Here is a 288358-nt window from a genome sequence, read left to right as displayed (position 1 = left end):
TTGCCGATTATCATCAAAAGCGTTAATGATAAGGAGCCAGACATACGCTGCTGGTGGAGAGACTTAGTGTCAATTCGGGGTTAATACGATGTAAGTGCGTCACTAAGCTGGAAACACATTGCAGCCCGACACAGACCCCTTGCCACTAAGTTGCCTTCGTATCTTTCATTGCATAGATACATGAGCGATTGGTTGAGATAGCAGGACTAGGGATTATCATGGGAGTTCAAGACGACGTTATGGGTTTCCTTTCAAATTATGTGGTTTGCTTTCCGCTATCGTCATAGATGTGTTCTACTCAGTGTTTGTCACTGCGTCTCCGATTTAAAAAGTAAACTTTCAAATTGCGTTCATCTACTCATCCCAAAGACTGTAACATAACAGACAGCTCGTGAATTATATTCAGTCAGTTTACCTGTCTGGATTGTTCATTGTTCCACTCTTCTGTAAGAACGTTTCCGAGTTCCTGTACAGTTACAGGAGATCCACAGCCCGTTCCACAATTTTTCGATCGGTCTGAGTTCCATGTGGACAATGGTCCCCAGCAGTTATCGGACATCAGTGACCCTGGGGTCCAGTTGCACCAGCATACGGTCCCACGTAGAAATACTGAATGTGATCCCTGTAGTGCACACCTGTCATAGTGCCCTCTGTAGGACATGGAGTTCGGTTTTTCCTGCTCTACTAGGGGGCGGTAGGGTTGCATAGTGGTTAAAGCGTTCGCCCGTCACGCCGAAGACCCGGGTTCGATTCCCCACATGGGTACAATAGGTGAAGCCCGTTTCTGTTTTTTAATGGTTTGCGATTCTGTCACGATACCTCCGAATAGAGGTTTTAAGAACTTCGCACACATTGCAGTATATAATGTTATCCACCTTTCAGAGAATACTTTCAATGTTGTGGTTGAACAGCATTTTATTATGTGAATTAAAGGTTTACGTCTGTGAGAGGACGCTTTAAACATTAGGCTACCCTACTGCCCCTGTGAAGATGAAATTTGCATATAAACTATTTACCACAGCTTATATGGGAGACAGAGAGAGGTGATATCTTGGGCGGTGCACATACATGTAGAGGTCCTACTCTTGTTCTCGGCCTGAGCCGCAGAAAAGAGATACTGTAAAATTCATGCGAGCAATCTGTAATTCATTTCAGGATCTTACTTATCCGTGTTTTCCGATCCTGAAAAACACCAGGATAAGGAAACTATCATCAAGTCCTCCAGAGGGAAAATAAACATGATGTAAAATGAAAATACACGGCTTGGCCTATCGGCAGTCATTTCAATAACAGTTTAGACTGACACAAAGCTGGTTTGTCTCCGAACGCCACATAAAACTCTTCTCAACGAGGCCACGCCACATGTAGGTGCGCTGGGAGCTCTCAATCTCCGCTATTAGCTATCTGTAGGCGGCGAAACCTCCGGGATTTTGTTTATTATTCCGGAGCAGTTTGAACAAGTGTTATTGAGGACCAAGCGCAAAGATGCTGTTAACTTCGAGTTTTCGGTTTACTTAATACATGTGTATTGAAACAGATATGTGTGGGTTACGTATGGGCATGATTAATCATTGCAAGTGGTATTTAACCCGGCAGTGACTGGTAGGTCACTCTCACTCTCTTGCTTGGTGACAATCTGTTTTGGTGACAATGGGACTGATTGGACGTGGGATTGGACGTTGCAGTTAGTCTGGTTCAGATCAGATTGCTTACAGGTCCCCGTGACGTAACAGTGCTGGCTGCGGCGTAAAACAATAATCTTCTCGCGGATTGTGAGGGAGAGGCTTGTAACTTGCCCGAACAGGAAAGGTTTTAAACATCGTGATTGGAAAGACAAAATGAATATGCTATCAGTCATATATACTAAGCAGCAAAAGAAACGTCAGTTTGGAATTTTCCTTCGCTGAAACGGATAACTGTATACTCATTTAATGTTTTGATTGTACATTTTCGGCAACATCTCCAACTTTACCTGAGCAAAGACATTCCTTCCCAAACTCAGAATGGAACCCAGGAAATGGTCTCAAAAACGCAACCTGATCTCGGAGATGGTACGATGTTCTCCATGTTTTTCATGCAACTCATGCTGCACGTGCTGTTCACAAGGACCAGCCCCATAAAATGCAACCCCAAATCTGGTTGAAACATTCACATTGCAACGTCAGCAGGATGACTCACGACAGCTCAGAGGAACCAGGCGCTAGGAAGACTTGAAGCTGGCCACACGTTGCCAAATCACTTCCAGGTCAACGTTCGGACCATCTACAGGCTGCAGCAACGTTTCCGGGCCACCAACACCACAAATGATCGCCCCTGTACTGGCAGACCAAGGGTGACAACATGACGATAAGACCACCGTGTTGTGCGACAGCATGTACAGAATCCCTTCGTGCAGGCATCCGAAACAGCACGCCAGACAGTGGGAGCACACGGAAGACCAATCAGTACTGATACAGTACGCCGACGTCTTAACAGCGGGAACCTCCATTGCCGTGGACCTTACCGTGGACCTATCCTCACCCCTCGTCATCGGCGTGAACGTCTACAGTTTGCTCTACAACACCAAAACTGGCGATACAGGCAATGGAGAACTGTTCTGTTCACAGATGAGAGTCGGTACTGCGTATCAACTGCAGATTGCAGAACAAGAATATGGCGACGACGTGGCCAGCGTTACTCAGACCAATGTGTTATGGAAAGAGGCTCATGGGGAGGTGCAAACATCATGTTATGGGGTGGAATAGGCCTGAACCAGAGAGTAGGTCCTGTGGTGTTCCAGAACCTCGGTCCAGGGAGAGGAGGCGGCATCACAGCAGTGCGCTACATCGACCAAGCTCTCAGACCCCACGTCATACCCCATTTCACACGTCACCGGAACAACACTTAATAATAATAATAATAATGCACATTTATAATGCGCCTTTTCCACGCCCTTGGGTATGCTCAAAGCGCTACAAAGATGAAGATGGGTGAAGTTATGAGAAGTATACTGAGAAAAGGTGGGTTTTCAGTTTTGCTTTAAAACTATCAAAACTGTCAGAGTCTTTGATGTCATATGGAAGAACATTCCAGCATGATAACGCCCGGGCCCATACTGACAGGGCTACACGGGACTTCCTACAGCAGAACGGTGTCAACATTATGCAGTGGCCAGCCCTAAGTCCTGATTTAAACCCAATTGAACATCATTGGGATGAAATTCAGAGGAGACTGAATAATGTCATACCAAGGCCGAACACAGCCGATTTATTGCGCTAGGCCTTTCTCAGAGTGTGGTTCCATGTGCCAATGGCCTTCATTAATCGATTGGTGCACTCCATGCATAGACGCTGTGCTGCAGTTATTGCCGCTCGTGGTGGTCACACTAGATACTGAAGTCAAGGGTCTGAATGGACTGCAAACGTTCACGTAATGTCTTGAAATTGTGCCGAGTTATTTATTGGTGTGTCAAGATATTGTACACACAAAATGTGTTTGATTTGCTTATTATGTCCATTTCTGTAATGATTTGATTACAGTGCCTATCTAATTTTGAATTCGTACTGACGTTTTTTTGCTACTGAGTATATTCCGTGTGTCACCGGGTCGAACAGCAAGGCATTTTCAAAGTCCAGTGCGCCTTCACCTCTCACATGTCGGTTCGAATCCCTAATGGGACTACATCCGAAAAAGTTCTAAAATCTATACTTTTCGGAGAAAGTGTAATCACAGATATAACATTTGACCACTTTCTTGAAGGCATTGTGTTTGTAAAACTCCCAGGCAGGAGATAGTTATTCACAACCAGCCTGATTGGCTGCCTATGCATCTCTCCTGTATGCTACCTTCTGTAAGAGAAGTTCTGTTAGTGAGCTAATCGGCTTGTGTATCTACTCAGTTTGTTGGTCAGTGAACCTTGTCAGTGTTAACGCCTTATTGGATGTTTGGTTCCTTTGATTGTTGGTCTCTTGATATTGTTAGCTGCTAATAATATAACTGTGAACATTCTCAAGTACATGTGCTGCTTTATAGCAATTTAGTGATCTCAGGAACACCAGAAATGTTCTCTCATTTAATAACTCATCTTCTATAGCGCACAGTCTCCAAACACCAAGTGTTTGCTCGCGGCGCTTAATCAGAATCTGATTCTTATTTCTCCGGATAACCCAATCTGCCCGTTAGGAACTAGAAGGTTATAGTCACATGACTTTATCAAACCGGGTACCCATTTTCTGCTGGGTAATTTCGAACAAACTCGCTTGCCTAAGGTGAGACCACATGTATCACATGTGCTTCGTTGTAGAGCGGGAATGAAGTCCTAGAAAATCTCAGGAGTCACCTATCCAAGGACTGTCCGAGCTCGACGTTGCTTAACTTCAACTGATTTGCGATCTTAGCTCTATGCACAGGAGTACACGCCACCATAGTTATTTGCTGATCGATTAATAAGGGATAGTATGGTAAGACTCACCAACTGGACTGCTTCTTATTGAGAACTGAAAGATGGACAGACACAGAGACGCCGACCGATGGACAGGCACTGAGACTCCCTCAAGCAGACACGCCGACTCCAGACACCGACATACAGACAGACACACAGACAGACACAGGCAGTGATACAGACGCAGAGCCACAGACAGACACAGACAGTCATACAGACACAGAGACACAGACAGACACAGACAGTCATACAGACACAGAGCCAGAGATACAATCAGACAGACAGAGACAGCGAGAGAGGCGGGTTAGGGGAAGGAGAGACTTTGGTGTCTTTAATTTCTCATTCCTCAAGATATTCTACATGGACTCTTATGGAACTCTTAACGCAGGTGAGGCTAAATGGATGCTACAGATTCAGCGCACGGACAAGTATATACCGCCGCCTCAGCGCAGATGCTGTGTCTACCACGTGTTAAAAATGTCCTTTCCCTTTTGCAAAACAAGCAGTGTTTCTCCGAGAATCAGAAAACTAATGTATCACGTAACCGACCACATTTATCATCGCCGGGGCACTGCATCATGGATGTCTCCGACAGCAGCAAGTCGGACATGTCGTTAGTCCAGGAGCACTAACATGTCATAGCCAACTTTCTGTATAACGGTGTTATTTTCACTTCTCGTGGAACATGGCGAAAGTTCCTCACCTATTCATACCATACATTCCATTAACAGTGTTACTTGCTCATGTGGTAAATTGCTCCTGACCCCGTGGAAGGGGCGGTGGGGTAGCCTAGAAGTTAAATCGTTCACTCATCACGCCGAAGACCCGGGTTCGATTCCCCACATGGGTACAATGTGTGCAGCCCATTTTGGTGTCTGTGATATTGCTAGAATAATGTTAAAAGCGGCGTAAAGCCAATACTCACTCACTCTGACGTGGGTTTTCGTCCTCTAAACTTATATAAGGATAAACATGAAGTAAATCGGTCACATGTTTTCATTTTCTGCCTCATATCGTCACAATGATATATTGCACATTATGGGAAAACTAGTTATAATGGGTTTTCTTTCTTGATATAGATAAAATTAACAAATGATTTAAAACATAAAAACATTCAACTGAGGTTAATTTCTTTTGAACATAAACATTTCACTTCATTTGACAGCATGAAGCACCCATGAAGATCTGGGTTAGAAATGGTCTTCAGTAACCCATGCTTGTCGTAAGGGCGACTAACGGGATCGGGTGGTCAGGCTCGCTGACTTGATTAACACATATCATCATATCCCAGGTGCGTAGATCGATACTCATGCTGTTGATCACTGGATTGCCTGGCCCAGACTCGATTACAAACCGCCGTCATGTAACTGTTAAATTGTTGAATGCGCCATACAACCCAGTGATTGACATCATGAACATCGATCTTCGCAATTAGGTTACCATGACGACCATCAGTCAAGTTGATGAGTCTTATCATACTATCCCGTTATTTGCTCTTACGGCATGCAAGATATAACAGTAAATGATACGTTTTATAGTGCTACTTTGGCCTTATCAATCGATCAGCAAATAAATGAGTCCTTGTGCTCCTGAGATCATTAAATAGCTATAAAGCAGCACATGTACAAGACAAAGTGGAGATTTTCACAGTTATATTATTAGCAGCTAACAATATCAAGAGACAAGCAATAAAAGAAACAAAGCTTCGATAAACGCTGACAAGGTTCGCTGACCAACGCACCGTGAGTACCTACACGAGCAGATTAGCTGACTAACATATAACATATAACATACTGAACATGTAGCTTTTAAATATTCCACATTCTAACCAGAAATGGGCTTCAGTACAATTCGACCCGAGAAATACATAGGCAGCTAATCAAGCTGGTTGTGAACAGCTAACATCCGCCTGGGATTTTTAAAAACGCAATGCCTTTAAATTTAAGAAAGTGATGTAATGCTATATTTGTGATTACAGAGAATATATGACTGATAGCATATTCATTTTGTCTTTCCAATCACCATGTTTATATCCTTTCCAGTTCGAGCTAGTTACAAGCCTCTCCCTCCCAATCCACGAGAAGATTATTGTTTTACGCCGCAGTCAGCACTGTTACGTCACGGGGACCTGTAAGTAATCTGATCTGAACCAGACTAACCTGTGATGGATATTAACTGCAACGTCCAATGTCCAATCAGCCCCATTGTCACCAAAACAGATTCTAAGAGTGAGAGTGACCTACCAGTCACTGCCGGGTTTGATACCACTTGCAATGATTAATCATGTCCACACGTAACCCACAGCTATCTGTTTCAATACATATGTCTTTTGTAAACCGAAAACTCAAAGTTAACAGCATCTTTGCGCCTGGTCCTCAATAACACTTGTTCAAACTGCTCCGGAATAATAAACAAAATCCCGGAGTTTTCGCCGCCTGCAGATAGCTAATAGCGGAGATTGAGAGCCCCCAGCGCACCTACATGTGGTGTGGCCTCGTTGAGAAGAGTTTTATGTGGCGTTCGGAGACAAACCAGCTTTGTGTCAGTCTAAACTGTAATTGAAATGACTGCCGATAGGCCAAGCCGTGTATTTTCATTTTACATCATGTTTATTTTCCCACTGGAGGACTTGATGATAGTTTCCTTATCCTGGTGTGTTTCAGGATCGGAAAACACGGATAAGTAAGATCCTGAAATGAATTACAGATTGCTCGCATGAATTTTACAGTATCTCTTTTCTGCGGACCAGGCCGAGAACAAGAGTAGGACCTCTACATGTATGTGCACCGCCCAAGATATCATCATGGACCTCTCTGCCACTCGCTGCCTCAGCTCCTCTCTTCTCTCTGTGACTGTATATCTGTCAATGTCTCGGTGTCTCTATGCCTGTCTACCTGTTGATGGCTCGGTGTCTCTATGCCTGTCTATCTGTCAATGTCTCGGTGTCTCTATGCCTGTCTACCTGTTGATGGCTCGGTGTCTCTATGCCTGTCTATCTGTCAATGTCTCGGTGTCTCTATGTCTGTCTATCTCTCAATGTCTGTATGGCTCTATGTCTGTCCATCTGTCAATGTCTCAGTGTCTCTATGCCTGTCCATCTGTCAATGTCTCGGTGTCTCTATGCCTGTCTATCTGTCAGTGTCTCGGTGTCTCTATGCCTGTCTATCTGTCAATGTCAGTGCCCTGTCTCGGTGTCAATGTCTCGGTGTCTCTATGCCTGTCTATCTGTCAATGTCTCGGTGTCTCTATGCCTGTCTATCTGTCAGTGTCTCGGTGTCTCTATGCCTGTCTATCTGTCAATGTCTCGGTGTCTCTATGCCTGTCTATCTGTCAATGTCTCGGTGTGTCTGTCTATCTCTCAATGTCTCGGTGTCTCTATGCCTGTCTATCTGTCAGTGTCTCGGTGTGTCTGTCTATATGTCAATGTCTCGGTGTCTTTATGCATGTCTATCTAGCAATAGCAAAGCTTGTCAAAGCCAATTCATGAAACACCGACCTCATCCAAACACTTATTATCACTTCATCTCTTTCCCCCTGTTTTTATGACCACATTGAAATAGTCCGATAACCATATAAGTTATGTGTGTTTTGTTCCCACAGTCTGCACATGACACGCTCTACATCTACAACTATGTGATCAATTATCTATGTTTGGGGGCATAATTTCCACGCTGCCGTGAAGTGATGTAATTATATCTTCCTTTGTTGGACCGTTGTCACCTTTATACCGTTGGAAATGCCGAATGTAAAAAAGGTAGATGATTATGTGATAGAATTCCTACCATTGTTGTCAAGGCCTATATATAACTGCATGTTTACAATTATCTGCAGTAGAGATGTTTGGCAATGACTTCAAAGCATCTCTGTTTTTATACTTTATAGTTTCGTACTGATTGTTAAACTTGTTTGTGCGTAGCTTCTGTGTTGAAATGGGTTGATTGACAGTGTGATTCTGGGCTGAAATGGAGTTGGTTGACAGTTAGATTATGGGTAGAAGTCAGTTAACTTGCAGTTAGATTATGGGTTGAAATCGGTTGACTTACAGTTAGGCTATGGGTTGAAATCGGTTGACTTACAGTTAGATTATGGGTTGAAATGAGTTGACTTACAGTTAGATTATGGGTTGAAATGAGTTGACTTACAGTTAGATCCTGGACGGAAATGGGTTAGTTGACAGTTAGATTATGGGTTGAAATGGGCTAGTTGACAGTTAGTCTGGGTTTAAACGGGTTGGTTGACAGTTAGATTCTGGTTGAAATGGATTGGTTGACAGTTAGGTTATGGGTTGAAATGGGCTGGTTGACAGTTAGATTCTGGTCTTACACGGGGTGACTGACTGTTAGATTATGGGTTGAAATGGGTTGACTGACTGTTAGATTATGTGTTGAAATGGACTGACTGACAGTTTGATTATGGGTTGAAATGGACTGACTGACAGTTAGATTATGGGTTGAAATGGGTTGTTGACAGTTAGATTATGGGTTGAAATCGGTTGGTTGACAGTTAGATTATGGGTTGAAATGGGTTGTTGACAGTTAGATTATGGGTTGAAATGGGTTGTTGACAGTTAGATTATGGGTTGAAATGGGCTAGTTGACAATTAGATTATGGGTTGAAATGGGTTGTTGACAGTTAGATTATGGGTTGAAATGGGTTGGTTGACAGATTATGGGTTGAAATGGACTGACTGACAGTTAGATTATGTGTTGAAATCGGTTGACTGACAGTTAGATTATGTGTTGAAATGGACTGACTGACAGTTAGATTATGGGTTGAAATGGGTTGGTTGACAGTTAGAGTCTGGGTTGAAATGGGTTGGTTGACAGTTAGATTATGGGTTGAAATGGGTTGGTTGACAGTTAGATTATGGGTTGAAATGGGCTAGTTGACAGTTAGATTATGGGTTGAAATGGGTTGTTGACAGTTAGAGTCTGGATTGAAATGGGTTGGTTGACAGATTATGGGTTGAAATGGACTGACTGACAGTTAGATTATGGGTTGAAATCGGTTGACTGACAGTTAGATTATGTGTTGAAATGGACTGACTGACAGATTATGTGTTGGACTGACTGACTGACAGTTAGATTATGGGTTCAAATGGGTTGGTTGACAGTTAGATTATGGGTTGAAATGAGTTGACTTACAGTTAGATCCTGGACGGAAATGGGTTAGTTGACAGTTAGATTATGGGTTGAAATGGGCTAGTTGACAGTTAGTCTGGGTTTAAACGGGTTGGTTGACAGTTAGATTCTGGTTGAAATGGAGTGGTTGACAGTTAGGTTATGGGTTGAAATGGGCTGGTTGACAGTTAGATTCTGGTCTTACACGGGGTGACTGACTGTTAGATTATGGGTTGAAATGGGTTGACTGACAGTTAGATTAGGGGTTCAAATGGGTTGTTGACAGTTAGATTATGGGTTGAAATGGGCTAGTTGACAGTTAGATTATGGGTTGAAATGGGCTAGTTGACAGTTAGATTATGGGTTGAAATGGGTTGTTGACAATTAGATTATGGGTTGAAATGGGTTGTTGACAGTTAGATTATGGGTTGAAATGGGCTAGTTGACAGTTAGATTATGGGTTCAAATGGGTTGGTTGACAGTTAGAGTCTGGGTTGAAATGGGTTGGTTGACAGATTATGGGTTGAAATGGACTGACTGACAGTTAGATTATGGGTTGAAATCGGTTTACTGACAGTTAGATTATGGATTGAAATGGACTGACTGACAGTTAGATTATGGGTTGAAATGGGTTGGTTGACAGTTAGAGTCTGGGTTGAAATGGGTTGGTTGACAGTTAGATTATGGGTTTAAATCGGTTGGTTGACAGTTAGATTATGGGTTTAAATCGGTTGGTTGACAGTTAGATTATGGGTTGAAATGGGTTGTTGACAGTTAGATTATGGGTTGAAATGGGCTAGTTGACAGTTATATTATGGGTTGAAATGGGTTGTTGACAATTAGATTATGGGTTGAAATGGGTTGTTGACAGTAAGATTATTGGTTGAAATGGGCTAGTTGACAGTTAAAATATGGGTTGAAATGTTGACAGTTAGATTATGGGTTGAAATGGGTTGACTGACAGTTAGATTATGGGTTGAAATCGGTTTACTGACAGGTAGATTATGGGTTGAAATCGGTTGACTGACAGTGACTGGGGTTGGAATTGATGTACATACGTATGAGTCCTGAATTTTTATATTTCACATAAGCATTAACTAAGCACCACCTGCATATAACGGCCATTTTTATAAAAATGATCCCAACACACTGGAATGTACATGTAAACACGAGTTTCTCACAGTATCTCAAAAGTTATAGGTCGCACGTTCACGTGTTACGCAAGCTTCAAGCACATTTGGGTTTACATTTTATTATTGCAGCATGTGCACTACAGTTTTCAGAACGTATTTAAAAGACAACAGCTCCAAACACTAAAAGTTTTTCCGTGGAAGACGTAGACTTTCAGAAAATACACGACGGCAAGTTATTGGCATCCATAACACAGGGGTGTACTGTCGGAGGCCGTAGAACTCCGCCGGCAATGGAGAGTCCGGCACATCCAACAGTTCATTCAGTGAGTGGGTGAGTATCGTTTTACGCCGCTTTTAGCAATGTTCCAGCAATATCACAGCTGGGGACACCAGAAATGAGTGAGTGAGTGAAGTTTTACGCTGTTTAGCAATATTCCAGCAATATCACGGCGGGGGACACCAGAAATGGGTTTCACACATTGTACCATGTGGGGAATCGAACCCGGGGCTTTGGCGTGACGAGCGAACGCTTTAACCACTAAACTACCCCTACCGCACCAAATACATTCAGAAGGACGCCGGTGGTCTGATGGAAGCTCGACCGATCAGACGTACCATCGTCACAGAGGCACAGGCAGGAACGTCTGGCGGGTGCAGGCTCCGAGAAAAATAAGCAACTTGAAGACGTGTTCATCGGTTTGATGAAAGTCGCTATATTCTACACGTTACTGAGACGTATGAAGACTTCGTAACGAGGTATATTAGCAGGAGATGGTCCATACAGCTGAACCCTTTGAAGGTGGCTCAGAGATGGTGTGAGTTTGCGTTTCGTGTGACTGCAAGCTTGACCTAATGACAGTACCTGGGACAATCAATGGTCACCGATATCAACATTAAATACTCGATACCGCCGTCATGCCATATTACTACAACCATCCTCTTGCCAGTCGTTCGACATTCATGGATGACAGCGCTAGTCCGTTCTTGAGCATTAAATTACATTTGTGACGTCATTCCATTGTCTGCTCGCTCTATTACTTTTCAGGAATGGAGCGATGTGTACCAGTTTCAAATTAAAGCCTTCATTTTTGTCATTTTGACATTTAATTTTGATAACAGAAATATTCCTAATACTTTGAATGTAATTTAAATAGGGTAATATCCTCGTAACTCTCCATTCCTTAAATATAATGTGCCTCGGCCTCGTAACTCTCCATTCCTTAAAAATAATGTGCCTCGGCCTCGTAACTCTCCATCCCTTAAAAATAATGTGCCTCGGCCTCGTAACTCTCCATCCCTTAAAAATAATGTGCCTCGGCCTCGTAACTCTCCATCCCTTAAAAATAATGTGCCTCGGCCTCGTAACTCTCCATTCCTTAAAAATAATGTGCCTCGGCCTCGTAACTCTCCATCCCTTAAAAATAATGTGCCTCGGCCTCGTAACTCTCCATTCCTTAAAAATAATGTGCCTCGGCTCCATTATATTTAAGGAATGGAGAGTTACTCGGATATTACCCTCTACGTCATCGCCGGTTTGCAGAACAACGAAACATTGATTGCCATTATTAGGAGGTGGCTTGCAGAGGTTATCCGTGCCAGGGGTAGCTATGTCAAGGGTGAGCTCCAAATGGAATACGTTCCGAATAGTGCCAGTGTAAATGCAAAACAGCCAAATGTACCCTAACTGTTCCATAAAAGTAATGTCTCTTTAGAAATATATATAAATTTAGTATGAAGAAAACTTTTCACTAGTGGAACAGATTCATTGTCACAGGTACACCAGGTACTAATGTGGTCGCCTTTGGTGGCTCATACAATCACTACAATTATTATTTGAGAACTTATTTGATATTGAGATTGACGGCGTAGTCATGGTAACCATACATTCCGGCTTTGTTGATAAACATGTTTGGGGGTATTCCTCTCAGATTGCAAATATACTAGCCACATAAAGAAACTGTGCATTGTCAAAATATTATCTCAGTTGATAAGTACGATAACAATGTCAAAGGTACATATAAACTTTAATGAAGGGATCATGAGACCATAATAAGTCGGGAGAATTTCAATTGAAAAGTCAATCACAATGACGTCACGAGTCAACAAGCGAGACAGGGGTCAAACGACCATGTCACAAGATCAATAACGGGTATGTCCACCATCGGCATTGAGAACAGCAGTGCATCGACGACGCATAGAGCCTATCAAACGTGCAAGGGAGGCTTGTGGGATGTCACGCCAGATTCTGTTGCAAGATCAAGGACGTTATCTGGCGGATGAGGAAGACGGCGTAGACGTCGATCCATAACGTCCCAAACATGCTCTATCGGGGAGAGATCCGGTGAATTTGCAGGCCAAGGCAGTAAGTCAACGTTGTGGTGTTGCAAGAAATCCATAGCAACCCTTGGCGTATGAGGGCGGGCATTGTCCCGTTGGAATGTTAACCCAGGGCCATGACGTTGCAGAAAAGGAATTGCCACAGGTCGAAGAATCTGATCCCTGTAGCCTAGGGTAATATCCTCGTAACTCTCCATTCCATAAAAATAATGTGCGAGGATATTACCCTACTTAAATTACATTCAAAGTATTAGGAATATTTCTGTACAATCACCAAAGGAGTTCTTTGGCGTGTTGTTATTCCACCCCAAATCATCACGGAATCACCACCAAAGCGATTCCTCTCCAAGACACAGGCCTGTGCATAACGTTCTCCCACGCGTCTATAGGCACGTTGACGTCCATCACTCTGGGAAATGTTAAACCTGGACTCATCTGTAAAAACAACATTCTTCCACCAAAACAAGGGTCTGCGGACATGATTTTGGCACCACATTCGGCGAGCTTGTCGATGACGCTGTGTCAGGATAGGCCGTATGGCGGGACGTCGTGGTCTGATCCCGTGATGACGTAAACGTTGTCGAACTGTGTTGGGGTGGATACGGCGAAGTCCTGGGATGGTTCGGGCAGTCATCACTGCAGTCTGAAACCTGTGGCGAAGATGGGTCACCCTTATCCATCTGTCCTGTCTTGGCGTTGTTACACGTGGACGTCCAGAACGTGGCCGATCGATGACGTCATTTGTGTTCTGGTAGCGTTTCACCAGTGAAGAAATGGTGTTCCGGTGGCAGTGGAAATGTGCAGCCACTTGTCGTTGAGACATTCCCCCACGGACCATCCCAATGGCCTCATGACGTTGTGCAGACGTGAGCCTTGGCATGCTATGCGTTTCAATAGCCGTTTAATTTTTTGAACGATCGCAAGGGCAGGGGTTGAGCTTTCCAAAATGACAGTATTGTGTGGCATTCACTTGCTCTGTTTCTCTTTCCCGGAATGCACGTGCAACAACGTATTGCACGTCTCAAGGACGAACCCACTGACGTCACGAAACGTGGCACGTGCATGCATGTTGGATACATGTCACTAATCTCTGAGTTTAAATCCTTATGTGTCTCCACAGGTTTGATAAATTTAGATTTTAAATTTTTGTATGCACAGTTTCTTTATGTGCCTAGTATACATTGTTGCCAAATTTCAGTTTTGGTTTTGTATTAATCAGAGTCAAATATGTTACAATAACCATTTTTATACGTTTTCAGTAATTTGGTTTCCAAAACATACTCATAAAAAGGTAGGCGGTGCTTGATTTATGAACGCCTACTCATGGTAACTGGAAGAGGCGTGTGTAAAATATAGTTACAGCCACGATGGAGAGGGGAATTATTTCTCTTTCTTTCTGACGCGATTACCATTCCATAAAAGAAAGCTTCATTCTCGTATACATCTACCGTTATCGGGATACGGTTATTTCCGGCGTCTACGAAACACATAGCGGTATATTTTTGGATCTAAGAAAGGACATTTATGACATATGGTGCATCATTGTACGTCAATATGTGAGTGAGTTGGTTTACACCGTTTTTAGCAATATTCCAGCAATATCAAGGCAAGGGACACCAGGAATGGGATTCACACATCCTGGCCATGTTTGAGATCGAACTCGGGACTTCGGGCGTGACGAACGAACGTGCATCACTCCAGCTTGGAAACTGTGGAAGAGCACACACGTGTCCAGTAAACCAGAAGTTATCATCCATTACAGAGGGGGGTGCAGGGGTGCACGCCCCTTTTGTCCTGAAAGTTTATTAAATGACCATTGAAACTCTGGTGAAAATGAAGTGTGCACCCCCTCACACACACACACACACACACCCCCACAAACCCCCAACCCCTTTCTCAAAAAGCTGTATCCGACCCTGCATTAAGTTGTGCGGTTGCGTATTTTCTGAGAGTCTTTTTGGCATTGTGGCCGAAGCGTTGACACGGGACGCCGACAGCATGGGTTTGATTCCCCAAATGGGCACATAGTTTGAAATTTATGCTTAGCGTACCCTGCCTTCTTGTTCATTGTAGTGGTATTACTGATGTACATATCAACTTTTGGTTTCATAAATGGCTATAACGTTATTAGGTATTTGTTTCAGCCACTTCCCCCGTAATTGTTTGCATACTGGGTCGATGTGGTAGCCTACTGGTTAAAGCGTTCACTCGTCACGCCGAAGACCCGGGTTCTATTCCCCATGTGGTTACAATATGTGAAGCCTATTTCTGGTGTCCCCCGCCGTAATGTTGCTTGAATATTGCTAATAGCGGCAAACTCACTCATTCGCTTGCATACTGTACGTTATTAAACACACAAACGACATGTACACGACTCGGCAAACAATATGTAACAGACTAATGGCTAATCTATAAAAAAAAATTAATGATATAAACACAGCTCTGTCTAAACTAAAAGGAGCCCCATTGAGACATTCAGGACATGAAGAAATCCTAGACTAACGTTATTTAAGGCATTTGTAAGACTGTGAGACAGATATGTCTTTGAATTAACCTCCGCATAAACAAGCAGTCATGCTTGGTGCACGTAAAAGTTGATTTTATGTATGCTTCTTGTAATATTTTTAGTAAAGATTCTCATATCACTTCCAATAATACCGTTAGACATACTGAGTTTTGACTGACTAGTTTGGGTTTACGCCGCTTTTAGCAATATTCCAGCAACATCACGGCGGGGGACACCAGAAATGAGCTTCCCGGGTCTTCGGCGTGACGAGCCAACGCTTTAACCATTAGGCTAACACCTAAGAGAGCATTCCACTGTCATCGACACTTTGCCAATAAAGACAGCATCAGCTTCTGATATCTGAATCGACAAAAAAAAAGGCACAACAATCGTGTTCTAGTTCTGCTCGAAGCTATTCCAGAAAGGTTATTGCAACGATCGGAACCTAGAACGACCCATTCGTAGCAGCTCTGCACAGCTTTTGTGGAGAAGGAAGATGTCCGTCCAGAGTCGTTGACAAAATAATGTTGAAAGTCATATTAAAGGTCTTTTGGTCAAGTCTTTCAAAATTGCTGGGCAAAAAAGGTATTCACTCTTGTTTGACTCAAATTACACAAACAAGAAATGGTTATTCGATGGTGATATATTTGAGACGGCTATATTATTGTGTTTTGGACCATCAGGATATAGACGTGGCTAAAATGTCACATCCATAACTGGATACATATAGCATCGTTTTAACAAAATCCAAACACAAACTGAATTAAACAAATAAAGCTAGTTTCCAGTGCCTAGCCTTGCTCCAAGGCTGTACTGAATGACTAAGCCTGTGGATATGTAGTAATTCTATCCTTAAAAGAGGCAAGTGTAGATAAAGGGACAGTTCTGAGGACGCCAGTCTGTTAGAGTCATATTTATATTTCTAGAAATTATCATTTAAATTAATAATTATTACCAAAGAGACTTGTGCAAGTCTATCCAGTGCCATGCGCCGAGATATTGCTGGAATATTGCTAAAAGCGGAGTGAAACGGAACTCACTCGCTCACTCAATATTTAACTGGGGATTATAACTGGTGTCTCACTCATGCGGCAGCTGAGACAACTGGCGCCTTGGTCCTTGATACATACGGGCGGAATATTGTCAGGTGTTATTGAGCTGGTATTCATGTTATTTGTAAATGTCATATAACATATGAGTGAATATGTTGTTGCAATGTTCCAGCAATACCATGGTGGGGCACACCAAAAGCTTCATACATTGTACCTACGAAGGGAATCGAACCTGGGTCCTAGGCATGACAGGCTAACGCTTTAACCACGGGGCAACTCAATCTCTTTCAGTTCTCAAAACGTTGTCTTTCATGACTACTAAATGGATCGGTGGTCAGATTCGTTGATTTAATTGCATGTCATTGTTTCTGGTGGAGTTGGCCGGGGTTATGATAATAATCAGTGATTTGTCTGATCCAGACACCCAATTAAACCCGGTCACATTGATGGAATATTGCCAGGTATGGTTTTCTAATTATAATCTCCCAAAAGAGAAACGCATAGGTGTATTTTCACGACTTTATTCTGCTAACTTTAAAGTTTCACAGCATAAAAGATCAAATGTCTGTTAACATGTGCAGCTTATAATAAGCCCAATTGGGCTCTGTTGTGGCAACCATGAGCCCCAAAAACTGCTCTGCACTCTGGACTTAAATAGTTTTTGAATTCGACCTTGTGAAATTCTGTTCCATTCCATGTGTTCCATATACAAATTAGCATTTTAATGCCGAAAGTATAACAATCAAACACTAACTTTGACAAATATTTGAAATTTTATAAATCGCTATCACCAATGCATTTCTTTTTTGGGACAGTATACAAATAAACATCGAACTCCAGGTGTGATTTAGGTAAACTGCTAGTGAGGAAAGATGCTGCAAACACGTTGACCAGCACAGTGTAACCGGCTACCGGTGGTTGATTTAGTGAGTACTTGTCCAAGTTGTCATCGCAAAAAACAGTCGTAATGTGGATGTAACCGAGTATAACTGATCTGGTCGGGCGTGAGAACTGTATTTCGTGAAGCTCCGGGTTAGAATTGGTCTTCAGTAACCCATGCTTGTCGTAAGAGGCGACTAATGGGATCGGGTGGTCAGGCTCACTGACTTGGTTGACACATGTCATCGGATCACAGGTGCATAGATCGATGCTCAAGTTGAACATTGATCACTGGATTGTCTGGTCCAGATTCGATTATTTACAGACCGCCGGGGGCGCGGTGGGCGAGCTGGCTAAGGCGCCAGGCTACTGATCCAGCAAAGTTGAGGTGTCGGGATCGAGCCCACCTGTGACCGGGTGTAAAAACATTGGAGTCAACTTTGTGTGCAGACTCTTTCAGTGTTGTCACAACCCCTAGTGTACAGTACACAACCCTGTGTACTTAAAAGAACCCACGAATCCGTTGGTATATGACCAGATGGTGGCCACATGAATACGTGCAAACACCTAGTTGCGGGTACAGCAAGGTGCAGTGAACTTGGACAAAGTGCTGTGACTATGTGTCCCAGTCCACCCAGCTGTGAATGGGTACCTCGCTAGGATGAGAAAGCCACAATAACTTGGTGCGCCTAGTGGCAGCAACAGTTGTATACTCCCCAGGGAGTTGAGATTGCTAATACGATGTGCAGTTGATATTGACATCCAATGATCGAGGGGAAAAATACCAGCGCCTTGAGCATGCACTAGTGCGTGGATATGTGCGCTATATAAATATCCTATAATAAAAAAATATAAAAAATATAGCTGGAATAGTGCTGAGTCAGGCGAACAAACAAGAAAACTCACTCACTCACTGAATTTACACCCAACGGTGCGCAGTGGTAATGCACAAAACAAAACTATCAGTGTTCACCTTTCTGCTGTTCTGTTAGGCACGGTCGCATAATGCAGAAATAACATAACTGAGTAGGTAAAATTGTTTAAGAGGTGATTAACATGCTTTGTTTACAAGAATGTTAAATTTGCCTTGGCTGTGTACTCTCACATCAATATCTACATGTCTATCAATCCCCGTTCATCGACGCCTGTGCAAATTAATATCAACTGAACGTAAAGTACACTCTCCATCTTCCGTTACCATGGTAACGAAGAGGTGTATAATTTCTTGGAGTAGTGCCTGCAGTACCGCCGCCCCCGCACGCCTGGCACAGCATCTTGCACTGAACTAGTAGTTGTCGGTAAGTAGCATCACCAGACCCACTTGTTGAATGGGAGAACACATGACCTTGGTCGTGACGTAGCAGGATCTGATTGGCATAGAGTTCGACGGATCCAAGAATGAGGTAAACTGCCTTGACCCTGCACAGGATCGGTGTAGAGATGTGGCAGGCCAGGTGTTTCGTTAATACACGCCTTAAACGGTAGCCAGTGAATACTTAGTGAAACATTTGGACTAGTTTTCAGAAAACCTTTTAATTAAAAAACTGAAGAAATGGATTTAGGTTTAATAGTCGCAGCAATTTATATATTTAGGATGTTAGTCATGTCCTAAGGATGTTAGTCAATGTCTGTGGCCCATGTTATGAAAACATCATGTATATCCAAAGTAGCCTTGCTCCAAGGCTGTACTGAATGCTGAGGTCAAGAATAAATAGTAATTCTATCCTTTAAAGAGGCAAGTCTAGATAAACGGACAGTACTCCAGTCTGTTATTATATCTTTTTAGAAATTATCATTTAAACTATCAAGCATTACCTTAGAGACTAGCTCCAAAGTAATAGGCTATAGAACATGGTGTTCATTCCAAGTTGCATTGTAGTCACCCCTATTTCTGTTGTCGTTATATCGCCTACGCTGTTAGGATTATTCATAATAATAATAAGTCATCTTCTATAGCGCACAGTCTCCAAACACCAAGTGATTGCTCCGGCGCTTAATCAGAATCTGATTCTTATTACCCCGGATAACCCAAGCTGCCTGTTAGGCGCTAGAAGGTTATAGTCACATGACTTTATCCCACCGGGTACCCATTTTTACTGGGTGAACAGAGACAATTATTAACAAACTCACTTGCCTAAGGTGAGACCACATGCATCACATGTGCTTCGTTGTGGGGCAGGACTTAAGTCCTAGAAACTCTCAGGAGTCAGGCTGCCAAACACGGTCACCCATCCAAGGATTGCCCGAGCTCGACGTTGCTTAACTTCAACTGATTTGTGACCTGAGCTGTGTGCACAGGACCACGCGCCGTTGCATTTTGTGATGCTTGCACGACCTGTACTCGATGTACAGTGCATGTCTTTATGTTACCTAGTTAAATGTTCCGGAGTAAGTTATAACGGACCATTGATGCAAATCATATGTCCACGACAATATTTCTTGCAGGCATTTTTAAAAAAAAAATCTATTTCGATTTAAAGTCGTTTAGCATTGTACTTATATTGGTGTTAGTCTCCTTTGACAAACATTAAAACAAAACAGTGTAGAGTCGGATATGGGTCGGGTTGGGAATGGTTATGGGTGGATTGAGGGGGGTTAGATTTAGAATGATGTGGAATTATAATGTTGTCATTATATGGACTGACCTTGCATAGGACATGGATAAATGTAAATATATTTATGTGAATGTATTTCATATTTCTCTTTCAGATTACCAAGGTTTTACACCCATCTTAAAGCAACGCAATGTAATGTCGAGAGATGGGGCATGGTGTCGGTAGAGGGTGGAGATACAGATTTAGGATGATATCGAATTGTTACAGTTGGCCTTTTAAAGACTGCCATGCAATGGATTGTATAATGATTAGGAATATAGCGTCACCCTCAAAAGCATATATTTATACTCCAATAAATTGAAAATAAAACACTGCCACAACCTCGCCGTACCTGCCATGGTCGCCTAACAGGCGTAAGTAGTTGAAGCGGCGGTAAAATATTACCATAACGTGAGACTGTGCTTTATAATGTTCGATTACTTAAAATATATATAAAAGGATATAATCCAATACATCAGCTGAAAATATCAACATTATTATAGTCATGTAATGCCCTACGACGTCATAATGCTGATGGGGAGATAACTCGACTATGTGTAGCGCTCTTACGAAGGTTGTCTGTTGAACTGATCGCAAATCTCTCCAGGTAATTAAAATTGATGTTTCAAGTTCGGAGAGTGACGTGTGCAGCACATGATGACGTGCTGTATATGAGTCAGTGAGTTTAGTTTTACGCTGTTTAAATAATAGTCCAGCAATATATCACGGCGGGGGACACCAGAAATGGGTTTTACACATTGTACCCATGTATGGAATCGAACCCGGGTCTTAGCCGTGACGAGCGAACACTTTAACCACTAGGCCACCCGACCCCCTCAATGAGATGTTGAAGGTAATGGAAGTGACTGCACATGGGATTTACGTTTGTCTCTCTGTGTTGTCATGTGCAGGTTATACTGTGTTATAGTTACGATGAGATATTGTCAAAATGACTTTATATTTGAACTCACTCACTCACTCTACTGTAGTATTTACTGTTTGAATTTGCTTCATTTCTGTTGTGTAACACATGTGTAGCTTAGTGGTGAAAGCGTTCCCTCACCACGTTCGATTCTCATAGATAAAATCCGTTTCTTGTGTCCATTGTCACGATTTTGTTTTAAACATATTTTATTCATTCAAGAAAAGGATTGGGCACAAGTTATCCAACTTAGAAAGCCCTCTCCAGATAATACACAATTCATCTTACAACAAAGTACACAAGTGACAGACATAGGCTAGGATATGTACAACAGATGTTAACTGAGAAAGCGTTTTGTTTGAGAGATATAGATATGTACATATTTGAAAACATTCTGGTTTTCAGTGATTGAGAGACCTGCATTGCCATGTAAGATAAGATTAATATTAATCAGTGTTTTTTATTTTTGACAATATGTTCTAAAGATTTTAACAGTTAATGTCTTGAATAGTATACAATGGACATTCAAGGAAGTAATGAAAACATTCTCACATCTATGGCCACATTGCCATGATGCGTCATTTTTACATTTATTCTATATAAATCATAATTAAGTGTACTCGTCATATATCTTAATCTAGTTCGCATAACATTGAACTTCCTTATTCCATATGAATAATATATAGGTGCGCATTTTTCCTTCACGTGGATATAAGATTTAAACGAGGCAACAGAGTCGCAATTTCTAATAGCTAAGGGAATATCATTGCCACGATATTGCTGGATTATTTGCTAAAAGCAGCGTAAAACCATACTCATTCGTAATCTTTTCTTGTATCTCTTGTCTTCAACAGCAAGCTGACACGTCGTTAAAAAAACTCAATACTGTTCAAACCGGCGTAGAACTCACTAACTCACTGGCGGTGAGGTAGCCTTGTAATGGTTAAAGCGTTCACTCCTCACGCGGAAGACCCGGGTTCGATTCCCCACAATGATAGGTACAATGTGTGAAGCCTGGCATATAGTAAAAAAAATAAGTTACCATTAACTCAATGATAGGGTCTGGCTGGTGTCAACTGTTGAGTACAATGTGTGAAGCCAACTCACTCACTCACTCTACTGTAGTATTTACTGTTTGAATTTGCTTCATTTCTGTTGTGTAACACACATGTGTAGCTTAGTGGTGAAAGCGTTCCCTCACCACGTTCGATTCTCATAGATAAAATCCGTTTCTTGTGTCCATTGTCACGATTTTGTTTTAAACATATTTTATTCATTCAAGAAAAGGATTGGGCACAAGTTATCCAACTTAGAAAGCCCTCTCCAGATAATTACACAATTCATCTTACAACAAAGTACACAAGTGACAGACATAGGCTAGGATATGTACAACAGATGTTAACTGAGAAAGCGTTTTGTTTGAGAGATATAGATATGTACATATTTGAAAACATTCTGGTTTTCAGTGATTGAGAGACCTGCATTGCCATGTAAGATAAGATTAATATCAATCAGTGGGTTTTTTTATTTTTGACAATATGTTCTAAAGATTTTAACAGTTAATGTCTTGAATAGTATACAATGGACATTCAAGGAAGTAATGAAAAACATTCTCACATCTATGGCCACATTGCCATGATGCGTCATTTTTTACATTTATTCTATATAAATCATAATTAAGTGTACTCGTCATATATCTTAATCTAGTTCGCATAACATTGAACTTCCTTATTCCATATGAATAATATATAGGTGCGCATTTTTCCTTCACGTGGATATAAGATTTAAACGAGGCAACAGAGTCGCAATTTCTAATAGCTAAGGGAATATCATTGCCACGATATTGCTGGATTATTTGCTAAAAGCAGCATAAAACCATACTCATTCGTAATCTTTTTCTTGTATCTCTTGTCTTCAACAGCAAGCTGACACGTCGTTAAAAAACTCAATACTGTTCAAACCGGCGTAGAACTCACTAACTCACTGGCGGTGAGGTAGCCTTGTGGTTAAAGCGTTCACTCCTCACGCGGAAGACCCGGGTTCGATTCCCCACAATGATAGGTACAATGTGTGAAGCCTGGCATATAGTAAAAAAATAAGTTACCATTAACTCAATGATAGGGTCTGGCTGGTGTCAACTGTTGAGTACAATGTGTGAAGCCCATTTCTGGTGTCCCCCGACGTGATATTGCTGGAATATTGCTGAAAGAGAAGTAAAACTCACTCACTCACTGTTCCTAAAGGAAGGAACATAAGATTTTGTGTTTGTGTGTGTGTGTGTGTGTGTGTGTGTGTGTGTGTGTGTGTGTGTGTGTGTGTGTTGGAATGGCAATGATTCAGAATCTTAACAAATGTCTAATCAAAAACAATGACCGAAAAGCATCTTATTAAATCTAATCATATGTATACACAATTTTGATAAATATAAATTCAGAGAGCACTCTTCATTTATATTATGCCATGACTGACTGACTGACTGACTGAGTGAGTTTGGTTTTACGCCGCTTTTAGCAATATTCCAGCAACATCACGGCGGGGGACACCAGAAATGGGCTTCACACATTGTACCCATGTGGGGATTCGAACCCGGGTCTTCGGCGTGACGAGCCAACGCTTTAACCACTAGGCTACCCCACCGCCCCTATTATGCCATGGAGGGTTGACAAAATCCTCTTAGTGATCCCCGGCCCCTCCCATTCCCCACTTAACATGTTTTTACCTCTACAAATCTCACTGCCGTTGTATATACATCGCGCCGATAACAATACACAGTAAATATGCGGCAGTCTGCACGAGACAGACCTCAAACGTTTCAGGTATGGAGCCATCTAAACAGAACAGGAAACGGTATCCGGTTGAAATTCCTATTATAAACTGTAAATAAACATTGTACAAGGGGAGAGTGTCTATACATGCTTGCATTACACATTTGCATATGTTAAGTCGAGTGGGTATGCGTATCAAATCGATGGTTGCGCGGATAGAACTCCATGCTGGATTTACAAAGCGCACCTGTGATAAATACATGGTAAAAACAGGAAAGGTAGATTACACGATTAGGTTAAATCTGGGATATTTTTTTACTCACTTTATAACATTAGCTACGAATCTATGGTTTATTGTTTAAAGTACGTGCTGTCAAGTTCGATCTACAGATTTGTTGAAACTTTCCCATTTTCCTTTCTTCGTTTCGTTTTCGTCAGGGGACAGTTTGGTAGCCTCGCGTTGCAGATTTGGATTGCACCGCGGTGGGGTAACCTTGTGGTTAAAGGGGGCGGTGGGGTAGCCTAATGGTTAAAGTGTTCGCTCGTCATGCCGAAGACACGGGTTCGATTCCCAACATGGGTACAATGTGAAGCCCATTTCTGGTGTCCCCCGCTGCGTGATATTGCTGGAATATTGGTATAAACGGCGTAAAGGTAAACTCACTCACTCAATTTCGTCAGCGGCGCTATGACAGTATGGTATGTGAATGTTTAGGACTCTAGAATGTTATTGAGGCATTGTTATAAGACATTGCAAAAGTTTACTACTGTAAACTGATAATTTTATTACGGTTCGTGTTTGATCTGCGTGACAAACGCGGGTTCGGCAGTCGTTGGCGACGTCGCCAAAGTTGGGCATACGCAGCCGCGGTCTGTCAGTTGTCATGGCAATGGAAATACCGGCAACTCATGACATTTTGATTAACTTGTATACCATATTATTATTCCATACAACACGATCTCTAACGTGGTTTAAGACGACATCTAGCTTAGCTGCGGTGTACTGTGATGTAACACATCGCCACTAATCATGTAGATAGGGGTTGGGATGACAACGTTAGCGTAGTGGATTGACAGACGCGTGAAGATGGAGCTGCTGATTGTATTGTCGTCACGACGCATCACTAGGTGATCTGTAACATGCACGAGTGAGTGAGTTGGGTTTTACGCCGCTTTTAGCAATATTCCGATAGTATCGCGGCGAGGGACACAGAAATGGGCTTCACTCATTGTACCCATGTGGGGAATCGAACCCGGGGCTTTGGCGTGACGAGCGGACGCTTTAGCCACTAGGCTACCCCCCACTGCCCCTATAGCATGCACGAACGGTACGTGAATGAGTGAGGTTTGTTAATCGCCACTTCCGGTAATGTATTAGTGTTATCGCGGCTGTCAGTTTCAAGGGGGAGGAAAGCCCGGAGTCCCTCAGGTCTTAGATGGTTAGCATTTTGGCCAAGCTCACGAGTGCTCACAAAACGAAGAACATAATATGGCTTTCGAACCCACGTGCACGATCATGCATTTCAGTCAACAGGGTGGCCCGTGACCCAATCAGCTGTTCGAACACATTTGATCAAAACATCCACCATCCAGCATGTCCACTGAACACATTTGTTTATTCTAGTGAGTGAGTATGGTTTTACGCCGCTTTTATTCCAGCAACATCACGGCGGGGGACACCAGAAATGGGTTTCACACATTGACCCCATGTGGGAGTGAGGGAGTATGGTTTTACGCCGCTTTTAGGAATATTCCAGCAATATCACGGAAGGGGACACCAGAAATAAATTTCACACATTGTACCCGTGTTAGAGGACGGAAACCCACGTCAGAGTGAGTGAGTATTGGCTTTACGCCGCTTGTAACACTATTCTATCAATATCACAGACACCAAAGATGGGCTGCACACATTGTACCAATGTTGGGGAATCGAACCCGGGTCTTCAGCGTGACGAACGAACACTTTAACCACTAGGCTACCCCACCGCCCCACACGGACATGGAGGTGATGATCTTGTACGACAGGTTTCTGTGAAAGAAAATGAAAGGTAAATCAGTAGTGCGTCTTCCATAAATAACCTTCTCACGAATAGATATCATATTCTATCATATTTTACTCATTGAGTCTCAGAAAATATTCATAAAAAATAGCCGTATAAATGGAAACATATTTCTTATAAATAGCCTTGGTCGTGTTTTGTATCGTCAATATAACATTCCCTCACAATGAGTGGACGTTATCTTGCTTTCAACGTATCTGTTAACGTGATCTATCCAGTGCAGCAAGGTCAATCTGAAACTCAAACAAGTCATTAGCACAGCAAAAAAATCTATAAATTCATTCGGAAGCGAAGGCCTGATGGTACGTGAGTATCCCCCGTGACGTCACTCGATTGATCTACTTAGCAGCATGCTGACAAGGCAAATAACGGCCTAAGTGATTACATTTTTAAGTACTGTGGAAAGAGAACAGTGTCTTAATTATTTTAAGCAAAACGAATTGACTACGCGTGTTGGGCGCTGTTTGTGTCTCGGCGTTGTGACGTGGTCACTCCGCACGACGTGAAGTGATCACTGGAGACATTTCAGGTAAAGGAGGATGAAAGCGTGCGTTTCGTTTCTTCAGCTAAAAATATAGATTTACACACAAAAAAATCAATCTACAGCTATACCGCTAATCGAACCAAGGCAGCGGCTCCTTGATATTAAAACATGGCCAAACATTCAGAGCATCGATGCTCCCAGATGTGGCTGTGGTTTGAGGGCCCAGTTTAAGGTATTTTTTCTGATCGTTTTTTTATTGTGTGTTGAAAGGTTGAGGTGGATTTAAAGATTGATTAAACAGTTGAGGTACATGGTTTGGAAGGCATTTGTGTGTCGTTGATAATAAACTGACGTTTAAAAGAAAGTACCCATTTTTCTCTTTCATATTTAAAAGTGTTTTGATTTGTCATAAGTCACAAGCATTGTGTTGCCAAACCACCACAGATATCCTTTTCAGTGTTGTGCGTGGGATATCATGAAAATCAGGATTTTGTTGAATCTCCCATACTGAATCTCCCATATACTGAATATACTGAATCTCCCATCGACTGAATCGAGATCGTCTCTACGTTGGTCGAAGAACGTGAGGCGCGACCTTTAACGTTAAATGTCGAAGGCGTTCATTACTTCGGGTTTCCCTCCCACATAGAGCTGGCACACCGTCATATAACTGGAATACTGTCTTAATAATCAGAAACCGTCTGATCAGGGCAATAGATGTTTCAAGTTGCCTTTAACAGAAACTGAATAACAGAAACTGCTTTAATAAACTGCAATATCGTAGCGCACTATGTGAACCACTGGTCATGATAACAAGTAAAGATGTGTTAAACGTTTAGATTGTTATACTCTAGATTAAACAGCACATCTTTTTACCACAGATACAGGTGAGTGAGTGAGTGAGTGATTATTTACGTCACTTTTAGCAATGTTCCAGCAATATGACGTCGGGGGACACCAGAAATGGGCTTCACACATTGTACCTATATGGAAAACCGAATCCAGGTCTTCGGCGTGACAGAAGCGGCATGATAACCCTGTAGTCTCCACGGGATCACATGGGTAATATTAATGTAAGTCAGTGCTCAGTCCTATACAGTTGATGAAGTTCAATCTTCTACTTCATTTACCAACACAGTATACAGTGTCATAATGGCGTAGACAGTTTCATCAGGTAATCTGATAGCAGCTCTAACCACACAGATCCACATTCCCGTACGTGTAATCTTGATACAGAAACAGCGTTGTCCTTATGGGGCGACCAATGTCGCCCGGTTTAATGGCTTGATCCCAAGCTAAATTCGTCATACAGCCTAATGGATATGTGGATGTAGACGAGGACCAACGTGATAGGGCGCGTTAAAGGTCAATCCCGTCGTTGACGTAAACGTGTGCAACTGCGGCTCTCAATATCACCTGAACGTGGAACTCTGGTCACCTCTTCGAGGGTCCTCTATTAACCATGGTGGCAGTCTGCCTATCAGTAATAATGGGATCCCTCGTCTGAGTATCGTGACAATTAGATCGAGAGGAGTCGGTAACGTCTAAACGTCTTCCACGTCTACGCTGCAAGAAGTATTTCATGGTCGCCATCCTTGAATCGGGTCAGTTAGACTTGTGGCTAGGGCATTCGTTTATTGTGAAAATGCAAAGGGTCCTATTCCACAAAGCCAACGTGAAAAAACCAGGTTCAAGTATACAAATTTGCATACCCAATTATTACCCGTGAAGATCCGGGTTAGAATTGGTCTTCAGCAACACATGCTCTGAGGCGGATCTCTCCTCTCCCAATTGTCCTGTAAGTTTATTAAATGACCATTGGAAATCTCGTGAAAACGGGGTAAAAGAACTGTGCACCCCTTTTTTTCTCAAAAAGCTGTATCCGCCCCTGCATGCTTGCCGTAAGAGGCGACTAACAGTATCAGATGGTCAGTCTCAATAATTACACAGACACGCGGCACGTGTGGTTCCATTCAACAAGAAGTTGCTATCTATAAAATCGTGTGCTTAATTATCGACTTCTAGGAGGCTGATTAAACGATTAGATTAAGAGCATATTTCAGTCTTGAGTGTTGTCCTGACGGCGATTATAACAGTTAAAGTTCGTTGTTTCACACAGCAATAATCCATCTACATGACTACTATGTTTAATATCGCAGAAATAATATATAGATCGAAGACATTTATGGCTTATGAAACGAACGGGCACGGGATTGGTAATGACGAAGCAAGGACATACATTAGAGACTATTGGGACGGATGATCAAAGGCAATTAGCGGATCCTGAAACTACTAAGGGACAGATGTCTAACTCGTGACATGACAACCTATGGGATGTGATGGATCGGAATCTGGGTATACACGATCATTGACCCACGACACGATATCCAACAATTAACTCGGTTTCTCTTCGTGGAGTTTGGTCGATGAAACAACCATTAATTAAATTACTAATGTTCACAAGATGGCATTGTTTACGTACAGGCCCAATACTCAAATACTATCGCGAAACGAAGGTCAAGGTCTAACGCCATTGCCAGGGGCGGGTTACTCTCAGCAAATCGAATTATTATGTACTTTCATGCTGCTCAAACCACTTCTTAAGACTACAAAAGATTAACGATTTAGTCGGGAGTAATAGTCTGTCTACTATATACATGTAGTTACATAAGTTAAGCTCACTTTAGCGTGCACCTGGGGCAACAAGAGAAAGAAAGGCTTTGTTTTTAGTCAGTTTGAATACGTACATTAGTCTATGTCTATTAGAATATGTGCATTAGTCTACATGCGCATGTGATTATTTAGACTTTCACTATGACATTAAAATACACTAACGTCCCAAAGAAACTTGACAGCCGATTTGAAGTTCGATAGCGAAAACACAACAAAACATAAATGACCATGATGAACGGTATTGTAAACATCAATATGTGCTAAAACATTGTGCAAACAGTCATAACATTACAATGAACAATCAATGAATTATGGCTGGTAATGTCCTAGACTAACGCTTAGTCTCTCAATATATATAATTTTGATAGTAACAAACAAACCCATTCAAATTGAAAAGGAGCCCTAGGGAGACCAGAGATTCAGAACCTGAACCTGAGGAAATCTAGACTTGCTTCATTTAGGGCTTTAAAATAGCACTGCAAATAGGGTAGACAGTAGGGAAAATAATGTGGTTCAGGGACTGTGGAGACAGACTAGTAATGTCCATGTGGGGTACACAAAATAGTTTTTCAATACATGTCCAAATGGTCAGCTCGGCACAACATGACCATAGATGGTATTATGTGTCAACCAGTAGCGCGTGTGACGTCCGTTGGCAGGCAAACACTCTCCTACGCACTGAATTCGTCAGTCGCCTGATGGCGTCACATGAGATGCGTCGCCATTCTCCATGGAGGGCCACATGGAGTTCATTTCGGGTGTTGGGAGGTTGTTGTCGCCGTCGAATTGGCTTGTCCATGATATCCCAAATGTGCTCTATGGGATTACGGTCTGTGGATCGAGCTGGCCAGGCTAACGCATGGACGTTGTCACCTTAAGGACGTTTGCACGACATTAGCTTTATGAGGCCTTGCATTGTCGTGTTGGAACATAATACCCTCTGGTAGTTAAAGAAGGAATGGAATAACGAAAGGACGTAGGACCTCATCTCTGTAGCTTACGGCATTCAAGATGTCATCAATGATGACCAATGGCGTCCTCTCGTCACCACAAATGCCTCCCCACTCCATGGCACTTATAAATACTTCCTGAAGGTACGCCTAAGGGTACAACCTCTTGTACGCAATAACGGGCAGTACGTTCTCCTCTTCGACGATAAACACGTTGTCTGCCATCAGAATGGAACATGCAGAACCTACTCTCGTTGGTGAAGAGGCCGCGCTGCCAATTATGACGTCGCCAACGCTTCACTGTACTTGCTCATCTTGGTCTTCGACGACGATGTTCATTGGTCAACAGCGGGCCTCTGTAGGGTCTGTAGGCGCTGATACCGGCTGTTCTTATAGTTCCCTTGCTACTGTCTGTCTGCTGACCACACGACCCAACGCATTCGACGCCGATGACGTCACAGGCAAGAATATGTTACGCAGATGCAAGGTGCTAGGTAGCGATCTTCAGTGGGCGTGGGCGCCCTTGGTCTGTGTGTTCTTGGCCTGTGTGTTGTCCGACGTGTTATTCAGGATCGCTGGGCCAAGTTGCCCCCCGTATTACAGCTGCAGTTCAATGTTCTTGTGTTAGCCCTTCGGAATGACATGCTTATTTTACCTACTGTTTGGTATATAATTCTGTCAATTAGGTACCCCCCATAATTTTTTGTGAGTCGAACCAACAGACGTTCGTTCAGAATACAAAACTGGTTGTGAGGTAATGCGCAGATGTGACGTCACCAACGTCGCACATTGGCGCCATATTAATGGTGCAAAGAATAAATTTGTGACGCTGTCTGTTTTGATGGCGACGACACCAACACCCTCTTCTAGGGGTGCAACACTTGCAACATGAGTCTATGGTGCCCCCATTTGAAACATTCCTATGGTCCCCACGGGCTGTTCTTGTGTTAACCTGGGTAATTTCTTTTGTGGTTTCTGTTCCTCCAGAGACTCGGGCATTTGAGATAGCTAAGACGAGTCTTTAGCACGAGTATTGGGGGCTTCCGTCACCGTTGGGTTCCCAGCCTCTGCACCATCGTTAGTTGAGCCCACTGATGATCGCTTAGCACGATTACTTGCAGATAAAAACATTACGAAAGTATTTTAATTATTTGAAACTGATGTTTACATATTAAATTGTTAGATCACAATTTAGTCTGTAACAAATGTTTTGAAACAGGAAAATATATTTGTTTGAGTACAAATATTGTAAAACATATGAATTTTAGATGGTACTGTAAATATTGTGTATTCAACTGTTAAGTTATGATAATTCAAGGTACTGTATTACTCCAATTAAAATATATAGAGTTTCAAACAGTTTTATATGTACATGTTGAAATAGCTTTGTGGCATATATATTACTCCAACATGAGTTATTGTTACCAAGTAATTATTGAGTGAGTGAGTGAGTTTAGTTTGACGCCGCACTCAGCAATATCCCAGCTATATGGCGGCGGTCTGTAAATAATCGAGTCTGGACCAGACAATCCAGTGATCAACAGCATGAGCATCGATCTGCGCAATTGGGAACCGATGACATGTGTCAACCAAGTCAGCGAAACTGACCACCCGATCCCGTTAGTCGCCTTTTATGGCAAGCACATGGGTTGCTGAAGACCTATTCTACCCCGGATCTTCACGGGTACAGAATTATGCTTAATCATCCATGCAAAAAGGTTAATGCTGAGTTGTATGGGATGTGTAAATGATTTGCTACGAGGTAAGTGAGATAACTTTGTATGGGTTGTATACCTGTAGTTAATCAGTACAAATGCCAGAATCATTGAACTAAGGGAGATAACCTTGTATGGTGTATATACCTGAAGGTAATAAAACTAAGGGAGACAATCCATATATTTCTATTGTACAGTAAACTTGCTGTAAAATGCTGTCAGTTTGACGCCATCTTAATTGAGCGGAGAATAAATTGGTGTCACTGGAACTAAATCACGCTTTTGTCTATTTCCAGCCATTTTGATGGAGACGACACCAACACCCTCTCCAAGGGGTGCAACACTTGCAACATGAGTCTGTGGTGCCCCCATTTGAAACATTCCTAGGGTCCCCTCGGCTGTTCTTGTGTTAACCTGGGCATTTCTTTTGTGGTTTTTCTTTCTACTGCATCTCTAACATGTGAACTGAACAGTTTACATACCGTTTGTGCATGTGCATGTGCAATTTCTGAACAGTCAAATCACGTTTTCTGCACACAAAAAATCCAAGCTAATAACTGCAGTCATAACATGGATTCGTATTCTGGGGGGTATGGGGATTGTATTTTGCCTGGTTAGGTGAGAGTATCTTTTGGACGTTAGCTTAGTAATGCATTCATTTTGTTAATACACAGTAGGAAAATCATGCATTCTGTATATTTTAGCGGTCTGTATTAATCGATCCATCTTAGGTTTGAAAAAAACGGTACCTTCTATTATCTCCGTTGGTCACAAGCGATCGGCTTCGGCAGTTGTGACGTCAATTGTATGTCATTGTACGTAAATCAACTATTTACAGGAGTCCTTCCGCTCGCTCTCTGCTATCCCGTCGTCCCCCACGTCACTTCCGCTTCTTGAAAAGTTCCCTTACGGCAACATGGACAGTTTCCGGAGGTGTCCCCGTGGATCCCGTCAGGAGCCTGTCTGAGGGTGGTCGATGGGGGAGTTGTAGATAAGACCAGGACTGTCAGATGCGTAAACCTGCTTCTTGACATTCACTTGCGTATGTTTATATATGGTAATCACTATGCTTTCTATAGGTAATGAGTTCTAGTGTTTATACCTAGACATATGTCCCGTAGAACCTCCTCTATAAATAAATCGAGTTACTTATTTTTATATTTTCATATCATCGTACCCCAGTCGTGTAGATGCTCATGATGCCAATCACTGGCTTGTCTGGTCCAGATTCGGTTATTTTCAAACCGCCGTCGTATAGCTTGAAATTTCCTGAATGCGGCGCCAAACATCAAATAACCAAATGGCACGTATGTGGTTTTGCTAGTCACGTGTCCCTTTTAACCCGGCATAAAGGATGTTGATAAAAATATATATTTCTGCACGTGTTAGTAGGCAAATGCCCTTTTATACGAAAATGGGTATTTAGACCGGACATTTCTTTAATTGGCCTGAATAGGTATTTTGTGTAGGGTATTGGTACATATGTGCTATTCATATACTGGTATTATGTATAGGGACATAATTATACCCAACGGGACTTCATGGTTGCGCTGACATTCTGTGAACCCTCAGACATGGCATATTATGTTGGTATATCATGCACAATGACACGATCATTAATCATTTTCGATAATACCGATTCGTATCCATTAAATTCACTTCCTAGGGACTGCGGTGCTTTAACAACTCATCTCCATCGATTGAGGTATGTCCATCAGGGCAGCAGCTGGTTTAAGATTGGTCTTTTGGGAGTCTTATTTTCTCGGCGGGTTTGGCGAAAATTCAATCCTTATGTCTGACAGTCTACCATTTGTGACTAAATTAGATCATATTCTGACTAGTGACCGCGAAAGGGTGGTAGTAACAGGAAGGAAACGTTTTGCAATCGCAGTTATGAGGTAGTCGATGTTCTTGAACGCCGCACTGTGCAATATCCTATGCAGCCAAAATAACAACTACCCTTAGTCTGGACCAGACAAGCCAGTGATCAGTAAAATGAACAACGGTGCACGACGTCGGAGTACGGTGTAGCGACAAAGTCACCTCAAACGATAAGCTTGGTTTTAGTTTAAATATATTTTCACTTCGATGACATGAATTAGTGAGAAGTTCCTAGAACTAACAAACCCAACTACACATATATCTAAAGTATAAACTTACATGATGAAACAGTCCGCGAAAAGGAATGAAAAATGTAGACGTGGCTGATATAGAGATGGAGATTATGTCTCACCTATTTAGAGATGCACAATTAGATTCAAAATGAGTGAGTGAGTGAGTATGGTTTTACGCCGTTTTTAGCAATATTCCAGCAATATCACGGCGGGGGACACCACACATCACACATTGTGCCCATGTGGGGAATCGAACCCGGGTCTTCGGCGTGACGAGGGAACGCTTTAACCACTAGGCTACCCCACCGCCCAGATTCAAAATGAACTAAACTTAAAAGGATAAGCAGGCCATATTCATTTCATCTGTAGCAGCCTATACTTGTCTCCTTTTCAGATCTAGCAGATTATACATACAGCTGTATGCATAGTTAGTTTTAGTGATTTTACTGCTGAACTCCGCTCACAAAATCAGATACATGTATGAATAATAAATATTTAAAACACCCAAGTCATTTGTCTTATTTTCATGTATGTATGTAAGTGCACTTTGTTCAAATTTCCAAATTTCTCATTGGTGCCAAGTTGTTTTTGTCTGAAGAATGAAGCTGTGGGTAAAGGTATTTCTTTCACTTTTGAGGCTACAAACTGATTAAAAAGCGGATTCGACACTCCAGTTCGACACATCCTGGTATGAAAAGTATTAAATATCTCTTTTCCGGTGAGCGGACTCTGAGGTCCACACAATCGGGGGTTCGACTCAAGTTCGAGACATAAGGATTCGTCTATTAAGACAAAGTTGTATGGCTTATCACTTTTTTCACATGAATATGTTTTCACTTAATGTACCCTCTTTGGCCATAAGAGTGAGTTAGTTTTACGCCGTACTCAACAATATTCCAGCTATATGGCGGCGGTCTGTAAATAATCGAGTCTAGACCAGACAATCCACTGATCATCAGCATGAGCATCGATCTGCGCTATTGGGAACCGATGACATGTGTCAACCAAGTCAGCGAGCCTGACCACCCGATCCCGTTAGTCGCCTCTTACGATAAGTATGGGTTACTGAAGATTCATTCTAACCCGGACCTTCGCGGGTATTTGGCCATAAGAACCGCAGTGCGCGGTGAAGCTAAACTCACTCATTCACTCATTCATAATACCCGCGTGGGGATTCTGGGGCAGACTTGACTCCCATTAACCCATGCTTGTCGTAGGTTGCCGGCTACAATATGGTCACTCTGCCAGATTGTTTTGATACTCTCAACCACAAGGTCATCTCGGTGATCGAGCTGACAGAGGATCTGCCCGGAAATGTCAGTGGGTTGATCCCTTTGACGCGTCATACAAAAATGCGTTAGAACGTGGTACTTTATGTTACCCTGCCTGTGGCTCGGCGTTAAGAGGATAAAAACGGGCTCGTTGTCAGTATAATCTGTCTGAGTAGGACATCCGTGTTAAACGGCTTCATGCTTTGTCACTAAAATAGCTTTTTGATAAGCATAGACCCCTATTATTTTAACTGACTGCAAACCCTATACCGCCGACGGCCGATTTTAATATAAACTTATTTTATGGTTATTATTGATACTAATTAACATTTTTATGAGGGTCATGACCAATCGCCAAAATCTGTTGTGTAACTTTGACTAGAGAACCCAATTCCAATATGGATCCTTCTCAATGTTGTTCGTGATGACATAAGGTGAGGTGAGGTGAAATTGGGTTTATCGTCGTGCTTGAGAATATTTCGCTCAAATGCGTGTGTATGTGTATGTGCGGCTGCTTGTACTAGCCCAGACTGAAGCTGGTTTTATAGTGCTAGCCCACTGAGATACCATGCCGCAGTGAAGCATGAATACCCCACTCAGACACATTATACTGACTCCGAGCCGACCAGTCCTTGTTGTACCCATTAATGCCGAGCGCCAGGCAGGGACCAACAAGTACCATATTTTAACGTCTTTTGGTATGACGCGGTCGGGGATCGAACCCGCGACCTTCCGCTCTCCGATGACATAAAGGGATTGAGGTGGCCTGAATGAATCGACTCGTCTCAAACCAAATTTGTTATGTAGCGGAATAATCCAAGTAGACCAGAGTAAAGGTTCTAAGACAGGTCAGATGCTCGTAATTAATGTACGTCGAACAACTTGCACTCAGAAATGATCTGATGAACTTCTCGCTGTTTCTCCACAAACCAATAAGCACCTTACGGACAGTCGGTCACCAAGGTCAACCGAGGTCATGATGGGTACTGGGACATGGAGGACCACCGGTCATAGTCCTAATCTCGGGATTAAAAGATGAGCCTTAGACGGTCAAGTGGTCGAAGGTTGCTCACTCACGGCGATAAGACAGATTCGTTACAGGTCCTCTCGAGGAATGTTATCATGTGTTTGTAGTTGGAGGGAAATATCACTTGTGAACAACATTCGGTTGAATACCCCTGTGCAAACAATGCTTAAGTAGTTAGTCTCTAAGGTGGCAAACATATGTCTTATACTTTACATTCTTGTAATATCTTGAACACTTAACACTTGAAATATTACACAAAGGATGTGCTTGCCAATACAAGTATTGATGAAAAGGATTGACAGATCCGTAAGGATTCAGGTTAGAATTGGTACTTAACAAACAATTCTTGTGACAAGGTGTCTTACGGGTGGTCAGGCTCGCTGACTTGGTTGATGCATGTCATCGTACCTCAACTGCGTAGATCGATACTCATGGTGTTGAGCACTAGATTGTCTGGTTCAGAATATTTCGATTATATACAGACCATCGTCAAATAGCTGGAGCATTGCAGATTGCATTCTCTTTCCACGGAGGTTACTCCTGTCATATCTTCCTACGTTCTCTTTCCACAGAGGTTACTCCTGTCATATCTTCCTACGTAACCTCTGTTCTAATACGGCCCTTTCATGGTGTGAGCGTTCAAGACTCGTGACTGGAGGCAATCAGATTTAGTTGTGCAATCAGCGACGTTGTTTCAAAAGTGATCATTCGCAAGGCCTCGGTAATTTCCGTATACTTCGAGAAAACTAAACCTCTTCCCCTGCGCGATGCGCAAACGTTTCTTCTAGACAGAACTTAGTCATGTTATACACATTTGCTTGTGTTAGTCAAGTTGAATCTAAGTCGATGTAACACGTGTTCTGATTGGATAGAAAGAAGGGAGATAATTCGTGTTGCGATCTTTTGCCGCTAGGGGATTTTACGAGAACCGGGAAATATGGCCGTATTAGAACAGAGTATCGTAGGCAGATATGACAAGTAACCTCTGTGGGAAGAGAATGTGCAGATTGAGGCGTGCAATTAAAAAAAAGGACAAACAGCTATGTAAAGCGTGGGTTCGGATGCCAAAGCCTAAAATTATGGTTCTAGAATTTAAACTTTACTCCGAAAGTGTAATCCCAAATATAACCCATGAAGACCTGGGTTAGAATTGGTCTTCAGTAACCCATGCTTGTAAGAAGCGACTAACGGGATCGGGTGGTCAGGCTCGCTGGCCTGGTTGACACATGTCATCGTATCCCAAATGCGTAAATCAATGTTAATCGTGCTGATCACTGGATTGTCTGGCCCAGACTCGATTATTTGCCGCCATTTAGCTGGAATATTGCTGAGTACGGCGTAAACAACAAACTAACAACTCCAAATATAACATACGTTACATCTGACCACTTTCCAAAAAAAGCATTGCATGTGTATTCAACGATTATGTATCAATGTGCAAGCGTTAATGCTAGGCATATCAGGCTCTTACTATCAATACTGCACATTTAATGATGCTGTGACTATAATCGTATAATGCGCCAGTGTAATCTTTAAGTCTTAACGGACTTATCGAGGACAGATAAAACTACGATCAATTTGGATATAACGAACTCTTGATATACAAAGATGTCATATTAGCAAAAATTAGGTGTTATGGATTATACTTACTGCATCCCTAACGGATTATCGCTAGTTCCAGATATTTCCTTTAATGAATATGGAAACGACCCCTGCCGACCCATCTTCGTTATATCGGAACTATGAAGATAACGTTAACCTTTGACCTTCCTTTGATCTGTTTACTAGTTGGGTCATAACGGAAGCAAATGTAGCTATTTTCAAAATAATAACCTAAACTATATTGTTTAAATTATTCAAGTATTAACAATAACACCCACTGTTTGGCCAGTAACTGTTTGTCCAAGCTGTATTTGATATAACGCGACTCAACGACATTCAAGTTAGATCCTATTTTCTATATATCCGAATTTGTCGATTTTAATTTTACCGTTATCATTTGAACCCCTGTTTACTAGGTGGGTCATAACGGTATAAAGTAACGGTATTTTCAAAATAATAAACTACACTTGGTATCATGTTTAAATAGGGCTGGATATTGCCCTGATTCTCATATTGCGATATATTGCTATAATTCAAGAGATATTGCAATACATATTGTGATATATTGACTGGAAGGATTCTGTCCAAGTGTGTACATCATTAATTCATAATAGCTCTCTGTGTGCGACATCATCTTCTTAGTTGCTGTTACACCATACTTTCAGGCTCCCTGTCCCCATTGTGTATGGATGTATGCCAGTGCTGTACAGATAAATGATATAGAGCCTTAATGTGGAATGTTTCATTGAAGTAACTGTATTGCAACAAAGCTTTCGCGAACATAATGATAAAGGTAATAGTATAACATGATTTTCATGGTCACTGTTGTTTGCTTCAACAGAATGCACTTCAATGCAGTATGTAATTCTTTTTACTGTTTGTCAGTGATTCATTAAGATTCAACTCCAACATAAACATGTGTTAACATGAACTGTTGTTAAATGAAACAAACACATGATTTAGGTAAACTACGTGAGCTTAAAATCTCATGTGACCTCCACTAACTAAGATCCGTGACTAGAATGTCATTATACAGTCCTACAAAATTTATAAGACTTTGGCCTTTATCATAAATTGATAACATATGTCCCATTATGAAACCAATTGCAAACAAAAATAACAAAATAATTTGAATTGTGAAATGGTCACTCAGAGCCAGTAGCTCTACTACCAAGTCCAAATAAAAGATAGGTCAAATCTTTGATGGGCATTTAGAAGTGGAATGCATAAGAAAAGCAAGATTTATGGATGTCAACTTCTTTATTGTGAATATTCATGACCTGATGAAGGAGCGAGCATACACTCCAAAACGTTGTGTTATTCACAACAAGAAGTTGATATCCATTACTCTTGCTTTTCTTAAAAGATTGGTCCATTTGAGGCCACTTAATTCCTCCCAAACGTCACATATGAAACCATTCAAACCCCAAAACTTAAAGCTTTTGGTAGAATATTTGGCACTTTTGGAGCCACTTATAAAGACACTTCCACTTGTACAATGTCACATGAAACGGAAAAGAAACAAAAGTATATTTGGCACTTTAAGAGCACATTTTGTTGCTATGGAAATCAAGGGCAGATAATTCAAAGGGAGCTGACTCTGGATGACCCAATATATTGCAGAATCTGAACCATATCGCGATAATCGTATCGCGAGATACCTACCGGTATATACCGGTTTACCGGTAATATTGCACAGCCCTATGTTTAAATCATACAAGTATTAACAATAACACCCATTGTTTGGCAAGTCACTGTTTGTCCAATCTGTATTCGATATAACGCGACTCACCGACATTCAAGTTAGATGAAGTCGTCCAGTCCGTGATAATTTTCTGTTGAATGTTGTAATTATACACTGTTTAAACGGCGTACACGGTGATCACCTTCAAACCTAATCAATGTTTGTCATGTGCGTTTCAGCCTTGTGTATTAGTCCTGTCTAGCTAATTAAATACGTGCGTTGTTATTGTAGCCAGGGCATACTCACTCGGTTGAAAATCTATTTCTCAAACATGTCTCAATATTTAGTTTAAAACGTTAGGTGACAAGTTGTAACACGCACGATACGTATTTTTGTTGTTTTGTTTAGCTAATGTTATCAGCGAAAACTGTTACGACGTGCCCTCGCGGGGATATTGCTAAAATCTAAACCTTAAGTCGGGAATCAAGTTTGTTAAAGACAAAATCTGAAAATGAAAAAAATCTTGTTATTTACGATAACATATATCTGTGTGTATGGCGGCGTAATGCTATACTGCCGTTGGTGTTGGTCGTGGTTGGGCTTACTGGACTAGATGTAATCCGTCCTTATCTGATGCCATTAGTTCACCCACGAGCTGAGATTTGAGTCATAAGTCATACCTGGGAGTTACTCAGGTCACCCGGACAATACTGTCAGGGGAAGGGGCATGGCGTCCTGGTGAGTCACATGGCGTCCTGACGAGTCACATGGCGTCCTGGCGAGTCACTTGGCATCCTGGCGAGTCATATGGCTTCCTGACGAGTCATATGGCTTTCTGGCGAGTCACATGGCGTCCTGGCGAGTCACATGGCATCCTGACGAGTCATATGGCTTTCTGACGAGTCACATGGCGTCCTGACGAGTCACTTGGCGTCCTGGCGAGAACCAATCTGGCGTCCTGACGAATCAAATGGCGTCCTGACGAGTCACATGGCGTCCTGACGAGTCACATGGCGTCCTGACGAGTCATATGGCGTCCTGGCGAGTCACATGGCGTCCTGACGAGTCACTTGGCGTCCTGGCGAGAGCCATATGGCGTCCTGACGAGTCAAATGGCTTCCTGGTGAGTCACATGGCGCCCCGACGAGAGTCACATGGCGTCCTGATGAGTCACTTGGCGTCCTGACGAGAGTCACATGACGTCCTGACGAGTCACATGGCTTCCTGACAAGAGTCACTTGGCGTAGTTTGAAAACATCTTGCAGGGTTAGACGGAGTCACATGACGTCCTGACGAGAGTCACATGGTGTCCTGACGAGAGTCAAACGGCGTTGTTTGAACACATCTTGCCCGGCTAAACGGAGGCACATGGCGTCCTGACGAGAGTCACATGGCGTCCAGACGAGAGTCACATGGCGTAGTTTGAACTCATCTTGCCCGTGATAGACGGAGTCACATGTCGTCCTAGACTTACACATTAACGCAAAGTTCCAAATGAGACATCAGTGCACCAGTGGTTATAAACACAAGTCACATCTTGCGAGATAGACGGAGTTGATCGAGAGTCATATGACGTCATAGACTCACATATTAACGCAATGTTCCAAATGAGACCTCAGTACACCAGAGGTTATAAACACTAGTGAGTCACATCTTACACCAGATGGACATGTCAAACGAGAGTCTTATGACGCCACGAGTTGCATATTAACGCAAAATTGCATATGAGACATCAATGCAGTAGAGGCTACAGACATTAGTGAGCCACATGTTGCCCGAGATGGACGGAGTCATATGACGCCAAGAGTTGCATATTAACTCAAAGCTACAAATGGGACATCAGTGCACCTTAGGTTATAATCATAGACGGAGTCGCTTAGGAGTCATATGACGTCCAAGAATTGCATATTAACGCTACCGTTATTTATGACCGCATACATGGCGAATGAGCCCGTTTAATCAGATCTGTTAAAACTCTTATAGCTGCAGCGGAGACCTCACTTCATGTGTTCTTGGATTGATCGGTAACATAGTGGTTAAAGCGTTCACTCGTCACACCGGAGACCCGGGATCGATTCCTCACATGGGTACAATGTCTGAAGCCAGTTTCTTCCAGTTTCTTCCAGTTTCCCCCGCCGCGATATTTCTGGAATACTGCTTAAACAACGGCGTAAAACTAAACTCACCCATTCTTGGACTGATCCATGAATACTGTATCAAACTAATATCTGCATAATTTATCCCTTTTCCTAGTCCTTATACGAGGGATAACACGCTATATTTACGAGTCACAATGCACCCCACAGTGTCACATTTTGAGCGCCCAAGGAGTGAGTGAGTGAGTTTAGTTTTACGCCGTACTCATCAATATTCCAGCTATATGGCGGCGGTCTGTAAATAATCGAGTCAGGACCAGACAAACTAGTGACCAACAGCATGAGCAACTGGGAACCGATGAGTCAACAAAGTCAGCGAGCCTGGCCACCCGATGCCGTTAGTCGCCTCTTGCGACAAGCATGGGTTACTGAAGATCAGTTCTAACCCGGATCTTGACGGGTCCCCAAGTTAGTGAGGAGCGCAGGACATACAATGTTCCATCATTTTGAAGAAGATTGAAAGGAAAAACCGGTTGCTGTTTCATGGAGGTAGATAACGGTAGATCAAGCTTAGCATCAAGTTTTTACTTTTATAAAACCCGTGAAGGTCCGGGTGGTCAGGCTCGCTGGCTTGGTTGACACATGTCATCGGTTCCCAATTGCATATCGATGCTCATGCTGTTGATCACTGGATTGTGTGGTCCAGACTCGATTATTTACAGACCGCCGCCATATAGCTGGAATATTGCTGAGTGCGGCGTAAAACTAAACTCACTCACTCACTCACTACTTTTATAAATCTGTAGACGACAACAACAATAATAATACTAATATACTCCCTCTCTAATGAGTCATGGGTCCACCTCCGTGGTGTAGTGGTTAGAGCGTCCGCCCGGAGAGCGGAAGGTCGCGGGTTCGATCCCCGACCGCGTCATACCAAAAGACGTTAAAATATGGTACTTGTTGGTCCCTGACTGGCGCTCGGCATTAATGGGTACAACAAGGACTGGTCGACTCGGAGTCAGTATAATGTGTCTGAGTGAGGTATTCATGCTTCACTGCGGCATGGTATCTCAGTGGGCTAGCAATATAAAACCAGCTTAAGTCTGGGCAAGTACAAGCAGCCGCACATACACATACACACGCATGCACGTCGTCATATGAGCGAAATATTCTCGAGCACGACGTTAAACCCAATTTCACCTCACCTCACCTAATGAGTCATGGAGTGATATGGCGTTGTTGGGGTCACATGGAGATCAAAATAATGACATGGACACTCCTTGAAAATACATATTCACGGCATTCCTTCTTAAAGAATTCTGCTAACCTGTGTCAACCACATGGACACGCGTCGTAGTTACCCGAACAGCTTGTTACATTATGTTACACAATATGTTACAGTCGGTATAGGAAACGGGGCAGTCGGGTAGCCTTGTGGTTAAAGCGTTAACTCGTCACGCCAAGGACCCGGGTTCGATTCTCTTCATGGGTACAATGTGTGAAGCCCATTTATGGTGTCCCCCGTCTTGATATTGCTGGAATGTTGCTAAAAGCGGCGTAAAACCATACTCACTCACGGTATAGGAATCTTGTCGATTTAACGTTTTAGTCTATTTCACATATGCCTCCCATAACAGACTGAACTGCACAATGACCGAAAAAGTAATAATTACAGCTATATCTGTCCATCTAAATTCGATACCAGTAGGATAGAATACCTTTAATACGAATAGCAAATCAATAAATAGGCTTTTACAGTTTTACAAGACGGAGAGGGTTTATCACCAAGACAGATTTCAGCGAGGTGGGTAATTTGGACACAACACAACATCGTGGCCTGTAGATAAAGCACACCTCAGCCAAAATATATCGTCTAACTTCAGCTTTACTATTGATCGTGTTTTATGTTGAGTTTTAAGTTTCATTTATTAATGGAACTGTTTACCTGACGCGGTGTACACGAAATGCGCCGTTGCCAAATATGGGTAAACATGTGCAAACGATCTCAAATGCAGGTCACGTGGGGTGTAAGGACGAAACAGTTGGTTGTCACAAACCATCCCTTTTAACAAAGATAATGTCTTGCGAAACCTTTGTATCTTATCTTCCACGTTTGTAATTCACAACAAGGTCACAGACAACACAGGTTACATGGCTTAACTAGAATTGCAAAATATAATATGACTTAATTGAAATCTACATATTTTGGTAAAACTAGCTTTGTTTTAAATTTACACCTGTAATTTATCGCAACGATACATACATACATACATACATACATACATACATACATACATACATACATACATACATACATACATACATACATACATACATACATACATACATACATACATACATACATACATACATACATACAAACAAAAAAGACGCAAGTGTAAATTTGAAAATGCTTACGCACTACCTGTAATTAAAATTTGCACCTGTAATTTATCACTTCGATGAAAACTAAATTAAATGTTTTTATAGAGAACAGACGCTGGTGAAAATTTGTAAACGCTTGTAGTCTACCTGTGATTAAAATTTACCGTTATAATTTATCACAATGGTAAAAACAAACATAGCAATTCTGATGGGGGCGGTGGGGTAGTCTAGTGGTTAAAGCGTTCGCTCGTCACACCGAAGACCTGGGTTCGATTTCCCACATGGGTACACTGTGTGAAGCCTATTTCTGATGACCCATCGTGATATTGCTGGAATATTGCTAAAGGCGGAGTTAAACCAAACCCACTCACTCATGCACCCGCAATTCTGATGGGATATGGAAAGGATGGGACATCCATGGGGGATACAAGCACTGAATAATATGCAATGGATATGTAATTACAGGAATGGTTCACAATAAATACGAACACTAAAGAAATAGACGCTGTGTATATTACACAAATTCTGGTATTCTACCTGTAATTAATATTTACACCTGTAATTCATCACATTGGTAAATCGTTTTTCACAATAACATCCAAATGCTTGGAAATTCCAGGAATGGTTCCCCATGGACTCTTCCCTCCCGTGATGGGCTCGCCTGGGAGATAGCGGCCACTATTTCCGAGGCAATACAAGAGGCAACAGTGGCACGCTAATCCAGGCTACACATATGCTTATTGCCGTGGCGGAAGTCTACACCAAAAATAGAAAAAACAAAACCATGTAAAAGTAAACTCAAGATTTTAAATTGTTATTTTGAAGGATTCCCTTTTTCAGATTAACTTCCTAAGTTAGTGTTCTCTCGCGATACCAGTAGCTATTCCCTATGGCGGCGGTCCGCAGATAAACATTTGCAAACTTTCCTCCACAAGCCCCCCTTACCGTAGTTCCTGTAAAAGCGTGCGATCGAGGATTGGGTAATGGCAGCACCAGTGATGCATGGATCTTCTGACACGAAACTGACACGAAAGCCCTTTGCTATGATACTTCAGATACAGATGCTAACATTTGCTCATCTCGCAAAGGATCAGAGTTTTATTCCACGGTTAATATCCATTAAGGTCCACCTTAGAGTGAGTGAGTATGGTTTTACGCCGCTTTTAGCAATGTTCCAGCAATATCACGGCGGGGGATATGAAAAATTGGCTTCACACATTGTACCCATGTGGGGACTCGAACCCGGGCCTTCGGCGTGACGAGCGAACGCTTTAACCACTAGGCTAACCCACCGCCCCTCCACCTTAGAACTAGTCGGTCGTGATCCATTTGACACGGCACAAGTATACTGTTTTACCTCGAAATGTGTGAGAGTGTATAGTCCTGATACTAATCATTATATTGGTGTAACAATAACAATTGTGTTGTTATTGATAATAGCTTTAAAATCAAGTTTTAATGGGAACATTGGCTAAACATGAAAAATCAATTCTTGCATGCCTTAAAACATGGTGAAATCCGAGAAATTAAAAATTTTGACCTCCCGAGCAAACATATCGCATCACCTATCGCCGCAGCTATGTATCATGTAAACAGGTTTTTTGTGTGTCAGTTTACGCTTCACGTTCAACGTCAGCGTGACTGCCGTGGCGATGTTGTCACGTACAGCGTTATCAACCTCACCATCAGTGACGTTACACTAACGTGAACAATACAGCTTGTGATAACTCTGTAGTGACAACACCAGGACGTCGATGACGACAACGATAAAGCAACGTTGTAATATGAGGACGCCTAGCTGATGCTATCTGACAATTGCCTTATACACTGTGAGGAGATATGTAAATAAGGCTCTGTCTCACAGAGGTATTGTAAAGAGTGAGTGAGTGAGTATGGTTTGACGCCGCTTTTGGCAATATTCCAGCATTATCACGGCGGGGGACACCATAAATGGGCTTCACACATTGTGCCCATGTGGGGAATCGAACTCGGGTCTTTGGCATGACGAGCAAACACTTTAACCACTAGGCTACCCTACCACCCCGCATTGTAAAGAAGAAATGTGAGGTGTTCACATATTGGATAACATTTGAGTTTGGTTTAGTGAGTGAGTGAGTATGGTTTTACGCCGCTTTTAGCAATATTCCAGCAATGTCACGGCGGGGGACTCCAGAAATGGGCTTCACACATTGTACCCATGTGGGCACTCGAACCCGGGCCTTCGGCGTGACGAGTGAATCCCTTAATCGCTAGGCTACCCCACCGCCCCTGACGTTGGTTTAAGCCAAATTGAATAGTATGAAATAAAATATTCTTCTGCTTCTTCATTAAAGGGAAAAGGTCATACGTAACGCAGGTCTGTGAAGTTCACCACTTCTGTCTCTGGTGAAACGTACAAGAAGATTCTCACAGGTGAGAATCCGGGTTACGATCCCCACTATGTATGTTTATCGTAAGAGGCCGCTAAACGGATCAAGTGGTCCGTCTCGGTCTTGTGGCGCTGGTATAGCTCACCAGGAACAACAGCAATAATATACGAAATCCGGGTTCACTGCGTATTAATCTCAGCTTTGGTATGTTGATATTGACAGAACATGCGGCGCCAAACAATGCCCGTTCTTTCCGTTAATATCGTTACATTACGTTTCTGTAACATGACCGTCGATTAATCCCAATTATGAGTGAGTGAGTGAGTTTAGTTTTACGCCGCACTCAGCAATATTCCAGCTATATGGCGGCGGTCTGTAAATAATCGAGTCTGGACCAGACAATCCAGTGATCAACAGCATGAGCATCGACCTGCGCAATTGGGAACCGATGACATGTGTCAACAAAGCCAGCGAGCCTGACCACCCGATCCCGAATCCCAATTATGGCAGTTATAGGTGAAACAATCTGGAAATATATTAAACAATCCGTTCTGAACCGTCATACCTCCTGGTTAATAGTCGCCACTACATGCGTGCTTGAGACTCATCGACATACGCCCTGGTGAAGACCAAGAGACATACGCCCCATTGAAGGCCCACCGACATACGCCCTAGTAAAGACACATAGACATACCCCCTAGTAAAGACCCATAGACATACGCCCTAGTAAAACCCACCAACATACGCCCTAGTGAAGACTCACCAATACGCCCTAGCAAAGACTCACCGACATACGCCCTAGTAAAGACTCGCTAATACGTCCTAGTGAAGACTCACCAATACGCCCTCTTGAAGACTCACCGATATACGTCCTAGTCAAGACCCACCAATACGCCCTATACAAAACTCACCGACAAACACCCGATTCAAGACTCACCGACATACTCCCTTGTACAGACTCACCGACATACGCCCTAGTAAAGACTCGTTAATACGTCCTAGTGAAGACTCACCAATACGCCCTGTTGAAGACTCACCGATATACGGCCTATTCAAGACCCACCAACATACGTCCTAGTAAAAACCCATACGCCGATATAAATTCTAATCAAGACGAACCAATATACGCTCTGATCAATGCCAACCAATAAGGGTTCTGATCAAGACAGCTCCCAAGTTGATAAGATCTCAGTCATCTCCGAACGCACTCCATATTAGGATCGCATTAAATCTTTTCTAATTATAATTACATATGGCTCTTGTTTCTTATTTACAAAAGTCACAAGATCGTGTGTACAAGTTAAAAACAGGTGCGCATCAGTCATGAAACACGAGAGTATAGCGTAGATGTCAACATCATAATCAACCGCTCTCGGCGATTCACCCTTTCAATACAATTTGAAGTTAAGATACAGTTACAATCTCTTCGCATTTTAATACATATTAAGTGTCACCCACGCATATCCGAGACTGAATCAACAAACGGCAGAGCGTGTATTCGAGTGGTGCCGAACCGGTGTGTAACGCCTCCCGAATAAGATACACTACGGTAACAACACCTCCCCCCCATCAGATTTGGGCTTGAAAGCAGTCGACATTTGGAACAGACGGATCCAAAATGGCGGACATACATCTTGCTAAATAGAGGTAAGGGTTTTAGCTGATCGACAGCGAGCTGTATGCTTATGTGACCAGCGAGCGTTTGTGTTGTACCTGTTGGGTGGTACCAGATCAATATATTGACATATTGTCTTGTGTATATGCACAAAACAAAGAGATAATCTCGGTCGAAAATGACTGCCAACCCGAGAATGGCTGACGTGAGAACGGTGTGAGAAGACTTTCCTTGACGGGTAAGAAAGTTGTCGGTTCTGTGATTGTATCCCTTTATTACACACGAAATGCATTATAACAGTACTGAGCTGATAGGAAAGATTTTGTTGTGTTTGTTAATCTGTAAGCGCCGGAGACTACCCCGGGGATTTTGTAAACAAACTTTTGGAAGGGCTTGCTTATCGCTATGTTGGGTTGAGAACCAAACTTGGCATCAAGCAGAAGATATTTCTAATGAGAGGCAGTATTTCGCATCTCCAAAGGGTCATATCTCGCAGTATGTTGTAGTCTGGAGCGTTCGTTTATTAAATGCACTTTCAATGTGTTGCCGATGTTGTGGCTAGATCGATGGGGACACGCCTGTCAAAGTTGACGATTGAAAAGCAACGTTCACCGAGGTTCAGGTGTGTGTATGCAGTGTATATCGGATGCACTTTGTGCAATATTGAGGATATCGCTTAAAATTAAGTCCAGTTTGCGCCTAGAAAGGTAATAAATTGCTTATACAACACAGAAATGTATTTATGTTGCAATGAGTAAACAATTTGTTGTACTACATGAAAAAAGGGACAATCCTTGAAAGTAACAATTTCATAAACTGTTGTATATGTTTTATTGCCTTGTATTTATTATATGTAACCTTATATTTGTTATGTTTATATATCTGTAATATTATATCTGCAGTATTTTCATTATAATCATTACAGATGACATTTAATCTTTGTAGCCTTACTAATTTTCAGTCAGACACTGGGTACTGTTAAGGAAATGTGAATGCATGACACGTTTTTATGGATAACAACTTCTTTTTATTCTTTTTGCGACGTTTCAGAGCTTATTCTTGCTCCTTCATCAGGGGAATGACGTGTCATGTATTCAAATTTGTCCAACTTCTAAATGCCTTTCAAGAACTTCATGTTAAGGAAATACTTTATATGTAAATAGAAGTGCTATATGTATAGTTTTAATCCCTGATCTCGGGTGACAGTGTTTATGGTATGAAACTTTTTAACACTTATCCCTCTGTGTCAGCTATGAAAGGTTTTATGGAGCAATATTTTATCAGGAATTGTTTACCCACTCGTGTGATAAGTATACTGTCATTTGATATGACAGTTAGTAGCTATTAATGTCAGGAGTATAAAAAAAATGAATATATATTCCATTTAGGCCATATGAAGTAAATGCTCTGGATATGCATATTGTCAACTTGTTACCTTTGTTGGGACAAGAATTCTGATCTTATCTTGTATCTCATTATGTGTATCTCATTATGTGTATCCCATTATGTGAAGTGTGAAGTAATTTGACGAGGATGTTTCATTACAGTATGCAGAGGCCCAGATAAGCTGCGTATCCGGGTAAAATACGCATAGAAAATTTCCAATTAGTCATTGAAAAATAATTGTTGCGTACCAATTACGCATTTAAAATGTTAGATACGCAAAGAGTTTAAAACAAATGTGTACGGAATATAGTTATAAAAATCACTTGCGTAATGAAAAAGACATCGATTGCTATCAAGTTGTACTGTTAGTATAGGACAAGTGTTGTACTGTCAGTATGGGATGAGTGATTTATTTATGAAATCATTTCCATTATATTTAAGTTGGTTTTGATTAGGTATGACATGAGGCAGAACATACCTGCTTAGTAAACTTACTCAATGACATAGTACTTAGATGAGTAAAATGACGGAATTACGCACTTATTTGAAAGCAGTGGGTAACGGAAAATGAAAAACCCATTTAACATTCATAATACCCACTCCAAATAAATACAGTGGGTACAGTACCCACATGAGCTAAATCTTATCTGGAGCTCTGAGTATGTGAGGGAAATGTTTCTAATTGTAAGATTCGGTTATTGTTTCGCTTCAGGGTAGTAATGAGATATTATTATGCAGCCATATCTGACTATTTAAGCATAGGATAGAAAATTCAGTTTTCTTCATATAAATTACGTTATAGTCATGATTTTGCTATGTGAAGAAAAAAAACCTCACAAATAATACTGAATGTGCGACTTGTGGGACTGAAGGTATAATGGCCAACTACTGGTTTGTTTGTGATATTTAAATGGTACCAGTGTATTTTGTGTCTATTGGTAAGGTGTCTTGTGTGACAAGAATAGTAACATGTTTGTACTGTATAAGCAATAGAATACACTCAATATTGGCACCAATGTATATCATATCTAAAGGTGCCTGCTGTGACATGAGAATATGTACATGTTAGTACTATGTAAGCAATAGAATACCCTCCATATAGGCAACAGTGTATATCATATCTTAAAGTTCCTTGTATGACATGAGAAAAGTAACATGTTAGTACTGTGTAAGCAATAAAATACACTCAATATAGTCACCAGTGTATATCATATCTTAAGGTTCCTTGTATGACATGAGAATAGTAACATGTTAGTACTGTGAAAGCAATGGAATACGTTTAATATAGGCACCGATTTATTATGTATCTTTGGTAAGGAACTGTCAGAAGTCTTTGTTAAGGTAAGGGAGTTACGATCACCTTAGCAGTAAGACATCTTTGTACAATGGCACCCAGAATGATAGTAGTATTATTGGCATTGGAATATACTCACGATAGGCACCAGGGCCTAGATTTTCGAAGCTCTCTTAACGCTAAGATAGTCGTAAGTGCCATACATAAACATTAACTTACAACTATCTTAGCGATAAGAGAGCTTCGAAAATCTAGGCCCTGTACTCTAAGGTCTAAGATTGGACTGACATGGTTGAGTGAGTGAGTTTAGTTTTATGCCGCACTCAGCAATATTCCAGCTATATGGCGACAGTCTGTAAATAATCAAGCCTGGACCAGACAATCCAGTGATCAACAGCATGAGCATCATGAGCGTAATTTACACAGATACGCAGCTTATCTGTACTTCTGTAATTGTACAATGGCACCAGAATGATAACATTATTATTAGCATGGGAATATTCTCAGGATAGGCACCAGTGAGTGAGTTTAGTTTTACGCGGCACTCAGCAATATCCCAGCTATATGGCGGCGGTCTGTAAATAATCGAGTCTGGACCAAACAATCCAGTGATCAACAGCATGAGCATCGATCTGCGCAATTGGGAACCGATGACATGTGTCAACCAAGTCAGCGAGCCTGACCACCCAATCCCGTTAGTCGCCACTTACGACAAGCATAGTCGCCTTTTATGGCAAGCACATGGGTTGCTGAAGACCTTTTCTACCCCGGATCTTCACGGGTACGATAGGCACCAGTACCCTAAGGTCTAAAATTGGATTGACATGGGGCTATATGGAGTACTATATATGACCCCTATTGTACACTGGCACCCAGAATGATAACACTATTATTAGCATCAGAATATACCCAAGATAAGCACCAGGATGCCGTTGTACAAAGTGATCTTAGGGCTAAGGTGATCGTAACTCACATACCTTAACATAGACTTAAGGTAGTCTTAGCGCTAAGGTTGCAACAGCACCCAGTACTCTTAAGGTCTAAGATTGGACCAACATGGAGGCTATATTGGGTACTATATGTGACCTAGGTAATTATGTGTAATAATACCCTGATGCCAGGGATCGTTGCACATGTTATCGGATGCAGTATTCCCTCTCCCAGACTTGATTATTTACTGGATGCCACGATGCAGCAGCAGCAGTATGGCTGACATCAGTGCAAGACAACATTTTCTCACCTGTATTAGATTGATGCCTTGTTTGCTGTACTTGTCTCTGTTACTAAACTGTGGAATGAGATGGTGCTGTCAGTTCCTTCAAACATTCTGTTTTGAAACATAGGTACATCATACAGTTGATGCATGTACTATGCATCTTGTGAGACTTTTGTGAGCAGATATTGCTGAAATATTGATTGCTGCTGCATGAACCATGTTAACCAGAACCCAAGAATCCTGTAACTTAGTGTTAGAAGGAAATGGGTTTTTTATCTATTTGGCAAGGCCTTATATGTTTTTCAGTTGCTTTTCAAGGCTGACAAAAATGACTTAAACTTAAAATGATATATAACAGCCTTTGACAGTTTTATTTTTGGACAATTATTTTGCAATTAGATCTGGTGAAATGTAAAAAGACGTTTTATAACCAGTTTTTGTAGGAAATGGTTCTGTTATACCCGTAATAATCTTTATCATCCCAAACTGTGTTCCACAGGAGATATCGCTTGTGTGAGATCAAACGATATCTCCTAGGAGATATCGTTTTGACAGTAGATTTTGTACAATGCCCTGACAATGCTATGACGTCATGTACTTGATGACATCACAATGCTATGACATCGCTGCACTGCAAGTCTAATGGCAGTACCATGTTCAGAGGTGTACATTTTTCATTGAAAATTAATGAAGAGTGACTCTGGATGATAAATAGAATCTCACCCTCGTGTCTTCTGATATCAAATATATCAACACTCGTTGATAAAGTAAAAATATCCTCGGCAAGCCTCGGATATTTGTAACTTTATCAACTCGTGTTGATATAATTGATATCAGAAGACACTTGGGTGAGGATTCTCTATTTATTTGAACAAAAGATCTAATCAATTATCTTTCTGTAATGTTGTGCAATTACTCTTCCTTTTGAAGTTGTTTGTTAATAAGTGGCAGTATTAATCTGAAAGTTGAAAGTTATTTATATTTATCTTGAGGTTAAGACATTTTTTTGTAAACCAACTGATCTAACATAAGATTTTTTGTTTTGTTTGTCGTTTAATGTCGCATTCAATAATATTCAATCTTTATGGTGGTGGTGTGTAAATAATCAAGTCTAGACCAGACAATCCAGTGATCAACAACATGAGCATCAATCTAGACAATTGGCATACAATGACATGTGTCAACCACATCAGTGAGCCTGCCCAACTGATCCTGTTAGTCGCCTCTTACGATAAGCATGGGTTGCTGAAGATGAATTCTATATAATGAGAAGCTGAATTCAGTTAGCCTGAAAGTCAAACACATCCCTCAGACATTTATAATGTCCTTTACTTTTAGTCTGTCTGTTTCCGTGCACTGAGGGGTGGTAGGGTAGCCTAGTGGTTAAAGTGTTCGCTTGTCATGCCAAAACTTGGGTTCAATTCCCCACATAGGCACAATGTGTGAGGCCCATATCTGGTGTCCCCTGTAGTGATATTGCTGGAATATTGCTAAAAGTTAAAACTAAACTCACTCTCTCACTGCTAGCACTGATGCTAGTCCCACAAGGTTGCCATAGTACTAGTGAAGATTTTGCAGTGAGATTCCATTACTTGTCTAAATATATGTCTCTTTGAGTTTAGTTTTACACCTCCCTCAGCACTATTCCAGTTATATGGCAGCTGTCTGTAAATACTCGAGTCAGGACCAGACAATCCAGTGATCAACAGCATGAGTATTGATCTGCGCAAATGGGATACGATGGGGGCGGTGGGGTAGCCTAGTGGTTAAAGCGTTTGCTCGTCACGCCGAAGACCCGGGTTCGATTCCCCACATGGGCACATTGTGTGAAGCCCTTTTGTGGTGTCCCCTGCCGTGATATTGCTGGAATATTGCTAAAAGCGACATAAAAACCATACTCACACTCACTGGGATACGATGACATGTGTCAACCAAGTCAGTGAGCCAGACCACCTAATCCCGTTAGTCGCCGCTTACGACAAGAATTGGGTTACTGAAGACCAATTCTAACCCGGATCTTCATGGGTCAGATGTCTGTGTATGCTCTCAACATGGATCATTACACACATGTTGCAGGGTGGCCTTGCGGTTACAATGTTCTATCTGCACGGGTTCAGATCCTTGAGAACAATGTGTGAAGCCCATTTTAGGTGTCTCTAGGCATGATATTGATGGAATATTGTTTAATCAAGCATTTTTCAAGAAAAGGAATCCAAGAATCCATGTATCTAAGAAAGAAAAATAGAAAGAATCTAGCCTTGTTTACAAAGTTGACATGCATGCATGATTCCAAGAAAGAATCCAGACATGTTTACAAAGTAGACGTTTATGCTTCCAAAACAGATAAATAGAAAGAATCCAGCAAGGTTTACAGAGTAGATGTTCATATATCTAAGAAAGATAAATAGAAAGAATCCAGACATGTTTACAAAGTTGACATGCATGCATGTTGTTGCAAAAGTGCAATAATCTTGAACATTACATTATGCTTGCTCATCACTCCACTCCATCAGGTATCTAGGGACCTACAGCAGAAATACTATATTTCAGCCTAAACATGTTTTGTCAGATTATCATGATGAAGAAATTTTGTAGTAAAATCTTCATTTGTTAACATCTTCTGTCAGAGCCCAGTTTCTACTGCCCTGTAGAAAACTGGCATATAAAGTCATTAACTGCCTCCTTACAAAGTTACCGCCTCCGTGGTGTAGTGGTTAGAGCGTCAGCCTGGAGAGCGGAAGGTCTCGGGTTCGATCCCCGACCGCGTCATACCAAAAAGACGTTACAATATGGTACTTGTTGGTCCCTGCTTGGCGCTCGGCATTAATGGGTACAATTAGGACTGGTCGACTCGGAGTCAGTATAATGTGTCTGGGTTGGGTATTCATGCTTCACTGCGGCATGGTATCTCAGTGGGCTAGCACTATAAACCAGCTTAAAGTCTGGGCAAGTACAAGCAGCCGCACATACACATACACATGCATGCACGTCATCATATGAGCGAAATATTCTCAAGCACGATGTTAAACCCAATTCCACCACCACCTTACAAAGTTGAATTCACGATCCACTAAAATAGATTTCAAGTGTAGCTTTCCACTCGCAGCTGACTGATAATAAAACTGTAAATAAACAGCTCCTAACAGGCAGCAGGTATATTACTTGAGTTATTCCATTCATGTAGAGCCATTTCCTGTGGAAACTCCCACCCCAGTTGCGTGAGTCCTTCGTTACATCGCAGAGATCAGAATGTACTCGAAAGGCCTCATCTTGTAGGATGGACTCACTTTGGCACTTTGTGTCTGGATCAAAACAGGTACATACAAGTTGTCTGAGGTCATCTTGTACAGGTTCATACAGATCTGTCAACACCTAGTACAGGTACATAAAGATTTGTACCTGGGTCACAACAGGTACATACAAGTTGTCTGAGGTCAAATTTGTACAGGTTCATACAGATCTGTCAACACCTGGTACAGGTACATATAGATTTGTACCTGGGTCACAACAGGTACATGCAAGTTGTCTGAGGTCATCTTGTACACGTTCATACAGATCTGTCAACACCTGGTACAGGTACATAAAGATTTGTACCTGGGTCACAACGGGTACATACAAGTTGTCTGAGGTCAACTTGTACACGTTCATACAGATCTGTCAACACCTGGGACAGGAACATACAAAGCTGACAGCACTATGCACTGGTACATACAGATCTGTCTGAAAACGCTTGTGACAGTTACATACAGATATGTCTGACAACACTTGGTGCAGGTTCAAACAGATATGTCTGACAACAATTGGTACAGGTTCATACAGATGTGTCTGACAACACTTGGTACATGTTCATACAGATATGTCTGACAACACTTGGTGCAGGTTCATACAGATATGTCTGACAACACTTGGTGCAGGTTCAAACAGATATGTCTGACAACAATTGGTACAGGTACATACAGATATGTCTGACAACATCTGGTGCAGGTTCATACACATATGTCTGACAACACTTGGTGCAGGTTCATACAGATATATGTCTGACAACACTTGGTGCAGGTTCATACAGATATGTCTGACAACACTTGGTGCAGGTTCATACAGATATGTCTGACAACATCTGGTGCAGGTTCACACAGCTATTTCTGACAATACTTGGTACAGGTTCATACAGATATGTCTTACAACACTTGGTGCAGGTTCATACAGATGTGTCTGACAACATCTGGTACAGGTACATACAGATCTGTCTTACAATACTTGGTACAGGTTCATACAGATTTGTCTGACAACATCTGGTGCAGGTTCATACAGATATGTCTGACAACACTTGGTGCAGGTACATACAGATATGTCTGACAACACTTGGTGCAGGTTCATACAGATATGTCTGTCAAGACTTGGTACAGGTCCATACAGATATGTCTGACAACAATTGGTACAGGTACATACAGATATGTCTGTCAACACCTGGTGCAGGTACATACAGATATGTCTGACAACTCTTGGTGCAGGTTCATACAGATATGTCTGTCAACACCTGGTGCAGGTACATACAGATATGTCTGACAACACCTGGTGCAGGTTCATACAGATATGTCACCTGACAGGTACACTATGTGCAGGTTGCAGGTACATACAGATATGTCTGACAACACTTGGTGCAGGTTCATACAGATATGTCTGACAACACCTGGTGCAGGTACATACAGATATGTCTGTGCAGGTACATACAGATATGTCTGACAACACCTGGTGCAGGTTCATACAGATATGTCTGTCAACACCTGGTGCAGGTACATACAGATATGTCTGACAACACCTGGTGCAGGTTCATACAGATATGTCTGACAACACCTGGTACAGGTACATACAGATATGTCTGTCAACACCTGGTGCAGGTACATACAGATATGTCTGTCAACACCTGGTGCAGGTACATACAGATATGTCTGACAACACCTGGTGCAGGTTCGTACAGATATGTCTGACAACACTTGGTGCAGGTTCGTACAGATATGTCTGACAGCACTTGGTGCAGGTGCATACAGATCTGACAACATCTGGTACATGTACATACAGATCTATGGTACATGTTCATATAGATTTTTTACCTGGTACAGGTCCATACATATTTGTCTGACATTTCTGGTACAGGTACATTCACATTTGTCTCACAACAGCTGGTACAGGTACATACGGAGTTGCCTGAGAACTGCTGTAAGGTGTGCATGGATCTGTCTGACCTTGAATCCTTATCAGTGAAAAACAGTTGATAAGATTGACTGAAAGACTTTGTATGTTCAGTGTTCAAGTACCATGTGCTACTTTTCATGCAGAAATTGAGATATAATTTTTCTGTCTGTGGTGTTGTGTGGGTTGACGTCTATGCAACCTTGCGTTACATCCACCATAACATGAACAAATCTTTTATTTTTGAACACAGGTGAGTTGACTTGTTCAGTGAATTGTTCAAAGCTTTGTTGCTCACATAATTCTAATCCCATTTTAAACATGGCTGCCATGAAAGCCATATTGAAAATGTCTTTTTGATCCATTACCAAGATTATTCAGACATTTAGGCACACATAAGTGTGTAACTTGATCATCCCAAAATGCAGAATGTGTCCTGAGGAATGCCTTTGGTGGAGTTTGATTGCCTTTCTCTGGTGAGACCAATGATATTGACAACGCTTCCCATTGTATGATGTGACAGGGTAAATAAGTGCAACCAATATTTCTGTGCTAACATGGTTGCCCTTATTGTCTTGAATTTGCTTTAAGCATTTGAGCAAGCCATCTCTTTGTCTGTGACATTGCTGTCTTTCAATTAATGGTCCATCCTCTTTTGTCACATTACTCATGAAGTTGTTTGTTGATGTTGATGACGGTCGTAAAGATAACTATTTTTTACACATATACTGTCCCAAAGAATTTGATATTGAAGAATTCCAGACTCTTCAATATTACTGTTATATATCTGTTATTAGTCATGGCATCTCTCTATCCACCCAATCTCTTTCTTTCTCTAAACGGGGCCGTGGGGTAGCTTAATGGTTAAAGCATTGGCTCGTCACGCCGAAGACCCGGGTTCGAATGCCCACATGGGTACAATGTGTGAAGCCATTTCTGGTGTCCCCCGCCGTGATGTTGCTGGAATATTGCTAAAAGCGGCGTAAAACCAAACTCAGTCAGTCAGTCTTTCTCTAAACCTGTGAAGATTTGGGTAGAACTGATCTACAGCAACCCGTGCTTGTGAGGCTAACTAAGACTAAGTGTTTGGCGAGTAACGAGATTAGGTGGCAAGCCTTGCTGACTTGGTTGGCAACGTATCCTCATTGCGTAGTTTGATGCCCATGGTGTTGATCACTGGAATGGCTGGTCCAGACTGGATGATTTACAGACTGTCGCCATGTAGCTGTAATATGGCTGAGAGTGGTGTTAAACAAGAAACAAAGCATATCCTCTCCCTTTCTTCTCTCCCCCTTCCCCTCCTCTGTCTCTGGTAAGGCAGCTGTCATGTATTGTTTTTATTGGTTTTATTTCTCATCTTTGGACATTGAGTCCATTGTTGATGTGGCAATAACTTGGGAGTTTAGTCAGTCTAGTGTATTTCAATCTTCTCGTTCACTTTATTCCTTACGGTATGGCCTAGTTTTTGTGTACCTGATTGTCTTTACCAACTGACGGATTTACTAAAATATAACATGAATGAGTGTCTAGTTGAAATTGTAATGTCACATCGTCAATATTTTGATCATATGGTGACAAAAAATAATTATTGAAGTGTCCATGTTCAACATGAATAAACCCTCCAGGCAAGTCGTTTTAGACAGATTTTAGGACATATTTAAGGATAGTTCTACATGTTTTAGAATATACAATCTTCATGTTTCCTTATCATGTTAAGGAGTGTCAAGACAGCTTAAAAGATAAGATAGCCGATATATGTTTGAAAACATAAGATGAAAATAGGTCATGTCAATTATTTGTTTTCTGTAGCAGAGTTATCTGCCCTTGAAAGATAACCTAAGTGAAAAATAAACAGAGTTGTTTGTCCAGACACTTGAATATGAAGTTCACATTGTATCTTTGTTAGCTCAAGTTGTCAGTGATATAATATTTTGTACCGAGGCGCTGTATTTAAGCTTTTAACTTAAATGTATATTTCTTCAAACATTTCTCTTTAAATGGCTGAGAAAAATGTCATTTTAAAATATCTTTCGCTAATCGCAAACCTATTATTGTTGGAGTGTATCACACCTTAATGACCCTGACCTTCTCATGTAGTACAACAGGTGACAGATTTCACTTTCAGCCATTTTAACTTTGTTGTTTAAAGATTTAACATTAATTGGCAAAAAATAATTACCTTCACTGTCCTAGTTGATACTGGGGAACAACCATTTGATTTTCATGGGAGTGGGCAGGGAAATTGAGATCAGCATGTTTAGAAGCCCTGTTATTTATATGTGTGGTTTTTATAATCAACATTTCTGAAACATATTCTTTTATTACTTAGATCAAATATTGTCTTGTTAATTTTTTCTTACAATAAGAGGCATCATCAAATCATGATTTTCAAGGATTTGAACAAGGTTTCCAGAGCCAAAACACAATTGGAAGAGTGTGTTTGTTCAATTTTTGGAGAACTTTCCCCACTACCTTTATTTTAAGAAATTTGTGGGAATTTATTATTTTACCCAATGCTTCCAGGGATGGAAATAACTTTAAAATTGCAAGTGTACTCCGGTACAGTGGCACATGTAAAATCACTTGCCCTGATAAATTTTCCACTATACCAGCCGTTTTCTTGTTGATTTTTTAAATAAACAACATAATTAACATTGGAAAGTCAACTGGACACCGGTATAGTGTGATATACAAATTTGTTTGCCCGACAGAAAAAAACACTGGACTCGGACGTCGGGCAATGGGTTATTTCCACCCCTGGCTTCATATTTTATTGGTACTGTTGGCGGTGAAATGCTAGTCACCTCTGCCAGTATTAGTTAATACATAACATACCTTCGCAATTTCTTGGTTTTGGAATTGTTGCTGACAATTGCTTCAGAAATGGAGCATGATTTCGGCCTATGATAAGATCTAGATAAGTCCCTGATTATATTTGAGGATAAGATGTAAACAAATTTTAGAAGTACAATTTTCTGACAAACAGTCTGTCATGATTGTCTATGATAATAAAGGTCTGCATTTTGTACTTTTATTCATCCAGAAGTTTGATTGAATGGGTAGGTGATTAATTATTTGATTAATTATTACTGTATTATTATGTGATCATTCATTTGCAGTTTCTGCTTGTTTCAGATCATGAGAGAGAAGAATGGTTTCAAGTGTTGGCAACTCGTGGAATGTTCCTGCTAAGATGACAAACAAGTCAGAACTGTGGTGGAAACATTTCTATCCATTCCTGTGGAACACTATACCAAAATGTGAAAGGACACAGTTTGCTTAAGTTCGTTTCTGATAATCTATTGGATCCTGTCCCTCTCAAACCAGTTTTCTGAACCCTTTCTTCGGTCAAAATTCTGATTTTTCGTTCTGTTGATCTCTCTACCATGGTATCTGTATTCCCTGGTTGTAGACACAATACTTTCTTGCGGCTTTCCCATGACTTATAAAATCGACATACGATGGACGAAAAAATTGAGGAGGAACAGCCCAAATTATCTATACCAAAGTCAAGTTCGTTTTCACCGAAAATCACGCGACCAAAGCTGCCATCGTTTACCGGCAGCCGGTCCACAAGTCCAAGGTCAAAGACTGACCCTGGCCGAGGTGATATTAAGTCGATAATGGAAGATATCATGAACCTCAACAAAGTCGATTTCCCGAAAACCTATGGTCGAATGCATGGATTGAGGTCTCATGCATCCCCAGGAAAGTCCCAGTCAACAAACACATCTCCTTCTGCGTCACCTGTCGTGGGTTCTCCCATAGTGGATGAGCCGCGATCTGCCTTTTCAAGGAACCGAAGTCGCAGTTTGAAACAGCTTACAGACAAACTCAAAAGTGGTGGAAAGTATAGCACAGAACACAGAAGTGCTAACATTCCAGAGGCATCTGATGCACTCCCAGACAGAGCGAAACCAACAAGTCCCATGGAGTCAGAAGCCGATGCTTGTGGCTCCGAAGCTGATTTTTGTAATCAGACTGAATCAGACACAGCACAGGAAGGACCTCAGGAGGAATACCCAACAGATATGGCTTCAGATCCTACAGAGAGACAAGTTTTAGAGTCTGTTGCAATGGTACAGTCTCAGGATTCTGTTGACCTTGAGATGGAGGCCCTGACAGGAGAGAGCAGCACTGATGGGCCTGACGTGCTGGTGAGAGAAGATCTAGCAGAGAGTGCAGGCAGTGCAGATAGCCCAGACCTTATTGGTCTACGTGAGAGAACACCAGAAAGTGACGATCAGCGAGGAGATGATATCAAGACAAGTCGATCTTTTGTTCGACTGAATATTGAAAAATCTGGAGATGATGAAGGTGTTGGTGAGGGGGAAGGCTCCAGCCCTCAAGTTAGTACTTTCACTTATCATCCAATTGGTCGTAACTCCCCTTTCCTGAAGTTAGCTGCCACTGCTCCATGTCCTAAAAGACGGACTGGAATCACAACTTTGGCTACATTAGGTCGAGTCCAGCAAATGTATGGAAGAGAGGAAGCAGGGAGAAGTGACGACCAGTCTAACAAACGATCCCAGCGCCGTGAACCTAACCAGGGTGGTGCTGGTCAGAAAGTGTCTCCTGTTCGTTTTATCACACATCCCCCTCATAGGAAAGCTACATTCCGGGAAGAAGGTTCCGTGGATAGTAATGGTTTTGGAGCTTTAAAGTCCTCCTCGGGAGAGAGTGAGGATGACCAGAAACACAGTCAGCTGTCTCTAGCTGACAGTCAGCTCTGTGCCAGTGAGGCAGGGGATGATCCCACTTACCAAGATGTTATGGAAAGTGTTGTAGGAGAGAGTAACGATCCTGGTGATCGGAAAAATGGTAAATCTCTAAAACAGAAATCCAAAAGTGACCCTAGTGGCAGTAAGACTAGGGAGATGTCTGACTTTCCCCAAGTCATGGACTCCAACCAGTCTCAGAGTGCTCCTATCTTGTCCAAGGAGGACCGAGAAGGAAGTCTTGATGACGACTTCCGGATATCTGAGGAAGGGACGAAACCCAAGTCCCGCTCAGAGAACATTCTCTCCTCAGGAAGCAACATTGAGGAGAGTATAGTGGAGCAGTCGACGGATGATGATGAGGAAACAACTGATGATGCAAACAATTTACTTAGTCCCGACTCCCGCAAACATGCGACAGTGTTCTCTTCAGCTCCCTCCACTCCTCATCGCCACTCTCCAGTTCCTTCTCTGGAGTGTACAGACCATCTCCTCAGTGTCCCTGCCCCCAAGAAACCCATTCTACGAAGTGCAAGCTCAGCCAGTGTGTTACAAAGGAAAGGCCATGGTTCCAAGGATAAGGACAAAGATAAGGATGTGATACGGAAGTACAGTATAACAACAGATGAGAAGCCAGCCTCCTTGGTTCCTGACTTCGCACCTATAGGAGATAACAGTGGATTAGCTATAAGTATGCCCTCAGTGTGGAAGGATAGGCTTCCCAGCTCAGAGTCCCCAGACAGAGAACCTTCATTCATAAAGGTAAGGTCCCCATAATGTTCTCTTGCGACAAGTACCCATGAAGGTCCGGGTTAGAATTGATCTTCAGTAACCCATGCTTCTCGTATGAGGCGACTAACGGGATCGGGTGGTCAGGCTTGCTGACTGGGTCGACACATGTCATTGTATCCCAGTTGCGTAGATCGATGCTCATGCTGTTGATCCCTGGATTGTCTGGTCCAGACTCAATTATTTACAGACCGCCGCCATATAGCTGGAATATTGCTGAGTGCGGCATAAAACTAAGCTCACTCACTCACTCTTGCGACAAGACTTTGGTAAAGTGTATTATTGCATCAATATATTTAAAAAATATGGCTCCAATTCCTTGAGTAGGATTTTTTTCAAGTTATGAATAAAGTTCATTGTGATTATTTTGATAATTTTTGCCTGCCCATAACAGTATTTTTATGATGAATTCAATGACGAATTTGACTGTTTTTCATTTTACCAGAATCTTGTTTTTCTTCGTGTTGTTTGTGTGTGTTTTTATCCTGAGTTCAGCATGTTCAGCAATATTCCAGCTGTGTGACAGTAATGTGTACTTATTCAAGACTGAATGAAAGAAACCATTGATTGATGTCATGAGCCACACAAACAGGTTACAATGGCATGCAATCAGCCAAGAACCAGGAGTGTATTCAGTCGCTACAACAAGTGAGTGAGTGAGTTTAGTTTTACGCTGCTTTTAGCAATATTCCAGCATTATCACCGCTGGGGACACCAAAAAGGGGCTTCACACATTGTACCCATGTGGGGAATCGAACCCGGATCTCATGAGCGAAAGCTTTAACCACTAGGCTACAACAAGCATAGATAAATATAGACTTCTGGTTAGAAAGAAAAAGGAAAGCCCATTTCTGACACTTTCTGCCCATAAGGTATCCAAAGAGCAGTTTAATCTCATTAAAATAAAATTCTTAGTTCTTGCTGCCACCAAACAAACTTTTTAGGACATCCTGTTACAGGCAATATCAGAATGATCTATCATCAGACCAATCAGAGCATTGCTTACTTGGACGGCAAAGTAACAGTCAAATAAGTTTTCTTAGCGTTTTACCTCAAACTGGTTATAGGGTTACAATGTGTGAAGCCCATTTCTGGTGTTCCCCACCATGATATTGCTGGAATATTGCTAAAAGCGGCGTAAAACAATACTCATTCACTCACTTTAATACACATAACTTACAATTTATGAAATAAACCTCCTTTACCTTTCTCACCATGAAGAATCAGATCAGAACTGTTCTTCAACAAGCCATACATGCCCAAGGAGGTAACCAGCAGGAAAGGGTGGTCATCCAATGTGTATGTAAATCAATGCTCATGATATTAGTCACTGGTCCAGATTCGATTAGTTACTGACTGTCATCCTATAGTTGGAATATTGCTGAGTGCACCTTTAAACAACAAACAAAAACATAAACTATCTGCTATGTTCCTTCTTTGTGTATAATCCTGCTCTTAAAGGTAGCCATCAAACACTCATGCCGAAAAATGACATGTTCCCAAGATGAGCCTAACACAACTGTGTCAGCAACTAGTTTTGTAAACTACACATATAACTGTAAATTTTAACTCTGACATCTAGTTCAGGAGGGAGGTGTGGTAGCCTAATGGGTTAAAGCCTTGGTTCGTCACGTCGAAGACCTGGGTTTGATTCTCTACATGGGTACAATGTGTGAAGCCCATTTCTGGGATCCCTGCCGTGATATTTGCTGGAATATTGCTAAAAGCGGTATAAATCCATACTCACTCACTCACTCCAGTTCAATAAAGAATTCTGTAGTGATGTATTAACTCTTTCAACACCAGTCAACCAGAGGCATTTACTGCCATGACACCGAGTTCCCAGAGACTCTGAGGTCATAGATGAAGCCTATGTTTATGAAGGAAATTATAAGCTTGTAAAACGTTATTGCTACTACATCCCATACACCATTTAAAAGATCTAATCTTACTGTTGATAAATATGAAGTTTATTTTTATAATATTATTCAAATAATACAACTACAACTTAAATAAAATGAATTTTTAATGAACACGCAAGCTTACATTTATAACGTCCAGATAAACCACGAAAGAAGCAAAAACTATGGCGATTTTTTTCCATTTGTGACATGTCATAACATGCCCGTGCCTTTTTCTTTTCTATTTTCATTTTTACGTATTCAGAAAACTATTATAAAAAATATTTCTTAAATAATATGTATGGTCGCCTATTTCCCGATATCTGTGGCTTTCCGCTCGGTAACATGACATAACAACGGAAAATACCTCCGTTTTCGAAGCGTCGTATGAATAACATGGGAGGCGAATCGTCTGATGTCGGGTATCGTTCGAAAGCTCTGAACATCAACAATATCACTGAACCCTTGCCAAGAGTATTTTCACAGTTGTAAGAAGCGATTTTATTGGATAAAAATTGGTTTCTAATGACGCTTTTTCGCTACAGTCTGCTATAAGGGTCGTGATTGGTCAAAATCAGACACGTGACCTAAGGCAGCCAATCATATTACGGCAATGGATGACGTCCTCGTAAACGAAAACTTTTAGATTTAGACGAAAGTTTTGGGGAAAATAATGCTATTTTGAACATATTAAGCAAGAAATCGCTACCTATACGTAAATTATGGAACTTATTGGACGTATCGTGGTAGGTTATGACCTGTGACAAAAATGCTTCATGTATATATTTTCGCATTAAACATCGTGTCCGAGCGTGAAGATTGAGGCGGCGGCGAGAGCCGGGATGTCACTTGTCAGTGACTTGACTTACATTACATGATCGCACAAAAAGATGGAAATAATAATTTTATATGTACGTTTGACAACTTTTATGAATGTTGTTGTTGATTTTATTCATTAGTTTATTCAATTTATTTAATGAATTCCTCGAAACATCGTTACTTTGCTCTTTGACAATGTTATTGTGGACCCGCTGCCGAAGCATGTGTCCGAGAATCGTTGTTTTCAAGAACATTGCGAAAAATAGTTTATAATTTTAATTCTGCTGATAATATATGATAAATTTAAATTTAATAAGTGTTTTCAGACATTGTGAAATGTGATAGATTTAATATATGAATCATAAGTCAGGTAGGTTCCTAAAATTATGTCTGATTTTGACGTGACTACTGCCTGGCCGCATAAGCGGCCTCCGGTGTCTGGGGACTCATAACGTTGTGGCCGCTTAAGCGGCCTGCGGTGTTGAAAGGGTTAAGGTCATGTGTTTCTTTTGGTCTTCCAACCTTTGAGTATCGCTTGATGGCTACCTTTAACATGTTTAGACATGTCACATTTCAAGCATCTTTTTCTTTTCAGGCTGTTTTTCAGTGTAAGAACTGTTCCTGTGTCACAGCTCATGGGCTGTGTGATATGTACTAATTATCCCTCTTGTCTAAAAGGTAAAGATGGGGTTATGTCACATATATTATCCATGACCTGCTGAGCTTAAGCTCAAGATCATAAATATTGCTTATGTTATCCATTGTCTGAGGAACCTTGGTCCACAGGCTGAGCTTATAAGCTCACGTAACCTTTTGACATATCAGTGTCTTTGCTGATACTTGGCAGCGGGACAACTTGCATAAAGCTTTTAGGAGATTAATACCGAAATTGTTGCCTAAAAGCCATAATTTAATGTTAAGTGGATATTCTTTTTTATGCCCAGGTATTGTTCATTCTTTCTAGATAAACTGACTTGTTTGCGATGGAAATGTATTTCAATAGAAATGGAATTTTCCTATTTCTTAAGGTGTGCTTTTGCACTAAGTAGTGTTACCATGGGAAAGAGAGATGCTGTGTGGCCAGGTGGTACATGTGTTTGCTACTGGCACTGAAGGTCCTGGTTTGAATCACAACATAGGCACCATGTGTGAGGCCATTCCTTTTGTCCCACTTAATATTGGTGGAATATTGTTGAAAGTCATGCAAACATAATTCACTCACTCATAACCCAAAGAAATGCAATTAGACCTCTTAGTACAACTTCAGTAAAGAGGAGGCTTGAATTCGAATGTTTGTTAATAATATGCTTTTCCACATGTGCATTGGAACCCAGTATCCATGGTAACGATGGATAAATGTATTTTCATTAGATATTTTATTGGGAAAGATATGTTTTTTGTACTTTAGAAAGGAGTTTCATGATCTTGAGGCATCATGCTTCTGAAAGATCTTTTATACTGGCATTGAACATGCTGCTGTTATCGTAATTATATCCATAACATCATCAGTATCAGCTTTGAAAAAGAACTAAACCTGAAATAGATGCTATTAGACAATTAGTTCCGTTTGATGTTCATAGATTTGCTATATTTGTAGTGAGAGCTTTTAGACAGACACTGACGGTATTCACTCATGTCGTATCAGTGTAACGGGTAGGCGATTCTTCCATCTCATGGCTAATGGTATTTAATTACCAGCTTGTTTACCAGTCCATTTTTGAAGTTTCATCATGGCAAAGTAATGCGGTGATTTCTTCCTTGATCCAGCAACTATCCACAGGAATTCACTAGGTTAGGGCTTATTTATAGACAGGAGCAATTTTCTGAGGTATTAGTCACTGTGGAGGGAGTTTCCAGGAGGAATAGCGGTGGAGAAGACTTGTGGCTGCGTTGCCAAGGGCTGCTATTTGTGTCAGGTTGTGCACTGTGATGACTTGTCCAGCAGTGTCGGAGTACTACTTGTTGTCAACAGTTGTGGAGATATCCACATGAATAGATTTACATAGTATTGAATCATAGTATCAGTCATAAGACAGTCAGCCATACTGGAATTGATAGGCCTTCTTGTCAGAGATATTGTTGTAATAACTTGTATTGATATTGCTATTTATCATTGGTTTAAAGGTTTATATAGGACAGTTGTCTTCCTGGTCCACAGTGAATCACATATTTTGGTATTGTTGGTGAAAACTGTTGGATGTTCTTAAAAGAACATGCAAAACATATTTACTAGAATGTGTAGATGTCAACTTTGACATACAAAACATTTATAGTATGTGGAAATAACATTTATATAATGTGCAGGCAACAGCAACTTTGACATACAAAACATTTGTAATAGAATGCATAAACAACGACTTTGACATATGAAATATATGTACTGGAATGCATAGACAACGACTTTGACATACAAAACATGTACTAGGATGGGTAGACAGCACCCATCGATGACATATAAAATATTCACTGGGACATAAAAACATTCACAATGATACGCACAACCTCCACTAGTACCTAGCACATTTTCTTAGAATAATGACATCCACAAAATGTGAAGAACACACGTTCGCTTTGATGTTCTATATATTCACAAGAGTACAAGGATGTAGACATGCTGAAAATTGAAGCACATAGCTGCTAATCGGAGTCTGCTTGTATCCAAAATACACTCAGGGTTATTTTTTAGTGTGGTGCCAGATTGTTTGTTGCCCAGCTTTAAGTGAATGACGTCTCTGTCTTTATCGCTAAATAATAGAGAATCTGTGGTATTCACCTTATTCTGTTTTGAATCTGCACAGGTTGACTATACAAATATAATTACAAGAATTTCTTATATACACCATGTATGCGATAAGTCATACATCACCTAGCGTGTAAACAGTGTCCCTAACAACTGATTATCTCTTTAAGAAGCAGCAGCAGCATCTGGTGGAGAGACAGATAACTATATAAATACTGATGTCAATGAACTCATAACTAATGCTGTGCCATAACAAAACCTGCAAAAAACTAGCTAGAACAAATCCGAGTTGTCTGTTAGCTCAGGGAGGTGAAGCTTAGGGCTATCAAAAACATGGGATGTTTCTTGTCTTCCACATGGAACAGCAGCATTGTTGAGAATTTTGCCCGAAACTTATACAGTGTTGCATGCACATGACTCCCCCATGTAGCCTGTGTCATTGTTACACAAGTGAATTATCTGTAGATGCAGGACCCATATATACTGCTCACAAAAAGTTATGGATACCTTCCTGTTATACTGCAGTTAATCTGTCTTGCCAGGGTCAGTTGGTCCTTAACATTTCAGTTTGTAGTGTAAGTATGTAGGCATGCAAATTGGAGTGTACGCTCTGTATCATCATTGTTTAAAACTCCCAAAATTCCAAGCTAGACAGCCGGACTGGTAACTTTAAAAAATTACCAGTCCGGATACAAACTTGCCTGTCCGGTTTTCAACAATAAAAAACAAACAAAATCAGGTTAGTCAGGCTACTGATTGTAGGCATCGGAATGAACTACATAGCACTAACAGGCAATGCACCGAGTTTAGGTAAACTGAAAGTACACGTGTTGTGATTGGTTATCGGAACATGAACTGTCCAATCGTAAGTAGTTTCACATAATCATCATAATACCGTAAACACCTCAAACTGACGACAAGAGAACCTGTCTGATATGAAATATTTACTGTAAGGGGTAAAAATATCTACCAGACCACCGGACAGGCTTCTTTTGAAATTTGACCGTCCGAGATGAAAATAGACCGTTCCGGACGGTCGGGCAGGTCGGAATTTTAAACGCTGGTATCATACAAGTAGACTTGTGGTTTGACTGGAATTACATTGAAGTTTGAAACTAGTAGTAGAATAGTAGTGGAATACATTTGGTATAATTTAGTTTTTCATGTTGGTGACTCATGGTATAATTTGATTATACATGTTGGTGACTCATGGTATAAGTGGATTATACATGTTGGTGACTCATGGTATAAGAAGATTATACATGTTGGTGACTCATGGTATAAGTGGATTATACATGATGGTGACTCATGGTATAAGTAGATTATGCATGTTGGTGACTCATGGTATAAGTTGATTATACATGTTGGTGACTCATGGTATAAGTAGATTATACATGTTGGTGACTCATGGTATAAGTGGATTATACATGATGGTGACTCATGGTATAAGTAGATTATACATGTTGGTGACTCATGGTATAAGTGGATTATACATGATGGTGACTCATGGTATAAGTAGATTATACATGATGGTGACTCATTTTATAAGTAGATTATATATGTTGTAGATTATACATGTTGGTGACTCATGGTATAAGTAGATTATACATGTTGGTGACTCATGGTATAAGTGGATTATACATGCTGGTGACTCATGGTATAAATAGATTATACATGTTGGTGACTCATGGTATAAGTAGATTATACATGTTGGTGACTCATGGTATAAGTAGATTATACATGTTGGTGACTCATGGTATAAGTGGATTATACATGCTGGTGACTCATGGTATAAGTAGATTATACATGTTGGTGACTCATGGTATAAGTGGATTATACATGATGGTGACTCATGGTATAAGTAGATTATACATGATGGTGACTCATGGTATAAGTAGATTATACATGCTGGTGACTCATGGTATAAGTAGATTATACATGCTGGTGACTCATGGTATAAGTAGATTATACATGATGGTGACTCATGGTATAAGTGGATTATACATGTTGGTGACTCATGGTATAAGTATTATACATGATTATACATGTTGGTGACTCATTATAAGTGGATTATACATGTGGTGACTTACATAAGTAGATTATACATGTTGGTGACTCATGGTATAAGTAGATTATACATGTTGGTGACTCATGGTATAAGTAGATTATACATGTTGGTGACTCATGGTATAAGTAGATTATACATGTTGGTGACTCATTGTATAAGTAGATTATACATGATGGTGACTCATGGTATAAGTAGATTATACATGTTGGTGACTCATGGTATAAGTAGATTATACATGTTGGTGACCCACGGTATAAGTGGATTATGCATGTTGGTGACTCATGGTATAAGTGGATTATACATGCTGGTGACGAATGGTATATGTAGATTATAATATGTTGGTGACTCATTGTATAAATGTAGGGGCGGAGGGGTAGCCTAGTAGTTAAAGTGTTTACTCATTGTATAAATGTAGGGCGGAGGGTGCTGAAGACCCGGTTCGATTCCCCACATGAGTACAATGTGTGAAGCCCATTTCTGGTGTCCCTTACCATGATATTGCTGGAATATTGCTAAATCCGGCATAAGACTAAACTCACTCACTCACTATAAATGGAATCAACTAATTAGGTTACATGTTTTAAGATTAATAAAAGATTATTTGGGTTGTGGAACTGTTTACCCATCATCTTCCAGATAGAAGTTGACTGTATTTTTCATGTTAATGTTCTCAGATATTTTGTATAGATGTTGTGGTACATGATGACTTTATAGGACTTGGGTAAAGAACAGAACAGTCTTAAGTCAATTTTGTCTGGATTTTTATGTTTGTGACCCACGTTTGCTTGTGTAATTATTACTACAAGGTAATGCCTAACTAACTTCAAACACACATCATGTTTTGAAGTTCACATTACAGAGCACCACTAGACTTGTGATATGTGTACTTGAAGACTTTCTTCAGCTAGGTAATTAGTTTGTTGTCAGCTCTACATTGTTCAACATGATTTATTCCTAAATGGAGTGGTGTTATAAACAATATATTGCAGGGGTTTATTACAACTGTCAGCCCAGTGTTAGAGGTCAGCTGAAAAGTAGTTGACTGTACCTACTGACTGGTGTACAATTAATTCTGTGTTGGAAATACAGTCAAATCCCGATGAGTCGAATGCCGGTGTCTTGAATATTATGCATAACTCGAAGTACCTGTTGGTCCCGACCATTCCCTGTTATAGTTGTCATCATTTGATTTCCAGTTACACGAATTTGTCTCATAAATACACACGATGACTCGAGAAGGAAATTTGGTCCCATGAGATTCAAACAACAGCAATATTGTATACATAAGCCGAAGTCAGTCAATGAGAAGTTGATTGGTGTAGCAAACTGATCCAATTAACAAACCAGCTCGGCTCACACCTTTCCGCCATTGACGGGTGAGTTCAAAAGGCAGATTAGTGATTTTACGGAAATCACTGTCTGTGCTAATCAGACTGGAACTGATAAGGTGCCCCTATTAGTGATATGGAAATCATTAGATAAACAAATGCTTAGGCGGAGGAATTAGGACTGGATCATCTTTTTTTCTACCCTCATAGACATACCTATGTCTCGAATACATCGATAAGTCGAATTTATTACTTGGTCCCCAGCAATTCGACTCATCGGGATTTGACTGTAGTTCACAGCAATCATACCAGGCAGACTGATGGATCAGGGCCCGGTTTCACAAAGCTCTCGTAAGCCTAAGATCTCGTAACTTTTCTCATAGCATTCGTGCTCCCTATGTTACAGTATATGAAGGGTACGAATGCTACTACAAAACTTACGGGATCTTAGGCTTACGAAAGCTTTGTAAAACGGGGTCCTGGTGGCCTTGCTTGGTATCTGGGTTGATGGTGTGTCATTATACCCTCATGGCATAGATCGTTGTTCTCAATATCAGTATCGGGTTTGTCTGGTCCAAACTTGATTATGTACAGGCTGTTGTTATATTGCTTGATCATTGCTAAGTAAAGGACATTCATTGAGGTAAATAGAGATTATTAACCGAGTGTGTTTTCCGTATCATTAATATCATATATTAGGAATAAAAATTGTATTATGTGAGCCTTTGGCGATTTGGATATTACAAGTTTATCAGATTGCTTTATTGCACCGATAATACCCTCCATTAGATGATTAAATCCTATTCTCCTCTAATGGTTTGAAGTTTTTGGGCATGATGGGTCATTGCTTCCCTACAGATCTTTAATAATTAGCTTGAAAAGTTGTTAGTATATTTCTTCTAGTTCAAATCCAGCCTTCATGGTTTGAGAGAGGCGGTGGGGTAGTCTAGTGGTTTAAGTGTCCGTTCGTCACGCCGAAGACCCGGGTTCGATTTCCCACATGGACACAATGTGTGAACCCAATTTCTGGTGTCCCCCACCGTGATTTTTGCTGGAATATTGCTAAGAGCGGCGTAAAACTAAACTTGAAGTACATCTAACAATCTTTAGGTACATCTTACCCGCTTCAGTGGCTGTGACATTAGTGTGGTTTTGATGTCATAGTAACCAATGATGTCACAAGGTTTGCAGAGGAGTTAAATTTTATGCTGCTTTAAGCAATATTCCAGCAATATCACTGCAGGGCACACCAGAGGCGGGCTTCACACATTGTACCTATGTGCCGCTAGGCTACCACTGGCTTCACAGAGGCAGATCCATGGTTTCGAAAAAGGGTATGTGTGTACATAATACCGAAGTCACGAATGGAAGTGGTACAGTTCGAATGTACTACTAAAGGGCGAGGTACACATTCCCTGCACTGATCTCAGAGTCCTCCAGTGCTTTATGTATCCTAATGAAAGATGAGAAATATTGATGAAGATAATATAGGAACCCTGATGTCATCTGAGACAGCTGATGTACATGGATCAACTGATGCTTAACTAATCTCCTCATTACCACAAGGGTTCAGGCTATCATCAGGCTGTGTGTACCTCCTGAGGTAGTCAGACATCTTTGTCAACTCTAACTGAAATGTGGGGCGGTGGGGTGGCCTAGTGGTTTAAATTTCTGGTGTCCCCTGCTGTGATATTGCACAATGTTTCCTTGTAAAGCCATGCTCTCACTCACTCACTCACTCACTATTGTTGGATATTCTCACTGGAATATCACTCACTCCTCACTCACTCAACTCACTCACTCACTCAACCACTCACTCACTCACTCACTCACTCACTCACTCACTCCACTCACTCACTCACTCACTCTCACTCAAATGTACTCAATCTCTGACTGACTGACTGAGGTTGGTTTTACGCCGCTTTTAGCAATATTCCAGCAATATCACGGCAGGGGGCCCCAGGAATGGGCTTCACTCATTGTACCCAAGTGGGGATTCGAACCCGGGTCTTCGGCTTGACGAGCCAACGCTTTAACTACTAGACTACCCCACCGCCCCACTTCTCTCTGAATGGTTTCCTTGCATTCAGGAAGAACTCTTGTTTCTATAAGAATGACAACTTCTTTATTATTTTATCATATGACATTTTGGTATATAGATACTTATCCTGCTGTCAAGGAAGAAATGTCAATGAAGTGTCTTGCAGCTGTTGTTACTCTCAAACTTCTAAAATGCCAATAAACAGATCCTGTTTTTTGTGCTTGAGTGTATTTTCAGGGGTTTCAGATCAGTGCATTATCTAATAACTGGTTGGCACCCAAACTGTCCTTCAGATGTTTTTCATATTTGGTAACGGTATAGAAGAATTTCATGACAGAAGTTGATAATATCAGGAAAATGTCCATGCCTCACAAAGTCACTGCTGCTGTTCTGGCTGGGTGATACATATCCAGAACAAGGGAAATTAGGGAAACAAGTAGGGGTGACTATTGAGGGGGAAACAACTATTGCGATAACGAAAATCTATTGCGACCAACTATTGCAATACTATTGCAATGGGTTTTTTCTCCGTGAATTGTCTCTTTTGAGGTCATTTCCCAAATGAATGTATAGTTTATATGAAATAAAATAAAGCTTAAGTAGTTTCAGTCTAGTTTCTTTTAATAACTGACTAAAAACTTGAAACCCAGATCAAGTTTGTTTAAGAGGTAACAGGGGTGGATAACTCTAAATCAAAGTGAACGAATCTGGTACTTCCACTTCCTGCTGGTACATGTAGCAACGGAAGTCAATTACTAAACGATCGATAGTCATGCATACTATTGATACATCGATAGTTTTTCGTTTCTACCATCGATTAATTGCTATCGGAGACTCAACAATTGCAATCCATCGATTAGTTCGATGCATCGCTACAGCCCTAGAAACAAGGGAAATTAGAATATTTACTGTAATCCATGTTTCATAATTATGTTATTGGTTTGCATATTACTGTACATGATTGATGTAAATTCTAGATACAGGCATTGAAATTGTTTGACATGTCCATGCCAGAAGTTGACGAGTGTTGAAAGAATGTGTACCGCGAGGTCAAGGCAGAGTTATATGTTTATGCTGACACACAATGAAATACATGGTTATGTTTTTAGGTATGAAATGTAATTGGGTTTTACGTGTGTGTGTGTGTGAATGTGTGTGTGTGTGTGTGCATGCGTGTGTGTGTGTGTGTGTGTGTGTGCCCAGACTGTGCTGGTGTGCTGTGTGTGTGAATACCCCACTCAGTTATACTGACTGCTGTGTGTGCCGAAGCCAGTGGGACCGACAAATTACCATATTTTAACGTCTTTTTTGTATGTGTGTCGTTCCGTGCTGTGTCTTGTTTTAGTATGTGTGTGTGTTATTTTTTGTGTGTGTTCAAGTACATCTGAAAATGCATCAAATAAGATTTAAACCCAAAGAATGACATTGTTGTGTTTGATTGCTTCATTCCTAAACAAAATGGAGCCCTTGGTTTGATTTTTGTGCAAATTCTCCCCAAAATTACAAAAATATTAATATGTGTTTTTGAAGTGTCTCAGTATTTACATATAGTCACATATATTCATAATGAACGCATTAACAATAAACTGATGGATATTCAGTCCCAGACGCTTACTGTATATTTCAAATGAAATGCATTTAATGAACTACATTATTACAAATTAAAATATTGGATCCCTTTGTTTCAACTGTAGTTAACTGTGATTATGCAAAACATCCTCAGGCCAAACAAAAAAAATGTTGTTCCGATTACACCTCTTTAAAATTTAGGTAGGTAGGAATTCTTTTTTAGAAGTATAGTACGAACAAATAACACATTTATCAATGTGTAATTGTTTATTCAATCAAGCTTGCGGCCATCATGTCGACTTTCTCTATCAGAATGACCAATGTCCGTTGGTGCCAGGAAAAAAACTAGGGTCGGCACCAGAATTCAAGGGTCGGTCGGGTAATCGGAACCACAACATTTTTTTTTAGGCCTCAGTACAAAGTTGCCAATGCGGTCAGTATGGTCCATGACAACTTTTCGAGTCATGATCCAAAACTTGACCTTCAGTTGTATAACACTTAGGATAATCTCAGCCCTAAGATGGCTTGTGAATGGGGCTCCATAGCCCTTAAGTTAATGTAACAAGTTTTGTAACTATCAGCTCATTTGGATGGAGGTGCTGGGACGCCTTCAAGGTGTTGCATCAAGTCTAGTAGGTCACGTCTAGTCATAAAGATGGCAGTGAAGACTACCAGACTTGCCATATTGCTCTTTATTAAAGAAGGAGACTGTAATTGGGCAGTGGTACCATTATCCAGCATCTCCAATAATTCAAAGACACCCAGCACGAGATATCAAGCAGTCAAAGTGTACATCACTGTATTTCAGGTAAATCACTTCCATGCTTCAAATGCACAATTTGGCTCAATTTGAACCAAAATAGATATTTGGGTGGCAAATTAATATTGTTTATGGGGCCTGCAACAGTTTAGCTGTATCAGGCATTATACCCTCTTCCTCTGACCCAGCACATTGGGAAGTGATCAGAAAATTGTCTTTTTTTCCAGGTTTGGTTGGCTTCACCTTTGATTCCATTCTGCGTTTGATCGCAAAATTGGCTTGAATCTAATTTGTACCCTGTTGTACGTCAGTTCCCTTTGTCTGGTCACAAGGCTTGACTGTTGAGATAGCTGAGGGAGGAACGTGACATGCCATCAATAGCTCAGCATGTGTAATAAATCTAATTATCATCTCGGCCTGTCTAACTTCATGAAGTCTACAACTGACTCTGTATCATGTGCCAGCTTGTAGTTTGTCTAGGGTCATGGGGTGGCCCTGTGGGTGATGTGCTGGCTCATTATGCATTAGTGTAAGGTTTGATTCCATTTGACAGGTAATAGAATGACAGGTCTAGAACAGTGTGATGGCCTAATTGGTAACGAGCTGGATATAAGTGTAAGGTTTCATTCCATTTTACAGGTAATGGAATGACAGGTCTAGAACAGTGTGATGGCCCAATTGGTAAAAGACCATATATAAGCATAAGGTTTGAATGACTGGTAATAGACTGTCTCAGGCAGGGTCATGGCCATATTGGTAATGTGCTTGCGATCAGAATAAGGTTTGAATCCATTTGACAAGTAATAGGCTGTCTATGGAAGTTTGGTGGCTCCATAAGTGAGGTGACGTGAAATTGGGTTTTACGTTGTGCTTGAGAATATTTCGCTCATATGATGATGTGCATGCGTGTGTATGTGTATGTGCGGCTGCTTGTACTAGCCCAGACTTAAGCTGGTTTTATAGTGCTAGCCCACTGAGATACCATGCCGCAGTGAAGCAGGAATACCCCACTCAGACACATTATACTGACTCCGAGCCGACCAGTCCTTGTTGTACCCATTAATGCCAAACGCCAGGCAGGGGCCAACAAGTACCATATTGGTATGACACGGTCGGGGATCGAACCCGCAGCCTTCCGCTCTCTGGATAGACGCTCTAACCACTACACCACGGAGGCGGTCGGCTCCATAGGTAATATGGTGGCAGTATGCATATAGTTTGGTACTGTGTGACTGATAATAGACTGTCTAAGGGTGAGTGGTGGCCTCATTGGTGCAGTTTTTTCAAAGATGGACCAGATTTTGCTTCCATGTGTCAGGTAAAAGGCTACATTGCGCCTGTCTAACATGAGCCGAAGGTTCTTATCTATGTGAAAGTGACCAAGCTGTCTAGGGCAGAGTAGAGACCCTGTGGGTAATTCGCTAACTCGTTAATCCAAGGTTTAATCCAATCATTAATCTGTTAATGTTAAGCGTTATAATGTTCCACGTATTTGTACAGTAAGTTAAGATTGATCTCTGCTTTTCTCCAGTAATATAGTTACATGAATGCTAAGTACACCTATGGGGTTCCTGCTTGGCTTAATGATAAACAAATGGTTTGACTTTGTTCTTGAACACAAGGTATTGATAGAACATAATTGCTAGAACATGGATTGATAAATATATACTGAGGGAAAAAAATAAGGGATCAAATGAAAGCATAAGTGTTCCTTTATTTTTTTCCCAGGTTTCTTCAGAAGGTTTGTATCGCACAACTTGTGGAGAAACCAGGAAAAAAATAAAGGAACACTTATGCTTTCAAGTGATCCCTTATTTTTTCCCCTCAGTATATCATATACATATATAGAAGGACTAACTGAGTCGTGCAACTTGCTGGTTGTAGAGAATATAGTTATAGATTTTATGTGCTATAATCAATCTATTTGAATACTTTATCTCTGTTGCATTTTAGCTTTAAGTCCAGTTTTTGGCTGTCATTAAACATAAAAAATGAATGGTTTACTACAATTTTCTGATGATATGTTCTCAAAGTCAAACTACTGTTATTTAATCAGACGTATATTTTCTAACTTCTAACAGATTGGGCCTATTTTTCATTCATTTTCATTTCACACTTGAAATGTAGCCAACCATTTGATGTTCAGGTAGCGATGGCCTAGGATTACTGTTGGGGAAAAAACAAACGTCTGTAAGCACCGTAAATTTTGCAAATGCTGTAAGCAAATAAAAGCTTTTTTAAAAATTTGTTCACTGGCCATGCTGGCTGTTTTGTAAAAATAAAATGTATTTTTTGCCCCAAAATATTTGTATGTTTTGAAGACCCTTACTGAAACAAATATTCTTTCTCAAACAGCCCTCTGAACATCAAGTGTTTGGTTCTTTAGGAACACACTTTATCCATCTTCTTTCATTCTTATACAAACAGTGGAGCCTCACAGTTCAGTGCAGTTCATTCTTCATGACAACTGGGCATAGTAAAAGTATGGTTACTGGAGCATGTGGTTAGGTGATTGGGTACTATGATTAGCTATTGAGGAACACATGTTGAGATTTGTTTTGACTGATGTTGAGTTGAAAACGAAATATGATGAACCATAATTGTCTGAATGCACTCTTAGTGGGATGCTTTCAGATTGGGTTGAGGCTGATGTTAATCTCAGTGCTGTTTTGGTATGGATTGAATGATTCACAATGATCTAAATATGGTTTGGGGACATAGGGAGACCAGTTGTGTCAGAGGCTACGAGCAGTGCAGTGGGGTGTCCTAGTGGTTTAGGTGTTCGCTCCTCAAGCTGGAGACCCGGGTTCGATTCCCCACATGGGTACAATGTGTGAATCCCATTTCTGGCGTCCCCCGCCGTGATATTACTGGAATATTTCTCAAAGCGGCCCAAATACATACTTCCTCACTTTTAAGGGCCTCTTTTCGATGTGAAGAGTTGCATTCCTTGAGTATACCAGAAACCTGTGAATGTTGGTTTGATTCCTGTTTGCCATGATGTCTCTAGGTTTGTCAGTGTCATTCATACCTATGCTCGTAGGTTTCACCAAAGCGATCAGTGTCTGTGAGCTGCATACCTTGGGGTTTTCACACCACAAGCTGACATGCCTTAATATAACTTTCAATACTGTTCAAATCAGTGTTAAACCCAACTCACTCACTTATTCCATCATGCTGTAGATCACTGGATTGTCTGGTCCATACTCGAATATTTACAGATTGCTGCCATATAGCTGGAATATTGCTGAGTGCAGCATAAAACATCAAACAAGCAAATACTTATTGCAGTAGGGTTTAAGCAGTCAGTGAGCATGATGTGGTGGCTTGTATGGCCTTAACTGACTGACTGAGTTTGGTTTTACGCCGCTTTTAGCAATATTCCAGCAACATCATGGCGGGGGACACCAGAAATGGGCTTCACACATTGTGCCCATGTGGGGATTCGAACCCGGGTCTTCAGCGTGACAAGCCAACGCTTTAACCATTAGGCTACCCCACCGCCCCATTGTATGGCCTTAAAAGGACAATGGGGTAGGATAGTCGTTAGACCATTAGCTCATCCACAAGTAGTGGTGGTCCGATTAAATAATCGAAGATTGGTCGCAGTGGCCAAACGACCAAGCAATCGATCACATTTTCTCATAATCGAACACAAACGATTTTGGAACCGCTGTAATAGAGTTTGAAATACTTGATGATGGAACATATCTAGGATGTTGTCAGGGCCTGAAAACGTGTTTATTTCTAAGAAAACTCACTTCACTTTCTGAAAAGTCATGACTGAATATTTCTTGAAGAATCTGGGAAGTTAATGTTACACTGGAACTGAATCATTTTACACTATATGTGAAATCTGCAAATGTAATTTGTGCAGTTTCTAAAAAAACAACAGAGAACCAAATGTTTTTTTCTTTACACTTATCTGCAACTACAACCTGAATAGGAAAATCTAAAAAATGACGCTCAACCAATTTTTTTTCGATGATTGGTCGTTGGTATTGAACCAATCATCAATTGTGAGATTTCAACCAATTCCCAACACTACACACAAGACAATTGGGTTCGATTCCCCACTTGATTACAATGTGTGAAGGCCATTTCTGGTGTCCCTGCCGTGATATTGTTGGAATATTGCTATAAGCGGTGTAAAACTAAACTCACTCACTCACACTCTCTATGGCCTTAAATGAATAATACCTCTGCCAATTCCAGTTGCAATGCTCCAAAAAATGTCTGACTGGCATAAGCTGCAATCAGTTCTTGAAATGAACAGACAAGATGATTTTGAAACAGAAGCAGCACTATTGGGTAATCACGCCACAAATGACATATACTACTCAAAAGAACCTTAGAACACCTGGCCCCGATTTCTCGAATCAAACTTAAGTCTGAGTTTTTACTCAAATTTGAGAAAACGCAGGAAAATGCATTTCCCACAATAAACTGAAATCAATATTAAACTCAAACTTAGCAGACAATTTGAGTTGGTGGATAGATTACTTAAGTTGTTTCGCCGTTTTTTAGTTAAAAAATGCAGTTGAGTTAAAAATTCAGCTGTTTCAAATTGTCAAACTCAGTTTGAAATTTGAGTAAAAACTTAAGTTTGTTTTGAGAAATCGGGGCCAGATGTTTTCATATATCTATAGTTAATCTTCCAATGATGGGCATTCTTAAACTGGTTTTGAATGGTATATTTGAAATTGCAGGGGAAGGTATGCAAGGGGAAATAGTTTGCATTCATGACGGTTCTGTAGGTGGGGTGAGCAAGAAGCCCTTGAGGTAGATATGTCCCCCACTTTTACCATTCTGTGGTGTTTTTCTCACAGTGTATTTACACAGGCAGATAATCTGAGTGATTAGCATTCCTAGAGCAGGCAAGATGCTTGTGTCTCACAACAACTCCACAATCTTCCCAACCTACAACCTGGCCTGGAATAAGGGACAGATTTACACAATCTTTGTCAAACACAACCCAACCTCCAGGGGGCGCGCTGTGGACCACTGGTCTGTCACTGTCACAAGGCAACAATGAGATGAGTGCTTGGTGTGTATTTATCAATGGTGTATGTGTGTCTGATTCTGGTTGCATGGAAGAATGTTTGCTCCATCCCATTCTCCCACTCCTGATTCAGACCTTCGCAGGTTCTGCATACATTCCTTGGCCTTGTAACTCCGTTGCAGAGGTGGCAACTGTCTGGTGTGCCGAGGAACAAGGCCTTCATCATATTGTTACCATATCAGGTCCTACTTGGGGATCACAAGGCAGAAGGGGTCGCCAGTATCTAATACACGTAGTAAATACATTTACGGTCACTCAGTCACTTGGATGATTAAATGTGTTATGTGATTTGTTTATTTGTTGTTTAAGCCTCACTCAGCAATATCCCAGCTATATGGCGGCGATGTGTAAATAATTGAGTCCAGACCAGACAATCCAGTGATCAACAGCATAAGCATCGACCTGTGCAATTGGGAACCGATGGCATGTGTCAACCAACTCAGCAAATCTAACCACCCGATCCCGTTGGTCAGGCTCACTGACTTTTTTGACACATGCCATCGGTTCCCAATTGCGCAGGTCGATGCTTATGCTGTTGATCACTGGATTGTCTGGTCCAGACTCGATTATTTACAGACCACTGCCATATAGCTGGGATGTTGCTGAGTGCAGAGTAAAACTAAACTCACTCACTCACTCACATTGTCTACCACTGGAGGCATCACTTTGTACAGTTTTTATCATTAATTATAGGTGCAAATGGTAACATGTATGTTTTCTTGGACAAGAATTCCATTTAAAAAATATTCAAAAGTAGGCCTTGTGGTATGACTTGAAAAGGTTTGTGGCATGAAACAACATCTACTCACTACCTGCACTGCTAAACATTAAATAATTGAAAATGTCTCATTGGTGAACTAGGATTGCTGTCACTATTTCAGCTTGTAGTGTTCTGTTTCCTTGTTTTCTTCTTATGATAATGTATATTCAAAAGGAAAAAGAAATAAAAAGTTAAAAATGCTCCAGTGGGAAGTTTGCTGATAGCTTATATATGGATAGTAAGTGAGGTTTTCTTTATGCCGCTTTTAGCAATATTCCAGCAACATAATGGCGGGGAACACCAGAAACAAGCTTCACACATTATACCCATGTGGGGAATTGAACTCGGGTCTTCAGTGTGACGAACAAAAGCCTTAATATGCTACCCCATCGGCCCTTATGTAGGGTGAAGGGTGAGGTCATGAAGGTTAAAGTGTGGGCATTCCAGGTTAGCACTGGTCCCCATCTACTTACACTGGTTTTAAGAGATCATCATTAAGATGATGGGTGGCATCATGTAAACTTATTTGAGGTGAGGTGAAATTGGGTTTAACGTCGTGCTTGAGAATATTTCGCTCATATGACGACGTGCATGCGTGTGTGTGTGTATGTGAGGCTGCTTGTACTAGCCCAGACTGAAGCTGGTTTTATAGTGCTAGCCCACTGAGATACCATGCCACAGTGAAGCATGAATACCCCTCTCAGACACATTATACTGACTCCGAGCTGACCAGTCCTTGTTGTACCCATTAATGCCGAGCGCCAGTCAGGGACCAACAAGTACCATATTTTAACGTCTTTTGGTATGACGCGGCCGGGGATCGAACCCGCGACCTTCCGCTCTCCGGGCGAACGCTCTAACCACTACACCACGGAGGCGGTCTAAAATTATTTAAGACAATGCATTCATATAAAAGCTCATTGCAGTGGGCCTCTTCATAGACCCATATTTAGATCCATGTTGTCACTTGCTTGATAACGGTGTTAGTACCTACACCAAAACGTCGCACTTATTGCAATAAAGAAGTTGACTATCCATAGAACTTGGTTTTCCTTCAATTAATCCATATTTAAAGTTTAAAAAATTCATTTAATTGTTTAATTTCATATACATGTACAAATTTGAAGCTTGTTATACTATTTTAGGGTGTTGGTCTCTACAAAGTTTAAAAGCCAGTCTCGTCTTTTATCAGCTCCCTCTACAAACTGCTGATAATGCAGTTTTTGGCCTGCTCATCCTTCCTCAAGAGGGATCAGCTATACTCATTGTTGATGATTGTGAATTGGGATTTCAGTGGAAGACTGTAAGGTGATTGTTTCACTCTGCAGTTGCCTGATCACACTGGTATTTGAAGTTCTCTTCAAGGTGACACGTGAAAGCTGAGTAAAAGAAGAGCATTAAGTTCAGTTCTATGCATTCTCAGGACAATACAGCCAGGCCAGTAATGACTCTCAAAGGACTAGGAGTTTCCTGTTGTTGATGAGGATGGGTCCATATGGAAGCATTAGTAGGATCTGCTCACTTTATGAACTAAGATGCAAACCGGGGCATGAGGCTGTTTTCATTTAGGTGCTGACCACACTCCCAGATAGAAATATTGATTGTAGGTGTAATAGGTTGACAGATTAACCCATCACGGTGAGATATATGGACAGGAAGAATGACAGATGGGTATAGGGACAAGAGTTAGAGATTAGTATGTTGAGATTAGGTATACCTCGAAGATGTGAGTGAGTTTTAATGTCACATTAGCTATATTCCAGCAGTACTGCGAAATACTGAGAAGAATCACTGATTGGTCTTGTGACAAGAGTTAAGAGATTGATGTGTAAGAAAGAGTTACAGATTTGGTACACTGAGAAAAACAGGTTGGTCAAATGACAGGAGTAACAGATTGGGGGAGTGAGTGAGTTTAGTTTTATGCCGCACTCAGCAATATTCCAGCTATATGGCGAAGGTCTGTAAATAATCGAGTCTGGACCAGACAATCCAGTAATCAACAGCATAAGCATCGATCTGCGCAATTGGGAACCGATGGCATGTGTCACCCAAGCCAGCGAGCCTGACCACCCGATCCCGTTAGTCGCCTTTTACGACAAGCATGGGCTACTGAAGGTTCATTCTAACCCGGACCTTCACTGGGTTAGTAACAGATTGGTATATTGGCAGGAGTTACAGACTTGGTATAGTGACAAGATCTTTATTCAGTTCAGTGAAAAGATATAATGCTGTTTAGTCCTTTTCAATGTATCAAACCATCAAAAGTCACCTGATCACCATTAGACTGATCTGTATAGCAAATGTCATCCTGACATGTTAAATGGTCCAGGAGTTCTGCCCCTGGAACAAGCACACCTCTTAATTTCTGTATGATTCCAATTGCTCTGCATTAATATTAAATTAAAATAAAATAAAATAATAGAACTCGCGATTCATCAAGAAAGCCTGGATAGCACAATTTTACCACTAGACTGACGTTTAAAGCAAATTTCAACAAGAAATATTCAACAGTTTTGAACTCCTGTTCCAGAAACAAAACATCTTCATACAGACAGTTCCTTCAAAAGTATTTTTTGTCTCATCCGAGCATAAATGTCCACAGCAGGGAACAGGAACTGAAATAAGAAAATGTTATTATTTCATGCGAAAATTTTGGATTGACAGGAGATGGAAACATAGAAAAATACACAGTCAGCCTAACAGAGAGTTATTGATTTGTGATTCAGGTAACGTAGTTGGAGCTTCAGAAAGACTGTGATATAGTGTGTATTGTTTCTTGACATGTTTGTTTGTTATGGTATCTCGTTTGGTATCTCTGGAGGGCCTGTACCCCAGGAAGCCTGTAAACAGTACGAGTTTCACCTAGTCTCACCTTCCATCAGAGAGGCAAGTATTATCAATAATCATATCACTACAGTAGCTGTGTTGTGCAAGCAGTGGAATCTAAATAAATCATATCACATCTCAAGTGTGTCTGTTTAATGTAGGTGCCCTCGGGCTCTGAAGGTCGGCCATTAATCTTCCTTCTGGCTCTCCAGATCTGGTAGGCACCATGTTGACTTTGACCCCCAGCGATGACAGTGATCCAACGCTGTATACAAATGCTTAACTACAGTTAATAACTCCTTATTTACTCTCCAAACACACATATGAATTTGTGCCACTTTGTTATGATGTTATGCTTGTAGATCTACTGTTGAACAATGGAAAGATGATAGTACTCCGATACCAGGGATATAACAACCAATATAGAAGCCATCCCTGTGTGTTATTGACCCAAGACTTGTGTATTGATCTATGTGAAGATTATATATAGAAGCTGTTTATATCAGTTAAGGCATGTATGCTGTGTAACTAGATCTTTAGGTGGACAGAGGGGTGAAGTCACTCAGTGGCCAAGCACACTGGGGGACAAAGATAAATTATTTTTGATGGTTTGATAATTTTTCATTTAGGTGAGTCTCAGGAGTGAAGCAGTAACAAAATGATCCATCAAATTATTCGTCTGAAGTCCAGATATATCTATTTCTCGCTCATCTGATTAATACAATGGATAGTTTTTCATGTAGCCCTAAGCCGTTTCCGCCTAAAACTTGATTTTTATCATTTAAGGAAGATGAGTGATGTTTTCAAATCTGGTCTGAATATGCTAAAGGGACAAAGAATGACAGTTCAGTACATTAGTATGTGACTGATATGTTTTTGAACACTCTTATTTTCTATTTCCACCTTTGTTTTCTAAAACCACTCACCTTGTAACTTGGGAGATTATTTCTGTCGATTCGAACCTCTATTTTAGTGCCAACTCCATGATGAATGTCCTAAAAATTTATTGATTATTTAAGAATGACGTTGTTCAAAGGTCAAAATGTTATTCCTGAAATGTTTCATATTCTTTCAGTCATTTCTGTTACTCCGATGGTAAATATTATCACTAAATATTCTATGGAAGTTAGTTATCCCATGTTTTAAGAAATTAATTCAACAATTGCAAAGTCATATCTTCATGGATATGACTTTGCATACATACTTACCTGGGGAACACTTTCTTGTAAGCAAGTAGTAAAATTATTTAAATCACAGTACCTCTATTGTTTTTATTTCTTGGGAGGGTAGCCTAGTGGTTAAAGTGTTCTCAGCATGCAGAAGATACCGGTTCGAATCCCCACATAGGTATAATGTGAGAAGCATTTCTGTACCCAGCCATGATATTGCTGGAATATTGCTAAAAGCTGTAATAAAACTTACTCACTCGGTCCATCTTGGTTTGGGAAAAAACATTTGTCCCAAGTATAATTTCTGCTTCGTGGAACATACAGGAATAATCTCTCTTTCTTGAGAAAGATAAAATAATTTACTGAGTTTACATCACATCACCTTGCATAGTGAGACTACTGTCTACCTCAAGAGTACTATCTTGTAGGAAAGAAATAAGATCGTCTTTCTCATATCTCGTCTTGTTGAAGAAGAGGATCATCTACCTCAGGCATACTCAACGGTCTTGTTGAAGATGAGGATCATCTACCTCAGGAGTATTGTCTTGTTGAAGGAAAGGATCATCTTCCTCAGGAGTATTGTCTTGTTGAAGGAAAGGATCATCTACCTGTCTTGTTGAAGGAAAGGATCATCTGTATTGTCTTGTTGAAGGAAAGGATCATCTTCCTCAGGAGTATTGTCTTGTTGAAGGAAAGGATCATCTTCCTCAGGAGTATTGTCTTGTTGAAGGAAAGGATCATCTACCTCAGGAGTATTGTCTTGTTGAAGGAAAGGATCATCTACCTCAGGAGTATTGTCTTGTTGAAGGAAAGGATCATCTTCCTCAGGAGTATTGTCTTGTTGAAGGAAAGGATCATCTTCCTCAGGAGTATTGTCTTGTTGAAGGAAAGGATCATCTTCCTCAGGAGTATTGTCTTGTTGAAGGAAAGGATCATCTTCCTCAGGAGTATTGTCTTGTTGAAGGAAAGGATCATCTACCTCAGGAGTATTGTCTTGTTGAAGGAAAGGATCATCTTCCTCAGGAGTATTGTCTTGTTGAAGGAAAGGATCATCTACCTCAGGAGTATTGTCTTGTTGAAGGAAAGGATCATCTTCCTCAGGAGTATTGTCTTGTTGAAGGAAAGGATCATCTTCCTCAGGAGTATTGTCTTGTTGAAGGAAAGGATCATCTACCTCAGGAGTACTGTCTTGTTGAAGGAAAGGATCATCTTCCTCAGGAGTATTGTCTTGTTGAAGGAAAGGATCATCTTCCTCAGGAGTATTGTCTTGTTGAAGGAAAGGATCATCTTCCTCAGGAGTATTGTCTTGTTGAAGGAAAGGATCATCTTCCTCAGGAGTATTGTCTTGTTGAAGGAAAGGATCATCTACCTCAGGAGTCATCTTCCTCAGGAGTACTGTCTTGTTGAAGGAAAGGATCATCTACCTCAGGAGTATTGTCTTGTTGAAGGAAAGGATCATCTACCTCAGGAGTATTGTCTTGTTGAAGGAAAGGATCATCTTCCTCAGGAGTATTGTCTTGTTGAAGGAAGAAAGATCATCTACCTCAGGATTATTGTCTTGTTGAAGGAAAGGATCATCTTCCTCAGGAGTACTGTCTTGTTGAAGGAAAGGATCATCTTCCTCAGGAGTATTGTCTTGTTGAAGGAAAGGATCATCTTCCTCAGGAGTATTGTCTTGTTGAAGGAAAGGATCATCTACCTCAGGAGTATTGTCTTGTTGAAGGAAAGGATCATCTTCCTCAGGAGTACTGTCTTGTTGAAGGAAAGGATCATCTACCTCAGGAGTATTGTCTTGTTGAAGGAAAGGATCATCTTCCTCAGGAGTATTGTCTTGTTGAAGGAAAGGATCATCTTCCTCAGGAGTATTGTCTTGTTGAAGGAAAGGATCATCTACCTCAGGAGTATTGTCTTGTTGAAGGAAAGGATCATCTTCCTCAGGAGTATTGTCTTGTTGAAGGAAAGGATCATCTACCTCAGGAGTACTTGTCTTGTTGAAGGAAAGGATCATCTTCCTCAGGAGTATTGTCTTGTTGAAGGAAAGGATCATCTTCCTCAGGAGTATTGTCTTGTTGAAGGAAAGGATCATCTTCCTCAGGAGTATTGTCTTGTTGAAGGAAAGGATCATCTTCCTCAGGAGTATTGTCTTGTTGAAGGAAAGGATCATCTTCCTCAGGAGTATTGTCTTGTTGAAGGAAAGGATCATCTTCCTCAGGAGTATTGTCTTGTTGAAGGAAAGGATCATCTTCCTCAGGAGTATTGTCTTGTTGAAGGAAAGGATCATCTTCCTCAGGAGTATTGTCTTGTTGAAGGAAAGGATCATCTTCCTCAGGAGTATTGTCTTGTTGAAGGAAAGGATCATCTTCCTCAGGAGTATTGTCTTGTTGAAGGAAAGGATCATCTTCCTCAGGATTCTTGTTGAGGAAAGGATCATCTTCCTCAGGAGTCTTGTTGAAGAAAAAGGATCATCTACCTCAGGAGTATTGTCTTGTTGAAGGAAAGGATCATCTTCCTCAGGAGTATTGTCTTGTTGAAGGAAAGGATCATCTTCCTCAGGAGTATTGTCTTGTTGAAGGAAAGGATCATCTACCTCAGGAGTATTGTCTTGTTGAAGGAAAGGATCATCTTCCTCAGGAGTATTGTCTTGTTGAAGGAAAGGATCATCTTCCTCAGGAGTATTGTCTTGTTGAAGGAAAGGATCATCTTCCTCAGGAGTATTGTCTTGTTGAAGGAAAGGATCATCTTCCTCAGGAGTATTGTCTTGTTGAAGGAAAGGATCATCTTCCTCAGGAGTATTGTCTTGTTGAAGGAAAGGATCATCTTCCTCAGGAGTATTGTCTTGTTGAAGGAAAGGATCATCTTCCTCAGGAGTATTGTCTTGTTGAAGGAAAGGATCATCTTCCTCAGGAGTATTGTCTTGTTGAAGGAAAGGATCATCTTCCTCAGGAGTATTGTCTTGTTGAAGGAAAGGATCATCTTCCTCAGGAGTATTGTCTTGTTGAAGGAAAGGATCATCTACCTCAGGAGTATTGTCTTGTTGAAGGAAAGGATCATCTTCCTCAGGAGTATTGTCTTGTTGAAGGAAAGGATCATCTTCCTCAGGAGTATTGTCTTGTTGAAGGAAAGGATCATCTTCCTCAGGAGTATTGTCTTGTTGAAGGAAAGGATCATCTTCCTCAGGAGTATTGTCTTGTTGAAGGAAAGGATCATCTACCTCAGGAGTATTGTCTTGTTGAAGGAAAGGATCATCTTCCTCAGGAGTATTGTCTTGTTGAAGGAAAGGATCATCTACCTCAGGAGTATTGTCTTGTTGAAGGAAAGGATCATCTTCCTCAGGAGTACTTGTCTTGTTGAAGGAAAGGATCATCTTCCTCAGGAGTATTGTCTTGTTGAAGGAAAGGATCATCTACCTCAGGAGTACTGTCTTGTTGAAGGAAAGGATCATCTTCCTCAGGAGTATTGTCTTGTTGAAGGAAAGGATCATCTTCCTCAGGAGTATTGTCTTGTTGAAGGAAAGGATCATCTTCCTCAGGAGTATTGTCTTGTTGAAGGAAAGGATCATCTTCCTCAGGAGTACTGTCTTGTTGAAGGAAAGGATCATCTACCTCAGGAGTATTGTCTTGTTGAAGGAAAGGATCATCTTCCTCAGGAGTATTGTCTTGTTGAAGGAAAGGATCATCTTCCTCAGGAGTATTGTCTTGTTGAAGGAAAGGATCATCTACCTCAGGAGTACTGTCTTGTTGAAGGAAAGGATCATCTTCCTCAGGAGTATTGTCTTGTTGAAGGAAAGGATCATCTACCTCAGGAGTATTGTCTTGTTGAAGGAAAGGATCATCTACCTCAGGAGTACTGTCTTGTTGAAGGAAAGGATCATCTTCCTCAGGAGTATTGTCTTGTTGAAGGAAAGGATCATCTTCCTCAGGAGTATTGTCTTGTTGAAGGAAAGGATCATCTTCCTCAGGAGTATTGTCTTGTTGAAGGAAAGGATCATCTTCCTCAGGAGTATTGTCTTGTTGAAGGAAAGGATCATCTTCCTCAGGAGTACTGTCTTGTTGAAGGAAAGGATCATCTTCCTCAGGAGTATTGTCTTGTTGAAGGAAAGGATCATCTTCCTCAGGAGTATTGTCTTGTTGAAGGAAAGGATCATCTTCCTCAGGAGTATTGTCTTGTTGAAGGAAAGGATCATCTTCCTCAGGAGTATTGTCTTGTTGAAGGAAAGGATCATCTTCCTCAGGAGTACTGTCTTGTTGAAGGAAAGGATCATCTTCCTCAGGAGTATTGTCTTGTTGAAGGAAAGGATCATCTACCTCAGGAGTATTGTCTTGTTGAAGGAAAGGATCATCTTCCTCAGGAGTACTGTCTTGTTGAAGGAAAGGATCATCTTCCTCAGGAGTATTGTCTTGTTGAAGGAAAGGATCATCTACCTCAGGAGTATTGTCTTGTTGAAGGAAAGGATCATCTTCCTCAGGAGTATTGTCTTGTTGAAGGAAAGGATCATCTTCCTCAGGAGTATTGTCTTGTTGAAGGAAAGGATCATCTTCCTCAGGAGTATTGTCTTGTTGAAGGAAAGGATCATCTTCCTCAGGAGTACTGTCTTGTTGAAGGAAAGGATCATCTACCTCAGGAGTATTGTCTTGTTGAAGGAAAGGATCATCTTCCTCAGGAGTAGTTGAAGTATCTGGATTATTGTCTTGTTGAAGGAAAGGATCATCTACCTCAGGAGTATTGTCTTGTTGAAGAAAAGGATAATCTACTTCAGGATTATTGTCTTGTTGAAGGAAAGGATCATCTACCTCAGGAGTATTGTCTTGTTGAAGGAAAGGATCATCTTCCTCAGGATTATTGTCTTGTTGAAGGAAAGGATCATCTACCTCAGTAGTATTGTCTTGTTGAAGGAAAGGATCATCTTCCTCAGGAGTACTTCTTTGTGTATTGTAACAAGACCATCTTCCTCAGCAGTACTTGGTTGTGCAAGTATAGTAATAAGACCATCTTCCACAGTACTTACTTGCTCAAGGAAAGAAATACATCATTTATCTCAGGTGTAGAGGAGTTTGACATTTTGTTTGCACAATAAATTCAAACATGTTGTCCAAACTTTCACCTTGTTGCAGTACCATGTTTTTTATACATGAATGTTTGGCTGATCTTTATCATTTTCCGATGGAGCATACTGCTCCAGTTGAAGGAAATACTTGTATCAGTGGCTGGAGATCCCGCTGAAGTCGTGACATGCTTGCCATGTTGACTCCCAGGTAATTTCCGCTACACGGCCTCTCCACATATTGTTGTAATTCGAACTTTACTTGGCATGTTTGGTGCTGCAAGGGTTATGATCGTCTATCTTTAGCCCTGTTACATGTCCTGGTTCTGAAGGCATGGGTGGAGGAAGAGGTAGCGTTTTAGGTAGAGGTTTAAATTTGGAAAGCTTTGAAAAAATTCAACCATTAAATTTGTCACTGGTGTGTTTCAACACAAAAGATTTATAACTTTGTTGAAAAATATTTGATTTGTATTTGAAGTATACTCCAGTTTATGTTAAGAAATGTTCTTCAAATGAACAGTCAGTTGTAGGGTCAGAGTGCAAATCTGCCACACGATTGAACATATAATGACAGTGTCATTGTTTGAGGAAACTTTATCACAGGATGTCTGCTTTTAAGATATGATTGAAAACTAAATGACAGAATAGGATTTCATCTGTATTAAATATCTGAAATACTGTAAGGGTGTTGGCATCCTGGAACAAACAATAACTTCAAAGATCTCAACCGATCAGCAAGCATGAACATGAGTGAGAGTGAGTGATGTTTTATGCCACTCAGTACTCCAGCAACATTATGGCAGACAGTACTATACCTCCAGCAACATTATGGCAGACAGTACTATACCTCCAGCAACATTATGGCAGTCAGTACTATACCTCCAGCAACATTATGGCAGTCAGTTGCTATACCTCCAGCAACATAATGGCAGACAGTGCTATACCTCCAGCAACATTATGGCAGACAGTACTATACCTCCAGCAACATTATGGCAGACAGTACTATACCTCCAGCAACATTATGGCAGACAGTACTATACCTCCAGCAACATGGCAGTATACCTCCAGCAACAGTACTATACCTCCAGCAACATTATGGCAGCAACATTATGGCAGTACTATACCTCCAGCAACATTATGGCAGACAGTACTATACCTCCAGCAACATTATGGCAGACAGTACTATACCTCCAGCAACATTATGGCAGACAGTACTATACCTCCAGCAACATTATGGCAGACAGTACTATACCTCCAGCAACATTGGCATGGCTATACCTCCAGCAACATTATGGCAGACAGTACTATACCTCCAGCAACATTACAGACAGTATACCTCCAGCAACATTATGGCAGTCACAGCAACATTATGGCTAGACATGGGTATCATGTTTGTATCCATGTTGGAAAGTACTATACCTCCAGCAACATTATCTGCTTTTATGGCGACAGTACATGAGCTACATGAACCCTCCAAAACTGATCCACCCCATGAAGGTGACATGAGTGTTTGTATCCATGTGAAAAAGTTTAGTTTTACGCATGAGAAATGAACCCCAAAACTGATCCACCCCATGAATATTCTAGCAATATATTCATGGCGGGGGACGCCAGAAGTGGGCTTCACACATTGTACCCATGTGGGGAATCAAACCCGGGTCTTCGGTGTGATGAGCGAATGCCTTAACCACTAGGCTACCCAACCACCCGTAAATGACTGATTGTGACTGTTACATATGATTAAAAGATAACCATAGCTGATTGTGATACAGGCATTACAATTAACATTCGAAATGCAACCAGAATGCGTAATACTATTTTAAGACCGAAAAGAAGACATTATAACCACAAGAAAACTATAGTTTGAATTTGTGTAGCTAATCCTTAGTTCTTGCTGAAATTACCAGGATGTGTTCAGAACTAATTTCATATCCAGATATGACAGCACGTGTGCCCATCATACCTCATATCCTCCAGGATGAGACCAGCCGGGAACAGTTTTACCGGGTACCTGCAGGAAGAGGCCCGGAGGAAGTCCATATGTGAAGCACTCCCGGCCACGCCCATGTGTCCTCTTGTACCCCCAGCTGTTTTAAACAGGATAGATTGATGTTCCACTACTGTATCTCCTACAGCTTGCCTTTCATTAATGTGTTTTCCTTCTCCGCGGAGCAGACCTTCATCTCGGATTAGTAATTGCCGTCCTACAGCTGGATGGGTGTGCAATGAAGCTCATGCTGGAAGGAAGAGGAGAATTCACCACTTCCTGTCTTACATTGATTTTTACAGCCGTAAATGTTGCGTTGATTTTTCTCTCGATTTTTTTTTCACTTTTTCATATTTTTCTTTCAAATGGGTGCTGTTTTGGTGTAGTTATTATTTCCATGTGCATGTGAGTGAGGATTTAGTTGAATCCTGTTCATAACTTCTTCTTGGTGATTAGTCAGTTTCAGTTCCTTAGGGATTTAGCCTGACATCTTTGATCAATTAGTTTCCAATTATGAATTTTACCTCGTTGTATTATATTTTTGGGATAACAAAATTGAGAGTGACCTTCTTATAGAGAGTGAGTTTAGTTTATGTTGCTTTTAGCAATATTCCAGCAACATCATGGCGGGGGACACCAGATAGGGGCTTCACACATTATACCCATGTGGGGAATCGACCCCGGGTCTTCGGCGTGACAAGCAAAGGCTTTAACCACCCCCTTGTTATAGTAGAAAGAGTTCTAGCAAGTAATTTAACTGTTTGGAATGTGTCTGAGTGTTGTAAAATGTATAAGTATTTCTGCTTTATGTTATCTAAATGCAGAATAAGGAATATTTTTCATCAATTATCAAATTTTTCTTTTAAATGATTGATCATGAAATATTAACCATATATACTCAAGTGTGATAAATAGTATGATGAAAAGTAACAGTTTTCCCTTCCATCATGAGTATGAAGTACACACTTGTAGCTACAAGCTATGTTTTCTGTGTGAAGTGACATGCCCATGTTATGTAGTGTGATACTGTGTTAGGCTCAAGTGCTGCTTCTGTCGACTCAGTGGTATTTTGGGCAGGTGATTAGAGCATGTGATTGCATTACCCTCAGATGTATGCGTGACATTGATTGGCGGGACGGGGAATGTCAGGGGAGTAGTCGTGGTGGAGAGTGCTTTTGCCGTGATGACGCTGGTGTTTACATGGCCCTACAAACGAGGAGATGGCTCCTTTGAGCCAGTGTGTACTTATTGGTTCTATATAGTCCGATTGAATTTACAAGCCTGAGAGCATGAAAATAAGGGAAACTGTAGGTCAACTGCATCATTGAGTCTTCATTTTCGTGTTTCATATTGTTGGGTTTGGTGGTGTCATTATGTTCTTTGTGCAGATGATTACTCTCAAATGAAGCTAATTTGGCCTGTGCTTTAGAGGTGTTCTTGCGGAATAAATCTTTGTTTGTTCTTGATGGATTTTTTAATGATAACCAAAAATATTATATAATAATAATTGTTGGGTTTGGTGGTGTCATTATGTTTTTTATGCAGATGATTACTCTCAAATGAAGCTAATTTGGCCTGTGCTTTAGAGGTGGTGTTGGGAAATAAATCTTTGTTTGTTCTTGATTCTTGATGGATGTTTTAATTAATAATCGTTTAGGTTATTAAATGAACATTTGCATTATCTTTCATTAAAATCGTCACAATCACTGTCTTGAAATTATTGTCATCACCACTTAGAGTGTCCAGCTCCCCATCAGCCCTACTGTCCCTTCATCATCATTGGTTTGAGACTTTGCCCATGTCCCTTCATAGTCATCATCATTGTGATAACCTCTTCATCATCGTTGGTGTTGTCATCATAATGTCATTGTCTCATTGTCATTGTCATCATCATTGTTGACCTGTACTGTCATCGTTCATCATTGAATTGAATCATTGTCATTGTCTTCATCATCGTTGTTTACCGGAAGGATGGAAGGGAAAATAATATGGTTCCGGGACTATGAATTAGACTTTGTTCATGTCCCTACTGTCATCATCAGTGATAACCTCATCTTCATTGGTGTTGTCATCATCATTGTCATTGTCTTCATCATCGTTGTTGGCCTGAAGGGTGGAAGGGAAAATAATGATGTTCACGGACTTTGAGACAGATTTTGCCCATGTCCCTACTGTCATAGTCCCTACTGTCATCGTCAGTGATAACCTCATCATCATTGGTGTTGCCATCATCATTGCCATTGTCTTCATCATCGTTGTTGACCTGAAGGGTGGAAGGGAAAATAATTATGTTCACAGACTTTGAGACAGATTTTGCCCATGTCCCTACTATCATCGTCAGTAATAACTTCATCATCGTTGGTATTGTCATCATCATTGTCATTGTCATCATCATTACTGTTGACCTGAACGGTGTAAAGGAAAATAGTATGGTTCAGGGACTTTGAGACAGACTTCGCTCATGGGGTATGGCATGGCTAGAGATGGGTTCTAACATACAGGACCAGTGATCATTTGGGGTAGTCAGATCAACTAGACATCATTTTTAGCCCAGTGTTTTCATCTCTGTTAGATCTTAAGGCTAGAATCTTTATTCACTGCCGTATGACAAGAACAAAGAAGGAATAAAATGGACCTCGGGGTTTCATGTCTTGATGCTCTTTAAGGTTGTTGCCTTTGTGCCTGGTTATTACATCACTGTAAAATCAATGACAACACTTGTACTTAGTATCAGAGACAAATGAGGTTGTACATCTTTCTGTGTACCGTAATCGTTCAAATATGCGATAACGTTATGTACAAAAATTTACTTTTGTTCACCTATGATCTGGGCGGTGTAGCCTAGTGGCTAAAATTGACTTTGTTCACCCCACATGATACAATGTGTGAAGCCCATTTCCCCCGCCGGATGTTAATTACAAAAGCAGCATAAAACCAGAAAGATCAGTCACCTTGATCTGATTTCCACTGCTTTGGACTGTTTTAACTTGAACATCTGGAATGTTTTAACACATTTTAATCATGGTACTATATCATACTTTTCTAGAATTAAACATTTTGTATGTCTGTCAGGTATAAGTTGAATTATGAATATGCTCGCAAAACGTTTTTCAATTTCCACTTAGAAACTGAAACATGTATGATTTTTGTTTGTTCTGCATTTATAAAAATCTTTTAAATTGATTGCACTAAGTCAGACTGGAACAACTTCATTATTTTAGAATCAGCTTATTAGTTAGTCAGCTCTGACTGATAATTGAAGAAGAGATGTAAGAACATATTAAATACTTCTTTAAGTAAAAAGAAATCTGTTTGTGTCCAAGTAAGCAATGGTGATGAGTAATAACATTAACAAGTAGCTTCTATATTTCATGGCAAGAATGGATAATTAAACAGCATAATTCTCTGATGAACTAATAAGAGATTTTCAAAGCTGTCAGTGGTTATAAAATTTTACATTCATATCGCTGAAAAGCATATTAACAGCATCAGTTTTGATGTGCTAGTATATTTCAACTGGCAACTATTAAATACATATCTGCTTCTCATAAACAGCACTGATTAGTACATATCTGTTTGGAGAATGGTGATGATGAGAATCTTTGGCTAGGCTGTAATTAGTTGTGTGGGGACAGTCTGCAAGATGTAGAAGAAACATCAATGCTAATTTCCTCCAACTGCTTCCATAAACCATTTCATGGAGCTCCACCACTGTGAGGGTCTCTTTGTTGTGATTCAGGGGGGTAGAATCAAAGGAGAGAGATGTTATGAAAGTTGATTGTCAGGTTCATCTTGATTTTACTAGTACAGCTGATTCAGACTTTATCACAGGACAGATAGGAGGCAGTTAGGTGCTAATTGCTACTTCTCTGAGTAGTCAGGTTGGGGCATGAGATTCCATTGATGTTCATTATTTTGAGGGGGCGTTAAGGTAGCCTAGTGGTTAAAGTGCTCACTCATCAAGCCAAGGCCCGGGTTTGATTCCTCTCATGGGTACAATGTGTGAAGCCCATTTCTGGTGTTCCCCGCCGTGATATTGCTTGAATATTGCTGAAAGCAACATAAAACTTAACTCACTCATTATTTTATTAGAGGTATTGATGTCGAAGAACAACATCAGGACCAGCACAGGGTTTCATGTAGACCTGCTCAAAGCCTATTTTTCAATCCTAAGTGGCAGCAAATGGCAGTAAAAATTACCCAAGTGGGTATAGCATTCGCTTGTCACGGTGAAGACCCGGGTTCAATTCCCTACATGGGCGTGTGAAGCCCATTTCTGGTTCCCCGCCTTGATATTGCTGAAATATTGCCAAAAGCGGCGTAAAATATAACTCACTCGCTCACTCTTACATGTCAGATCTTGTTTGAAAGTGCACCTTGTTATCAAAGTATATATTACAAGTAATCAGTTACAAATCATTTTAAAGTATTGTTGAAAAGGTGCTATTCTTGGATTGAATGGAATCTGTTGCTGATGCAGGTCATTGACAGAAACAGCTATATGTGAACATAATTTCATTCACAGAAATTACAGGCTGACTTATGTTGAGAACATTGCATTAAATCAGTACTAAAATGTCTTCTTATAATCTGTCTCCTATACCCATGAGAATATAATGAGACAGGACCTCAGCTTGAATCTAAAATGATTTTGGAAACATATGTTGAAATTCTCAATTTGAATTTTACTTTACATTTTGTTTCAGTGAGATGACTTTATTTCTAGGAGTGAGTGAGTGAGTGAGTGAAGTTTTACACAGCTTTTAGCAATATTCCAGCAATATCATGGCGGGGGACACCAGAAATGGGCCTCACATTATTTCTAAGACTAAAGGGGAGGTGGGGTAGCCTAGTGGTTAAAGGGTTCCCATTACTGGTGTTCCCCTGCCGTGATATTGCTGGAATATTGCTAAAAGCGGCGTAAAACCCAACTCTCTCACTCACTCACTCACTTTAGGACTAAGTGTTTGACTGGTCTTCCCATAGATTCATTTCAATATGAAGGGCGTTTTTTATTACTTGTAAGCAGCATACAGACTTAAACTTCATTTTCAAATGTTCCACAGTCCCCACAATTTAAAAAAATACAAGTATCTTGGCCTGATTGTTTGTATATGTATGTTAAAGTCCAAATATTGCTTGTTAGGATAGACCAATTATATTTCTTGTTTTATGGACTTTTGTCCTCAGATAACCTAAAGGCAGGATGAAAAACAAAAATCACCAGTCAAAGTAAAAATCCACATGAGTTTCATGTTAACTCTTTTGATTTGTTTATATCAACTAAAAATAAGTTGAGTGAGTTTAGGTTTCACGCTGATTTCAAGAGTATTTCACTTATATCACATTAAAATTAGGATTTAATTTTTTTAGCAGTGAAAATTAATAAGGCCGGCGGATCCGTAAAATAAGATATAAAATTGGCTTGGCCTTATGAAAAAATCTCCAGTCAGTGTTCGAAGATAGGATGTCATCATTTGTTAACATGTGATCTAATTGATGCAGGTAAAATGACACTATTGAAACATTTCACTGTGGACTTGAAGGTCAGATCAGCGTTTACTTGGGATCATTTCATAATCTGATCTATTATCTGGTTTATAATAAATCAAAAATCAATATTTAATTCTGTAGAAGCTTCATGTTACTAGTATAAGAAAAGAAGGAGTATTTTACTGTGTATTTGTTGCTAATTGGTACACAGCACTTCTCCAAAAGGACATTCCTTATTCCAAGGATGTCGTCACAGTGGTGGCCGAAACTTGATACAGCATGAAAAAACTTGGAAAACAGACTGAGGGAATGCATGATTTAGTAGGTCTGCTTTCTGTTGTTTGATGGCTAGGAGAAACGGTGTGGAGGTTGAACCACAGATTATTTTGACTTTCATAGAGTTTGTCTGTAGATCTGTTGTTATTCTGTCTGTTGATTTTTGAAGGTAGCAAAAGACTCAGGCAATTAACCTGTTTATGCAACGTTGATTTTTGCGATATCCATTCATTTTGTCATCATGGTCAAAATACATCAGATGTATCAGGTATATAACTTCTTTTATTAATCGCCCATGGAAGATAATGCAGTGTAATATTTTTACAGCAATATTACACTAGTGTAATCCCGCTAGATGTATGACATCATAATGGTTTACAGTTATGATGTCACAATGCTAATACATCTGCCGCAACGGTATTAGACCTTGCTTGACTCGCGGAAAGCTGAGTCATCACACTGTAGGCAGTTTCTATCAATTTATGTTGGAACATAATAAAAATAAACAGAATACTAAACTTGCTTTCATGAAATACCATTTTTATTAAACTCATGAAAGATTTAGTATCATTATTTCAGATTCCTCTCAAATGTAACATAACTTAATGTACTATAGGCCTGTGGCCTTCTCAGTGCAAATAAAGATTATTATTATCATTATCATTATTTCGTTTAATAAAAATGGTATTACACTGAAGGTCGTTTAGTATCTTCTATGTGTTAGAAACATAGGTTGAATTGATAACAGTCCAGCTGCAATAACATATTGATGCCTTAAACAATGTTTAGGGCACATTTAGCAATGATATTTTGTTTGATAAATAGACCGACAATCTTTATCATGTTAAGCCATGATAATGTACTTGCACACAAACACATGGAACATGATAGACAGAACCTGAAATATGTAATAACATATTGGAATAGGATTATCTGGTTGGCAAACATCATTTCAAAGGACACATCTGACCATCTATATGAGTGCCATGTTGCACACTTTCAAAATAAGTTTTGTCTGTATGTCAGTCTAACAGTTAATGTTAAGATGAATCACACAGAAACAATGTGCTACTTGGACTTCAGTAGCCTTGCTTAAGGCTGTGGATGTATAGTAATTCTATCTTTGAAAGAAGCAAGTCTAGAAGGCCAGTCTGTTAGAGGGACAATGTGTTCTTTTTATTCATATGTTTTTTTGAAATTATCATTTAAAGTAATAAATGAGTAAGTTTAATTTTACAACGATGAGGGTATGAAATAAGATCCGTCCGAACGCCTTAGACAGGCTAGATTTGTGACAGACGGTTTAAATTTACAGCTAGCCAGCCTGATGGTCTGGTAAATTTTTTAGATGTTCCATACGTCTGAGTAAATTTACCATATCTTGGTGCATGTCTGGCCTGGTTAAATCCACTTTGGGCTGGTAACTTTTTGAAGTTACCAGTCCTGATGTCTGGCTGGGTTTGTGGCTTATTTCATACACTGCTTTTAGCAACATTCTAGAAATATCATGGCAGGGGACACCAGATATGGTCTTCACACATTGTACCCATGTGGGGGATCGAACCTAGGTCATCAGCATGACAAGCGAACGCTTTAACCACTAGGCTACACCACCGCCCCTTGAAGTAATATGTATTACCTTATTTTAGCTGAAGGGGTGGTGGGGTAGCCTAGTGGTTAAAGCGTTCGCTTGTCACGCCGAAGACCTGGGTTCGATTCCCCACATGGGTACAATGTGTTAAGCCCATTTCTGGTGTCCCCCGCCGTGATATTGCTGGAATATTGCTAAAAGCGGCGTAAAATTAAACTCACTATTTTAGCTGAAAGTGACCATGGAGAATAGCCTCCCTTTAAAAAATGACAACAGACATGACCCACTTATAATAAACCGCACAGCTGAGGAGAGTACCTTGGGGCATGTGTTGTCAGCATTACAACAGAGATAGTTTCACAGGAGGGAGGTGCTTCCCTGGCATATGGAGCTGATTGTTTGGATGCTGTTTCCTGCTTTTCTCTGCTTACCAAACCTTGCATTTCGCCATATGGCTTTCTGAAAACCTCAACTCAGTGCCACCGCATGAAGGTCAAGGTCACACTGTGACCTGTCTGTGGGGTCATTTGACCATTACAGAATTCCTCTTGACTTTTCGATCCACCTTGTGGTTTTGTGACTGTTGGAATACTTTTTATGAAGTGAATATGTTTTTCGTTCTTGACTAGTATGATAACCGGAATACATGCTACATTTTTATGGATAACACTTTTTATTCTTTAGATGACATTTCAAAGCTAATTCTTGATACTTCATCAGTTTCACCTGAATTAGCTCTGACAGATTCATTATATTCATGTTCGTCCAACTTCTAAATGTCTTTCAAGAACTTAGTTGATATCCTTGATCATTGATCATGTTGATTCTGGCGTGCCAGATTTATCTGTGAATCATGCTTTCACTGTTTTTTCACAAGCTGATTTTTGTGGTAGAAAATGGTCAAAAACACCAGTATTGTTACATTCGTCAAAGTCCATCTTTAAATAGAGCAGTGTCCAGTCGAGATTTGCAAATTTAAATTTATATTTTATTCATGTATTTTCTTGTGTAAATAAGCCAAGTACAACATGGAAATGGCAGATTGAACTTCACTTTGCTTTACACCATATTCACAGTATTGTATATATTGTGGCAGCTGGTAAATAACTGGATCTTAACCACACAGACTGGTGGTTGATCGTGTGAGCAGGATCCATCACTATTCGAGCACGAACTGACATGATAAAGCAATTCACGGACCAAGACCACATACCCGATTTTGTCACCTTTTTCAACCAGCTGTGGAGTGATGGACATCTGTTTTAGGCCAGATCCCCACAGGGTTTAACTTCAAACTCAGTCAGCCATCACTTCCTTTGATTGACAAATGTGATATTTAAATACTGTTCTCTAAATATACTGGGTCCATTTGAGTTCCATACCCAAGGCGTTAACTGAATCTAATCTGATCCTCGGTACATTGTTAGTAATAAATGTTTTTGTATTCCATGCATAAATTGTATATCTGTCATGATTTCTTTCTAGCTTATAGCAGTATATCTTTATAACCTGTTCTCATATAGTGACAAGACTAAGAGTTCTTTCCAGCTGTTTTCAGTGTTTTTTATTACTTAAATTGATTCCTAGATACAGCAGGGCAAAGAAATCATGTTATTGTAAAATCAACATCTGACTTCTTTACATTATAGGGGTGAGGGGTAGCCTAGTGGTTAAAGCGTTCGATCATGATCCTGAAGACCGGGTTCGGTTCCCCACATGGGTTCAATGTGTGAAGCCCATTTCTGGTGTCCCCCCCCGTGATGTTGCTGGAATATTGCTAAAAGCGGCGTAAAACCAAACTCAGTCAGTCAGTCAGTCAGCCTTTACATTATAGGGGGGAGGGGTAGCCTAGTGGTTAAAGCGTTCGATCATGATCCTGAAGACCCGGGTTCGGTTCCCCACATGGGTACAATGTGTGTGAAGCCCATATGTGGTGTCCCCCGCTGTGATATTGCTGGAATATTGCTAAAAGCGGAGTATAACTAAACTTACTCACTCACTCTTTACATTAACTGCTGTAGACATATTGCAGATAATGGTGCTTGTATTATGGTAGCATTTCCCAGTTCATTCATGTGTATGAGTTATGATGTTTTTACCAAATTAGGGTTCGAAAATTGATCAATTTTATGTGTAGCATTATACAAAGATGTTAAGTTCCTTAAATCTAAAGTTGGTATCGAATTAAATTTGTAAGGTTATCCAAACTTCCATGCTGAAGAACATAAATTGATTGTGTAAATCCTATGGGTTCCTCACTGTTAGTTTTTTTTTATCCCAATGGAAGAGCCAGAGCTGGTAGCGTAGCACCAGGTAATATGAGCTTATAACACACAGCGGCAGCATGGCACGATGCCCAGGTGAGGGGGAGTAACACCTGATTTCAAACTACCTATATGCCATGCTGTATCTCACACAGTCTCAGACACACTGTATCTCAGGTGGGCTTTAACTAGTCATATCTCACATGAGCTATTCTAAGTATCTCATTTGGTTTGCCATTCTGTTTTTCAGAAGTCATGTCTCATATCACCTATTCTAAGCAGTGTCCTATTTGGTTTGTCATGTCGTATGTCTCAGACAGACTTAAACAAAACATATCTCACGTGAGCTAGTTAGAGCAAAATGTCATTTGGTTTGCCAAACTGTGTCTCAGATTGGCTTGAACAAACATATATGTTAGGAGTTATTTTAAGAGATATCTCATTTGATTTGCTACACTGTATCTCATTCTGATTTTGAATCTCACATAAGCTAGTGAGTGAATAACTGTTTATTTACCACAATGTATGTCACTGTAGCAAGAGGTGCTTATGTGTAGAACAAAGCTGCAAGAGATCGTATAAACAATAATATTGAAAGAGGTGCTTCTATTTAGGAGGCTTTTGAAAAGAGAATTTTGGTTCTTCGGTGCAGACACCCATGAAGATCCGGGTTAGAATTGATCTTCAGCAACCCATGCTTGTTGTAGGAGGCGACTAATGGGATCGGGGTGGTCAGCCTCGCTGACTTGGTTGACACATGTCATCGGTTCCCAGTTGCGTAGATTGATGCTCATGCTGTTGATCACTGGATTGTTTGGTCCAGACTCGATTATTTATAGACCGCCACCATATGGCTGGAATATTGCTGAGTGCGGCATAAAACTAAACTCACTCTTCCGTGCAGAACAATGTACGGGAAATGTCTGTGTTGAACAGTATTATTTAGAGATTAGTTCCATATAGAACCAAGTACATTTAGCAAGAGATGCTTCTATGTATAACAATATAGCATGATTTATGTGCAGCAATACAGCCAGAAATTAGTTCTAGTTGAAACTATGCCACAAGAAATCGGTTCCATGTAGAACTTTGTGTTCATTTTGTGTCCCACTACAGATCTGAAGTAGCATGGAGGCATTTGGATTATGAGTTAGTAGAGGCCTTGACAGAGTGCTAGTTGAAGCTTTGTGAAGATAAGTGAGATTCTTGTTGCTCCCAGAACAGAACATCCTGTGAAAAGCAGCGTTGACTGGGAAGTGTTGAAATCCTCTGATTGGGGGCTGTGTCAAACTGACTTGTGGATAAGAGCTAAAGGTTCTTGTTTAAAAAAACATACATGGAGGAGAAGTGGTTTGTATTCTGTCAGTGAATATTTTATCTTTGGTTTGGGTAATAAGTGGTTTCTGGCTTTCGAGTAATACTTATACAAATGCTTTGAAGGTGGAAATAGTTGAAAAGTTTTGACATAACCCCTATTGTATGGAGGTGGGGAAGTTGACAGTGATAGATTTGTTTTCTGGTGGTGTGCAGGAGATATCTATGAGAGGCAATCAACACACACAAAAGAAAGTCAAAACAGATGGAATAAGTTTGTGCAATGAGCATTTCTAACATATGTAATGTGAATCCTGCTTGTCTGTTAGTAACAGATACTGGTAGCTCACAATACTTAGCCATTAGTATTGCATTTGTTAACAGAAGAATGAGAACATCTCTGGAGTTGAAGGTTTGGTGAAAGAAGTAGGCTTTTGGACAGGTGGAGAGGATACCATGACTGACACAGGTGTCAGAGGATTACTAGTCACGGGACAATCCACGACATATACACCGCCTGGTTGCTTTGGTTGATGACTTGAACAGAACATAACAATTTCACATAGCATATGACACAGTTTATACTTGGGATTGCTCTTTCTCAGTAAAATACAGATCCTAGTACTTCTGTTTGCATGGTAGAGTCCCATCCGGCTGTCAAACCCACACTCTCAGAGTCAGGCACCTATTCCCAGCAAACATCATCAGCCATCTAACCCACTCAGCCATCACAGAAGTGGCGATTCAACCCAACAAAAGTATCTTTACTTTACTGATTCTAGTGTAATCCCAAATATAATGTGTTACATGTAGCCCCTGTCATCACTGGCGCAATACACAACTTATACACTACCAAGTAATTCTGTATCTCTTCTTATGTATTGTTGGGCGTTTGGGGTAGTCTAGTGGTTGAAGCGTTCGTTCGTCACGCCGAAGACACGTGTTCAATTCCCCACATGAGTACAATGTGTGAAGCCCATATCTGGTGTCCCCACCATAATAGTGCTGGAATATTGCTAAAAGTGGTGTTAAACCATATTCACTCTTATGTAATCCTGGGCCTTGTTTCACAAAGCTCTCGTAAGCCTAAGATCTCTTAATTTTTCTCGTATCATTCCTACCTCCCATACTGTAACATTGACTTACGATAGTCGTAGCGCTACGAGAGCTTTGTGAAACGGGATCCTGCTGAATAACGGAGGTGCACACACTTGTGGGACAGGTTAGTCATGTACTGTCAGTTCAACTCTCAGTGAGTCCTAGAGGACATTGTGTCCTGAAGATGAAAAATGATTTCATCACAGCCTGACCCAAAACTTCACAAGGTTAACATTGTTCTGGTAATATAGTTTTGAGATGTTAATGATGATTGCTTGTATGGGTAAATATACTCCCCGGAAGCTGAGAACGCTTAAATGACTTCAATGATCTGTTGATCATGGTAATATTTGTATAGACTGTGAACATTTGTTCTGTGAAAGTATCTCTGTACAAATATACCATAATGATGTGAGCATATATGTGTTGTAAAGAGTTTTTGTAGTACTGAAAAGGATTATACAAGGTTTTACCTTGACTTATGAAAGTGGGGGTCCAGCGGTCCCCCATCAATAAATTTTACGGGTCTTTGTCGGTAATATGAGGGACCTGTCAAGTACTGTCGTGTGCTGTAGTGTATTGGCTGCTGAACAATTATCACCAAATTTCAGCGTCATTTACAAATGTACTCCCAGTTCGTTAAATTATTGAAACAGAATTAATTACAATACTTAATTAGCTATTCACCGATGTGTCCAGTTCGTTCGATGTCGTCGATTGAGGAGTTTTTACATAACGCGGCAGAAGGGAATCATCGCAGTACAAATAGGTGTCTCCTCACAATTAACTGTAACAGTTGTCGCCATTTCAGATTTCCTCATGTCATACGTTCAGATAATTACTGACCGCCTCCGTGGTGTAGTGGTTAGAGCGTCCGCCCACAGAGTGGAAGGTCGCAGGTTCGATCCCTGACCGCGTCATACCAAAAAGACGTTAAAATATGGTACTTGTTGGTCCCTGCCTGGCGCTCGGCATTAATGGGTACAACAAGGACTGGTCGGCTCGGAGTCAGTATAATGTGTCTGAGTGGGGTATTCATGCTTCACTGCGGCATGGTATCTCAGTGGGCTAGCACTATAAAACCAGCTTAAGTCTGGGCTAGTATAAGCATCTTCACATACACACACACGCATGCACGTCGTCATATGAGCGAAATATTCTCAAGCATGACGTTAAACCCAATTTCCCCTCACCTCACCTCAGAGCGTCATGTAGAACCCTGATTATATGTGACCTACAGTCAGTAATACTAGGTGGAAATATGCTTCTCATTAAAAGTTTAGACTCAATAGTGTAAATGTAGCCACTTACTTCAGTCAACTGTTCTAAACTATATTTTGCAAAATATGCCATACTGTCTATAGGTACTGTTTACACATGAACTGATGTATTGTAAAACAAATTCGTAACGTTTAGTTTAGTAAATGATGAAAATCAATGAAAATTGGCGAATTCTTAACAAAACTTTACACCACAATGCAGCTGTTCACATGAACGATATTTGCACATGCTTTTCAGCAATTTGATGCATGATCCTCGTGCAATTCATAAAGTTTGCAGTTGGTTCCCCCAAGTAAGGGGAGAAATTACTCTTTGATGTAACCATATATATATATACATAACATATAGTGAGTGTTGTAAGTGAGTCTAAACTTTTGAAGAGAAGTATATTAACTGTGTGTAGGTCTCGAATATTAGTCAATTCAATTAATAGTTCCGACAAATGAATATGTAGGGATAAACATCTGTCATAGATTGATCCTCTGTGGTGATAATGTACAGCAAGTCCTTCAATGTCCTTAGTATTTCTATCTTTGTTCCCGAACACATGGATCCTCAGCAATAGTGACAAGCTGAAGGTTCAACGTGCCAGGTTCCAATAATCGATGTGATGAATTAAATAGTGAAATGGCATAGGTCAGACCCCTTTAGTCCGCTCTGTGCAGATTGTGTTCCAATCATACAGCTGCAGCTCGATCAAATGATGATCATCTGACTTCTGGGGTCAACTGTCTGTGGAGGGAGCAGGGGTGTTCAGGCCAAGGTGTTTGGCTGTAATTATGTTATGTCTTTTAATCTAGCAGGTGAGGGAGCCCTTAACACAGCAGCGTCACTATAGTCAGGTCATTAGTGATCTAGTAGTGTCAGGTAGAGTTTGTAATCAGTAGTGGTGTTCTGCTGATCGAAAATAATCGACCATCGATCGGAAGAAGGATTAAAAAACATATTTTCGATTAATCTGAATTTTGTTGTTTTAGTGTAACACACTTAAATGAAGTAAACTAAACTAAATTTCATGAATATTCACAAACAAACATGCGCTCAACAGCGTAAAGCTATGTGTACTCTAATTTTAACCACTTTTATTGTTTAATTACGATTCCAGTGTCTTTCTTCTATCAGGGCATTTCATTGCATGACAGTATTAGTTATAAAATCATTAATACGAAAAAAACGGAGGAAAAACCCTTAAAATTGATGATGACATTAAAAATGTATATATTTCGATTGAAATCGATAATCGTTCACCACAAGTCGTCCGATAATTGACAGCGGATTTGGTTTCCGATTCCCAACACTAGTAATCAGTCAATAAGCTTGGAACTTTCTAAATTATATTTGGTACATGTATGTTTCTCTGTGTCATGGACAGTGGTATAAAGATAGTGAAACACACTATCATATTTCTGTACGCCATGGCATTAACACCCAAAGGGGCACTGTGTCAAAGGAAGTTGGTTTACTCGTGTTCAGGCTGAAATTTCCAAATCACTGAGTTTGGGTTAAGTTAAGAATATAGTAAAGCTGATTCATTTAGCAAAGTGACATCTGATTGGCCGGAAGGTGTTATCTTTCACTTTGATTGGACAGACAATGATCACATTCTGTTAACTTGATGTGACCTCCAAAGGAAACCAGATCTTCATGTTGAAAGGTTTAAAACTAACGTTAAACACTGATGTTAATTAGACTTGTAAAAACAATACTTAAATGTCACTAATTACCAGCTTAGACATTTTTATTTTATTTTATTCTGTTTTTTATGGCATCTTTATGACATCATGAGTACATGTTTGTTTTTTTCAACCCTGTGCAAAACATGGACAGGCATTTTTTAGTCGACATCATTTCAATATCAGAATTCAATAAAATAATACTCTTATTAATTGACACCAGTTTTAGTTTGAATGCGACAGGTGTCTTTACTAGTAATGGGTTTAATGGGTACCTTAATTTGGAAGCTCGTCCTATTGCAAGAGGGGCGGTGGGGTAGCCTAATGGTTAAAGCATTGGCTCGTCACGCCGAAGACCCGGGTTTGAATCCCCACATGTGTAAAGCCCATTTCTGGTGTCCCCCACCGTGATGTTGCTGGAATATTGCTAAAAGCGGCGTAAAACCAAACTCAGTCAGTCAGTCAGCCTACTGCAAGAGAAGTCCTTTCTGGTAGGCCCATAAGAGGAAGTGAATAATCTGTTATACCATTTGTAAACCTGCTTTTGTGCAGATAACATGGAAAGTATGTTATTATATAGATGAGAGTCTAGCATGTGAAGGGTAAGTACTGAAGTACATTGTTGACGTAAGAACAGAGTATCTTCTCTGTACTTCACGTCCCTAATAAAATTGAGCTCAGCAGTATGTCCTTAGTTAACCTACGATTGATGTCAAAGGCTAATTGCGCGCTTTGAGCTTACAGAGAGGTTTTTCTTGTACTGAGAACTCCTGTAGCCCTGTATGGCCCAGGCTTGTGGGACCCTACAGCAGCATTGCAGTAACCTAATAGATCCTTGTTAAAAGCCTCTCATCCTCACTTGGATTGATATTGGACAGTCAAGTTAGTTGCTTTTCTAAAGGAATCAGTCACAGAGAGTTAGTGAGTTCGACAAAACAGCCCCAGTGGCATTGTTTCTGTCAAAAGGCATATTTGTTTGGATGAATAGGATTGCGTTCTGTGTGGATGTTTAGGATTGGGTACCTTAGTTGGGTTGATTTGGTTTCAGTTTGAATCCTGTATCAGCTATGGTTTGGTTCTACGAGATAAGGTCATGGCTGTAAAGCATGTAGCTGCTTTAACCTAGCAGCATGGGTCACAGTTTGAACCCTGAGTATAGATGAAGGTTTGTCTCTACCGGAGTAAGTAAAGCATTGGTTGTCTTGGCCTGGCTGCATGGGTGACAGTTTGAACCCTCAGGATAGAGGAAGGTTTGTCTCTACCGGAGTAAGTAAAGCATTGGTTGTCTTGGCCTAGCAGCATGGGTGACAGTTTGAACCCTCAGGATAGATGAAGGTTTGTCTCTACCGGAGTAAGTAAAGCATTGGTTGTCCTGGCCTGGCTGCATGGGTGACAGTTTGAACCCTCAGGATAGATGAAGGTTTGTCTCTACCAGATTTAGTCCTCATGAAGGTAAAACGTCTGTTGTCTTTGCCTAGCTGCATGGGTGACAGTTTGAACCCTCAGGATAGATGAAGGTTTGTCTCTACCAGATTTAGTCCTCATGAAGTTAAAGCGTCTGTTGTCTTTGCCTAGCTGCATGGGTGACAGTTTGAACCCTCAGGATAGAGGAAGGTTTGTCTCTACCAGATTTAGTCCTCATGAAGGTAAAGCGTCTGTTGTCTTTGCCTAGCTGCATGGGTGACAGTTTAAACCCTCAGGATAGATGAAGGTGTGTCTCTACCGGAGTAAGTAAAGCATTGGTTGTCTTTGCCTGGCTGCATGGGTGACAGTTTGAACCCTCAGGATAGATGAAGGTTTGTCTCTACCGGAGTAAGTAAAGCATTGGTTGTCTTGGCCTGGCTGCATGGGTGACAGTTTGAACCCTCAGGATAGATGAAGGTTTGTCTCTACCAGATTTAGTCCTCATGAAGGTAATCATCTGTTGTCTTTGCCTAGCTGCATGGGTGACAGTTTGAACCCTCAGGATAGATGAAGGTTTGTCTCCACCAGATTCAGTCCTCATGAAGGTAATCATCTGTGGCCTTGGTCTAGCTGCATAGGCGACAGTTTGAATGCTCAGGAAAGATGAAGATTTGGTTCTACCAGATTAAGTCTTCATGGTAGTAAAGCATTCGTTGCCTTGGTCTGGCTACAAGGGTGACAGTTTGAACCCTTAGGATAGATGGTTTGTCTCTTCCAGATTCAGTCTCCATGAAGGTAAACACTCGTTTCCTTGGTCTGGCTGCATGGGTGACAGTTTGAACCCCCAGGATAGAGGATGGTTTGCCTCTACGATATTCACTCAATATGGGTTGATGTATTGAGTGCCTGTCTGCCCTGGTGAAACTTTGAAGCCATTCTCAGCCCAGTTCTGTCCTGTCCAAAGTAGAGTGGTTTGATGCAGTGGGTAATGGTAGCAAGGATATGATTTTCACAAGCGGTCAGTGTTTTGTGATCACTGTTGATTGCCCCTGCTGTGATGGTGCTCTACAGTATTGATAATGTCTGCGTTCAGTCACCCTCATCTGTTTCCATCTCCAATGAAACACATAACATGATTATTTTATCAAGTTGATCATGAATGTTTTTGTTTGTTTTGCTTAAGTCGGATTGGAAAATTATCAAACCTAAAGCTCATTTTAACTTTGAAAACAGGATCATTATGTTTAGACATTGACCCCTTAAGGAGGTAAAACATATGAACATAAAAAAATATATAATATATTCATTTAGGAACATGTTTGTTATCAAATTCACTTTCAATTAAGATAAAATATTATAACATATATTTGTCAGGAAGTTGAGATATCTAAACAAGGTGTGTGTTCAGATGTTAAGAAAGAACCTTACTGATGAATTGAAGATTGAGCAGTTATACCATAAATACAGATGTTCTTTTATGCAGAGCAGAAATATAGTTTCGGGGTTCCAGGTTAAAGTTTGAAAAAGAGTAATCTTAGTTAAAAGCAATGAGTTAAAGAATTATGTTCACTTGAAATTTGTATTTTCTAGGTAATTTGGTACTTAAAAGGACTTGTGTTGGAACTGGAGTCTGCTGTCAGGATAGCTGCACTTATACTGTAGAGAAAAACTTGGAAAGTTTTGTTCATTTGAAACTATACAGACTATACTGTCTAGATAAACTATTTAATCATTTAATTGTTCACTGGCCTATTCATGCCTGGATGTTTCTGGGTTTGAATGTGTACCTTGATACCTAGAAGATTAAAAGGATCGGATGGTCAGTCTATGGGACTTGGTTTATATGGGGTCATCATATTCTGTGAGGGAGTCGATCTTTGCTCATAATATCAATCATTGGGTTGTCTTGTCTGCTCTTAGGACTCTTGGTTAGAGAGGTCCCCAGAAACCAATGCTGGTTGTAAGAGGCGACTTAATGTATCAGGTAGGGCTGCGCAATATAACCGGTTTACCGATATTTACCGGTTCAGACATGAAAACGATACGTATTGCGATACGCTGATCGAAACCGGTATTTTGACATGCATTCAGAAAACTTCGTAACATTTGGAAATCTTCGGATATTTCCGTTTTTTTAATTGTTCTTTTCCCTGTTTCATTAGCGCCAAATGTTACTTACATTTTTATTTTGTCATGATTAAAAGTTTATATAAAAGGTTAATCAATCATAGTGATTTTGTTGTGTTTTTGCTTTATAATCAAGCATTAACTCGATTATAAGTAGTTTTTGTTAAAAAAATATTCCTTGCAATATATTGCAATATATGCTTCTGCATCGCAATATATCGCAATATGAAAATTCTCTGCAATACCCACCCCTAGTATCAGGTGGCCAGGTGACTTGCTTTATTGTGTGTAATTGTACCTTGACAGTATGGATCTTTTTGCATATCAGTTAGTGGGTTTATTGACATCAGAATTATTAAAGACAAGAAACATTTTTGGATAACCACTCCACAATTGTTTCTCATCAGTATTAACCTTACAAAGGGTCATGAAGTAGAACTTTGTCACATATCATGAAGTAGTTATGTTCTCTTGACTTCTAAATGCAGATCTCTTGTGGTGGCAGGCAGGTGCATTCTGCTGACTTACCAAAGGTCCAGGTTCTCTACATTGGTGCAATGTGTAAACCTGATTTCTGGTGTTCCTGCTGTGATTAAAGCTTGAACCTTGATACAAGTAGTGTAGGACCTAGCTCGCTCACTCACTCACATAGATGCCAACCTCTACGATTTTATTGTAGTCACTACGAATTTTAGCCTCAAACTATGCCAATACGATTGCACCAGACATTTTACGAAATTTGAAGAAAATTCATTAAAATTTGGATATATAGACAAAACATATATTTCTGCGGATAAAATACATTTTCGAGGTTCACTTAGCTTCCATTCATGAAATTTAATGACATATTTGAATTGGAGTTCAAGTTGCAGGTAACAAATATAATTTTAGCGAAATTGTCTATCAGAAATCTGAAGCTGATTTCAGTACCTTTGCGATTTGACCCACTTATAGTGTACCAGCGGAAAATGACGATCATATTGGAATGATTTAATCACGTGACCATTTTCTATTCGATTACACGAAACAGGTATGTGAAATTAAAGCTTCACTCTTGATTAGTGTCATATTAGCTTTCTCAGAATCCATTATGATTTTAAGTGTATAGTTGACTACTAATTTTATGGTCAAACTACTAATTTTGATCCTTGAAACTACTATTAGCAACACTTTGGGGTTGGTGTCTCTGCACACTTTATGTGTTGCTTTGCCATTGCTATACCAGTGATTGTTGGTTTCACCGAAGTGGTAATCGTCCAGATGTTGCTTTGGACTGTCTTGCTAAATTATGTGATATTCTGTTATATAACAAAATACTGGTTGATCACTAGTGTTGGGAATTGGTTAAAATCTCTCGAAAAAAATTGGTTAGCGTCATTAATGAAATTTGTTAATGCACATTAAAATAAGGAATAAACATGTAGTTCTTTTGGGTGTTTGGGCAAAATTTCACATCTTTAAAGGATGACTAGTATGTCAGGAACATAAATTTCTTGGAGTCTTTAAGATAAATTCAATCACGACTTGAAACGAGCTTGTAGTGCTTATGAAATGTAACAGACAAAACCAACCTTGTGAAAAATATTGTTGATGAAAACAAGTGTTCCAGAATTGTTTGTGTTTGATTATGAGAAAACATGATCGATTGCTTGGTCGTTTAGTCACTGCGACCAATCTTCGATTATTTCAATTAATCGGACCACCACTATTGATAACCCAACCAGCCATCAAATGGACCATCAAACCACTCTCTCACTCACTCACTCACTCACTCACTCACTCACTCACTCACTCACTCACTCACTCACTCACTCACTCACTCATTCACTCACTTGAACTGTTTATCATGGACATCAGAATTATTACATTTCAAACAAGCTGTTGGTGCTTAAGTATGTTTCATGTTGACTACTAACATGACAGAAGGAAGGAAAGGGAGAATTAGGTATCTGATGTTCGTCTATAACATGCTTATTCCATGCAAGATGTGGCACACAAAGGAAACAGGATATTTGTAAATACAAGCCAGGTTTTCTGGCAGGGAGGCAGCTTAAGTCTGTAGATAGTGACTGACAGGGGAGACTGTTGGAGATGAGGTGTTATGTGGGGGAGGGAGGTCAGTGCAGGTCACCCACGTTACTTGGTGTACCCATTACAGCAGGCAGGTCAGGGTAGTCTAGCTCAGCAACAGTCCTGGGTTCATACTGGCTTCAGTGCCACGACAATCCTGGGTTCATACTGGCTTGGTGTAGTGCCACAACAGTCCTGGGTTCATACTGGCTTCAGTTGGGACCAGTATGAACCCAGGACTGTTGGGTCACTACACCACACCAGTATGAACCCAGGACTGTTGTGGCACTACACCACTCCAGTATGAACCCAGGACTGTTGTGGCACTACACCACACCAGTATGAACCCAGGACTGTTGTGGCACTACACCACTCCAGTATGAACCCAGGACTGTTGTGGCACTACACCACACCAGTATGAACCCAGGACTGTTGTGGCACTACACCACACCAGTATGAACCCAGGACTGTTGTGGCACTACACCACACCAGTATGAACCCAGGACTGTTGTGGCACTACACCACTCACTCCCAGTACTACACCACACCAGTGAACCCAGGACTATTGGGGCACTCACAGATGAACCCAGGACTGTTGTGGCACTACACCACTCCAGTATGAACCCAGGACTGTCGTGGCCCCACAGTCCTTGGTTCATACTGGAGGAACCTGTAGTGCCACAACAATCCTGGGTTCTACTGGTGTGGTGTAGTGCCAGATAACCTACGGCAGTCCTGGGTTTATACTGGCTTGATAAGGCTCCACAAAGATTTGGGTTCATGCTGGGCTGAAGTGCAGCTTTATAAAAATCTCGAGTTCTTACTTTTCAAAAGATCAATGCAATGCCTCAACTGTTTTCATACATGTTCATGCAGGTTTCAAAGTGTATAGATAGATAGTTAAACAACTTGGTAGCTCAACACTGGCTCTCAAGGATAGAAGTATTTAGGACGTGATTATGTATGACCTGGACATGCACAGACTGAAATTAGTACTAAGATTATCACACCCGCAACACTAGACTAAGGCTTAGTCTCTGAATATATATAATTTGGATAGTAACAAACAAGCCCATTTATATTGAAAAGGAGCCCTAGGGAGACCAGAGATTCCTGAACCTGACCTGAGGAAATCTAGACTTGCTTTATTTAGGGCTTTAGCACTGCAGAGAGGGCTAGGCCAGGGACTGTGAGACTACCGCAACACTTGAGCATCTGCTTACAATTGGCACTAGCATTACCAAAGAAGTATGTACTTGGCTGAAACCGTAAAGGTCAAAAACCTTGAAAACAGGAGTACACAACTTGGAAAGTATATGCCTAATGAGAGCAAGTGTTTGTCAGGAACTGTATATGTAACGTACTCTTCAGAAATGATTATTTGATATGTTGTGAGATACTGACAGAATGAGTACAAGGTCTGTGGATGAGGTGACAGTGGGAGCACTTCAGAGTGCTCTGTTCAAGACGAGCCCTCTGCCACCTTATGGCAGATGGGTCCTTGAGATATGTAAACATAAATAGCCAGGGAGATGTATGCACGACCATCCAACTAGGAGGCAGTGGCTACTGGAAGCTGATCTGCACTTATGTTCTGTTTCATCATCCCATGACTGACTGACTGAGTTTGGTTTTACGCCGCTTTTAGCAATATTCCAGCAACATCACGGCGGGGGACACCAGAAATGGGCTTCACACATTGTACCCATGTGGGGATTCGAACCCGGGTCTTCGGCGTGACGAGCCAACGCTTTAACCATTAGAATACCCCACCGCCCCCATCATCCCATGAACAGGGGTGATGGGGTAGTGTGGTGGTTAAAGAGTTACCTCGTCATGCAGAAGCCCCAGATGTGATTTATTATGTATGTGGGTACAATGTTTGAATCCGATATCTGGTGTCCCATGAAATGATATCAGGGGTGGAAATAACTTTAAAATTGCTAGTGTACTCCGGTACAGTGGCACATGTAAAATCACTTGCCCTAATAATTTTTCCACTATACCGTCCGTTTTCTTGTTGATTTTTTATATAAATAACATTATTAACATTGGAAAGTCAACTGGACACCGGTACAGCATGATATACAAATTTGCTTGCCCGACAGAAAAAACCACTGGACTCGGATGTCGGGCAATGGGTTATTTCCACCCCTGGATGTTGCATGAATATAGCTAAAAGTGGCATAAAACCATACTCACTCACTCACTCATCCCATCTACAACCAATCAGTTGGTGGGGGTGTGGGGTGTGTGTGTCAAGAATTTGTGTTAGCCCCCTTTATGTAAGTAGCATGGTCTCCAATGACAAAACAAGACACGTACATTCTAGTACTTATAATGATCTATGTATAGTGTCAAGTTGTGTCTACTCTCATTCCCGGGATCGACGGTGGGGTAGCCTAGTGGTTAAAGCATTCGCTTGTCACACTGAAGGCCAGGTTTGATTCCCCATTTCTTGTGTTCCCGCTGTGATGTTGCTTGACTATTGCTAAAAACGACGTCAAACCATTCTCACTCACTCACTTTCGTTCTCCAATGCCTACACTTGTCCCTCACCACAGAACATTAATGTATAAATTTGTAGATTGTTAATTATGAATTATAAAGGTTATCATGCCTGCAAGATATATGTTCAACCCTTATTCACTTGATTACATAGGTACATATTATTCTGGGAAGTTGTAGAATGTGACCAATAGATTAGAAAGGTTATACTCCTGTATTCCGATCCAGTTTCAGTTGGGTACATTGTATTTGGGGAACTTTCAATCATGTGACCAGGAAGTTTATACTCCAGTAAGTGTGTGGGGGTTGTATTTATTTGAGAGTGCCATGTTGCCAGTGATTTAGGAGAGGTCAACCAGTGTGTTCCTTGCTTCCCTCATGTTTGTGATGTTTGTAAAATGATTCAGAGGCTCGGATTGCATGTTAAGTCTTCATTGCAAGTTTTACAATATGGAGTGCCTTTCAAAAACTTGAAATGTAGTTTGCATGCATATGGATTATGTTAAACCTGGTAAATAGATACAGTTTTGTTATCTATTTTTCATGTAGATTGCAAGCTGTAGTTGAGGTATTTGGTAAAGCTTCCAGTTTGGCAATTCTTGTCTCATTGATTTAGTGCCACTTCTAGCTGGGGAGAGCTTAAGGGTCTGGAATGTATGTATGTGTGTTCAAAGTGCCATTTGCTGGGACAATATACATGTGTTATGACATGTATTGATTTATGGGTGGAAACAGAGGACACCTACAGCAGATAAATGCTGTGCAATTATGTCAGATATAGCATTCAATGTAGTTATAACAGATACAACATATGTGCATGACTGCCTGACAGTTACAACACATGCCCTGCAGCTATGACAGATATAACACACATGTCCTGCAGCTATGACAGATATAACACATCGCTACCCTGCAGTTACGACAGATACAATACACATGTCCTGCAGCTATGACAGATAGAACACACATGTCCTGCAGCTATGACAGATATAACACACATGTCCTGCAGCTATGACAGATATAACACATCCCTACCCTGCAGCTATGACAGATATATAACACTTGCGCAGCAGCTATGACAGATATAACACACATGCCCTGCAGCTATGACAGATATAACACACATGCCCTGCAGCTATGACAGATATAACACATCCCTACCCTGCAGCTATGACAGATATAACACACTTGCGCTGCAGCTATGACAGATATAACATACATGTCCTGCAGTTATGACAGATATGACACGAGTCCTGCAGTTATAACAGATACAACACACATGTCCTGCACCTATGACAGATATAACACATCCCTGCCCTGCAGCTATGAAAGATATAACACACATGCCCTGCAGCTGACAGATACAACACACATTCCCAGCAGTTATGACATATATAACACATCCCTGCCCTGCAGCTATGACAGATATAACACACATGCCCTGCAGTTATGACAGATATAACACATCCCTACCCTGCAGCTATGACAGATATAACACACATGCCCTGCAGCTATGACAGATATAACACACATGTCCTGCAGCTATGACAGATATAACACACATGTCCTGCAGTTATGACAGATATAACACATCCCTACCCTGCAGCTATGACAGTTATAACACATCCCTGCCCTGCAGCTATGAAAGATATAACACACATGCCCTGCAGCTATGACAGATGCAACACACATTCCCAGCAGTTATGAGATATATAACACATCCCTGCCCTGCAGCTATGACAGATATAACACACATGTCCTGCAGTTATGACAGCTATAACACATTCCTATATCTGCAGCTATGACAGATATAACACAAATGTCCTGCAGTTATGACAGATATAACACATTCAGATATAACTATCCTGCAGCTATGACAGATATAACACAACTGTCCTGCATAGATATATATACACATGCCCTGCAGCTATGACAGATATAACATACATGCCCTGCAGCTATGACAGGTATGACACACATGTCCTGCAGCTATGACAGATATAACATACATGCCCTGCAGCTATGACAGGTATGACACACATGTCCTGCAGCTATGACAGATATAACATACATGCCCTGCAGCTATGACAGGTATGACACACATGTCCTGCAGCTATGACAGGTATGACACACATGTCCTGCAGCTATGACAGATATAACACATCCCTGCCCTGCAGCTATGACAGATATAACACACATCCCTGCAGCTATGACAGATATAGCAGACATGCCTTGTAGTTATGACAGATATAACACATCCCTGCCCTGCAGATATGACAGATACAACACACATGTCCTGCAGTTATGACAGATATAACACATCCCTACCCTGCAGCTATGACAGATACAACAAATCCCATACCCTGCAGTTACAACAGATACAACACTTACTACAAATACAACAGTGACTACTGTCAAAATGATACAACAAATTTCACCATGTGTATTGGATGAATTTGTCGTAGAGTTCCGATGAGGATAACCCACATGAAACCCATGCCAAGTATTGACAGAACTCCCTGCATTCTGTAATCAGCTGTCTGCAAATTGTTAAACGATGCAGTAAAACTACAAATGTTTTTCTGCAAAGTTATCATGTAATAGTACTCAGCCAAGGTTTGCCCTTGCTACTCGTGTACGTTCTGACAAAGAAAACAAACAAGGCCGTCTTCCACTCCGTACAATGGTTTAAACAGATGACTAGGCTTGTGCATCCACCAAGGATTCCTCCATGAGTCTTGTGGCTGTGGATGGTGTAATGGGTTCCTTCATCCTTCTTGCTCGTCCTATCAGCTGTGCTGACTCTTGTTAAGGTGAGATCTTCTTTTGGGGACTCTAATTAGCTGCAGAATGTTTTTTGTATGTCAAAGCCGACGCAGGATGCTTCGGGAGGGCTGTTTCCATGAGGGGGGTAGGAGGTTGGGAGATGTCCTTGAGCTTGGGCTATGCTCTTCTGACATTGCTACCATCAAGTATTGTAGAACTATAACGTAATGGAGAAAGTGGTGTTAGATTGACTTTTGGGTTTAGTTTCAGTTACCTAAGATGATTTGAAAGGTCTTGTTTGACTTAAGGCTTGAATATTCCTCAGTTCACTGCAAAAAAGGTTTTGTACTCTTCTCAATAACATATGAAGAAGACAGTGCACTTTAGCAAGGATTTGGGGCGGGGACTGTTCCTCATTTGCAAGGTTATGATGCTCAGTATATCAAACTGTATTTTGTTTTTAAGCTGTTCAGTACATGCTCTCATCCAGTATTTTAACTTTCAACTTTCATGGATGCTGAAAGTTACTTCGTAAGTATGTTGCAAATGAAATTGAGAAGCTGAGATGATTGAATTCAAGGTCAAAGGGTAAATCATTTTTGTTGTAGCCATAAAACAAAGGGTATGAGGGAAATTCTGAGTCTTTATGAGTGATATGGTGTTATGCTGCTGAAGGTGCAAGATTTAGTGGAAATGTTTGAGTTTGTGCACATATCTCAGTTTGAGATAATATATGCTGTGTATACATGTACAATACTTTTTAAGTATGTGATAGAACAGAATATGTGCTCTGTGGACATGTACAAAACTGACCTCAGTTTCAATCACAGAATAGTTTGTGTCTAATGGACATGACCTCATTTGGGACTGAAAGGAACATTTCCTGTCAGAAGGACATCTTTTAAAAGTTACAACACTTCTCGTTCGAACTGATACAAAATATCACCAGGTGTATCAGATGAATTTGTCACGGTGTTAAGATAAGATAAGGTAAGATAATACTTTATCCCACATGAGAGAGAACAAGACAAGGAATCGCAAGATATCATATTTCAGTTCAGAATTTAGAGTGATTACTTTGGAATTTGTGTGAATAGGCAATCAAACAAACCCTTAAATCATTTAGTAGCGTTAAGGATGAAACAAGCTAAAACAACAGTTATCATATGTACTACTTTCCTGTCAGTGTTTTGAAAGGTGAGATTTACAAAACTAGATATTGATGTCGATATAATTATGAACATTTGATTAGCTATTGGAAGTGTTTCTTAATGAAAATGTGTTTATTTAGATAACATTTTGTCTGTTATGATTTATCCACAGCATCTTTTTTTTTTCAGGACTATTCTTCATAAACCAGTTGAGCGCAAATCTGTGTTTCTGTCTTTGGTTTGTTTCCTAATGTGTTTGAAAGATTATTATTGATATATTTCTCTGTGTTTTTCAGGACAAACGATACCATATTGTGGAAGAAATTTACCGCAATGAAAAAGAATATGTAGAGGCCCTCAAGACACTCAAAGATGTAAGTAAAGAACTTATGTGTCAGGTATTGTCTCCTCATCATTACCATAATCAAACATGCCTCTCATCATTCAGTCATTGCATGTGTCTCTTGTTTTAATGCGAGCAGTCACCAGTTATACAAGTTGCCACAGTTCGCTGAGAATTGCTTCCTCAGGTTTGCAAGAAACCTATGGTCACCATCCTTGATAATCTCAAGGGTATACGTTCCAATAAATCTCCACTAGTACCCTGGATGCATCTACGGCTTGGCCCGATAATTTTATTACCTCCCTTTGCTGGCTCCGCCTTCTCACAGTAGCCATTCAGATAAGCTGTTACAACCGAGCTTGCCAGTGTCAACAAAGATGGATGGCACGAAGATTTAATCGCGGTGTAACTCAGATTTAGGGAAAAATCATACAAATTGACAGGTCTGAAACTTTCAAAAATATATATACAAGAATTCCTTCTACCTCTTAATATTACTGTTTACCGAAGAAGAGGAAGTGAGTTATGATAGAAGCCTTGTTATTGGTAAGCTCAACTTCCCAACGTAGACACCTCATTGAATAAAAAGCCAGCAAAGGGAGGTAATAAAATTATCGGGCTGAGTCGTAAATGCATCCAGGGTACTGGTGGAGATTTATCAAAACATATACCCTGGAGATTATAGAGGATGATGGTCACTGGTTTGTTCCCAAACTCACCCAGTTTATGTTTCTACAACATCGTACAGCTGTAATACTGCTGAAACAAACATACACTCATGATATAGTTATGATCGCACAATCAACTTATTCTAATTTTGCAATACAGTTTTGAAGTGTAACTGTGTGCAGCCCTGTGCAAAAATGTGAAGAGAACATGTAAAAAATTTATTGTAAAAGATCTCATTGGTTTCACCAAAGTGCACGTCAACCCTGCACATGCTTCTTACCGGACTGCAGTTGGCTACCATTCACTGAAGGTGCTACGATGTGGTAATGTAAACATTAGAGACTTACTGTGTATATTTCACGTGTCACGTATCATATCATATTGTATATCACGTGACTTAACAGGTTTCAGTCGTCCTGCGGGTACCTGGGTCCTGCTCAGGCCGGAGTACCAGAGTTACCCATCCTAGCTCTAGTTGTTTCCATATCTGTCTGAGGCGGACAGCTGGATGCACTTCAACAATACACTTTCCAGACACTGCAGTGTGACTTGCACTGTAACTATGTGCATTTCCTGTTTCATGAGTGATTAAGATATTTTTGTCAAAATCAATTTACTGAGAATGAAGAACTCTCATAATTGGAATAGTGTAGAAAAAGTATTCAAGTGAGCATTTGCACTGCCAGTAGTGCTCTCTTAATGAGACGAATGGTTAATGAAATTACTGTCTGCTTATACTTGCAAAAATGTTGACTTTTAATGCTAAGAAGATGGCTGCTCATGAACTGTGCAAAGAATTGGTGAGATGCACTAAAATCACATCACAAGAAGTAGCTAGTCTCCTATAAGGCAGTGATGTGGCAGGTACTTGTTACAAATTACATCACTAGGAACAGCTTGTCTCCCTCAAGGGGTCTGATGTGGCAGGTACTTGTTACAAATTACATCACTAGGAACAGCTTGTCTCCATCAAAGAGTGTGATGTGGCAGGTAATAGTTACAAATTACACCACTAGGAACAGCTTGTCTCCTATAAGGCAGTGATGTGACAGGTACTTGTTACAAATTACATCACTAGGAACAGCTTGTCTCCCTCAAGGGGTGTGATGTGGCAGGTACCTGTTACAAATTACATCACTAGGAGCAACTTGTCTCCCTCAAGGAGTGTGTTACAAATTACATCACTAAGAACAGCTTGTCTCCCTCAAGGTGATGTGACAGGTACTTGTTACAAATTACATCACTAGGAACAGCTTGTCTCCCTCAAGGGGTGTGACGGGCAGGTACTTGTTACAAATTACATCACTAGGAACAGCTTGTCTCCCTCAAGGAGTGTGGCAGGTACCTGTTACAACTTACATCACTAGGAACAACTTGTCTCCCTCAAGGAGTGTGGCAGGTACCTGTTACAAATTACATCACTAGGAGCAACTTGTCTCCCTCAAGGGGTGTGACGTGGCAGGTACTTGTTACAAATTACATCACTAAGAACAACTTGTCTCCCTCAAGGGGTGTGACGTGGCAGGTACTTGTTACAAATTACATCACTAGGAACAGCTTGTCTCCCTCAAGGGATGTGACGTGGCAGGTACTTGTTACAAATTACATCACTAGGAACAGCTTGTCTCCCTCAAGGAGTGTGGCAGGTACCTGTTACAACTTACATCACTAGGAACAACTTGTCTCCCTCAAGGAGTGTGGCAGGTACCTGTTACAAATTACATCACTAGGAGCAACTTGTCTCCCTCAAGGGGTGTGACGTGGCAGGTACTTGTTACAAATTATATCACTAGGAGCAACTTGTCTCCGTCAAGGGATGTGATGTTTGAAGTTTGTCTCCTATAAAGCAGTGATGTGGCAGGTACTTGTTAACAAATTACATCTTGCTTCTAATGTTTTGGCACAGGCTATTGGTTATTTAAGCTGTTTTGTATCAACTTCTTCCATCCTCATAAATCGACATACCCAAAACATTTGTTTTAAGTTCAGTTGTCAAGCCTTTGTGCTGACATCTTGATGATGTTTCTTTCTCATTTGATTCTCAATGTCCTGTTGTTAAGCTGAACAATCTACCTATCCGCTCATCAGACTGGAAACATTTTGAAAAGCTGAAATTCTTGAAGCACCTCACACTGAACCTATCCTTCAAACTTCTTCACAGCATTTGTCGCTGAAAAACTTTTGAAAGTCGGTGCCTGAAAACTTAGTAGACCAACAAAACATGGCTCTTCACTGCACCATTTTCAGTAGATTTTAGTGCTGTTTTGTGCGCTATTATTACCTGAGCACACAAGATTAAACAATCTTCTACTATACTCAGGGGGCGGTGGGGTAGCCTAGTGGTTAATGCGTTGGCTCATCACACTGAAGGCATGGGTTCGATTCCCAAGAAGGGTACAATGCGTGAAGCCCATTTCTGGTGTCCCCCGCCGTGATATTGCTGGGATATTGCTAAAAGTGGCGTAACACCTCGCGCACTCTCACTCTCTCACTCACTCACTCACACTTCACTTCACTTCACTTCACTTCACTTCACTTCACTTCACTTCACTTCACTTCACTTCACTTCACTACACTTCACTTCACCTCACCTCACTCACCTCACTCACTCACTCACTCACCTCACTCACTCACCTCACCTCACCTCACCTCACCTCACTCACTCAGCTCAACTCACTCACTCACTCCTCACTCACTCACATCTACCCAGGCCTCGGACTTGAGAAGCGGACTGCCCCACATCCCATGCTGCCATCTAAATTCTGGCTCCCTGAAACAAACTGTCACTTTCTTGAAACTGTTTTACATAAATATTTGCTTCTGAATAATAAGTCAGCCCTTCAATAACCTTTCATTGGTGTGAAAAAATCATGAAGTACTTATTCATCATCATAAGTAGTCAGAAACTCCCTGTAAACAATAATATGCCCCATTTTCGACCCTTCAACTGTGTCAAAACACCCCCTGATGATCCCCAAAACTCCCAGCAAGAAGGCCATGACAGTGCACCTGTACTTATTTTTGTGCCCAACTTGCAACAATTTAAGAAAGCAAACTATAGAAGGTTATGGTTGCTGCCTGCATACAGCTTGGGCCTCCCAACGGCGTCCGATTAGGTCTGTATCGCCAAGGAAACATTAGATAAGTCAGTCCTAGCTCGCCAAGTGCACTTTCTGTGAATGTGCTATAAAACCTGCGTTTCTCATACATTCACCGGCATTAACATGCCACAGGCTATGCAGCAATATATTCTGTTTCAAGGCTTATGTTTGTTTTGATTTTTTACATTTAAGTTGGCATTACTTTTTAAGTTACATGTATGGCTGGAATTTGAAGTGGCTTAACACGTGATTCTGACGAAATCATTTTATCCAAATAGGTGCAAAGCACATTAGGGTTGGAGCAGTGAGAGAATCTCTCTGGTATCAATTTATCATGTTGTGTTTGAGTCGGGTTATTCTGCCTCGCAAACCCATGAGATAAATTGAAATTAAAAATAAATCAAGGGATGATTTTGCAAGTTTACTCTGTCTAGCATTGCTGAAGGCTCAATTTGATGTTATTTCTTATTTTGTGGATATATGTGTTAGTTTGAAATGTGGTGAGATTTAGGGTAAGTGTCCAGAAACAAGGTTAGTGGCAAACAAAACACCCACATTAAACATTTCATGATTGTGAGGTCCTGTAATCATTCAGGAGCAAGACAGGTATTTGGTGTGTAGTTCTTTAAGGGGCGGTGGGGTAGCCTAGTGGTTAAAGCGTTCACTCATGCTGAAGACCTGGGTTCTATTAGATGATGTTATACGAATGAGATTTTTCTGTCCGAATAGATAACCAAATTAATTAACTGGCTTGGGAGACTGTGCTTTACTGTTCAGATTGAAAGGATTTTCTTCATAGAATGTCAAACCATGAGCAATTTAAGTCTTTATTTCTTTAACCCATGAACTAGTCTCCTATCTCCTGTAACACCCAATTTGTCAAAAGTAAAACTAGTTTCTCATGGCTTCTAGTGCATTGGGAAAGAAAGCAAATAATTTGGTAATCCTTGGAAGCATAGAGAGCAGACCATAGGGTAGGTTGTGTCCAAGAGCTATAGTTCCTGGTTCTTAGATAATCAATAACTACAAGCCCCTCTGATCTTCGACCCTGCTCAGGGCAGTTGGTTAGCCTAATTGGTAAGGTAATTGCTTGTCTTGCCAAAGCTGTGGGTTGGATTTCTGACAGTGGTACAATGTTCCATTTTTGCTGTTACCATGGTGACATTACCGTAGTTGTTGAGCATGATAACAACAGAGTAAACTGGTACTCATTCCAAGTTCAAAATCAAGGGTACTCCATATTAATCATAATAAATTATGAAATACTCATAATCTGATTTGGGCGGTGGGGTAGCACAGTGGTAAAGCATTCGCTAATAACAAAGAAGACCAGGTTTTGATTCCCCACATGGGTACAATGATGTAAAGCCATTTCTGGTGTCTCCTGCCGCGCTATTGCTGGAATATTGGCATTGGTGCCATAGACCTCACTCACTCACTCACTCACTCACTCACTCACTCACTCACTCACTCACTCACTCACTCACTCACTCACTCACTCACTCACTCACTCACTCACTCACTCACTCACTCACTCACTCACTCACTCACTCACTCACTCGACTCCTGTCACTGTTTACACAATGTAAACAATTACAGTCAGAGATGTTGTCACTGAGCAAGTAAACATGGTTGGTCAATGCTGCACACACCTGCAGAATACTGGAACAGACTATAGCTGAGATATGTAGATGCATGGTAAGAAGTTCTTGATAGAGGAGCCATGATGGTAGAGGAATGGCACAGCATTCAGCTATCTGCCTGCTGTGGGCAGACTCAGCCCTCCTCCAGCTGCCAGCTGGTCAAACCCATAACCACAGCTGTTCCACTGACCCACTTAGCAAATCTTTAAACTCCTTTTTCAACATTACCTCTGTTTGCCTGTCTTTGGATGGCAAGCTGGTAGTAAACTGAAGGTATGGTCCAGCAAACACTAGGATGTTAAGCTTTGACTGGCACTTAGCACAATTACAAATGACACCTTAAGTTAAATCTCGAGGATAACTTACTATTGGTCTCCTTTTATCATTCTGAGAGTATGTATGTAAGGATCAGCTAAATGTGTTCTGGGGGTTTTGTTTAAAAGCAAATATGCATTCTTCATCTCTGTAAGTGGAGTCTATTTGTCCAAGTATTTTTTCAGGTAAGTGTAAGTTAACCTTAGGATAACTTACAAAAGGTGACAATATGTCTGAAAAGAATGACTGCAGCAAACAATATCCTTTGTCCAGTTGAAATATGGATGTGCATTTGTTGAATGGAAGAGTGGATTTGTACATTTGTGGAATGGAAGAGTGGATTTTGTACATTGTGGAATGGAAGAGTGGATGCGTCTCTTTGTGGAATGGAAGGATTGGATGCATCCATTTGTGGAATAGAAATGGATTTTGTACATTGTGGAAAAGAGTGGATTTGTCCATGTATAAAATGAAGGAATGGATGTGTATGAGATTAAAGAACATCCAATGTTTTTATATTGCTACAGTTCTTTCTAGACATGACCGAGTAACTGTAATCATATAAAATAAATGAGTACTCTTTAGTTTAATATGAGTAGAATGTTTCATGTTCTTAGTCTGAACATTGGAGACTTACTAACTAGAAACTTTGTGGAAATTTGAAACAATGCATTTCAGATAACTTTTCATGTTGTCTTGTATTTCCAACTGATGGTCTGCAGTGAATGAGTTGGGTTTTATGCCGCTTTTAGCAATATTCCAGCAATATCACTTTGAGGGACACCAGAAATGGGCTTCACGCACTGTACCCATGTGGGGAATCGAAAAGGGTCTTCGGTGTGATGAGCGACCACTTTAACCACTGGGCCACCCCACCACCCCTGATGGTCTATAACACATAGGGCACTGGTTTAGATTACCGGTTGGGATTATGACTGGGATTTGACTTAGTTATAAGCTTATACCATGACAGCTTAGGTGATTATGATCAGAACTTAGATTTCTTGACATGCTAATAGAGAGTGGATTAATAACTGATTTGGGCAGTAATGAATATCAAGGAGTCTTTAGTGATTTGTTATGTATGATGATATATTTAAAATGGAAGTTGATGTTCTTTTTTTCTGTGATAATTTAAAAAAATGACATTTATTAATATTATTAATAAAGTATATATTGGTGACATTTTCAGCTGAACCATATTCTAGTACATATTCAGTTTCTGAAGAACAAAATAAATGCAATCAGTAAAATGTTGTTGATGTAAGCGATCAAAATGTTTGTAATCATGACAGCTCATGACATTTGTACGTCCAAATATGAGGCTTTCATCATCAGTAGAGTGGCGGTGTGGCAGCCTAGTGGTTAAAGCATCCGCTCGTCATGCCGAAGACCCGGGTTCGATTCCCCACATGGATACAATGTGGGAAGAACATTTCTGGTGTGATATTGCTGGAATATTGCTAAAAGTTGCATAAAACCATACTCACTCACTCACTCATCGAAGAGGCAACTGATTAGCCACAGATGAAAAATGCTTGTTAGATAGATGAAACAAGAGTCAGTCAGTAACTCCATTAACTACAGTAACCCATTTCACCATCAAAGAATTCTTGTGATCAGTTTTTTATGCCCACTACACAACTTGGCCATGTAAGTTCTAATGATGTAGTTGAAGTCGAGCTATCGCTTATAGGAAGCTTGCAGCTGAGATTCATGGTATGAGTATCATAGACTATAGGTCAAATATGATGCATTGTATATCGAACAGGTCCATTACTTCTCATTATTCGCGACAGGTCATCGATTGCTCATGGCAAGGGAGTTTGTGAGTAGCTGATGTCATAGACCTTTTTAATGTCAACAATTGAACACTGCTGTGATTTTGAAATTTTAAAGTATGTCAAGGAAATTTTTTGTTTATTTGCTCAGAATGTGCATTTTAGTAAAGGTTGTTTGTTGTGTTGTTTAATGCCCGAGTCAGCATTAATCTGTAAACAGTTTAGACCGGACTAGACAATTGGATGACTCACATCATCAGCATTGATGTATGCAACTGGGATACAATATGAACCACATCAGGAAGCCTCACCACCTGACCCCCAACCCTTTAAGACAAGCAGTGCAACTTGCCACAAGTATTGGTTGTTGAGCGAAATTCTAATCCAGATCTCCAGAGTCAGTTTGACGACAATTTATACATACATTTGTAACATCAGAGTTCATTCATAATGATTGGAGGTTAGCCATCTTTCATACAAGTTGTAGACTAACACTTAGTCTTTGAATATATATAATTTTGATAGAAACAAATCATTAATTAAGAAACAAATCATTAATTAAATTGAAATGGAGCCCCAGTGAGATGGGAGATTCAGAACCTGAGGTAATCTAGACTTGCTTCATTTAGGGCTTTAGCATTGCAGATTGGGCTAGGAAGAAGGAAACTAATGTGGTTCAGGGACTGTGAGACTATACAAGTTGCAGCAATACAATGTCGATGTCGAACTTGAATCTGTATAAACATATCGATCTTTATGGGTGATTCCAATCCCTTGGATTAGCATTACCTAACCAAATTGAAGCAAGCACTGTCGGTATATGCCCAGCATGCAGTGTTCATCAAGCTTCCAGACAGACAATAGAACCCAAGGCATGAATACTGGCCAGGTTCATCTCACCACTCCAGATCGACTTCTGGTTCATTTGCTGTGACCTTGATATGATCCACAACTAGTGGAGGGGCACCTGTTCTCTTCTTGAACTCATGGGGGCTATATGCGTTAATACTGACAAGGGTCTGGGTTATTGATGTAACTGTTAGCTCTATTAGATAATTGTTTTTTTAAAGGTTGGCTCAAGATTGTTGGCAAAACTGCTGAATTGGCTATGATTGAATTGGCTATGAATGTAAATCATTCATTTAGGAAGTGTAGATGAAAATAGGCCGACTTGCATGTTTCTTGTTAACCAGATTCTCTGAGGCCCACTTTTGACAGGTCTGTGGAGGTTTCTTCCAAGATGCTGACTGTTGCAGATACTGCTCTTAAGATTCTTTTCTTATTTCATAATTATGTATGAACACTTTTCAGAGCAAATTACTTTTGGCTATAAATAACTTCTCCATGTACTTAGTAACACATAGTTACATAGGGTTCACACAGACTTAAAAGCCCTTGAAGTGGCTTGAAATGGCTTTAACTTTAAAGTACCTTAGAAAGTATTGGGAAAAAATAAGGTTTGAAATAAAGATTGTTTTTTGTCAGATTTTTATTTCTGTCAAAGTACAGGTTCATGTCTGTGATGTGCTGTGCAGAGTTGTGCGGCTTGATATTGCAGGATGTGCTGGTCAGTCGATAAAATCACACATAAGCTTTGACAGTAATCTGTGTGAGTTTTGCCACGGACGTTTTACATGTGCACTATGTGTTTTCCATCCAGATTGAGTCAACACACGTCATGATATGTAAGAAAAATAGCAGCATTAAACTCTAACTCTTTTTTATATGGGGGCAGTGGGGTAGCCTAGAGGTCAAAGTGTTCGCTCGTCACGCCGAAGAGCCAGGTTTGATTCCCCAGATGGGTACAATGTGTGAAGCCCATTTCTTGTTCCCGCCCTGTGATATTGCTGGAATATTACTAAAAGCAGCGTAAAGCTAAACTTACTCACTCACCCAATTTTTACATGTGTTTATGATGACTTCTGTTTATTAAGAGTGTGGACACACTATATGTTAGCTCTCATTTCCTGCAGGACTTTAGTTTGGTCTGTATGGATGAGTGAGTTTAGCTTACACCGCTTAAGCAATATTCCAGCAATATCACAGAGGGGAAAACCAGAAATGGGCTTCACAGTCTGTAGCCATATGGGGAACTCGAACCGTGGTCTTTGGCTTGACGAGCAAACGCTTTAACCACAAGGCTACCCCACCGCCCCTTTGTATGGATGATGTGGCATCTGTAGGATGTTTGATTGTAGCGCTGGTCATACACAAGACTGGGTTCCGCGACTGATGTCAGGTCTGTAAGACAAGACCTGATTGATTTTTGTAATGGTGTGCAGAGAGTCAGGAAATGAGGGTTGTGATTGTGCATTGTGAAGGTTTCAACCCCATGTTTTGCACAGATGCTGGGCTGAAGTTACCCTGACATGATATTGCTCTGGTAGAGTACAATCTGTGTTTACGATTTCAAGGGGAGATTGAAAGAAGATTTGTAGAGATCCTGCCATTATCAATCATTACGCCGAACAAATTTTGTGCTCATAAATTGAAGTGTTTATTCCAAAGTTGTTTGCAGCCAACATTCTTGTTTCTTAAATAGAGAACAGAGTTGCTTTGTTTCTTTGCTTAAATCAGCTGTGATTTGACTGAATTAGAAAAGGAAGACGTTGTATTAGATGGTTAATGTACATTCCTTTCCCATAAATCATATGTTTTTCTTTGTGCCCTAAATCTAAAAGACCTCAGGAAGAATTACCAGAAATATCTCATTGTTTAGATAACTACCCTAAATACCATCTGCTTTTTAACATTATTCATTGATGACCTTTTTGACAGTCAGATATTTTGGAAGTCGTGGTGGCTGAGCGGGTTAGGAGGCTGACTTTGTGTGCTGGTGATTAGGTGCCTGACTCTGAGGATGTGGGTTCGAATCCTGGATGGGACTCAACCCAAAGAGTACTAGAATTTGTACTTCACTAGAAAGTGTAATCCCAAATAGAACATGCGGACCACTTTCTAAATGGGTAGTCTAGTGGTTAGTTAAATGTCTCACCCAAATGAAGACCGGGTTTGAATCCCCACATGGGTACAATGCATATGTATCGGTGAAGCCCATTTCTGGTGTCCCACTAATTGCATTTTGTTGATATGTTGCTGGAATATTGCTAAAAGTGGCGTAAAGCCAAACTCACACAGTCAGTCAGTAATCCCAAATATGACATATGTTACATTTGACCATGTTCTAAAATGGCATTGTGTAATCATTGTTTTAGACGGTTGATTCTGTACCTTTGTTTACACAAGAATGGCAATAATAGTGAATGAGTTTAATTTTATTCCACACTCAGCAATATTCCAGCTATATGGTGGCGATCTGTAAATATTCGAGTCTAGACCAGACAATCCAGTGATCAGCAGCATGAGCATCGATCTACGCAACAGGGATTGATGGCAATAATAACACGTGAAACATGTTCACAGTCTTATTCCAAAAAACGTGGAAGTTTCTATGTGCCATAAATTCAATAGACCTCTCAACATTACCAAAAATACGAAATTGTTTTCGATGGTTGATTCTGTATCTTTTATTACACAAGAATGACAATAATTACAAGTGATAGTCGCTCACAATATTTTTCATAATCCTTGGAGGTTTCTCTATGTGACATATATTCAAGGGTTTGATCTCAGCCAGCTCAAAACTGGATTGTGCAACACAGTGTGACTAAACTTTTACTTGGAATATGTAAAGGGGGATTAGTTATGGTCTGTGGGGCGGTGGGGTAGCCTAGTGGTTAAAGCGTTGGCTCGTCAGGCCGAAGACCCGGGTTCGATTCCCCACATGGGCACAATGTGTGAAGCCTATTTCTGGTGTCTTCCCGCTGTGATGTTGCTGGAATATTGCTAAAAGCGGCGTAAAAATAAACTCAGTCAGTCAGTCAGTCAGTCAGTCAGTCAGTCAGTTATGGTCTGTATCTCTACACCTCTCTGAGCATTACCAAAAATATGCCATTGTTTTAAAAGGTTACTGTGTTGACTGTGCATCTGTTATTACACAGGACTGGCAATTATGCCTTAGGGGCTCAGTAATTACACTGTTGGTGGTGAACAAGAAGATGTTAAATATGATAGGGAAGATGATAGGATGCTATTTTTGATCGTGCAGCTTGAGTGTTGTAATGTGCACCATCTTTTCTCCTAGCATCCATTAGCAGCTCCAACAACGACACCGATGTCGACTACTCCCTCTCTCTTCATTCACGGCCAGCATCTACACATGTGATGTAGGCTATATATAGGGTGTATAGCTGCAGTAATGACACACGCCTTCTTTAATCGTGTAGGACTGAACTGTTCCAGGTGTACATGGTCCTCTTCAGACCCATTTGAAAAATGTCAGATAACGATGGTTAATGAAAACATTTCGTAACAACTTGTTTTTACTGGCTTTGATGCTGCCGATTCAATCAGAGCTGCAGTTTAGCAACTAGGAGTTTGTTGATGTCCAGAGCAACATTTAAATGATCAAAACTCACATCAACGACACTTCTATGCGGTTTTATTGCATTGTTGGAAGGAGAAGGAATCAGCTTCTATAAACATCTCTATTTTCGTACTCAGGCTATTGCTCACTGCTGCAAAAGTGCTGATGCAGCTTTGAAAAATACTCACTCACTCACTCACTCACTCTGATTGAGTTCAGTTTTTACGCCGGTTTTAGCAATATTCCACCACCATGGCGGGGGCCACCAGAAATGGGCTTCACACATTGTACCCATGTGGGGATTCGAACCCAGGTCTTTGGCGTTACAAGCAAATGCTTTAACCACTAGGCTACCCGATCGCCTCGCCCCCCCACTCACTCAGTGATTTGGTTTGCATTAGAATCCTGAATAATGATTTGTTAGTCATACACTGAGACTGACCCAGGTTTTTACGCAACGCGAAAATGTGCGTCCAGCATGCACAAATGTAGAGAATCGACGTGGAAAAAAAATTCACATGTATGAATTTGCTAAGTGTTTGGATGTTTCTTTCAGAGCAGTAACTTGCATCATTTCATCTATATCAGTCCACATGATCAATGATTGATTCCGGGCTCCAAAAAAAGTATCAAAACATAGAGTTCTCCAAACTGTTACTTCAAAGGACCCTCGTATTGCCTGCAAGGACTCTTAAAACTAAAAATTAGAGGTCCCCTGGACCCTCGTGTTTGTGGGTCCAGGTAAAAAACCCTGCTGACCCATCAGAAAATCCAAAATGAAGCACAATCGGTTTTCCTGACCAATTGTTAGACCTTATAAGCTGATCTTTAGGTATTAAACATTTCAGCTTTCTGGAAAGTGTAGTTTGAAATAGATTGTTTCTACACAGCAATCATCGATCATGCACAGATTACAGTTTGAATGACTAGAAAACAAGAAGGACAGAAACATGTTAACAGAATAGTTAGAAAATGCATCCAGAACCATTGGTAAACATGACTGGCAAAAAGGATTTGAAGTGGATGACTACTATTCCCTTGATTGTGAGGAAGTAAACTGTAGTGATAACGAGTTGCATGTGTGACTAGCAGGGTGGATGAGATTTAGCAAGTTGTATCGACTATCATTGTGGTTCAAATTTATCATAGCCTAACCATTCTGTAGGTTTAACCAAAGTGGTGAATGTCTAGAAGTTGTATGCCTTCTTACTGTCCTCGGGGGTAGCCTAATGGTTAAAGCGTTCGCTCCTCACGCCAAAGACCCGGGTTCGATTCCTCACATGGGTTCAATGTGTGAAGCCCATTTCTGGTGTCCCCCTGCCGTGATATTCCTGGAATATTGCTGAAAGCGGCGTAAAACCATACTCACTCACTCCATTTAAGCTAGCTAGCTTCATTTTTTAGCTCACTCACTCACTCACTCACTCACTCACTCACTCACTCACTCACTCACTCCACTCACTCACTCACTCACTCACTCACTCACTCACTCACTCACCCACTCACTCACTCACAGTATACTGTGCCTGTTTAAATACAAGGTCACTAAAATGAGGAGCCAGTGTTTGACCTTGATGCCAGTCAACCTGCCCTTATTGGATGGATTATAACTGTAAACCTGCCCTGATTGGATGGATTATAACTGTCAACACTGGTTTGATCTACGTCATCTACATATAGCTATAACACAGACACTGACCGAGGCAAAGAACATTCTGTCAGATTCAGCACACTCTATAGAAAGAAATATATCATTCCCGATTGAATTGCTACTGTAGTGATTATCACTAGTCCATATAAAGAAAAATCTTTTCCTATTCAACAATGCTTCTGTCGACCTTTGCTCAGAGCATTAAACCGATGAACAATCGAGGGTTTAGGAAATTATTATCGTCTAATAAGAGGATGGACAAGATAAGAAAGGAATCGAAGACCTCTCGGAACATAAATCAGTTTCCATGATAGGAAAATCAATAAGCTTGAACAATGAAGTTTGCTTGAAAAAACGGCAGGACTGCCCCAGACCTGGAACTTGGATTATGATTTGGAGTAGATTTCTGAGGCATTTGTGGGTATTAAAAATTCTAGTGAATACTCCACAACATTTTTAAAAAATCAACAACTTGAGCATTAAGATGGAACACAATTGATGAACATACCACCCTCTTTATTGTTTTCATCATTATTCTTTCGATCATCTTGTCATAGCTTACCAATGGAAACTGGAAGAAGGAATATACCATTCTTAAATGAGCATTATGGAAATTGTAAATTAGTTAACATGATTATAAGAATGGCAATTCTCTGTTCAGAAGAAATTATGTAAAATTAATAACATAATGAAAATCTCAGTCATCGCTCCAAATACTCGATGGAATTTTGTTAACATAATGAAAATCACTGTCATTGCTCAAAAGAATCAATGTTTATCATAGGGTTAGGAATGTCGAAGCACTGCCAACGTTTTGTTGCTCGGGCTCTGTATACTAGGCAAAAATATATTCATGTCCTTAATGGGTACTTTGAGTTGGAACCCTTTAAGATCCGGGTCAGAATTGATCTTCATGAGCGTGATGTTGATCACAGAATAATTTTATTGTCTGGCCAGACTCGATTATTTACAGATGGCCGCCATATAGCTGGAATGTTGCTGAGTGCAGAGTAAAACTAAACTCACTCACTGACTAGGACATGGATCTGTACAGTCTTGCAAATTCTGAATATGTTCCTTACAACTACAGTCTCTGGGGTGGAGATGTATGTTAAATATATCAACATACATTCCAAATCACTATAGACTCCTTGATATTCATTATTGCCCAAGTCAGTTAGTAATCCACTCTCTTTATTAGCATGTCAAGAAATCTAAGTTCTAATCATAATCACCTAAGCTGTCATGGTATAAGCTTATAACTAAGTCAAATCCCAGTCATAATCCCAACCGGTAATCTAAACCAGTGCCCTATGTGTTATAGACCATCAGGGGCGGTGGGGTAGCCCAGTGGTTAAAGTGGTCGCTCATCACACCAAAGACCCGGGTTCGATTCCCCACATAGGTACAATGTGTGAAGCCCATTTCTGTTGTCCCCCGCCGTGATATTGCTGGAATATTGCTAAAAGCAGCGTAAAACTAAACTCAGTCAGTCAGTTGTCCCTCACCCTGATATTGGTGGTGGGGTAGCCTAGTCATCATGCCTAGGACCTGGACCGCCCGTGAAGATCCGGGTTAGAATATTGATCTTCAGTAACCCATGCTTGTCGTAGGAAGCGACTAACGGGATCGGGTGGTCAGGCTCGCTGACTCGGTTGACACATGTCATCGTTTCCCAATTGCTCAGATCGATGCTCATGCTTTGATCACTGGATTGTCTGGTCCAGACTCGATTATTTACAGACCACCGCCATATAACTGTAATGTTGCTGAGCGTAAAACTAAACTCACTGACTTACTAGGGCGTGGATTTGATTCCCCACATGGGTACAATGGCAGATTCAGTTTCCTTAGATGTGTCTACTTGATTTGTTCTTTTGTTTCAGAAATACATGGTCCCACTGAAGACACAGAGTAGCCTAGATGATACAATAGTGGACAATATATTCTACATGATACCAGAGATTCTCACACATCACTCTATTTATCTGGATTTCTTGGACAACGTGTGGAAGCACTGGGACACGGCCAACAGCACAGTGGGAAACATCATCACATATATTGTAAGTAGCTGGAGGATACTACTACTTCCTCATGTCAGAGGTGCTGACATCTCACCATGCTTGTCCCACGTTTAGTGTTAATAGTTGCTGGAAAGTACAACTTCAATCCGTCTGGTTTAGTATTAATAGTTGTTGGAAAGTACAACCTCAGTCCATCTGGTTTAGTATTAATAGTTGTTGGAAAGTACAACCTCAGTCCATCTGGTTTAGTATTAATAGTTGTTGGAAAGTACAACCTCAGTCCATCTGGTTTAGTATTAATAGTTGTTGGAAAGTACAACCTCAGTCCATCTGGTTTAGTATTAATAGTTGTTGGAAAGTACAACCTCAGTCTATCTGGTGTAGTAATAATAGTTGCTGGAATGCACAACCTCAGTCTGACTGGTTTAGTATTAATAGTTGTTGGAAAGTACAACATCAGCCCATCTGGTTTAGTATTAATGGTTGTTGGGAAATATAACCACAGTTCATCTAGTTTAGTGTTAAATGTTGTTGGAAAGTGCAACCGTCTTTGTACAATGTAGGAAGACCATTTCTGGTGTCCCGAATTTTTTTCATGATGTACAACCCCCCAAATCCAACTTTAATCATGTTTGTTGGTGTGTAACTTTATCATGCTTGTGATTAAGATATTTTTCACTTCACTTTCAATTTTTATGCATTTGTATTTGTAATACTGGAATATAATGATCTTTTATCTGTCCATGAGTTATTTCCAGAAACTGCATCATCCGATGACTTTGCAGTGTCAGTCTGGGTCATACCAGAAGCAATCATAGACCACTGTCACAAAATTGTTACTCTTTGACTATTTTAGCTCCAGGGTTTTACATGACGAGCGATTCCTGAGTATTTGACGCAACTATTTTGTAAAAGATTCTCAAAATATTATCATACGAGTCAAGCTTGACGCAAGTTTTATAAGTGACCCCCGAATTCAGTTCAATAAAATTGATTTGATAAGCAAACAATGATAGTTTTCATGAGGTCTTTATTAATTTAGATATTTCTTTCAATTCATGTTAATAACTGTATGCTACAGTGAATAAATCACAAGCATGATGATTTGAACTGTGAAAAATATACTATTTATTAACTTCCGGTAACATTTAAATGGCAATACAATACAAAACAACAAAATCTCTGCTAAACTCTTGATATACACAAATAAATATTACACTAAAATTTCATGACTCCCAAACATTGAAAATGATCCCCAAAATAAATACTGTGAGTCACCATGACTTTCTTTTTTCAAAGTCTGTGTAAACCCTGTAGCTCCCATACAGAGATGGTAGCCATAGCACTAAGGTCACTTTGTTCAAGTGTGAATTGGACCAGAATTATGTCCATATTGTTTCTTACAAACTGTGAGAGTGATGACAAGGCTACCCAGTGCAGACAAAATTGGCTCATCTATCTGAGGACCCATTAACTGTGTGAAGCACTGCAGCCTTGATATTGGTGGAATATTGCTAAAAGAACTATGAAACCTAACTTGGTCCCTTCAAACACTGTTGTGATAAAGGGCGATGGGGTAGCCTAGTGGTTGAAGCATTCGCTCGTCACGCCGAAAACCTGGGTTCGATTCCTCACGTGGGTACAATGTGTGAAGCCTATTTCTGGTGTCCCCCATCATGATATTGCAGCATAAACCCATACTCACTGTTACGATAAATGTCAGGGATCTGTCACTCAGGGTGCATGCTATAAACAACATGGTTTCCCACCAGGTATGGATGCCACAATGAAACTGACATACCATTCTCTGTCAAGGCATGTTGTCAGAATAATTGTTTATCTTTTGGAACAGTTGCTGCATTTTTTCCATTTTGTTTATTGCATTTTGCTTATCAAATGTTTTATTTCAGTTTTCAAAACAGACTGTGTTAGAGAGCTATTTATCATTTGTGGAGAACTACCGGTTGTCTGGAAAGGTTATAGAGAACGCCCTCACCAATAAGTCCTCAGTACAGAAGTTTGTAGAGGTAAGTATATGTACCAACATGTCTCTCTGTGAATTAGGCGATAGCTTTCTGGAGGAAATGTAGTTAAGTGATGGTAAAAGTCCAGTATCCACCCTTACCAAACTAACTTCAGTGACTAGCCACCAGGGACTAAATTACCCTTACCAATTCAGTTAGATTTCACCTTTCACATCACTTGCATGTGTTTCAATGGCTCTGCCCAGTAAAGATGATCTGATTAATAATTAAGATCTTTATTATGATATCAAAGCAGGTCTTTCCACTTCAAGTGCGTCAAATCATTTGATCACTTTGATGAAAAATATGACATGATTTGGCGAATATCTGTCAATGCTCAGCTGATGATATAAATATTCTGAAAATCCTGCAATTGACCAAACTCTGATTAAAGTATGCATAGACTTGTTAGTCCAGCCATAATATATCTACCAGTGAAGACTTGGGTAGAATTGATCTTCAGTAACCCATGCTTGTCATAAGAGGCGACTAACAGGATCGGGAAGTCAGACTCGTTGACTTGGTTGACACATGTCATATCCCAATTGCGTAGATTGATGCTCATGCCGTTGATCACCAGATTGTCTGATCCACACTCAATTATTTACCAACCACCACCATATAGCTGGAACATTGTTGAGTGCTACTTGAAACAAGAAACCGAACCAAACCATAATGTATCAATGTAATTCCATAATTCCAGGGGCGGTGAGGTAGCCTAGTGGTTAAAGCGTTGGCTCGTCACGCCGAAGACCCGGGTTCGAATCCCCACATGGGTACAATGTGTGAAGCCCATTTCTGGTGTCCCCCGCCGTGATGTTGCTGGAATATTGCTAAAAGCGGCGTAAAACCAAACTCAGTCAGTCAGTCCATAATTCCAGCCAGTTTGGCAAGAATGGAAGCTGTCGTTACCTCCCTTGCCTTGGGAAGATGCCAACTGCTGTGCTCAAGAAACCAATTCCAGTCTAAGTTTATCCCGTGGGAATTCTGGGATAGAATCAGTGACCATTGATCTATGCTTGCTGTAAGAGGTAGCCTCAAATGAATAAACTGGTCAGACGAGGTTGATGAAGTACCATAGTATTCTGATTTCATGGCTCATTGCTCAGCCAGAATATCTGCAACCAGGTTGTCTGGTCCAGACTTGATTGCCTGACCATTGTGACATACTGTTGGCTTCAGTGTTAAACAACACTCACTAGACATTGTGTGTTTGTTTGTTTGTCGTTTAACCTTTTACTCAGCAATATTCAATTATCCACATGGGTACATTGACTAACGAAATCAGGTGGTCAGGCACGCCAACTTGGTTGACACATGTCATTGCATCCCATTTGCATAGATCGATGCTCATGCTGTTGATCACTGGATTGTCTAGTTCAGACTCGATTAGTTACAGACCGTCACCATATAGGTGGAATATTGCTGAGTGCAGTGTTAAACAAACCAACCAATATTGTATGAAGCACATTTCTGGTGTCAGCTGTGATATTGCTGGGTTGTTGCTAAAAGTGGCATAAAATCACTCTCATTCACTCCATTTCCCGCAGATCCTGTTCAATTAAAATGTAGCTGCCTGTTTCTATATTTGTTTTACATATAAACATTATTCTACAATTTGTATACAGTTTTCTTTTAATTGATCAATTGAATGAAAAAAAATAAACAATGGAATACAATATTTCAGAAGAATGTTCTGTGTTTCGGGTAAATGCTTTCCCCGCCGTGATGTTGCAGGAATATTGCTAAAAGTGGCGTAAAACCAAACTCAGTCAGTCAGTCAGTCGGGTAAATGCTCAGTATCAACAATTTTTAATGCTGAAATATCTCACTTTGAAGCACGTGTCATCATCTTCAGGATATATACAACATTTGTCAAGCACATTCCAGCCTTTCAGTTCATTGCCTTACTTCTTGCCATGAGTATACTACATGGAACCCTGCACTTCGAACATGGGACCCAACACACCTTGGCAGTGTGTTCTTAGTCCTGACTGAGCAAACCTTCATTAGATGAAATCCTTCAACGTGTAAGAGTTTGTTGTAGCAAACGATCACAGTGCTGTGATGTTGTTGTTTGCGCTGATGTTTGTGATGTTGATGTTGTTTGTATTGGTTGCAGCAATGTCAGCGAGACAGTGGCAGCAAGCTGTCGATGAAGGACCTTATTGTCCGTCCCATCCAGAGGATTCCTCGTTATGAACTGCTGATACAGGTAAGCTATCACCATCATCATGGGTAACTTCTGAATTCGTCACTGTACAACAGGTTTTGTTGTCTGTCACACGCACTGTTTAATGTCAGCTATAGAAGAAGTTGGAGGAGGCTGACATCGAAACCATCACTAGACGTGGTGCTGTGTGGTCCAGTGCGTAGAGCTCAGGTCACGAATCAGTTGAAGTTAAGCAATGTCGAGCTCGGACAGTCCGTGACCGTGTTTGGCAGCTTGACTCCTGAGAGTGTCTCGGACTTCAGTCCTGCCCCACAATGAAGCACTTGTGATACATGTGGTCTCACCTTAGGCTAGTGAGTTCATTCAAAATAGCCTCTGTTCACCCAGCAGAAAATGGGTACCCGGTTGGATAAAGTCATGTGACTATAACCTTCTAGTGCCTAACAGGCAGCTTGAGTTATCTGGTGTAATAATAATCAGATTCTGATTACAGCGTCTAGTGAGCAACAAGTCAGATGGATACTAGTCGCTATATAAATGAATTATTATTATTTATATTATTATAGACAGTTTGAATGTCAACAGTGATTCAGGTTATAACTTTATAAAGTTTATTGCTGACATTTTGATGTGAAATGAGCAGATCATGTAGAGGATACCATACCTTATACAGAGCCTTCCTACACAGATTAGAAGGTAGAAATGTTATCCAGTGTACTACAGGATATCTTGTGAAGTCAGATTTGATACTGATGCTGACCTTAGATGTATGACACAAGCCATGATGATGGGAAACATGATGAGTCCTCGATCACAGCAAATCAAACTTCATGTCCATGACAACAGTTTCACATTTGTTATTATTTATCCATGTGAATTTTAGGTACAGATGCTGAGACCTTTATTATTTGCTTGAGAAAGGTATGAGAACCTGCACTCAAACATCAGATTTAAAAAGTATAAACATTGAAATCCATTTGTCAAATTTGTCTTCATTGGTACTACAACATCTAAATGTCACTTAAAGATTTGGAAGGTTCTTGTGCAGCAAAGATATTTATTATTTTGCACAAAAGTTTTAACATGAGTTTTGGGGACTAGTTGAGTGGTCAGAAAGGTGAAGAGTTTAAATCCATTTGTCTTCATTGGTATTACAACTTCTATATGTCATTTAAAGATTTGGAAAGTTCTTCTGCAGTAAATGTATTATTTTTTAGAACAAAAGTTTCCTTTTACAAATATTTTTGTAGTCATGAGTTTTGTTGACTAGTTGTGTGGTCAATAGTACGAGGCCAGCTACACTACTAGACTTTACACAAGTATTTCATGTGTACTTATCATGTCAGGTTGATGCTTGTTGAAATGATGCTATGTTTCCGAGAAGTGTGGGAAGTATATAACAGTTTAGACAGGGGACATATAGCAGCAAGCGGGAATGTTCACACACTGTTTACTGAGTAAACATGCATTCATCGATTCCCTTGCTGGCTGCCATTTTGTCTTTGTGTCTACTGATATCTTCCAATAGTGCAATATTGGGCAGAACGAGGCTCACTTCTTCAACATTCATCCAAAAGAGTGTGTAAATGTCACAGTTTTGAGACTTTGCATTTGTAAGTGGTCTGCCCTTTTTGAGAGCAGGATCTGTTTACATTATGAAATTTTTGTAAATATAAAAACTGGAACTATAACTGATCGAATGATAAAGTGTTTCACATTGACACACAAAGTGTTTACTTGAATCGAAATCAGGAAATATTTCTTGACAGAGATTTCAAATAAATTGGAAACATGTAAGAGTTTTGGGTTAATGAGAAATATGGAATGTTTGAACTTTTCCTTTAAGCTATCCCACAATGATCCTTATCAGTAATTTAGTCTGTCACAACAGTATCTTAATTAAGAATGCTGCATATTTACCTTTTACTGCTGTGATTGAAGACAGGCCTGATACATATAGATGACATTTTAAGTATTAATTACCTGTGCTGTGTCAGTATGGATTCTGCTCCATCTTTTGTTTAACAATCTATAGGTTGTTTTATATTATTTATTTAATGCAGCTAGATCTTTAATGATTCTCTGGATTTTCAGTGTATCACAAAATATTTCATCCTAACTGTGTCAGGATAGTATTGTGTTAAAGGTCAGGTGTCTTCAGGAACAATACTTGTACATGGAGAACACCTTTTTAATATAAACAATAAATGATAGTTTTTTGTATGTGGCAGCGTTTTCAGGCCAGGATTAGTTTATTTGCTTCCTAATAAGGTCCATGGGGACACAGTTGTGTAATTTGCAGTTGCAGAGTTATGTGCCTTGGTTGTGCTAGGATCTGATGATTTTGGTTCGAATATCGGATTGTCCAATCAGAAATTCTGCTGTGTCATTATCATACTCATGTTTATGGGATTCACAGAATTGGAAACCATCTTGGACCTCATGTCTGGACAACTCATCAGGCTTTTTTAAAATATTCGGTTTACACACAAAACATCTGATATATTCAATGATATATTTTTTTCCTGGTTCATGTTTATATATGTGTCATCTTGAAAATAGAAGTTATATTTCCTCCTGTTGTATACTTAATACTTCTGCTAACGTGCCAAAGTTTCATGTATACAGTTGAGACTGAAGTTCAGGCATGTTTCGCTTTCTGTCTCAAGTTTCACTGTCAGCTTTGCAGGAAAATGAAATTTCTTGAGGTCAACATCAAGTATTATATGAAGTTAGTATTATTTACTATGTTATTTAAGGGCAGTGGGATAGCCTAGAGGTTAAAACATTTGTTCATCATGCATCATGATGCCCCATGTGGGTACTATGTGTCAAGCCCATTTCTTGTGTCCCCTGCAATGGTTGTGCCAGAATATTTCCAAAAGCAGCGTAAAACCCATCTCACTCACTATAGTGTGGATTGAAAGGCTGATCCTATCTTGTAGCCTGGCATTAGTTTAGTGGACCTATTGACAAATGTTTCCACACAATGTTTCAACTTTTAATTGATATAACCTGGTCCTCTTCATTGCCCTCTAATGTGGCTCTCAGTTTCACCGAAGTGGTGAGTGCCAAACACATGGTCATGGGTTTCACCGAAGTGGTGAGTGCCAAACACATGGTCATGGGTTTCACCGAAGTGGTGAGTGCCAAACACATGGTCATGGGTTTCACTGAAGTGGTGAGTGCCAAACACATGGTCATGGGTTTCACCGAAGTGGTGAGTACCAAACACATGGTCATGGGTTTCACTGAAGTGGTGAGTGCCAAACACATGGTCATGGGTTTCACCGACGTGGTGAGTGCCAAACACATGGTCATGGTTTTCACCGATGTAGTGAGTGCCAAACACATGGTCATGGGTTTCACCGACGTTGTGAGTACCAAACACATTGTCATTGTTTTCACCGACATGGTGAGTACCAAACACATGGTCATGGGTTTCACCGAAGTGGTGAGTACCAAACACATTGTCATGGGTTTCACCGAAGTGGTGAGTGCCAAACACATGGTCATGGGTTTCACCGAAGTGGTGAGTGCCAAACACATGGTCATGGGTTTCACTGAAGTGGTGAGTGCCAAACACATGGTCATGGGTTTCACCAAAGTGGTGAGTGCCAAACACATGGTCATGGGTTTCACCGAAGTGGTGAGTGCCAAACACATGGTCATGGGTTTCACCAAAGTGGTGAGTACCAAACACGTTGTCATGGGTTACACTCAAGTGGTGAGTGCCAAACACATGGTCATGGGTTTCACTGAAGTGATGAGTGCCAAACACATTGTCATGGGTTTCACAGAAGCTGTGAGTACCAATACATGGTCATGGGTTTCACAGAAGCTGTGAGTACCAAACACATGGTCATGGGTTTCAAACACATGGTCATGGGTTTCACGGAAGTGGTGAGTGCCAAATACGTGGTCATGGGTTTCACCAAAGTGGTGAGTGTCAAACACATGGTCATGGGTTTCACAGAAGCTGTGAGTACCAAACACATTGTCATGGTTGTCACCGAAGTGGTGAGTACCAAACACATGGTCATGGGTTTCACCGAAGTGGTGAGTGCCAAATACGTGGTCATGGGTTTCACCAAAGTGGTGAGTGTCAAACACATGGTCATGGGTTTCACAAAAGCTGTGAGTACCAAACACATTGTCATGGTTTTCACCAAAGTGGTGAGTGCCAAACCCATGGTCATGGGTTTCACCGGCGTGGTGAGTGCCAAACACATGGTCATTGGTTTCACTGATAAGGTGAGTACCAAGCACATGGTCATGGGTTTCACCGACGTGGTGAGTGCCAAACACATGGTCATGGGTTTCACCAAAGTGGTGAGTACCAAACACATTGTCATTGTTTTCACCGACATGGTGAGTACCAAACACATTGTCATTGTTTTCACCGACGTGGTGAGTACCAAACACATGGTCATGGGTTTCACCGAAGTGGTGAGTGCCAAACACATGGTCATGGGTTTCACTGAAGTGAGCTGAAATACTGTTTAAGATGACACTACGTACAACTTACACAGTCATTCAGTTAAAAGACCATGTGTGAATTGCAACCACTACTACAGGCTACTACTACTACTACAAAATGAGAAGGGAAAGCCAAGTTGTCAAAGCATTGGCTTTCCATGGCCAACACACAAGTTTGATTCCCTACAGTCATATTGTTATTGTGTGCCTACTGTGAATGTGTGCCTACTGTGACTTGGCTGCAATATTGCTAAATGTAGCATGAAGTTGTACTTACCATCTCACTCATACATGATAAATACTAGCAGTAAAGTTGAGGGTTTGTTTTAAGTTTTCTCCTCTGTTTGCAGCGTCTTCTGGAGAACACTCCACGTGACCACCCCGACTTCCCCCTGCTCCAGCAGGCGGACAAAGTGATGCATGATCTGGCCATGCGTATCGGCAACCTCAACGACAGTCAGCATGAAGAAGACATGCAGGAATCTCTGAAGAAGCTGGAGCTCCTTCTCATTACTGATGTAAGTAAAGATGTTTTGGTTCAGTCGGGGTTTGGTGGGGTTAATAGTGGCAGTGTTGCTTGTGTCGAGCATTCGTGGAATCAAAATTTGGTTTAGTCAGTTATTGGGTTCTGTTGGCAAAGTTTTCAGGGCATTGATAATTTTCAGAGGATGTACAGAGCATAGTCTTGGAGGCATGGGTTGTCATTCTACAGCATGTATTATTATGTAAATAATGTTCTTGGTCCTTTGTTTCCAGCTGGCAGTCCCAGACAGAACGTACATCAGACATGACATGGTGCAGATCATTGTGAGTTGGTTTGACATTAATATACTTTCATGATCTATGGGGAAAGTTGACTTTTTGGTTCAAATGTTTTGCAACTATTTTATATTTGTAACTGTGATTGTTTAGAAGAGCATATTTTCAGTAATAATGTCAAGGTCAAATTTTACAGTGTCCCTCCAGGGATGTTTTGTTGGTATACAGCACCATACATTTGCTACTGGGTCTACAACCTCTTGCTACTCTTCAATGTGTGAAGCCCTTTTCTGGTGTCCCCCACCATGTTATTGCTGGAATATTGCTAAAAGTTTCGTAAAACAATACTCACTCACTCACTCTTGCTAGTCTTCCAGATTTAGTTGTATTGCTAAAATACTCTCTAAAGGAGCATTTATACCAACTCACTGACTGTTGAACGACCAATATGTTCCAGGCCAAGAAGGACCAATGCTGTATGTGGTTGTTCTCTGACCTGATGATCTTCAGTTCCATCAAGAGGAAGAGTGGACCTGTCACACGCAAAGTCTCCATTATTCTGTAAGTGTTGCATACAGGAATGCAAGGTAGTGGTGCAGAGGGTGTACACACCCCACCTCCCCTCTTTTAAGCATACTTATCATGTTGGTGTATCAAAATATACAGCTGAATGTTTTGGTGACATGTTTCTACAAGAGTAACTTTTATTTGACTAATTTTTGACTTAGAAAAGAAGACTGTTTCCTGAATAAATTCTATGCTTCCTGCAAGGATTAGTTTATACAAAGCTCTAACCTTTGAAGATATGACCACCTCAGATTCCAGTAAACCATTAACGTGAAGGAATCTTCTCAAATAAATCAAATTCCGTTTGACACCATTGTTATATTTTTCATAATTTTGAATTTTTATAAATATTTTCTGATACCTGCATTTGACACCTTTGTTAATTCATTTATGTATGAGAACAGGATGCTAGTTTATCATCTGTATTTCCAGGAAATCCCCTGCCGGTCAGGATTTTGCAGAGAATATAAAGCATAAAGTGTGGCTGAGGATTGGATTGGATGACATTGAAATATTCAAGAGTAAGTTCACTGGTGCAGTATGTTCAAGGACTCTCCTGCGCGATCCCAAAATATGACTTCACTAGACTGGACCAAGTGTACTACCACGCTTGGCTGCACAGCTGTTGGCAGATATACACGTGCTATTCATGCGACAAAGTCCAAGTGTTTTTGTAACCTGTTGCATGTCATAGTTTCCTGAGTCACACAGCGTGTGTCGAGAACGATTAGCCAGGACATGCCCTTGTAACAGTGTTATCGCCATTGCCGTAAAACACTGTCACCGAAAGTGCTAAAGTCTCGTAAAGTGCCGTGACCTAGTAACTTACAGGCCCTATTCTTACCTGATCTCAAGGCTTTGATGCTAATATACATCAGGCTAGAAGGACTAGCCATAGCTAGTAGTCAAATGTTTTGTCTTACTTCTCTAGTTTAGTTTTAGATATAAGTATCTAGGATTGTAACTGTAGTTTGAGAGCGTGCTCACTTAGTCTTCCTAATGGCTGTAACAGCTGGTATTTGTATTGTCATTTTGTTTTGATAGCCCAGGGTTCTCTGACCCGGAAGGCAACACTAGACCGGGACCAGGTGGAGGATGATTTGCACCTGGTCACGCAGATGACAGAGCTGACTAACAAGATGGCATTCCCACACCAGGTGAGCCATGGGCAAGGGGAGGTAACTCTCAGACAACATTGGACTTCAGTGACTCTATTCCCTGTATGTCTGAAACTGCTCAAAAGTATTTTGACCTTTCATTTCTGTGTCAATGCTGGTACAAAATATCACTTAGATGTCATCTCCCCTCCCAATGGTTGGTCCTTATTTGTGTTAATGAATGATTGTTTCAGTGTCTGTACCTGTTTCATGTTGTAGGCGCTGGATGATGCACTGAAGGAGATGTCAACGTCACTGTTAAAGCAGCTCTCTGAATGTCATATTCGCAGCCCCACATCAGAGTCCAACAAGCTGGAGCTTCTAGTCACAACACAGTCAGTGTAGTCTCTTATTGTTTGGGGGATAGTGGGGGATGGGGTTGCTTTGTGTGCTAGGGAGCGCAGTGCTCCAGGATGCAGATTTGCATCTTTCAGTCAGTCTATTCTCTTATGCTCTTAGGGATAGAATTGATCTTCAGCAACCCATGCTTGTCGTAAGAGGCGATTAACGGGATCGGGTGGTCAGGCTCGCTGACTTGATTGGCACATGTCATCGTATCCCAATTGCTTAGATCGATGCTCATGTTGATCACTGGATTGTCTGGTCTAGATCCGATTATTGACAGACCGCCGCCATATAATATTGCTGAGTGCGGCGTAAAACTATACTCACTCACTTTATGCTCTTATACTTGTGGGAGTACTGGGAAGGGGTGGTGCTGGTGGTAGGGTTAGGGGATGCTTGGGAGCACAGTGGTCCATCTCTTAGAGACGTTAGAGCCATTAAATATCGAGGTTATGCTCATGATGATCCTTGTTTCGTCAGCAATATACCCGTGATCATGAGCTCCATCCAGTGATAAATGTCTGCAGTCCCTCTGTAGTCCCAAGGATACAACACTCTGGATGTTACTGAAATGCAATTCATATTGGCCTATTTACCAGTCCATTTATTCATTCCATGACCAATAATGGACTACGTCTTCCTCATTTGCTAATAAAAGATTGGATAGTGTTCCATTGTTGTGCTGAAAGATGCCACTGATTTCATTTTGTTTGACTATGTATTTTTTCTGTATAAATGATCAAATTAGCAGTCTGTGAACTTACTGTTTTTGACATATTGTTAAAAATTGTATTTTTTTCGTATCTGAAGAAGTATTAATGTGTAAAACTGGTGTGCATACTGTGTAAATCTGGTAATCTTTGCAGTAATACCCTTTAAGTGGTTGAGTAGTGTCACTGTTTATGTTCACAAGCATGTTGTTGTACTTTCAGAGAGGGAGTCCACCAGTTTGTGGTGGTGTTCCCCTCTACTGAGAAGAGGATAACATGGGAAGCAGCCTTTACAGATGCCAAAACCAAACTCTGTACGTCTATCACTATCTCCATGATGTTATTATAAATATTCATATATTATGAAGAAATATTAGGAAAATTGGAACAAAATAATATTCTCAGGATGACAACAGGAAAACCCAGTGAAGATCCCGGTTGGAATTGGTCTTCAGTGACCCATGCTTGTCATAAGAGGCGACTAACGGGATCGGGTGGTCAGGCTCGCCGACTTTGTTGACACCTGTCATCGCATCCCAATATTGTGTAGATCGAGCTCATGCTGTTGATCACTGGTCCAGACCGCCGCCGCCATATAGCTGGAATATTGCTGAGTGCAGCGTTAAGCAAGAAACAAACAAATCAATAGGAAAATATTCTTTTAATATGAACTTGAATTGAAAATATTCTTAAAATGTAAACTTTAAGATTTTCTGATCATATGAATTGGAAAAATTATAGATTTTTTTTATCAAATTTAAACAAATGCATTGGTTTACCACCCCAAGATCATGATTTAATAAATCAGTAAATTTGTAAATAGTAAATTTGCTGACTGTACAGTAGTACCATGTATATATAAAAGCCTACATTTGTGTCCTGACATAAATTGCGCAGAGATGCTTTTGTATTTGACATTTGGTGTTTGTTTTCCAGCGTTATTGTCAGACAAGCGAGCACCTGAGTTCTTACAACCTCTACAGATAACTAAAACGCGTGCTGGCATGCAGGTGAGTCCCCACGTTGTCATACGAGCTACTCATGTTTAACTTGTCTCCTCCTTCAGCACCATAACATAGATTGTGGTTGTCACTATAGGGTAAGCATTAATGACTGGTGTCACTTTCGCCTTTCCCTATACAAGTCTGATATTATTTGCTTCAGTTTCAGTATTAATAGGGAATGGTCCAGGGGTCACTGAGGTTTGCCTCTCAAGCATTGGAATGTCATATCCCCAAAGTATTAGTTTAAATTAGTTTTAATATTAGTTTAAACTTTCAATAATATTTTCACACTTAAGGACAGAATTCATGTCAGAATTTCAGAATTTTCCAAATCAGTCTTACATGTCTATGTAAATACATGTATTGTCAAATTTCAAAGGTAATTTTCTTTTTCTGAGAAAACCTGAAGCCATTTGTGAATCTTTATGAACATGTGCATATAGCAAAAACATCAGTTTCCATAAGATTCTTTTCAGATCACTGAAACAGTTCTAGTTTCTAATGTTGATATCAACATTTCAGTGGTATGCCTGTAGTTATGAATGAAATGCCAGAGTATTTTTGCTTCTTTCATGTGCATCACAAACTAAGGATGCCATCTTTTACAGACTGCACTTGCATGTCCATTGTTTGTTTATTTGTACAGTAGAAACTTCACCTTTTTTCATGTTATTTATGCATTTTCTGTGTTCCATGATTTTCCTTTGTCAATTTTACTGCTTATAAAAGTAGTCTTAGTTACATCTGTTTAGATAAGCTTCGTCTAACATAGCTTAGCGAACCTTCTCAAGCACAGCTTACTAAACTGTGATTCCTCTCTGTCCTGGGTTTGAACTTTTACCTTTTTAACACCTTTTTATTTTTAACCCCCAGAACCCCAGAAAGCATGCACACATCCACCTACTACAGCTTGTTCAGCTTGACCTGAGCTACTCTACATATGCATGACCCGGGAGGTCAAATTGCACAAACGGCAGATCGGGTTATTTTCATTTAATAGGGGTGCAGAGAATGTTCTTAATGTTGCATTCGTGCGAAGCATGCATACATAGATTCGGAAATTGTCCCGGAAAACTACTACTCTCGCTATCACTCTCTACACTCAGTTTTATCACTATTTCTATTTCATGTTCAACTGCAATATTTCTGTCCCAGTAGTCGGTTTCCAAATTTTCAACATGGGTACAACAATCTGTCCACTCGTTTACACCAATCATCTGACAAAGGTGCACCCCTCCACAATAATAAACCCAACCAGTTGTGACACGGTCACGCAATTTATTAGTATTCACTTGATCAGGTCAAGCTGAACAAGCTGTAAATACAAACATTCTCCCTTCCTTAGTAAGGAGTTATAGCTTTTCCCCATCCATAGTAAACCTGTATTTTAGCAGCATGTTTTAATGTGTAAGCATGCTGATATTTGTTACAATAATAAATCAAGTAATGTATGATAAGAAGCAGTTAGAATAGCAAATTTTGCACCAGTTTTGCATGTTTCAAGCACAAAAGGCATGTTTTTGGTTCCATTGCTGTCAAAATGCACAGTTAGGAAGGGATAGGTTTCATATGAATATCTGTGTGTGCACAAGAAATTTCTAGATATATCTGAAAGTACACAAAAACCTTTTCTTTTTCTCTCCCAACTTTGCCTACCAGGGTAGCACTGAGAGTTACCTCCCCTCTATCTTGCAGTTTTCCTGTGCGGCCCCTATTGATGGCCTAAATGCTAACGGCTATCGCGATGTGTGGGTGTGCAACAGCGATGGCTATGTAGGTCACATGTGCTTGCTGAGTCTTCAGCCTGAGCCAATCGTCACTCTCAATACTCCTGTCCCAGGGTGCAATGCTCGCATCCTGTGCATCTGTGCTGTGCCTGCTTACATTGGAGCGTTTCGGAGGTAGGACCACATGCTTGCTCATCATTCACAATCTTAGGAGTAGAAATTTGACCAAGACGATCTTCAGGGAAATAGTTTGACGAGATAGCATTGCTTGGTTGCACAATATCAATGAATTATCTGTAATATACTGAGAGAAACAAATAAAGGAACACAGGAGGATTCAAGCGTTCCTTTAATATTTCCCAGTTTTCATCACCAGGTTTGAATAACACTGTTGGAAGAAATCTGAGAATAAATAAACACTGCCATGAAGTGGTGTTCCCTTATTTGTTTCCCTCAGTATGTGTCCATGTCACGGTAAGATGAGGGACAATTAATGCAGATTTACCTTTGAGTATTAAAGGTTTCTACATGCGGGTTGACATCATATGTGGGGTCGCTTTATAGACAGTGATTTATGGCATTTATTCAGCTCGCATAATTTTGCTTGCGGTAATTTAAAAGAATTTGCTTGATTTTTAGATATAACAACAATTTGGGAGAAGGTGATTTATCGTTTGCAAATGGTGAAAAGACATTGATTGAGTAATGTACTCAAGAAGAATGTCCTTGTATCTGTGGTCAGAATATATTAGTGTATCAACTCAATACAAGAAGAAATTCATATTTATGAGGAGACAGTTCTGCAGCTGTTCTTTTCTGTGTTCTTCTGTGTGTGTCCCTAATGAGGTGCTGGGTTTCCTGTCTGTCTCTTTGATTCATGGTATCATGGCCAACAGCTTCCAGAGTGATACATGCAGATAGCTCACATCAGTTGTTGAAACAATTGAGTATTTTTCATTTCAGAACCCAGGGAAGTTTTACACTGTTCAATATCGATACCTTGATGTTATTGGTTCTATATTGTGATGTGATGACAGAAAAATATTACAAGGGAAAATGACCTGTATGTTTCTAAAGTCATTGCCATAATATTGACCTTTTCAGATTTATGTTCTTGTGTAATGGTCTTTTATGTTCTTGTGTAATGGTCTTTTTGTAACTTATCAGGAACTGAATTTGAAATTCAGAGTTGACTTACATATTTACAAATTGTGTTTCATCTCTAGTACAAGAATTACATGCAGTTTCATCTTGGTTCCTGCAATACTGCTTTTGTTATCATTATTAAAACTAATTTGCTGAATGCTACATGCTGTCTGCTTAGGTGTACAGAAAGTAGATCATGCTAACTGAATCATTCTCTGTAAGCTACATAGGATGTGCTATGTCTTCCTTTCAGAAGAAGCAGCACAAAGGGTCGGCAAAGGCAGCAGCAACGAGACTCAATTGGCTCTCCCTCAGAGGGTCCGCGTATTAATGTAGAGAAAGTAGACGAGGATGTGGACAATATCCCCGAGGATGGGTATCAGTCGGACTCAGAGTCGGATGCTGAGTCGGACGATGAACCTTTGTCTTTCATCCCCCATCAGGATGAGCTGTTTGTTGGAGGTAAGATGGAGGATTGACTGATTTATGTACATGTTGATGGGGTGATTGTCGGATTGTTTAGTTTGTTAACTCTTGCATACGTTATGAGTTTGACTGTCCCAGACTGACATGATGTGACATATTGCCTGGTAAATAGTAAGTTGTTATTCATATGATAGGACCATGCTCGGCCTGTTGTCGACTGTTTTCTTTAGTTCAGGAATAATGACTTGTTGGTTGTCATAACATTGCTATTGTGTGACTCACATGCACTCCTCATGCTGAAGGGCAGTGGGGTAGCCTAGTGGTTAAAGCGTTGGCTCGTCACACCGAAGACCTGGGTTCGAATCCCCACGTAGGTACAATGTGTGAAGCCCATTTATGGTGTCCCCCGCCGTGATGTTGCTGGAATATTGCTAAAAGCGGCGTAAAACCAAACTCAGTCAGTCAGTCAGTCCTCATGCTGAAGGGCAGTGGGGTAGCCTAGTGGTTAAAGTGTTCGCTTGTCACACTGAAGACCTGCGGTCAATTCCCCACATGAGTGCAATGTGTGAAGCCTATTTCTGGTGTCCATGCCATGATATTACTGGAATATTGCTAAAAGTGGCGTCCAACTAAACTCACTCTGATGCTGAATGTGAGGGTAAGCCTCACCCAGTTAAGATGACACACTCCGCTGGCTAGAGTTGTGTCCCTTGGCCTTGGGTACGGCATCAGTCTGTGATCAGAGTCGAATCCTTGTTGCCTCGATGTTTCTAGGTTTGTCAGTGCCATAACCATGTTTGTGGGTTTTACTGAAGTTGTAAACATTTGAGACCCCATTTCTTGGGGCTTTCCCTCAACATTTTGCTGGTACACCCTGACATAACTAGAATTATCAGTCCATATTCCACTGTTGGATCCTAGTTTTATATGTTTATATGTTAAGCCAAGTTTTTATGTTAACCAAGCCTGCTTCCAGTTCTGTGTATGGTGACAACCAGCGTCTGCATTCAATTCCGTAAACTCTGATTATTAAAGCTTATATTGAAGCCAAACCATCTCTGAGTGTTCACACAACACTTACAATAACTGGACTGCCGGAGAAAAGAGCTTTAATCTTAACTCCCTCGCTCATTGTCTCATGTTTAAAGTGCCACATGTGACAAGTGTAACTGATAGTAATCACACACCTTGTTCCAGATCTGGTCTCGGATGATGATGCTCCTCCGCGGCCAGTTATCTCCCCTCTCGCACAGAGCAGCCCTGACCCCATCATGACAACAGGAAACTGGATGCAGGATGCTCAGAGGAGTACAATGTGGCTCGGCACTGAGGATGGCTGGTGAGTTGTCCATAGGAGGGGGAACTGACACTTTTACAGGCAGGGCCATGCTAAATCTGCAGTGGTATTTGTCAGGATTCTTCTGAAAGAGAAACAGAACATATTGCAGCGCACAGTAGGGACAACAAACTGCAGAATTACCTTTGATTGAGATAACTTCCTTGTAACTGAAGGACAGATGAAAAAACACAAAATACCCAGTGTTGCGTTTTAGGAAAATTGAACAAACATTTAATGACCATTATGTCCATGTTTGTAATGCCAACTGTAATTCATTATCCAATCCTTGTTATTCAGAAATTAGAAAGATTGTTGTTAGTTGGAATGAAAAGTAATTTTCTAAATTACAACTGCTTATTATCTAGCTCATTGATGACAGTCACCAAGGTATTTATTTTGTTGGCACACTTTATCTCCAGAAAGAATGTTAAACATAATTTTTCCTTATCCTGACTCATGCTCTTTTGCTTGTCTTCTTCTTCTTGCGAACATAGTGGAAACACTTGTATCTCCTTAATTGAAGCTCCCTTCAATGTAAAATCACTAATCAGTACTCACCACGAGTTGCTCCCCTTTGATCCCTTTTGGCGGGAAAGGTGTCGCCACCTCATACCTCGTGCTTCACTCTCTCCTTCTTCGCCCAGTGAGCAGGATGTGAGAGCGCCTGTGTCTCCTTACACAACATATCCTTTGATTTTTTCTTAGTTTTTACCTCCTATAGTGTACTCTAGAGGTATAGCTAGTATCCTTCAGCAATTTGTATTGATTATTTATCGTATTTCTACTGTTTATTCACGGTATTCGTGATTGTTCAGCTAGTATTACGCTGATAAAATCTGTACTCATTTGTAGATTACGCTTTTCTGCCTCAGATCCGCATGTAATATGCCCTAGTTGTTCTACCGTGCGCGCTTGATTCACGCTGCAGTTATTGCATTAATTTATCTAATTCTGCATTTAACAAATACTATCTTTGCGCCTTAAGACGTGCTGCAGATAGGTCACGCAAACAAGGGCTAAATATGGCTGATACTCCAGATACTCCATCTAGTCAGCTGCTGGCGATCGACCCCCTACCATCTGGTGTTCTGCTAGAGACCCCATCGGAAGGGGCGTGGGATGCAGTCCGCCACCCTCTAAGAAGCGACCGGCCTCCCCAGACATCCCGTCGCCATCGCAGATAAAGTCCAAGAGGGCCTCGACGTCTTCTCAACGCAGACTTCGTACCCCCAGGGCAGCGTCGGCATCCAAAGGAAAGTCTACGAAGACAGCGAGAACTTTCTCAGCCGAGATCGTTCCAGCCGAAGAAAGGGGCCTCTACGATGACCAACCGATTATCATCCCCGACATACGGCACAAGAAGCGGCCGGTGTCAGCGACAGTGACTTCAGCAGAGATCTTCATGCAGCCTGATGCCTCTACACCGATGTCAGACGTTATTGCTGTGGACCCCATCATTAACACCGCAGAGAAGGCGCAGACAACATCGTCGCAGACCATCCCTGATGACCTGATGCAGCAAATTATGACGATGATGGAAGACCGATATAGACTGCAGAAGCAAGGACCGAAGTTTTCGCGAAGGCTCCAACGAGAACAGCACCCCAGAGGCACCCCGTCAACGTAGCAGCCAAGACGATGTCACCTTCGCTGAAGGAAGGCACGGACCACCTCCACGAAGGACCTAGATGTACAGCTTCGCTGGCGGCCTTCGCTGGCGGATAGATCTTTTCCCTCGCCATCTTCATCCCAAGATGTGGACTCGACCATCAGACATCACGAAAGCCTTCGCGCTAAGGTCTTATCGTAAATCCCGGACCGACGCGAGAGGAAGCTTCGCTAAGGCATTCGCTGAAGGCCAGCTGAATCCAGATCTTCATCATCTAGAAGGACATCGAGGGACTACACAAGAGCTTCGCTGAAGCTATCAACGCTTCTCCTCACAGGTCACCGAAGATCAACCCATAGACGAGATCACCTAGACGATCTCCTCTTCGCTCATCACCGCCAGATCACCTTTTACAGATCACCATACAGAGCTGCACAAGCATCGCCGGATCGAGAGACAGAAGCACGCAGTCCAGAACAGCACCAACCTCTCATCAATGATGATGGTGTAGAGGATGATGGAGGAGTTATTTTCTCCTCGATGCTGAGATACGGTATTGGATGGTCAATAACCTAGATCTCTCATCACCATCTAAAAATGGCAATGTGGCTTAGACATATCTGATGAAAGAAGACGATGCAGATGCTATCACACTACCACCGATCGATCTCGATTGCAGCAGTTCCACAGAATCTAGATGCAGCATTCCACAAAGCCACGAAAGTTCAGACACCACATCTACCAAACTTTCATGCCAAGAAGTTCTCCACGCATAACATGGACCCCTTCTTCAAAGCTCAGGACATCGATGAGAACTATAAGTTGATCAACGATGTCAAGTACAAGAATTACAAGATTGATGATCGCAAGTTAGTCCAGATAGAAACCATGACGAGACGTATATTTTTTTAGGTTTAAATAGATCTTGAACGATCAATGAGACTCTTATCACCAGATTTCGGTGATAATGACTTCTGAGGATGATAGAATGATTTATTCTGCCTTACTTATGCAAAAGAAAGACCAGCAGTTCCTAACAGATCATCTTACATCTATTTCAGCAGCACTGACCTTAGCTCGTCGTCAAGGCCTCCTCGCTTCCTGTAACTGGGGTGAGAACTTTACAGCCCCACTGTATACAGCCCCGTGGTCTTCAACATCCATCTTTAATGGAGAAATAGACAAAGTTTCCAAGGAAGTCACTAAGGATTCCAGAGAAGTCCTGATGATTAAATCGATGGACACACTAGCCAGCGTCATCCGACAGACCTCTCAAAGATACTCAGGAAGATCTAAATTCACGGGCCTACAGAGAGCACGAGACAGGAAGATAGCCAGCTCTAGAGGTAAAGATTCTTTTCGTCGCCCATTCGGCAACTATAGAGGAGGTTCAGGAAGAGGCAGGACACCCAGAGGTTCCCGCAACTATAAACGCTGAAAGACAGGTTCGGAACGACTGGAGTCTTCCACCCCCAGCCGTTCCAGTACAACCATCTCAAGTGGGTGGACGCCTCCAACTTTACTGGGAAAACTGGGGAATATTACAAGACCCTTATGTCTCCAACATTCTTCGTCACGGATTTCTTATCCCACTAAAGGCCAAGCCTCTGCTGACAGTCAACCCTCACAAGTTCGACGTACAGGCACAACTACCGGAGTTAAGAGAGGCTGTTACATCACTCTTAATAAAGCAGGCCAAAGAAGTACTAGACCAGGACAACATTGAACCAGGTTTCTACTCCCCAGTTTTCCTAGTTCCCAAGAAAAACTCCAAGGAGAAATACAGACTCATCTACAACATGAGCTTTTTCAACAAGAACTATCTACGCAAACCACCGAAGTTCCGCATGATACATTTACCTCAGTTACGGCAGTTGATTCGCCCCATGGACTATATGGGCAGTATAGATCTACAGGACGCTTACCTGCACATCCCGATACACGCCAAAGCCAGAAAATACCTACGGTTTACTTTAGACGGGCAACATTACCTGTGGAAAGTGCTCCCATTCGGAATATCATCAGCCCCCTGGCTTTTCACGAGGATAACGAAACCGATTATCACCTATCTTCATCATCAAGGGCTACGCAGTGCGTTTTACCTCGACGACGAATACAAGTAGATCAAGATCCACAGCATCTCAAACTACAGTTAAATTACATCATAAAGCTACTAACACAGCTAGGATGGTTAGTAAACTTACTCAAGTCGGACCTAGTACCGTCACAAGACCTACAGTTCCTAGGCATTCGATTTATCACAAATCTCAACCGTGATCGTCGTATTTCAGAAGACCGAGGGCTCAAGATCCAACAGACCATTCCACTAGCGCTTACACTCTCCGCTACCACTTCGACAATGGCAGAGCCTCCTAGGTCTCCCTCACATCAGCCCAAGACATGACAGTCAGAGGCAGGTTACAGTTACGCCTTTACAGGTCTTCATCAATGCACATCTCGACGATTTACAGCCATTCAGTCTACCAAAAACATCTCAGACCTCATTTACTATGGTGGACAAAGAAATCGAATGTCTGCGAAGGGATTTGTTTAGCAGAGCAGGAGTTCAAAACCCATCTATATGTGGACGCGTCACTTCAAGGTTGGGGAGCTCATCTCGCCAACCAAACGACATCGGGAATATGGAATCAACAAGAAAGCAAACTCCACATAAACAACTTAGAGATGAAAGCTGTAATCAACGCCATTCTACATTGGAGCACATTTCTACAAAATGCGCACCTGATGATTCATACAGACAATTCCACAGTCGCGTTCTACATAAACAAGCAAGGCTCAACGAGATCACTGAACCTTTTGAACCTAAGCTTTCAACTATTCGATCTAACCCACGATCTAAATCTACAGATCAGAGTAGTTCACATTCCCGGAGCCAAGAATGTACTAGCAGACGTGCTATCTCGGCCTCATCTACCATCACCGACAGAGTGGATGCTCAATACGGAAATATTTGCTCAGATAATCAAGCCGTTAGCAGCTTAATAGATCTATTCGCCACAAGATTCAACAATCAGTTACCGACATTCGTGGTCACCAATCCCAGATCCACAAGCTTGGGAAACGGACGCCTCTAAGTATATCTTGGGAAGGCCTCAACGCTGCACGCTGCTTTCGCCACCTCACCAGCAATAATACCTCAAGTATTACAGAAAATCAAACAAACACAGAGTCTACAACTCACTTTGGTCGCGCTCTACTGGCCAGCCAGAGTATGGTTTCCCAGTCTAATTCAAGAAATCGGTCAACCAGTATTAGAGCTACCCAAGCGCTCAAACCTGTTAATACATCCACACACAAAACAAGTGCATGGAAACCCAGAAGTTTACCAACTTCACGTATGGACTGTATACAAATGTGTTTAAACAAGAGAGGATATTCCGCCAGGGCGGCAAAAGCGGTCACGCTTTGCCTTTTACACTCAACTCGTGAACTTGTAATGCACGACAAGTGGCACAGTTTCAAAATTATGCAGCTAATAAAGGATTTACAGCGAGAGATGCTTCACATCCTCAAGTGGCAGACTATTTGTGTTACCTGCGGCAAAACAAACATTTAAGAGGTTCGACGATATCAACATATCTTTGCCGCGCTTAGCTCTGGTGGATTACTATGAGAACGGGTGTCAAGCTGACAAAATCGCCAGAGTTACTGGCCTTACTAATGCGCTTTCGATTGGAGGACCAAAGCGGAAGTTCCACTTCCAGCTTGGGATCTGAATATAGTGTTACAACACCTCACAAGTGAGGCTTATGAACCCTTGGAATCGACAAACTTTGAATTTCTCTCACAGAGAACACTATTTCTGCTATCTCTAGCCACGGCAGCAAGAATATCTGAAATTCACGCCTGGATTACGAAAGGATACAGTTTGATGACAATCAAAACATAGCGCACCTGGGATTAAGATGGGATTTCATCGCTAAAATCAACTACCAGGTCAACCAGACAGGTTATTTCATGTACCGGCTTATCCTCCATTCTCGGATCACAAGATACACAAGACTTGTCACTGTGTCCAGTCAGAGCTCTCAAAGTTTACCTCTGACGATCCAAAACAAGGCTTAGATTTTTCAAAAGATTATTCATCCCCTTATCGCCAACTAATCAAACAGAAGTCTCAGCGTACTACCATATCTATTTGGATAAGGACTGTCATACTCACAAGATACAAGGCAGCAGGCTTGGACCCACCAACAGCATCAAATCCGCATGAGATTAGGGCACTGGCTTCCACCCTCGCCCTGCACGGTAACTGTTCATTGAACACTATTATGGAAGGATGCTTTTGGAAATCGAACATGGTGTTTGCGAATCACTACTTGAGAGATATCACCACAGAAGATGTCTCTGGCATTCACCATTTCGGCCCTTTGGTCCTCGGCCAACAGCTGACAGTCCCTCGTGAGGGCGCTAAAATATTACAATCACAAAGTTAATATGTATTATATACATAATTTAGTTAGCTTATAACTCTAAGGAGTTCTAGAGCTATATATATATATTTAGCTTAGGTCTTTCACCCCTAAGTATATATGGACATTATCTTTAGTTGTACAGCGACTCTATCAGAGTCACTTATCTATATATAATTTAGGTAATGGGTTTTTTCTATATATATCAATGTAATACACAATTATGGCATTATAAAACCTATGGTTTTATACAGAAATATCCTAAGTCTATGCCTTCATGAAGTTCCCATACCAGTTATTACAGTTATATTTATACAAAATCACTAATTATAAATCCAAAGTATTCTGTTACTCCCTCCTCCGTCTGTGAGGATTCTACAAGAAAAGAGCATGAGTCAGGATAAGGAAAAAAAATATGTAATTTTAGAGTAAAATTGATATTTTATACTTATCCTGACTCATGAGGTCAGCCCCTCCCATCCTCCCCACATAACACTTTGGATTTCCCTGTAAATTCAAGTGTTGGGCTCGCAAAATCAGGAGAGAGTGAAGCACGAGGTATGAGGTGGCGACACCTTTCCCGCCAAAAGGGATCAAAGGGGAGCAACTCGTGGTGAGTACTGATTAGTGATTTTACATTGAAGGGAGCTTCAATTAAGGAGATACAAGTGTTTCCACTATGTTCGCAAGAAGAAGAAGACAAGCAAAAGAGCATGAGTCAGGATAAGTATAAAATATCAATTTTACTCTAAAAATTACATTTTATGAGCATCCTGTTGACACTTGTAAATTTGTTATCTATCTGTCCTTCACCTCTGTTATAATACGCGATATCCTTGTTTTCTGTTGCAGCATCCACATTTTCCAGTGTACAGATAATATCAAAACAACGAAAAACAAACTCAAAATCCAACATGGATCCCCGGTGTATGGTATTGTGTAAGTAGCTCAGATTGTTCTCTCACACGTCTGTATGTTGTAAGGTTAATGATTCTGCAGATTAGGTTAAATCCTTGGCCTTCCTAGAGAACTCAACATCAGTGGTTCAATCCCTGGCTGTGTCATGCCAATAGGTTTGAAAATATATTATAAGTTGTTCGCTAGTCTCGAGGGGGGGACATGGGCTGATGTACCATCGATGTTTGTTTATGTTCCCTGAGCCCGAAGGGAACATAAAGAAACACCGAGGTACATCAACCCATGGGCCCCGAGGGACCAGTTAACAATGTATTTATCTTACCGAACACCTCAATGGTAATTTTGAACTGTTTGAAGCACAGGTATCGGATTATAGTATGGAGTACCAGACGACAAGAAAAACAGATTTAGAGTTATCTCCCTTCCATAGATATGCATTCGCAAAACATCGGTAATTTCCGTACATCATATGTGATTCAATGTTATTCGAGATAAAGAATTACTAAGAAGTACCAAATGAGTTCGGCATTCCCAGCGGGGGTACATAGAAAATATTGCTCGCTTCTAAGAGGGGTACATTGAAAATAATGAAAGATCGTTCAGACAATCAGAAGACGACATTTATGTGTGAGGCAAGATAATACTTGTTGTTACCCTGTCTGGGGCTCAGCATTTAGGGGATGAAAATAGGACTGGTCAGATTGGTGTCAATGTATTGTGTCTGACTGGAGTATCCATGTTAATCTTCAGTATCATATCTAGGTGAGCTAGCACTAAAAGTTGTAACCAGTATGTTTATTTCTTGTTTAATGTCTTATGGCTGTATTTAGCAATTATCGGAAGTTGATATCTTCTCAGGGATTTGAACCAAGGCCTTCGGCGTGATGATAGAGAACTTTAACAACTGGGGTACCGACATCCTACAGAGAAGTCCCTATAAGCTGATGCTTGTATGGATGGACCGTAACATCTCTTTTCTGTTTCAGATATCTTGATAACAAAGTGTTTGTTTCCCTGGCCAATGGGGATCTGATTGTCTATAAACGGGAGTTGAGCGTGGTATACAATGGTGAGGCACAGTTATTTCCCTTCATTCTCAAATTCTCTCTTATCCTGCAGGAATAGTTTGTATTGAACAAATTGAAATGATTTAATCTTGTTATGTTATAATTACCTTTCCTACTCATTTTGAAAAGAATTGTAACAGGGATTAATCTAGAATGTAACAAAATAACTACCTTGCCTGGCAAAGTGAGAAAATCCCTTTTCTGTTTAAAATTAAGACTTCTAAGTTCGCAATTATTTTGAAATTGCATTGAGTGTTGCACTCAAATTGCTTTTGTAATGGTAATTGGTTTTGTCAACAATGAAACACCAGTTTTCTTTATGAAGTTGTAACAAAAACTGGATTTGGGAAATAGGGGAATTTTACTAACTTTTACTGGAATATCTGCCTCTGTGTAGTCCTTAGTAAATCCTTGTGTACGATACTGATTTTATCCTTTGTGCTATTCAGAGGGCCTGTGGGACACAGAGAGACCGTACACACGCACAATTGGCAGTGCCACGTCCCCGATCACCAAGATGTTGGCGGTGGCGGGGAAACTCTGGTGTGGCTGTCAGAACAACATCCATGTTATAAACCCACTCACGCTCAGTGTCGAGGCAAGTATAGAGCTTATTATGTGTAAAACTTCTTTCAGCTAAGGAAGACAGTTTCATGGATATCAACTTCTTTATTCAGGTGATGAAGGAGTAAGGTTATATGCCGAAACGTGTTCCTCATAATAAAGACGTTGACATCCATAAAACTCTCTTCCTTATGTGTATCACTTCTAACTGTCAAAGACTTTCTTTCAGATAATTAAGTGTCATAGTATATTTAGTTGCAGGAAAAATATGTCTGAGTAACTGAAGTTTGGCATTATTTGTCATTTGTAAGTAGTTTTCAGCGTGACAAGACAACCATTTGCCAGTCTTCAGTGGATTATCTGGGTTATTGGCCGATTAGCTTATACAAACAGGCTGTTTAGTCACTCCAACAGTTTAATATGCTGACTCGGCAGGTCCTTGCATAACTCTTTAGCATTTTCACGATATTTGTGGTCAGTTTGGTTGTCCCTTGAAGGTCAAGTTATATACCTGATGCCTTGAGTTTTAAATAATTTTTTTTACACTTTTCAAGTGTTTTTCACACTTCAGGTGAACATTTGACACGTCTAATCATTAGATTTTACTCTCTTACTCTTTTATCATACAGTATAAAGTGAAACAAGTAGATATAAAGAAATATTGTGACAGTTTAAGAACCTTCTTAAGGTTGAGGTTAAACTAAGCATGAAAGTCAAAACATGTAGGGACTGTTGATAGGAAAAATTCTTTGGTCCAGGGATTGTGAGACTGACAAACAATGAAGGGATGAATGCCATATATTGGTTGATTTAAAGTCCTCAGTTGTCAAAGTATTTAAACCTTTGCGGTTTATTTGTGCAGACGTTCCAGGTGACGACAGACGCCAACCGCTCCGTGCAGTGCATGGTCTGTGCTGGACAGGGGGTGTGGATTGCCTGTCAACAGTCCTCTAAAGTCAGCCTTTTCCATGCCACCACCTTTGAACCCCTCCTAGACGTCAGCATAGCTCAGGCTGTGTCTGCCAAACTGCAGTGTAAGTTGGAGAGAACATCAAATGGGAAAAACGTTTTAATGACATTTGTTGGAATCTTAGGGCAAAATAGCTGCCTATGAGCAGACCCTTGAGACCACTTGCTCTAAGCAACCGGACCGCTTTTACTTTCTAAAGCCAATGTTTAAGTGTGCGATTTGTCTGTGTGTTAAGTGTTTAATGCCACAGTCAGTAATATTAGTGGGTATATGACGGAGATCTGTAAATAATCAAGTCTGGACCTGACAATCCAATTATCAACAGCATGAGCATTGATCTACTTAATTGGGATACAATGACATGTGTCAACCAAGTCAGTGAGTCTGACCACACGGTCACGTTAGTTGCCTCTTACTACAGTTACTATCATTGTAGTATTAAGTTTGTGTCAAGGGCCCCTGATCTTGAAGTGATTTGTAATAATGTATGGCTTGGTGTTTTCCAGCGGCTGATGACATTATTCGGCAACACAAGGCAGCATGTTTGCGGATCACAGCTCTGCTCATCTGTAAGGACCTGCTGTGGGTGGGGACGAGTGCTGGAGTCATCCTCACCATCCCCATCCCCAAGATCACCTCGACCACAACCAATGGTTCTCTGGCCATCCCTTCTGTCACAGGTAAGTTGTGTATCTCTGCATCTATGTAATCCCATACATGCAATCAGGACCACTGAGTAGACCACTGAGGTGTAGTGGTTATCATAAGAGAGTTGGGTTCGATCCCAGCAGCGTCATACCAAAAGACGTTAATATATGTGTTGGTTATTAATAGCACAACAAGGACTGGTTGAGCTATAACTCTATTCAAGCTCTATGGCAGTCTTTAAATAATCATGTGAAGACAAGCAGCCGCACATACACATAATCCAGTGATTGACATAATGAATATTCTCAAGCATCGAAACCCAATTTCACCTACCTCACCTCACTGGTAGATTTATTTGTTATGCACCAAATTGAACTCTATGTCTATGGCAGTCTGTAAATAATCATGTAAGACCCGATAATCCAGTGATTGACATAATGAGCATCGATCTACTCATTTGGGATTTATTGACATGCTTGAACCATGTCAGCAAGCCTCTTAAACCCTTTTTGACAAGCAGGGATTGCTGAAAATCAATTCCATTCCAGATCTTCAGGGATTAGATCAAAAGTGAAAGCATTTGTGTTGAGTTGCTTGAAAAGTTGATACTGAGTGGTTTTGATTTATGGATTAATTAATGTTGCTCACGCAGGATAGGTCCCCTTATAGGAGCCGACTGGCCGATTTCCTTGTTATAATATATACAGGCAGCTGTGACATAGCTGACATAGTGGTTACTGTGGTGTTAAATAGTCACATTCCTTTCAGGAACTAATTAAATCATGCAGTTTTAGACATATTTTACCCCTCATCAGAATTCCATGTTTAATTGGGACTCAGGTCATATGAAGTGACCAAAATCGATTAGGTGCTCATCGTCTGTGACTCTATTTAAAACATGTCATTGTATACCAAAGGCATGGATTGTGTTTCCTTACATCATCCACTGGATTGTGTGGGACCAGTTCTACAAAGATACAAGACTCAGTTCAGGGTACAAATATACAAGACTAAAGTTCAGTATATGTTAAAGTATGGGAGTTAGTATCACATTAACACTACAAGGGGCGGTGGGGTAGCCTAATGGTTAAAGCGTTGGCTCGTCACGCCGAAGACCCGGGTTTGAATCCCCACATGGGTACAATGTGTGAAGCCCATTTCTGGTGTCCCCCGCCGTGATGTTGCTGGAATATTGCTAAAAGCGGCGTAAAACCAAACTCACTCAGTCAGTTAATACTACAAGCTCTATGTGGAAGAGGGTAATGGTCCAGACTTAAGTATTTAAAGGCCTCTATCTTACAGAGCTACAGATAACTTTTGGGGTCATTGAGTTATGTACTGGCCTGTGTTCATCTCAATTGGGTATCCTAATTTTCCTTTGAGTAACCAAATAAATTGTACTCATCTCACTCGAACTCAATTGGGTATTTTGCCATTTTCCATTAATTTTAAAAATACAATAAAGTTTAAATGTTGGTGTTTGTTATTAATATTTGATCTGTAATATGAGAAACGATAAGAAAGACTGCAAGTTGCCAAGTTCATGTGTGGAAATAGAATCTCTCAATATACCTTAGTTATTTTATTTATCAACCGGTACGCAAGCTATGATTTGACAGTTTTGTGTGTACGCATGTAAGTTCACATTTATTGAGTATTTACTCAAAATCAAGCATACTTGTACGCAATAGCCTAAATAGGAATTGAGTTTTCACATAAATATTTGCGTAATTTACGCAGATACGCAGCTTATCTGTACCTCTGATCTTAACAAACAAACAAAGTAAAACATAGGTTCCATTCCATGTCTTTATTATGCTTGTTTCAGGCCTAGTCTATGGGCACACAGGACATGTCCGCTTTCTGACGAGTGTGGAGCTCTCCATAGGAGGAAGTCAGAAAAGTGAGGCTAAGGAATCTCAGGGCGAGGGAAGTGCCATGCCCGACCTTCACAGGCGGTCCTCAATGGCAGCTACAATTGCTACCATGGCAACACGAATGCTTGTGATAAGTGGCGGGGATGGTTACGAGGATTTCCTCAATACATCGGCCAACGAAGCAGCGGGCCGTGACGATAGCACAAATCACCTACTGTTGTGGCAGGTGTGAGAGGAACCGATGGACGGATGACTGACTTTCCCACTGGGTGGCAGATCACAGGCTTTCATTTACTGCTCAACACAACCAACTTACAGACAGTCTGCCATCATACAGTCATCAGCCCGACTTCAAAGTTGGGGATTGAGGATCTGTGCTGATAGCCAAGTGTTCATTATATTAAAATTCAAATTCAGTGGTTCAAGAATTGACCAACCAATGCCAAAATCTTAATCATAATATACAATGTACTGTGTAAAACATATTGTCTTTCTTGACAGGTGTTACCATAGGTAATAAAGCTCAAAGACCTGTAATAGAGCTTGAATATCCTCTCAGCATATTTTTCCAAAAATATATAATTTGTCAAGGGAGGAAATGAAAAAATTCAAGCGCTGATCTAAATTATTGTGTTGTGATGGGACATGGGATGCATAGTTTCATTCCTAACTATATCACCTCTGTTGAGGTGCTTTTCAAGTCCTGCCAATATAGAGACCCATGGACAATGGTGATCTGCACATGAGTGCTGGAAAATGACATTATCCATTGTCATGGAATCAGAGATTTAGTCGATACATGGACATTTGTGAAAACGTTACTGAGCTGTGCCTGCCCGATCTGCCCCCAGCTGGACATGGTGTGTTACGTGTGCATATCTACTTGGTGCTCATCTGAAAACAGGTTGTGAAATATTCATCAACCAGAGGTATTTTGCTTGCAAGTATTTTAAATTGTCTATTTATTTCAGTTGTACATAGTCGCCCATGCTGTACAGAGTTGGGAATTGAAGGATGGCTGAGATGGGAGAGAATTATTGGGCAAACATAGTACCAATGTCATTCACTGGAGGCTACCTAATTCAGTGCATCTATCATGAGCACAAGAAGGCCTCTTTGCACAAGTTCAAACTATATCCAGTTAGTAGTACAGTATCCAGTTATATAGGCCATGTTGTGACACTACACTTATTATTTTTAAGTGGGATTTTTGGTACGCAAATACAAATTGTTACAAATTTTCAGTTGTTTGATTTGCAATAGGTTGTCAATTCAGTCTCAAAGGATACATGAAATACTTCCGATATATAATCTAGATTGAAGTAAGAAAATGAAGGTATGAAATGTTATCGAAGCAGACAATGTGAGAGGTTTTACAGTCAGATTTATTATCATCTAATCAAATTTTGAGTTTCAAGGTGTAATATTCAGTAAGTGTCAGAAAGTAATTTATGCCAATAGGCCAGTATTAAAGCATTGATATATGCTAACAGGACATTTACTTATCCCTTATTTACTATTTAGATGGTGGATCTCCCACTCCACTTGTTGCTATCCCAGATATATCACAGCTTCTATTCCTATTTGTTCTATAAGATCTGTTTTAAAGTTTACGTGTTTATGTAAAAGATATTCAGGTGGATTAGCCCTGTGGTTAATGTGTTCTTTTCTGGATGTGTTTGATTCCCAAAGTGCTACTGTCAGATTCTGGGCCCTGGGTAACCTCTCACAAAGCACGAAGGTGATCGTAAGTCACTAAGATAACCTTAGTGCAATGTTAAAGAATGGGAGTTAAGGTTAACCTTAGTAGAGGTTGCTTCGTGAAAGGAGCCCCTGGGTGCCGTTGTACAAAACAACCTTAGCGCTAAGGTGATCGTAAGTCCCATACCTTATCATAGACTTATGATAGTCATAGCACGAAGGTTGTTTTGTACAGTGGCACCCTGGGCCTAGATTTTCGAAGCTCTCTTAGCACTAAGATCGTCGTAAGTTAATGTTAATGTATGGTACTTATGACTATGTTAGCGCTAAGAGAGCTTCGAAAATCTAGGCCCTGGTCAACAAGGTGATCTTAGTGCTATTCTAATCATACATCTTTGTTAAAGTATGCCCATCTCAATAGTTGTAGCACTAATAGTTTTACATAGATTCGACTCTGATGTAAACTAGCCTGTTGTCAGGTTGTTATGTCAAAAAGTGTACCTGAAGGATAAATTACAGATCTTTTAGCGAACCAATATAGAAGATAAGTGTATCGGAATTCTGTTTCCATGTAATGACAGTCGGTATTATGTTTGGCTCGAGTAGCTGAGGCTCCTCCAAACCACTCAGCTGCACAGAGACAGAGGTGAATGCTCCATTGATGAAGATGGGGCACTCTCTCCCCCATGTGCCAAATTCTTCCTTGTTACCTATGTTATATGGCTTGTTATTTACCACAGATGTTATTGAAGCATTATGTAGGGGACCTCGTTATACCCCTACCGTGGGGACACAAATGTGCTTCTTGAAATGTGGTGTGTCCTGTGTAAGTGATTCAAGAGGCTTATGCCTTTCAAAGTCTTGCTCTTAAACTATTTGTTGTCCATTTTGAGGCATTTGCACTCTCAAGTGATTTTTTTATCTGAAAGAGTTTTTATGTGAAATACGATGTGTAGAGACATACATTTATGTTCATACAAGTTTAGAGATATTAAGTATTACATGATTGTTTAAATCTTTACACCCTGGTAAATTAAACACTGTTTGTATGCTGAAATCAAAACCTAGTGTTAAATGACTGTGTGATTGATCCGACAAGTGTAAAGCTATGATATGAATCTCCTGTTGTTGTTTTCTCGACCATTACAGCATTACTACTGACACTGTTAGTACCTGCCCCTGCACCCCACCCCACCTTCCTTACCCCCAGCCCAGGTCCCTCACCCCTCATATGAATCAGTGCTATTTATGAAGCATTCAGTTTTGTCTCTACATTAGTGCCTTAATCGAGCTGAATTGTGTTCTTCACAGTCAACTTGTTTGTAATAAATCTGACTGTATTTATAATCTGATATCTATTCTGTACAGATTGACAGATATATGTGTTTAGTACATTGTAGGATGTGGTATCAGTATGCATTGTGCTACATTGTAGAAGTTATGATGTAGTACATTGTAGGATGTGATATTGGTTTGCTTTGTACTATATTGTAGAAATTACAATACAGTACAATGTAGGATGTGATATCAGTTTGCATTGTGCTACATTGAAGTTATAATGTAGTACATTGTAGGATGTAACATTGATACACATTTGACTACATTGTACAAATATTTAATGTACATTATAGGGTGTGATATGATATCATTACACACTGTAGGATATGACCTGATATTGGTACACATTGTAGGATGTGACAGGATATCAGTACACATACGATGTGACATGATATCGGTTCACATTGTAGATTGTGACATGATATCATTACACATTGTAGGATGTGACATGATATTACACATTGTAGGATGTGACGTGATATTATTACATGTAGGATGTCACATGATATCATTACACATTGTAGGATGTGACAGGATATCGGTACACATTGTAGGATTTGACATATCAGTTCACATTGTTGGATGTGACATGATATCATTACACATTGTAGGATGTGACATGATATCATTACACATTGCAGGATGTGACAGGATATTGGTACACATTGTAGGATGTGACATGATATCAGTACACATTGTAGGATGTGAAATGATATCAGTACACACTGTAGGATGTGACATGATATCGGTGCACATTGTAAGATGTGACATGATATCATTACACACTGTAGTATGTGATTTGAGATCAGTACACATTGTAGGATGTTACTTGATATCAGTACACATTATAGGATGTGACACAACATCAGTACACATTGTAAAATGTGACATGATATCAGTACACATTGTAGGATGTGATGCGACGTCAGTACTCGTGTATTGTGACAATCACAGCAACAGTGTATGACAAGACCAGTTGTCATGACAAGCCTATCCCCTCACACATAAACACATGCTGACATTGTCATGACTACAGAGCATACAAGATGTGCAATGGATGCTTATATCTCTGTAGTAGATTGACCTAGCAGCTGAATACTTCTCATTCCACTCGTAGACACTGCTCAGACCATACAACATCATAAACAGCAGAATTTGCAATCGGATATACAGATTTGGGCTTCATTTATTTTGTTCAGTCTTGATGTATAAATTAGTGCAATGGATTCAGTAATAGCAATGGAATCCTGGAGACAAAATGCAAATTTAGCACCAACAATGTCAATTATTCTGCTATTTTTGTTAAAAGTAGCTTTTATTGTAAAGTTTTGTCCTAGGTCCACAGTTGTGTTACCAAAGGGATTATGTTTTGTCGTACCATGTATGATGTAACTGTCTCAACGTTGCTCCTCCTTCGAAGCACGATGTGCTTACAGGGTGCTAAAGTATTCTCCTACACAGTAAAGTCACATATAATTTAGGGATATATTCGTGACGTTTTTGTCATCCCCAATGCAAAGAATGTTAGTACAACTGATTGATCTATGTCTGTTTCCTCACAATAATATCATTTCCCATATTTGAGAAGTTTGATCAAAGTGTTTTTGATCATTTTCGGGGTTTTTTTCGAGAGGAAATATTATTTGCTCATATAACTAAGTTTATACCTGTAGAGATGCCATTATTCTCTGTTACTTTTTTTCATGGATATAGTACATTCTTATGGTGGTATATTGGTTTGAAATGAACAGTTCTCCTTGATTGGTTGCTGTTATATTTTAGTTTGAATATGATTTTAAATTTTGATTTTATTATGAATTCAAATATCAGAGAGCATATCATATGTTCAGGTTTTATTGGTATCAGCAGCAACTCTTTTGTTTTATTGTTTCTTGTGTCAGTCAAAGTAAAATGAAGATCTTTTTACTTTAATTGTCAGAAGTACTGTGTGGGTGCACTCATGCAGCTTAACCTGGTTCAAGAAAAGGAGTTGTACAAAGTATTCAATACTTTCAGAAAATTGTATTTTCATTTTTTGGTCATTAATATCCAACTTCCTGAATGCAGTTTTAGTTACATATCTCTTCATTATTTTATGCAAGACAAAGTGGGCAGGAAACTGAAATTAAATAATAGACCCCATTGATTTAGCAAACTATTGGGCAAAAGAAAGTATGCACTTGAAAACTGGATTTGACGAAATACTTACAAATGTTATGAAAACGAAATTAGACTGCAAAGTTGACAAAGTACAAGAAACATGTCATCTTGGTTCTTTTGCTTGTTAGATTTATATCCACCGTCAAACATGGGCATGTACTAAATGTGTATCCACCGTCAAACGTGGGTGTGTGCTAGATTTATATCCATCGTTAAACATGGGTGTATACTAGATTTATATTCACTGTCAAACATGGATGTATCCTAGGTATATATCTACCATCAAACATAGGTGTATACTTGACTTATATCCACCATCAAACATAGGTGTATACTGGACTTATATCCACCGTCAAACATGGGTGTATATTATCTTTAAATCCACCATCAAACACGGATGTATACTAGATTTATATCCACCGTCAAACATGGGTGTATATTATCTTTATATCCACCATCAAACACGGATGTATACTAGATTTATATCCACCGTCAAACATGGGTGTATATTATCTTTATATCCACCATCAAACACGGATGTATACTAGATTTATATCCACCGTCAAACATGGGTGTATACTTTCATTTGCTCAACAGTTTAGTTGTTGGTGACATTGGGATGATCTCAACCCCAAACCATGAAATGAAAATAGTGCTCCCAGTGTATTAAGTCGATAGAATGTACAAAACATATCACAAATACAACTTTATATCACAAATACAACTTTATATCACTAATACAACTTTATATCACACCAATAGAATTATTGCATATGAAACAAACATGACAATCAGAAATATATATATATATTATTTTTTTTGAGTGGTGAATCATACATTATCACAGAAATCCTGTTGTTTGTAGACAGTTTAAGTCAGTATTTTGAACTCAATGACTCCGCTAAGAGCTTGGGCCCTTTCCACAGAGGGATCTTAGCACTAAGACGATCCTAACTCCAGCACTTTCACATTGACTTAAGACAGTAGTAGAGCCAAGATATCTCTCTTGAACGGGCCCTGAGTTAGTATTACGCTGAGTTCACACATCTATCGTCACTGCCAATATTCACTGCCATGCAATACACGTGTAGTATATTCACATTGAAGTGTCAACATGTGACCGATGCAGCAGCATAGTGTTACCATAGACACATGGATGCTGGTTATGATTGGTGCACAACCAGCCCAGTCAACAGGACATTGATCCAGATTGTAATTATCCCAATTAATTAAGTCTCTATAATTTATTTGCCTTTTGTTGAGGCAGTTGATTCAAGAGTGTGTTTCACCAAGCAGTGACAGTGCTACGACTGCAGCAATGTATACGCTTTAACTTAAATAAGTTGTAGAACCATTACCAAGGACCCTCTGAATTTAAGGACCCTTTTATGTTAACAGGGACCTTTATAATTTGATGGGGATCCTTTTGATTTGAAAGGGACCTTGTTAAGTTGATGTGGACCCTTTTAAGGTAAGGACCCTTTTATATTGATCGGGAATCTGTTAAGTTGATAGGCATAAAAGGGACCTTAATTTAAAAGGTTCCCTATCAGGAGCCTTTTAAGTTGATAGGGACCCTTATAATGTGATAGGGATCCTTATGATTTGATAGGGACCCATTGGATCTGTTTATGTTGATCGGGACCCTGTGAAATTGATAGGGACCCTTCTGAGTTGACAGGGACCCTAAAAGTTGATAAGGACCCCTTTTAAGTTGATAAGGACCCTTTTAAATTGACAGGGACACTTATATTGTTTTTCTTTTTACATTCAATAAGATGATATGGATGTCCCAGTCCACCACAAACTGAGTAGACAATGCATGAAGTGTAGTTCAGGAGTTAATTCTTTATATGCATATTTTCGTTTCACATTATCTGGCTGTTGTGTAAAACTAGTACCATCACAGTCAGTGTTAGCAAGGCATTGTGAGAAACTTGTCATTGTCTCTGTACTTGGTCACCCTGTCTGAAGTTGTTACAGGTTTCAGTCAAATCACGATTTTTGTTTCGATAGCAACATGAACCTACTTGATGCTGTTTTTGTTTGTTATTTTAGAATCAATGTTTTTCTTCCGCAATTAAATAACATACATGAAGTTTTCTCTATCTTCCACTGTTTTCAGGATACGGGCGTGTCTCAACTTGTAGCCATGTCTACCTATGCATGTATTTAACATTGTTTTATCAGTTCTTTAATTGTGTTATGGAAGCATTTGGAGATGGTCCACTCCAGTTCTGTCAACCAACATGTAGTCAAACAAAAATATGGTTGTAACTCTACACGTTTGCATATTTTCACAAATACTTAGTCCCGTCTTATATGGAAGGTCACAACTTGCAGCTCAGGCGAAACGTCAGTATGATGTTCGGACCCTGATTGCGTCACTGTACAGTGTAGTAGTCATGTACATATGTACAGTGCTGTGTACAGTATCATCTATACATCCCCTCCCCAGCACTTGAGTCCGACTCCGTTCTACCCACCTCTCTAGTCTTGCTGACGGAGCTATATGTTGATAGAGTGGTTAATATGTGCATATATTGTAGTGCAATTTATTTATAAATTTTTGTGCAAGGAACACCCCTCGGTCTTCATGATCGTGGCTTCACATGTAACTAGAATGAAGCTAGACACGTGACAGTTCGCCAGTCACTTACTTGATCAGTTGTGCTTGTCTTGTAAATATGAACTTTCCAACCCCTTTATAAAACCAGCTGGTTGTGACTTTATTTTAGTTTCACTTGCGAGTTATTTATTTGTAGTTATTTATTATTTAATATATGATATACAGTTAGTGAAAACAATGCTATATACATGTTGCTAAGAGTGTAATAATTGCTTACGCAGCAAAACCGAATATTCAGTCCCTCTCGTTTGCAGCAGGTTGTGATGCTGCAGGGTACAGTTATCTCCCTTAGCATGGTGGAGTACTTTCAGAAATATTCCAAAATGGCTGTGACTTGCATGCTTGCATTTCTTCTGTCGCTGACATCCTTTTGTTTGAGGTGATACCTAGTACCCTGATGTTTGTTCGGCAAGCCAACTGATCATATAAGTCTCTGCATCCTCACCTGGTGCCTGGTTTTGTTCCTGGTATTGTTTTAGCTGTACAGTTACCGCGCCTGCCCGGTCGTTGACGTGTGTACCTATGGATGGATGGACAGGCAGAGGAATGCTGTCTGACCTCCCAGTCTACAGGAGTCAAAGGTCATGTCAATGTTCATGCATGGTCAGTGTTAACAATCATAATACAAAAATAAAATCATAAAAATAGATCTTCCGTGTTTGTCTTCGGAGCGAAGTGTTATAAATGTAGGAAATATAGACTCCATGTTTGTGATTTGTTTGTTGGTAACATTGCACTCAGCAAAATTCCAGCTATATGATGGCGGTCTGTAAATAATCGAGTCAGGACCCAATCAAGTGATCAATATCATGAGCATCAATAACGCAACTCGGATAAGATGACATGTGTCAACCAAGTCAGCAAGCCTAACCACCCCATCCCATTAATTGCCTCTAACGACAAGCATGAATTGCTAAAGACCAGTTCTAAGAGAAGATCTGGGTTAGAATTGGTTTTCAGCAACCCATGCTTGTCATACTATTGGGGGCGGGTAGCAACCCATGCTTGTCATACTATTGGGGGCGGGTAGTCCGACTTGCTGACTTAGTTGAGACAGTGAGAGAATGGAGTGAGTGACATTTAAAGCAGCTTCAAGCAATATCACAGGAACACCATAAAACGGCATCACATAACATACCCATGTAGGGATTTGAACCAGTGTCATTCGTATAAAAAGTGGGGCCTCAACCACTTGGCTACTCCACTGCCCCTTTGTGTCCTGACTGTAAAAATGACAAACCAACAGTCATATATATTCTGAAATAGATGTTTATTTCATACAATTCCTATTGTCTCTGTATCACATGATAGGCAAATTTGTCAACAAAGTAACATCTGTACAATTACACAACAGAAATATAACCAGATACTCATGGGATACGGGGATGAAGTCAGATCTTCGATGTGATGAAGAAAGACACCAAGCTGTTGTCATATTTGATCCTGGGACATGCTTCCATAGAGTGATAATTCCATGTGGCTGTTGTGTCATGATGATAGCACTGAAACGTCATATACTGAGATCGTGGTACAACTTCTGAGCCCATTTTCAATATATGTCTACACTTTGTAATTAGTGCATTGCATAAAACGAGTAGTTAGGGCAATCAACTTTTTGCATGATATAACAAACAAAACATTAATGACATGTCATACAACTGTGCTATAATAAAATGGACTGAGTTTGGAGTGTCAAGCCTCCACATTTTGTAACTTATCTAGACCCAGTAATTTATACTTCAATAAATATATATACTTCAGATTTCCCACAACAGTTACATACTATGTATGTAGTATTAGAAATCCTTTTCTAAACCACAGTGTGTGTAAATAACAACTGGATATTGCAGAAAAATATGGATTGATAAGGAATGTGCATTATACTGTTATGAATCTAGTTGGATCCAGGTATTAACTGTAATGAGCCTGGCAAACTGAAAATAGTGTTCAGAATCTGTTAACCTTGAAGTGTATCTGAGGAACAAAAGGATGAATCAGGTGCCAGCTGTATGTATGCAGATAATTATTATATTTATTAACACTATCCAAGCTGAAACATTTTAGGCAGCACTTAATGGATAAACAAGTGGTTGATAGCATAAGCACCAAGCCATCTCCAGGGTATGATGATATTGTCGGCTTGGATTTGAAGATCATCATTAGCCTGAGTTTTCACAACACGTATGTTGCACTGATGGTCTATTCTGCCCATGAATCCACCTCGGATTGTAAGATGAGTGCAAGAGGCCTTTCTCCTGGCACAAGACATGAATCTGTCTATAACTTTTAATTATTTGTGAATAGTGAATGTCACCATTCTGGCTGGCATATCAGCTTGACGTGGAGAAAATGCTAGCTTGCTGTGGAAGGAAATCCTTAAGAGATGCAGATCTCAGAATTTTACCACTTTGGAGAAACCTATACAAATACAGGTATGCTGCTCACAAACGTGGAAAAATAGTCTGGACGAACCTGGGAGTGAGTGAGCGAGTATGGTTTATGCCGCTTTTAGCAATATTCCAGCAATATCACGGCTTCACACATTGTACCTATGTGGGGAATGGAACCTGGGGCAAACCTGATGAGCAAACACTTCAACCACTAGACTACCCTACCGCCCCTGGATGAACCTGGGATTCAAACCTACAAGAAATGATTCTGACAGGCCAAAGGGGTGTAACTCTGCATAGCCTATTGGGTCACCATAGAAAACTGGGCCATCATGTCCTCCAGATTCTGTTTGTGCAGCTGCAGCACTATCATGTTATATTGAGGCCCTCTGTGGTGTTACATTGTGAGACATAAAATAACACTGAAACATACTTGCCATGAACTGATGAAGTAAATGAAGCCTCTTTTGTCATACATTATCATGACAACAGTTTTGTGAAACATACGACATGTACTCTCTGAAAATATTTACAACAGTACTGAAACTGTAATCATACACGAATGATTCATTGATATCTTCAACAACTGTGACCAAAAGTAATAAAATATATTTCACAGCTGCCATAGTCTTTGATTTGCACTGTTGTTGAGGAACATGACAAACGTACATATATCGCTGGTATTCCTCATGCATAAGAAGTTCTACCTTATCAAATATCCAGGTTGGGATTAGGCCATTTTGAATAGTACTCCAGTTACATCACGTCATGTAAGCTTAATGTGAGAAGAAACATGAAGTGATGCAAGTCTGAACACTGGATGGCTTTGTGTTCCTTCATATGACACCATGCATGAATATTAGGCTTGTCCTCTTTGCAAACTATCAAACAATTATCATACCATGCTCAGTAAGAATTCCTGAAATATTTTTACCTATATCCGTGCCCTTCTAGGAAAATGCAAATAGTGGCTTCTTTTCATGGTGTCCCTTTATGTGGAACAGATCAGGGGTTAACTTGCACAAAACAATCTTAAGATGTATCCCGGATCAAAGAACATTCAAAGATACACATTGGCTGTAGCAGTATGAGAAAATCCACAGAAATGGGACCAGCCAAAATATGCATTATTGATATTAACAAGAAATAGGTAAAGATATAATACAAATCCTTAAAGGACCCTCATAACTGGCTGTGGTTGTGACACTAAATTGGCTTTGTGCATGTGGACCAACATCACCAAGGTAATATGGTAACCTATCATTGTAATATAGCAGCCATTCTTGTAACTAAATAATCTTTCATGTAATGCAGTACTCTTTCATGCAACACTTATTTTCACATAATACAGTTATCGTGACAATATTCAAACATTCCCAAAACACAGAACAATCTTGTTCATTATAAAGTATCAAAAAAGCAGATTTTACAGAACTTCACAATTATGGTAAGAATGTTACTTTCCTGGCCTGTTTGCACGATTAAAATGATTCCTTTGAAGACAGGTCATAATGGCAGGTATACTAGCTGTCATAAACTATCAGACAAATCATCGCGATCTTATCCTGACATTATATGCTTGACCTGCATCCCAATCTGTTTCAGGTATGACCTTAGAGTGAGAAAATACAGCCTGATTTGAGTCAAGTGTTTGTGTGCATGCAGTCAAATATCTGCACCTAGCAATCAAATTCCTGACATTTATAGCATCCTTTTTACATGTTGTTTTCAGTAAACAGGAATTTCTATTCTGGTAGTCAGGGGTGGAATAACCCATTGCCCGACGTCCGAGTCCAGTGTTTTTTTCTGTCGGGCAAACAAATTTGTATATCACGCTGTACCGGTGTCCAGTTGACTTTCCAATGTTGATAATTTTGTTTATTTACAAAATCAACAAGAAAACGGCCAGTATAGAGGAAACATTATCAGGGCAAGTGACTTTACATGTGCCACTCTACCGGAGTACACTAGCAATTTTAAAGTTATTTCCACTCCTGGTAGAATACAAGATGGTTGTTCAATGCTGAACTCAGCAATATTCCAGCTAAATGGCGGCAGTCTATAATTAATCGAGTCCGGGCCAGACAATCCAGTGATCAACATCATGAGCATCCATCTACACAATTGGGATACAATGACAGTGTACAACAAACAAACCAACCTCTGAAGATGCTTATCGTTTTCGTGTTAACTGGTCTGTGTGCTGGGAATGGTTTCTTATTATGAAATTTTGAGAAAGACATTTCTGCTATTAGTATTTTGCAACCTCAAGATGTACATTCTGTAAATGAAACTGCAGAAGACAGGCTCTCTGTCAGACAACATACCTATGAGACAATTTCATTACTGACATACTGGTACCACATAGAAACGGTTACACTCCCTATCTGTACTGTGATTTCTCACCGTGATTCTAACACACAACAAAATATCTGAAAATAGTTCTGCATTACATGACTCACAATCAGAACTGCTCTTGATAAAAATATATAAATCTGTAATTCAATTAAGACAGGTGGAAATGGAAAACATCTAACATTCATATCACATTAATATTGCATTCAACATGGGAAAAACTGGATGTGGTGCTCAAAGGCAAATAAAACTTTCTTCTGACTTCAGAAATCTGTTATATACATACATACACCCTGTTTAAACATCCCACAAAAAAGTAACCTAAGTTAAAAGATATTAAAAATGTTCCAAGGATGACTGTACTTAAAATGTAATTTGAATAAAACATTTTATTTTATTACACATGTTCTGCTGAGATTTTGCAAGCATAGGAAAACATGATTTCTATGAACCGATGTTAATATCAATATAATATCCAGATAGTTATAATAGAAATAATATCACAGAAAACTGTCTTGTAATGGCAAAACATTTTTCAAAATAACCTGCAAACTACATTACAAATTTACATTAACATTTGTCAACCAAAACAACATGTTTGTGCCACACAGGCTATCTTCAATATCATAATGATAATAATAATATTGTCTGCTTGTATTGCGCTTGCTATTGAGTGAGTGAATTGGGTTTCACGCTGCTTTTAGCAATATTTCAGCAATATCACGGCAAAGGACACCAGAAATGGGCTTCACACATTGTACCCATGTGAGGAATTGAACCGGGTCTTCGGCGTGACGAGCGAACGCTTTAACCACTAGGTTACCACAGTGCCCCTTACATGCCGTTGAAAATCTTACGAGGTTACAGTTTTATGTTTTCAAAACTGACATGGCAAGCTTTTCTGAGATCTAAGGTACTTTAATCAGTGGTTTGTTATCATTCAAATGTGTTTATGTATGTGAATGTGTTTGATTGCTGAACTTTATGTGCACTTCAATAACGTATGCTATCATTGTCTCGACACCCTACCAGTGACTGAACACCATTAAAGGCCACGGTCTCGACACCTTACCAGTGACTGAACACCATTCAAAGACCATTGTCTTGACACCTTACCAGTGACTGAACACCATTCAAAGACCATTTTCTGGACACCTTACCAGTGACCGAACACCATTCAAAGACCATTGTCTGGACACTGTACCAGTGACCGAACACCATTCATAGACCACTGTCTGGACACCCAGCCAGTGACCGAACACAATTATAAAAAACCCTGTCTGGACACCCTACCAGTGACCGAACACCCTACCAGTGACCGAACACCCTACCAGTGACCACTACACAAAGACCATGAGGAACATCCTTCAAAGTATGTATCGCAGTGACATGTGATTCCAATAGTAAATATTCTCCAAGCAAAAATAATGTCTATGTATCTATACACAAAATATAGTCTTAGTCAAATACAAAAGAGTAACTTAGTTGCTCTATGTGATTATTTAGACGTCTTCACCTGGAATATTGTTTGAGGAATACTGGCATTTGTCAGACCATACTCCTGTAATTGTCTTCCCCCCCCCCACGTTCATCACACTCTTCCTAATGTACTTTCAGTAAGAGATCCACATCATTGATGGTGATATTCTGACAGCAGCTGTTCATCATTCTGACCACCCGTCAGCAGACTCTCTTGATCACCATTAAAATTATCGTAAGTGGTCACACTCCTGAGTTCTCCATTAGAACTGGACACTGCCTCTTTCCGCGCACTGGCTAGTGTTGATATACTAATATTCTGGTCCTTGAAGGCATTAAGTAGGAATATTCCTGATATAATCGTCAAGAAGCCGCACATATTTCCCACAATTGCCTTCACCTTCATGTTGCCAAACTCTTTGTAGAGGATGAGCGATGCGGCTATCACAGCAGACGTGAAAAACACATAGTAGATCGGCGTAACAACCGCCGTGTTGAAAGTGTCCAGAGCACGATTGAGATAGTTGAGCTGGATAAGTATGCAAACGACCACCACTGCCAGGAGCACGTATGTCAGGTAGTTTGTGAACTCGTTCCTGCCGCGGAACGTTTCCTTGATTGCTACACCCACTCCTTTGCAACCCATGACGGTGAAAGACCCCAGGACGGAACAGATGGTGATGTATACCAGAGGATTCTTGTTGCCGTAGCGAGGGACGAAGTAGAATATCCCAATTATAGCTGCCGCTATTACGAGGATACCAAAAACGATGAACACTGAAAGATCAAGTAAAACATATGCTCAGTGAAATAACCATGAAACTACTGTTTGTACTGCCGTGCGAAAAACTAAGCTTGAAGGTTTCAGGAGTGATGGAAGGTAAGAAAGTTAGATGGGTCCTTAAGGAAGGGAACATCCAAATCTTTAACATTTAACTTATGACAAGGATGACCCGTGAAGGTCTGGGTTAGAATTGGATTTCAGCAGTCCATGCTTGTCGTAAAAGGCGACTAATGGGATCAAGTGGTCAGGCTCGCTACCTTGGTTAACTCTGCAATACTGCAGCTATATGATGGTGGGCTGTAAATTATCAAGTTTGGACCAGACAATTCAGTGATCAACAGCGTGAGCATTAATCAAGTCAGTGAGTCTCACCACCCGATCCCATTAGTCGTCTTTTGCAACATGCCTGGGTTGCTGAAGACCAATTCTAACCCGGATCTTCACAGGTTATGTACAGATGAAGAATGTATCAACAAAATGCCTGATATGTGATGGCAGCCTGTAAATAATCAAGTCAATCCGCTTGTCAATACTGTGCACAATGACTCATGCTATCAGGGTTGGGGAACACACTCAGCGAAGTCGCCATACCTGACTACCCAATCTAGTTAGTCACCTCTCAATTACAGGAAACGTTACCAGGGACCTATTCTAACCTGGAATTACCATATAGGCCAACCCTTATGACAACCAGAGTGGTAGCCACCATTATTCTCCAAATCTGATATCACTGGCTTTGTTGGAGAGACATGGCATTGGGCACATTCTTGTGATTTATTTGCTTTGAATCTTTTATATCTCTATATGTCTGAGATGAAATATATCTACAAGATATATGGGATGACAATCAGCAGGGCTCGATTTGTGATTTGTTACTTGCACTGGTGCAACCCAATATTACAAAGTGCAACCTAGTTATTTGTCTAACTTGCACCAGGTGCAAGTAATTTTTGAGTGGGTAAACTTCTGAATAAAACATCTAAATAATTCAATAGCATATTTCTGATATTACATATTGCATTAAAAACAGTGCAACTGGAATTTGACTGGTGCAACTAGGTTTTATCTTAGGTTGCACCTGGTGCAAGTGGGTTAACATCTCCTAAATCGAGCCCTGATCAGTCAATGTTCTAGTGATGAATCAATCTGAAACCCTGCACATCAGACTGGTACACAGGTACAGATAAGCTGAGTATCTGCGTAAATTACGCAAATATTTATGTGAAAACTCAATTCCTATTAAGTCTATTGCGTACAAGTACGCTTGAACGTTTGTAAATACTCAATAAATTTGGACAGAATTTACCGAGGACAGATCATATAACTGAGGTATACTGAGAGGTTCTATTTCCACACATGAACTTGGCAACTTGCAGTCTTTCTTATCGTTTCTCACATAAAAGATCAAATATAAATAACAAACACGTAAACCAACATTTAAACTTTATAATATTTTTACAATGAATTGAAAATGGCAAAATACCCAGTTGTGTTTGAGTGAGGTGGGTACAATTTATTTGGTTACTCAAATGAAAATTAGGATACCCAATTGAGATGAACACAAGCGAGTACATAACTCAATGACCCAAAAAGTTATCTGTAGCTCTGCTGGTAGTCTGCAAAATAAGGTGTTGCATGATTTGGCCTCTAGATTTTCGCTTGAACTAATGGACAAGTTGCAAAGTTAAGCTCTGAGTCCCATGCCACAAAGAGATCTTATCATTACGACCATCGTAAGCCTATGTTAAAGTAGAAAGTTACAATCATCTGACGTCTAAGATAGCTTTGTGGAACAGGGACCTGGGTTCCGATCCACAAAGTGTTTGTAGCGCTACAACGTTCGTAGGCCTATGATAAACTATAGAGTTACGACAAGTCGAAACCTGGGTCCCGTTCCACAAAGCGATCATAGCGTTAAGATGATCGTAACTCATACTCATACTTTAACATAGACTGTCCCACTGATATGATCGCTTTGTGGAACTGGGACCTGGGTTCCGATCCACAAAGTGTTTGTAGCGCTACAACATTCGTAAGCATATGATAAACTATAGAGTTACGACAAGTCTAAACCTGGCCCCCGTTGCACAAAGCGATCATAGCGCTAAGATGATCGTAACTCATACTTTCACATAGACTGTCAGAGTGCTATGATCGCTTTGTGGAACTGGGACCTGGATGGATTTGCAGCTGGTTCTACCCACTTGGTTCGACGAGTTTCGTCTTGAGTGCCTCCATGCTGCCGACCTCCTGCTCCTTGGGGGAGTGTATGACCATGACAGTGGAGCCGAGGATACATAGCAGACACCCGACCTTCCCCAGCAGGTTCAGGTGCTCCTTCAACACCCGCGATGCCAGCACAACGCTGCAACAACACAACATCCAGTACAGACACAATGGTAGACCTTATCCAGGGTGTGTGTGTGTGTGTGTGTGCGTGCGTGCGAGAGCGAGAGAAAGAAAGAGAGAGAGTTCTACACTACTGGAATCTGTCTTCCAGACCGTAAAGAATAACTTCCAAAAGGAGTCAATTTCCAGTTTGGAACAACTGTGTAAGTCTGGACTGTCTCAGACAATAGGAATTGGCTTTGCATTAAATCAGACAACTTTATTTCTGTGACTAAATGTCACTCTATTGGGATTCCAAACTGAGTATCTTTATACTTAGATCAGAGTGAAGAACAATGACAATTATTATGGATATACAACTTGTGTTATTCTGTGGAGGCGACGTTTCGACATAGATTCTAATGTCGTTGTCAAGCAAGTGATACATGAGTAACAAATTGAGAGAATATATACAGGAGTTGTTGTTACAGTAGATAGGGAATGAGTTGTTTATACAATAGATGAGGTTGATGTACAACGTTTGTATGAGAGATCGAGTAAATTGATAGGAAGCGAGTAGGGTGACATACAAGGACTGAATTAGAGCTCATACAACAACGTCACCTCCACAGAATAAAAGAAGTTGTATATCCATAATAACTGTCATTATTCTTCATCAACTCAACTTCTAAAATGCCCATCAAAGAAGTTAGAACAGAGTGGTATTCAAAATAGGAATTTTGTAATTTGCATTATCTTAGCATTCCACATGCACGATCAATACGACACTGACATCATAGCATCTTCCTCTATATTGATCCTGTTATCACTTGGTGAAAGTAACCTTTGCAAGGCCATACAATCACTAACTTTTAATTAATAACCTTTGAATTGTTTTAGTCACAGACTTATTAGCCAAATATCAGCATCTAAGCAAGTTAACATAAATCAATATTAATGCAGTAATACCAGCTGTTCCATGTCAGCCTGTAAATATTCTTCCTTTCAAAAGTTTTAACTCACTTAAAACACTCACTATATGTTATGTATGTATATCGAAGATTGATTTCTCCACTAACTTGGGGGAACCAACTGCAAACCTTATGCAGATGAATTGGAAGAGGGTCATGCATCAAAACTGCTTAAAAGCATATGCAAAAATTGTAACAGCTGTTTAACGAATTTGCCAATTTTCACTGAATTTTATCATATATTGAACTCATGAAAATAATCTTTTTAACTTAACGAATTTATTTTACAATACATCAGTTCATGTGTAAACATTACCTTTAAACAGTATGAAATATTTTGCAAAATTTAGTTTGGAACAGTTGCCTGAAGTAAGTGGCTATTAATTACACTAGTGAGTCTAAACTTTTGAAAGGAAGTATAAATCAAGAGTAGTCTCCCTTGACATTTGTTCAGAGAACAGGGTCGTCTGTGTTATTCTGCTCTCACCTTATAAGTACACTTAAGGCTCCCAGAGGAGTTACCAGCGTGGCCGGAGCAAAGGCATAGGCAGCAAAGTTGGCAAATTCCCCAACAATCACTGAAACATGATCAGAAATATATCAAGTATTACATTGCTTTCAAAAGGATACAAATTTCTAAATAGACACAAAATTATCAGGTGTTGGCGAGAAATCCAGTGATTGATATCATGAACAAAGATCTACATGGAGTCAAATAGGTCACCCAGTCGGAAAATGTGATCCATTAAATAACCTATTATAACCTGCACAGGATGCTTGGTACCTATGTCAACCCAGCATCCAAACTGGGGTCACATCATCCAAGACACCAAGAAGTGGAGGGAACACTATAGATAAATTCTCAATAATAAAAACAAGAAGTATAAGAGATTTCTACAATGTGTTACAGTTCCTTTACTTCCTAAAAGAATGCCATTTAGAAAGTGATCCAATGTCACATTTGGCTGAACCTTGTGAAGATCCAGGTTAGAATTGATCTTCAGTAACCCATGCTTGTCATATGAGACGACTAACAGGATTGGGTGGTCAGGTTCACTGACTTGGTTGACACATGTCATCGTATCCCAATTGCATAGATCGATGCTTATGCTGTTGATTGCTGGATTGTCTGGTCCCGACTCGATTATCTACAGACCGTCACTATACAGCTCGAATATTGCTGAGTGTGGTGTAAAACTAAACTCAGTGACTCATTATGGCTGAATAGGTGACATTGTTGTTTTTGTGTGTAGGTGATTAACAGCCTGACTCTGAGAGTGTGGGTCCACATCCTGGATGGGACTCAACCCCCTAAAGTGAGGTGAGGTGAGGTGAAACTGGGTTTAACGTCACGCTGGAGAATATTTCGCTCATATGACGACGTGCATGCGTGTGTATGTGTAGGTGCGGCTGCTTGTACTAGCCCAGACTTAAGCTGGTTTTATAGTGCTAGCCCACTGAGATACCATGCCGCAGTGAAGCATGAATACCCCTCTCAGACACATTATACTGACTCCACGAGCCGACCAGTCCTTGTTGTACCCATTAATGCTGAGCCAGGCAGGGACCAACAAGTACCATATTTTATAGTCTTTTGGTATGATGCGGTCGGGGATCGAACCCGCGACCTTCCGCTCTCCGGGCGGACGCTCTAACCACTACACCACGGAGGCGGTGCCCCCTAAAGTACTATAATGAGGAAGTGTATACTCAACATTAACTTTGGTTAATCTATCAAGTGTATACTCAACATGTAACTTTGGCAACATGAAAGAATTGGGTGCTCTTTAACTTCTTCTGTGTAGCATAATTGTTTAGTATATCATTATAAAGACGTACCATTCAACATGTTTGACCGCTAACATTTATCGAATGTACTTAAAAAATACACTCTACAGTATCAGTGAGTATGGCTTTATACCACTTTTAGCAATATTCCAGCAATATCCCGGCGGGGGACACGGAAATGGGCTTCACACAATGTACCCATGTGGAGAATCAAACCCAGGCTTTGGTATGACAAACACACACTTTTACCACCGCCCCTTTAACAGTATGAAACAACAATATCATTTCCTCGAAGCCTGTTTCTGCCTGCTCTGTGTTCATCTACCACTACACAGTGTAAATGACTCAGGGAAATGTGATATCAACAATTACCAGTAACATAGTAATAAAACGGAGCTGCTCAAAGACCACAAACATTGTCATTAGCCACTAAAAACACCATCCTTGTCATTTATTATTGGCTTAATCAATAAAATTTACATCTTGACATTAAGTGAGTGAGTGAGTGAGTGAGTGAGTGAGTGAGTGAGTGAGTGAGTGAGTGAGAGTGGGTATGGTTGGGTGGGTATGGTTTAACCCGCTTTTAGAAACATATTTCAGCAATATCACAGCAACACCAGAACACCAGAAATGGGCTTCACACATCGTGCCCATGTGGGGAATCGAACCTGGGTCTTCGGCACGATGAGCCAACGCTTTAACCACTAGGCTACCCCCCGCCCCAATAACAAGGGCAATCAGGATTTTACATCATTTAAAACAAAAACAATTGTGCGTTGGATCAGCTGTAAATTAACACAAAATCTGACTTTAACTATCAAGGACAACCATAGCATACAGCCTTACCATTCAGATTGTGATCAATGTAAGTGAAAATATATTTGTAGAAGTTACTGTGGTTCAGGTGAGCTAACACTTCAAACACAAATCAAATTTAACAGCTTGAAGGCTCCATCTTGCACAATGTTGGATCAACAGATCGTGACGGAAAACAAAACAGATTTCCAACAATTCTCCAAGGAATATGTTGTCATGTGAGGAATATTGACTGTGAGCTTGACATACTTGTTATACAGGCGTTCATTGATTTATTGACTGCCAAGACCTCCTCCTGTGTAGATCCACTCATATATAATACATCTGAGGTTACTGCGATGTAACCAGGTACCGGCGCTACCTGTCTCTAGTTGCCATGGCAACGGCAGTATGGCACTGGGTTATTACCTGTGGTCAATAGCACTCAATACTTATGAAAGTTGTTGGGAAAAATAGACAGACTGCACTGCAAGACTTCACAAGAAACGTGTGTTGAGCATGTATGTAAAAGCTACACTGCCATTCTCCAACAAGAATGTGTGTTATGCATGCATTTAATGGCTGCACTGCCAGATTCCACCGGAGCTTCATGTTTGTTTGTTTGTTTGTTGTTTAGAAAGTGATCAGCTGTATTCCAGCCATATGGCGACAGTCTGTGAATAATCAAGTCTGGACCATGAATACACAATGCCATTTAGAAAGTAGTCAAATGTAACATAAGTTATATTTGGGAGTACACTTTCTCAGTAAAGTACAGATTCTAGCACTTTTGTTGGGTTGAGTCCCATTCGGGATTCGAACCCCCTTTGTCAGGCACATAATGAGCAACATACAAACCCAGTCGCCAAACCGGATCAGTCACAGCATCTTCCACTTCTGGACCAGACAATCCAGTAATTAACAGCATGGGCATTGCTATCCAGAATTCGGATACAATGACATGTGTCAACCAAGTCAATGAACCTGACCACCCTATCCTGTTAGTCACGTCTTATGACAAGCATGCATGAGTTGCTGAAAACCAATTCTAACACGGTTATTCATGGGTGGAGTGAGTGAGTTCATGTTTTATGCATTTTAGCATTCATGGGTGGAACTTCATGTTGTGCATGCGTACTGACACATTGTAAACAAAATATGTAACAATCTATCAACAGAATTTAGTCTGTGGCTAAATACACGTGAAATATCTTAACCCAGAATAAGTATTAATCACATGAACCTAAGTTCATTTACTTTCCAAAATTCACAATTATTCACCCTCTTGGTCCCCAACCAACACCCATGAGGCATAAACAGTATCACTGGACTTGCTTCTGTGTTGTTGTCTGTCTGTACATACACAATGCCTGTCAGAAAATGGTCAAATGTAAGAGTGTGAGTGAGTGTCTGTACAATACACAATGCCTGTCAGAAAATGGTCAAATGTAAGATGTTATTTGGAATTAGTAAACTCTGGGGTTGAGTCTCATCTGGGATTTGAACCCACCCTATCAGAGTGAGGCACCTAATCAGCAATCTAACCCACTCAGCTACCACAAAAATGGAAGTCTGACATCTGGTAGTCTGGATCACCTATTTTATGTACACCTCTGACAAGCATAAATTGGCATGGCTCCTGTGGCTGAAAGCTATGAATACAAAATGCTTTCCAGACAGTGGACAAATGTAACATATGTTGTATTAGGGATTCTACTTTCTCAGTAAAGTACAGCTTGGAGTACAGGGGTGGAAAAAACTTTAAAATTGATAGTGGAGTAAAGTCTTGCCTGATCATTTTTCAACTATACCAACCGTTTTCTTGCTGATTTTTTTAATAAACAACATAATTAACATTGGAAAGGCAACTGGACACCGGTACAGTGTGATATACAAATCTGCTTGCCCGACAGAAAAAAAACACTGGACTCGGACGTCGGGCAATCATTGGGTTATTTCCACCCATGGAGCACTTTACCAAATAGAATATACGTTATAGTTGTATGTGTGGTATCCATTTTTTTAATTTGGGGGGGAAGTTTACACTATGCTACGATCACAGTCAACTACATTGTCAAATCTAACAAGTCCAAGCTGTCCATAACAGTCATGTTGCCCCATACACCACCCCACCCCCCACTGGAAATTTTACCCCCGAACAAGTGTGTGTGGCTGGTAGTGCTAACTCAGTCTAGCCTGCTTTATAGCGTTAACCCATCAGGCTGTATTTGAAAACTGATACCACTCTGACACAGTTAAAGCTGAGTCTGAGCTGAGGAGATGTTGTTTTATCCCCTTAGTGCCAAGCACCAGCTGGGCAACAACAAGTACCATCTCGTAACATTGTTGGTTGTTTTTTTGTTTAATGCCGCACTCAGCAATATTCCAGCTATATGGCGACGGTCTGTAAATAATCGAGTCTGGACCAGACAATCCCGCGATCAACATCATGAGCATCGATCTGCCCAATTGGGATAACGATGACATGTGTCAACCAAGTCAGCGAGCCTGGCCACCCGATCCCGTTAGTCGTCTCTTACAACAAGCATGGGTTACTGAAGACCAATTCTAACCCGGATCTTTACGGGTCTAATGAATATTTTTAACATTTTTGGTATGATACTGCCAGGTGATATAACCATGCACCTTCAGCTCTAGAGGCAGATGGTTTATATGAAGTGCTTTGTGCCATTTGGAGGCAATCTCTGTATGGGACTTGAATAATCATTCATTGCCAGACTGACATACACAACACATACATAATTAAATGTTTGTTAGCAGACATGACTGTCTATTCCCTCGTTACTTTGCCAAGCACAACCTCTTGTGACAGCAATGGATTACACTCTTGATTACTTTGATACATCCATGTCATCGCCCCAGAAAGACAATTCTGTTCCCTAGAGGTACATCTTGCTCTGTATTCCCAGCCATTGTATGAGACAAGCTGGTTTGTTGTTTAACGCCACACTCAGCAATATTCCAGCTATATGGCGGCAGTCTGTAAATAATCGAGTCTGGACCAGACAATCCAGTGATCAACAGCATGATCATCGATCTAAGCAATTGGGACATAATGATATGTGTCAACCAAGTCAGCGAGTCTGACCACCCAATCCCATTAGTCACCTCTTACGACAAGCATGGGTTGCTGAAGATCAATTCTAACCCGGTTCTTCATGGGTTGTATGAGACAAGAAAGAGAAAGAGATAGGAAGACTTACTGAGGATCATGCCTGCCCACCACATCCATTCTTTGAGGTAACCATACCCGCCTTGGCCTGCAACACAACACAAGTCAGGATCACAACACTGGCAAACACTACATCATATGTAAGTGCAAGCGTCTGTTCACATTATTTAGATCAGGGTGCAATATCAAATATATTAGAAGAGGTACTGTATCCTGCAATGATGTCTCATTTCATAAAGAGATATTATTGGAAATAAAGACAAATTATATTCAGTGGTCCATGGAATGATTATTTACTCCGCAGCAATGGCTCATCCAGCTTTGTTGTCAAGTTGAACCTTTTATCTGTTGCTGCTACATTTGTATTGTAAATGGGTGAAGCTAAACTATTCTTCTTCTTCAGACATATTGTTGCAATCTTGTCTCAGGTGGACTTTTGGATACAAATTCAGTCCAGACAACAATGGCTCTCCAGCTTTGTTGTCAGTGAACCTTATCTAGATTGTATTGATACAAACTATTCAATGCAGACATAAAGTGAACCAATAGACTTGCTCAGGTGGACTGATACAAATTCAGTCCAGACATGAAATGAACCCCTTCAGGTGGACTGATACACACTCAGTGCAGACATACAATAAACCTGCTCAGGTGGACTGATGCGAATTCAGTCCAGACATGAAATGAACCCCATCAGGTGGACCGATACAAATTCAGTCCAGACAGGAAATGAACCTCGTCAGGTGGACTGATATTTGTTCTGACAAATAACTAAAACTGACTGACACACATTCAGTGAAGACAAAAGCTAGCCAGCCCTTAAGGAGTGATACAGATGAGCGCACATACAAAAGTCTCACCTGCTCTTGTGGACTGCTGTTTGGCGAGACGGAGCAGGCCAAGTTTCTTGAAGATGAAACTGCTGCCGATGAAAATGCTTGAGCTGATAGCGAGGGACAGGCCGATGTAGAAGTCCCTCATATCCTGCTGCTTCTGCTGACTATCACTCGTCATGTTGCCTGTTGTGTTGACCGTTGTGTTGAGATCAGGACTTAGTGTGCTGCCATGCAATAGCATGGATTCCTCAAATACCTTATAGACAAATATACTTCTGTTAAAACACACCTACTAATAAATACCAGTTTTATACAAACTTTCTCAAGACAGAAAACACTTTATGAGACACTGATTGACTGAATGGTATTCAATGCTGCCATCAGCAATTTCACAGATATTTCATGGCAGCTTGTTAAAAACTCGAATCTTGGTGTGGTCAACCAATTGCAAGCATCATGAGCTTCAATCCACAGGTGGGAAAAAGTGAAGTGAGTTTAGTTTTACGCTGCACTCAGCAATATTCCAGCTATATGGCGGGTAAGAAGACACATATTGGGACGGGTCATACATTGTGACCAATCAATCCACAATCAATCCACAAGTTAAAATCAGGACTAGCAAATGAAACCAGGAAGAAATTCATTTTAAAAAATTACACCATTTGTAATCAGTAATTATTATAGAAATTTATAAATGAATTATACAAAATTCTGCTGAAAGAAAACATTCAGGTGGAAAGAAAGTAAAAAGCACAGAAACAGAAGTTAGGAAACACCACCACACTTATGTGCTAGACACAATCACTAACTGCAAGCTATGCAATGACAGGTATATTCTTTACAATAAATATTCACACACATTCATTTGATTCGGTTCATATTCTTGAACACCAAGATTTTAACGCCACACTCAATAATTTTCCAGCTATACAGGGTTTTACGGGATGCATGATTCCTGCGTATTGGACGCAGAAATTTGATGAAGTACCCCCAAACTAAAATCCTGTGTCCTTATGAATGCAATATAATTTTTTTCTGGGACAGAACTTTCTGAGTTAGTAATGATATCCCATATTAAAATATATACATTCTGTTTACAATCATTATTCTAATGACATTGAAAGTAGCACATATTATAACATAATCATTATCAAATGCGAAGCATCCATTATCATTGATTTCATGCAATTTGATGGACTCCCAATTTTGGAAATGGACTCTCAGAATACATATGCCCTGAGTCCCTAGAACTCCCACTTTCGAAGAGCTATGTAAAACCCTGGCTATATCACTGTAGTCTGTACATAATCAAATCTGGACCAGACAACCCGGTGACTGATATCATGAGCACTGGTTTTCACAACTGGGGTACAATGTCATACAACAACTAAGTTAGCAAGCACGACTGTTAGTTGCCTCTTGTGACAAGCATAGGTTGCTAAAGACCAATTCTAACCCATATCTTCACAGGTCAGATGTAACACGTAATGAACGAAACAGCATGTGTTTTCAGATCTGAGGGTGTCAGTCAGTTTAGCCAGGGAAGGACAGGTAAGGTATCTTTCGTGACATTGGAAACTGTAACTTTTCAGATAATGCAAAACTCTGAAACTGTATCACAAAGCTGTGGTATATTGATATGATTGACAACTAGGGACTATTTCCGACAGATGTAAATCTTAGAGTTATGTGAACTATTGATTATGGACACAGAAAACGTTCAATCATTCAATGCAAATCAAACTAAGAGTAAGTGAGTGAGTTTATTTTACGCCGCTTTTAGCAATATTCCAGCAATATCACGGCAGGGGACACCAGAAATGGGCTTCACACATTGTACCCATGTAGGGAATCAAACCCGGATGAGCGAACGCTGTAACGACAGGGGTACCCCACCGCCCCATCAAATCAAGAACATGTCCATGAAGACATAACTGACTTATGGATTACAGCCATTACCCTCACCGTGAAACTCTTAGGTAAAGATGCAAGTTACTTCAACAATGGCTGTATTGTCTCAGGGACTATGATCTATCCTGAAATACGTCTTGAAAGAGTAACTAAGTTGTCATCGTGAGGTCAATGACTGGTATGACAGCTTGTAGTGAGTTAGTGAGTTTAGTTTGACGCCACACAAAGCAATATTCCAGCTATATGGCGGCGATCTTAAATAATTAAGTCTGGACCAGACTATCCAGTGATCAACAGCATGAACATCGATCTACGCATCTGGGATGCAATGACATGTGTCAATCAAGTCAGCGAGTCTGACCACCTGATCCCGTTAGTCACCTCTTACAACAAGCATGCGTTTATAGTTTGTAAATGCCACTTATATAACAGATGCATGACTCAAGGTGAAGTTTTCATTTTGTACTGTCTTTGTCATGTGGCCTCATCTCCGTCAAGTACATCAGCTTGACCCAGTATCTGTGTCAGTATTAACCAAATATCACCTGTGACAGTGTACTGCAGTACATCTGGTGACACTTCAAACATCAATACATCAACACTATGATGAATGAATAGTCCATGAGACCATCTCATTTCAGACAACATGATTGATTTTCATCCCAAATTCATTCCCTTACATTTTGTATTCTATGTTCGTGTGTTCTGTGTGTGAGCGTGTGTTTTCTCTGTGTGTGCATGTGTGTGCTGTGTGTGTCTGTGCCTCTGTGTGTTTGTGGTGGTGTGTCTGTTCTTCTCTGTGTGTGTGTCTGTTGTCTGTGTCTCGGTGTGTCTGCCACTATAAAAAAGTAAAAACACCCAATTATTTCACATTGCTATCATTATTATATGTAGGCCACATTACTGACTGAGTTTGGTTTTATGCCGCTTTTAGCAATATTCCAGCAATATCATGGCGAGGGACACCAGAAATGGGCTTCACACATTGTACCCATGTGGGGATTCGAACCCGGGTCTTCGGCGTGAGGAGCCAACGCTTTAACCACTAGGCTACCCCACAGCCCAGTAGGCCACATTAACAACAGTCACAGGAATGAAGCAGGTGCTTCTAACTTCTCCTGATCTCCTGGTATAACAAATACCAAACAAGAATATCCTATCAACATTGGCAATTATGGAAATATCGTGACACTATCTGTGTACATTGTGCCTATAGCACTGTACAAATGTTGAATCAAACCTGGTTTTCAGCCTGATGAGCCAACACTTTATCCCCTAGGCTACTTGCCTGACCCAGATCCACCCTGTGTGTTTGAATGTCCTTGGCCCCTGTACATTCATACGCAGGTGGCGTGCTGTGATATATATATATATATATATATATCAACAACATAATGAGTTATACTGACACATTCCAACAAATATATTCATGATAATGATTTTGTGTGCTGTCATGCATGGCAATTACTAGAGTACCGGTACATGTTTATACTCTGAATGCTGATGAAATAACCAAGCTATTCAAACTCAAATTGAAATTTTACATTCAGTATGACAGTTTAAAACAATAAAAACAAAGGCTTTTCACAGTCTAACCAATGTAATGCATAACCCATGACCAATTCTATGAATCGGTTATGATGTCTGAAGCACCAGAGGTGGTATATGACAAATATTTCCACAAATTAATTTTGATACAATTTCTACAGTATTGAAAATTAAGCAAGAAGTCAAGTGGTCAGTGAGAAAACCTGAATATTAACCACCAATTATTTTGTGGTTGCAGCGTCAATACAGATTTCAAAATTTAAGACTAAGGGAGACATTTGTATTCTGCTCCAACAAAGAGGCCCTAACTTTTAACATTAGGGTTATGAATAGAGACCCTTGATTCTAATGCTTACTAATATAACATCAGCATACCATAGAAGGCCTTGCAGTCTACATAACCCTATAATTTCAAACAGTTCTACACAGGACCCACCAAGGAATTGTGTGACTATACTTGACAATAGGCACATGTAAGTATAGTATTTATAACTACTACAAACATTCAGAAACAGAAATATGTGTTTGGTTGTCACAACACTATATAATACCACAGCTGGGAGAGGTTGACATGATAAAACATGACATGTGTTTCATGTATGTAGAACAAAAATATCATGTTTAACGTTGGGACCCAGCAGAAAGAAAAATGGCAAGAGTCACATGTTCTGTGAAGCAGACTGATCAGACTAACGCTTGGTGTCTGCAAATAAATACTCTCAACAGAAACCAAAATTTCATTTGAAGTGAAAAGGGGCCCACTGAGGAGGGAAATTCAGGACCTGAACCTGAGAAAAATACACTTGCTTTATTAAGGGCTTCTGCATTGCAGGAAGGGCTGTTTTTTTAAGAATCATCGGTAAGAATACTCCATCTAAATATTTCTACATGTATATGAATTATATATTCACTTGTATCTTTATGCAATCTATTTGCATATATACATAATGTATTATTTATTCATCTGTATATATGGCGTATATAACTATATGATATATTTAATAGTAACACATCTGTAACCTCATATGCAACTGTCTGCAGCCTTAGTTGAAATAAAGTTCAGTTCAGTGCTAGGGAATTGATATGGTTCAGGTTCCTGTTCCACAAAGACTACAGACTTCACATTGATATGAACGTTAAATCATTTGGAACAGGGTCCAGGGACTGTGAGACAGACTTCACGTTGATATGAATGTTAAATCATTTGGAACAGGGTCCAGGGACTGTAAGACAGACTTCACATTGATATGAACGTTAAATCATTTGGAACAGGGTCCAGGGACTGTGAGACAGACTTCACATTGATATGAACGTTAAATCATTTGGAACAGGGTCCAGGGACTATGAGACAGACTTTACATTGATATGAATGTTAAATCATTCGGAACAGGGTCCAGGGACTGTGAGACAGACTTTACATTGATATGAACGTTCAACCATTTGGAACAGTGTCCAGGGACTGTGAGACAGACTTCACATTGATATGAACGTTAAATCATTTGGAACAGGGTCCAGGGACTGTGAGACAGACTTCACATTGATATGAACGTTAAATCATTTGGAACAGGGTCCAGGGACTGTGAGACAGACTTCACATTGATATGAACGTTAAATCATTTGGAACAGGGTCCAGGGACTGTGAGACAGACTTCACATTGATATGAACGTTAAATCATTTGGAACAGGGTCCAGGGACTGTGAGACAGACTTCACATTGATATGAACGTTAAATCATTTGGAACAGGGTCCAGGGACTATGAGACAGACTTTACATTGATATGAATGTTAAATCATTTGGAACAGTGTCCAGGGACTGTGAGACAGACTGCACATTGATATGAATGTTAAATCATTTGGAACAGGGTCCAGGGACCGGACAGACTTTGAGACAGACGTTCAACCATTTACATTGATATGAGCGTTGAATGAACGTTTAATCATTTGGAACAGGGTCCAGGGACTGTGAGACAGACTTCACATTGATATGACGTTTAAATCATTTGGAACAGGGTCCAGGGACTGTGAGACAGACTTCACATTGATATGAACGTTAAATCATTTGGAACAGGGTCCAGGGACTGTGAGACAGGAACAGGGTCCAGGGACATTGATATGACGTTAAATCATTTGGAACAGGGTCCAGGACTGTGACTGACTGAGACAGAATTTACATTGATATGGACATTTGGAACAGGGTCCAGGGACTGTGAGACAGACTTCACATTGATATGAACGTTAAATCATTTGGAACAGGGTCCAGGGACTGTGAGACAGACTTCACATTGATATGAACGTTAAATCATTTGGAACAGGGTCCAGGGACTGTGAGACAGACTGCACATTGATATGAATGTTAAATCATTTGGAACAGGGTCCAGGGACTGTGAGACAGACTTCACATTGATATGAACGTTAAATCATTTGGAACAGGGTCCAGGGACTGTGAGACAGACCTTACATTGATATGAACGTTAAATCATATTTGGAACAGGGTCCAGGGACTGTGAGACAGACCTTACATTGATATGAACGTTAAATCATTTGGAACAGGGTCCAGGGACTGTGAGACAGACTTTACATTGATATGAAGACTCACTTGTGACATCCACTTGTACTGCCATACCATTAGGAGAAACATGCACACACTCCCCACAAGAAATTTTGTACAGTTAACCATGGTGGCCTACATCCAGCTGACACACTGGTACATTCAAGTCACAATCACTGTAGGTTGAGTTGACTGAGGCCAGCTGGCAGTCAAATATCACACCATATGGACATGCTGAAGTAATTGAAATTGTTTATCTGTGAGTTTGCTGTCTAATGCCATAATATTTCAGGTTCGGATGGTGGAATGAAAATACATCCTGACCAGGCAATCCAGTGATTGACATCATGACAACTGAGTCACAAGAACTGGGGTTTGCTGACTGAGTAATTTATACACAGTATTTAGCAAAGTCAGTGAGTATGACTTTCAGCAATATTAAAGCAATATCAGGGCTGGGGACACCAGAAATGGGCTTCACACAGGGTCCTAGTCAAAAGGGCCGCATGACAAAAGCGCCACAAAACGGAAAAGTCAAAAGGGGCCCTAGTCAAAAGGGCATCAAAAAAGAAAGTCAAAAGTCAAAAGCATAAGAAGAAAGTCAAAGGGCAAAAGGCAAACCCCTAGTGAAAAGGGCCCCATATAAAAAAACATAATAATAACATATTTTTTCAAAAGTATTATAGCAAAAGGTTATACATCTATACAATGTATATTTTATGCATACTAGTCCTGTTTTTAATAGATATTCTTTTCAATGCGGCCCTTTTGACTCTTTGATGCGGCCCTTTTGACTAGGGGTTTGCGGCCCTTTTGACTTTTCTGTTTTGCGGCCCTTTTGACCTGTTCCCTTCACACATTATACCCATGTGGGGAATCGGTCTTCAGCATGACAAGTGGATGTTTTAACAATTAGGCTTCCCATTTAGCAAAGTAGTCGGAATAATCAGTTGAGTTTTATGTAATATTCCAGCAATATCCCAGTGGAGAATGCCATGGGTTGAACATGTACTCATGAAAGGATTGAACTCAGGCCTTCAACTATCGAGTGAATGCTAAAACCACTGAGGCAAATCGGATATTGCAACATCAGATGGTTTGATATTCATCACGGTTATATGAAATAGATACAAGCCAATATGTCTAGTTAATACCTAGCTCCAGGATGCACTGCCACATTTTGAACACCACTAAATTATCAATGATTAATGTGCACAGCATCTATCATATGAATTGGCATTTTATTCAAAATGTATTATCATGTTATTAGAGAGTGAGTTTAGTTTTATACCGCTTTTACCTTTGTTCAAGCTTCATACATTGTACTCATTTGAGGAATCGAACCCAGGTCTTCACAAATGGGCTTCACACATTGCACCCCTGTGAAGAATCAATTCCGGATCTTCGGTATGATGAGCGAACACTTTAACCACAAGGTACCACACTATTAACAGAACATTTTTCAAAAGAAATAAAAACACAGAAACAGTGAACAATATTTAGTTCCCATCAACAATTCTCACAAGTATTTTTAGTTACTAAACTTAATCAGTAAACTTTCAGATCAATACATCATCCCTATTGATTCCACTAGCTATCTGGTCCAGTCAAAATTAAAAACTGGCCTGGATCAAATTTCAACATTAAATTGATTAACACAGATGGCTAGTATATTTGATGGTGCAATGCAAGGTTTAATGAGGTGACTCCAACCTGAATCTTCCAGGAAACAACCTGGTAGTATAAGCATGGACTGACTGACTGAGTTTAGTTTTACGCCGCTTTTAGCAATATTCCAGCAACATCACGGCAGGGGAATACCAGAAATGAGCTTCACACATTGTGCCTATGTGGGGAATATCAGCATGGAAGGTATTACAGGCAGCTATTTAACACTGCCAACAGCCCCAGTGATGGAGTGCCATGTTTAATGGTACAGTCACAATATTTACCCTGTATCACACTGGCTGTAAACTGAGACCGCAGCAGCAAACCCGTGGTTGATATTATGAGAAAAATCACCTATCAGTCTCTTCTTTAGACAACCATGGTGAGTAGGACTGCACGGTATCACCGGTATACTGCAATACGCTTTTCAAACCATACGTATTGTAATATATTTTCTGAGAACTGGTATATTGGATAAAGAACATATATGAAGTTTTTGTGATTATCTTTATGGTTTAAATTACAATCTACACAGACTTTCTTTCACAACAGATGTTTTCCTTCGTTATTCAATGACAAAACGGCATACTGTAATACTATAAACTGTATAAAAACGAAAATAGAATCCATGACTATGCAACCTATTTTTTAGATTGCTGTTATCAGATCCATAACATGTATGTTTAGGGACTTATAATGTAGAAAATAGGATCGACACGTACAATTAGTGTCACTTACTGTCAAACACTTAAGTTCCCAATATATCGCGATACGTACCGCAATACGGGTACCTGAATCGCAATATATTGCAATACAATTTATTTGCCAATACACAGCCCTAATAGTGACTGAGTGAGTGAGTGAGTGAGTGAGTGAGTGAGTGAGTGAGTGAGTGAGTGAGTGAGTGAGTGAGTGAGTGAGTGAGTGAGTTTGAGTTTTACGACACTTTTAGCAATATTCCAGCAATGTCATGGCGGGGGACACCAGAAATGGGCTTCAGATATTGTACCGATGTGGGGAATCAAACCTGGACAAATGTTTAAACTACTAGGCTTCCCCACCGCCCCTTGGACCAGCATAGTTTCCTGCAGTCTTGCTCCAAGGCTCTGCTGAGTGCTAAGCCAGTGGATGTATAGAAATTCTTACCTTTAAAGAGGCAAGTCTAGATAGGTTAACAGTAAGTGTAGACATGCAGACATTCTAAGGATGCCAGTCTCTTAGAGGGAAAAATGTAATTTTTGGAGTAAAATTGATATTTTATACTTATCCTGACTCATGCTCTTTTTGCTTGTCTTCTTCTTCTTGCGAACATAGTGGAACACTTGTATCTCCCTAATTGAAGCTCCCTTCAATTTAAAATCACTAATTAGTATTCACCACGAGTTACCTCCTTTCCACAAGCGCGGGAACGAGGGCGAGCCCACCTCTACCCATGTGCCTCACTCTCTCCTCATATACTGAGCCCAACATTTGAATTTACAGGGAAATCCAAAGTGTTATTTGGGGAGGATGGGAGGGCTGACCTCATGAGTCAGGATAAGTATAAAATATCAATTTTACTCCAAAAATTACATATTTTTCCTTATCCTGACTCATGCTCTTTTTGCTTGTAGCATCCTACGGAACGGAGGTGGGAATATCTAATACTTTGGATTTTTAATAATTAGTGATTTGAACTGTGATGATTGTAATAACCCTATGGGAACTTCATAAAGGCACTGAACTGATGAATTCCTGCTGCTAACTTATCAGCTGCCATATAAAGGTTATTACCATGTACTTATTATGATAAAGTATATATAACATTAATACAATGCTTAAGACTAATAGACTTAAGCTTGTTAATATGCTAGTATAAACTCCTTAGAGTTTGTTAGCTAAAATACTTTAAGATATAACATAGTACTAAGCTTAAGATATGATTAAACTTAAGCTAATTATATAATAGCAAACTCTTTAGAGTTTGTTAGTTAATATACTTATATGATATAGATATAATGCTGAGCTTAAGATATGAATAAGCTTTAGCTACATATATAATAGCAAAAACTCTGTAGAGTTTGTTAGCTAATATATTTTTATAATATGAGTATAGTACTGTGCTTAAGCTATAATTAACTTAAGCTACATATATAATAGCCAAACTCTGTAGAGTTTGTTAGCTAATATATATTTATAATATTAGTATAGTACTGAGCTTAAGATATAATTAACTTAAGCTACATATATATAGCAAAACTCTGTAGGGTTTTGTTAGCTAATATATTTTTACAATATGAGTATAGTAGTGTGCTTAAGATATAATTAACTTAAGCTACATATATAATAGCAAAACTCCGTAGAGTTTGTTAGCTAATATATTTTACAATATGAGTATAGTAGTGTGCTTAAGATATAATGAACTTAAGCTACATATATAATAGCAGAACTCCGTAGAGTTTGTTAGCTAATATATTTTACAATATGAGTATAGTATTGTGCTTAAGATATTATTAACTTAAGCTACATATATAATAGCCAAAAAACTCTGTAGAGTTTATTAGCTAATATGTTTATAGTGTAACCATAGTACTAAGCTTAAGATAAGATTAGACTTAAGCTAAATGTATATAGCAAAATAAACTCCTTAGAGTTTATTAACTAATATACTTTTTATGTTAAAAACATAGTACTGAGCTTAAGTTATGATGAAACTTAAGCTATATATATATAATAACAAAACTCCGTCGAGTTTTGTTAGCTAATACCTTTATAATGTAAACATACTGCTTAAGATATGATGAAAACTTAAGCTAATTGTATAATAGCGAAAACAACCCTTTAGAGTTTGTTAGCTATGATATAAACCTAGTATTGAGCTTATGAAGGAAAACTTAAGCTACATATATAATAGCAAGAACTCCGTAGAGTTTGTTAGCTAATACATGTTATAATGTAACCATAAAGCTTAAAATATGATGAAACTTAAGCGAAATATATAATAGCAAAACCCTCTTTTAGAGTTTTGATAGCTAATATACCTATATGATATAAACATAGTACTGCTTAAGATATGAATAAGCTTAAGTTACATATATAATAGCTAAAACTCTGTAGAGTTTGTTAGCTAATACATGTTATAATATAACCATATTGCTTAGAAATATGATGATACTTAAGCCAAATAGCAAAAACTCTTTAGAGTTTGTTAGCTAATCTACTTATATGATATAAACATAGTACTAAGCTTAAGATATGAATAAGCTTAAGCTACCTATATAATAGCAAAACTCCTTAGAGTTTGTTAGCCAATATATTTTAATAATATGAGTATAGTACTATGCTTAAGGTATAATTAGCTTAAGTTACCTATATAATAGTAAAACTCCGTTAGAGTTTGTTAGCTTAATTAACTTAAGCTATGTATAAAATAATAGCCAAAAACTCTGTAGAGTTTGTTAGCTAATGCATTTATCATGTAACCATAGTATTACTCTTAAGATATGAATAACTTAAGGTAAATATATATAATAACAAACTCTGTAGAGTTGTTAACTTATATATTGTATGATGTAATAATCATAGTACTGTGATGATAAAAGGAACTTAAGTAAATTATATATAGCATGAAGCTATTTAGTATTGTTATAAGATAAGTAAAAATCTGTTAGATTGACTTATCTTCTCCGAGGGAACTGTCAGCTGTTGTGCGAGGACCATGGGATCGAATTGGTGTATACCTGAGACGTCCTCGGTGGTGATATCTCTCAGATAATGGTTTGCAACCACCATATCGGATTTCCAGAAATAAACCCTCCATTATTTCAATCACATTTGTGTAGAACAATTGTAGAAGTTAGCGCGCTATAATATCATGAGTATTAAGCTCATGGAGGGTCGGAATAGGTCCATCCGCATATGCACGTAGTATGACAGTTCTGATCCAAATGGAGATATAGTACATGAGACTTCACTCTGCGTAAGTTGATGATAGAGGAAATAATCTGTTGCATTTTTTCCTCCTGTTTGGTTTGGTGGAGATAAATTTACAGTGCTCTTGCTGGCCATCTTGATAGAATCATCGTATCATGGGGTCCAAGTATGTCATCCAGGCGTGTTCATAAACCTCACTTGTGAGGTGTTGGAGCACTATATTCATATCCCCAGGTTGGGCGTGAAATTTCCGTTTTATTCTCCAAACAGAAGTTTAGTAGGTTTACTAACCATCTAGTTGTGTTAGTCGCTTGATGAAATTCAGCTGTAGTCTGAAACGCTGTGGATTTAGATCCACTTGTATCTTTCGTCTAGGTAATTCGCTGCGAAGTCCTTGACGATGTAGGTGCACAACCAGGTGTGTCTGTCCTCGTTGAACTTTATGTAAAATCGCCTGACTGCCGATCCCTCGTCTTAACTTGACAGGGGAGGTCTCTAACTTGAAGAAAGGCAGTCTAATCATGAATGTTCAGGTTAACTGGACTGTAATGAGGCTTGCTCGTTCACTGATATATAGTTGTCACTTGTGACGTAAGTCTTGAACTGTGAATAGAGATCGACCTCTGTGTAGGTCGTTGTCCCTTGCGGTCCAATCAGAACAAGGCATTTTGATTCTGTATAATACCCGCTGTGATGTCACCGGTGTAGCGGGGAAAAACCCACCTTGAATAAATTCTTGTCGTCGTTGATATTAGCATAAACGTCCGGTCTTCACCGTAGCTTCCCCGGTTATCCGAGTGACCACGTGTTTGAGGGTTAATGGTAACCGCGCTTGAAACCTCCGCCTTGCGAAATATCTCGCTCTGTAATTTTATGCTGGGTAGGTTATTTTCCTGGTTGTCGCGGAAAGTAATTTCAGTTTTGAATATAATTCGACTTCCTTATATATAAGGGTATAAACAACTTGCAAGTTGTGAGCTTGTAGACTGTATACATGAATGTATCGTCATAATTGTAGAATTAACGTTGAACTTGTTGTACATATTTCTTCTCAGAAACTTTGACGATTAAGAGTTATACTCGCTGTAACAAGGCTGCTGTTCAATTTCGATATTGAATTGTCTGCAGATATGCGTAATAATGGTCACGCATGTAGATAATCGATGATCGTCGTCCGGGATTGTATATTAGCAATTTATACGGAATAGTTGATTTCTGTGAAGATCTATGAAATGTCGTTGACTAATAATACAGCGACGCTCTGTGTTGTAAATAGCCTGAGCAATTATCTTAGCGTAGGCTTATAGATTTGCATCTGGCATACAGTTGATAATCAACTTATGCGGCGTCTTGAACGGACTGGACGAACGGTAGCTATATATGACGAAAGTGGCTAGTATATGGAAACCTTGGAGGAGACTTCCTCGGTGAACGCCCGAGGAGACTTCGCGAAGTTCTCGGTATCCCTTCTAGATCTTCTGGGTGAAGTAGACTTGGAGCCACTTAGCCTTCCATCATCGGCGAAGGTGTCGAAATCAAAGCCCGATTATATATATATATATATATATATATAAATATATATATGAGCTTGCTTCGTGAACAGCCTCTGTGTTTAACAGGATGTGGGATCGGTGAAGCTTGCCTAAGTAGGGCCGCATGGATCATCTTATCATATTCAGAAGTCGGTATACTGAAGTCTGGTGATAAGTGTCTAATTGATCGCTTCTAGATCTATTTAGGCCAGCTTAACATACCGCCTGCGTCATGGATTCAACAGAACCAATATATCGATTGTAGTTCTTATACTTGATATCGATGATCAACTTGTCTATGGGTTGATCTTCTCGAGACTTGTGAGGGGAACGTTGATAGTTTCGCCAAGCTCTTGTATAGTCCCTCGATGTCCTTCTAGATGATGATGATCTGGATTCAGGTGTCCTTTTCGCGCATGCCTTCGCGAAGCTTCCTCTGCGCGTCGGTCCGGGGAACGAGCGATATGACCTTCGCGAAGGCTTCCGTGATGTCTGATGGTCCGAGTCCACATCTAGGGATGAAACCGCATAAGGTGATGATCTATCCTGCCTTCGCGAAGTCCTTCGCCGAAGGCTGTACATCTAGGTTCTTTCCGCCGGGCAAGGCTGTACATCTAGGTCCTTTCGCCTTTCGCTGGCCTTCGCGAAGGCTGTACATCTAGGTCCTTCGTCCAAGGTGGTCCGTGACTTCCTTCGCGAAGGTGACATCGCCCTGGCTGCTACTACGCTGGACGGGGGTGCCTCTGGGGTGCTGTCTCACGCTTGGAGCCTTCGCGAAAGTTTCGGACCCTGCTACCGCGAGATATTGGTCCTCCATGATGTTCATAATTTGTCGCATCATGTCTTCTGGGATGGTCTGCGCGAATTTGCAGGTCGCCGGTGCTTTATCTGCGGTGTTAATGGAGGGGTCCACCGAAAATCGTCCGACATCAGTGTAGAGGCATCAGGCTGCATGGTGATCTCTGCTGATGTCGTTGTAGCTGTCCCGGTCGTTTCTTGTGGCGTGCGTCCGGGATGATGATCAGCTGATCATCGAGAGGTCCAGGTCATCGGCTGGAACAATCTCGCGGTTGAGAAAGTCCTAGTAGACTTCGTTGATTTTCCCTCAGAGGTCGACGCTGCCCTGGGTGTGCGGCGTCCTGCGTGAGTGTTGGTAATGATGGGACCCTCAGGACGATCATCGCATATCTGCGCGTTGGTACATCAGGCTGCATGCTGATCTGTGCCGACATCGGGTCAATCTTTGATGTACATCGGTATGATGACCGGCTGATCATCATACAGGCCCAAAACTTCGATGGGAACGGTCTCGTTGTTGAGATGTAGTAGAAAACCCTCTAGTCTTCTGCTGCGGCGATGGGATGTCTGGGGAAGCAGGATGCTTCTTGGAGATGGCGGACTACGCCCCACACCTCTCCACCACTCTAGCGGAACACCACACGGGAGGGGAGAGTCGACCAACAGCAGTAGACTGGCGAGGGGTTCCGTGTATCAGTCCTACTAGACTCTGCATCCGCCGACCTATCTGCTGTAATGCGTGCCAAAGCGCAAGTAAATATTAATAAAAAGGTAGAATTGGATAAATTAGTACCGCAACTGCAATGTGAATATAATAAACATGGCGCCGTACATCATATTAAAGGCGGATCAGCAGCAGCATAAAAAACGTAATCTGCAATAGTACAGAATTTTCATCAACGTAATCCACTGAAACAAACACGGCGTCCCGTGAATAAACTGTAGAAAAAACGACTAAATATCAATATATAATCGTTGAAGGATACTAGCTAAACCTCTATAGATGTCTATACGAGGTAACTAACTAAATATAATTCAAAGGATATAGTGTGTCGGGAGACACAGGCGCTCTCACGTCCAGCTCACTGGGCGAAGAAAGAGAGAGTGAGGCACATGGGTAGAGGTGGCGCCCTCGTTCCCGCGCAGCTCTTGTGGAAAGGAGGTAACTCGTGGTGAATACTAATTAGTGATTTTAAATTGAAGGGAGCTTCAATTAGGGAGATACAAGTGTTCCACTATGTTCGCAAGAAGAAGAAGACAAGCAAAAAGAGCATGAGTCAGGATAAGGAAAAATTGTGTTCTTTTTACAGATATTTTAACAAATTTATCATTTAAACTAAACAATGATTATCTTAGAGACTTGTGCAAGTCTAAGCTTTCAGCACAAGGTCAGAATATATAAGACAAAAACTAACACATAAACAATCACTCCCAAAGGATTAGTAAGCTATAGTCCGTCAACTGAACTTTTGGCACCCTGTTTTTCACAATTTACCTTTTAACCTAGTCTGTCGTACAGACCCTGAAGTAAATATATCCAAGAAAGCCCATGCAAGTCTAGAAAATGTGGCAAGTCTAAGTCTCAGGGCTCCTTTTCATTATATTTTTTTATTTTTACTATGAACTTTTTTTCAGTAAAATATGTTCATTTCAGAGACTAGTTGTTAGTCTACTTTTAACCCAAAATGCCTTCAAAATGTTTTTGTGCATACGCTCTTTATATCTTATGACCTATCTAAGGTTTAAATTTCATAATTTTATGTCAATTATTAAAGCTTCTTCTTAAGAAGCCATCATATAAAAATATGAAAAATAGAAGTAGTTATACAGGGGAGTAAAATGATATGATGGAACAGCCAACAACATGGTGTGACACACGTGCATCTCGTTTACATTGTCACGCCTGCAAGCAAATCTACAGGGACTGTATAATCATCACAAATCCATTTTAAACAGGTAGATTTATTGAAGTCTTTAAATACCAGGGATAAAGCATGTGAGTACATGATTAAAGAATGTCACTGTTCTCCATCTGATCCTGAAGTTCTACGTCTGTCACTGTCTGAGTTCAAATCCACAATCACCGGGTTAACACACCCCTTTTGTAAACCATCCTTTTTCCAGTACTGCTGTTCAATATCTAGCACATGCTGTACACAACGGTTCCCCAACTCTGGCGTAACGTCTCGGATTTCTTCATGAACGATGTTCTTCACATCTCTTAATTTGAAGGAATGTATTTTCTTGGCCACGTTGTTTTTTATATTTCCCACACAAGTTCAATAGGATTTAGATCACAGTGGTAAGGCGGCAACCGAATGCCCTCGTGTCCATGAAGCTTCAGCAAGTTGTCAATTTGATACACTGGTGGTGGTTTCCTGGTAAGGATGATTTTATACAGTATTACCTTTGTTGCCTTTGGGTGATATTCAATGCCAAGTCTGTCCAACCATTGCACCATATCTCCCTTCCTTGATGCAGAGGTGGGGCATCTGTTGTTGGGTTCTCTGCAGATATGGTAAGGAGCATTATCCATGACTACGACAGATTTAGCGGGTAGTGTTGGAATAAGCTGCTCTGTCACATACTCAGTAAACACAGCTGAGTTCATTTCCGAGTGGTAGTCGCGTCCATCCGTGGACTTGGAACGGAAAACAAGGTCACAGCCAGGAATATACCCTAAATGAGAGCCTGCGTGAACAAGGATAAGTCTCCGCCTTTCCCCAATGGAATGTTCCTGTTGTTGACTGCTACTGGGTGTTGCCACTGATAAGAGGAAGTATGGTTTGCATTCACCCATGTCTCATCTAGCCACACAATATCTCGTCCCTCTTGTCTCTTGTCGCGTATTCTTCTCAGATAATGGGCTCTCATACAAGTGATATCTGCCCTTTCACATAGAGTCAGTTTCTGGTTGTTCAATCTCTTGTATCTATATCCAAATTTGAGCAACAGCTTGCATATGGTATACTTTGATATATTGATGTCATGGTCTTCTTTCAATATTTTCTTCAATTTACTTGATGATATGGCCTCATTGGATCGATGTAACCGACGTATGAGGTCCCTCACAACCCTTCTATCGAATTCATCAAGCTCTCTTTTCTTTGCATGTTTTGAGACGGCCCCCAAGTTAACTTCCATGTCATCATCAGGCTCTGAAATAGTGCCATGGGAGATAACTCTTTGCAAAGTTCTTTTGCAGATCTTGGTGGCATTAATTGTTCTTTTGGTGAAACACTCAATTGAAATAAGAGGGTTTTTTCGCTTTGCATCGTGCTTGAAAAAGTTGTGAACTCTTTTGATGATTTGCCGGGCATCTTTGGACAACATCGTTTTCACTACTACTCTTCAACCTGTGTGCTGACGATCTTTGACATCGCTTAAGCGTGCTTATGTAAATACCTGTGCATGTCCATTTCACGCTGACAAACATTTTACAATGTTGTTGGCTTTTCCATCACATGCGTTAACCCCTCGTAAAACTCTCCACAGTTTTACAATTATTACATGATAGGTTTTAAAGGCAAACTCTTTAATAACCTTTTTGAAATGACTAAACTCGATATCGTGATAGGTCACGGGATACAATTGCCATATGAACAGAGTAATGTTTTAAAATATTCAGGATTTTTTGTAAATTGTGAAAAACAGGGTGCCAAAAGTTAAGTTGATGGACTATAGTGTGTGTGTGGTTTTAACTCATATCTTAGTTGAAGATGTTGAGAATCATCTATATACACATCCTCTATAATCTCCAGGGTATACGTTACGATCACTCTCCACTATACCCTGGATACATCCACGACTTGGCCCGATAATTATATTACCTCCCTTTGCTGGCCACGCATTCTCACAGTAGCCAATCAGCTAAGCTGCCGTTATATCCAAGCTTGCCAGCGGCAACAAAGATAGCGATCGCAGTTGCGAAGGTTTGTTCGCAGTGCCACTCATATTTTTGAGGAAATAATACAGACAAATTGACAGATCTGAAACTTTAAAAAATATATATAAAAAACCTCCTTCTACCTCTTTCAGAGTACCTCTGCATCAATTGTGTTGCCAAGTTTAAACGGTTACATAATTTAAGAAACGAAAGTGAGTTATGATTGGTTCGCTCAACTTCACAGAGTAGACGCCTGATTGGATAAAAAACCAGCCAAGGGAGGTAATAAAATCATCAGGCCAAGCCGTGGATGCATCCAGGGTATAGTCGAGAGTGATCGTAATGTATACCCTGTAGATTATCGATGATGCTATATACACTGAGTCAGAGCTTCAACAGATTGACCAACCCCAGGTTGACACCAAGGAGTCAGGAGACAAATTGACAAAAGTCCATTGTCAGTGACAGCCTGTCAACATGTCTACTGATGTTGAATCATGTCACAGCTGGCAACCTTCAGACGAAAAATGATATCAAAATCTTTATCACAGGTTATATCTAGAACACATCATGTTATTTTTGGTCAGAATTCAATCATTTACCTGGGCAATCTATATATCACACTCTTCAAATATACAGTTATATTGACCCAAGACCAACAAATTACTAGTCTAGAGTAAACATTGTCTGCCTGTGTCTAGGTCGGGCATGAAAAATTCATTAAACATCTTGACTATCCAAACCAACCACTGTGCTCCCTTGTATAAACATTTTACGGTTATTTGTCTAAAGTCATTAACGTCACGACTATTATTGAAAGGTTCTAATTGCCCACTGTTTACTTCTATTCTGCAGTCAAGTTACGACAACAGTGAGTTTAGTTTTACACCTCTTTAAGCAATATTTTAGCAATATTCCAGCAATATCAATTATCATGGTGAGGGACAGCAGAATTTAACTGCACACATTGTACCCAAGGGCGAATCGAACCTGGGCCTTTGGCCTGACGAGCAAACACTTTAACCCCTGGGCTATCCCTGCCCGGTAACGGCAAGAAGGAGCATATAAACCGTTGTGGCTTCAAACAAAAACGGCTATCTTACTGTATAGAAGTGATCTACACAGGTCTATGCTACTAAAAAGAAATTGAAGTTGATTCTTCTATATTACTATAGTCCATCTGTCATGGCAGTATATTTTCAAGTCCAATGGATTCCCAGTTCTTGGGGCCCAATGCAAGAAATCAGGGATGCTGGCGACCTTTGGCACACTTTACTTGATTTCAAAAAATGAAATTACTATAGTGAGCCGACATCACCTCATTTCAGATTCTCTGACGCCGCCTTTGAGTCCCATAAATTGTGATTTCAATAGAACATTTAATAAATCTACCACTGACACTTGGAATTCGGAGTGTACCTCTTACCAGAACAAGACAGGCTTCAGATGTTGGTACACCATGATAGAATCAAGCGATGTACTTTCTCATGGACAGCAAAGCTTTAACACAGTAAGTACATGAATGTTAGCATCAAGTCAGCTACTGGTACACTGCTGGTTCATACTTTATACATATATCTTTATATCTAATTATCATCTTCATTACTTATTCATAAGCTGTATCAGTTTGTAGATCACTGCTTCCTGATGTAATTAGTTGTGTCAGAACATAGTAGTGAGTGAGTTTAGTTTTACGCCGCTTTTAGCAATATTCCAGCAATATCGCGGTGGGGGACACCAGAAATGAGCTTCACACATTGTACCCATGTGGGGAATCCTACTCGGGTCTTCGGCGTGACGAGTGAACGCCTTAACCATTAGGCTACCCCACCACTCCAACAATCTTTACAGGAGATGCAAGGCGTATAGAGGCAATCAGAGTCAACAGAATCACACCAGACTCAAGACGGATGTCAGCTCAATAGGTAACATTAGCAGACATATTTGTGAAGGAGGTCAACAAAACATACTTACTTATTTGATATACTGACTAAATTGAGTAACTTCAGTAATGGCAAATTAGTAAGATTCAACCAAGTAAAGAAGTTGTTCATCCATATAGTATGCCCTTATCTGACTCTCCAACTTCTAAAAACCCACTCAAAGAAACGATAGCAATCCTGACCAATCAGTTAAATTTTGACGCCCTAATGTCCAGCAATACCATGCTGGGTAGCTATTGTAACCCAGTTCTCAGTGGGTTAATATCAGTTCTAATCCTTTGCCCCATAGAACCACTATATAACACAGGGGATAATTAATAACAATATCAACAACTGACACACAAGAAGAATGAGGACTATTTTTATGGATATACAACTTCTTTATTCTACATAGGCGACGTTTTAACATAGATTCTAATGTCGTTGTCAAGCAAGACTTGCTTGACAACGATATTACAATCTATGTCGAAACGTCGCCTATATATAATAAAGAAGTTGTATATCCATAAAAATAGTCCTCATTCTTCATCTACCCAACTTCTAGAATGCCAATCAAAGAGGAACTGACACAACAAAAAGCATATCCCAAGCAATTAATCCGTTATATCAACAATATTAAGCCTTAAGCAAGCCAAAAACTCACTTGACAACTTTAAAATGCAAATATTATTTGCTACCTTGTGTCACCCCAGAGGTTTATTTTTAGAAGAAAGTATCCTGTTGTAGCAAACTGATGACAAGTAAACATTCACCTGAAGGAACACACACACGTGATTTGTCAAATACAGTGCACTCACTGTACCCTGACATACCCTCACAAATTGGGCCACTAGCCAGACTCCCTATCTGGACCAATGGTGTCATATACGTACACCCTACCTATGTGGGTGACAGCTGTCTCTCTGCCATCAATATCCATATACTCAGCCCTCAAAAACATCCTGTTTACACAATAATACTGTCCAGAGTCCTGAAAGAACTGAACCAGTGTGTTCTGCGATGTGCAACAACCAGTGCACTTAATGTACTGTACACCTCCGATAAAAACACCTCAATACACAGGTTATTGATCATAATCAGTTGTCTGTTCATCATTGTCCTTGACCGTGAAGGCAGCTGTTTATTGGTGATTTATATACATCATCATTTATAACCATGACTCAGAGGAGAATATCTGATTGGTCAATAACATATATACCTACTGACATTTGTACCTTTAGTATTGTAGGCGCTTACAATACTTTTTATCTATTTCATATTTGTTACCTTTTTAATTCGGCTCCCCCATTTAAATTTCCCTCAGTAGTCAGTTGTTGTTTTTGGGTGTGTTTTTTTCCTTTTTTGGGTAGTAACACCACTCTTTTAAAATTTCTAGTTTTTGTTCCCCTTCAATTCTTAATAAGTGTACTACCCCGTCGCGAAATACCTTAGCGTTAAATAAAGCAAATAACTACTACTACCAGTATGGTAGGCATCTTGCTATCTCACACTAACCTTGTGATAGATACCACTTTCCACCCGCTGAAGGAGTTTACATTTTCAACCATAACCAAGGAGTTATGTTTCAACTGTCGCCCTGAGAAGATCCGGTTAGGATCGATCTTCAGCAATCCATACATGTGGTAAGAGTCGACTAATGGGATCAGGTGATCAGGCTGTCTGGGTTCACTGACACGCCATCATATCCCACTTCATGGATCGATGCTATGTAAGTGATGTCTTAGTGTGGACTTAAATTTCCTCAAACAAAATGAAACAAATTTATAACTGAACTAATTTGAAATGCAGACAAGTTCAAACTCACTGTACTTCACAAGTTCATCTTTGGCAATCTATCCAGCTCTAAAATGCCAAATAGGGTAATTTAAAGAAAGGAGCCCAAAGCTGGTTAAACACCAAGTTTAACTCAATTATACAGCTCAAACTTGTGTGTTGGGTTCAACATTGTTAAGAACAGAAAATCATGGCTTGTTAGCTGGTTGGTAAGGGGGGCCTGAAGTGATGGAGTGAGTGAGTGAGTTTAGTTTTACGCCTTTTTAGCAATATTCCAGCAATATCACGGCAGGGGATGCCAGAAATGGGCTTCAAACATTGTACTCATACAGGGAATCGAACCTGGGTCTTCGTTGTGATGAGTGAACGCTTTAATCGCTAAGCTACCGCACCTCCCCTCAAAAATCAAAATATCCACTCAACAAATCTACAAAATTTGTTTAATCTGAAAGTTTCGATTGATTCGACCCCCCTTGAAGTGACGGAGGTGTTACGACATTTACCATTTGGGTGAAGCTCACAAACATGGGTGGGTGGGGGTTGGGGGTTGGGTGGGTTTAGGGTTTTGGGGGTGCTGACTGACCTAGACACATAATCAGAGCAATTTCTGCAACACAGAAGAAAGTTGTCACAGCTCTGCATGGTACATTATAGGGTCTAAGACCACTTGGACATGCATGCCCTACCTCAAGATGCATCCGTGTAACTGCAACTCAAGTAAACTGTGTCAGGAGTGAGTACGGTTTTATACTTCTTTTAGCAATATTCCAGCAACATCCCAGAAGTGGACACCAGAATGGGCTTCACACATTGTACGCAAGTAGGGAATCAAACTCGGGTCTTGGTATGATGAGCGACCGCTTTAACCACTAGGCTACTCCACCAACAGTTTTTGTCTGGAAACAAAACATCCTTCCAGATTTTTACTGGATTTTGTCCTGGCTTAACTGAGTTGTGGGCCAGTGCCATACCCTGTATGTACATACTGCTCCGTCGTATCGTGGTGCCACATAAATACACCACACGCTTATCACTGTGTGTTATTATAGTATCCACTGAAGCATATACAGGCAGGAAGCTTTTAAAAGTGCTTATATACATTCGTTTGAGTAATAAATATCTCAAAAAAGTCATTCATCAAGAATCGTTTTGTGTCGTCCAGATCTAAATAATGTGGTTTAACTCCTGACTGACATTTACAAACAGAGGCGAAGCCCTGACGTGACTAAAAACATGTTCTCGATACTATGGTGGCACTGACTCCACTGAGAGGCGAATATGATACATGTCACGGATATACGGCAACGCTTTATGAATATTTTTCACAAATACCACAAAACGTCACCAACTGATGTATTATTCATTATATCCAGTGAAACAGTACCATATCATTTGACCATGTTGACAGTTTTTACAATCAGCAACCATATTACTGTCAAATGGAATGTAAAAGAATGTTGACTAACATCCTGCTTAACCCGGATATATACTCCATGTATTTTGCAAATTTCACTGTTATAGAAAACAGACAAATTCAAGTGAAAAAGACTTTTTTTTACAAAAAATTGTGAATATTGAATTCTAGTGATTGTGAATAATGAATTAAATTCATGAAAGAACACGGTTCAATTTGCCAAACATGTGAGTGAATGCTAACAGCTGTAGGACATGCACTACTTTACTGGGTAGTATTTAGCTATCATAGTGTATCAGCCAAGTTTTAAGGTTGAAAGGACGAGGGTCGACATACACTTTACCCATGTAAACTGCAATGTTAATGCACACTTTCAGATAAACTGGAACATACAATGTGCAGCCAATAAATAATAAATGCCTTCCAATACAAAAACCAAAAGCCTGTCGTTTGTATATACTGCTGTATACTGCTATACTGTATATAGTGTTAACACAGGTCTCCTCATAAACCTTGATACAGGGAAATGTCATATTTCAGCTATGTCAGAGCAGTCATTGTTTACAGGGTTAGAAATACCCCATACATTAGCGTGCCATGGCACAGTAAATATTGAAATGGCAGGGTTAAAGAATCTTCTCAGTGCCCTTATGGTATGCCTAATTTTTGGGAAACATAACTCACCTTTTGTCATTTAATCCCCACAACAATTATCTTTTTTCCAAATTGAATAATGCCATATATAATTGAATGCTCATAAACCCATTTCGATATTTAACAATAAATCTCAAATGATCATCATCATTGTCATTTATTCTAAAAACATGTGGACATACTTAATTTCTGAAAGGCACACCTAAAATATTTGTCTGTTGCCCTAGGGCACACTTAGGAAAAAAAGTATTTCTATCCCTGGTTTGGTTCGAATAGAAATTTGTTTAGGAAGAATTAAAAAATCAAAATATTGAGAGAGTGAGTTTTACACTGCTTTCCATGTGGGGAGCACCAGAAATGGGCTTCACACATAGTACCCATGGGAATCGAACCCGCTCTTTGGCATGACATGCGAAAGCTTTAACTACTTGGCTACCCAATCACCCCTCAAAATTCAAAATAAATACTCATCAAATCTACAAAATTTAGTTAATCTGAAAGTTTTGAAATAATACGAGTGGCCAACTGTAAACAAGAGTAACAGGTAGGTGATAATACTCACTGTCATTCTATCTCCAAGAAACATGAGTAACTGTAACGACATTCTCCCATTGCTAAGCAGGAACAATAACAAACCGACAGTAAATCCTGATAATAGAAACACATCATCTCCACCTGAACATGTTACTATCTTTGATTCATGCCCACTCCCACGTGACCTGACTTGACCTCGGACATGAGTGAGTCAAGCATGTCCAACGTGTAACTTTTCACATGGCAAGGTCGTATTGACATGAGGCAACACTGGGTGTTATGGAGTCAGCACATAGTCAGTGGTAGCAGGGATTGTCAACATAGTCAAACAATAGGTAAATATGTACAAGCAATATACGTAAGTCAAACGGGTAGTATATGGGATATAGTTGATCTGTTGGTTTAAGCATGGCCAGTCTTGAGGTATATTCTGAGATAAAGTCAGTCTGTCAGTATATGGGATATTGTCAATCTGTAAGCATAAGGGATGCAGTTGATCTGGAGTATTGGGAAATTTAGTCTGTGGCATGTTCTGGCATGTAGTCTAATGGGATGGGAAATGTTATCAATCTTGGTGTATGGAATAAATAGACAGTCTGGATATAGATGTATATGTCAGGGTACAGACTGCGATCTGGTAGAATCGGAGATTCTACCAGTAGAGATTGCGATTGGAGTCTCTACCAGTAGAGACTGCGATCGGAGTCTCTACTGGTAGAATCTCCGATCCTACTAGTAGAGATTGTAATCGTAGTCTCTACTGGTTGAATCGGAGATTCTACCAGTACATTTTCCAATTCAACTGGTAGAAACTCCGATCCTACTAGTTGAGGCTGCAATCGTCTTCAACTGGTAGAAACTCTGAGTGATCTGTGGGTAAACAACAAAGACACTTTTTCTGAACAGTACTATGCATTTTATTCAGATATAACACTAGACTGTTTCCACTTTTACAGATATATTAAGGACTAAAAATACAAATGTGACTTGAGAGATCATATAACAATACCGATTACAAGCAAGATCAATTGCATAATCAGTGTTTGTCCTAGGCACAAAAATTTAGGAGTCATCATGACTCCCTGGTGTCATGAGAGGGAGTCATGGACATGTTTTTGGGAGTCAACTTCTTTCATCAAGAGATCAACTGTCAGGTATTTAATCAGCACTGAGAAGTTAACTGGCAAACATTACACTTAGTAGTTTTAAACAACAATAAATTACAATATGTACTCAAACTTAAACTAAAGTAAAGTTATCTGAACAAACAGCCCAGGTCGAGCATTGCCTCAACAATGACATCTTCCATATCCCCACCTGGTCATTTCCCCACCTCTTTGGAAAGCAGTGTTTTTATAACAATTACTGATCATAAGTTTTGAAATACATCTGAATGAACTTCCTACTTTTAACTGAGACTTTGATAACAAACATTTAACACCTCACTGTAAACATTATCAAAATAAAAAATATAAATGGTTTGTAACACTGCATTTACATCATGAGACCAAGCTGCCAAATTTGGACTCCACTCAAAAACCAAAAACAAAATACCTTACTCCAAAACAGACTTAACAAATAAAGTTTACAAGATCACAATAAATAAGTTCAATTATAACTGGCAAATAATAGGAAAACATTATCCCCACTTATTATACTTGCTTGCAAAAGCTTGCACTTGCTTGCATAGGTTATTCCATATAATCATAGTCTCTACCAGTAGAGACTACGATTGCAATCTCTACTAGTAGGATCGGAGATTCTACCAGTAGAGACTCCGATCGCAATCTCTACTGGTAGAGACTCCGATCGCAATCTCTACTGGTAGAATCTCCGATTCTACCAGATCGCAGTCTCTACCCTGACATATATATTAAGGCTGTTACAATTCACTCGCGTTTTTGCTGAATCAAACCATATCCCTTCTTCAATTCATTTCATTATTCACAATCATTACAATTGAATATTCATGTATAGTTTAAAAAGAACTGTTTTGACTTGAATTTGGGTATCACTGATAAAAGCAAGATACGCAAAACTGAATAGATCCAAACCGGGCAGAATATTTGTCACTCTTATACCAGTATATTTAATTTGACACATGCAAATGGTCATTTTCATGATATATTTTTACTGTCAACATGGTCAAAACATGTCACAAAAAATATATTGTTATTGTATCATTGAATATGATAAATAATACATCTGCTGTGGACTTGTTATTGTAGTAATTTCCCAAGATTCATATTTGTTACCCAATATCCAGGATTTGATACCCAATATTCGTATTTGTTACTCAATATTCAGCATTCGTTACCCAACATTCATATTTGATACCCAACATTTGTATTTGATACCCAATATTCGTATTTGATACCCAATATTCGTATTTGTTCTGATCAGCAGATAACTGTACTATGATGTTTCAGCTTAGTTCAAGTCAAAAGGTTGTTGGGTGTCATATAACCAAACTGTAACAAAAGTACTTTGATGGAAACTGATACATCATACTGATGTTGACATTGATGGTTAAGTTAAAACAATTCTAGTGGAAATAGAATATTCCAGACAAATTGACACTAAACCTTATTCTAAAATGCAAGAATCTTTTGTTCATCATATTCACACTTTTCTATAAATCCTGAAGTATTATCCATAATGAAATGAATAAACATTTTAAAACATGCAAATGTTGTTTTTTTTACAAACACTGATTGAATGTGAGAAATGCAACATATTCTTGTCAAGTTGAAGTCATTAAGTGACAGATAATATTCAAAAGTAGGTCATGTCATTCTGATAACAAAAATTTTAAATTCTTCATGAAGTGTGAAACACCTATCCTCCTTCCTCCATGAGTGATCCTGTCAAGTGAAGATAGGCTGTTTGATACAAGCCTATGCTCATGACTATTTATAAACAGGAAAAGACCGAAATAAACTTTTCCTTTCTCTAAGACATCCTCACTAAAACAGAGAATGTGTGTGAGGGAGGGAGAGAGGGAGGGGGGAGAGGGAGAGGGGGGGGAAGAGACGGACGGACAGAAGACAGAAATAAGACGGAGAATCAAATGTAATCTCACTTTAAAACCAAATATAGATTCATAGTCATAATCAGTCTTGTGTTTAGCCATCAGACCACAGCCCGTGTGACCTGGCCTGACTGTCATTACGACATGAGACTACAGCCGAACTTTCACAATCTTCAAGAGGCCTATCTAGTCCTTACCTAGATCTGTCTGTCATCTTATCATTCAAGTACAAACAAGCATTCCTCCCGGGCATACCAACTGACAACACCTAAAATGATCCCACACAGAACAAATGTTTAACACAAGCTACAGATTTACCCACATGGCTCTCATTGTTGTTGTCTCAATACCCCAGGTCCAACTCGAACAATGTCCTAGTTTACCCCAAGTTCCCACTACCTCACAGCCACCGTCCATGGCACTGAAGTATATCACACGTACAGGACAGTGTACAACATGGAAGGTCTCACAATATGTTGTCCAGTTTAATCTTACCATATTGGAAAGGTAATCCAAGCATGTCCAAGATAGCCCCTACTCCACACTGGCCAAGGTATCTTGTCACAGTCTGTTGCCACTCCCTCACCCCTACAAGATGACAATGGAATGTCCCGGTGTCAATACCAGGTGTGTCCATGCATTAATCTAGGGGGGAAGTACACAGTATAGGACAAATTACCTGTCTAGCGTGTATTCATCTCGTCAACTCAACCAGTAAACACACAGTCAGAGTCAGGTATACGGATAAACCTTGTAGGTTTCGGTGTAAGCTATATGTCAGACTTCAGCTTTAATTAAAACTTAATATACATCTGTGCATAAAATAAGCACCACCCTGTATTTTTACCAATTAATTTTGTCTGAAATGAAATTCTAAGCTCTTTCCATAAAAAATAAAACCTTTATAATTTGATAGAGCAAGCGTTTAACATTTTAAAAACAAAAACATCATTGAAATTACCATGTACTTTAATTAGGATAATTGCCTATATTTAAAACAGGTGTTTTTCTGTCCTAAAACAAGTTACCTTATTTTGAAAAGTGAAAGTAATAATTGATTGTTGTGTGGCCTATAAATTCGTTATTTATGGTGAATGGATGAAAGTTTGTAAACTAAGATTGAGGAAAAGTTAGTCAGACTAAAAAAAAGGAAAATTTCATTACAATAAACTCAAAATCATAAAAAATTTATTCCAAAATCTTATTAATGTGGCCTTTTTTCAGTTTTTGTTAATTAGCAATCTGAATTGTTGGAAAAAGGTCTGAAACTTTGACATTCGGGTTCTTCCTGATTATGCATAATTAAACTTACTTGATGTGTAAATGTCATCTTGGTATATAACAGAATTGTTATTTTTAGTCAAAACTTAATTTAATTGTGTAGTTTGAGCAGGAGAGGAATAGTAATTTTGGGTCAAAATTCAGTCCCATCACATTTTCATCAACATATTCTTTCATAAAGAATAAAAAGGTTATGGTATTTGTAAAACTGTCAATGGATAAAGCTTCTTTAACTACAGGTTGATTAAATTGATGGCTATACCCTAACTTTTCTGTAGCATCACATTTTCTTTTCAAAATAGGGTGGTGCTTAATTAATGCACGGGTGTATATTATAAGTGTCTGTGTATAAACCAAACTTTATAATTATCACATACATATGTCTAAGAATAGCACAGTTCAGGAAGGACAAGTGATCTTTCCTTCAGGAAACCATAAACAAAACCCAATCTTTTTTTCTACTACTATTTCTGCATATTTGTTTTACTTTCAGGCTGTAAACTGTCATGGAAGAAATATGTTATTGAATTACTAATGCACCAGAAGAAAACCAGACTTATATGCTATTTATCATTATTACCTGTAGTAACGCCATTTTTGGAATTTTGAAACTGCAATGGCAGATATTCAATAACATGTGACAAATATCAGATTTAACACAATGATAAACAGGAATAATCAAAATGACAATGCATATTACACAGACACAAATAGAATATTACAAGCACACACAGATATGTCATGAAAATAAATATTTATTGTTTACTTCCATCAATAAATCTGATAGTCGCCATGGTCACACGAGCATGTTGTGTCTGCTCACAATAGCATATCATCCCCAAACATATATATGTATATATATATATAAGACGAACGTTTCTCTGCTGCAATCAACATGATTCTAAAGTAGGACTTGTTATCTACCCTGCAGATTCCAGGTTGACAATTTCCACATACAAGATAACTATCGGCAAGAATTATGTAAGAGGTTTGCTGGTAAAATATAAAAACGTATATATTTCATTTTAAGTGTCCCAGTGAAGTTGGATATGTTAAATGCTTCGTGTTTCACTTGTATCAATTTTGTTTCAATTGTTATTTCAGAGGAAAAGCAAAAAAAGCCACTGGACACAAAAGTGAAATTTTCAAAACATTTATATATTGACAAAATGTATCTTTATCCAACAGTTCATCTGTACATCAGTGTTTAGAATGTGAATTCTGAACCAAAGTGTGACCACACTTCGTTACTATATCATGACTGTCAGCTGAGCCGAGACCAAACAGAATTTTCCCACAGCAGGGTTTCAGACTAGAGAAAACTGTGTAGGAACATCTTCGTAGATCTGTATCATTTCTAGATGGCCTTAGTCCACTGATAAAAATACTGACTGAGACTAGAGTCCTGTAGCTGGTTCATTTGTCAGTAGTGAGTGAGTATAGTTTCATGCTGCTTTTAGCAATACTCAAGCAATATCACAGCAGGGACTCCAGAAATGGGCTTCACACATTGTACCCATATGGGGAATCGAACCCGGGTCTTCTGTGTGACAGGTGGAGGTTTTAACCATTAGGCCACATCACCACTCCAACTGTCAGTATTATACTTCATTATAGTATGAGGTGTTCCACAGAAAAATGTTTTCTATATGTAGAAATATGAATTAATTAGTATTCCCTAGGAATCCTACAAAGGTGGCTTTCTTGCTATTCCTTTTTATAATTTGTGAGGTGAGATGTATACAAGATATCTGTATGCCACTGAACATAATTTCCATCTACATTAACACCTAAACAATATATATATAATGAACACTATCACATGGTAGAGTGAGTGAGTGAGTGAGTTTGATTTTACGCCGCTTTTAGCAATATTCCAGCAATATCACGGCGGGGGACACCAAAAATGGGCTTCACACATTATGCCCATGTGGGGAATCGAACCCAGGTCTTCGGCGTGACAAGCGGACGCTTTAACCACTAGGCTACCCCACCGCCCCACATTGTAGAGACACCATAAATGGCTGACAATGCTGAAGACTTACCTAGTTTCACTTAAATAAGAACTAACACTTGCAAAGAGTCACACTATCTATCAGCATAAATGGCATAGGAATGGCAGGTTACCAAAGCATAACACTATCTACAGCTATCTAACATCTAAAGTGATCTAGATAAGGCAAGAAAGAAGCTCGAGATCCAGATCTCGAGGACAGGTAAAATAATCAGGAAGTAGAATGGGAAACAAAACCAGAAGGAACTGAAGAAACCAACAACAAAGATGACAACTGTAAATCTCCGTGCTGTGGCTGACATCACCAGCTACCAATGAAAGGAAAACTGCAATTGCAAGAACCATGTAAAGGATCCCAGGATTAGTGAATGATTTATGAAAAGTGATCCCTGAAGATTTAAAGGATGCCAATATCTCTACCTCTTTTTCCCAAACAAAAACATTATAGCTTCATTCTTGTTAAAATGACCCTTCCTAGTGATACTGCTACCTATCTAATGTTGTACGTGAATATATTTTTATCAAACCACCTTCATGATCTTGAACCCCATAACAACTGTATTCAATGTTAAAAATAAATCATAAATATTTTATTACATAAAGGACATGAGTTTGGTTCAATCTCTGTAAAGTCCCTATCATTCACATTCAAACAATTTATATACCGGGTATTTGCCTCCACTAACAATCAACTCAATATTATTTTTCAATATTTTATTGATGCACTTTTTAACCAAAACAATTTTTAATTTGTTCCAGCCTAACCTTTCACTATGTTGATAACAGAAGGCAAACAACTACAAATTTATTACAATGGATATGAGTTTGGTTCAACTCCGTAACAGATCCCAGTTTACCTACTGTACTTGCCCTCGCTACCAACCGCCCAAGTTAAGCCAATGTTTATCCACGGAAGCTGGTGATGTCCGCACAACACTGAGACCTACTGCCTGCCAACCTTCTTTATGCCATATGAGATTTCCCCAGCAGGGCTGCCGTACATTCCCTCTACAATGACCATAACTGCAAAAGAAGCACAGTGTTAGATAAGTCTTCATGCTATCCACTCCACACATATGCAGTATTGCAGGCAACGGTGGCATGGACCATGTCGATGGAGCTGCTGCTGTTACTGCTGCTGTAGGTGAGAGAAGAGATGCAGTCTGGCATGTAGATATTTCTATTCTGCTACAGCTGCTGGTTCTATATTATGACAAGGATGAATAAACACATTACCATGCAGACAGTGTACTATCAACAGTCATGGAATACAAACCACGTTCATCAGTTGTCTATACTATGTTTACCCCTAAAATGAAAAATGGGCCTTAGACTGCCATACAGCGAGCCACTATAAATATTAATGTAATAGTCCTGACAATTATCAGCTCATAAAAATGTAATTTTTGGAGTAAAATTGATATTTTATACTTATCCTGACTCATGCTCTTTTTGCTTGTCTTCTTCTTCTTGCGAACATAGTGGAACACTTGTATCTCCCTAATTGAAGCTCCCTTCAATTTAAAATCACCAACCAGTATTCACCACGAGTTACCTCCTTTCCACAAGCTCGGGAACGAGGGCGCCACCTCCACCCATGTGCCTCACTCTCTCCTCATATACTGAGCCCAACATTTGAATTTACAGGGAAATCCAAAGTGTTATTTGGGGAGGATGGGAGGGCTGACCTCATGAGTCAGGATAAGTATAAAATATCAATTTTACTCCAAAAATTACATATTTTTCCTTATCCTGACTCATGCTCTTTTTGCTTGTAGCATCCTACGGAACGGAGGTGGGAATATCTAATACTTTGGATTTTTAATAATTAGTGATTTGAACTGTGATGATTGTAATAACCCTATGGGAACTTCATAAGGCACTGAACTGATGAATTCCTGCTGCTAACTTATCAGCTGCCATATAAAAGGTTATTACCATGTACTTATTATGATAAAGTATATATAACATTAATACAATGCTTAAGACTAATAGACTTAAGCTTGTTAATATGCTAGTATAAACTCCTTAGAGTTTGTTAGCTAAAATACTTTAAGATATAACATAGTACTAAGCTTAAGATATGATTAAACTTAAGCTAATTATATAATAGCAAACTCTTTAGAGTTTGTTAGTTAATATACTTATATGATATAGATATAATGCTGAGCTTAAGATATGAATAAGCTTTAGCTACATATATAATAGCAAAAACTCTGTAGAGTTTGTTAGCTAATATATTTTTTATATAATATGAGTATAGTACTGTGCTTAAGCTATAATTAACTTAAGCTACATATATAATAGCCAAACTCTGTAGAGTTTGTTAGCTAATATATATTTAGAATATTAGTATAGTACTGAGCTTAAGATATAATTAACTTAAGCTACATATATATAGCAAAACTCTGTAGGGTTTTGTTAGCTAATATATTTTACAATATGAGTATAGTAGTGTGCTTAAGATATAATTAACTTAAGCTACATATATAATAGCAAAACTCATTACAGTTTGTTAGCTAATATATTTTACAATATGAGTATAGTAGTGTGCTTAAGATATAATGAACTTAAGCTACATATATAATAGCAGAACTCCGTGAGAGTTTGTTAGCTAATATATTTTACAATATGAGTATAGTATTGTGCTTAAGATATTATTAACTTAAGCTACATATATAATAGCCAAAAACTCTGTAGAGTTTATTAGCTAATATGTTTATAGTGTAACCATAGTACTAAACTTAAGATAAGATTAGACTTAAGCTAAATGTATATAGCAAAATAAACTCCTTAGAGTTTATTAACTAATATACTTTTATGTTAAAAACATAGTACTGAGCTTAAGTTATGATGAAACTTAAGCTATATATATATAATAACAAAACTCATTAGAAGTTTTGTTAGCTAATACCTTATAATGTAAACATACTGCTTAAGATATGATGAAAACTTAAGCTAATTGTATAATAGCGAAAACAACCCTTTAGAGTTTGTTAGCTATGATATAAACCTAGTATTGAGCTTATGAAGGAAAACTTAAGCTACATATATAATAGCAAGAACTCCGTTAGAGTTTGTTAGCTAATACATGTTATAATGTAACCATAAAGCTTAAAATATGATGAAACTTAAGCGAAATATATAATAGCAAAACCCTCTTTTAGAGTTTTGATAGCTAATATACCTATATGATATAAAAACATAGTACTAAAGCTTAAGATATGAATAAGCTTAAGTTACATATATAATAGCTAAAACTCTGTAGAGTTTGTTAGCTAATACATGTTATAATATAACCATATTGCTTAGAAATATGATGATACTTAAGCCAAATAGCAAAAACTCTTTAGAGTTTGTTAGCTAATCTACTTATATGATATAAACATAGTACTAAGCTTAAGATATGAATAAGCTTAAGCTACCTATATAATAGCAAAACTCCTTAGAGTTTGTTAGCCAATATATTTTAATAATATGAGTATAGTACTATGCTTAAGGTATAATTAGCTTAAGTTACCTATATATATAGTAAAACTCCTCAGAGAGTTTGTTAGCTTAATTAACTTAAGCTATGTATAAAATAGCCAAAACTCTGTAGAGTTTGTTAGCTAATGCATTTATCATGTAACCATAGTATTACTCTTAAGATATGAATAACTTAAGGTAAATATATATAATAACAAACTCTGTAGAGTTGTTAACTTATATATTGTATGATGTAATAATCATAGTACTGTGATGATAAAAGGAACTTAAGTAAATTATATATAGCATGAAGCTATTTAGTATTGTTATAAGATAAGTAAAAATCTGTTAGATTGACTTATCTTCTCCGAGGAACTGTCAGCTGTTGTGCGAGGACCATGGGATCGAATTGGTGTATACCTGAGGGCGTCCTCGGTGGTGATATCTCTCAGATAATGGTTTGCAACCACCATATCGGTTTCCAGAAATAAACCCTCCATTATTTCAATCACATTTGTGTAGAACAATTGTAGAAGTTAAGCTATAATATCATGAGTATTAAGCTCATGGAGGGTCGGAATAGGTCCATCCATATGCACGTAGTATGACAGTTCTGATCCAAATGGAGATATAGTACATGAGACTTCACTCTATAGCGTAAGTTGATGATAGAGGAAATAATCTGTTGCATTTTTTCCTCCTGTTTGGTTTGGTGGAGATAAATTTACAGTGCTCTTGCTGGCCATCTTGATAGAATCATCGTATCATGGGGTCCAAGTATGTCATCCAGGCGTGTTCATAAACCTCACTTGTGAGGTGTTGGAGCACTATATTCATATCCCCAGGTTGGGCTGAAATTTCCGTTTTATTCTCCAAACAGAAGTTTAGTAGGTTTACTAACCATCTAGTTGTGTTAGTCGCTGATGAAATTCAGCTGTAGTCTGAAACGCTGTGGATTTAGATCCACTTGTATCTTTCGCCTAGGTAATTCGCTCTGCTAAGTCCTTGACGATGTAGGTGCACAACCAGGTGTGTCTGTCCTCGTTGAACTTTATGTAAAATCGCCTGACTGCCGATCCCTCGCCTATACTTGACAGGGGAGGTCTCTAACTTGAAGAAAGGCAGTCTAATCATGAATGTTCAGGTTAACTGGACTGTAATGAGAGGCTTGCTCGCTCACTGATATATAGTTGTCACTTGTGACGTAAGTCTTGAACTGTGAATAGAGATCGACCTCTGTGTAGGTCGTTGTCCGTCATTGATCCAATCAGAACAAGGCATTTTGATTCTGTATAATACCCGCTGTGATGTCACCGTGTAGCGGAAAAACCCACCTTGAATAAATTCTTGTCGTCCGTTGATATTAGCATAAACGCCGGTCTTCACCGTAGCTTCCGAAGTTATCCGGTGACCACGCGTTTTCGAGGGTTAATGGTAACCGCTGAACCTCCGGTAAAAATATCTCGCTCTGTAATTTTATGCTGGGTAGGTTATTTTCCTGGTTGTCGTGAAAGTAATTTCAGTTTTGAATATAATTCCGACTTCCTTATATATATAGGGTATAAACAACTTGCAAGTTGTGAGCTTGTAGACTGTATACATGAATGTATCGTCATAATTGTAGAATTAACGTTGAACTTGTTGTACATATTTCTTCTCAGAAACTTTGACGCGATTAAGAGTTATACTTTCGCTGTAACAAGGCTGCTGTTCAATTTCCTCGATATTGAATTGTCTGCAGATATGCGTAATGGTCACGCATGTAGATAATCGTATCGTCGTCCGGGATTGTATATTAGCAATTTATCACGGAATAGTTAATTTCTGTGAAGATCTATGAAATGTCGTTGACTAATAATACAGCGACGTTCTGTGTTGTAAATAGCCTGAGCAATTATCTTCGCGTAGGCTTATAGATCGCATCTGGCATACAGTTGATAATCAACTTATGCGGCGCCTTGAACGGACTGACGAGTAGCTATATATGACGAGTGGCTAGTATATGGAAACCTTGGAGGAGACTTCCTCGGTGAACGCCGGAGACTTCGCTGGGTTCTCGGCATCCCTTCTAGATCTTCTGGGTGAAGTAGACTTGGAGCCACTTAGCCTTCGCGACCATCGCGAAGGTGTCGAGTCAAAGCCCGATTAGTATATATATATATATATAAATATATATATGAGCACTTGCTTCGTGAACAGCCTCTGTGTTTAACAGGATGTGGATCGGGCGGCGCTTGCCTAAATAGGGCATGGATCATCTTATCATATTCAGAAGTCGTGGTTACACGAAGTCTGGTGATAAGTGTCTAATTGATCGTTCTAGATCTATTTAGGCCAGCGAACATACGCCCTCGCCATGGATTCAACAGAACCAATATAATGATTGTAGTTCTTATACTTGATATCGATGATCAACTTGTCTATGGGTTGATCTTCTTGGAGACTTGTGAGGGGAACATTGATAGTTTCGCTAAGCTCTTGTATAGTCCCTCGATGTCCTTCTAGATGATGATGATCTGGATTCAGGTGTCGCCCGGCGCATGCCTTCGCGAAGCTTCCTCGTCGTCCGTCGAGGACGACGATATGACCTTCGCGAAGGCTTCCGTGATGTCTGATGGTCCGAGTCCACATCTAGGGATGAAACCGCATAAGGTGATGATCTATCCCTGCCTTCGCCGAAGTCCTTCGCGAAGGCTGTATCTCTAGGTTCTTTCCGCCTTCGCGAAGGCTGTACATCTAGGTCCTTTTAAGCCGCTGCGAAGGCCTTCGCTGGCTGTACATCTAGGTCCTTCGTCAAGGTGGTCCGTGACTTCCTTCGCGAAGGTGACATCGTCCCTGGCTGGCTGCTACGTTGGCGGGGGTGCCTCTGGGGTGCTGTTCACGTTGGAGCCTTCGGCGAAAACTCGACCCTGCTACCGCGAGATATTGGTCCTCCATGATGTTCATAATTTGTCATCATGTCTTCTGGGATGGTCTGCGGCGAGGTCGCCGGTGCTTTATCTGCGGTGTTAATGGAGGGTCCACGGAAAATCGTCCGACATCAGTGTAGAGGCATCAGGCTGCATGGTGATCTCTGCTGATGTCGTTGTAGCTGTCCCCGTCCGTTTCTTGTGGCGACGTCGGGATGATGATCAGCTGATCATCGAGAGGTCCAGGTCATCGGCTGGAACAATCTCGGTTGAGAAAGTCCTAGTAGACTTCGCTGATTTTCCCTCAGAGGTCGATGCTGCCCTGGGTGTCGCGGCGTCTGCGTTGAGTGTTGGTAATGATGGGACCCTCAGGACGATCATCGATATCTGCGTTGGTACATCAGGCTGCATGCTGATCTGTGCCGACATCGGTCAATCTTTGATGTACATCCGTATGATGACCGGCTGATCATCATACAGGCCCAAAACTTCGATGGGAACGGTCTCCCGGTTGTTGAGATGTAGTAGAAAAACCCTCTAGTCTTCTGCTGCGACGATGGGATGTCTGGGGAAGCAGGATGCTTCTTGAGATGGCGGACTACGTCCCACACCTCTCCACCACTCTAGCGAACACCACACGGGAGGGGAGTCGGGCCAACAGCAGTAGACTGGCGAGGGTTCCGTGTATCAGTCATACTAGACTCTGCATACGACCTATCTGCTGTGCGTGCAAACGCCAAAGTAAATATTAATAAAAGGTAGAATTGGATAAATTAGTACCGCAACTGCAATGTGAATATAATAAACATGGCTCGCCGTACATCATATTAAAGGCGGATCAGCAGCAGCATAAAAACGTAATCTGCAATAGTACAGAATTTTCATCAACGTAATCCACTGAAACAAACACGGCGTCCCCGTGAATAAACTGTAGAAAACGACTAAAATATCAATATATAATCGTTGAAGGATACTAGCTAAACCTCTATAGATGTCTATACGAGGTAACTAACTAAATATAATTCAAAGGATATAGTGTGTCGGGAGACACAGGCGCTCTCACGTCCAGCTCACTGGGCGAAGAAGGAGAGAGTGAGGCACATGGGTGGAGGTGGCGCCCTCGTTCCCGCGCTTGTGGAAAGGAGGTAACTCGTGGTGAATACTGGTTGGTGATTTTAAATTGAAGGGAGCTTCAATTAGGGAGATACAAGTGTTCCACTATGTTCGCAAGAAGAAGAAGACAAGCAAAAAGAGCATGAGTCAGGATAAGGAAAAATAATTAAGAATTATTTACATGATTTATATGAAAAAGATGGAAGCGAAAGAACCGGAAATGATGCATCATATGCAAACAATACATATTTTCTTTTCATCAAAGGCAAGATGTGAACATGATTTAAACATCATATATGTATGAGTTAGCTGAGTTGATTGAGCATTGAGCAATATTATCATATCAGGTTGAGGGGGATAAAAAGCCAGAAGTGACACTGTCTCGTATTATTACCCCTTTACTCCTTTTGAGAAACTCATATGAGCAGACGCTGAAAACCTACAAAAATCAGGGTGAATACAGGACAATGGTGCATAGAGAGTTGTTGTTCCATAGATGCCTGGCCTACCTGTAGTTTTGGGAATTGGAAACCAAATCCACTATCGATTATTGGAGGACTTGTGGTGAACAATTACCCATTATAATCGAAATATATACATTTTAATGTAATCACCAATTTTAAGGGTTTTTCCCCAGATTTTTTTTAATTTATGTTTTTTATAACTAATACTGCCATGCAATGAAATGCAGGCATGCAAGGCAGACACTGGAATTGTAATCAAACAATAGAAGTGGTTAAAGGTTTACAAATTAATACAATGCGCATAGCCTTATGCTGTTGAGTGCAGCTTGTTCAGGGATATTTGTCAAATTCAATGTTTAGTTTACTTCATACAAGTGTGTTATACCAAAACAACAAACTTCTGATTAATCGAAAATATGTTTTTTTACAATCGATAATTAATTTTAGTCCTTCTTTTGAACGATTTTCGATTATTTTCGATCATTGGAACACCACTACACAGATGACTGGCCCATCTGAGCCCCTACTTGAATAACACATGGACTTAGACCACACTACCAACTGCCAATGACTCTATGATACGTAATGAGAACGATATTGAACAACTATGAAATCTGAAGTAAGAACCACCTTTACATGATTCTAAACTAGATTAGACACAATAGACACAACTATTTGCGGTCTATGTACAAAGTCAGGTTCAAAAAGAGGCATCCTTGAATATTTGTGAACCCTCTATTGTCTAATACTTTCCGTGGTCCTGAAAATACAAGTGATAAATCTTTAGAATCTGCTCATTTTGATCAATGCCTGTTATTTATAAATAAAAACAATTATTACATTTTATTCACGAATAAATCCACCAAAGAGACTAAGGGACATAGTACCATTGTCAAGTCACTTTTACTTTCACTACAAGTGTTGAAAAGGATGAAATTCAAGGGTTCCTTGACATAACCCAAAATGTTGAAGGTGGAAAGGCTAGTAAGTCTCTGGATTCCCAATACTTAAGGAGTAAGCCCCTTTGAGCACCGATAACAGATTACCACATCTGTGTTCACAGTCGCGAAGATTACTGATAACATTATTCCTTTACATACCAGTGTCACGGAGTAAAGTAATTTCATCAAAACTGCAAAAACTAGTACCAATGCTAACAATGAGACCTGCTATATAAGTGAGTGAGGGAGTTCAGTTTGATGCTGCTTTTAGAAACATTCCAGCAATATCACAGCAGAAATGGGCTTCACACATTGTACCCATGTGGGGAATCGAACCCGAGTCTTCAGTGTGACAAGCGAACGCTTTAACCACTAGGTTACCCCACCGCCCCCCTGCCATATAACTGGAAAATTGCTGAGTATCATGTTAAAAACAAACACATACACACAATGAGACAAAACTATGCGTTGAACTCAGCAAGTCAGTGGAGGCTGTGTCGCACCTAGATCACGCGATCAGTGACACCAGTCTGTAGCTGGCTGCATGTGTGCACTTTTATTAGGAATAAGGAATGTCATATTCCTCTCACTTATATTATTCTCAGACAATATGTACCATAACAAATAACTAAACCTGTCATATATCGACATCAACTGACCTTCAACTGTCTGCACAATGAGTACCATCAAGTTTCTATACTTACAAATCAAAATAACATCTGTGAACGAAGTAAAAATTTATTAAACATTTACTTTTCACAACATACCAGATTCTACAAGATCAATAACACCACACCATTTCAAGAAAATGAATAACAATTTTTTCAATCTACAAAACAATCACTAATCTTACTTCGTAGGTGTCTGTAATGGTGGAATGTAACTGACACAATGTCGGGCAGGTTAACACTCCATCACCGGCCATGTTACTGAGTGCGTAAGCCGCCCATCTTGAACACCCACATACTTCAGCCCAAGTATTGTTATACCTGTCCAGGTATTGATTCGGTTGTCACACAACCTTAACTCAACCGCCAGGTGATGATCAGCACTCATCAAACTAGCTCAATATTGAAAAAGCCAGAAACATACCCATAAATATTTCAGTAATTATTAATCATCATGGCGGTTTGGAAAAGGTAATTCAGCAATGGTAAGTGCCACCTGTTACCGAGCCAACAAAGCCAGCAGAACAAATTTGAGCTAATAAATAGATATATATCTAAATAGTCAGTGCGTGGCCTTTCCATTGATGACATATCTATTAGAAATGGGTGTGTTGGATTTTAACACCTCTTTGCATAGAATATCTGTGTAACAGCCAGTTGGTTGTCTCATGCATTCAGCAATATTCCAACTCTTACAGTGGCCTGGAAATAATCGGAACAAAATTCCAACATCACGAGCACTGATCTGCCTAACTGGGATACAGTGACAAGGATGAACTCAGTCATTGAGCCTGTACACCTGATCCTGATAGTCGCCCCTTTCTCTAAAGAATGTGTGTTGCTGGAGACCAATTCTAACTGGAATCTGTATGGATAACCTATCAGTCAGTCAATCAGTCAGTCTCTCCCAACACACACCAGTGGCAAGTAGTGTTGGGAAGGGGCGGTGGGGTAGTCTAGTGGTTAAAGCGTTGGCTCGTCACGCCGAAGACCCGGGTTCGAATCCCCACATGGGTACAATGAGTGAAGCCCATTTCTGGTGTCCCCCGCCGTGATATTGCTGGAATATTGCTAAAAGCGGCGTAAAACCAAACTCACTCAGTGTTGGGAATTGGGGTAAATCTCATAATTGATGATTGGTTCATGACAACCGATCAATCATCGAAAATAATTGGTTAGCGTAATTTATCAAATTTTCCTGGTTATGTTTGTTAATGCACAACAAATAAAGAAGAAACATGTAGTTCTCTCTGGGTTTTTTTTGCAAATTGCACAAAATGCATTTGCAAATTTCACATCTTTAAAGGATGACTAGTGTGTTAGGAACATGCATTTCCTGGAGTTGTTAAGATAAATTTAATCATGACTTGGACTGACTGAGTGAGTTTGGTTTTACGCCGCTTTTAGCAATATTCCAGCAACATCACGGCGGGGGACACCAGAAACAGGCTTCACACATTGTACCCATGTGGGGATTCGAACCCGGGTCAATGCTTTAACCACTAGGCTACCCCACCGCCCCCATGACTTGGAACGAGCTTGTAGTGCTTATGCAATGTAGAGACAAAATCAACTTTTTGAAAAATATTGTTATTGCAAACAAGTGTTCCAAAATTGTTTGTGTTCGATTATGAGAAAACATGATCGATTGCTTGGTCGTCTTCAATTATTTCAATTAATCGGACCACCACTAGTGGCAAGGCCACAGATGCTTACCATGTAGGTGGCAGTTATATCCTAGTTTTACAAAGGGAGACAACACTGAACAGTGAATTTCTGTGCCTTAGATCACAGAGCACCTTTGTCAACAAGATCAAGTTGGTGGATGAGTTCCCGGTAGGTTTCAGACAGGTTTTCACCAATGTCACTTAATTTGACCAGGAACAAATCAACATTTACACAGTTAAAATCCCTTGGGGATGATGCTCACATACTAAAGATCATTATGAAGGAAAATCTAGATTCAAACCATGATTTCTGGACCCTGAAACTGCTAAGAAATATAACTCTTTACAACCTCTTCGAATGCATGTTACAGATATATATATACAGATGGCATTGTGACAGTTTCATTACTTCTGTAATTCAATGCATTTTAATCCCACACAAACATGGTGATGGCCCAGGTTACTAAAAATCTATTTAATTGATTAAATCATTATTGTACATCTGCCATGGGTCATCTCTTCATAGAGAACATCATCTATGGTGTTTGTGGTCATAGCAGCTACAAGGGGAGGTCCTCTCTCCTTGGTTATTACTTGTACCATTGTATAAGATTGGTGGAGTGAGTTAGTATGGTTTTACACCACTTTTAGCAACATTCCTGCAATATCACGACAGGAGACACCAGAAATGGGACATTGCAACCATGTGGGGAATCAAACCTGGGTCTTTGGCATGAAGGAAAATGCTAAAACTAGTTAAACCACTAGTCTACACCACCACCCTCTGATTTATTCAGACTGATGGGACAATAAAATCATGAGTCATTTCGCGTCTCGACATAATCAGTATGGATTATGATTAGGAAACGGTAATAGACAAAAAATAAATTGTGTGGAATAAATCTAATAAAAAACAACCTCCCTTGTTTCTTTGCTTGTAAAACTACAGCAGTATTTCTTATTCTTACAATTTCCTAATGATAGGAACAGCTACAACGACTTTTCTGATGGAGACCAAATTAGTGTACCAGCATGACAGTGTGTGTTGGGTATTCATGCTGAATAAACATATGTCAGTTTTATCAGAGGGTATCAGCTTTAATAATGTTGGAGGAAAACCTGAAGTAATGCCGATTTTTGACCACTTTGGTGAAACCAACGAGCATGGCCCAAACGAATGAAGAAACATCATCTGAGTGAGTGAGTTTAACTTTGGTTTTACACCACATTTAGCAATATTCCATCAATATTACAGCGGGGCACACCAGAACACATTTTACCCATGTGGGTAATTGAAACCGGGGCTTCGGGTGACGAGCAAATGCTTTAACCACGAGGCCACCTCACCGCCCCAGACATCATATGAGCTAACGGTGATTCAAACCCACAATCACGGGTTACTAGCATGCTCAAAAGATGCACCTCTGAACAACAAATTGCTCCACCATGAAGTGGCCCCTCAGCCCTCATAATAACAGTAAGGAGCATTACAACACAGCTGGAAAAACTCTTGCCTATTCTAACATAAATGCTGAAATGATTACCTATTGATTTTCAACACACGCTCATTAAAGGGCCTGTCGTATGGCTGTTTGGATAAGTTATTCATGATTGACTGCCATATCTGACACTGGAGCCTGCCGAAATCCCAGTTACATCTTGGGCATCACTCAAGTCTTATATTGCGGTTTTCAGTTGGTTACAGATCATTTCATTTTCTAGGTCATTTTCATTCAAAGAGTCTTTTTCAAAATTTGGAAGGATACAAGATGTTATCATTTCAAAAGTTTATAAAATAATGAAAATGTCCTCATGCCATTTGCCATGTGAAGAGTTTGGCACAATATATTCTCACTCCTTACACATGACTCAAGAAAACATAAGAACCACCCGATGACTACGGTGGCCTAGAAATAATCAATCCTGGACCAGACAGTCCAGTAATCGACATCATGAGCATTTATCTGCCAAATTGGGTCAAGTCACTGAGCCTGTACACCTGATCCCATGGGTTGCTCCTTACTCCTAAAAGGGTGTGTTGATGAAGGCCAATTCTAAGTGGGATCTGCAGGGATTGACTCAAGTACACTGAGGAAAGGCATACGTACCTGACACAATATATTCCAAATCCTTATGTACTACTCAAATTCTAGATTCTTATGGTAAAATGACCCAATTCTGTCATAGTACTTTCCTCAATCTGTCACAACTTTTATTAACAAAATGACATTTCTTCATTTGAAATATTTTGAATACACTGTTATTGTTCTTTTTTCTCTCTCTTTCACTCACTCACTCACTCACTCATGCATGCATGCAAGAATAGGTTGTTGAAGATCTGCTATGATTTTATATCTAGTACCACAAGATCCTGAAAAGAAATTTCCTGAAGCAAAAAAACTCACAAAAAAATCTCAAAACACTTAAAATGGAACAAATTCCACAAATTTATATTGGTTTATGATTTATGAATTGCTAATTATAACTTATGATCTTACAAATGCTAGACACAAAACTCTAGTTCCCGATAAAAGGTCATGTTTAAACATGGTAACAATGCATACCAAAGTATATGCTTCATGACCTTCCAAGCCAGTATACTGGATTCAAACGCATTCACACACAAACACATTAACACACTGATATATAGAAGCCATATGTATAAGCAGACACTTGCAGAGTGTAGAGAAGAAGCAGGATGAGAGTAATGTCCCTTGTTTTGGACAGCTCCCAGCACCAGCCATGTTTTACCTGTTCAGAAGGTGTTGCTGTGGAGTTCAAGTAGGGCATGCTGTTAAAGACACGGTCCTGGGTCAAACTGTATCTAGACTGAACGTATCTAAGAGTGGACAAGATCCAGCAGGTGACCAGTCCCAAACAAAGGAAGAACTGCCTCTAGAAAAAACAGCCACACATGCTATAGGCCTCCTTACAGGTGCTTTTTCAAGGTGCGAACGTAACAACGTGTAGCATACAACTTGGAGTAACAACAAAGATCATAACGACTTCCGTTTTTGTGTAGTTGCATACAACTCTGATATTGCGAGATTCTCATTCACGATTCCGCCACATTGATTTGTCAAATGAAGAAGAGACGCTAGTGCTAATATCAGTATATATACTACTCAAAAGAATCCAAGGAACAGTGGTAATTTTGGGTCAGATGCTTTTAGTTAATATGCTGGAAAATGTACAGAGATTGTTCCCACATTTTTGAGTTGCAAGTTGAAGCTTCCATAGGTCTTATTCTCCTGAATACACCCAAACCTGCTAGTGCACGTCATAGTGCAAATCTCCCCGAACATCATGCACAAATTTCCCTTAAAGGCAACGTGGCTTTCTCAACACAGATCAATCACATGTTGAAAACCATGCCTAGCCGTCGCCATCTAAGCATTGCGGACAGGGGAGAGCTACTGGGTGGATCCAGGAGGGTATTGCAAGTGCACGGGTTGAGGCTACTGTACAAAGACATTAAAGCTTCACACAAAGTTGCTTGTTCACAGACTATGGGTTCGCTTCCAAACTACTGGTGGGCTTCAGCAATGGTCACCGCACTCCTCTCCTCTATCACATCCAAGGGAATCTGACTTCCATAAGGTATCGGGATGAGATTTTGCAACCCCTCGTTCTTCCAGCCCTCAACATCATTGGTCACGCAGCCATTTTGCAGGACGATAACGCACGACCACACTGTGGGAGAGTTGTCATTGACTTCCTGCAACAACACAATGTCAACACCATGCAGTGGCCGGCCTATTCACCCGATTTAGCACCCATTGAACACCTGTGGGACGTGTTAGGGCACCATGTAAGGATCAATCATCCAACCCCCTGTAAACGCTGCCCAGTTGTTGCAATTCCTGCAACAAGAGTGGTTAGCTATTCCCCAAGACACTCTGAGGAATCTTGTTGCATCAATGAGAAGACGGTGCCTCGCCTGCATTGAGAGCAGTTAGGGGACACACACACTAGTAGAGAACTCTAGTTCCTATGACTTTTGCAAGTGACCCCTATCACGGTAGTAGATACATTGTGTCCATACACTCCTTGTGTTTGATGTGAATTCATGTGATTTTGTTTCTGCAATGAATTGACCATAACCACCAATAAACTTTGTTTTCATCGTATCATATTTGTTTTCTATATAATAAAAACCTTGGTGTTCCTTGGATTCTTTTGAGTAGTATATATCACAGTCTCTTAAAAAGAAAAGAAAGCCTAAATCTATGGTGTACGTAGCTGGGTTTTCAGGCAAAAACCGTTCAGTTTCTAATCCGGTTTCTTCTGTTGTGTCTACGACATGATGTAAACCTAAACAAAGGGAGGTCACTCTGAGGTGAACAGTCCTAAGTGATTCGATTGGTTGGGAGCCTGCAACTTGTAGTATTAATTAAAATTATGAATTAGTCTTATGACTAGTAAACTATTTAAAAATCGTTGACGATTACAGGTACTCTGACAATGCAACTGTGTTGCATACTATAAGTTGTTACTTAATGTCGCACCGAGAAAACACATCTTTACCTAGACTTGAAATAGACATCACACATGGAACTAACATATTTGAGTCTGTCTTAAAACACTCTAAGTTAATAACATGATCTAGCATAAACTTGCTTTCATATTTTTTAATACTGGTTATTTTTTAACAGATTTGGCAATTTTAATGTTTGTGTTTGCTCTGCTCAAATCTTTGTAGCAACTTTAAGTAAGAGAATGTATGTATACAGTAGAAACAAATTATGATATAGTTTAAATAAATATGTGCACACTATTACAAATTAATAATTCATTAACCAACTTCACTGAATACTAGATGAAAACAAACACTAGAGTCAGTTTAATACTACACTATTTGCTATAGTGTTAAAGAGAGTGAAGTGACAAATTAAGATAGCAAAGCAGGTTAAACAAGCTATGTTATGTTTGTCAGAAATAAGTGTAAATGGAAGTCAAATATAGTTTCTTTACACAGCAAACACTGACAAATAGAAACGTTTCAGTTGAGTTTGTGTGTTAATTAGCTTGTGGTTGTATTTCATGGATACAAACAGGACGCTAGAAGTCGATATGGGTTTCTGTGTACCTATGTTCAGGGCTCCAGATAATTTTTCATGATCAGAAGTACGTACTCCTTATGTTTTCTATATAGGAGTACTGGAAAACAATAAGAGTACACTCAGAGTACTTAATGGAATTTAATGGAGTATCAGTAATCTTGCGTTTCGTTTCATATATGCACCACAACATTGCTACTCTTGTGTAAACAGGTCAATAAAGAATAAAACAATACGTTTTCAGATAAATACATCTGTAAATGATTCTAAGACCGTACACAATTGCTGTGGTGCGTATCTGCTAAGTTTTCTAAATTATTTCCTACCGTATCGTGCATATTTTATATCCGTACATACGCCGATACGGCCCTTATCTGGAGCCCTGTATGTTAATAACTGAACTCGGATCTTCTAGGTGTGATGAGTGAACACTTTAACCACTAGGCTACCCTACCACCCCAATTTATCAGAACAATTTCTAGACTTAATGTCTACAAAGCTATCGACCATGACCAATAGGAACAATGAATTAGTAAGCATTTTTTAATAAACTACTCCAAAGAAATTAAAGAACAACTGATGCTATGTCATATGAAAGAATTGGGTGTTCAGACAGGGCTTTGGGGGTAAGAAACCCACAAGGACAGGAAGGAGAGCACACCTCAGGGTGGATCTGTATGCCAACCTACCATAATGGGACAGGGCTCTGTACAGGAAATTCCAGCATCTACAACCACAACTGTGCCACATAGAATAACACTTAGTCTCTGAATACATATAAGTTTGATTGTAACAATTATACCCATTTAAATTGAAACAGAGCCCTGGGAGACCAGAGATTCAGAACCTGGAGAAATCTAGACTTGCTTCATTTAGGGCTTTAGCGTTGCAGGGAGGGCTAGGAAGTAGGGGAAATAATATGGTTCAGGGACTGTGAGAGACTAGTGTGCCATACTTCAAACTCACAGGTCAATGTAGAACCAAGATGGTATTGTCAAGTTTCCCTTAATTTCTGAAATTGGTTTGTGAATTGTTCAAATGAAATCAGTTTATAGAGGTTTCAATGGAAACTAAGCCATGAAAGGCATAAGAATATATTTACCACACTAGAAACAGATCAATCAGACCTCCCACATAACTTATTACCTTGTACCTAAAAGCCACCAATACATTACTTGGGTTCATATCAGACTCAAAGAATTTCTACTCAGCGTAATCACCAGTCTACATTGATCTACCGACTGGATGCATCCCAGGTACTGATTCATAATAGAAAACACTTCTCAATAAAGACTTCTAGTATTCCCCTGAAGGATTTAAACCTGTGTGGCTCTCATTTCTTTTGAATAACTGACATTACAATATACCACATACATGTCCTCAAGGAAATAAAAATAAAAATAAAAACTTGAAGCATGTTTGACAAGCAGCAAGACCATGGATACGTTTACAAGCATTAGAATGGCCACTACATGTCCCTTACTACTTGTAATATTGCAAGGTGACTTTGTGTTAATTCAAATAAGCATTAAATTATACACTTAGTTTCTGGTTTGAGACACTGCGTCATCAGTTATAGTCACTCTAACACACACCTCACAAATAGCTTCAATCCATTAGCTTGTTTCACAACAAAGAGGGTTTCACCAACTGCTCAACATGTTTAAAGAACAAACATCCTAACCGAGGCTGCCTAAAATACACTTATTTCAGTGACCAAGTTTGGAAGAGAATCTTTTGGGCATCGTCTCTGAACTGTGAAAAGGCTGAATTTCTTGAGAGGCATTTAGAAATTGGATGAACATGAGATACATGACATGTTTTATGGTTAACAACTTCTTTTTATTCTTTATAAGACGTTTCAGAGCGTGGTTAGAGCGTCCGCCCAGAGAAGGAAAGGTCCCGGGTTCGATCCCCGGCCGCGTCATACCAAAAGACGTTAAATATGGTACTTGTTGGTCCCTGTCTGGCTCTCGGCATTAATGGGTACAACAAGGACTGGTCGGCTTGGAGTCAGTATAATGTGTCTGAGTGGGGTATTCATGCTTCACTGCGGCATGGTATCTCAGTGGGCTAGCACTATAAAACCAGCTTCAGTCTGGGCTAGTACAAGCAGCCGCACATACACATACACACGCATGCACGTCGTCATATGAGCGAAATATTCTCAAACACGACGTTAAACCCAATTTCACTTCACTTCACTTCGTTCATCAGACAACTTTTTTTCTTTATACTACGTTTCAGAGATAATTCTTGCTCCTTCATCAGGTGAATGACGAAGGAGCAAGACTTAGCTCTAAAACGTCATATAAAGAATAAAAAGAAGTTGTTATTCATAAAACATGTCAAGTGAAAGGCTAAAAAGTGGCCCACAACATGAACACAGATGCATATCATGTTCATTTAAGTATACCAAACACTTCTTGATTCGCGTCTGCTCCACTGAACTCATCTACTGGAACTTTTGGACATTTAGGGCCTATGGTCCATAATGGACTGATCTTGCTGGACAGAATGTTCACTCTACTCTTGGACCTGTGGTTCTAGTAACAGACTAGAATGATGACACTACTGGCATTAAATGACACAGATGACAGTGGATACTCCCAGTTGCCCTCCAACCCGCCCACACTCTAGTCCTGTACTAGCAGCTTCTAGTATGGATGCCTGCAGCCTAGTTTACGCTAACTCTACAGGAGTGACTGAGCGAGTTTAGTTTTAAGCCGCACTCAGCAATATTCCAGCTATATGGCAGCTGTCTGTAAATAACTGTCTGGACCAGATAATCCAGTGATCAACAGCATCAGCATCAATCTACCCAATAGGGGTCCCTGACTCTACAACCTATAACCAAAGGTGTGGTAACGAACCTGTTTCTAATACATTGTCAAATTATGTACACAAACAAAACATATAAAAATCGATATCAGAAGTGTTCTAATCAATGACATTAAGACTAATCTGTTTTAACACTAGCAAATTTGGTAACTTAGAACCACAGTGGAATATCAAAATCCGCTGACCAAAGCTGATATTCTTAATACATGTATATTCTTATTACATACAAACCCCAAAGATCTGCTCATTCTGTTCTTGATTATGTAATAGGTAAAAGATTTGCAAGTGATTGAAAAAAGTACTAAGCTGTCAATCACAGAACACGATGAACATAGAATATTCACAATAATAGTAAGTTATTTTCAGATACTAACAGGCTGCCTTTTCTTCTTGTCCAGTAACATCCTCAACCTACCCAATCCTTTATAAGTATACAAGAAGCATTCAAACTGCAAAGTTTTGTTTGTAAGGTTAAAACATTTGCATCTACTTGGAATTAAATAATTCGTAATTAAACCTCATCTATTTCTATCTATCTGATAACCAGTTTGTGTCCTGTCTCCATCGGATACACTGACAACAATAAATGAATATTTGCCTTCACTGTTTTATTTCTGGATATCTCAAGACATCCATGTGAATGACAAGGGCATTTCATCTTATGTTCATTACCCACAGATTCATTCCATCTGAAAATTAAAACATATTCCTGACAAGTCTTAGTTGATTTGAAACATCTACATATACCATGGTATATGGCCTTTCTAATAGTTTCAAAACTGATTTAAAATGTTCATTTTGTCTCAATGCATGATGAATGGCTAAATTTACAATGAAATTCCCTAGGCCTTTAATTATCCTAATGCTAAGAAAAGAATTAAGAGTTTCCACATTTTGATAATAAAACCAAACAACAAGCTCCACCAAATTATATTTTCAACGGTCACATTCATTAATTCAATTTTATATTAACGGGGTCAAGAAAGGAAGGTAAGAAAGTAGAAATGTTCATGAAAGTGTTAGTGGACAAATACAAAATGAACATTATGCCTTACCCCTCAGGCCAGGGCAACCCACAATGGCTGAATAAGACAAGTAAACAGTAATGTACAACAAGTGTGTCACTGCCTGGAAAAGGATGGAATCTAGTCTAGAAACTCAACAAAAGTGGTTGACCACCATATCATTTCATATTACTATAAGTTATGCTATGACAGATTAACTTCAGGCATATGAAAGAATTTGGTAATCCATATCTTTTCACTAGTAATATTGTCCTTTGGTTTATAACATTTCACACTTAATGTCTTCATATGGTTACAAATGTAACTCTCAAGCTTTAAAAGGTTGGACATTTAATTTCAATGAAGTAGGGACTATGAACATGACGAGTGAGTGAGTGAGTTAATATGTAACGTCACATCGGCAATATTTCAGCCATATCGTGACGAATACATTTGATATTGAAATGAAATATATGTATATCATAAAAAACCTGCCGACGAAGGACAGTAAAACAACTAGAATATCCCAGATATGTATGTAAAACTAGTAATTAAATCTAAAACGTTTTAACTATAGAGGAAAGCAATACAGCATAAAAATGGGCTATAAATCGCCAATAACTGAAGGTAGATCACCATACCAGGGACCATGGGGACTTACATTACTTTTGCTACCTGCATGGACCCTAGTTGGATTTACACCATCCCTTCAGCCATTGGCGACAGAAGAGAATTCTAGCCATAAATTAAAAGCACACATATTCTACGATTAAAAACGTGGCAAGCCTAAATTTACTTTCAATATTTTGGGACTTACGTACCCTCATGAACATGATGAAGGAGAGCCTATGTTTATGATCTCATCAAATAATGATTTGTGTGAAAAAACACACTACTAGTCACTGGGCAGGTCTGAATTTTAGCACTGAATTAATATTCTTCACCTACTCTCATCATAATCAACAAAATGATGCATATTATTTTGTCTATTAAAGTTTTGACTAATTACTTTAAAATTATATCATATAACCATTACAATTGTTGTTTTAGTTTGAGGGAACATCTTCTTGCCTAGTTACATGCATCATCTTATGTATCTGTATACACAAAGAGAATTACTGTCAGGAAAAATATTTGTTGTGTAAGTCAGATTTTGTCAAGGTTCTGTGTTTTCCAAACAACCTTGATACTGTAGTAGACTATGGTGATGAATTGCATCTGATGTGGCTCTGAAATATAATCAGGATGTAGTAAATAATTAAATACAAAAGTATATAAGTTAATTGATATTAAATGTACAAAGGTCGAGTCCTAGCCCCATAATAGATATGTATCACTATTAATAAAAAATATGCTTAAAACACTTAAGAAATATCTGATTCAAATACTATTCAACAACTGTTTCAACCTAAAGGCTTGGAAAACAAATAAAATTGATTACAATACTGTCAATTCAAATGCTGAGTCCAGTAAAAAGATTGGAAACACTTCCATCCAATTCAGCATGCTTACAACTAGTAGAAGGAGAACAGTTACAAAACCAGTTGTTAATCAATTATAGTCAGGGAAACTAAATAATAAGAGTTATTTTTAATGACAATACAGAGCCACATCAGATGCAATTCATCACCATAGTCTACTACAGTATCAAGGTTGTTTGGAAAACACAGAACCTTGACAAAATCTGACTTACACAACAAATATTTTTCCTGACAGTAATTCTCTTTGTGAATACAGATACATATATACAACTGAATTCTTTACTATTGTTCACAATGATAGGAGCGGATTTTCAGACACAGTATAAGACAACTGATGACATTCCAATAGTGAGATTCACAAAATCATTTCAATGCCTACCTTCTCAGATCTTATAACCAGTGATAACAACATTAGAACTCTCTCTCCATGTTACAAGGACTCCTTGCAAAACTGTAAACACCTTGTACAGGAATAATATCACAGTCCACCACAAATTCCTTTACGTTGGGTACTTATCTAATCACCCCCCTTGTGACCTAGCCATATTCCTGGTGTCAGCCATTAAGACTTTTGTGTGGTTTGTTTACACTGGTAGCCTGGCAACCTCTCAAGCCATGGATGAGGCTTTATGTTAATAGGCTATATATCACGCATCAAGTTTTGTGCTAAGGGACCGAATCATAGTCCATGACAAATTTGGGGCAAATGTTCCAGATCAAAATGCATATGTAAAATTAAAATATGAACAATCTTCACAGTAAAATAATATTTGGTTATCACACACGGGCGTGTTCGTTCAGAACAAACCACTTTAATCAATGGTCAGGCTTCAATGAATCCAGCTAAAAATAGAACAGGTTCATTAAACAAGCTTGTACCCTTATCAAAGACCATGCAACTATGGTATTTGGTGGGCAATGCGCCATATTATTCTGGACATCAATATTGTTATGTCTCTCCTGTCGTGACCGAACACTAACGTCATTGTATACTCAGGAAAACCTGTCACAATGTCAACACGACAATCAGTGACGTGGAAAAACAACGAGACGAACTTTCCTGAAAGAGAATCAATGTAAGATGTGTGACGAAATTTACACTGTGAGCCCCATTGTGTGCCCTGCTTAACGGGCCAACTATGTTTAATATATTAAAGATTTATCCTGGGACCAGTGTTACGTGCCCAGTTCATTCACGTACACTCATTAGTCTGTGGTGTTTCCTAATTTCGTGAGGGTAGAACATGTGAATCGACTTACCACATATACGTTATTATCGCCATTTTAGATACTTGGACTGGATGAATGTATGTGACTTAGTCTCTATGTGGCAGTAGATGGAAAGAGGAAGGACCAAGATTGATCCTTTTACTATCTGACTGAATTTACGAACTGTTGATGAAGTTGTTGCATTAGTCAAACAAGCATCCCGAGATACACAAAAAGTGATGACGATGCAAACAGAAGAGTCAAATACTATTTGTAACACCACTAGTTATGTCATATTGGTCGTCGCTTGATATTGCAAGACCCCGGAGGTACATTGAACGATAGTTAGTATGACAGAAAATAAGGAGGTCGTCACACTGTTACGAGTTATCAGATATTTTTTTTTATTTACAGAGAAGTTGAAAGGCTTTTAGCAATTTAACTCATGTCATATACGGGAACGCCTTTGGTAATAAATCGACTTTATTGTTTTCAAATTCTGAAATTGCACATCAAACGAAGATATATACGTGCTTCCATATGTAATTTGTTTGTTTTAATGGGTTCTCATTTTGTTCACAGTATCCACTCTCTGTAAAACAGGCACAGAATCCAAGTATGTTTGAAGTATATTTGGATTATTTCTGATCAACACTCAGGTTAAGGGTATTCACAGGTACAGATAACGTTTTGGGCAATTGAGTTATGTACTCGCTTGTGTTCATCTCAATTGGGTATCCTAATTTTCCTTTGAGTAACCAAATAAATTGTACTCACCTCACTCAAACTCAATTGGGTATTTTGCCGTTTTGCATTAATAAAAAAAAATATAATAAAGTTCAAATGTTGGTGTTCGTTATTTATATTTGATCTGTAATATGAGAAACGATAAGAAAGACTACAAGTTGTCAAGTTCATGTCCTGAAATAGAACCTCTCAGTATACCTCAATTATTTTATCTATCCACCGGTACGCAAGCTAAGATTTGACATTTGCGTGTGTACGCATGTAAGATCACATTTATTGAGTATTTACCAAAATTCAAGCGTACTTGTACGCAATAGACTTAATAGGAATTGAGTTTTCACATAAATGTTGCTTAATTTACGCAGATACGCAGCTTATCTGTACCTCTGGTATTACAGTTCTATAAGCTCGTGGTTGTTTATTGGTTTGATGAAATGATTTTGGAATCGATTAATCGTTTGCCAATTGTCAGGTGCCTTGCTATCTCGTGTGTAACGTGTTTGGAAGCAGATTGCAACAAATTTCATTCCAATAACTCCCCCCAAGATATTCAAGTGATTTTTAACGGAATCTCAGGATTCTTCGGAACTGATCAATGTCATTGATGCAGCGTGCTACCCATTGAAGATACAACTTAAAATACATGTACTGTTGATTCAATTAGTTACAGACTGCCGTAATATACCTGGCATACGAATGCAGCGCTAAACAAACAAACAAACAAACAATATTTGACTGTAGAACCACACACGATCTTTTCATGATAAAACGTTGATTTTAACCAAGGGCGGTGGGGTAGCCAAGTGGATAAATCGTTCGTTCGTCACGCCGAAGACCCGGGTACGGTTCCCACACATGCGTACAATGTGTGAAGCCCATTTCTGTGTCCCCCGCCGTGATATTGTTGCTAAAAGCGGCGTAAAGCCACACTCTCTTGATATTTACTTATCTGTATTTTATTAAAACTTGTTCCCACATAATTTATCCCGCATTAGTGTAATTTTAATGACTGATTAATTATTTTAGCATCATATACTTGCTTGTACATGTACATCGTACTTGCCGATGTATGGTAACGGGCCAAAGTGTTTATCAGAAGAAATCCCGGTTAGAATTGATCTTCAGTAACCCACGCTTGTCCTAACGGGATCTGGTGGTCAGGCTCGCTGACGACGTTGACATATTATGTCATCGTGTCCCACTTGCGTAGATCGATGTTCATGCTGTTAATCACTGGATTGTCTGGTTCAGACTCGATTATTTACAGACCGGCGCCATATAGCTGTAATATTGCTGAGTGCAGCGTAAAACTCAAACTCACTCACTCATTAACAGAAGAAACTGGAGATATAATACCCTGGATGATCGACGATGGTGCAATGGATGCGTCAGGCAATTATTGTTTTTTCCCCCATGATTTGCCTACCTCTCCAATATTTGCACAATATTGAAAAATATACATAACACTTACAATACTCATTTTTGTCCGTAAACAAACAAACGCATACCCGGACTAGATCTATACAAGAAACACAAGTACATGTGTATCTTTTTGATTTTCAACTTAAACGACAACGTGTCACAAACGACCAACAATTGTTTAATAAAATCATTAAGAAATAAATGCTTACATAAAATACAACTCGTCAAAGAAATAATTACAGAAGAGCGCCACCGGAACACATATGACATTGCCGTTCACGTTAGTGTGTTTCTGTCTTCATATACAATGTTGTAAGTAAGTACTTTACTAGTGTTAAACATGAAGAGAGATGAGATGGTCTGCCATGTTAACAGATCCCCTAAATTTTCGTAATATGTTTTAGGTTTGAAGTGTTTTACTACGATAAAGGATTCAACTTTATTAGAAAAACGGATTTCATTAGTTACAACATTATCCCAAACAGCGAGATTGATTTCTGCAAGTGTATCAACAGAGGGCTTTCTTAACAAGCGAAACATATACATATAGTCGTACGTCTAATAGTATCAGAATGGCATTGATGTAGTGCACAAGTACCTGCAGACAACAGTAAACAGACAGAAAGATGAGTGCCAAGCCAGCTCCAAAGAAGAGGGAAGGAAACGAGCCTTTTGAACTCGAACAACAATACATACTGAGATTACCACCAGTAATGACATTTTCACGTATCTATAGCATGTAGTATATTCAAGCCCATCTGTAAATTACGAGTTCGGCAACTTCGCGCAAAGACACAATGTTTCTCAACACTCTTGTCACTATGTCAGTTGTGGGTAGAATCGATGTACAGATACATATGCCCCACCAAAGAAACTCTAAGATAAAGGTTTTTTCATAATTGATCATAAGATTTACAATAATGGAGCTTACAGGGTGCAGGTTATATGACGCTAATGGCATGAATGAGGCGACTGTTCATCTGGCGTACATCTTGGAACATTAGATTAGAGTTGACAGGTTTCAGGTTCGGATACGCCCTGTCCTTAAACCTTGGATTCTCTCTCTGATAAAGCGTCCATTTATGCTCATAAAAGTCTGGTATGTCTTTTCTATCAAACAAACCATGACGATCTTAAGGTTGTTCAAATCATGAAGATCTAGGTTAGAAACGTCTTCAGCAGCAAACCATGCTTGTCATAAGAGACGTCTAACGTGATCATGTGGTCAGGCACGCTGATTTGAATGACGCACATCATGATATTCCCAGTTGTGTAGATCGATGCTCATGCTGTTGATCTCTGGATTTTCTGGTGCAGACTCAGTTATTAACGGACCCACGTCATATATCTGGAATATTGCTGAGTGTAACGTTAAACAACAAACAATCAAAACTTAAGGTTGTTCTCCACTTGCCAATCAAACACCCCTTTATATTCCTTAGTGTTAGTAACCGCCTCCATGAGAGCGTTAAAATATGGTACTTGTTGGACCCTGCCTGGCGCTCGGCATTAATGGGTACAACAAGGACTGGTCGGCTCAGAGTGGGGTATTCATGCTTCACTGCGACATGGTATCTCAGTGGGCTAGCACTATAAAACCAGCTTCAGTCTGGGCTAGTACAAGCAGCCGCACCTACACATACACACGCATGCACATCGTCGTATGAGCGAAATATTCTCAAGCACAACGTAAAACCCAATTTCATCTCACCTCACCTTAGTGTTAGTTGTTAAGTAAGGTTTGGGCTACATTATTATGCACATAATCCAATGTAACCAAGCACCTGGTTGTGATTCAAGTTGGCAACTTGAGTTCGATTTTTCAGGTGGTGCTGAAAAAGTGTGCTACTCAATTTTGTGATAGCCACACATTGATGTCAGTTTGTTAGTGACTTGAAGCAACTGTACATCCATGCAAAATACAACTGACACCCGTCCTAACACTATTATTCAACACCCCTTTATATTATGTTGTTAGTTGTTAAGTAGGGTTTGGGTTACATTAATATGCACATAATCCAATGTAACCAAGCACCTGGTTGTGATTCAAGTTGGCAACTTGAGTTCGATTATTCAGGTGGTGCTGAAAAAGTGTGCTACTCAATTTTGTGATAGACACACATTGATGTCAGTTTGTTAGTGACTTGAAGCAACTGTACATCCATGCAACATACAACTGACTCCCGTCCTAACACTGTATTATTCAACAATATTATGTTGAATCTGATGTTAGAATTGGTTATCAGTAACCCATGGTTGTTGCAAGAGGCCACTGACAGGAGTGTTTCCCCATTGATGCTCATGATATGTTAATCACTGGATTGTCTGGTCTAGGTTTGATTATTTGCAGATCGCCGCCATATAGCTGGAATATTGCTGAGTGCAGTGTTAAACAACAAACCAACCAACTAATCTAATGTTATATTTGTGTTTAGGGGCCAGCGATTGCTCTACGACGGGATGTACAATCTGGGTCTATGACTCTGAAGGACAAGCTTGGTATCGAGTTGCAGAACGATATGAGGACGTGTCGTGTCCGATATGGAGGAGATATTTTTAACGCCAAGGTACAGCAGACAAATTATCAATTGTTTTTTATTACGAAATATATATATGGTAGAAAAAAAATCAGTCCAACGAAACAAGTATTTTTGTTACCCTGGATGACCTAAATACAGGGTTACGTTCCACCATTAATCCGATATGTAAGACCAGAGCGGAAATCCTAGGGAACTAGTTGTTTTCTACACGAATCCATCTATTACATGTAAACCACTGTTCCAGAATGAGCTGTGTTTGTTTTAATGAGAGTGTCTACCCCTAAAATCCCTCTCTGCAAATGTAATCTAAAGCTTCAAACACTCCAGCCCAAGAAGTTGCTGAATACACAGATGTCAGATCACATGTGGGGCAGTTGAACTTTACACTACTGGATACATTATGTACAGTCAAACAACATTGTGTTGAAGTTGAAGGAACCTGACTGAATACCTTTCCGAGGTTTTGACAGAACCACAAAATCATGAATAACTATGGTATACGCAGCAGAGAACAAACTCTTTCTTCAAGAAAATCCTCAGTTTGAGGCATCTGTGTTTGAGTGTATATTTTTATATCCAGTTGATACCATGAATATACTAAAGGTACCTGTGTTTGGATGTTGCAGCTTGTTGACTTACCTTCCATTGTTGAGTCTTTGAAGACTGTGGACAAGAAGACCTTCTACAAAACTGCTGATATTTGTCAGGTTAGTCCAGGGTTTTACATCGACTCACAAACATGGGGTTCCCCCAAATATTAGTTGAAAGGTCCTAGCAGGCAATATGAGGGTCCTGTGACAGTGTAGAGAACTGTATGTTTTGATAATTTCTTTAGAGCCTGGAATGAATCATTGATCGTGTGTGTCACTGATGGATGAAATGATGCAGACACATTTTACTGACTCGGTTTGTTATTTATATTGGGATTTTTAGAATGTTTTTACTAGTTTGTTAAATATGTGCAATTAGGAATTTTCAAATTCAATTAGCTGAAGACTTGGAGCCAAATATTGGCCTCTAGGCGGGTCTGTCACAGTACGGTGTGACTGCTTAGATGAGGGACAGTGTGGTTGTCTAGTTGTTAAAGAGTTTGCTTGTCAAGCTGAAAACCTGGGTTAGATTCCCTCACAATGTATGAAGCCCATTTCTGGTGTTCCCTGCTGTGATATTGTTGGAATATTGCTAAAAGCATCAAACCTACTCACCCGCTGTTTAGATGATGATCTGTACTACGTATGTATGATGAGAAAACGCCGCAGGAAGAGGAAAGTCCAAAGAAGAAGGACAAGGATAAGAAATATGCCTGGAACCATGGCAGTAAGTTCTTCCTACTGTCAGACACTTACCTCCCTTGAATGGCGGCAAGTGAGGGAACATTTCAAAAGTTTCGTGTAAAGTTTTGAGACGGACCCCAAGTCATTTGTAACAATTTAATAATAAAGTAGAAAATGTTGATATCCTTAAAGAAACTGAAGCCTGCGTTGCAGATCTGGAATGTGGAAGAGCATTTTAATAATTGTCATTTCACTCAACTTGTTTTGAGTTGCATCCCTTTGTATTGCCAGGAAGCTATGATCCTGGGTTTAAATCCTGGTTTGTCAGCACCATATCAGTGCTGGTGCTCATTATTTTTACGCTTTCTATCCATATCGAGCTGACACCCTGTGACATGAGTGGACTACTGTTCAAAGCGACTGTAAACCTCACTCACATTTTTACTCAACTTATTGATATCCCTTCTGTGAACATTTAATGTATGTGACATAATCATGCAGGCATTAATAACAGCACACTGTTTATGAAACAAAGATAAGTATAGGTTAATCACCCTTACAAGGTAGTTATTTAAATAAACTCTGTGAGGGCTTTAGCACAAGCAGAGTTTATTTAAATAACTACTGTACTGAGGGTGATATTTATTTAATATGCGTGTAATGTATTAGGCATGATGAAGATTATCAAAATGAGTACAATTTTATTGTTTTTAAATAGAAATAATTGCCCTAGGGCAGTTATTCAGTTATGCTAATAAAACACTTCCAAGAACAATGGACATAACTTTCCCTAGTGGTTTAATCAGGGTTAATTCTAGTTTAAGGTCCCTCACAGTGCTATTCTCATTGGTGTCCTACAAATCTAAGGCAGCCCTGTGATCCTTGAAGCAGGTTGAGCTTTTCAGATCCCTAAGTATTTTCTTTGCTAGAGTTGTAAGTTTTGCAAAGGACCAGTTGATGCTTAGTTTCAAACTGTTCTGTGGAACAACCTGCCGGCATGTCTGATTCTACTAATCCTTGTCTGCCCTACAGTTACACCACCTCTCAAGAATGTGAAGAAAAGAAGATTCCGGAAGACCTTGAGGAAAAAGGTAGGTGTTTGTGGTGATCAACCACTGCTTTATTGACCAGAAGGGGAGATTTTTGAGAGGTGGAAAAAGGTGTCTTTTGTGATCGTTCATTACTTGATTGGCTCCCTCTTGCTTCCACCTCTCCACCACCCCTGGATCAGAGGTAGCTGTTCGGGCAGTTTTTGATCCAACTTCATTCCCCTATGTTTGGTGATGCTACAGCTGTGATATTTATGACTTGTTTTTATAAGATCCCATTCAGCCACCAACTCAATCCCATTCCAGCACATAGACCAGCCTGAGACGGAGAAAGAAGTTAAGCGGTTGTTCCGCTACGATGCCGAAGCCATCGACGTCCAGTGGGAGGTGATCACAGAGGAAGACAAGTCCAATACCCAAGACAACAACAGTCAAGGTCAAGGCCAGGTTATAGAGGCGAGCGGCAGTTTCCACAAAGATGAATCCCAGATGAAGAGGAGCGACACAAGCGTGTCCCTAGATCCTGGTATGTTATGTATGCAGATCAGTGTTGTGTACCCTGAGGTATGCCTGAAATTAGCATTCAGCAGCCTCTTCAATGACAACCGTAGGAGCTGCATAACGTAGTATTTTGCAATGACGCAATTAAACTTGCTCTTACTTTTCAAAGCATTTGATTTTAGCCATTGTATGGGGTAAAGCCTGCTAAAGCTCTTGTTGTTTTAGAAGTTAGAAATGTTTCTGAGGAAGGAGCTTGTGCACATCACTTACTAAAATGACTGAAGTTGTCACATATACTGCAGTCTTGCCCAAATATTGAAATATTTCAATGAGATTTAGTTGTTTTTTAGGTTAATTGTTATCACAGGTCCAGGTTTCTACAACTACCCATACTTGAAGAAAAATGAAAAAGGTTCCATCTGAAAATTTGCTGTTTCAATCAATGATGTCATCGAGTTAAGCATTGCTTCTGTGTAGTCATCTTGTGGACTTAGTCTTACGCTATCTCCAACTTTCCACAGCATCATATTTTGGTGAGGTGAGCAGTTCCGAGGACGATGAAGACCGCGACATCAACATCATGGACAGCGGAGAGGAGGAGACCTCACATGGGCCATCCACACCGAGGGTGGGCTTTACCATCGACAGGATGACCAGCGAGAGCATGGACGTGGGTGACTCTGACACAAGTAAGTCAGATGGGAATGGTGGTATCTCTTCATGCAAGATGCTACTGTGATATGGCTGGAATAATGCTGAATACGGCACAAAAAAAACATCACCCATGCTATGGGGTGGTCTTGTCTATAGTGGTTCTTGGAATTTTGGGGCGGTGGGGTAGCCTAGTGGTTAAAGCGTTGGCTCGTCACGCCGAAGACCCGGGTTCGAATCCCCACATGGGTACAATGTGTGAAGCCCATTTCTGGTGTCCCCTGCCGTGATGTTGCTGGAATATTGCTATAAGCGGCGTAAAACCAAACTCAGTCAGTCAGTCCTGTAATTTTCATCCCAATTTAGGGGTCCATTTAGAGGCCCAGTGATTAAAGCGTTGCCTGTCATATAATAGGTCCAAGTTTGATTCCCCACATGGGTACAGTTTGTACAGTTTCTGGTGATATTGCTCGAATATTGCTAAAAGTAGTGTACAACAAAACTCACACAAACAAATTTCAGTGATTCAGGCATCTTTCTGTGCTGAGTCGTATCCCTTATCAGTGTATGAAATAAGTAAAAAAAACAGCCAGACATCACGGATGGTAACTTCAAAATGTTACCAGACATAAATGGATTTAACCAGACCAGACACCAAGATATGGTGAATTTACTCAGATGTATGGGATATCTATAAAAATTACCAGACCATCGGGCTGGCTAGCTGTAAATTTAGACCGTCCGTCAGAAATCTAGCCCGTCTCGGGCGGTCGGACTTGCCTTATTTCATTCACTGCCCTGTGCCAAGATCGGATACATACCTTTCCCATTGGTTTTTCACTACCAGCACTAATACTAGCATTTCTTTTGGATTTTCTCTATTTGATTACTTTTCTCTAATTCCATTCATATATCACCTCTGCACTCTTTCTGGTTCTGCAGTTGTTAAGACTTCACCCAAAACCAGTCCTAAATAATTTGAAAGCTGACATTTTCTTTTCAGATGAGTTGAGCAGCAAGCTGACTGAGCTGACACAACAGCTGGCTGAGATTCAGCTGAAGAAGACAGATCTAGAAGAACAGCTGGCAAAAACAGACTCACCTGAGGAGAGGGTTAGTACTATCAGGGATTTCACAACTACTGATGTAGCTGAGAGCTCCATACAAGCCATGTAGGATTCACCCTTACCAGGGTTAATGTAATGCAGTGTTTGTGAGTGCATGATTTGGAGTTATTGGTAATGAACTAAACATTGTTGTTTTGTTTCATTTTTAGATTTGATGTAGTTCAAATGCTGTTAATTTTTAAACTTATCCTATCTCACGACTTGCACCTCTCTCTCTTCATTCGACCATGAGTGGAAACGAATTAAAACTTTGCTCCAAGGCCTACCTTGCCCCTCTCCCGTGCTGTGCGTGCCTTCTGTGTCAGTCGTGCTCACTAGTCCATGACAGCACGAGGCATGCGCAGTCCTCACCCACGTGATCACCTCACATACTCATTCTCTTTCTTGTCGCTCCACTGAGTGGACGTGAAAATTTTTTCCACTGAGATTTGCTCAATGGTTAAGCCTGTTCAGGCCAGTAAACGGATGTTTTGCGCCCGTTGTAATAAAGTATTTTCAGCATGGGACCCACACACATCGTGTGTTGATTATGTGGGTGTTTGTGACTGGGACACCGCAGCTGTCGAAGTGTTCAGGTCTGTCTAATGAAGGCGTTTAAATTTTACAAGCGTGCTTGTGCCAGGCGTTTGGCAGATAGGGCTAGGACTAATTCTGCGGGGTCTGGTCCATCTCCGCTAAGAAACAATGCTTAGATCGCCCCACCCTCACTGCTCACCGTTCTCAATCGCCCGTCTCTCCTGGCGAAGATTTTATGGAGAACTTCGTCAGTTCCTATTTATCTGAGAGCGTTAGAAGGCTTTTAGGGGAGCTTCCCTCACCCAGTTTAAGTTCTCATGGCGTACCAGGGTGGTAATGACCGATATTTCTTCTCGCCAGACCTGCGATCTACATTATCTCGTAGGTCTGCTTCTTGAACGATCACAGACCGAGAACTTCTAAGCATTCATCGTTGAGGCGGGGATGGTAGCGGTTGGAGCGATACCAGCTCTCCTATTTCCACGGCGGCTGGGAGAGTCGTTCTAGGTCTCGTTCACTTTCGAGCGGCTCACCCGCCGAACCGGCTCACATGGCGAACACTCACACAGCGAGCCGGCTCACCATGCCGAACCGGCTCACATGCGAACCGGCGAACCGGCTCACACAGCGAACCGGCTCACATGGCGAACCGGCTCCGCAGCGGCCGAGCCGGCTCACCAGTACATCTTGAATGGGTTCACCTGACCGAACTGATTCCGCGTAATCAAATGGGTTCACCTGACCGAACTGATTCCGCGTACTTTCGAAGGGTTCACCAGGACGAGCGGGTTCACATTCCGACTCAGTTCACCTCAACATAGGTTTCAGTTCGACACACCATCAGCGTTTTGATTCCGTGAGTCGTTCAGTCTGCGCCCTGGTCGAGGTGGTTGGCCATTTCGATCCGGTTCACCTAGCCGTAAGGTGTGTTTTCGTCAGAGTGATTCTCGAAGTCGGTCTCATTCACTTTAGGTGAATCAGGATATCCGTCTTGTCAGTCTAGACTCAGTAAGCGTAATTTTGCGCACACTGTAACAATATTTACTTCCTCGGATCCCCAATCGTCATGTTCCTGGAGCAAGCGTTGTCGGGAATGTGCTCCCTTATTAAGGGCGTTTTTAGAGCATGTAGACATACTTGCTCGATGGCTGGCAGACAGAGCTCGTTACACTTCAACAGTTGATCACCCGACAAACCCCGTTTTTAGCGACCGGTATTAACTGCTTTCGTCGTCCGCAGTTTCCCATGTCGGACGGTGATAATTTTATGGAGCATCATTAGATGTCTTCGTGGTTCCGCCTCATCAAAGCGTTCTGTGTTGCCAGTTGACTCACACATCCGATCTACGCCGTCAAATCGCCCGAACCGATTAAGCCACACCCGAATCGGTTAAGCCATATACCGAATGGATTCACCAGACCGAACCGTTTAGCCATACCGAATGGATTCACCACACCCAATCGGTTAAGCCATGCGAAGGGATTCACCACACCCAATCGGTTAAGCCATACCGAATGGATTCACCACACCAATCGGCTCGCCATACCGAATGGTTTCACCAGACCGTACCATCAAATTGCCGAACCGGTTCACCCGCGCCCGAATCGGTTAAGCCATACCAAATGGATTCACCAGACCGAACCGATTCACCACACCGAATCGGTTAAGCCATACGAATGGATTCACCAGACCGAACCGTTTAAGCCCGCCCGTATGTGAATCGACATTGACTCAGTTTGCCATAATATTAAGACTGTTTCTTATCGCGAAACAGTTCACATCATCGATTCAATTCACAGCAGCGAAGCGATTCACCTCGGCGGAACATTTCACCTCGCCTCACTGGTTCATCTGGCGTTCTAGATCTCTCCATCAGCTGAGATCATTTAACCGGTTCGGATTACCGAACCGATCCAGATCAGTCGCGATTCAGATCACATCGGACTGATTCAGATCCGCGTCAACTTTCGGCTCACCACCCTGAACTGATTTACCAGCCGGCTCGTATCGTTTCACCAGGTCGAAAGCTCCTATCGTCGAACCAGTTCACCTGGCGTTCAAGATCAATGTACAGAGGTAGTAGCTATGTGCTTCACCATGCCGATTTGATTTACATGTGTTGTTAGTAAGCGCAGTCATCTAGAGATATCACGCTTTCGGCGCCAGGCGGCCTGGCGATCCCAGTTCTCAAGAGTCCTCCGTGACGGAGCTCATCTCATTCAGATTTAATCTACCATCCGATCTTCACTTTTGATGAATGATTCGGTTCAGCGATTCTACCCTTGGTGTAGATATCAGTTCTGCAACCACCGATATGGCATAACTAGATGCGGCTTGCGAGCCAGGAATACTCTCTGGCGGCTCCGATGAGTCTTGTTACTACAGACTACTTTCGTAACGAAGCGTGTTTGTGTATCCTTGGTGCAATTGTTGCAGGCGGCTCGTCATCTTCAGCTCCTTTGTTTTACATGATAAGCAAGTTTCTGGACAGATAACAAATGGATGAAGTTCTTGCGCGCATACCGGCAATGTTTTGTCAAATAGCCAGCATAGCTCAGCCGAATTTATGGGTTCGCGACTTCGCCCGGTTAACCAAAGACCATGTTGTCCATTATTTTTGTCACTTTCGTGTGTAGCGTTTGCAAATGGCGGACTACTGTTTGTTTACGGAATTTTGATGATTAGAGTGACTATGAAGTGCCCTTGCAGAATTCTCTTGGTCCCACGAATCGGATACCAAGTCCAGCCTATAAATGCAAGTAACAACGAGCGCTGCCATTCCGATATAAGAGTGACTGTGTCGGGATTTTTGACAGCCAGTCGAGAGAGACTGCTTATTGAGGGTGGCGGACAGAAACACCCGTGAGCGGTTTGCCTAGTCAAGCACCGAGTTCAGAGGTCACTGCATTATGCAAGGATTGTCACCAGGCAGCGATCTACTACCTATATCACTCCACCTGGCACCATTATTTTGTTAGGCCAAAGAAGCGTTCCTGAGGTCACCGATCCTCACAATTTCTACAATTTGTTTATAATGTGAGCGTTCCTGTAGATTGACTGACAATCTCCATCGCGCCGAACATACTACATTGAGCACTCCGTCAGAACTGGCGTAGTTGCTTTCGACTTATTGAAACGTTCTTATATCAGGAGATATCTTTTGTCAGAGGCAAGAGTGGTTAGACCTCTCATTTCCCTCGACCTCGCGATGGCGTGGGGTAGCCTAGTGGTTAAAGCGTTGACTCGTCAGCCCAAGACCCGGTTCGATCCCCACATGGGCACAATGTGTTAAGCCCATTTCTGGTGCCCCCGCCCGTGATTTTGCTGGATTATTGCTAAAGGCGGTGTAAAACTAAACTCAGTCAGTCAGTCAGTCCCTCGACCTGTGAGGGCGCCTACCTTCACATCGGATACATCCAGACTATTGGAAGTATCTTGATTTACTTTTATGGAAGTCATTGATACCAATGGAGGATCCTGCTGTATGGGCATATCGCGCGCCCGTGGGTTTTACTCAGATACCCATTCTGTTAACCAGCTACCTGCATTGTCGAGCGTGACAATTGACAACAATATCGGCGACTGTGTTCAAGCCCAGCAGGATCAGTCGTCCTTCCTTTCCACAGACAGTTCATCATCAAGTTGCTCCGCGCCAATTAGGATGGCTGCTAAATTGAACAATCAGGGGTAACACCGACCAGCTGTTTCTTCTTATTGGGACAATATTCAACCGCCAGGTCATGATGTTTGTGCCCCAGGAGAGGTGGGACAAGATTCAGTGCAACGCACCACTAGTGTTGGTCCAACCCACACCTTTTAAGCCAGTGGCAGAAGTTACTAGGGTGGTTGGCGTCGGCACAAGTGCTGACTGACAGGGGCCAGCTGCAGCTTGCCCTCTTCAGATGGTTCTGTGCCCATACATGGGGGGCGACAACCCCAGGGGAGTTGATTAGTCTTCCCGCTGCTACATTCAGTCTTTTCGTTGGTGGCTCAACAAGTTGGAATGTTTGTGTTGGAGTCTCTAGGGTGCCCTTCATACCGACTCAACACCTATTAGTTGGCACATCTTGCAAGCTGGAAGCTCACTTTCTCCATCAAGTGGCCTAGCAGTGGTCATCAGGAGAAAGGGCCCTTCATCACAAGCAATTGGAATTCAGCATTGTCATTATAAGCCTGTTAGGCACTTTCGGGACAACCATCAGCTTCAGCGCAGATGATCACCAGTTCGCGATCGTTTCTGCTTTGTGTACAATCTGAATAAAATTCTGAATTTTATTTCTGATTTGTGTCTTCGATTCTTCTGGGACTTGTGAGTTTCGATTCAATTACCCTTTCACTCTCCGCGGGGCCGGTGTCTGTGGGGGTTGTTAATGAAAGCAGGGGCTGGCCCGATACTGGTCGTCAGACCTTGGAAATCGTGGTAATGCGACTGTTTACACTTTCGCTAAGCTCGTCCTTTCACTTTCATGAAGGTAGTGACTGAACACCACATTGCTTTCGGGAATCCGGTCCCTGGAGCACTTGTGTTTAGTAAGTCAATGGGTTCGAACTGACCATTGCAGGTCACCGGCTTTTGAGGCGGCTGGAGGGTCGCCACCTCACTTACTGTCCTCTGCTCCGCGGATTAATTCGTCAGTAAAGTGAGTCATTCGAAGTGTTACGCCGTGGCGTTACCTGTAAAGCATCGCCAAAGGCGCCGCCCGTCTGCGTAAGAGACTGTTTATACCCTTGTCTACTGCTTCCAAGGCGGAAGTCTCTCGCACAACACTCTCATATTGGCTCTGAGCTACAATACTCACGAGCCTACACTTTTGCGGTTTGCCACCACCTCGACAGTCAACCCTCATGAAACCAGGGCATTGGCTTCTACTATGGCGTTGCATAGCAACTGCTCGTTAACTGCCATAATGGAGGGTTGTTTTGGCGATCTGACACAGTATTTTTCGTCTCATTACCTCAGAGATGTGTAGGTGTGCCGGATATTCAAGGCCTTCATCAGTTTGGACCACTTTCGTCCTTGCCCAGCAGTTATCAGCGGCACAACATAGCAGATAATGAACTTCCTTGTGCTCCGATGCTATATGGATCCCACTGTGCAGTTGATCCCAAGTCGCGATCGTTTCTGCTTGTGTACAATCTGAATAAATCTGAAAAACTTTTTCTGATTTCGTCTTCGGGATTTAGATTTCTCCTCTCATTTGTTTGAGACTACAGAGATTAAGCCACCTCACTTACTGTCCTCTGCTCCACGGAGTAATTAAGTCAGTGAAGTGAGTCCTTCGAAGTGTTACGCCGTGGCGTTCATGCTCCTAAGTGCCTATACACATCTATGTGATCTTATTGTGGTAAGTAATGGAAGTCATAAGATGATGTTGTGGTACTGAGCGTTAAAATTGTGAGTTTTACCGATTCAATTTCTCTTTCACCCTCCTCGGGGCGGTGTCTGTGGGGGTTGTTTGAAGCAGGGGCTGGCCCGATACTAGTCGTTAGACTTTTATTACGAGGGTACCTTGGAAATGCGTGGCGATGCGACTGATTACACTTTCGTTAAGCTCGTCCTTTCACTTTGTGAAGGTAGTGACTGAACACCACATTGCTCGGGAATCGGTCCCTGGGAGCAATTGTGCTTAGTAAGTCAATGGGTTCGAACTAACCCTGCATGCGTAGTAACTTGGTAGTTATTGGCCTACCTTGTAGTTGCTTCCCTCACGGTTGTTTGGGCATAACACTTAGCTGTTATCGCTTGAATTCGGGTAATCTATGACCCACCTTCCTACCGTGGGATAAGTGCAAAGTCGTGAGATAGGATAAGTTTAAAATTTGAAAATTTTAACTATAAATTGTATATTTATATACTTATCCTATCTCGCGCGATAAAGTCCCTCCCTACCTCCCACTACATAGATTACCACCGTTCGGTTTGTCCTTTTATGGCTCCAAGATCGAGAATGAGTATGTGAGGTGATCACGTGGGTGAGGACTGCGCATGCCTCGTGCTGTCATGGACTAGTGAGCACGACTGACACAGAAGGCACGCACAGCACGGGAGAGGGGCAAGGTAGGCCTTGGAGCAAAGTTTTAATTTGTTTCCACTCATGGTCGAATGAAGAGGAATGAAGAGAGTGCAAGTCGTGAGATAGGATAAGTATATAAATATACAATTTATAGTTAAAATTTTCAAACTTATATCATGGCCCTACAATGCGTGAATTGAAAAGTAGGTGATGAGCATTTGATGATGTGTGTGGTGTTACTGTGTGTAGGTGTGTGTGTGATGAGCATCTAGTAATGCTGACAACGATGATGATGCTGATGATGTGTGTGTATGTGTGTTGCTGTGTGTGTGTGTGTGATGAGCATCTAGTAATGCTGACGATTATGATGTGTGTGTGTGTGTGTGTGTGTGTGTGTGTGCTGTGTGTGTGTATGTGTGTGTGTGATGAGCATCTAGTAATGCTGACGATGATGTTGCAGGACAAGTTACAGGAGGGGCTGTTGCAGCTGGTGCAGGAGGAGGGACAGAAAGAGAAAGAGGTAACTACACCTGAGTCATTAACACCTAGTGGCACAGAGAGCTTGAGCTACCACTCATCTGGAATAAGTCATGCCAGGATCTGCTGCTTTTTTCTTTGAATCCTGGATGTTCCTCCTTGGTCTGTTAATACCATACCGTCCTATTATGTTACATCACAGTGATAAACTATCACAGCTTGGCAGTATATCTGAACTCTAATCACTGCACCATCTCTCGTCCGCTGCTCACTATTACAAAAATGTCTGATCATCATTTCAATTTTTTATTTTTCAGTTTGAAATCCTTTCCTCTATGTTGAACCAATGATGAATCACTTGAAGACAGCTGAGACAAGACTGATCCAAGTGCTACGTATACCTTGGGTGGTGAGGAAATATGGGAGATAACTCTGACAGTGTTCTCTATATGTGCTTCAATAACCCTGGATGAAGTGAAGAGTGACATATTTGGCAATGGAAGAAGAAGAGCTTGAGACAGTTGGGCAAAGAAGATTTGTTAGCTGTCATAGTAATCAGAATATGTCCATTCAAACACTGACAAGTATCAGTGCCACTTTGGAAACTGAAGATGGTGGTACCAGTGCAATCATACCAATTCACCCTCAAGTGATTGAAGTAGTTTGTAGCAGCAGCAAAACATTAATACTTCGGTTTGTTGTCCATATTTACATCTTAGGGAGAGTGGGTTTGGACATGGCATCTCATTGCTCATTGGGGTGGTGGAGTAGCCAAATGGTTAAAGCATCCACTCGGCATGCTGAAGATCCAGGTTCGATTCCCCACATGGGTACAATGTGTGAAGCCCATTTCTGGTGTCCCCAGCCATTATATTGCTGGAATATTGCTAAAAGCGGAATAAAACCACACTCACTCACTCATTGTCCATCATGATGCAATGAATGTATTCATTGACCATCTACAATCACAGCCCTGCCACCTACAGGTGAATTTAGGTTCAGCTGACCCTAGTGTTCATGTTTTCTTCAGAATATGTCCTCAGTGACCAGTGGTTGTAAGAGTTGACCAAATGGCCTTATGGTCATGCTTGGTGACTTGGTTCATAGGGTGTCTTGTATAAGGTTGATGGTGGATCACAATATCAGTCATTGTTTTATAGTTGACTGGCTGTTTCCAGGCTGCAGTGAGGTTTGAGTTCGATCAGTGGAAGGGTATGAGATTCGGTAACTGGATGTAAGCAAGCTTTGAACTTTGCAGGGAAACTTGACTTAAACTTGTTGTACAGGATGACTGTGTATGGAAGTTGAGTATTATGTACATTATGTAAATAAACAGTGACTACATAGCAATAAAGTCTCTTGTTGTACCACAGTGTTTACCACAAACAGGGTGTGCCATTACCATGGTATGGTACTATTGCCATACAATCAGTACAGATAATCTGCATAAAATAACAGGGATATTGAGAGATTCTATTTCAGCACCTGAACTTGACAACTTGCACTTTTTCTTATCGTTTCTCATATAACATATCAAATATAAATAACAAACACGTAAACTAAGATTTAAACTTTATTATTATATTTTTACAATTAATGGAAAATGGCAAAATACCATACTGAGTTGGTGCTATTTATTTGTTTATTCAAAGGAAAATTTGGACACCCAATTAAGATGAACACAAGCGAGTACATAACTCAATGACCCCAAAAGTTATCTGTAGCTCTGGATACAAGGTCTTCGGTTGGGTCCGTTTCGGTTCGGTATATGAGATATCATAAAGCAGAAAATTGACAAGAGCCAAACCTTACATTTTTAAATAACATGGAAAAAAATAGCCACACTCTTTGTTATTTTGAATGAACAAAACTGTCATTTTATGACTAGATAGAAATGATGGCATGAAAACTGAAAATACCAAATGTTTGGACTGCATTATGGGTATACGATGGAAATACTGTTAGACCCATATTCAGCAGCAGGGCCCATATCACCTTGAAGAGGAGCAGCTAACAAATGCGCTGATGGAAATGTCAGCGAACCAATTGTGTTTTTGAACATCAACTCATGTCTATTGATTACACTGATCATGGGCTCCTGTCTCATGAGCTGACATCCTGAAATGTTCATGTTCATTTGGATTCTGGGTTCTGGGTTAGAGCAGGTTCCCACGGACCTTGTAAGATGCGAGCAAAGTATCGACTACAGGTCATTTTAAATGTTTTGGAAAATGTAGTTTGTTTTTCATATATATCAATCACCATATTGGTCCACATTCTTAAAAGGAGGATGTTACATGGCTTGGAGAGTTGGTGGGTGCAGATTTAGGCAACAAAAAATCTAAAAGAACCCAAAAGGGGCTGCATGCATGTGTACTGTCTCTTCAGCAGATAGATAACATTGCAATTTGTTAGTTGCTCATGCAAGTTTAAACATACTGTTTCAGAGATCATTCTACTATCTTATAATTTGAGGTAGTCTTAACTGTAGATTAGTAACACAATGTGGAATCAGGGAATCTCCAGTTAAACTACCTAAAATTTTTGAACAGGGAAGGTTTATCTTCTCTGTGCTATGATGAATCACAAGGACATTTTAAACACTAAGCTTTTGAAGCCTGTTCGATCTTAGATCATTCCAAAAATGGCCCACGGGCAATGAAAAACGTATTGAATAGAACTCAAGGTTGCAATTTACATGAATCTGTTATTCAACACTGATTCAAAATAATGGTTTCAAAATGTACTTTGTTTGGTTAATACGTGTCTTATGTAACTATTTTTCACTTAATTTTGCTGTTCTGAAATATATTTTGTCAGGTTGATAAGTTCCTATGAGTCAATCAACAGTGAGGAATGTTTTGTCTATGAAATGTTGGAGGTAATCTTGTCGTGGTGAGGTTGGTGTGTGTTTGTGTATGTGGAGAGAGGGTTGCCACCATGTTTTGGCAACTTTTGCCCTTGCTAACTGTGACATTAAATGACCGATTTAGAGCCAATCTTAACAGTGTTACAAGTGCTGTTGCCTGTGGTCCACCTATAATCTCACAACGATATGGTAATCACACAGAAAGTACCTATGATGCACACTGTCACCTGGACTAACACTTAGTTTCTGAATATATATGATTATGATATTACGATTTAAATTGAAAAGGAGACCCAATGAGATGGGAATCTAGACTTCATTTAGGGCTTTAGCAATGCAGGCAGGGCTAGGCAGTAGGGAAAATATTGTGGTTCAGGGACTGTGAGATAGGCTAAGTGTCACTGTAATCATTTGCATGGATGAAGTAAGTCTGTCTCACAGTCCCTGAACCATATTATTTTCCCATCCTCCCAGCCCTTACTGTATCGCAAAAGCTCTAAATGAAGCAGGTCAAGATGTTCCTCAGGTTCTGAATGTCCTACCTCACTGGGCTCCTTTTGAAATTAAAAGTTACTTGTTTCTATGAAAATTATATACATTCCGAGAATACAGTAGGACGAAGTGTCGTTTACTGCACATCATGTTCTGGACCCGTGAAGATCCGGGTTAGAATTGATCTTCAGTAATCCATGCTTGTTGTCAGAGGCCACTAACGGGTTATTTACAGACCAAGGCCATATAGATGGAATATTGCTGAGTGCGGCGTAAAACTAAACTCACTCACTTGATGTTCTGGTAAAAGGAGGACAACCTTGCAAACATTGCGTAAATGTAAATGTGTGAAAAGCCGACATTGTCGCCTCGCATTCTGCTCACCATGTATGCGGCCATCAAAGTTTAATATCATCTGAAGTATGTAGTATGTGCAAACACTTCTTGGTGTTCTGGTTAGAATTGGTCTTCAGTGACCCATGCTTGTCGTAAGAGGCGACTACGGTATCGGTAGCCAGGCTCGCTGACTTGTTTGACACATGTCATCGTATACCAATTGCGAAGGTCGGTGATGATGTCAGTCACTGGATTGTCTGGTCCAGACTCGATTATTTACAGACCGCCGCCATATAGCTGTAAAATGCTGAGTGCGGCGTTAAACACCAAACAAACAAAGGTGCCGTTAGAAACTAGTTAGCCGGTCCATGAATTCGTTAATGTTGTGTAACGCCGCATTCATCAATATCACGACCTGTAAGTAAGCCATGGCAGTTGTGGGTGTCCAACAGAGCTGTGTATTTGTCACATCGAAAGCTGGGTTCGATTCGGTAAATGTGCGGAACCCATTTCTAGTGTCCTGTTATAATATTGCGGGAATATTGCTAAAACTGAGGGAAGCCCACTTCACTCAGAAAACCAGTGGGTGACAGCACGAACATCGGACGACAGAAGAACGATCCTCATATTAGATAGCTCCTTCGACTAGCTTTGTACTTGGAACCATTTCAGGGCGGTGGGGTAGCCTAGTGGTTCAAGCGTTTGTTCGTCACGCCGAAGATCCGGGTTGGATTCCCCACGTGGGTACAATTTGTGAAGCCCATTTCTGGTGTCCGCCACCGTGATATTGCTGGAATATTGCTGAAATCGACAGACAAATAAGCTCACTCTATCACATGGAACTATTTTACCCTAAACTCCCCACCCCGGTGTACTTTGAATTAATATCTAAATCAACGTAATGATGAATCAGCTTGATTAAAGCTTGTTTTATAGAAAATACAATATAATATTTAACTTTTTAAACTCTGAAACAATGTCAGGTGAGCTACAGAATCTTATACATCCTCTTTTTACAATACAATTTTGTGACTTGTCTATGAAGAACCTTTTTTTCTATTCAATTCCCCTCACAGTTCAGTGATAGAGGCGCCTGCGACAGGTGAAGGCCCTTTGCATACATAACAGTGGAGTGAGAGAGTGATTTATTGCCCAAGGCAGCATATTTTCACAAGGACCATGCAAAAATATCCCCAATCTCCAGAAAGCGGCATACAATCTTGTTTCCATTGATTGCTGTGGCCATGAGAATACTTCAGAGAGCAGAGGGTTTTCAGCTTTAGTAATCACTGTTTGAAGGGAGACCGGGCCCTGAGTTTGATGGCGTCGCGGAGACCAGCCATAAATACCAGATTGAAGAACACAGATTTATGACCGCTTCATCCATTTTGACCAACGTCAGTCACACCTAAGTAATCAACGCCAATCATTATCCAAGCAATGTCTTGAAAATATATCTGTTTGAGATTCTTTGGAATGAGATTCTTGCCGAGACGGCCAACAGCGAAGGAAACGGGCACCAATGGCTACCGCTGGTCGTCTGCCTGAAATAGCCGACCCTCTGCCACCATTCTGCTTTGGCGGAACTCGCCACCATTAAAGTGATAAAACGTGCCACAGTCGGATTGATTAAATCCCGGATAATGCAACCAAACAAATTGAAAAGCCAGCTCTGCCTGTTTCTTCTATCGGCAATGCAAGGACAGGTTCATCCCTGACCGATAACGGAAACTATTTCTCTTTAATTTCCTATCCGTGCATTAGGGGACATTTCTCGGGAAGTGACGCGGTTGTCTCCCTTTGACCAACCATAAACCACACGCAAGAGCTCATGGCTGTTTGAAGTACCCATATCTAAGTAATTTTCTTTATTTGATCTCCAGTAGATATGTGGAGATCAAGGAATCTTTAATTGTTTCCCATCTTGAACACATCACGCAACTCTCCTCTCGTTTGTCGTCAGACGCACATATCCCCTGACTGAATTGATCCATAAAAGACGGATGTGGAGATGAAAATATAATCTGAGGGGAGCCTTTCGATATTGTATCTTCATGAATTCATTAATTGACAGAACTGTTCAGACAGCGTTGGAATACCGTTGTCCATTACCATCAGGGTATTCCTGGGTAGAATGGATGCCTAGCATCCTAGCTATTCTTGTAAGGCGGGATTCTATGGTGATGTCGTGAGGTGAGGTGAAATTGGGTTTAACGTCGTACTTGAGAATATTTCGCTCAAATGACGACGTGCATGCGCGTGTATTCGGCGGCTTCGGTTGACAGCGTGTCTAGTACTCATAATCTCAATCACTTGTTGTGTAGTCCATACAGGGAAATTATTGCTGACAAAGCAAACAGTCATGTGTCAGGACATGTGTAACTTCTGTCAGGGGCGGTGGGTAGCCTTGTGGTTAAAGTGTTCGTTTATCATGCCAAAGGCCCGGGTTCGATTCCCGAATTGGGTACAATGCATGAAGCCCATTTCTGCTGTCTCCCACCGTGATTTTGCTTGAATACTGTTAAATGTGGCATAAAAACATTCTCATTCATTATTTTAAGGGTTCCACTGTAAACGCTAATGAAAATCGGAAAGGTGTTTTTCTAGCTGAGCGTACTCAATAAAGACATCACCACTCATGCAGGGGCATAGATAAGTAATGCAGTATATCAACCTTTAACCTTCAAAGCTCAAAGATTACCCATTAAGACAACTAGGTTTTCTCAGGCTAGACTCGGCATATACCATCAGATTATTTCCAAATTGAATCTGTGTATCCGCAGGGCGTGATCACGGAGAAAAGCCTGTCCAGCTGAATGGCTCCCGGCGACACTGTGGACAGATATGTTTATATTCAGCTGACAGTGGACTGGGTTCCGGGTTAGTCCATCACTCAGACACATGTCGTAATGACATCAGGAGCCTTGAGCAGTCTATCTCTATCTGGTGCTAGCTTTTTAGCACCATGTTGTTCAACAATTTTATACTGGTGTCTACAACGAGTGAGTGAGTGAGTTGAGTTTTACGCCGCACTCAGCAATATTCCAGCTATATGGCGGCGGTCTGTAAATAATCGAGTCTGGACCAGACAATCCAGTGATCAACAGCATGAGCATCGATCTGCGCAATTGGGAACCGATGACATGTGTCAACCAAGCCAGCGAGCCTGACCACCCGATCCCGTTAGTCGATTAATCGCCTCTTACGACAAGCATGGGTTACTGAAGGTTCATTCTAACCCGGACCTTCACGGGTGTCTACAACGAAATAATGTAATAAGAAACTCAAGATTGCATAGAAGTTGTTACATAAATATCGTTGATCTGAGAAACGGATTGATTATTCTTCCACGACATTGAAGAAAGCTTGACTCTAATTTGTTAGAAATTATGTTTGCATTTTTGTGCTGAAGCTTCGTAAATTCAGCCTTTTCACGTAAACTCAGTGTGCATGGATACATCGATATTCTACATATCGATCCATAAAAGCTGGCTGCCAATAACCGTTTACCTACCAATAAGCGTTGTTTCCTATACACACCAGCAGCTAGTAAACGTCAAGTCAACCAACCGCGTACTATAATAGGGGGCGGTGGGGTAGCCTAGTGGTTAAAGCGTTGGCTCGTCACGCCGAGGACCCGGGTTCGAATCCCCACATGGGTACAATGTGTGAAGCCCATTTCTGGTGTCCCCCGCCGTGATGTTGCTGGAATATTGCTAAAAGCGGCGTAAAACCAAAACTCAGTCAGTCAGTCAGCGTACTATAATAGGTGTCTTAAGGAGGAAATACGGTACGTTTGTAATCGGATGAATTTGGACATATCTTTGACATGTTAGATGATACGATGACAACACAAAACGTAGCATATCTTTCGCATACACATTCTAACGTTTATCAAACACTCAGGGGCATGTCCGGTAATTTCCTCATTGAAATATACGATAACAAAAGTAACATCAAACATAACAAAAGGCGTCTTAAAGAAACTTTGTTCATGACAACATAATGTTTACCAATCCTTTTGTGATCGACGTTTCTCGCCATCTCTGTCAACTACCAACGATAGTGTTTGTCAGAAGGAGATCAGAAAGTCAATTGGTCCATTACTCCTCTCCAGAAACCACGAAGAATCACAAACACATTTCCCGACATCACTGCGCAGCTCAGACACTTGGTCTTTTTAGGTTATCGAACGTGATGAAATCAATTTCAGAACACACATAGTTAAGCCCGTTCCACATATGTCACATTTATGTCACATCGTTTTTGCAATTGGGAACCGATGACCATGTGTCAACCAGGTCAGTGAGCCTTACCACCCGATCCCGTTAGTCGTCTCTTACGACAAGCATGGGTTGTTGAAGACCAATTCAAACCAGGATCTTCACAATTGTTACATATTGTAAGAGTTAGAGCTGTGTATTGGCAAATAAATTGTATTACAATATATTGTGATTCAGGTACCCGTATTGTGGTACGTATCGCGATATATTGGGAACTTAAGTGTTTGACAGTAGGTAACAGTAATTGTACATGTCGATCGTATTTTCTACATTGTAAGTCTCTAAACATATATGTTATGGTTCTGATAACGGCAATCTCAACATTAGGTTGCATAGTCGTGGATTCCATTTTCTTTGTTATACAATTTATAGTATTACAGTATGTCAGTTGTCATTGAATAACGAAGGAAAATATTTGTTGTTAATGAAAGTATGTGTAGATTATAATTTAAACCATAAAGATAATCACAGACACTTCATATGTTCTTTGCCCAATACACCGGTTCTCCTAAAAAATATTGCAATACGTATCGTTTAAAACGTGTTTTGCGATATACCGATATATCGATATACCGGTAATACTTTGAAGCCCTAGTAAGAGTAATAGATTTTGGTGACTTTCTAAATTCTATAACAATACCATCAAGCCCTGGTGCTGTATTATTTCTAAGTTTATCAATGTTAGAGTTTACTTCCTGGGAGTTACGTCATCAGCTAAAACCCCTGAACACTCTGCAACATCCACAGGGGTGTAAAACCTCTAGTTGGTCACAAGTCTGAACACTCTGCAACATCCACAGGGGTGTAAAACCTCTAGTTGGTCACAAGTCTGAACACTCTGCAACATCCACAGGGGTGTAAAACCTCTAGTTGGTCACAAGTCTGAACACTCTGCAACATCCACAGGGGAGTAAAACCTCTAGTTGGTCACAAGTCTGAACACTCTGCAACATCCACAGGGGTGTAAAACCTCTAGTTGGTCAGAAGTCTGAACTCTCTGCAACATCCACAGGGGTGTAAAACCTCCAGTTGGTCACAAGTCTGAACACTCTGCAACATCCACAGGGGTGTAAAACCTCCAGTTGGTCACAAGTCTGAACACTCTGCAACATCCACAGGGGTGTAAAACCTCCAGTTGGTCTGAACACTCAGTGACCCATTCCTTTGCACTAATGAGAGGAGACACATTTGATCCTTTTAAAACAATTTTCAGTAATTTCGAAAACAATTTAGGATCATTTCTCGCCTCAGCACGCTTTTGTTTCTCACCATTAGAATAAATAAATTTAAATAGACTCTTAAAAGAAGAAGGTAAGTGTCAAAAGATATCAAAGTCTTCCACCACCGTATCTATGTTTCAAAATCTTCTAAATCATAACCCCACTACTGACTATTGTCGCATTTATAAATATATTTATATTTTTCTTTACAAATGTCTTCAGACTTATAGAAAAGATGGTTAACACAGTCCAAGCAGTTGTTTTGATAAAAGTTCGTGGCATAATATATTGCTGAATATGTTTCAGAAGATCTCTAGTTTTACGTGGAACTAAACTTTCCGGTGCTCTAAAGAAACAATCAACAATCAGCAACTTTCCGTTTCACAATTCTAGTGCCTGATGCTGATTCACATGTTCAAGCTTGTGTATACTTCAAGCTATTTCCAAGGATTATGATTAATGTTATTTTTTCTATTTCCACATCACTAAAGGATATTAAAATATAGCGCACATATCCACGTAACTAGTACATGCTCAAGGCACTGGTATTTTCCCCCTCGATAACTGGATGTCAATCTCAACGGCACATCGTATTATCAATCTCAACTCCCTAGGGATCATACACTTCTTGCAGCCACTAGACGCACCGAGTTATTGTGGCTTTCCCATCCTTACGAGGTACCCATTCACAGCTGGGTGGACTGGGACACATAGTCACAGTGCTTTGTCCAAGTTTACTGCACGTTGCTGTACCCGCAACTAGGCTGACTGACTGAGTTTAGTTTTGCGCCGCTTTTAGCAATATTCCAGCAATATCACGGCGAGGGACACCAGAAATGGGCTTAACACATCGTGTCCATGCGGGGAATCGAACCCGGGCCTTCGGCGTGACGAGCCAACGCTTTAACCACTAGGCTACCCCACCGCCCGAACCCACAACTAGGTGTTTGCACGTATTCATGTGGCCACATATAGATTCCCTTAGGTGTTAAACGATAAAAGGACGACTGTAAACATATCGATTTGTCTCACAAATATTTGAAGGACGCCGAGAACAACGTGACCTTCGCGTCCTTTTTTATGCTGCCTCTGTTTCAGATTAAGTCGAAGTAGCTGTGCACGATGTTACCGACGTCGCCACAAGCAAAATGGATGGCTGCCTTTACAGATGGCCCCTACCTTAGGGATCTCATGGGTCTGTGTTAAATACACCTTCGGTCGTTTTTCTTCATTTAGTGTAAAAAGACAGGATAATTCAACAAAACTGCATTGTACAATGTTCCCGCTGGCTCAAGGGGAGAAATGGCCGTACGAGACACTGTGTTGTGTCGGCTAATGTGATTGCTGTAGACATTTGCGGTTATACTGGGATCACGTCTACCTATATCTACAGAGGAGAATGTAGTCAGAGGCTTGCGTATTGAATCAAGGGAACCGTTTGTGAACAGCAGTGGGGCTACCTATAGGAATATAGTCGTGATGCATGGTGTTTTCAGAATAGGACACAGCAAATTGATAACATTTTCGTCAGACTTATTTGATCACGATAAGTCACTAGTGGTTGATTAGACATCACAACTGTCTACTCTGGAAGTTTTTGAAGATAAAATGGGAACTCGTTCTCAGTGAGAGCAGATAAATATGTTTTAGTTAAACTGATGTGTGTAAAGTATAATGTACATTTGCGTTGGATTTCCAGACTGGGGTATTCCTGAAAGAGACGTTTCCGGATTCACGAGGTCAGACGTTCGAGGTATTGTTGCATTCGCAATGTAAATGAATGTTTAAAAAGGTCATCGAGAACCTGACCAAGGAAGACAAGGTGAGGTGAGGTGAGGTGAAATTGGGTTTAACGTCGTGCTTGAAAATATTTCGCTCATATGACGACGTGCATGCGTGTGTATGGGTATGTGTGGCTGCTTGTACTAGCCCAGACTGAAGCTGAGATACTGAGATACCATGCCGCAGTTAAGCATGAATACCCCACTCAGACACATTATACTGACTCCGAGCCGACCAGTCCTTGTTGTACCCATTAATGCCGAGCGCCAGACAGAGACCAACAAGTACCATATTTTAACGTCTTTTGGTATGACGCGGTTGGGGATCGAATGCGACCTTCCGTTCTCCGGGCGGACGCTCTAACCACTACACCACGGAGGCGGTCTGGGAAGACAAAGGTGTTCCAGTCGTCAATACGTTGAGTTCAATAGTTTTGAAAAGTGGTAAATACCTGCTAAAACGTGGTGAACCGGCACCACATTGGTCTCTCTCTCGTTTCACATCGAGCAGACACTCGGTGACAAAATTGAAATAACGTTATAAGAAGAACTGAACCGAACTCACTCACTCATTCGCTTTTTGAAGCTGGGTCACTAAACCAGACTTGAATAAAACCCAACACTTTCTTTAAAGTGGAGTGTCATGTTTTGCAACCGCGCGTATGAATATGAGTGCAACAAAGTCCTTTCCACAATAATGGAAATATATATGTTAATAGCCAGAGTCCAGAGTGAAGGTTCCAGTATAAGTTGTCTTCAACATATCTACCATAAAACATCGTCAATGCCTTACTAATGTCTTGAGCGTTGTAACTACATTGCGTAAGACGCGGAGGTCTTTGAAACCCTCCCAGAGGGAACACGCTCGATTGTAACTCAAACATTTGGTTGAATGTGAGCACCATGTCCACCTAGGTATGTTTGACCAAGAAAGAATACTGTTGATTCACACTTAAGCCGTTAGACAGACCTCGTGCCTCAGTCACTCAGAAAAAACCCTATACATGTATCCGCCATCTGAGGACCCATGTCACATCGGCTGTCACAGTGCCCACAAGACTTGCTCGGTACACTATCAGAGTTTAGAGGAAACGTAAAGCTGACACAGGACGATCAATAGACTCCAACATAGTAATGCTGGAAGAAAAGAAACTGTGAAAGCGTCAAAGGGATACAACCGAGTGCCTGTGTCTACCGCTGTCGCAATTGTTGAACCATCATGGCTGAGTGCATTCTTGTTTGGTACGGTATCTTGTTCAAAGGATTTATAAGTTAGCACAGGCCCTCCGAGAAGAATGGCGTCGAATCCCATTTCCTGTGACCAGGCGTCATATCTGTCCATCGTTGAATTATTGCGTGCATTGATGTCCATGGTGGGTAGATGCGCTGATGACTGACATTTGTGACATTCTGATGGAGGACGAACGTCCTAACTGATTACTGAAAAACTGACACCATCCTATGGACTCAATATCTGTACACTCGTTCTCATTTATAGCGTAACTTGTAATGATGTTGCCACTCACGAATTGAGTAAATAGAATATATAGAGATATGTACTCAACCAATATACCGTACGTGTTACGATTAAATTGCACCATGATTACACTGATACGCACAAACTTGACTGAGTAATGAGCAAAAATGGCATTTTCGAGATGGCGGCCTTGACGCCAATGTCTAAAATTAGGTATGTTCCTACAAATATATTTACACCGATGTCTAAAATCAGGTAGATTCCTAAAATATATAAAACAGTTTTTACCGCAACAAAAACTATTTACTAAGCACAAACACATTCTAATTGAACAACTCATCAGAATGACGTTCTATGCATAATTTAGCTACATGTCATCGCATTGATATACAAAGCCCTTCCTTGGTGTTTCCTGCAGAGATGTTGTTGGCATAATATATTTACTGTCCCGTTCCAAACTGCGAAAATATGCTTCTATCTGCTATAAAGTGTCGCGAAGGAAACCAACCGGATGAAATTAAATCATTAAATCGTTAAATCTTACTGTTTCAGAATATTCAATGTCAACCTAACCTCTAACAAGCTAATGCCTGAGTACTGTTTCAGAATATTCAATGTCAACCTAACCTCTAACAAGCTAATGCCAGGAGTATATCTGGAGCAATTTCTAGGATGAAAAACGTAATTTGTTGACGTCAAAATGGACAAAAACTTCCAGTTACAATAGAGACCTGGAACTATGCAATAAGGTTGAAACCTTGAACTACGAGTATTGTCGGAAGGCATGGGGAGACAAACAATCTCATCGTGGCATTTCGTTGATGACTGCCCCGTGTACAGGTATTCAATGTCAGATTTAAGGGGTCTTTAGCCTAAATGACATTTGTGTTATTTTCGTTGACACATTGAGGATGATAAAATGAAATTGACTTGAAAGATTTAGAGATGCTCGCTGGAGTACCAGTTATTTATCGTCACAGAGTGGAACACGCCATACAGATTGCATGGGGACGAAAACGCACATGTAACGGAAATTGTTGTTTTAAAAGGAAACCAATCATGTTGTTTTGCTCCTCTATGGTTAGTTCGCGAAAATTAATAAGTCTTTAAGTTGAATGTTGAGTTGTTTTCGTTTTAAATTTAGTTTGTTTTGTGTTTTATGTCCAAATGACTATAAAACAGCCGTATTTCTTATTTCGAGAAGATGTGTTTTCTGATTCTAACAGAATGTTTAAAGAACATCTGGTTAAACTTTCTATCATGTTTTCTCTTTTAACAACGAGTGAAGCAGTCGTCTAATGCGTGTCAATTTGCTGTTCAGAGATGCCTTCCTTTGAGGTGCCAGAAAATTTAGATCACAGGTTCCAATCCACGATTCACTTTGGTAAGGTTTCCAGCTTTGTTGAAATGTGTGTGTGTGTGTGCGCGTGCGTGCGTGCGTGCGTGCGTGCGTGCGTGCGTGCGTGTGTGTGTGTGTGTGTGTGTTCTTCTCTGTCTGGATGAGGGCTTTCTGGAATGGATGGTTAAATGACATGCATTGAGTGAATGTGCAGATGGTTAAGTAGTGGGGGAGTTCAGTGGCTGATCCTTTAGATGGTTTGGTGAAAGACCTGATGAGAAAGAGAGAGTATAAATTGTGTTCCGAACAAAATAAGGCTGCTAACTTGAAAGCATTGTTTCAAGTAGAGCAACGAACCGCGCTGTCGTTTGACCCATGTAAATCAAGGAGACCACCCGATCATCATGAATTTCATCACAAGCACTGGTCCAAGTCTGCATCTCCACAATCCTGGAAGAGGATTCCGATGTGAATAAGTTGGCGAGACCCATGCATCATTTAATATGTATCGTTCCAAAAGATAATTTTTATATATTTAATACCATTTCCCGAAGGCTGACAGTATTGACACAGATATAGAAAGTCTCAACACGTTTAATATAAAGGGCTCCGACCGAATATAGTTGATTGATTGATATTGATATGAATGGATAAAACTGAGCCTATATGACTTTCTCGATTAGTTCCTGAAAGTCTGAGACTGTACTGACGTCATAGTTTAGTTAATGCGGTCAGTGTGTTGTAGCGGCGGTAAAAGTAATCAAATACTGATCTATTATTAATTTGTGTTAGGAGTGGAGGCATGTTACGAACTTTGTGTAGTAGCTCCATACCAATGACTATGATTATGCTCAAGTGTATGAACGTCCTCCAATGTCTTAATGTCGTCTGTCACTATTGTCCGTTATGTATGATGTCACCTGTTGCTGTTTGCTGCTGTATGAGTCCATTATGCTACTGTTGTTTGTGTCGTCTGCTACTGTTGAATAATGCCGTCGTCTACTGTCTTATGTGTTTCTAATTTTGTCTGCTACTAATGTCTGTGCTGTGTGATGCCGCTTGCTACTGTTGTCTGTGTTGTGTGATGCCGTCTGCTACTGTTGTCTGTGTTGTGTGATGCCGTCTGCTACTGTTGTCTGTGTTGTGTGATGCCGTCTGCTACTGTTGTCTGTGTTGTGTGATGCCGTCTGCTACTGTTGTCTGTGTTGTGTGTTGTGATGCCGTCTGCTACTGTTGTCTGTTGTTGATGTGATGCCCGTCTGCTACTGTTGTCTGTGTTGTGTGATGCCGTCTGTGTGATGCCGTCTGCTACCGTGTTGTCTGCTGTGTTGTGTGATGCCGTCTGCTACTGTTGTCTGTGTTGTGTGATGCCGTCTGCTACTGTTGTCTGTGTTGTGTGATGCCGTCTGCTACTGTTGTCTGTGTTGTGTGATGCCGTCTGCTACTGTTGTCTGTGTTGTGTGATGCCGTCTGCTACTGTTGTGTTGTGTGATGCCGTCTGCTACTGTTGTCTGTGTTGTGTGATGCCGTCTGCTACTGTTGTCTGTGTTGTGTGATGCCGTCTGCTACTGTTGTCTGTGTTGTGTGATGCCGTCTGCTACTGTTGTCTGTGTTGTGTGATGCCGTCTGCTACTGTTGTCTGTGTTGTGTGATGCCGTCTGCTACTGTTGTTGTCTGATGCCGTCTGCTACTGTTGTCTGTGTTGTGTGATGCCGTCTGCTACTGTTGTCTGTGTTGTGTGATGCCATCTGCTACTGTTGTCTGTGTGTGATGCCGTCTGCTACTGTTGTCTGTGTTGTGTGATGCCGTCTGCTACTGTTGTCTGTGTTGTGTGATGCCGTACTGCTGTCTGTTGTCTGTGTCTGCTACTGTTGTGATGCCGTCTGCTACTGTTGTCTGTGTTGTGTGATGCCGTCTGCTGCTACTGTTGTCCGTGTGCTGTGTGATGCCGTCTGCTACTGTTGTCTGTGTTGTGTGATGCCGTCTGCTACTGTTGTCTGTTGTGTGATGCCGTTCACTACTGTTGTGCTCTGTGTCTGTGTTGTGTGCCGTCTGCTACTGTTGTCTGTGTTGTGTGATGCCGTCTGCTACTGTTGTCTGTGTTGTGTGATGCCGTCTGCTACTGTTGTCTGTGTTGTGTGATGCCGTCTGCTACTGTTGTCTGTGTTGTGTGATGCCGTCTGCTACTGTTGTCTGTGTTGTGTGATGCCGTCTGCTACTGTTGTCTGTGTTGTGTGATGCCGTCTGCTACTGTTGTCTGTGTTGTGTGATGCCGTCTGCTACTGTTGTCTGTGTTGTGTGTCCGTGTTGTGTGATGCCGTCTGCTACTGTTGTCTGTGTTGTGTGATGCCGTCTGCTACTGTTGTCTGTTGTCTGTGTGATGCCGTCTGCTACTGTTGTCTGTGTTGTGTGATGCCGTCTGCTACTGTTGTCTGTGTTGTGTGATGCCGTCTGCTACTGTTGTCTACTGTTGTCTGTTGTGTTGTTTGATGCCGTCTGCTACTGTTGTCTGTGTTGTGTGATGCCGTCTGCTACTGCTGTTGTGTGATGCTTCTGCTATTTGTCTGTGTTGTGTGATGCCGTCTGCTACTGTTGTCTGTGTTGTGTGATGCCGTCTGCTACTGTTGTCTGTGTTGTGTGATGCCGTCTGCTACTGTTGTCTGTGTTGTGTGATGCCGTCTGCTACTGTTGTCTGTGTTGTGTGATGCCGTCTGCTACTGTTGTCTGTGTTGTGTGATGCCGTCTGCTACTGTTGTCTGTGTTGTGTGATGCCGTCTGCTACTGTTGTCCGTGTTGTGTGATGCCGTCTGCTACTGTTGTCCGTGTTGTGTGATGCCGTCTGCTACTGTTGTCTGTGTTGTGTGATGCCGTCTGCTACTGTTGTCTGTGTTGCTACTGTTGTCCGTGATGTGTGATGCCGTCTGCTACTGTTGTCTGTGTTGTGTGATGCCGTCTGCTGTTGTCTGTTGTGTGATGTTGTCTGTGTTGTGTGATGCCGTCTGCTACTGTTGTTGTGTGTGTCTGCTACTGTTGCCGTCTGCTACTGTTGTCTGTGTTGTGTGATGCCATCTGCTACTGTTGTCTGTGTTGTGTGATGCCGTCTGCTACTGTTGTCTGTGTTGTGTGATGCCGTCTGCTACTGTTGTCTGTGTTGTGTGATGCCATCTGCTACTGTTGTCTGTGTTGTGTGATGCCGTCTGCTACTGTTGTCCCGTCTGCTACTGTGTGTTGTGTGATGCCGTGTGTGATGCCAGCTCTGCTACTGTTGTCCGTGTTGTGTGATGTGTCTGCTACTGTTGTCCGTGCTACTGCTGATGTCTGTGTTGTGTCCGTGTTATGTGATGCCGTCTGCTACTGTTGTCTGTGTTGTGTGATGCCGTCTGCTACTGTTGTCTGTGTTGTGTGATGCCGTCTGCTACTGTTGTCTGTGTTGTGTGATGCCGTCTGCTACTGTTGTCTGTGTTGTGTGATGCCGTCTGCTACTGTTGTCTGTGTTGTGTGATGCCGCCTGCTACTGTTGTCCGTGTTGTGTGATGCCGTCTGCTACTGTTGTCTGTGTTGTGTGATGCCGTCTGCTACTGTTGTCCGTGTTGTGTGATGCCGTCTGCTACTGTTGTCTGTGTTGTGTGATGCCGTCTGCTACTGTTGTCTGTGTTGTGTGATGCCGTCTGCTACTGTTGTCTGTGTTGTGTGATGCCGTCTGCTACTGTTGTCTGTTGTGTGATGCCGTCTGTACTGTTGTGTCTGCTACTGTTGTCTGTGTTGTGTGATGCCGTCTGCTACTGTTGTCTGTGTTGTGTGATGCCGTCTGCTACTCTTGTCTGTGTAGTTTGATGCTGTCTGCTACTGCTCTCTGTGTTGCACAATGTCGTCTGCTACAGTTGTCTGTGTTGTGTGGTGTCACGGGCTACTGTTTTGCGCTGTCTGCATTCGTATTCCGTGTTGTATAATGTAATCTACCACCCTATTCTGTGTTTCATTTCGTCCTGTAACGTCGTATAACCAGATTATGGGTTGCACAATATCCATGTCACAGTTATCTCTGATGTGCTAATCGTCCTCTGTAATCGTCACCTGTCACTACCGCCATGTTATCTCATCTGTGATGCCAGACCAGTCAACATATTGATTGCTGGTACCTCCATCTGTCGACATTCTTCGATCAAAAACTGAAAGTTGTCAAACAGATAATACCAGGTAATCATTTCGTCACTCTTTTATCTTGTCATGTTAAATGTAATCGTGACTTTTTATCTGTAGAATGTTCCCGATCACTCTTTGCACAGCTAATTACCTTCTTCAGGGTTTGTGTGAACATATGCAGTTGCGTAATAACTTGATTTATACAGCTGTACCGTCGACAGATTGTATTAAACAATCCATACTTTGAAGATGTAGGAAGGAAATATGCTAAACTATGACAATGACATAGTGGCAGGTAGCCATGTAATCTCATTTTCCGAGAAAAATAAATGTGATATCAAACTTAAATCAGTTGTACAAAAAATCGCCTACTGGTGACATCACTTTGGAAAATGTTTTATACCCGAATGGGTTAAATATCTGAGCTCTCAGCAATACAACATATTAACATGATGATGATTGACATTATGAACACAGATCTTCGCCCACGTCACGGATCCCTTCCAACCGATCCTGTAAGTCGTCTCTTAAGCGTCTCTTAAGCACGGTTTAGACATGTAAGATATTGTGTTCTTTGTGCTTAATTACTTTGTTTTATCCATATGTCACTTATCTTATTCATTGGCCAAAGATAATAAGGGAGACTATGCCAAGAAAAGGTGTTTCTTCGTTAACCATTATGTCTTGATTATGGGTTTCTAACGTGATATAGGCTGAGGAAATATGACCTCGAATGTGAAATTCGCGAACTAAACCGAATACACAACTGTTTCTACCATTGCGTGAAGGACTGAATCAGCTTGCTAACGGTTATGATTTAGAACCTGCTATTTTTGTCGTCTGTTCTTCAGAGCGATGCTCCAGATTGGAATGGATGATGGTGACTGTTGTTGGTTTGTTATTTAACGTCGCACTCAGCAATATTCCAGCGATATGGGTCTGTAAATAATCGACCAGACAATCCAATGATCAACAGCATGAAGATCGATCCACGCAAATGGGATACGATGACATGTGTCAACCAAGTCAGCGAGCCTGACCACCCGAGCCCGTACGTCGACTCCTACGACAAGCATGGGTTACTGAAGATCAATCCTATTCCATACCTTCACGGGTTTAATGATGATGATGAAGATGATGATGATGATAAGGGTGATGATAATGTAATAATATATATATTAAGAATAATAATAATAAAAACAGAATGCCTTTTTCTCAAACATGTTTCGTTCTTTACTCTTCAGGGAGATTGTAGCGGTTACAATATAATATACCTTGTAAGCGTGTGTATATCAGAGTCGGTAGCTGAAAGATAGTGTCTTCATAACAGCTTTTGGATTTAAGTCTAATGATCTCTTTCTCTAATGTCAGCCAGTGTCAGATCGTGTGATAGAGGCCATGCAACTGACATAATGGAATATATCAGTTTGATCAGACAGTTGAGGAACGGTATGATGTATACAGTAACACTTCCCTAAGGGAGAATCTTGGTGCTCACCCGTGCACTGTAGGTTTGATTAAGACATGTGATTGTAGTCCTGCCGCTCACTGCTTGTGAACATGTATTCTGTTGAGGATTGCATACAGTGTATGAATAAATCGTCCACAAACTTTGTTACTGGCATGTTTTGCATAGTCACATGGTATTACTCGCCAGAATAATTGATTCTGATTACTTTTGGTGTTATTGATATTTCAAAAATGTTTCCATATACCACGGTTTCTGTTCGAATATAAAATATACCTTCTTATATACATGCTTCTAAATAGTCAGGATGAAAGGTCACACGCTTTTTCTGTTTCTGACAAACTATCAACTTTTAATTAAGGCAAATAGTTTGTCAGTGGATTTACTCTTGTAACTTTTCTCTCAAACCCTATGCGTTCACATGTTACTGAACTGGATGTTTAATCGATTTCCTTCTGTCAACATGAAGCGTTGGTCTACCATATAATGGTTACTGTGCCATATGTGAGTTCCTCCACAACTTAACGACACATTACCGTACAACAGACAGACGGTAAAATAGACAACTGGATAACGTATTACATATCACTTGATAGGTGGTGGTGGTGGTGGAATTAGGTGGCGGTGCGTGTGTGTTTAACGTCGTGCTTGAGCATATTTCGCTCATGTGGCGACGTGCATGCGTGTGTATGTATATGTGCGGCTGCTTGTACTAGCCCAGACTGAAGATGGTTTTATAGTGCTAGCCCACTGAGATACCATGCCGCAGTGAACCATGAATACCCCACTCAGACACAGTATACTGACTCCGAGCCGACCAGTCCTTGTTGTACCCATTAATGCCGAGCGCCAGGCAGGGACCAACAAGTACCATATTTTAACGTCTTTTGGTATGACGCAGTCGGGGATCGAACCCGCGACCTTCCGCACTCCGGGCGGGACGCTCTAACCACTACACCACGGAGGCGGTCACTTGATAGGTAGATAGATAGATGGATGTATAGATGGATGGACGGATGGATACTGACCATACCGTTGAGGAAATGTTTTGCTACACGATGTTTACTGTGCAGAATGTGCGTTCCAGCCAATAATATATATTCGTTGTTGATGCTCAAGGACACAACTGTAACAGAACTATCCTGTCTCACTTTCGTTTGTTGGTGTCTGATGCGTGTTAGCACACGTGTAACATGTCACACAAATAGTTCGTTGACGAATAAGAATTTTATCTGTCAAACTTTCATGTGCATCTTAAAACATGCACATGTAGTTCAAATTGGATCAATACTACCCAGCATCATGGTGATGTTAATAAGTTCAATCTGGATGTCATTTACTGTTTAAATGTGGTGTCGAATGTATGCATGCTGTTGAAAGGCTGAATTTTTATTTAACTTGCAAACTGCTTGGGAATTGAATTACTGCCTGTTCCGGTTGTGTTGAAGTAAAAATGGGGCGCGGTGGGCGAGCTGGCTAAGGCGCCAGGCTAGTGATCAAGCGAGGTTGAGGTGTCGGGATCGAGCCCACCTGTGACCGGGTGTAAAAACCTCGTAGTCAACTTTGTGTGCAGACTCTTTCAGTGTTGTCACAACCCCTAGTGTACAGTACACAACCCTGTGCACTTAAAAGAACCCACGAATCCGTTGGTATTTGACCAGATGGTGGCCACATGAATACGTGCAAACACCTAGTTGCGGGTACAGCAACGTGCAGTGAACATGGACAAATTACTGTGACTATGTGTCCCAGTCCACCCAGCTGTGAATGGGTACCTCGTTAGGATGAGAAAGCCACAATAACTCGGTGCGCCTAGTGGCTGCAAGAGTTGTATACTCCCCAGGGAGTTGAGATTGATAATACGATGTGCCGTTAAGATTGACATCCAATGATCGAGGGAACAAATAACAGCGGCTTTAGCATGCACTAGTGCGTGGATATGTGCGCTATATAAATATCCTATAATAAAAAAACAACAAAAACATTGAAACAGACGTGGCGATTTGACGGGTTCTAACATACACATACACAACCACTCCAGTTGATGTATAATGCTTTTTGTATAGTGTCATCTGAATCTTCCACTTTTAGACAATTATTCGACTCGGAAACGTTTAAATTCATGAACGTTTGACATTCATGTTTATTAATATACATTTACTAAAAGACGCTGTAAGTATCAGAAGATGGTTATTTCAGTTAGGACCAGATCAAATATCAGGTATATGTATCAGATAAACATATATTTTATCAGACCAAAGTATTTTTGCAGGGAGAGTAGGAGAGCGAAGTAGGCAATGCACTTAATGATCTACTTATGCTCAGATAACTTAACATGAGGTATTCATGCCTTCAAGAGACAAGACACCCAAACAGTGTTGAAATGTCATTTGGGTAATCATGTCTTTTATTAATGTGTGTAATGTCTTACTGTGTCGGCTTTCAGGGATTTGTTGTCAAACAGACTAGGATACCTCAATGGAATTGAACTTCCTGACGCTCAAAAGAAAGATTTCGGTTTGTGGGTTTCTTTTTTTGATAGTGATTCATAAACTCTTGCTTGTAGACATAGCACTTTCCTTGTTGTAAATATGTATCTAGATTATCGAAAGCTTAAATTTCCAAATAAAATTGTCCTAAGATACAGAATGGTTAGAAGACAACTGTAAACATATTGCTTTGTCTCGTAACTATTTGAACGCAGGTTGAGAACAACGTGACCCTCGCGCCCTTTTTATGCTGTCTCTGTTTCTGATTAAGTCGAAGTAGCTGTGCACGATGTTACCGACGTGGCCACAAGCAAAATGGATGACTGCCTTTACAGATGGCTCCTATTTTAGGGATCTCATAGGTCTGTGTTAAATACACCATCAGTCGTTGTTCTTCATTTAGTGTAAAAAGACACGATAATTCAACAAAACTGCATTGTGTCCACGAATAATGTTCCTGCTGGCTCGAGGGGAGAAATGGTCGTACGAGACACTGAGTTGTGTCGGCTAATGTGACTGCTGTAGACATTTGCGTCTATACTGGGATCACGTCTACCTATATCTCCAGAGGAGAATGTGGTCAGAAGTTTGACTAATGTAACAAGAGAGCCGTGGACAGCAGTGAGACCACCTTTAGGAACATAGTGTTTTGCATGGTGTTTTCAGAATAGTGGTTTCCTCAGACTGCTTTCATCACGTTAACTGAATAGTGGCTGATTTGAAAGTTTACTCTGTTCAAATAAATATAGGGGCGGTGGGGTAGCCTAGTGGTTAAAGCGTTGGCTCGTCACGCCGAAAACCCGGGTTCGAATCCGCACATGGGTACAATGCGTGAAGCCCATTTCTGGTGTCCCCCGCCGTGATGTTGCTGGAATATTGCTAAAGGCGGCGTCAAACCAAACTCAGTCAGTGAGTCTGTCAAATAAATATAGAATATAGTGTTGCTGGACATCAGACAGAAGCACTGCACATCAGATATCAAACTGTTTCATAGGAAAATGACTGAGTAATGAACAGCAATCATAAGATTAGGTAGATTCCTACAAATATGTATAGTTTTTATTTTTGAATTATAACTAATATTATTTACACATACAATCATATTCATTTAGCAACTCATCAGAATGAAGTTTATTCAAGAATTTAATTAAATGTCACCGCATGTTATAAAGCCCCTTCCAGATGTTTCCTGCTGGGATATTACTGGCATAAAACACATATTATAAGTTGTATGCTTCTCTCGAGCGTAATACGGTCTGATGTACGCCTCTTTGTAGCAGTGTCACCCGAGCCGGTAGGCGAGCGATGACACTGCTACAAAAAGACGTACATCCGACCGTATTACCCGAGGGAGAAGCATACAACGTATTTATCTTACCGCCATGTTAAATGTACAAACTATCATTTTAATTTATGTTAAAGATCGCGACCGACTATATGACATGTAAACAAAATGGCGTCTGCCTCTCGACTGGATTTTTAAAATCAGTGAAACATATTCTGACAAGCTTAAAACTGCTATGAAAATGGTTAATTATGTTTAAGTTGAGTGTACAAACCACTCAGTGTATAGAATAGCTTAAATAAAGCAGTGAAAGTCGGAAAAATAAATCTGTAGAAAGTGAACACAAAAAACTGCTGATCGAACGGTTTTCGAACTCCGGGCACGGCATGCGTCATATTATGACGTCATACGATTGTTAGCGCTTCAGCTTCTCGGCGGAGAGCTTGGCGGTTACCGTGGCAGCGGGTAATATTTTTTCCAGTTGTCACCCTCCTGGGATGGGAGACACGGACACTTGTTAAAGCGTCATTGACCAATGAAATTAAAGTATTTTACATGAAGGTAAGATAAGTGCTTTTATTACCCACGTGGTCAACGTATGGGTAGTTGCATACTGATCTCGTACGTCACACGAGTGTCCTATCGCACTGACCTGTGTCGTAACGACTTGACCTGAGATTCCAACGATTCGATTGGATAACTGATGACCTCTCAATTAGGTCACTTTGTGGCGGAACTACTTCTTCATTCATAACAAACACGTGAATTCATTCATTCTACAACTTAAATGCATTTTGGGAATGTAAACATTGCGAACGTTGCCGTGTCGCTGTTTAATTGTGAGTCGAACTGAGGCATTATATGCGTCGAAAAACATAAACGCAAAGTGTTCCACCAGTGATGTTAGCCGAGTGAAGCAACTGCAAACTAACAGACGGGGTGCTACGGATTAGTTTAATGCAGGAGGCTGTACGAGGCGATAACAACTGACATGCATCGTGACGTCGGTTACCAAGGGGGCAGACGAGCAAGGAGTAGTGACGTCATTACAGTGTGACGTCATGCAAAAAGTGTACTACAGAACAACATTCTTCCGCAACCTCTTTATGAAACCGGTTTCGGTTTGAAACCACAAAATTACGCTATTTTGTCAATTTAAAGCATGTAAGACGTGGGCAATAAATAAAATACCACATTCGGTCTCATAACATACGAATTACACGAAACTCGTGACCTTCCCATGGTTTCTGACCTCGCTCTCGCTCGGTCAGATACCATAGGAAGGACACTCGTTTCGTATAATTCGTATGTAATGAGATCTCGTGTAGTATTCTCTATTTATACGCTTTTAAAGTCATACTTTAATAGTGTCTCGAAGTAAATTACATGGATGAAATTACTTCGTTATCGTCGTGTTTGAGAATTCTCAATATCAGTCCAACCTCAAACTATCCAGTGACTGATGCGCGTTCAATCAGTATAACTCGAGCGAAATCCAAAAAAGTCAAGAGATCTCATCATTTATCGGTTCATCACTATTTTTTCATGTTATGTAACTCTTTAGGCTGACATTAGGTGACCTCCAGGAACTTGGAATCTATACTCAGCACATTAATCGCCTACGAATCAGATGACCTTTCGAGTATCGTGCTATCTATTTCAGTAATATTCAGATCTCTTTAAACATCTAATTCTACGCTTCATCCACGCAGCATCAACAATTGTTGCCCTTCTAATTGTTTATGTGATGGGTGATATGATTACTGTGTATGTCATGATGATGATGATGATGATGATGATAAATATAAAATATAAAGTTACATAAAAAATACACTATACCATGAAAGTCAGACATATGTTTCACAAACACTCAGCTAGAACTTTCTGTACTTAACTAACAGTATAGATGGGATAAAAGAATTTGAGGATAAATTGAGCTGTAATTTATATAAAAAAGAATGCTTTTGTTCAAATTTAATCTGGTCTAATGACCTGTTTATTCGAATGTCGGTGTCAGTATCAGATTATGCGATGATAGCCTGTACAACAGATCAAGACTGACATTTGTCACTGATACACTTGTTTCAGTGTGATCTCATACTTTCCATAGAAAAAAACAGAGGTCAAAAAGATGCTCGAGGACCACTGGATCAGGTAGTAACAGTGTCATGATGGAGAATCCTGATATTGTTGTAAAGTTGTCACCTGTGCCCTGTAGGCAGGATTTAGGTCACATTTACCTCAGGACACAGTGTATCAGTGAATCGTCCCCAGACTCTGTACACATAGTATTACTCGCCAGAATTATTGAAGCTAGTATATGTTTCTATGTGTTATATTTTGCAACGATATTACCACATACGGCTGTTACTGTTCGTGCATGAAAGGTAACTCTAATATACACGCTTTTTAACATTCAGGATAAAGGGTAGATGTATCTGACAAATTATAACCGATTATGCTTTTTTACTTGTCCAGCCTGTGCTAAACCACATGATACCAATGTAAAGGGAAATTGACACATTGCGGTGTCAATAGAATTTACAACAATGCAGCTTTTCATCAAAGCAAATAGTTTGTCAGTACTTTAGCTTATTCTTTAAACATCTCATGCATCTGAACTGGATGTTTAATCGATTTCCTGCTGTCGACATGAAGCGTTGGTCTACTGTTTTGGTGTCATGTGTAAGTTCCTCCACACCACTGGAAAATTAGTGCTGTGCCTCTTGTGTGTCTGCATTAGTGAACTGCTAACTGGAGTCGTACAGAACCAGTTCCTGACACGTGAACCCGAGTTGTATTTCGGACATAACTCCAATGATTGGTGTTAAGCTTGGAGACTCGAAAGAATAGGAATACACCCATTCTGTCCCAGCTAGCTGTCACTGAAAAGACCAAAATTGTTGTTTTTCGTGAGGGTGGTCCAACGGCAGCTACAGAAAGGTGGTACTTTAAATGTGAACGTATGACTGTTGTTAACGCATATAAATATCTAGGGATACTGTTTACACATACACTAAATCTGAATAAATCCATTATTAATTTGGCAATTAGAGGGAAAAGGGCCCTACTTCAATTGCTCTCTGTTATACCAAAGTTGGGGGTTGTTGGTCCCAATATATTTTTCAAATTGTTTGATTCCTACAGCCTATTTTTCTTTATGGGTCTGAAATTTGGGGCAATAAGGAATTGAAAAGGTTCACCTTCTTGCATGTAAAAGGTTTTAAAATGTTGGGATATCTACCCCTAATAATATGGTGTACGGTCAATGTGGGAGATTTCCTTTGTGCATAATTTCTTACTCTCGCTGTTTAAAGTACTGGTGTAAAGTAATAAATATGCCAGAACATCGTCTGCCCAGAAAAACCTACAATATGATTGTCCATCTTGATAATATTGGTAAAAATACTTGGGCAACCCGTATTCTTAATCTTTTGTTTAGATTAGCTTTGGATTTGTTTGGCTATCCCAAACCCTGGGCGACGTTAATGCATTTATCAAACTCTTTCGTACCAGGGCTATCGATATCTTTAAACAAGACCGGCATTCATCTTTATATGAAAGTTCAAGATATGATTGTTATCGTGAGTTTAAATCTTTACTTGAACCTGAGACGTATCTATACAACTTACGTAGTAAAAAGCTTCGTAATGTTTTCATACGCCTGAGACTTGGCCTAAATGATGTATATACCAATCAAGGAAGATACTCATCTATTATAAAATCACAAAGGCTCTGTCCATTTTGTAATACTGTAGAGAATGAATTACACTTTCTATTTCTTTGTCCCGCATATAATGATTTAAGGCAACTGTATTTTCCACAATGGCTACAATCAAATATTAATTCTACCAAACTGTATTCAATACTTTCATGTAAAGCATCCCTATTACAATATAAGGTAGCTCTATTTATTTATCCTGCGCTTATATTGAGAAAAGATTCAATGTAACGTGTGTGTCCCATGTTGTATATGTTGTACATATCATACATATTTATTCTGTATATGGGCCTCTGGCCTTCATGCAACAAACTGATTGATTGATTCTGGCAGCCTTACACGAAAATCTGGCCCGACTGACGATGCTCTAATAACATAACAGTACACACACACACACACACACACACACACACACACACAGAGAGAGATATATATATATATATATATATATATATATATATATATATATATATATATATATAAGCACTACTACATGAAGTGTTTCATCAAATCACTCGAAATAGGTGACACATCAAATAATGCTATACTTAAGGCCAGTTTGTAAACTGAGACAGAAACCAACCATGAACATATGAACATGACTACCCCACAAGAAACATATCACAACTTGATAAACAGAGAGAGCATTTGTTATGTTCTCCAATTCTTTGCATGGCTGACCAGAATTATGTAGGATGCAAACCCCTATATTGACATTCGATAATATTTTCCAATATGATTGGTTCAGGTGAACAATTGACATGCCAGTTGGATGTGTTTGTTATGGGATCAATCGGTGGAGCAGGATACGCTCATGTGGGCCAGGACTTGTTTATTTTGATTCATGACATTGAACCCAGTGTTGGTAAATTCCATACTCTCTCACTCATAAACATGTACTCGTGATATAGGAGGATTTGGACCTTTCTAACAGGGGAGATATTGTCTTACGATTGTGGATATGTTTGTTATAACCCTTGTGTATAGGAATCCCAGTTTGAAAGTGACTGTGGTTTCTCAACACCATAGTCATCGCCAATCTGTCCAGTTAAAACGCTCACAGTCGGAGATTTCCAATGAAATTTAAACCTACCACACAGATATCCCTGCTCTCCCTACATGGCCACACCAGTTTTAACAGATTAAATCGAATCCATTTTGGATGGCATTATGCTTCTGTTGTGTCAGTTTTGAAAAGTACCCCGGGTAAAGAACTGAGGTGGCCCACTAGGATGTGTCGGTTTTTCAATGTCCGACACAGGACCACCTAAAAATATTTCGAAAGCTATGCTAAGGCTTTGAATGTATTAATCCTGCCCCACGAGCAATAACCACTTCTCAAAAGTTGTGAAACATAGACGTCAAAGGCAAAAGCACCTGTACCACATAAACGGAAACTTGACTTTTGTTCAGTTTGATGGTTCCTTTTTAGAATGAGTGAGTGAATATGGTTTTACGCCGCTTTTAGCAATATTCCAGCAATATCACGGCGGGGGACACCAGAAATGGGCTTCACAAATTGTACCCATGTGCGGAATGAAACCCGGGCCTTCGGCGACACGAGCGAACGCCCCAACCACAAGGCTACCCCATCGCCGCTCCTTTTCATAGACTTTTTGAAATATCAATGATCCCCTAATTATACACTGCAAAAATAAACAGACAAAGACATGTAAATGTAACTACACAACCACTCCAGCACAAGTAACGCATTGTAATAAGCAGGATCTGATTCCTAAACTTTCAGATATTTTGAACCTTTTCCAA

General features: G+C 40.3%; 3 protein-coding genes and 1 long non-coding RNA gene across 13 annotated transcripts; 2 read left to right on the top strand and 2 right to left on the bottom strand.

The window, feature by feature from the left end:
• Positions 1 to 47758: 47758 nt before the first annotated feature.
• Positions 47759 to 167161, top strand: LOC124277554 (rho guanine nucleotide exchange factor 17-like). 2 transcript variants are annotated; one of them, XM_046713262.1, is made up of 23 exons: positions 47759 to 47808; positions 59998 to 62342; positions 119753 to 119830; positions 135272 to 135448; positions 137320 to 137436; positions 139556 to 139648; positions 144436 to 144603; positions 144842 to 144892; positions 145302 to 145405; positions 145844 to 145932; positions 146456 to 146568; positions 146788 to 146903; positions 147846 to 147937; positions 148560 to 148633; positions 150323 to 150528; positions 151754 to 151962; positions 153124 to 153265; positions 160160 to 160246; positions 161212 to 161294; positions 161742 to 161890; positions 162719 to 162890; positions 163333 to 163506; positions 165303 to 167161. In XM_046713262.1, the coding sequence occupies exons 2-23, from the start codon at positions 60324 to 60326 to the stop codon at positions 165581 to 165583; spliced, it is 4794 nt and encodes a 1597-aa protein (XP_046569218.1). In that variant the 5' UTR covers positions 47759 to 47808; positions 59998 to 60323; the 3' UTR covers positions 165584 to 167161. The 2 variants fall into 2 exon arrangements, with proteins under 2 accessions (XP_046569218.1, XP_046569217.1); XM_046713261.1 differs by lacking the exon at positions 47759 to 47808 and adding an exon at positions 47860 to 48014.
• Positions 167162 to 167543: 382 nt separating this feature from the next.
• Positions 167544 to 169486, bottom strand: LOC124277556. Its single transcript, XR_006898856.1, has 3 exons — positions 169349 to 169486; positions 168208 to 168209; positions 167544 to 167553 (listed from the first exon to the last, which is right to left on the bottom strand). It is a non-coding gene; the product is annotated as an uncharacterized LOC124277556 (long non-coding RNA).
• A 9218-nt stretch (positions 169487 to 178704) lies between these two features.
• Positions 178705 to 243600, bottom strand: LOC124277555 (magnesium transporter NIPA2-like). Of its 9 annotated transcripts, XR_006898855.1 has the most exons (8): positions 242541 to 242727; positions 221504 to 221568; positions 190123 to 190354; positions 189294 to 189350; positions 183974 to 184064; positions 182392 to 182552; positions 179080 to 180180; positions 178705 to 179035 (listed from the first exon to the last, which is right to left on the bottom strand). XR_006898855.1 is itself a non-coding variant. In XM_046713264.1 (7 exons), exons 2-7 carry the CDS (start codon positions 221564 to 221566, stop codon positions 179555 to 179557), a joined length of 1230 nt encoding a protein of 409 aa, XP_046569220.1. In that variant the 5' UTR covers positions 221567 to 221568; positions 243422 to 243600; the 3' UTR covers positions 178705 to 179554. The 9 variants fall into 9 exon arrangements, 8 of the variants coding, with proteins under 8 accessions (XP_046569220.1, XP_046569219.1, XP_046569226.1 ...); XM_046713264.1 differs by lacking the exon at positions 242541 to 242727 and adding an exon at positions 243422 to 243600 and having other exon boundaries at positions 178705 to 180180; XM_046713263.1 differs by having other exon boundaries at positions 178705 to 180180.
• Positions 243601 to 246105: 2505 nt separating this feature from the next.
• LOC124277553 (transcription initiation factor TFIID subunit 7-like) lies at positions 246106 to 260204 on the top strand. The gene is given in 11 exon segments (XM_046713260.1): positions 246106 to 246249; positions 247975 to 248106; positions 248706 to 248786; positions 249296 to 249319; positions 249321 to 249396; positions 250386 to 250444; positions 250709 to 250928; positions 251425 to 251592; positions 252558 to 252667; positions 259672 to 259731; positions 260006 to 260204. Coding segments are annotated over 11 exon segments (1047 nt in total). The 5' UTR covers positions 246106 to 246165; the 3' UTR covers positions 260039 to 260204.
• The last annotated feature ends 28154 nt before the right edge of the window (positions 260205 to 288358 follow it).

This window comes from Haliotis rubra, unplaced genomic scaffold (assembly GCF_003918875.1).
Source record: "Haliotis rubra isolate DU_JTF1 unplaced genomic scaffold, ASM391887v1 Scf223, whole genome shotgun sequence".
NCBI lineage: Eukaryota > Metazoa > Mollusca > Gastropoda > Lepetellida > Haliotidae > Haliotis > Haliotis rubra.
Note: the sequence above shows the minus strand (reverse complement) of the source record. Positions and strands in the feature narration are given on the sequence as shown.

Coding starts and splice junctions, on each gene's coding strand:
- LOC124277554 (XM_046713262.1), top strand. CDS start 60,324: ATGGACGAAAAAATTGAGGAGGAACAGCCCAAATTATCTATACCAAAG. Junction 119,831..135,271: donor CCCTCAAGACACTCAAAGAT/GTAAGTAAAGAA, acceptor CTTTTGTTTCAG/AAATACATGGTCCCACTGAA. Junction 144,893..145,301: donor ATGACATGGTGCAGATCATT/GTGAGTTGGTTT, acceptor AATATGTTCCAG/GCCAAGAAGGACCAATGCTG.
- LOC124277555 (XM_046713264.1), bottom strand. CDS start 221,566: ATGGTCATTGTAGAGGGAATGTACGGCAGCCCTGCTGGGGAAATCTCA. Junction 190,355..221,503: donor TCTCATATGGCATAAAGAAG/GTTGGCAGGCAG, acceptor TTTGTCTATAAG/GTATTTGAGGAATCCATGCT. Junction 182,553..183,973: donor GCCTTAAGTGTACTTATAAG/GTGAGAGCAGAA, acceptor GTGTTGTTGCAG/CGTTGTGCTGGCATCGCGGG.